Source organism: Eptesicus fuscus, chromosome 15 (assembly GCF_027574615.1).
Source record: "Eptesicus fuscus isolate TK198812 chromosome 15, DD_ASM_mEF_20220401, whole genome shotgun sequence".
Lineage (NCBI taxonomy): Eukaryota > Metazoa > Chordata > Mammalia > Chiroptera > Vespertilionidae > Eptesicus > Eptesicus fuscus.
The window spans coordinates 58332427-58620784 of NC_072487.1; the positions used below are offsets into that span (position 1 = coordinate 58332427).

Consider the following 288358-nt stretch of genomic DNA (forward strand, 5'->3'; position numbering starts at 1 on the left):
TGGAGTATAGTTATGGTACTTAAAATACCTGGTTTGATGAAATCACATTGGGAGTGGTTTAGATAGCCAAGAGAGGGAGTCTGGGGACTGAGTTTCGATCTCTCCAACAAATAGAGGTAGAAAAATAAAGAGGGTCCAACAAAGGAGACTGAGAGTATATGGTTTGTGAGATTGGAGGAGAATCAAGAGAACAATCTCAGAGGTCAACGAAGATCATGTTCAAGGAGAAAGCAGTCTACTGAGGCAAAGATCAAGTCTGATGAGGACTAAGATTTGACTAGCAGTCATAAATTAGGTTTTCTGGTTCTATCTTCCATCTACTCCGTTGTTACTTTGCCTGAGCTACAGATAGAACTCCTCTTCTCACTCTGGGGAGCTGCTAATGTACAATCAATTTCACAGAAATGTCAATAGAAATTGAAAGGAGGACATCTTACTTTGTGTTTTCCTAAAAGTAGACCCTGAGACAAGGAATTGAGAGAGGCCACTAGAAGATGTATTAATGATCATGTTACTGTGACGGGCAACTGGCTCAGTTTCATGGGTACCCTGTGAGGAAGCATGCAGAAAATATGTTTCAGCATTGTCAGGAGGGTCAAGCTGGGGTAGTTATTCACAGACTCATTGGCTGAGAATTGCCCGTTGCGGGCATTAAATACTTAGCCTTTTCCAGGTTGCCTTGTGGATGTCCCTAGACAGATAAACAGAGAAGCATGGGTGCTTAAGGTGGGAAGCTATCTGCATGTTCAAGAAATGTCCCTCACATGCCGAAACCGGTTTGGCTCAGTGGATAGAGCGTCGGTCTGCAGACTGAAAGGTCCCAGGTTCGATTCCGGTCAAGGGCATGTACATTGTTTGCGGGCACATCCCTGGTAGGGGGTGTGCAGGAGGCAGCTGGTCGATGTTTCTCTCTCATCGATGTTTCTAGCTCTCTATCCCTCTTCCTTCCTCTCTGTAAAAAATCAATAAAATATATTTAAAAAAAAAAAAAAAGAAATGTCCCTCACAGATGCAGGTGAGTGCAGAGGTGGGCTTAGTGAATATGGGCTTCTGTTATTGAGGACAATGCAAACTGACTGTGGTAGCATTGGTTCTCACCACCCGGGAGCAGATTGTTTGGCCTTCGTTTCCTCTTCCATGAACTAAGCCTTTCAGGCAAATGATCAAGTGGTATTTTTTAAGGACTTGCTAGATTGGAGGAAAATATTTATTGGGTGAAAGATTATTTTTCAACAACATTTGTCATGTCTTTTAAGTAATAACATACGGCTTGATTAACATAAGAAGGTATACCACTCTGCCCACATTTTTAAATCTAAAAATATCTGGAAAATCTTTAAGTTCCGCTGTATAGAGAAAACAGAAAGAAAATTATTGAAATGTTATTATAAAGAGCATACTTTGCTTCTTTTTATTTTAAAATGTATTATTTAGATGTACGTAGTACCAAAAAGGGTTGCATCTGGCTAAAATGAATGCTAATACCTTTTTATGTGTTTTAGTGGAGCACATGTCTATGTGAATATCTCATTAAAATGAAATTATTCGTAAGTGCATCCAGTGAACTACTGCCATTATGTCAAGAAGTTATACTTCTCTCCCAATAACCAATGGGTCTTTATTAAATAGATGATAGATATATGTCTCAGTAAGGTTTCTTAACTTTCTATAGGGAACTTGTGCACACAGATATGCCTTTAATTGGCAACACAGACCATCTGAACTCCAGGTTCTCATTAGAGAGCTCAGCTATTCCAAACAAATAAAAAACATGGTTGCAAGCAGTGACATTAATAGGGGATTGCCTGAAGCACAGGCAGTAATCCTTTCCTTGAGGCTCCCTGGGTTATCCTGGATGAGGTCAGACCGTGAGAAACATGCCCACGAAGATGGAATTACTTTGGCCTTTCTAGAGCTACTCTCAAACAATCAAGATTTTATGTTATCACACTGGCCTACTGAGGGGCTGCAGATGAATCCACGGAAGCAACGGCTCTCTTGTGTGTTTAAAAAATAAAAATGAAAAAACAAATCTTGGTTTGCCTTTATCTTCTGAACATTATGTTACAAGTAATGTGTCTTACCTGTTTTGACCTACCCAACACATACTTTTAGGTATCTGTGCCGTGCGTTTCTGTACGCTAACCTGAGCACACACAATAACCTGTTTCTCACAATATAGTTGATCAGAACCTAATTTAACTAGGTGAAGTCATCCTAACTGGACAATGATAACGAAGAAGAATTGATTAATGAACCCATTGCAAATTGGAAGAGGTGATTTGCAACACAATTCAAAACTCCCTCTTTTGCCTGAATCCTTCAAAGCGATCACAAAAATACTAGGTTCTGAGGGTTGAGGATTTTGTGAAGCCAGGAGAGATAGGTAATAAAATGGAAAACAATATCAAGACTGAAAAGTAATTTGACAGTCTGAAATGATAGATCAAATTTTTCTTTTGAAGAAAAAGATTGTATTTGCCCCACCGATGTGGCTCAATTGTTCAGCGTTGACCAATGAACCAGGAGGTCATGGCTCTATTCCCGTCGGGGACATGCTCAGCTTCCGGGCTTGATCCCCAGTAAAGGGTGTGCAGGAGGCAGCTGATCCATGATTCTCTCTCATCATTGATGTTTCTATCTCTCTCTCCCTCTCCCTTCCTCTCTGAAATCGATAAAAATATATTTTTTAAAAAGTACCATGATTGCAAATATTAATTGAAGTTAATATTAAAATAAAAGTCAATTAAAATTCCACTGTACTACCATAGCATTACATTGTTTTGGTTCAAAACCCTGTCTTTTAAGAACAGTATCAGGTACACCTCTGGGGATAGAAAATTGAGACTTTGGAAATCTAGGTAGTTAATGTGGAACAACAACCAAAAACTCAGTCAGAGGTAGAGTGTTTTTTCTTTGGAAGGGGTAAGGATGGATTTGTTTTTAGACCTTTAAGGGGTTCTCTGGTAGAAGAGAGCAGACATTCCATAATCTTCCAAACATCTCAACAGAAAAGGCAAGATTATTAACTGTTTGAAGGTAGAAACCAGATCTGAGCGTTTTTATATTGCTGCCAAGTCCAATTATACTAGAGGTAGTATCTGATGCTCATGGAGGAACAGAACTGATGTTCTAAGAAGACAGATTCCAGCACTATAAAGAAAAACTGTAAAAGAAGTGAAATAATAGCCTTTCAATATATTGTTTCTTATCATTGGAAATATCCCAGCTGTGAAGAGAGTAGGATGTATTAATATGGTGACAGAAGGAGACTTGACTTTGGGTAGTGAACATGTAAGGCAATATACAGATGATGAACTGTAGAATTGTACACTTGAATCCTATATAATTTTATTAATCAGTGTCACTCCCAATAAATTTTTGAAGAGTAGGGTTTAGTGATTTAGATTGAGAACATGGACTCCGGGATGAGGCTGGCCTGGGTTTAAATTTCAGCTGTGTGAATAAGCTGTGTGACTTCACAGAAATTACTTAACCTCTCTGGATCTCAGTTACTGTCTGTAAATTATGTGTGATGGTAACTAACTTTCAGTTTTGTTGTGATATTTAAGTCGAGACAGTGTTTGTGAAGAGTGAGGACAGTGTCCAGGACAATAGTAAAGATTCAATAAATCATAATTATTTTTCTGGCAGAAACTATTTTACATTCTCCCAAAAATGTTGTGGAAGGGATTCTTGCATCGGGTGGGAAGTTGAATAAATGATCTCTTGGTCTTGCTCAATTCAAAGACTCTCTGAGACTGTGATTTCTCAGCACTGTTCTTTTCTATATCCTTAGCAGTATATAAATGTCTCTATAATGGCGTTTGTCTCACAACACTGAAAGCATTAAGTTAAAGCAACCCTTCGGCTCAACAGAAAAGACTGGTTCTTGTTCATCTTTACACCTCCAAGTGCCTAGCACACTGGCTGACTTATAATAAATAATGCTATATTCACTAATTAATACATGAATAATCAAATAATTAAATATTTAATCTCAAAATGTAGGCCATATCTATCATCTTTCTCATTTTAAATGAATTTCCAATTACAGTTTACATTCAGTATTATTCTGTATTAGTTTCAGGTGTTCAGCATAGTGGTTAGATAATCATATACTTTACATAGTGTTCCCCCTGATATTTCCAGTTCCCAGCTGGCATCACACATAGTTATAAAATATTATTGACTATATTCTCTATGCTGCATATCTACCATCTATCAATGAAAATTTCAAATGTAAATGCTTGATCAAATCTGCTTGATCAAACCATACTTCCTTTAAGCCCACATAATAAAAGCAAATGATAAAGATTATAATTTACTTATCTCTCACCTCAATCATATAAGAAACCAACATTTATTAAGCACCTACTATGGGCCAGGAACTTTTCAAATATAATCTCACTAGAGGCCTGATGCACGAAATTCATGCAAGGACCTTGGCCCCGGCCCCCGCTCACCTCCGCTGCGGCTGGGGGGCCTCTGCGGCCTCTGCATTGGCCCCCTCCCACTGTGGCTTTGTCTGGAAGGAAGACATCTGGAAGGACATCTGGTCTAATTAGCATATTACACTTTTATTATTATAGATTTGATCTGTTAATATATCTATGAAGTAAGAACTAGTTTACCTAATTTGCAGATAGAGAAACTGAGAACTTAAAAATATCCAAGTCACACAGTCAGGTGTAATATATATTATTAGGTGATATATTCAGGATTTGAGCCTCAGTCTGTTTAATCCAAATACCAAGTTGTCTCTTTTTAAATATTTTAATTGCAAAAGCAACATCATACATATTTATTTTGAAAAAAATTGGAGAGTTACAAATACACAGACTAAAATATTAAAGCCCCTTATAGCTATGTTATTCCCCATCCCACGATTAATGTCCTCCTATCTATAAATCATCTATGAAAACATCTTTTAGATACTATTTTTTGTATTTACATACTTATATAACATTCATAATGTAAATATGTAATGTAATAAAAATATAACATTTAAAAAATAAATATGGCTTTTTAAGTTTAATTATATATCTTGAAGATCTTGCCATGTCAATGCAAATGCATCTATCTTAAATGTAATAAAGTCATAAAAATTTTTACTAGTGTAAATTTATATGCTGTAGTTTATCAAATAATTCCACTGTTGTTAGGCATTCATGTAGCTTCAGATTTTCTCCTATTAGAAACAACACTAGAATAAACATCTTTGTGCATATATACAAATATATCTACAAGTATAGGATGGATTCTCAGAAGTATAGTTTTTGGGTTAGAAAGCTCTGAATATTTTATTTTGGTAGATATCACTTCATTGTCCACCAAACCACTGCACAGATTAACATTTCTACAAATTCAGTACTTGTATGTCTATATCAGTGATGGCGAACCTATGACACCTGTGTCAGCACTGACACGCGTAGCCATTTCTGATGACACGCAGCCACTGAGGCGGCCGCATGCCGAGGATGAAACATTCGCTGCTCCTGAGGATGAAACATTTGCGAAATAATGTTTTTTCCTCAAAGTGACACACTACCCAAGTTATGCTCAGTTTTTTGGCGAAGTTTGACACACCAAGCTCAAAAGGTTGCCCATCACTGGTCTATATCAACAGTGAATCATGTTAATTTTTTAAAAATTTGATAATCTGATGAATAAAATTATTTTATCATTATTATAATTTTCACTTCCATGATTATTAGAGGTATGATGTCTTTTTAATATATTTTGCCAATTTTGTATGCATTTTGTGAATTCCTTGATGGTATCATGTATCCATTTAAAAAAATGTGGATTGTCTTTTTCTTTTTGAATCATTGTAACTCTCTGCTAATAATATTTAGCCCTCTGTTGTCTATGTTGCAGATATCTTCTCCACCTCTTTCATTTGTCTTTTAACTTTCTTTACCTATAGAATTTATTATGTATATTAGCTGGTCAATCTATGTCATTTTAGAAAATCTTTTCACACCCGTGACTCCCAGTATGTTAGAGTTTTGTTTTTCCATGTATATAATTTTAACCCATCCAGAATTGATTTTGTATATGGTGTGAGAAAGGAATATGTCCCACGTGGAGATGTTTTTCAAAAATTAAATCTAAAATCAATTATTTCTAACAGATTTAAAATATATATTTGTTATACACTAATCCTTATTTGTACATGAACTGTTTTTGGACTTTGTATTCTTTACTATGATCCATTCTGCATTCTATTTGTATTCTATTTTTGTGCCAATACCACACTTTTAGTCATTGTATCTGGATAATAAATGCTATGATCTCTCTATATAAGAGGCTAATATGCAAAGTGTCCCGTCAGGAGTTTGGGAGACCCGGAGTTCGATCGCTCGCTATGATGTGTGCTGACCACCAAGGGGTGGCATGGAACGAAGGAAGGCCCCAGCTGGCAGCTGGAAGGCTCCAATCGGCCCTGATTGCCAGCCAGGCCTAGGGACCTTACCCATGCACGAATTTCATGCACCAGGCCTCTAGTCTATGTTAAGGCTTCATACTAGTCTTATTTCTGTAAATCATAATTTCTCCTTACAAACTGTAGAATCGGTTATCATGGTAAAAAAGAAAAGAGAATTGATATTTTACCATACTGAGGCTTTTCATAGAAGACCATGATTTGTCTCTCAATTTTTTTATGTCTTATAGAGTATTTCAGTGAAATTTCTAAATATCATCATACAGGTTTTGCACATTTCATTGTTTATTTATTCTTATGGATTTTTTTTTAAATGTCACTGAGTGATTGGGTCTTCAATCCCCATCATATTTTCTAATTGGTATAGTGATTTACACTGTGGGTCATCTGCCACATAACCCTGTGGCCACTTCTCCCTTGCTAACAGAATCCTATTATTTAGGGGGCATCCATGTGCCCATTTCTAGAAGATGAATCACGATAGGTCCCAGCCATTCATGGCAAGTCAGATGATTTTGTCTTTTGCTACATGCTCCCTTTCCCTGGCTCCCTTGCCACCAAGGCTGGCCACATCACCCAGTATTATACAATGTGTGATAAGGGAAATTGTGATCATTTCTACTCCTTGATACAAGTAAAGCCCCTTTGCTCCTGCCCCCATGCTCTCTTCAAGCTTTCAGGGTGGGTGAGCAGGCCTGGCGCCCGGTTGGGCTAGCTCCGTGGTCGGCAAACTGCGGCTCGCGAGCCACATGCAGCTCTTTGGTCCCTTGAGTATGGCTCTTCCACAAAATACTATGGTCTGGGTGAGTCTATTTTGAAGAAGTGGCTTTAGAAGAAGAAGTTTAAGTTTAAAAAATTTGGCTCTCAAAAGAAATTTCAATCGTTGTAACTGTTGATATTTGGCTCTGTTGACTAATGAGTTTGCCGACCACTGGGCTAGCTATAGTGGCTATGAGGTCACAGATATGGAGACACAAGGGTAGCAAATTAAGATAATAGGGTGGACAGGTGCAAAGTGCGTAGGTCCTTAGACATTATTGAGCCACTGAACGTACCAGTGAACTGCCCTCCTTCAGGTTCCCTGCTCAGTGAGCCAGGTTTAAACCTTGATTAATTCGGCATTCTCTAACTGAAGCCGAATGCTTCCAAACCTATTTAGGTGTTACTGGCATATGAGTATAAAATATTGATTTTTGTATGTTTCCCTTGTCTTCAGTTCCCTTATTGAACTCTGAGCTCTATTAATTTTTAAGAGGATTGTTTGAGAGTTTCTAATTTGCATTGGCAAATAATGACAGTTTGGTCTGAATTTTTCTAATATTAACCCTTACTATTTCTTGAATTATCTCGAAGACTGAGACCTCAGTGAAATATTGAATTGTATCAGTGGATTTCAGGTATTTCCTTTTTAATTCCTGACCTTAATTGGAAGATTCTAATATTTCAGTAGTAAGACTTTGCTATGATTTTCTGGTAGCTATCCTGATAATTAAAAAAAAAACAAAAAAAAAACATATCCTAGTTGTGAATTACTACAAGTTGAATTTTGTTTTGTTTTAATCAGAAATGAATATTAAGTTATATCAACTACCTGTTTAGCAACTGTCGAGATGATCACATGGTAACCCTACTGTATTTTGTTAATGTAATGAATTACATGAGTAGATTACCTAGTTTTGAGCACCTTTGCTTTTCTGTGATAATCTTATTAATTCATGGTGAATCATTTCTTTCATACACTGTTGGATTTTTATACAAAATACCTTATACAGGAGTTTCACATATATATTTATAACCAATATTGATGTAAAGGTTTGTTTATGTATTTGGTTTTCTTTGTTGAATTATGGGATGCCTAGACACAAAGAATGACTATAAAATATTTAAATAGCATAAGACTTTTACTTTTATGTCTAAAACTTCCTGTACTCTTTAAATATTTCCATGAATACCTTATTACTTTATAATAAGTTTAAAGATAAATACATACATATATTTTATAAAAGGAATTACCCATTTCTATAAGGTATACTAGAATTTACCCAGTACTTCTGGTAGGGAGGCTAGGGACTTAGCTATGTTTCTCTTTTCATAAGTAATTGATTTATCTTTCTTTTCTTCTTCCTCTTGAGTCAATTTTTATTAACATATAGATTTTTTGAAAAGTATCCTTTGCGCTTAAGAATTTTTATTTTATTGATATAATATTCTCATAACTTTTTAGTCTCCTGTGTCTTATGTCTCTTTCCTTGCCTTCATGTTATATACAGGAGTAGGCAAAAGGTTTATAGTTGTTCATATGGAAAATAATACAATAATTAATAAATAATAATACAAGAATAAACTGTTTCATGTACTCACAACTGTAAGCCTACTTTTGCCCACCCCTGATTTGTGTTTTCTTTTTTTAAATCAGACTTATCTGATTTTTTATATCGATAGTTAAATTAATAACATTTACTTGTTAATTTCATAGAATTCTGTTTGGAACACCTAATAGTTTCTACTTTAAAAAAACTTTCAGCCACTTCGGTTGAAAGTGTATGTATTTTAAATAGTTTCTGTTTTCTAACTAATACATTTGAGGATATTAATTTTTGTCTACAACTGACTCACATCACACAAGCTTTGCTATGTAGTATTCTCACTGTTGTTTATATTTAAATACAGGGTGTCCCAAAAATATGTATACACACTTTGATTAATGATTAATTCCAATGGGTTAAATCTGAAAAGAAACATTAATTGGTACCCTATAGTTTGTCATTTCAGCTTGCTTTTCTTTTTAACCAAAGGTTATTATGAAAGGTATTTTAAAGCTTTTTAGTAAATAGTATTGTGTGTGTGTTTCTGTCCTTTGGCAGTTAATTTATACTTTTGTTGCACTTTGATCTGTATTCTGCTTTCAATATTTATTGAGTTCATAGCACTTTTATTTTTGTAGCTGAATGGCCAATTTTTTATAAATGTTCCATGGGTATTGGAAAGAATATTAGGCACACAGTCCTCTCCATATTCAAGTTTAAGGAATGTTGTTAAGTTTTTCTATATCCTTTTGTATTTGAGGGCCATTTAATTTGTCTTTTTTAGTGTGAGGCATGTAAAAAATCTACAATTATTATTATAGGTTTATAAACCTCTTGAATATATTACAGATTACATTTTACATATTTAAAAGTTATATTATTATTTTTAATATATTTGTATTGATTTCAGAGAGGAAGGGAGAGGGAGAGAGAGATAGAAACATCAATGATAAGAGAGAATCACTGATCAGCTGCTTCCTGCATGCCCCCTACTGGGGATCGAGCTTGCAACCCTGGCATGTGCCCTGACCAGGAATAAAACTGTGACCTCCTGGTTCTAGGTCAGTGCTCAACCACTGAGCCATACCGGCTAGGTAAAAGCTATAATATAAATTATAAACATGGTGAATTATTCCTTTCATCAACTAAATATTTTCCTTTTACATTAGTGTTTTTAACCTTGAATATTTTATCTAACATTACCATATTTCTTCTGCTTTCTTTTTTATAATACTTAACTGATTTCTGGTTACTTCCTTTTATATCCAGAATCTTCTGATCATTTACTCTTTTTATAACCTATTTAAATAGCTGTTTGTATTTTCTGTTTCTTAGACTATCATGGTGTCTAACACACTTCTTTCTAGAAATTGACAGATTTTAGGACCCTCAGAAAAAGAAAGTATACACTGAGTGGCCAGATTATTATGATCTCTGAATGCATAATAACCTGGCCACTCAGTATATATCGTATATAATAAAAGGCTAATATGCAAATTGTCCCCTCGACCATGAGTTCGACCAGCAGGCAGGCCAGCCAACTGCCCTTGTCCCCTCCCCCTGGCCAGGCTGGCTGGACCCCACCCATGCACAAATTCATGCACCGGGCCTCTAACCTCTAATACACACACACACACACACACACGCACACGCACACGCACATACACACACACACTAATAAAAGAGAAACATGCAAATTGACCATCATTCTGCTATGCCCACCAGCCAGTCAGGAGGGAATATGCAAATTAGAAGGCCAAAGATGGCAGCTGCCCAGCTGCTCCAGGTGTGGAGTGGCCAGGCACGGCAGGATGCCTGTTATGAGAGGGAGGGCGGGGCGGGGGGGCGAAGGGATCTGCAGGAGCGGCACTCCGGCTACAGCGAAGATGAAGACTGCAGACTTCAGAGTCTGCAACGAAGACAAAGATGGCAGACTCTGGCCGGAACGAAGGCCTAGGTCCTGGGTGCCAGAGGAAAACCGGTGCTGGAAGCCAAGGAAAGGAAGGCCTATTGCACAAATCTCTTCATGCAATGGGCTTCTAATATATATATATATATATATATATATACACATATATATATATATATATATATATATATATATATTATTATATATATATATATACTGAGTGGCCAGATTATTATGTGTTCAGAGATCGTAATAATCTGGCCACTCAGTGTATAGAGAATTGTATAACCCATTTAATAAGCTTGATTAAAGTTTATGGTTATATATTTGGCTTAACAGGAGAGTGTCTATATCTCAATAGAGAAATTTAATCTATTAAAATTTATTCTGAAGATTGACATGCACATATTAACCAGTTATTTTTTTATATATTGTTCTCATTTCTAATATTGTATTTTCTATTACCACATTCTCTTATTTGTTTATATTTCTTTTCTTATGTTAATTGAATTTTCTTGTTCCTTTTATCCTTTATGAATTTTGAAGTCACTGCTCATTTATTACCTTTCCTACTTTCCTAGTGAGATGAAACAAAGTTAAATAGTGAACATTAGTGTAAGATATTAGACTCAGAATCCTGAATCTAATTATATTAAGAAAAAAGTTGATGTAAAGTTTTGAATGAATTTATAACCCACTAATGTGTCTGTAATTTTGTGAAATGATAAAGCCAACATTTGGAAATATATGCTAAACAATAAATGAACTGAGTTAATGTATAAATATACATTTATATTTTTACATATATGAAAATTTTGCTCGAGTATTTAATAAAATCTAAACAATATTGTGATCTTCAGTTTAAAGGGATAAATCTGATAATAAAAGAGTAAATAAGAACCAAAAATAAAACCAATACTCATGCTTCCAAAACTGTAGTGTGTAATAAAGGTGGCATTTCAATTAAGTTGTTAAAGAAGGATGCTATTTTTTTTAACAATGCTGTGACAGTTAACGATTTAGAAGATAATTATATTTGATCCCTACCTCATATCATATATTAAAATAAATTCTATATAGGTGGTAGAGTTATATGTAAAAATAAAATCTTGGAATTAGGAAAATTAAAAAAAAGGTTGTCCTATTAAGGGTTTTGAAGGCCTTTCTGATATTATACCAATGGTAGAAAGCATAAAGAAAATGACTGATAAATGTAAACACAAAAATTTTAACTTCTATATATCAAAAAGCATTATTATTAAAGTTAAAAGCAAATAACTAAGAAAAATGTATTATATAAGGGATCAATATCTTTATAAAGTGACCTCATAAATTAATGTAGACACACACACAATCATAGCAATAAAAAATAAGCAAAAGACAAGCTAACAAATCACAAAAGGAGAAATACAGAGGATAATAGTAGCTCTCTCTGTGTTTTGGGACTAGATATTCTTTTTCTTAAGCTTTTATGCATCTGCTAAATTTGTTACTATATATTACTTTTGTAATCAGGAAATATATGTACATGTGTATATGTATGTATATGTGTATATACATATACACATGTACATATATTTACATATATATAGAGAGAGAGAGAGAGAGAGAGAGAGAGAGAAACATATTACTGTTTTATAACAGGAGTTTAATATATGAGGCACGTTGGTGCTATCTGGAATCAGAAATCCTGAGTTCAAGTCCCAATGCGTGTTGAATGATTTTGGGCAAGTCACTGACCTACTTTGAGCCTTGATTTCTCCTAATATAAAATTGAAAAAATAATCCTCATGTCATAAATTGTTGTGAAGGATGGATTTTTTAAAAATGAATGTGGGAAATGCTTTGTGAGATCATTTACAGATCTCAGAGATTCCCATTGCTGATCCCGGAGCATTAGAGCTTTTCCCAGCCTCCGGACAAAATGCGTGCATCTTCTCTTACACACGTGGTATCACTTTGCCTGATGAGAGTTGCTGTTCCTGAGTTGTTCAGGTGACAGCTGGAGATAGCCTGGATTTTGCAATCTCCTCAGTGAATAGGACCGGAGCCATCCACTAGATTTTAGCTATGGGCTACAGTCAAATAAAACTGTAAAACAACTATCACTATTGCTTTTCTTCTTCTATGTTATATACTTTAGCATTCAGTTCTGATATCCAGGGAATTAATTTGATTGCCAAATTGATACCATAATTCCATGTTCATGACATTTTTAAAAAGTCCCTACTAATTTCAAATTCAGAGCTCTGTCATAAGTCAAATGAGAACACTGGCTAATCTCCTCTTTCAATAATAGGAATAATTCCATGTGAACCCAAAAGGACCAGAACAATCAACTCTGCATCTGATTCTTGATATGCAGAATAGTGCTATGTGTCTCCATTTATAGATATAAATGTGAAATAAAAGCAGAATTATAATTTTCCAGGTGAAAAGTCTTATATTTTCTTTGTCTTTTTCTTTCTTTCTTCTGATCCTAAACCTATAATAATAACCATTCTAGATTGAAGAACAAGAAGAAAAAGATGGAGGAAAACCCTAAACATTCCCAAGGAACAGAAAATGTTGATATATGGAACACAACTCCTCTGTTAGGAAAAAAAAAAAAAGATGAAGCAGAGGGAGGAACCAAGATGGCGGCATAGTTAAACAACTAATCTGCTGCCTCACACAACAATTTCAAAAACACAACTAAAAGACAAAAATGTCTACCACCCAGAACCACGGGAAAGCTGGCTGAGTGGAAGACTGACAACTAAGAACAGAAAGGAGCACAATCGCTGAAAAGCTGAGGTACGGAGGCACGCGAATCGGGCCGGCGGCAGGCGGCTGGGTGCGCGGCTTTTCTTCAACCCGCAGGGAGACAAGCTCCCGATCACTCTGAAATCCAGTTTCTGGGGACACTCGGGGGACCCAGGCACCTACGGGGAGAAGCTGGACTCTCGGCCATCGGGTCGGAAAGTGAGAGTGACTTTTTTGCGGAGGTGCGCCCAGCAATCATTGTTTACTGCGCTGGAGCGCGGGGCGCAGGGACTTGGAAACGTGGAAAGGCAGAGACGGCTGACGGCAGCCATTGCTGTTGGCCATGCCCCAGCCTAGTGACGCCCTGAGACCCCACCCAGTCCTGAGGCCCCGCCCCGCACATTCTACAAACCCGCCCAGGCTCCACACAGCGGCTTTTACATATAAATGGCCTGTTCTGTGGCAGCTTAACCAACTGCAGCTCCAGTCAGACTGCTCCAAAACCGCCCAAGCAAAGGAGGAGAAAACTAGCCCTTGCTGTAGCTCCTGCTGGGGGACACACAGTACACAAGGGTACACCAAGAGTGTCCACCTCAAGTAACTGGGAGGCTGACCCGTTGAACCAATAAAACACCTAGTACACAAAACTACCCTACCAACTCAGGGAAGCAGAGAATATGAGAAGGCAAGGAAACAGATCACAAACCAAAGAAATGGAGGAAAACAAGCGATTGGACATAGAGTTCAAAACCACGGTTATAAGGTTTTTCAAGAATTTCATGGAAAAGGCCGATAAATTCCATGAGGACCAACTAGAAATTAAACATACACTGACTGAGATAAAAAATATTATACAGAGACCCAAAAGCAGACTAGAGGATTGCAATAATCAACTCAAAGATTTGGAATACAAAGAGGCCAAGGACACTGCTCCAGAGAAGCATGAAGAGAAGAGAATTCAGAAAGTTGAAGATAGTGTAAGAAGCCTCTGGGACAACTTCAAGCGAACCAACATCAGAATTATGGGGGTACCAGAAGAAGAGAGAGAGCAAGATGCTGAAAACCTATTTGAAGAAATAATGAACGAAAACTTCCCCCACCTGATGAAAGAAATAGACTTACAAGTCCAGGAAGCGCACAGAACCCCAAACAAAAGGAATCCAAAGAGGACTACACCAAGACACATCATAATTAAAATGCCAAGAGCAAAAGACAAAGAGAGAATCTTACAAGCAGCAAGAGAAAAACAGTTAGTTACCTACAAGGGAGCTCCCATACGATTATCAGCTAATTTCTCAACAGAAACCATGCAGGCCAGACGGGAGTGGCAAGAAATATTCAAAGTGATGAATAGCAGGAACCTACAACCAAGACTACTCTACCCAGCAAAGTTATCATTCAGAATTGAAGGGCAGATAAAGACCTTCACAGATAAGAAAAAGCTAAAGGAGTTCATCACCACCAAACCAGCATTATATGAAATGCTGAAAGGTATTCCTTAAAAAGAGGAAAAAGAAGAAGAAAGATAAAAATTATGAACAACAAATACATATCTATCAACAAGTGAATCTAAAAGTCAAGTGAATTAAAAATCTGAGGAACAGAATAAACTGATAAACTTATTAGAATCAGAGGCATAGAATGGGAGTGGATTGATAATTCTCAGGGGGAAAGGGGTGTCTGTGTGGGGAGTATGGGAAGAGACTGGACAAAAATCATACACCTATGGATAAGGACAGTGGCGGGGGGGGAGGTAAGGGCAGAGGGGGGGTGGGAACTGGGTGGTGGGGAGATATGTGGGGGAAAAGGAGAAACAATTGTAATCTGAACAATAAAGATTCATTTAAAAAAAAAAGATGAACTGAAAGTTATCAAAATCATTCAGAGAAAGCATAAAATTATTGAGTGGCTGACTAAGCTGTTCATTATTGTTGGTCATGTAAAGTACAGGATCTCATTCCTGGGAAACCTTAGGAAGGACGGGAGAGAGGAAGAGAAGGAAGGAGGAAGAAAAGAAGATAACTGAGTTTTGGGGTCAATACCAGCTCAAGGAAATCTCTCTTGCTAGGACAAGCAAATTGGATGTAGTAGAAATTGCCACACAGAGGGATTGAGTAGGTTCTAGATCTTCAATAACTTGGCATGGAATCCTGGGCAAATCACTTTTCCTTGAGACCATTTTCTCATCTGGAATACATCAGTGGTTTTCCAATTGTGCTTCCGCCGAACACTGCTGCTCCAGGAGCTAGATTAATGAGAAATGGTGGTCTCTATATAATTCACAGAAAAATAGAGTGAAGTAAAATGTTCCCCCTTTGCTATAGTTTAGTTGTTTATATTTCTTATAACAATTCCTGCACTGGATGGATTTTTCTGAGCATATCTAACAGTTTCTTTGCGTTGAGATATCAATAAACAACATTTTCTTGATTTTAAGGTCTTGTCTTCCACTTTTAAAAAACCCTTGGCCGCCCTGGCCGGTTTGGCTCACTGGATAGAGCATCGGCCTGGGGACTGAAGGGTCCCAGGTTCGATTCCGGTCGAGGGCATGTACCTTGGTTGCAGGCACATCCCCAGTGGGGAGTGTTCAGGAGGCAGCTGATCAATGCTTCTCTCTCATCGATGTTTCTAGCTCTCTGTCCCTCTCCCTTCCTCTCTGTAAAAAAATCAATAAAATATATTAAAACAAAACAAAACACCCTTGGCCCTACTGCCACATTTCAGGTAACTGAGTTCTAGCACACAATAAAGGGAACTAACAAGCAGCAAATAAATAGTAATAGGAGAAATCATGCTTAGATTTTTAATTTTTAATAATTGTTGCTGCTTTTAAAAATTTGTTTAAATAGTACTCAATTGTGTTTTATCATGGGTACATATTTTGGTTTTGATTTCCTGACCTAGAAATCTGTCTTGACTCCAAGTTTAGAGCTTGTCCTTAATTTATGCCGCCTCACAGTAAAGCTTACTGTTATAGACTCATGTTTTCTCTCTGCATTTTTTTAAATCCTCATAACAGCCCAGCCAGCGTGGCTCATGGTTGAGCGTCTACCTATGAACCAGGAGGTCACAGTTCTATTCCTGGTCAGGGCACATGCCCAGGTTGCAGGCTCAATTCCCAGTGTGGGGCGTGCAGGAGGCAGCCAATCAAGGGTTCTCTCATCATTGATGTTTCTATCTCTCTCGCCCTCTCTGAAATCAATAAAAATATATATATTTTTAAAATCCTCATAACAATCCTACAAGTATTTAATTATCCTTCTTTCATAGACGTGGAAACTGATGCATGATGCCCAACGTTGTCACTAGCAAGAGCAGGAGCTGCAAACTAGTAAGTAGATGTTGATTGCTAGATTTGGTTTTGTCTTTATTCTAAATAGTAAATCAATAAATACTCAACACCTGCTCCTTGAAATGGGCAGATTTTCAGGATAAACATTAGAAAGATACTAAAGAATAAACTTGTTGTTCATTCCAGGCACTTAAAAAAACATGTAATCAATGAGTAACTTTTGTGAAACACCTGGTTCTTAGCAACTTGGTGGGAAATCAAATTCCAGCATTGGAGACAGGAGGGCTGTGTGTAGATTCCACCTTATGGTGAAAGGGCAACTAACATGAAATCTACAAGGGGTCAGTCAGGGGTGATTAGAGGGTGCAAAGCCAAGTCAGCTTGGTGCTGGCAGTTATTACTCAAAATCCACTGGGTGCACTAAACTCTTAGCTGAACTCTGAAGCTTCTTTGGGAAATCAAATGAATATATACAAGGATTAAGGTGTATGTGTCTTAAAATAATGATGAATACGTTTGTTTTATAAACTGGACAAACATTTGGTTTGGTCAGTCAGGCTTTATGATCTAAGAAATTTTGTGTTGGCAAAATTTATTTGCAAAATTTACAGCTTTCTAATTGCAAAAGAGATATATTCATTGTAGAAATGTTTTAAAATCTGAGAACAGTGAAATCTGAGAATATCACCTAGGAAAAATTAGATCACCTGGAAAAAACTATTAACACTTTGATTATGCTTTTCTAATCATTTTTCAATGCCTAGATACATACATACATATTTATAAATATGAGATAAAGCTATATATGCTGTTTTAAAAACTTTTCCCTTATCAAAAATCATGTATTTCCATATGATTTAATATTTCCTATAGAATCTAATAGCTATATAGCTTTTTATTACATAGATGAATGTGAGTTCTTCACTTGTTGTTGGGTGTTAATGTTACAATGAACCTAAAATATTAATTTTTATAACATTCATGAATATTTCTTTAAGACAATTTCTAAAAGTTAAATTCCTGGGTTAAAGACTTTTAATACATCAAGAATAACTGAAACTTTTCATAGTCCCACCAACTAGATGGTCTATTTTTCCATATCTTCAACGACTGGAATTATATCTTCTTAACAACTAGGAAATATAAACATATATATATATATGTATATATGTATATATATATATGTATATATATGTGTGTGTGTGTATATATATATATATATTTATATATATATATACACACACACACATACAATATATATTTCTGCCAGCTTTTCCATGTAAAAGAGTATTATAGCTTTCATGTTGGCCATCAGTAATTTTTTTTTCTTTTTTTAAAATCACCTTTTTTTTTTAAATCCTTGCCAGAGGATATGTTTTTTTTTATTGATTTTAAAGAGAGAGTAAGGGAGAGGGAGAGAGGAAGAGAGAGAAAGAGAGAAAGAGAAAGAGAGAAACATCAATGTGAGAAACATAAATTGGTTGCCTCCCGTAAGCATCCCGACGGGGATCAAACCTGAAACCAGGGTATGTGCCCCGAACAGGAATTGAACTCAAAACCTTTTGGTGTTTGGGATGATGCTCCAATCAACTGAGTCACACCAGCCAGAGCAGTAATTTTTTTTTTTTGCTATATATATATCTGGTAATATTTTTGAGATCATAGTGGAATTCTAGATTTGAAAATATGAGTACAATTTAGGAGACCTGGATTTTGGCCTTCATTATACCATTAGTGCTAGAAGGTCTTAGATTAAATCATTCAATCTCTTTGGTCTTAAATTTCCTGTTATATATAAAAGGTACTCAGAATGCCCACTCAAATCTTCCCATGATTCCTGTGAAAAGCAAATTAATTATCTTTGTGTAAAACAGTTACTGTACCACTATTTTATTAGCAGTATTAATAAGCTCTTTGACACACATTTATAATTATCAGACACATAAAAGTAGGTTCTGTCATTTAACTTTAAATGTCTTTAAGTAATTAAACAGATAATTGACAATTCAGTTCAAACAAAGCAGTAGACTCCATAGTGTATACTAGTATATGTATGTATATAATATACATATATATGGTGTGTGTGTATGTATATGTATACATATATATGTATATATATAGTTATATAACAAATTATACATAAATTCCACATTTTCTAAATTTTTTATAGTAAGTCAATTTACTAGTGACACAGAGTATTTCCTTTCAAGGAAATTTTTGTGTGTGTGCATTGTAAAAAATTATCAGTGTTTATAATTTTGCATCTAGGTCTTTTACCTAGCATGAGGCCATTTTTCTATTTAATTACAAAATCTTCATAAACAATTTTAAACTGCCTAATGTGTCATCATGGGGATATATTATTATTTACTTAATCACTCCTCTTATCTTAATCACATTATTTTCAATTACTTTATCTGTATCATTTTTTTTTTTTTGTATAATTCTACATTTCTGTTTCCTTAGAGTTGATTCTAAGAGGAGCAGTTAAGGGGACAAAAAGTGAGAGCATTTTAAGACTTTAAATATATATTATTAAATTGTGCTAAAAAAGACTGTATTAATTTTTAATTTCTATTAAGAATATATAATGAGAGGGCTTAATTTGAGGGTACACAAGCCATCACTGGGCCACATATTTTTTTCAAATTATAAAAGTGATTCATGTTTGTACACAGAACAATAACTTAAAAACACTCTTCCCTCAAGCCCCCAACCATCACCTCTCTCATTCAAGTATACTATCAGACTGTTTTTTAATTTAAAAAAGGTTTGCATTTAAATTTTAACAATAATATATTTATTTTGATGCATATTGAAAATGGATATGTAAATAGCCCATCAGACCTGTGCTTTTATGGGTATTATTGCTTCTGATGAAGCTAAAAATTTTTTAAGTTGATTTAAAAATAATATATATTAAGTAAATAAAAGTGCAAGTAGTATGAAAATATGTTTTAAAAGTCTTGAATGTGATATGAGAATAACTTTAGGACACTGCCACGGAGGGATAGCCTCTAGAGCTGCCTGCCCCCCACCAGCTCTGTGTTCTGGACCAGGTCACATCCCCTCTCTGGGCTTCAATTTGAGTGCAAGTCATAGGCATCTGGAAATACCAATCTTCCTGCAATGAGGGATGTCTCAACAAATGGGCAATATTTCAGTTGAGTTTTTTTTCTTCTGATTTTTGGTTAATCTATCATAGTTTATTTAAGCTTGCTCTCTTTCCTAAAAAAAAAAAAAAAATCTTCTCTAGTAAGAATTTCATGTTCAATTATGAGTTAAGAGAAGACATTGGCTTTAAAATGAAATCCCAAAATTTTATCTTAAAATATTACATCTCAGTAACTCCATAGGAGAAACAGAAAATTTCAAACTAAGCAGTCTCTTTATTGGCCAAATCCTGTATTGCTTTTGAGGAAGTAAGAAATCTGAAGTTCTATAGCCAAGTGATGAGATTTTAAAGCTAGTGGTTCATCTTAGTGTTCCTAGTATTCAGTTATGAGTATGTCCCACTGTCGATGTTAGACAAATAGTCAATGGATGGATGATATGCCACATGAATGAATGTTCCATATTATAGTAACTGGTCTAATAACAGAACTGTAAATTTACCTCCCACCTATGGGAGATTTTTAAAAAAAAATTTTAGAACATTGTTATTGAAACATCTTATTTGGTATCCAAAGGTATATATACAAAGATTCATACAGAGTTAAGTTTAGTATGTTACTGCAATTTCTCTTCTTTTGGGAATTGTTCTGAATTAGGAATCATCCACCTTTGTCTTCTTTTAGTCACTTCTCCCTAAGAGGGACACTAGTCCACTAGTTACATGTTTGAAATGGGTTTATGAGAATATACTGATTTTTTTGTAAGGGATCAGAAGGTGTGCTAGTGACTCCACTTTCTTGATATTTGCAGGGTCCATAATTATGCAATTTGGAGTTTTCAGAAAAAAAAAAACACACACACAAATTTAAAGACTGAGTAATTTCCAACAAGAGTAAAAAATCTCAACAGTTCAAAATTTTAAAAAACATAGTGATAGTTTTGGCCGGTGTGGCTCATTTGGTTGAGCATCATCCCGTGCACCAAGGGTCGCAGGTTCAATTCCCAGTCAGGGCGCATGCCCAGGTTTTGGGTTGGGTCCCTGGTTGTGGTTTGTGTGGAAGGTAACCAACCTATTGATGTTTCTTTCTCTCTCTCTAAAATCAATAAAAACGTATTTGAAAAAAAAAACACACCATAAACAACATAATAGCAAACAAACGCCAAGTGTAAAGACAATATTAAATTGCAAAAAACAGGAGTTTTATATAGGCAGGAAAATACCAAGTTCAAGAGGTATGTCACAATATGGTCCAATGTTTAAGAATTAAGTAATTAAGACTTCTGAAAAAAACATATTCTCTACTCATCTACTCTTTATTTTCCTAAAATCATCAGCTTGAACAGTTTTCCAGCTGGGATTTAGAAAGTGGGATTATAAACTGGATTTTTTTTGGGGGGAGGGGTATAATTTTCAGGAAGCAAAGCTTTTCCTTTTTTATTTGATAGAATGTAAAAATTGAATCAATAACACCGGAACACCTAAACACTCTTGTTTCTGTTTAAATTCTTCGTAATACAGCCTCAGGACCTACTCCTTTCCTTCCTGCAGGTGATAGGAGCCGCTTTTCTCTCCATAAACACCTTTCTTTAAGAGATTTGGGTGTCTTCCTCTCCTAAACCTCTAAAAATCAAAATGATTTATAGACTATCTCGAGCCTGCTAGAGTTGGGCAAGTAAGTGGATCATATTTGCATGGGTCACTCTGATTATAGGACTTCACTGTTTCTTGAACTAAAATTTCAAGATTTATTATTCTATTAATGCTCATAAAGTCACTCTTTTGATGAGCCATAATTTCCCTTTATGAGGAGTCTGTATGCCACTCACCCATGATAAGGGAGAAGAAAGTCCAGACTTCCAACATATTCCTATTTCCTGGGTCATTAATAAAGTCTTGAAATCCCATATGACTCCAGGGGTTAATGGCTGAGGGTACAGTAACAAAGGCAAATCTCACCCAGTCAACTTGTCCCCACGAGACTTCCCTCACATTGTTGGCTGTGTACAAAATCTAAGCTTTTCCATTTTAACTTAAGATTTTAGAAATTAACCCTCCTGGTGGAGAAGACAACCCACCAAGGAGGCTTGCATTATCTTTGAGAATGTTCTTAGGGAGTGAAACAGCAGGAGGTGTGAACTTTCTTCTGTTTATCTTAATGGTCCGATAATGGCAAAGCATAATTACAGTTACTTAAGTGCCAAGTTTATCAAGATTTTCACTAAAATCTCCAGCCACAGCGCTTTCCTCGACTGACCCAGCTTTTATTTACCCAAATCGCTTTACTATCATTTGAAAGAAAAGAAGTGCCCTCAATAAAAACAAGCAAGCAAACAAAAGCCCACTCCGCAGCCAGGTTTAATTTATTTCAATTATTTTAGTTGGGCAGTTAAGACACTTTGTGACTCCAAAAATGTCGATATATATATATATATATATATATATATATATATATAGATATATATAGATCAGCAGTTGAAATTTTAGCCTTCCCACCTTCCAAAAGCAGGGGTATGCGGGAGTTTTGTAGTAGTTTGCTTCCTGGCTTTGGGAAATCAATTTGCTTCTAAACCAGAAGGTGGTCTTCTCAAGACCATCCTATATCTGGGATGGAAACTTAGGCATTGTAACCTTCCCCCCCCCCCCCCCAAGGCACCCACAGGAGCAGCCCGAAAGCCACCTAATCTCCCCCATCGGTCTCCGGATCTCCTCGCCGCCTTTGTCCCTTCTAGACGTGGAGGCTTGGAGAGGAGGTTTGGTTTCCAAGGATTGGAGCGTTTGAAGGGCGGGGCCATCTCCAAGTCCATCTCCCCTTTTTGTCCTCTCCTCCTGGGACGGGAGGGAGGAGCCAGGTCCCCCCGCGGCCGGGTCGGGAGCTCTCTATTTCGGTCGCTCGAGGTGAGTGGGAAAGGGCGGCAGCCCGTTTCATGGCAGCGCAGGTTCATTTCTCGGAGTTCAGCGCGGTCAGTCCGCCCGCCGCTTCCCGGGTCCCTGCCAAGAGGGTTTATGAGGTCGGAGGCGTGCTGGGGCGCGCTCGTGTGTTCGCGAAAGGCTCCTCCCCAGGGTTCATTCCCCGACTGCGGGAAGTCCTCCGGTGCCCCAGGAGCCTCGGGTTTCCTCTGACCTCGTCGCTTCTTCCTCCCTCCCCTACGCTCGGTTCCCTGCCCCCCCCCCCCCCCGCGCCCCTGGGGAAGGGCGGCCCCCATCTTAGGATTTCCGACCCAAGCCAACCCAGAAGGTACCTCCACGTCGATGAAGATTTTTTTTTATCACCACCTCCAAAACCCAGCAGTCCTAGGAGCTTTCAACCTGAAATACGGTTGTTCTTTCCCCCCCCGTGCCGGGCTTTGACAGAAAAAGTCAGCTTTTTATTAAAGACAAAAGAGGTAAAGGATCAGCCGGGGCACTGAAAGGGACGGCGGAGACCCGGCGCGTTCCTTCCCGCGGCCACGAGGAATGGATGGGGGAGCGGCGGCCGGCGCTCAGGCCCCCCTGGGGTCCCGCGGGGGAGGAGCTCGGGACCCGAGGACTTCCCCAAGTCCCCGCAGGCACCTGGAGGGAGCGTCCTCCCCGTTCTGCACAAAGCCAGGACCCTTTCAGTCCCGCACCGCCGCACCGTCCTCCACTCTCTCCTTTCTTTCTCTTCTCTTTGGACTCCCGGCTCCCTCTCGTCTCGGTGCTTTCTCCTCCTCGTTCTCCTCACCTACTTTTTCTCTTGCCTCTCCTCGCCTTTCCTCCCCCCCCCACCCCCCGCCCCGCCTCCCCCTCCTTTCTTCTCCACCGCACGCGTAGAGTGTCATTTATTTATTTATTTATCACCCCCGCCATCAACACCCTTTTAGGGCTTCCAAGCCTTTCAATGTGAGTGGGAGGAGAAAAGGGCAGGAAGTGTTGACTCGGAGGGGGGGGGGGGGGGTGAAATCGTGCCTCTGGGCGAGAGATTCTGCCCCAGAATAAACGATTGGGGGGACCTATATCTAGGGAAAAGGAGGATTCAGATCTGCTTAGGACACCCCGCTTTCCGACCGAGACCAACTCCGCGCGCGTCTCCCCCTCCCCCTTCATTGTATGGGTTTATGGATACATCTTCCCGGACTGTGGTGTGGAAGGGGGAGGAGGGAGTATTTAAAGAGGGCAATCTTGCCCTGGATCCTCACCACCGCGCCTTCTCTCCACCGGATGCGCGCTCCCCACTGCAAAGGAATCCGGCGACATCCCCCAATTCAGACGCGGACAAAAGAAACTTTAATTAAGGTCTCTGCCCCGCGCGCGCGCTGCGTGTTTCTCTCTCTCTCTCTCCTCCCCGGGCTGTTGATGTCCAACTCGAGGATGCGAGAAATAGAAATGGTACAACCAAGCCCATGCCCTTGAACTTCAATTGCTCCTGACTTGCTGTATTGATTTTTTTATACTGTAGGCACTGCCCCCACCCCCGCGCGCGCTCCCCCCCCCAATATTAAATTAAAGCCTTAGGAGATGCCCCACCTGGTTGGGGGTGGGGACCCACGGCTTTGCGAAAGGGGTAGGTCAGAACGATTTGGGGAAAATTACACCAAATAAAAAAAAAATCAAGGTGTGAAAGCTGCTTCTTGGCTCTCTTGTCTTCAACACCATGACACCTTATCATTAGGAGCGCTGATTGTTACTTTCCGAGCCTCAGATGATCGGCCAGAAAGTGCAAACAACGCGGGGCTGGAGGGTGTAAAGTTATTTAAGTAGGCTTTTTTTTTTTTCTTTTTCCTTTTGGTGCGCCGTCAAAACATTTCACAAGTTAGGGAAAAGAAAGTGGTGGTTCCGAGGCTTGGAATGATAGGTTCTCTCCCTTCCCCACCCCCCCTTTCCATATCAGAAAAGAAATAAGATGCACAATGAGCCTTTATTTCGGGGGAGAAGACTTCAAAATACGTGCCAGTAATGGACAATTTGAGCTTTTCACTGGAGATACACCGCAAGCTGGAAAGGGATTAAAAAGCCCCACGTGGTTGATCTGGATTTAGACTTGCAACCTCTAGTTCCCCATGTCTGTTCTTTGCAAAGATTGGCCTCTAGATGGATGCGCGTGAGGGACGCTCTGGGCCCTGGGCTCGGCCTCCGGGGCAGGGCTGATGGTGGGAACCCTGTGAGCCACGGGACAGGGTCCTCGCGGGGGGCTTCCTCTGCCGGCCGGGGCGGCCGGGCGCCTTCGGGGACGCGAGCGCGCACGTCTCAGCCCGGCCGCCGCGCTCCTCGCACCGCCTTCTCCGCAGGTCTTTATTCATCTCATCTCCCTCTTCCCCTTCTCCTCCTCCTCTGCCTCCTTCTCCTCCTCTTCCTCCTCCTCCTCTACCACCACCACCTCCACCTCCTTCTCCGCCGCCGCCACCTCCTCCTCTTGCATCTCACTGGCCTGGCTCTGTGTTGCTCTAAGTGACAAAGACAATGTCCCAGCCTTAACTTTGCAACCACCTTGCCTCCTTCTGGGGTTCAGCAGGGGGGAGGGGGACAGCAGCCGCAGCCTCAGCATCTCCTCCAGCTTCTCCTTCTGCTCTTCTCCAGCTCTTGGATAACATTCTTCCCCTTTACGCCCCCAGCCCATTTCCTCCTTTCTTTCTTTCTTTCTTCCTTTCTCTTTTCTTCCTCTCCTGCACGCTGTTGTTATTAGAAAGGCTTCGCGCACCCCCTGGTGCTCCGGCGTTTTGTGTGGCAGGAGAAGATTGTCTTCCTTCTCTCTTTCTGTCTTGCTTTCTCTCTCCCTCTGGTTGCTCATTATTCAGAGAGAGACACAGAGGGAGGGAGGGAGAGAGCGCGCGCGAGAGGGAGGAGAGGAGAGAGAAGAGGAGAGGGGAGAGAGAGTGAGAGAGGGAGAGGGAGGGAGGGAGGGAGGGAGAGGGAGAGAGAGACGGATATCTCAGGTCATCTGCAGCTGCAGAGTCTGAGGAGCCGAGGAAGGCAGGGAAGATGGCGATCCTCCATTGCTGAGACCCGGCAGAAGCACATGAGTCTCCCAAACAACTTCCACAACAATAACCCGAGCAGGAAGAGGAGAAAGAGAAAGAGGATCAGGAGGCGGTGGGGCCGGAGAACCCGAAACACCTCCCGGCGCCGGGACGCTTCTTCTGTAAGTTATTGCAATTAGCAGACACCTCGGGGTGGTCCGAGTGCTCCCGGGAGGAGAGCGCGGGGTGGTGGACGCACAAACGCGCTCATTCATTCGGCCGAGGAGGGTTGGTGGCGCGGGAGGAGAGGGAAGTCCCCTGCATGGACTGACTGGCTGTAGGGAGAGAAGAAGCGAGAGAGAGAAGAGGAGGAGGGGGAGGAGGGCGAGTGAGAGGGGGAGGAGGAAGAGGAGGAGGAGGAGGAGGAGAAGCGAGGGAGGAAGAGGAGGAGGAAGAGGTGGAGAAGGTGGTGGTGGTGGTGGTGGTGGTGGTGGCAGTGGCAGCGAGGTGGCTGTGCTTTTCCTGCTGGCTGCTCTTCTGCTGGGGGCAGCGGAGCGCCGTGGCTTAATTAATTTCGTGTAGTTCTATGGAGAGAAGAGAAAATGAAAGATGAGTGAGAAGAGAGCTGGAGGCTTAGGACGGATGCTCCGAGCGTGGGGACAGGAGTAGGGGCATTAGAGGGGGGTGGAGAGCCAAGAGCCAGAGGGAGCTAGCAAGGGGCAGAGGAGGGAGCGCTCCGAGCCGCCCCGACCTGAGCCGGTTGACCTCTTTCTTTCTCTGTCCCTCTCCTTCCTTCTTCCCCCCCCCCACCCCCCTCTGTCTGCCTGTCCCCAGCCCGATGGCAAACCCGTGCGGATTGGCACCCCCCCTCTTCCTCAGGTATTTGACTCTCTCTCTCTCTCTCTCTGTCTCCGAAGTTGGGATGCGGGGTCGGGATGTGTCCGGGGGGTGGCTGCTGCTGCTGCTGCTGCTGCTACTGCTGTTGGTGGTGCTGCTGGTGAGGACGGAGGCCAGGAGCGGGGGGCACCGGCCGGGTTGGGGGGCGCAGGTCCAGGAGCAGCTGAGGAGCTATCTCCAAGCGTCTGGTGGAAGAGGACAACGGTTTCAGGAGAGGAGAAGCCATTACATACGCTTGGCTCTCCTGGGGAAGGGAGAAAAGAAAGCAGGGGCCTGGGGGGGGGGGTCCTCTTCACTCCTGGTGCAGTTCCCAGGGGTCTGCCCTCCTCCCAGGCATGAGGGGAAGCCACAGCCGCCCCCCCCATTGGAGCAGCCCCTCTCTTTCCCTTTCTTTATCTCCCTTGTCCTCCATTTGCAAGCTGTCTGCTTTGGTTCCAGTCCAGACTCCAAAACACAAAGCTCCTTCTCACGTTCATTCTCCAGGCTTTTCACCATTCCTGAAGGAACCCTCATTTTCTTTTCATTGTAGCTTCTAACCTACAGGGAGGGAGGGAGGGAGGCTGCCTGGAGTTCCTTTCATATTCCTCCCCTACCAAAAAAAAAAAAAAAAAAAAGTTTCATTTTTAAGCACGCGCCTGGGATGGGAAAAGACCAACCAGTTGGGGCTTTCTCCCAGGGTTGGGGGGCGGGGGGGAGCGGTGCCCCAGTGTCTGTGTTGGCTGTTTGGTTTGCTTTGGTTTTGTTCCTGGAGGTGGCTTGCAGGTTTTGGAGGAAGTGACTAGTTTGGTTGAGAGCTGGGAACTGAGTCAGGTAAGCCCTGTCATGTTGTAACTCCACCAGAAAATGGAGGAGAGCGAGTTTCCAGGAGACAAAGCTGAGATGAGAAGTGTTTGTGGAATTATGGATGTTTCCATTTTGAAGCTCTGTTGGTGATGGCTGGAGGAGGAGGCTTGCCTGCCTACTCCTTCTCCCTGTCCTGGGGGAAGTCTGGTGGTGGGTGGTTCCTCACTGTCTATTCATTACACAAGGAAATGAGGGGCTTTTAAGGGCTGCTCAGATTTTTCTCCCACCAAAAGGAGTGCTTTCACAAGTTATTGAGATGTTTGTTTCCATTTTAAAGTAAACTTTTGGATTTTTTTTTTTTTTTCCTTTTGAGTGGACCTGAAGGGTTTTGACCTCCTTCAGGAAAGGCAAGGCAAAGCCTTCAACATTTTCCACTGAGGTCCTCGCACAACTTTCAGCTGCTGCAGATCTCCTGAAAGTCACCAGGAAATGGTGACTTTCCCCATTGTGAAGACTGTGGTGCCCTCAGCTGAGATTATGGAGTTCTGGGCTTGGCTATCACCATGATTTGATGCATTGCAAGACTTTATTGTCTGGTTTGGGTTGATCTCTGGGGAAAAACAAAACAAAACAAAATAAAACCCAACAACAAATCCTACAAGATCTCAGAGGAAGTCTTACCGACACCAGTTTCTCCAGGGTCCACATTTCTCTTCAGGTTGTTCCATGTGTGTGTTAGGCCTTCTTTTAGTTCCTTTGTTTTCCCCCTTCCCTTCCATCCTGCTGGTTTTTTTCTGTGTTCTCAAGTACTGTAAGTCTCCACAAATATCAAATGTCTTCTTAACAGTGTCACTATGGAAACAATTTTTTTTTTTTTAAGATTCTGTCAGTTGAGAAAACCTATGTCTAGGTCTCTACACCTTTTTAATTGGGGGGAATTTATTAGTCTTCTAGGAAGACATTTTGTGAGGATGATGTGAAGAAAGGATCCACCTCAGTCCACACACATTGATTGGAGTTCTTCACAGATTAGTTCTAGAGAATGCATGTAATTGATCCAAGTAAAGACCTAAATCCTGAAATGCTTGAGGATTTTATAAAAGCCAACCATGAAGATGTTGCTTTTCCATTAGGTAAGGTAGCCATCTTGAGGATGAGGGAAGATGTTGGAAGAATTTTAGATGGACTGTTGAAGATAGGTGAGGAGGGCTCCACGGTGGAATGAGAACTTGGAGGAGATTCAGAACCAATTAATGTATTGTAAGGAAGCTGATTAGACCTTGTTTCAATCAAGGAGGAAGACAGAAAGGTACCAGCTTCAACACAAACAAGGAGCACATTGGTGAGCGACTTATACCAGCTTTTTTCTTGCTTTCTCATTATGTGTCGGATTTGTATGCGAGTGTGTGTGTGTGTGTGTGTGTGTGTGTGTGTGTGTGTGAAGTTCCCTGTGTCTACAGTATTTTTGTGCATATTGAAGTGGTTTTAGATTCCAGATGCAATTATATTCTGTTGAGTAGCTGGTAGCAGTGTCATTCAGTGAAAGCACAGTGCTGTATATGACAACATCACATTTTTCAAACCAAACTGTTGTGTCACTAATTGAGGGTTATTGTTCTTCTAAGGGGTGTGAAAGGAGAGGGGCAAACACATGGTTCTTTAGCTGATAATTGTCCCTGGTCAATGAAGTAAATCCTTGGTTTTTGCAGATGAAGATGTGTGGTTTTCAATTAATGTGTATGCTCATTTAAAAATATTTCTCTTCAGATCTCTGCGTCTTTATTCAAAACCTAGGCCTCTCCAAGAGCACTTTAAAAATCTTACATGGAATAACACCTTTTACTATTCATTTTTGAATGTTATCTTTTGATGCCCATTTGCTTTTGCTCTTAAGTGGAATGTCATCAATGCTTTATTTAAATTTCGTAGTGCATGTTAAGATGCTGCATGCTCAAACTCAGAAGTTCAAATGCAATGGAATAAGGAGTTATTTGAGAAAGTAATTACCAGATAATTTTGCATCTAATTTGCCAGATATGTTTATGTAAACACAAATACATTATACATTGATCTTGAAGAAAACTTCCATAATATCATTTTTTTGCTGAGGACAACTGCTTAATTGCTTATTTCATTTGGAGGAAAAATCTGACAGACTGGTTGCCAGTCCAGCAGTTTGACTTACCACATTTCTTTGAGTGTTTTTATGGACAGTCTTATAAAGATGAGCTTTCTGGAAGGAAAGAATTAAGTGTCTAAGAGACATTTTGGAGTTTGAGAAAATGTTTTATTAACAGTTTACCTAACAGACCCATCCCATCTCTGATTCCCTTCATCAGTATGGGAAGTACCATAATATTAAACACATGGTTTCTTGTGTCGATCTAGAATATACACTTGAAATGGGACAAGTATCTTGGGTAAACCATTATGAGAGAATTAAAAAGCGTGTCAAGTTGAACATTCTCATTTGGTGTCAAAGCTCAGAGATCCTTTTTGTTTTTGAGGCATCTAGTGGATGAGGCTCATTATGCAAATTTTTTGTCATAACTAATACATCATCAAGAAAAATCATTCTGAAGAAATATGTGTGAGCTATGATACACACTGTCATTTAAAAAATATTCTTCTTGGAACTTTGTAGCCCATAATATCGCTCCTATTGGATTTATGTTCATCTGATTCATTGATCACATTCCCTGAGGACTTGTTTCTTCCCCCACTCTTTGGAGTTAGAGACAACTTTTAAATAAACTTTTTATATATAAATATATAAAATCTTTCTAAGGAGTCTTCCAGAAGACAGTAGGGGGAAAGAAATCCTACTCGACTAATGGACTTGAGCACTTGTGGTCAGTTTTCCTGAAAGAAAAGGATGGTCAAGTTGCCTTGGGAAAGAGTTCTGTTTTTTGCGTGATGGAGTTTAATAGAGTCTAGTCTATCTTGAATTCTTTCCTGGTGTTGAGTGGGGTGTTTTGGTTTTTGTTTGTGTCTTTGGTTAAGGTAACCTTACTTACCTTCTTTGTGGTGTGTGCTTCTATCAGACTTACAGTTCACTGCCTTATGGGATAGAGCATTGACAAAGCTGTATTGAATGTTTCAAGTTGATGACTGGAGAACAGAGGTGCTATTTCACAATACCACACTCACAAATTAGGAAATATGTAAATAATGAACTCAGATTGCAAAGGATCTCACAGGAGTGTATAAGTGGATGATTGGTACATGGGAACTAAGGAAATTCAAAAGAAGTGGGGGAAAATATTTCCAGGATCTCTCACTAAAAATCTAGTGAACTGAGGGGTGGGGGATCACTGTGTGTGTGTGTGTGTGTGTGTGTGTGTGTGTGTGTGTGTGTGAAAGCAAGTATCTTTGGTGAGGTTCACATACTTATGAAGTTGGTGGCCTTGAGAGAAACATTAGCTGGTGACCTATTAATTGATTATGAGAAAACAGAGAGGAGAAGAGATAGTGCTAGAACAAAATTCCTCTTCTTGTGTGATATGCCAAGACATCTGGCAGATGTTATGTTGGGCCCTAAGGAATGGACAGTTTAATTTTAGCCCTAGCAAGGAAATGGGAAGTTCTAAGCTCTTTTAATAGCACAAGTCACAATTCTTAGTTTGGGGAAGGTTGCTTAAAAAAAGAAGAAGAAGAAGAAAGGAAAAGAAAAGAGGCATTTATTATATATAATATGAAAGAACTCTAGGGAGCACCCAGATGAAGCTGAGGTTTGGGGGTGATGGACAAAAATATTTCCCAAGTAGAAATTAACATTAAAAACTGACAAAGAGATACCATAAGTGATGAGTATTAAGTATTTAATCTTCACCAGTTAGAACTTATAATTGAGAAACTAGTTGTTTTGTGCCTTAGAGAGATCATCGACTTCAAATCTCCCCCTCCCCCTCTGCATTTTACTGAAGAGGAAACTGGCACCAAGACTTGAAGTGACTTGCCCAAGGTCAGAAAGTTCAGCTGTAACAAAGCCAGGCCTACAACTCAGGTCGGCGGACTCCCAATCCAGTACCCTTTGCGCTGCCCCAGTGCACGTGATTATAGCAGTTTGTGAAACACCATCTGAAGACACTAATCATACATTAGTGGGGCAGTTGAATTAGTGTTAGTTGAATTTAACATGCTGGGGAACCCTGGCCTGAACATGGTTTCACTTATAGAAGTGATACTCCAGAGGCCAATTTTATTCGTGTGACTTTCAGTCAAGTTTTAGCTGTTGGATTTGTAGCTGTGCTTTCCTCTCTAGTTCTGTCACCCAGGGCTTGGGAGTCCTTTTCAAATGCCCTTCTTTGGAAGTTTGTCTGGGTCAATGGCAGCTTACAAAAGTGCCCACAATTGGACTCTGAGAATCTATTTTGCAACATGGTACAGACTTAAATTGGCTTCTTTCAGAGATGCCATTTTGTAATACTGATGAAAGTCCAAGGGAGTGAAATCCAGTCTAAAACAATTACTGGTGATTTTCCAGTGTTCTGTACCCATCCAGAAACGTGCCCTCCCAAGTACCTCCTAGGAGCCCAATTCTCGCTTGCAGACCAATGGCTGGCTACTTCCCATTCCCCACTCTACACGAAGGCACCCTTAAAATGACTTGGAACAACACGAGCAGTATTTAACCATGAGAGAGAGAGATGGGTCAGTACTTTAGGAAGGGTGAAATGGGTTTCCATTTCTGATTCCTCCTGGACAAGTGAAGGCAACTTGGTAAAGAAGAGTGATGTTTGGAAGTTGCCACATTTTCTAAGCTTCTTCCAAACCAAAGCATAAATACTCAATCCAGGAGGCAGTCTGGAGAAGGTAGTACTGGATGTGGGCTTCTGGCAGGAACACAGTTAACGCTATAAACAGTTGAACCTCAGTGTGGCACTCCTCCAAATGAGTTGACTGTCGAAAATAAAATGTTCCAGAAGAACTGGGAGAACAGGAAAGAAGTTAAAACAGCATGGTTTGCATGCCAGTACTGAAGTGGGGGGAAAAGTTGGGGAGGTGGGGTTATTAGAGAAAAGATAATCCTAAACTGAACTGTCTCCTGGATGTGTAAGACCCACGATAAGAAGTTCCCAAAGGGAAAATGGATTTTTATGACTTTAGATTGTGTTTGCTGTCGACTAGGAAGCTCTTCTGAATCTTTTGTCCCCTTGAACTTTGTATCTTGAGAACTGCACACACTTGATAAATAGGAAGTCAATTGGAAGCGTTTTGGATTTACATTTTCTGCTTGGAAATACTCATCATCAAATTTATCTCCTTCCTAAGGGCTCTTGTCCTCAGCAGTTGAAGCAAATACATAAGATTTTTAGTCTTTGGCTCCAACACAGAGTTGGTGTTTTCAGGGTTTGGAAAGGCAAGTAGCCGTGGGTATGGTACAAGAGGGCACCAGTAGGGTCTCCTGCAATTGCATTGTCTTTTTAATTCTGGTGAGCAGATTACTTGGTTGTCTTCAAAGCATTCCTACTAATTCCTAGCTGGAGACCTTTTTTTTTCTGGAGTTATCCTTGGATGGAAGGTTTCTCTTTGTGCCAGGTCATGGTTATTTCGGTGTCGATTTTCTTGCTTTCATGGGTTTGCTTGTGCAGTTCATTGCATGTTGCTTCTGGATATTAATAAGATACTTCTGCTGTGCCTGTCCACATCTTAACCCCACACTTAGTTCAAAGCGCAGAGTGAAGGGGTGAAGGGAAGGTTGGTGGGTACTTGTTTGTTCAAGAATAAATTCCTGAGATGAAGATCGCTTGATTCAGAAAGTTATTGGGTAGGTTTTTGAGTAGACTTTTTAACAAAGACCATGCAAGGAAAAATTCTGTTAGGAATCAGTGGATCCTGATTTAAATGTTTGAGGATCACTTAGTTGGAAATTAAGCATTTAACCAAGATGAGTAAGCAAGGACTTACCGTTGACTTCAGATTGGTTTGAGCACAAAAGAAGCTGGAGGCCCAGGCGAGACAACTGTGTCAGAAGTAATTAAGCCCAGGATTTGTGGAGAGGCTTAGCTGCCACAGAGCCCAGCTGGGGGAGGCCACACTCACTCCCTAAGCCCTCGTCTGGCCAGTTGAACCAGAACATGAGCTAAGGCCTTCAGATTTTGGAATTCTCCTCTTCCCTGTTCCGATTTAAGAGAGTCAAGTCATTATTCTTCAGTTCTGCTCATGTCAGCTGAGTGCTGCTCTCTGGAGCTGGGAAATGCCAGGGGTCGGGGGAGCTGATTCCCTCGGAGGGAACATTTTCCCTTCAACACTACAAATGTGCCTATAACATTGTACTTATTACTCAGAAAATAATTGTGCACTGGCACAATGTGGGATACTTGAAAGATGTTTGCTGCACAAAGGTTCCAATACTCACCTGCAGATTAAGAAATGGGCTTATAAACCATCTCATTTCTATTGTTAATGAAAAGCTTTGGAAGGCACCTGTGAATTAGAGCTCCAGCTGCTATCATGGTAGGGGAAGTTAGGCCTTGAAAGGATACACGGATTAGCCCGTCAGAAAAGCAAACAGTAGCATCAGCACAAGTAGAAAATAGACAGGGTTGTTAAGCTAACAGAAAAGTAGGCTGAAGCATTGCCATAATTACGTGGTGGAAATTTGCTGGGAAGGAGAGACTGCTTGGACGGGACAAGGAAAAGCAGAGAGGCAGGGGGGAATGATTGACAAGTGAAAATAGAAGAGGCCTGTCCACTGGGAAGAGCCTCCAGGAAGAATAAAAGGCATTGCTTTTAAGAAAACAATAAAGCCAGTGGAAAAAGACCTTGTAATTTGGTACCTATTGCATGTGAAATATGAAGACCAGTGCTCAGACCCACATTCTTAGGTCTGTTCTTATTGTGAAAAATAGAATTGGGCTTGGAAGACAATTTATGTGACTTTGGGGTTACAAATACAGCTTTTCTGATAAAGGACAGATGGAAGGAGAACTGGGTAAGGAGGCCTCGGTGGAGATTTTCCTGGAAAATGAATGAAGTAGAGACTAGAGCACAGCAGTAAATAGCTGCATTATTAATGGGCAGAAAATGTGATAGTCCTCTCTAAAGTTATCCATAGAGCTTCTCGACCTACGCTCTGGGTGTTACAAGAAATGAAGAACCAAGACATGCTCATTTCAGAGGGGAAAGGAAGAGACCTATTGTCCAGTTTGGGCTTAAGCCACTTGCTTCAGCCACGCATCACAGGCTGCTCTGTCAATCCAATCCTGGCATTTTAAAATCCAAAGGAAGGCCACTGTGGTCTAGAATGTGTAGCTATTCCAATCCCTAATTACATCATCCCTCTGTGTTGTGACCAATTGGTCAGCAATCGAGCATCAATCACTCAGCCCAGATTGGGCCTGATTTTAGGGGTCCTTCATGTGGGATAAGCCCTAGCCGGTTTGGCTCAGTGGCTAGAGCGTTGGCCTGCGAACTGAAAGGTCCCAGGTTCGATTCCAGTCAAAGGCACATGACCAGGTTGTTGGCTCCATCCCCAGTGGAGGACTTTCAGGGGGCAGCCGATCCATGATTCTCTCTCATCATGGATGTTTCTATCTCTCTCCCTCTTCCTTCCTCGCTGAAATCAATAAAAATATATTTAAAACAATTTTTTGAACACTGGGTTATAGACTAAATATGGCCAAAAATAGATACCACGTGTATATTATGCAAAGATTTCAATTACAAGTAGTTATCAGACAGAAACTTTTCTTCCATGGTTTCTATCTTAAATGATCTTCTCAGAGACTATTAATTATTATTTAGTAATGATAATTGGGGAAGGAATCTGTATGGAAGAGACCATTTTCATTCGAATGTCAGAGTTCATCTGCAAGAGCTTCTCCTGCTGTCAGTTGAATATTGATTCTTCTAATATTGGGTAAGATTACTGTCTGTAAGGAGAATAAATATGATTGCTTCCTCAAAAAATGCTGCCAACTCCTCTATAGAGTAGGAAGACCCCATGGACCTTCAACAAAACGCTATTTCTCCTCCTGGAGTGACTAATAGTTCATATGAATACTAGGTGATGCTTATTTAACATTTAATATGAACCAGAGACTGTTCATATGGTAGAGAAAAACTGAGATTTGGGAAGTAATTTACCCAAGGTCATGGAGCCACAAGGTGTGGGGGTGGGGGAATTACCTCCTGGCTCTTGGCTGGTGGGAACTGGCCTTGGTTATTACTTAGTATGCTAATAGCTTATGTTCCTGATGGTTTATCTCTTCCAGTTGCTTATGCCAGGAATATATCCTAGTGTTCTGGAAGGAAATCTGAGCATAATGGAAAATTAATTGTGATATATTAGTTAATATGAGAGGTATAACTTACTGTAATAGCTTGACAAAGTGTGTTTAACTGAAGAGTACCTCTTTGTGTTCTTCTGAGTTACAGAGATGGGGCCGGGGGGAGGAGGAAGCAAGAGACCATGTAGGAAGAAATTTAGAGAATAACTATTTTTAAATTGTACTGTGTCAAGCCTAGTGGTGCAAAGTAGTTATACATGTGGATATTTAAAAAGAGCACCTGTCTTGTGGCAGGAAGATATGCTGTATGACTTTTTTTTTTTTAATAGCGAAGTATCTGATTTTTTGCCCCCCTGAGGGCCCCTTTTGAAGGTCTCAGTGCTGTGTTGGCTCTGGTGACTGTAGACACAAGAAGGTTTTTCAGAAGCCGCATAGACATATTTGAAAATTAGTTCCATTAATTTTGGGAAAACAGTGCAGATACTCTTCAAAGGCCGGGTGCTAGAGTCCCCACGCCCTTCAGTGATCACCATGTGCTCTATTTAGATCATGGAGACATGATGAATGTTTTGGTTCTCTTTGCTTCTCCCTGAAACATCACAGTACAGTAAGGAAGCTGCTGTTCATGGATGACCACAGATGCCCTTAATAGAGTAACAAGATGTACTAAGGGAGATGGAACAGGTCCAGATACCCCTGTGATATTCAGGACAGTAGCTTCTCTGTAAGACGGGGAATTGGGCATTTAATTGCTGACTAGACTCTTTAACCTCGAAGCAACTAGTAGTCGTTTTTATAAAATCTTAATTTTGTTATGGAAACTGTTCAGACAGACTCATACCCAGGTCCTTGTAGGAGGATAAGCATGTGTCCTGTATGTAAAGTGCACAAGAAGGCCACAGAGTCACCCATGTTTACCCGCCCTTCATACCTACTAAACTTACCAAACCATTGTTTTCTTAAGATATGGGGGAAATGCTCAGAAAAAATAACTCCATAGTTGAAGAGAGTAAAATTTAACCTATATGAAGCATGTGGTTGTCCAGATGGGATTTCTAATTTAAGAGCAATAGGGACTCCACTCAGTCTTAGGTAGCATCAACTGAGACCCCAGTCCGTGGTGCCTAGCCACCTGAGACACTCCCTCACACTAGCCTTTCTCCAAGACCAGCCCTCAGCCTGCTTTTTCAGCCCTCCTCTCACTTCTTTGAAGAGAAATCTACCCAGACTACCCTCGGGGGCTTTGCAAAAAGTGAAGGTAAATTGGGTCTTGTATCCCAGTTGGGAATAGGACATTGAATTTGAAAAGACACTCATGAGAGGTGGGGTAGAGGAAGCCTCAGAGCGTGTCCTGGAGGTAAATGTTTAAAGTTTCTGTACTTAGATCCAGGGGAGGAAGCCTCCATTCTACTCAAAAGAAAAGGAAATCACATCTTCAAAGACAGATTCCATTGTAATGTGAAGAAGCACATTGTGTAGCTCACATAAAACAGCGAGTCTTTAAGAAAGCAGACTTGTGTCCAGAACTTGTATGGAAGTTCTCCTCACTCATTCTTCTCTTGGGGCACGGAGAAGTGAAGTGGTATTGAAAAGAACCAATGTCAGCTGTCCCTGAAATCCATCCCTATCCCCTTGGGGGACTCAAGAATCTGAGTACCTCACCCATTCTTTCTCTGACCTGTGGCTGTAGCTTGTTAATATGAATGAACATCACCCATAGACCCTGAAATTAGCAAGTGTTAAATGTTAGGTATTTATTAGGGGGAAAACGATAATCTAGTCAGTGGGCTTAATTAGGTTATGATTGCCCAGTTGCTGCTTCATGATAATTATATTCATAACCCTGTTTCTAGACGTCAGCTACAATTACCAACATTGACCCCCAGCGCAGGTAGGTGTTAGCGATCTTTTTTGAAGCAGCTTCTGAATGGTGGTGAATTTCCAGGGTCCCCACTGTCCCCTGTCCCCTTTCCCTTCTCGACACCTCCATCATCCTTTCCCCATTAGTGGAAAAGGACGGTGGCAATATTATTTTGTCTATGACCATACACATATTGTATAGCCTGTTGTCTACAGAAAAAAAATTCTGAGAGTCGAATGACGGGAAAACATTCATAAACCAGCAAATAGGGATCTTCAGCCATAAAAATCCAAAATTGGCTGGATTGTGTCTTTCAGCACATGAAACCTGCTCAGTAGACTTAATGTGATTCATTTGAATAAATCTTTTCCTTTATAAGGCATAATCTTGAAAGGGAAAAGAGAGTCATCTGTGTTTAAGATACTGCCTTATCACATGATCATTAAGGTCTAAGGAATAACGAGCGAGAGCTTGCCACTTTATATTACCCTCTTTCCCCCCAAATCCATGACATTTGCCGCCAGTGTATGCTCACAGAAAAAGAACATGTCATTGCCGGGGACGCGGTTTGCTGTTTATTTCCCAAATGAAGACAGTGACTTCTAGGAAATACAAACAGCAACCTGTGTCAGAAGTGGACATGTTGGTGTGACACAGTGAATCACTGGGCCAGATTGTCACTTGGCAGCCTTCCCTTTCTGACACGCAAGTCATATGGGGAAATAACGCACGTAAAATTTGCATGCCGGGGCTACACTTCATTGCAATTGAACTGTCTGAAGAACAGCTAGAACTTGGCTGCCGTATATGTGGGTGTATATGTGTATAAATAGATAGATAGATATAGATATGTGTGTATAAATTTGTAAATATACGTGTGTGAATATATATTTTTCCTCCGTGGTTGGAAATCTGGAAGCTGAGGGTTGACTTCAATTATATGCAGATTTTTAACTGTGAAGGCAGTTGCTTCCCTCCCCCTTTTCAGGGGTCAACTGTGTATGTATTCTCCCTGGGAGAGGTACTTTATTTTTTGTTGAAACATCGGGAGTGCAGCGTTCTCCGTACTTCTGGGTGAACATGCAGCTTTTAGTGCAGAGGTCTTCATTCAGGAAGTAACGTGTGGTGGGTGGCGCACACTCTTCGGCACTGTATAAAGCACAGGGTGAAATTCGGCTCTGTCCCTTCCCAGCTGTAGGACCTTGAATAAGTCATTTAACTTCTCTGCTCCCATGATTTCCTACCCAGTGAAATGGGGATAATAAGAATCTGTAGAATTGACATAGACCTAAAAGCTATTAAGTGCATTAGGTCCTGGTTCCTAATTGGTACTTGAACAATGATGGTTTCTTCCTTCCTCTCTGATGGAGAAACAGGTCAAGATCTTCTCCCAGGGCTTTGCCAGGTGTGAATTGTCTCAATCCTTGGTCTTAAACTCAGTGTTTTGAATCCTGCCTGATTAATTTTGTGCCGTGTCTGCCTTGACTGAGGAGTGGTGCTCATTGCTGTTGCCCCTTCTCAGGTGGACTTTTCCAGCTTGCACTCTATAGCTGATGTGTGTGTGTTCAGTAGGGGTTTGTGAACACCCTGAGGGTTGAAGCCATGTCCTCTTAGACAAGAACATGTACATGGTAACAAAGTCTATCCCAATCTTGCAGAACGATTCCTTTAAGTCTAGTGGGGGAGCAAATTTTTAATCACTGGACTTGTCTGAGCTTTTTGGAAGGAAGATGTTATTAGTGTTCCTATTGTCTGGCATCATCCTGGCAAAATGGCTTTTCTAAGGAAATTGAGTTACTGCAGTGAGAATACTGGCTGTGCTGTCTCCTAAAAAGGTTGGGTGCCTCCTTGGCTTCCTTCATATAGAGAGGGCTGAGCCTGTTTGGGGGCTGCCCTGTGGTCTTGCTGAGAATTGCCCTGGTCTTCTCTGTGCAAGTGTTTATTTAAATAGTCCATGTCCACTTGGTCTTACCAACGTACTGTAATATCAGATGCTTTGAGATCTCAGGGCAAGGAGGCTAATTTTAGAATGCCTTCAGGGTAGATGATATTTCAAAATGCGAAGTGGTGTTGATAGGGCCTAACAGGACTTCTCTAACCTGGTTTGCTCCAAGTCAGAAGCACATCGGTGGCCTCCCCGGTGGTGGTGGTGGTGGTGTGTGGTGGTTGGTGGTGCTGTTAGTGGCAGAGAAAGGACGCGCACGTGATTCTCTGGTAAAACAGTAGAGTGATGTATTTTTCACCTGTTAAAAAAGATTACCCAAGAAGAATTACGTATGTATTTATTTTGAAAAGTCCCAGAGACAAAGGAGTCGTTTTGAATTATAAGAAACTTTACAGTCACCACTGTAAAACCGTGTCCAGAGATATTGGAGGAAGGGAGAGAGACATTCATTTACTTACTGGGGTTCAGATCTCTGGGATGATTTCAAATGAGAGATTTTTTTGGCCTCAAAGGGTGGACCCCCAACTAAAGGAGTGGAGGAATAACTTTGGGTGTGGTCATGGTTATAATAATCTAGAGTGCCCTCAGTAGAATAAGAAGTGTGGGGAGATACAATAGTATCTGAAACTATGACTTCCTTGGATGTCTGAAAAGCTCTGGGAGTGGAAAGATTTTTCCCCCCCTGTTTCCTTGGAACTGAGGGATATATTTGGGAGTGCCACTTTCACAAGCGTTCAGTTCTTTCCCAGTTGGGGTGTCCTTCCTTCCTTGTGACTACAAAGTAGTAGAAAGGTGATTGGCTTAATTTGGGTCAGGCTCCTGAGTTGCTCCTAGCCTCCAGTTTATCCTTAAAGTGGAATTCTCTCTGGTGAAGGCCAAGGGGCACTCATGTAGAGAAAGCACCCAGCACCCTGCCAGGGACCCAATAAAGGGCCGCCTCTGCAGTTCATTTGCAGTAATCAATTAGTGGCCATCCAGCGCCTCTGGTGCAGATGGCTTGCTCCTTGCCATTCATCTGCCGCCTGGCTTTGCTCGCCTCGTTAGCAGTTGTGGGATGGTGATAGAGTTGGAAAGAACGTGTTTTATAGGATTGTTATATTTAAGAAACACGTGTCCATTCATCTATTCATCAGAACATTTATGGAGCGCCTTTTGCCTACCTAGCTGGCCTGCAGTGTGCCTAGGTGGTCGAACCCAGGAGATGTTCCATCTCTGTCAGTTGTGTTAGGCTCTTTGTTTTGGTAATTGGGTGATTACGATGGAGATGGTGTCCTTAGCCGCATTTAAATAGCTTGGAGCCTGATGCTGGTGAGCTGTGGCTTAAGGCGGTGGGAAATGGATCCCTCTTTAGATGCATGCATTTCTGTGTCTTTGTTTGTATATATTTACAATATAATTTGCTAAGCATGTAGTCAGTGCTGCTGGGGGACGTAATCTGGCAGATCACTCATTTAAATATTTACTCCGAAATATCTTGTTCTCTGTTGGTGTGAAGTAGTAGAGTTTCCAGTTATTTTTAGGTCATTTTCGTCTTAGCAACCCTGTTGGAGATGAACCAGACACACTGCTGTAAACTGTCCCCACATTTTCATAGAATTTAATAAAGTAAAGTTTAATAGTTTGGTCCCAAGAGGCAAACCAGCCATCTGGTTAGCAGACGGTTAGGTCGAGTATTGCTCGGCTGCTGAGAGGGCCACAGACCAGCCCCGGCGCACTGGTAATATGTCCAGTTGCTGAGTGCATTAAGCGTTGAAATGGTGCTCTCAGGTCTGCCGAGCCAGCAGTTCTGTTACCACCGCTGTGACGCAGGAGATAATTCAGCTGGGCAAGCGGCAGCATGGGGGTGGATCTCCAGTACAGGATGTGTAATGTCAACATGAAGGATTGGAGCTGGCAGGAGGAAGGGAAGCACTCATTTCATGCCAGTGCAGGAAGCCTAGAGAGATCTTCCCGCCCCTCCTTGCATCTTGTCCTCTTCTGGAGCTTCCATGTTATGTGTTAAAGATGATTGCCTTGTGCATGGTCCATGGCAAAACGTCAGCTGATTATCTGCCTCTTTTGGAACCTGCCTGTGTAAACAGAATGAACCACACTCTGCACACATGGAGGGCGGGCAAAGGCAAGAGTTAGCTGCACAGCCTGGGAGGAGGAGAAAGGGCTTCTCGAGGCAGGAGCGTCTTTGTGCTTGAGATGGAATCCCATTGTACACCCCTTTGTGCTCAGATTGGAGACCGGTCATCCGTTCAAAGGCTGCAATCATCTCGGAACACTGTGCTGCAGCTGTAGTCAGGAGAAGGCTGCAGAATGGTTCCAGTGATTCTGCAGAAGCTTAGCAATTACATAATTGCTATGTAACTGGAGAGAGCCATCAGGATTGTCTCGTTCTGGAAAGAAAGCTTCTCCAATTTTAAGGGGTAGATTGTTTTCCCTTGTGAAACCTGAAAACTGATGAGCAAGTACATCAAGCCACCAGGCTGGAGCCGGGTCCTCTCGTTGGCATGAGAGGGGAGGAAATTCACAAGGACACTTGGCTGGACATTCAGTGGACTTCACAGCTATGTTACAGGGAGAGCAAGTCACCGACCCTTGGAAAAGTGGATTCTTGTGTCCATTGAATATGATATTTGACTTGTTGGTAACATCTGAGACTGTGTTCTGTATGCATTCAAGGCAGGGAGTATTCCAGAGCTTTCCCAGGAAGGGACCCACGGAGTGGCACTTGATCACCAAGAGCTCTCTCCATTCCTGCTGCCTGTTCAGGAGGATTTTCACAGCTTCTCTTGAGTGAACCCTCTCAGATGGGGATCAGCCGAAACACTTGCAAGGCCCGGCTAGCATCAGATGTTCCCTAAAAGCTGAATTCCTCTCAGCGTCAAGCCATGGAGCAGATCGGCCAGTGTGAAGACCTCACAGCGCAGGAATGAATTCCTCCTTTCAGCTGCCTCGCCACTTGTTTTCCGTGGTTGAGAAAAAAGTTGAGGTGGAGTTGGTTAAATGTAGGCGCGAGGGTTGCATTGAGCCAGTGAGAAGTCCAGGCTCCATTTCCTCACATACGAAACAGTCACCTAAAATTAGCCACGTCTCCTCACCCAAGTGTGGCCTCTGTGTTTGTTTATGTTAAGTAGCTTTACATTTCAGCAATCCTGCTTTTCTGGGCTTGGTCTAGAGGAGCTGCTAAGAGTAGAAAGAGTGGTTGTCGGGGTCCATTTTTATTAATGGCACAAGTTGGGCCTTTCATAAATACGACTTTCACCTGTATCCCTCTATTTAAATGTGTTTGTAGTCAGAACTTCGGTAAAAGGGAAAATTTTGTCTCCTTTGTGAATTGAAAATGAATGGCCAGCCAGAAATATAAGGACTTTGACTTCCAAGATGGATTGGGTCCACAGATTCCTAGACCTTTTACCTTTAGGCTCTGCTTCACTTTGTATCTCTTGGGTTTAACGTGGAGATTGACAGATGCAAATGGTTTCTTTGAGAAGCTTGATTCCTACAAAACAATGGCGGTGGGTTTTCAAGGAGCCAGCCTGTCTCCGCACCAGGCTTTTATTTTGTAACAGTCCGGAGGGGTATAGGATCACCCATGGTGACCCTTGCCTGCGTCATTCCAGGCAGGCCTTGGCATGCTCCTGCAGATGAGTAAGGACAAGGGCAATTGGCAGGAGGACCCACTGAGTTCATCTTGCTTTGTATCTTAGGAACTGGCCTGACCTTGTTCCATCACCAGTGTCTGGGCACTCTGAGAAACACAGGACCTTCTCCCAAGGGGCCTGGAGATTGTGTGGGGAGCAGCGTGCTCTCATCCTCGAAGGAACACTTGCCTGGCACAGAGACCACATAGAAAGGAACCCTTTGCTATCGGTGTTGGGAGGCCCATGAAGACCTTGGCAGTGAGAGCCATGGTACGTAGCCAGAGAGTTGCTGTGTGACTTTGAGTGAATAACTTAATCTCTGATCCTCGCTTTCCTTATTTGGCGGCGGGGGGGGGGATAGGGGGGTGGGAGGGTGGGGGGAGTCCACTCTGTAAACTTCTTATGGGGAATAAATGAGAGTGTGAATGTAAATCTCTGGTGCAGAACCTGAGATAGAGTGGGCACATAAAAATACTAATTCCCTTTCCTCCCATCCTTAGGAACATGTAGTATAGACAGGACACTGTTACACAGGGACTATCTGATTACAAGTCAGAGTACAGTGGAGTCCAAATGAAATCCCTGTGAGGGGCTCCTTGAAGCTTGTAGTGGTGGGACTGACAGATATTTAGCTTCTTATCCTTAGAGGCTGGGCAGGATCCTATTGTTATGGTGACTTTTAAAAGCCAGTGTGCTCATCTATGAAACATGACTCCAAATCTTGTAAAGGGGAAGAAAAGTGCCTTAACCTCTGTTTGTACTATCTTGAACACTCTGTAATAGATTATTTATTAAATTCCTCGGGTGACGTTCTGGGTTTTTGTTTTGTTTTGACTGTGGTTATACAACCAACTTCTTTAAAAGAAAAAACCTGACAGTTCCCAAGAAGAGCCTGGATGGGAGCATTTGGGTGTGCGGAATCCCAAAGACGGCACAACATGAACGACTCTTTACAAGCCTCTTTCATTTGACCCCTAATCCAGTGCGCCATATGTTGGCGCCCCATGAAGCCTTGTTGACTATTTTCAGGGGAAAAAGATCTTAGTTAAAATTTAGCCAAATCCACTTTGGAAGCCAACCCACTGGTTCGTCTCCTAATTAATTACGGAGTGGGACTAGACTAGAAGCTACAGAAAGGCAGGCCCCGGGTTTCCCTCCTCCGCCTGTATCGTCAGCGCCTTGCCCAGTGCCCGGGCAGCTGCACGTAGTCGGTGTGTTCAGTCCGTAACCAGATCCAGCACTTTGTAAAAGGTCATATCGCTTTTAAATATCTTCCTTTAATACACCTGGATTTCTGAAACGGAACATTATCTTTTCGTGTCTTCTAAACAATAATTGCTACTCACAGTTATTGTTCAGCATTCAGCTTCCGTAAGTGGAGATTTGGCACTGACATTTTAATTCAAAAATGAAGAGTTAATGTAAGTTCTTCATCAAGGGAAACTGCCCACTCTAAGATCCATACGAAATGTATTTTGCAAGTAAGAATGCCGGACGTGTAATCTGGGTTAAAGAAGCCAAGGAGAGCGTGATTGTTGGTAGTTTACTACTAGCATGACCCTGAATGAATGAATGACTCTGCAGGGCATTGTGAAGTGAGATTTTGTAGAACTGAGTCTGAAACTTTGGAAAGGAAAAATTCGAACACAGGAATACTCAGCAATTCAAGGCCAGTGGTTCTGGAGGAAACTCCTTTGTAGTTTTATGTGAAAAAGGAAGACAGATCTTTTTCTAAGACTTTATTTGACCTATTAAGTCTAAAAGGACTGTGGCATGGAAACAAGGAATATGGGGAGGAGGGCGGAGGGGTAGAGAAAGAAAAGATGAGAATATAGTGTTTCCTATCAATTGAACAGAACTGAAAGAATGAATCAATGGAACCAGGATCATAGTCACATTCTTTGAAGATGCTCAATCAGATTCAGAAAACATGCTTCTTCACCTTTGACTTTAGTTCTCGAATGAATGTTTCAATGGAATGATTTAGACCATTGAAAGTCTAGTATGTGCAGAAGCCTTCTAGGTATGAGATGACCTTGCAGCATTAAACAACCCATGGGACCTGCTAGTTTCAACCTCACTGAAGGACATATTCTGAAGAGCCAGCTCAATAAGCAAGCTTTTGAAGGGTGTGCGCTGCAGAGCAGTTTCCTGTTATTTGGTTAATGGTTGACCTAGTTCTATTGCCATATGCTTCCTGGAACGATTCTAATATAAAGTATGTGTTAAAGCAAGACTAGGATAATAGCAGGAAAGTCAAAGCCTTTCTGAAGCCGAGACCATTTTCATGCAGGCCCCGTGAAGGCAGACTAGTGTGTGGATGGGAAATGAAAAGATTTTTCTCTTCATGGTCCTGTTTACTAATTCTGATTTGAATCCTCACATTTCATCCCAGTCCGTTCTAAGGAGTTGCATTTCCCCCACAGTACCTTGTACATAAGGCCAGCATCGTTAGTTCATTTCTTGTGCATGCCAGGCCAAGTTTGAAGTTGAACTACCCTGAGTAAAATTATTACTGCAAGGAATGATTAGATTAGATTTGGCGAATGGCAGGTGATTTTGTTTGTGTTATTAATTTTGTATCGCCAACAAGGGATTAGTCAATCTTTGTCTGAGGTTGGATGGAGTCCAGAGTGGAAGACTGAGGCTCCTTAATTGTCGTTTTACCTGGAATCAGCAGCCTTGGCTTGCTCATTTAGATGGATAGGGGAGCCCACACAATCATGGGAGCTGCTGAGCAAACTTTGCATCAGACACACAGTGTTTGTTTTAACAGCTTCAGAATGTGAAGAATCTGTGGGTCTAGTCTGCTAATTGCTGGGTATTTGGGTGTAGTGGAGGAAGCTGTTCTGTTCTCTCCATTGCTTATAAAGAAAATGTTGGAGGAACCACACATGTGGGGGTTGGTGTGGGATGGGGTGGACAGTTCCTTTAAAAATTTTTTTTTTTAATTCACCATAATTGTGGCATGGGGCAGTGATTCCTAAACTGGGCTGATCTTCAGAATCATTCTGAGAACTTGGAACCAAAAAAGGAGGTTATTAAAAATAGATATTTAGGTTCTACCACAGGAGAGGGATTCAGTAGGTCTAGGGTGGGACCCTAGAAGCCAAATTTAGGAACCACAGTTCTTGAGAATTCAGTATCATTAGGCACAAGAGGAAGAAGCAGCCACTGTGCTCTGATGTCTCGTATGCAGGAAGTAGGAAAGGGAAAAGAGATGCTGTCAGAACTAGATATTTGTAACTGCTAATAATTTGAACTATGGAGTAGGCTTTCGTTTTTTCTTCCCCAGGAGCTCAGCACCTCCAGGGCACCTTAAGGGTACTGTATACCAAATGATTTAGGTTTGGGAAATGTCATCTTCGTGGCAGGCTACTTACTATACTCTACCATCATCCCCCACTGCCCTGTCGTGCCCCCCCCCCCCCCCCCCACTTCCAGCACAGAGACAATGTACTTGTTTTAACAGCTTCTGAATGTGAAGATATCTGTCATTTGTCAATTAAATTGGATGCAGGTTTTCATATTAATACCTTTGGCAGAAACAAAGGGATGTTATATTATGTTGATTTCTGTATACAAAGGACTTGCTACTGATCCATCCAGTTAGCTTCCGGGTGTGTTTTGTTTTGTTTGTTTTGTTTTGTTTTGTTTTGTTTTGTTTTCCTATGAACAATAAAGAGATGTGCTTGTTGACCAAGGACTTTCTCCATATGGCTGCCTGCCTGACCTGGTTTGGAGCTGTTGCCTCTGATACTGGGCCACAACTAAGCTGACCCATTTGTGAATCAGAATGACCTTGACCACAGAATCACCCTGATCTGGGTTCTACTAGTGTTCCTGATAAGTAGTCGATCTTCAGGGTGCAGTTAATGGATGAATGAATGGCTGAACCAGCTAAGTAAACATTCCCTCAAGAGGTAGAAGTAACTTGGAAAGAAGATGCTGCTTCAAAGCAATGTGTGTGGTCAATAAAACCTTTTTAAGGATGCTTTCTGCACTCATCACAACAAAAAAGGAAAATGACCCTGTTTCAGAATTGGACAGATCAGACACTTTGGCTTCCTAAGAAAAAGCAGGGATTGTTATTTCTTTTCTTTGTGTATTGTCTATTCCCAAAACAACTATCATCACTAGCACCCCAAAAATATCCTGCCTGCCTTAAAGAGAGTGGCTGCAGGACAAACCTTGCTAAGGGTACTTGATGATCTTTCTCTAGTCTTTCTTTGAACTTTTAAGTCTCAGGGAATGAGAAGAATGCTGTTTTAGAAGTAGAAGAGAAGAAACAATTGACTAGAAAAAAGGAAGTTGAGGAAATTTCTCTTCTTGACAGTAATTGGTTAGTAACAAAATAGTGGTCATGGCCTAAGAACTCATGGCTATGTCCTTGGCATGCTCAGAAGCTCCAAGAATGGTAGTGTCTTCAAGTTATTTTGAGGAGTTGGACACTACCTACTAGGCTTCTAATGCTTACCCAAGTTAAGAGGTTGAAGTGCCTCCAAGGCTTTAAGTAGCAGCTGAACATGTGATCTTGTTAACCCTGAGATGTTGCTGAGAAGTGACTCAGATCCCTGTGGCAGACGATCCTGTCCTGCCCCAGCTGCCCTTTAGGCATATAGTACAGAGCTCATGTGCCATCAGAACTTTAGGAACGAGGACAACTTGAACTTGGCTATCCTGCACATGGGACTGATGTTGAGGACTGCTCGGTGTTTTTGGACCCATCTGATTTCATAAGCGTTTCCAGTTCCTACCTCCACCCCTACCCCTACTTGTGCATAAACCACTTGAAGAGAAGGGGAGGATACCAGAGATTCATGCGTTCTCATGATGACTTGCTCTTTGGCTGTTTTCTCATCTAGATAGATGGAGGCTTTTGCTTTCCCCAGGAAAAGGTAAAGTATGCTCAAGGTAGCTTAAAAGATGTGTGGTGCCTGTTTTAAACCAAGTAACAGACTTGAGTAGTTTCTGATTTACTAAAACATAACCAAGAGGTAAACTCATCCCCAAGAAGCTGGTGTGGGGCCTTAGCATGAGAGGAGGGAGCTGCATGATGAGTCATTGAACATTACTGATTTAGCACAAAAGGAAAACGGGGGTGGGGTGGTGAGAAGGGGGTTGAGATGGTTACCTCACCAGACCACTCTTTAAGCTTTCTTGACTCCAGTATGTTTATGTAAATCCAAAATGACTCTAACGCTGGAAATGTCTTTCTGTCCAGCTGAGCGAATGTGCTGCCTATTTCGGAAGTTGATAATGACTCAAGGGTATCCAGCGCTCAGAATTCAAGCCACTGCATGTTGGCAATAAGGCTGGGTCCCGGTTTTATAAATAAAATGCCGGAGTGCTTGCCTTGAGTGAGGATCCACACGTAGTCTGTGAGCACATTCTAAATCTTGATGCGTCCGTACACTGCAGTGTCAACTACAAAGAGCTCAAGGAGATGGGGTCCAGAAGGGAGGGAATATCAAGTCACTGGCTATATTCAAACACATGAAATCCCAGGCTGGAATGGACCTCTGCAATCACCCTGCCCAACCCCTGCGTTTTGCAGCTCCGGAGAGGCTAACGTGGTTATGTCCAAAGTCCACAATGTGAGAAGTTAGGGAGGCCTGGAATGGGATTTCAGTTCCCGCCTTGGCCATCTCTGCCTATTCCGCTACAGCAGTGTTGGCAAATGGGCTTTATTTCTTGTGCCAGTTTTGATTGATCGGTGGAGACTGCCTGGAGCTCGGCTTTGAGGATTCTCTGCCCTGTCTAGGCTTGTTGGAAAGGAGCGAGGAGATCAGGCAGAGACTGCTGCAGCGGGCGGGAGGGGGCGAGTGATAGGCGGTGGCACTTCCCCACATTGCTGTCCCTTACAATTACGTGTTTTAAAATCACAGCCTTCTTCCCCACCAGACACTTTCTCACCTGGTGTCCATGAAGACTTCCTGTTTGCAAATGTTCTAAACCAAAGAAGAGGATATTTAGTCAGGAGGAAACGCTCATTCAGAACAGTTATCCAGGTGACTTACCCAAGGTAACTAGGTTGTTAAGCAGCCATTTGAAGCAATGATAGGGTTTCACCATGAGTTTTATCACCTAGCCCCGTGGTTGGCAAACTGAGGCTTGCGAGCCACATGCGGCTCTTTGGCCCCTTGAGTGTGGCTCTTCCACGAAATACCACGGCCTGGGCGAGTCTATTTTGAAGAAGTGGCGTTAGAAGTTTAAGTTTAAAAAATTTGGCTCTCAAAAGAAATTTCAGTCGTTGTGCTGTTGATATTTGGCTCTGTGGACTGAGTTTGCCGACCACTGACCTAGCCTGAAGAGCTCTCTGCGCTGTTTGTGTAGTCTAACCCTGACACTGGTGAGGGGTCACTCAGCTCCCTGTTTTACCGTCACCTTTTTCCTTGTTCTACGTGTTGTCCACGGTTTGCCTTTCAATGCCTACGTGCTTTGTGGGACCTCGTGGACCATCTATCTACTAAATCCGTTCCCTTTGTAGGTGGTTCGGAAAGGTCCTAACCTTGCCCAGGCTCACCCCGCTAAGTTGTAGAAGAGAGCCACGCTGGCCCCCGGCACCCAGATCATCGCTGCCCCAAGGTATTTCATTAAAGGTTTCCTACCTGCTACAACACATGTGACTTTGAAACTACAAGGAACCTTGGAGGTTATTTATTTAATCTCACTTTATGGCCGGAGAAAGGGAATCCAAGAACATTTAAAGGACTTGCCCAAGGTAACCCTATGGCTAAGTAGCACAAAAACCCTCTAGATCTTGAGGAACAAAGCCAAACACACAGTGAACTTTTTTCCCCCTGTGCCTTTTATTTATTTATTTTATATTTTAATGAGAAAAAATGAACAGGGGGCATGACTGCCTTGTAACCTATGAGGATCGATAGATCCCATACAGTTTGATGAGACGGATTCAAGAGGGCTTTTTGGAGTATTCTTTAGTAGTTTATGTAGTAAATTCAGAAGGAGAAACTTTGGTTGTAAACTCTCCTGTAATAAGATCCTCACAGGGTTTTAAGTATAATTCTGGAACCCTTTCTGGTTCCAAAGGGAAGCTCTCGCGAGGTCCCCTGTGGGGTGTAAAGGAGCCTGGCAGTCTGAACAGGGCTGTGGGTCTGTGATGGTCTAGCACAGTGCGGGGCACGTGAGAGTTGTCACGTCAATGAGACTTGGTCACAGGAGATGGGCCACCTACCCCTAGAGCTCTGCCATGGTTATCCTACGGATGAACCCAGTACATATGATCATACTTTGCCCCGAACAGGGTCAGTGTTGGGCAGGTAGAGGGAGAGCGACCTGTTAACATCTGGTTTGAGATGATTGCCATCGATACCAACATAGAAAAGGCCCATGTCACTTCCCATGTAGGTGCATTCATTTGCCTCTCTTGGCTGGTCTGGAAAACAGAATCAAAGCTCTCCTGTCTGTTAGCATCGTCGGCAGCAGACAGCTCTTTAAGCAATGCCGCTGCCATCTGTTCCCAGGGGCCACTCCACATCCACGCCTGTCTCCACCATATTAGCAGATGAGGAGGGAAAGTTGTCTCGATCTCTGAGAGATCTTGGCGCTCAAGAGCGTTGACTCTGGGACCTCTCGGTGTGTAGGCAGGCGGCTCACCTTGGAGCTCTTGCCCTCTGCCAGACCATTTCCTTTGGAAGTGCCCTCACGTACAGAATGGAATCCATTTCCCTTGTTCTTGGAAACTCAATCTAACCTTGAGCCTTTGTTTTGGAAATGGAATGGTATAATATCTGCATAAAACCGGGAACAAACCACCCTCAATTCCTTTTCCTCCCAGTCGTTTCAGCAAAATGATCCCCTTTCACTTTAACAAAAAGATTCTCTTTCTCGCTTAAAATATTCCGGATATGCTTTAACTTGCCTTGGGGTCATAGCACATGTCTTCCAGGACTGATGAGTCTTGTCAGTTGCCCCAGGGTGACAACTTTAATAAGCAAATTGCACACACCTGGTTTTGCAAAATATTGGCCTAATGGGGCACCTAGGTGGAAGTTAGTACTTCCACTCCCTGTGAACACACCCTTCCTCCCCACCCCTTTTTAAAGGGAGGCCTCAGAAATTGCTGTCTCTCCATTTATCTTGTAAAACTTTCCCCGTCTCTTTCCTCCCCTGTTGTGATCCTTAATGAGCTCAGGTTGTTGCTGTCGCTGCTGCTGTCTTTTGGATTTGAAAGTCCTGCCAGCGATGGGCTGTGGTATATGTAGGGGGGAGTGTGGTTAAAAGGGAACAGGGCTGGCGACCTCTCTCTGCCTGACTGTGCGTCCCCTGCCCTTCTCTTTGATTTGCTTTTGCCATTGGTATGGCACAGGCCTTCCCCGCTTAGACTTTCCTTCGTAAGTTGAAAGAAGACTGCCCGTTCCCCAGTTTTTGAATGCTGAACACCCCCCTTACTTGTCTTTCACTCTTGTTCTTTCCTTTGATCATTCATTCAGACATTTACTGAGCATTTGACTACTTGGTAGGCTTTGTGCTAACTGTTGGAGATTTCAGAAATGAGAGACTCAGACCCTGCCTTTTATTTTAATTTTTAAATTATTTCTCTTATTTTATTTGTTTACTTACTTTTTAAATCGTACCTGAGGATATTTTTTTCTGTTGACTTGCAGAGAGAGTGGAAAAGGGGAGAGGTGAAGGGGAGGCGGGGGAGGGAGAGAGAGAAAGAGAGAAGGGAAGGGAAAGAGAAACATAGATGTGAGAGAGACACATTGATTGATTGCCTACCACAAGCTCACTGACTGGGGCCTGGGATGGGACCAGGCAACCCAGGTACCTCCCTTGACTGGGAATCTAACCTGCGACCCTTTGGTGTGTGGGCCAGTGCTCTAACTACTGAACCACACTGGCCGGGGTGACCCTAACTTCTAGAAGCTCATAATCTATTGTTCACTTCTCCAGTAGTTAGCAGGTATAACACATTGCCACACTTCAAAGGCTGCATTGTAATGCATATTCTTTAGCTTCTGTACACTCCTGTGTAATTGCTGAAGGTCAACTCCCCCAAATAAAGCTATTTGGATGTCTTCCTGATCATCCATTCTTTCAGACATTTTGGGGTACCCATGTGATCAGGATGCAGGATCACTCCCTTAGAAGCTGCAAGTAGCATTGATATATATGTATCTCCAGACCAACTAATGGTGACGATTATACCTTTGAGTGCTCTGTGTTCTACACTAGATTTCACACTCATCTGCCGTCCTTCCAAAATGCCTACAGGATTCTTAGGTTAGGTTTTTTCCGCACTAGTTGACCTTTGAGTCGTTGGATATCATTCTGCTGCAGGCTTATAGAATCTGGTTATACATTTAGCTCCTTAGGCAATAACAACTATATCCTGTGAGGCTTTTCTGACTTTGACTAGGCTGTGGATGTCCTTACGCTTCAAATCTGTTGTCAGCCTATGTTCCACCATCACTTGCATGTTATGTTCTTCAGAAATTCCAGCCAGCGACTCAGCAACACCTAAAGTACCTCTTCCTCTCGTCTCACCTCCTGGTTTGGATGTTTCCCAAACATCTGTAGGGAAATCCTTTCACCCATTCCTAGAGTCCACTTTCAGGCATCTATAAAGAACACTACGTGGTACTTTATGCAGTTAGGCTAAATACCATTTGTGACGAGAAATACTTGAGACTTGTCTCCACTCAACAGTATGGGTGAATGTCTCAGGGTAGCCAGATACATCTAGGTCAGAGGGTATATGCTTTGGTATGGAATTCCAGGTCATTCCCTATCTATGTCCTCTACTCCAGAGCTCATGTCACTTGCATCATGCTGCGACATGAAACAATATTGCATCATCGGGCGTGCATAATGGAGTGTTGTCCAATTATCATGAGATTACTGAATATTTTTGTTTGGAAGCTTGCCAGCAATCGTGAACAAAGAGATGCTTTCCCAAGCCACTTTCTCACCTTTATTCATGAAGACTATATAAATGGCATTCTTAATATCTGATGGTTTCCTCTGTACCCTTCTGGTTGAGTAAAGAATAAGGCAAGCTTTTTTTTTTTTTTTTTTTTTTTGACAAAGAATATGGCTAGTACAGGAAATCAAGGTTTTGAGCTAATTTGATGAGAATTAGTAAAAAGTCCAAGGTAGAACAGAGACTATAGCGGCTGGAAAAGGAGATGATCAATTTCTAGGAAATGGGAGACTGTTTGATATTTTTACAGTAATGAAGAAAAGGTCTTCCTGGAACAAAAGTACTGAAGAAAAAAACAAAAAGAGGTAAAAAAAAAAAAAAAAACAGCACACATTATTTCCTAGCACACAGATGAAGCCTGTCTCTTTGTTACTGGAAGTTCTGACATTTCTTGAATCTCCAACCTTTTTGATTTTTAAAATCTAACATGTAATTCTAAAATAGTCTTTATTTTCATCTCTGTGTTTTCATTCTTCCTGAGTTATCTGTGTCCTCCAAAAGTTTAAAAACAAGGGATTTTTTTTTTCCTCATCTCTGTTGGCGGAGACACACCATGGGCTGCCTTCCCCCTTCTCTGTGGAAAGAATGGAAACATAGTAAGCAGCCAGCGCAGCTCCATAAGGATTGACATTCCTGGCTTCTGCGTTTGAAGTTAAGATGGTCACGAGAGAGAAAAATATTTTCGGTTCCAAGCCTAAGAAAAGGACATTCCTTTTAGTCCTGGCACTCCTGTTTTCCTGGTCCTGATTTCTCTCCGCATCATCTTCAGTCCCATTAATAACGCACATCTGAAAATGAAATCACTTTTATAAGTTCTTTTCCTCCCCACACCCTCAATTATACAGAAAGTGACGTTCTCTTAGATTTATCTCAAGTAGCTTAGGATATATTTTCCTGGCATATTTTGCTCTGGATGAGTTCCCATTGTTGATCAAGCACATTCAAGAGAGTTTTCCAGGGCCCTGAGAGACCCATCCATGCATTCTGTTCTGTTCAACAAGGAAAAAAATTAGTTTTTCACCTTGCTTCAGAGAAGAAAATCTCAGAAGGATTGGGGTTTGTAGGTTAAATTCCACATTAGACAAATCCCCTACTGACAAAGAAGTTACATGATCAACAGTCTTTCTTCAAACATTTCTCTTTTGAAATGGAGTTGAGGCGGTTGATTAAGATGTGAAGATGAGGTGTGAAATTGGTGGTGGCCCAAGGTCATTGGTAGAATGGACGGTCCATTTGAAAATTATTAGCAGCTGGTTTAATGGAGTTGTATAGCTACAGCTGTGTGAGAAAAATCCAAGCACAAGATATTTGGAATGTCCTGTTCGAGGTCCTTTCCTATTCTAGAATAATCCTGGCACCCATTTAACAAATGTGCAACATAGACAAAAGATTAGGTAGCTCTATCCATGAGCATGTAATACAGGCTTCATTTGCTTTAAGGTCTTTTTGACCATACTTTTTATTATTTTATTATTTTTTTAAAATTCTGGAATCATTAAGCTTCTCATACAACCTGCATATCCCCATGTCCCACCCAATAACAACACAACTTCAGAGTCTTACAGTGTTTACGAATTTTAATGGCCCATCTAAGGAGTTCTCTTGCTCTTCACTTAGATTTTTAAATTAAAATTGCTAATCATATCAAATAATTTATGGGGTTTAATTTGCCAAATTTTGAGCTAGTGGAGAAAAAGACAACTGGAAGCGATGCTATATTTTCTAAAAGATCTTTTTCTCAAAACATAAAGCTGGTTTCTGGATTTGTACAACCTAATAGAGGAATGATTTGCTTAGATCCTTTCATTCATATCTGGAGGCACACACAGACACATGTATGCACGTATGTATGCATATAAAAATACTTGGTCTACAAAGAAATACGCCTTTTTCTTCCATCTGTCATGTATGCTTTGCTAACCCAGAGACCTGACATGGAAGAGAAATGCAGAGAGCATTTCACTGGTTAATGAATTCCTCAGCCTTGAGTCACCCTGGCCCCAGGCTCCTTGCCTTTGCCTCATTCTATTCCTGCTCTCAAGGTCAGAGGTCTGGATCTCCAGATCTGACTTTGGAACTGGAAAATAAGGTAGGAGATGCCATAGCTCATACAAAGTGAGAGTCCCCTTCCATATTTCAGAGCAAATTCCCCAAATATACTACTAACACACAGAAGTGTGGAAGTCAGGTTTCGATAACTCATCCCTGCCTTACATTGATGTGCAAAGCTCTTCATAAATTAGACCAAGGACTCACAGTGAACATTAGGTAAATTTGTTCTCTACAACAACTTCATGAAGCAAATTTGCTTTCTGCAACTCACAGAAGTCAAGTGACTTCCCCAAAGTCACAGTTGGTTGAAAGCCTGGACAAAGTCCCAAAACTTGTCTTCTGACCAGCCCTTTCCAGTACTCCATGATGACTCACCCATGGGTGACAAATGCTTTGTAGCCTTTTAAAGGAAGTTGGGGGTATTCAGGAGACATCCTCCAACCTTGTGAGGATGTATCATCATGGAAGGAAATCACCCTACTCTTCATAGACTAGGCCTCCTTTGAGCCAGTGGTCACGATGACTGCTATGTAGCATTTATTTTAGTGATGATTAAGGACATGGTAAGGAGAAACTAATACGTTCAGAGCAACAGGCTCTGATGGAGAAGGGAAGGGGGAGATGCTAATGGTACTCAAGAGAAGGCAGGCACTGTATTTTCTAAGGCTAGATTATCTCCTACGTTTGCTGTCTAATTTTCACTATGGTATTGTTCAGTGGATGCAATGTTATTGTTATTCCTAATTAGCATATGAAAAAAAACAGGCTCAGACAGGCTAAGTAATTTGCATGTGGTCACATTAGTGTTAGGTGTCAATGAGGTGATGTGAAAATAGGTCAGCTATGTTCATTTCATTGTGCAATACTGCCTGCAAACTTCTCTGAGGTTGTGGGGAGACACATGATACTGGTGTTTCTGGAGGACTGGGGAAGTCCATGGAAATCATGGCTGAGAATTATTGGTGACTGATTATGTACCCAAATAATTTTTATGTATCACTTAATTTAATCCTTACTATAATTTTGTGAACTAGTATCACTCTTTTTTTTTTAGTCCTCACCCAAGGATATTTTTCCATTGATTTTTAGAGAAAGGAAAAGACAGAAGTATCAATGTGAGAGAAACACATCGATTGGTTGCCTCCTACATGAGCCCCAACCAGGGCCTGGGCTGGGGAATTGAACCCAGGACCCTTCGTTCTGCAGATCGACACTAGCCACTGAGACAAACCGGCTCAGGCCCACCTTTTTTTTTTTTTTTAACCACTTTTTGCAGGTGAGGAAATGGATTCACGGAGAGGCCATACAATTTACCAGGCTCAGACAATTAATTAGTAACTGGATTCAAACTCAGGAAAGTGGGCTCTGAGCCCATGTTCTTAGCTACCATGCTGGGTGCTGCTAGCCAGGCCAACTGCCAAGTTCAAAAAAGCCCTTGTTGGTCAAAGGTGTTTTTCAGCTGGATCAGCTCTGGGTTTGGTGTGTTATGGAAACAACCAGCTTGACTGTGTAGGTAGAGTGTGCTTTGAGGAAGGTCTTCGTATCTCTATTATTACAGAGATAAGGTACCAAGATATTACTTAAGGATCCATAAAACTTAGTGTGACAGACTCCAGTTTTTGAATGGGAGAGATCCCTAAGTGGTTAGTCTTTATGGGAAAGGAAAGATAGTGCAGGGCTGTAAGCCAGGGAACAGATGTGATTTGGCATTTTCTCTCTCACTCCAGATGTTTAGCTGCAGTAGGTGACTACCTCAAGGTGAGTTTCCAATGAAAAACTCTATTGAGTAAGGACTTCGTTCAACGGGAGACTTGAAGGTTGTCTATCTCTACATGGTCCAGGACGGTAGCCCTGAGCCCTGTGTGGCGATTGGGCATTTGAAATATGCCTGGTCAGAATGGAGATGTTGCTGTAAGTCCCAAATATACTGAATTTTGAGACTTAGTAGGAAAAAGAGAATGTGAACGATCTCATTAATATGTGTATGTATTGATTACATGTTGAAATAATATTTTGGACATAATAGGCTAAAATGGACTATTATTGAAATTAATTACACCTGATTCTGGCTGCTAGAAAATTTAAAATTACATCTATAGCTTACATTATATTTCTTCCTGATAGGGCTGCCTCAGGTTAATTTTTTTGCCATGTAGTTCAATAGAAAATATGTAAGAATGCCATTATCATAGGTTGATGCACTATCTCTGAAGAACCAACCGGTTCAAGTATTCCAGCCTAAGGACTGTTGCTTCTTAAAGTTCTTGGGTGATATGATCTACACCTTCATTGGTGCTGATCATATAAAAATGTAGTTAAAAGTATAATTGTTTTAAATCTATCCCTGAATAACTTAACTCTTCTTGATACATGTTTTTTTTAAAAAGAGCCCAGACCACATCTCATTAGTTACTCTTGATGTGGTGACCTGGTCACTAGGTGGAATTCACAGAAAGAATTGGCCTCTGTTGTTGCTCCCTTCTCAACATGGTTTAGGTTTGACCACCTCCTCTTCACCCCCAGGGCATCTTCCAGCCTAGTCCTACTTTATCTCATTCCTGGACCATCTCGGCAGCTGCTTTATTAATTTTTAAAATAATATATACATACACACACATACACACACACACACACAATAAAAGATTATATATATATCTGTGTATATATATATAATTTCTTTTTATAGACAGAGACAAAGAAAGAGAAACAGCAGATGTGTGAGACATTGATTGGATTAGCTGCCTCCAGCACGCCCCTACTGGGGATCAAGCCTGAAACTCAGGCACGTGCCCTGACTAGGAATCAAACCGGCAACCTTTGGGTGTACAGGATAACACTCAACCTCCTGAGCCACACCAGCCAGGGCTCAGCAGCTGCTTTAGCAGCTTTTGTCTCACACTACTCCCCCTTCCCAGCCCTCATAAATTCCTCTCAGCGGTCCCAAAATAATCTGTGTTTAAAAAAACCTTTATTGTTGAAAGTATTACATATGTCTCCTTTTTCCCCCACATCGACCCCCTCCAGCCCGTTCCCGCCCCCCACCCCAGACCGTCACCTTGAAGGGACCTAGCTGTCATCTATCTCATTCCTCTGATTAAGGATGATAATCGTTCCCAATGAAGCCAGGGAGGGTAGGATCTGACATTTGAGACTCCTTAGACGTTATCTTATTTAATCCCTGGGAGGCGGATATTTTTAGTCCCATTATACAGGTGAGAAAGCAGTATTGCATCTTGCCTGAGGTCAGGTAGTAGGCGATAAAGCTCCATTCTAACCCTTAGGATGTTGAGGTTCTATTATCTTTCTTGGCTAAAACCTCTGCTAGTTCTGCCGACCCAGGCTGCCTGCCTAGCTTTCAAGAACATTCATTATCAGACCCAGGGACCCACCTCACCCTTTGCTCTCCCAGCTGTCCTAATTATTCTGGGACTTGCAAACTGTTCCATAACAATCCACACTTCATTACAGAGTATTTAGAACTCTTCATTCTCGAATTTTTTATGTTAGTCTTGTCCCAGCTGTATTTTAACTTCCAAATCTCCCTTTTGTCTCCTTACGTTACTTGCTTTACTCTTAATATCCAGAACCATACCAGCTACCTGGTGGGCACTCAAATGTTCAATAAATGGATGCTGTTGGCACATGGTAGCTGATCAATAAGTATGTGTTTGGGGCTCAATTGAAAATGGTTTTCCTTTTAAATGAAGGCAGAGAGCGCCAGGTCAATGACTCCCTCTTCACCAGTCTAAATGTGAGATGAAGTGGACCTTGGCAATGACGAGACACTTCCAAGCCAGACTTTACCTCATCGAGTCTCAGATTTCCAACCTTATCTCAGTTGTGGGGTGAGGTGGTCATGACTGGCGTCCCATATATCTCTGGGGGGGGAGGGGGGCGGTCATGGATTATGTGGCTTCTCATATTTCCTGGAGAGACCTTTAAGATGTTTTTACGTGTTTGGGGGGTATAAGGTAAAGCCGACAGTCCCTTGAGATCAGAGCTTTGTCCTCTGTAGGGCTTCATGGAGCAGAACTGATCATTGGATGGAATGGTCACTCAGTGGGCTCCATCGATTAACGTTTGTGTTCATCACAGATGTGATCCTGCCAAACTTCCCTTTCTCCAGTGGTATGGGGCGCACCTGCTCCTGTGGAGAGGGCTAGCAAAAACACTGACCATCGCTCCGGTTGCTAATAGACAGCACGTGTTGTGTGGTCGTTCTCGGCCGTGCCTCTTGTTCACGTGGCCGAAGTGTTGTGTGGGTGCGTTAAGGATTTAAACACCATAGTAAATAAATAAATAAATAAAATGAACACCATAGTGATCACACACACACACACACACACACACACACACACTCCCTTAAATCTGGGCTGACTTGTTGGGCCTGGGGATTTTCTTTAAATAGGCAGACTGCCTTGCTTGTTTACATATTTCTCTTAAAAACACTTCAACTTTAAAAATCATTTCCAGCTTGTAAAACCAACATCCTAATAAAAAATATACAAACACGGTACAAGTTGGAATTCAGAGAAAGTGAAAGTCCTTTCTAACTGCACTCCCAGAGACAACTTCACTGCGAAGGGTTTGGGGGATGTGCCTTCTGATCGTCGCCCTGTACCTCTGCACCAGCTTACTCCTGCCGTCATCATTTAGGCAGCACAGCCTCTGCCTTCTGTTGTACAGCTTGTTTTTTCACCATCTGTAAGTGCTAAGGAATTCTCCCAAGGCTTCCTTCAGGAGAAGCACAGGTTTTGAAATGCAGGCTGGACGTCTGGGCTCCTTAGCTTTGGGGACCAGAGCTTTGCCTGTGCTGTGCTGTGCTGAACCCTGGCCATCGGTGACCTCATTCTGCTTTAGTATCTTTAAAGACTTACTTTTTTTTGAGTAATTCCATTTGGAGGCCAGTTAGTTCTTTTCAATCTTGACATTTCTCATCTCCCAAATAGACCAGCCTTCTGGAACGCAATATTGCTCTTTGAGTGAAAGCACTATTTTATAAGGACAATCTTCTTTGCCTGAGATTCCATCGCCAGAGGCAGGAGCAGTGTAAGGAGCACAAGGATATGAGAAAAGGGGGATGAAGGTAGAAACATATCCCTCAATTCAGAAATCCCAAATCAGCTAGGAAGTCTTCAGACAAGGACAGTGCTGAGATGAGGGAAGGAGAGGACTTGTTTTTTGAGGATAACAGTGGCCAAGAGGCCAGCGGGGAGGGGTCCTGCTGATCCTACCGGAGAATAGCCTCCAGCCACAAGCCAGGCCCCTAATTCATGGCCATATGGGACTGGAGCTAAAGCTTTTCGTTAATTCTGATCCTCAGCTCCTTCACCAACATCCCCTGTTCTCCTACTTCCCCCCAAACTCATACAGCCCATTCGTTTAGCCTGCTTATTTCCTGGGTACAAAACACACCTTTTGTTTTGTTTTGTTTTTTAAAGGGATACATGTTACAATCGGTTTACATTTAACGTGCATGGGTTTTCTTCCCTTGAAAGTCTGTGTTAAGGTATGTCTTCGATGAAGATGTTTCCAAGTGGTGGAGGAAGGCTCTGTAGGTCCCGGACACTGGCCAGTGCTGGGCGTGAACCTCACACAGTCCTTGCTTACAAGGGCCTCTCAGGTCAGGGTGGCAAGAGGGACAGTTAGGCCGACGGTGCTGTGGGACAAGTGCTTGGGAGATTCAGGAACATGCAGGAGGGGCCTCAGCCCAGCCCCGGGGTGCCAGGCAGGGCCCTCTAGAGGAAGTGGTTCTCCACTGGGGATGATTCCCCACCCTCCCCTTCACCCCCCCAGTGTCTTTAGTGAGACCAGTGGAAACACTCTGGTTCCTACTGGGGGCAGTGGGAGTGGGAACAGGCCAGGATGCTGGTAAATGTCCTCCCTCGTCCATGACAGCTTCCCCCACAACAAACAATGATCCAGACCCAAAGGTTGGTGATGCTTAAGGTTGAGAAACCCTGGTCTACATCGAGACTGAAGGATGGCTGCAAAGTGGGGGTGTTGGGGGAGTGGGTATTCAGGGAGAGTGTGGGCTGGGGAAGGAAGGCGGCAGGTAAAACTAGCCTTTCCCCGGTCCTCAGAAGGCCGTTCCTGATCGTGGTGAACTGATTTCAGCTGAAGGGTCGCTGCAAAAGCCAGGTGTAGAGGATTGACAAAAGCAGTTTGTCTTCGAAAGGGAGGATTAATGGTAATAATGGCAATTACAATTGTCTTTCTGTATGCCAGAAACTCTGCCAGGCGCTTTATAAAGTTCACTGTCCAGACTATTACACACAACAAGCGTATGAAATAAGGATTCTTTTGCATGGAGGAGGAAATAGAGGTTTGGGGAATTTAGTTTGTCAAGGATTCATACAGCTCTTAAATCATGGAGTTGGGATTCAACCCTACATGGCTTTAACTGTACCTCTACTTCCAGTTTTCCCAGTTCTCTAGGGAAGGAGACAGGCCCAAGGGACCTGGGGTGAGTGTGCGTGTGCGTGTGCGTGTGCGTGTGGTGGAAAGGTTCCTCCTGGAGAGGTGAGAGTTTAAGATGGGAAGGACTTAGCTGGTATCAGAGAGAGAACTGAAAATGCAGATCAGCTGGGCTCCCAGGTGGAGGCGGGAGAGGGTTGGATCAAGAGCCCAAGCTGAGCATCAGCTGTGGATAGTGGGAGCGGGAGCTCGCCTGCCTTCCATTGTGGTAAAAGAGGGGGGAAAGGACGGGAGATGAGGAAGGAAAGGCGGACAGAAGGTGAAAACCTCTTTCTCTTCTCAACTTGACACAAGAATGGAAGACAGGTAAATGTCAGCCGGTGAACACCAACCTGAGGGCAGGCAAAGAGAAGTTGGGAGGAAAAGCGGATGTAGACTGAAGGTTGAGATTTTTTTTAGATGATTTCTAAGCGTTCACCTATTACATTCAGGTTTGCAAATATTACCTGGGGTTGTACATAGTCATTTTTAAGTTATGCCTTATTTTCCTGAACATTGGTGAACATTTTCTACCTCTTATCCTTAATTTTCTATATCTGTGTTTTGTCCTCACTCCTCCCCCTCCCCCCATTCCTTATTAGACTAGATAATAGTTTTTGTTTAATTTTATGTGGTATTATATTTTTAAAGAAAATAAGTGGTCACTTGGTTAATTTTATTGCTTTTTGATTTTTTGAATTCTATAGTTGAATATTAAGAATTATTACTATTATTTCCTGATTTATAATTCTTAAAAAGCTATGAAAAGTAAAGCTTTTAGCAAATTTCACATTTTATGTACATAACATTTTGAAAGACACATTCTGCTGTTGAAGTTTTATTTCATTACCAAATAAATTGTTTAGGAGAAAATCCTTAAAAATTTTCCAAGTGCTTGGAATGTTTTGTTTCCCTTCCCCCCCCCCCCCCCCCCCGCCAAGTTTTGTTGACTAGTAAGTAAAAATGATGGACTATTTTTTCTGTTTGTAACTTATTATCTCTTACTTTTTGCTTTATAGACTCTTGTAAACCTCCGTGGGCATTTGAAAACCGTTGTAAATGTCCCACAGTTGCTTGAAATGAAAATGTGTTTTCTATTTCCAGGAAATGGAATTTGAAATGTGTCTCTTAAGTCAATTCTATTAATTCTATCCTTAGTTGTCTTCTATTGAATCTATTAAGTACTTCTGTCTGTTCCTTCTTGTATCTGTTGCCTTTTTTTTTTTCTTTACCTATTTGGTGTTGGGGGGAGGGGCCATAATAGCATGATAAACCTTCATTGTGGATTGTACATTTTTACATTATTAACCATTTATCTTTGAACTTTTAAAATAATTTATTTTCCTTTACATCTGTGGATATTTTCTGCTTATTTTTTGTAAAAGTTAAGGATAAACTTACAAGCACTTTTATCTTGAATTTAGCCATTAGTAGTATTAATCATAATCCCTACTTATCTTTTTTTATATATCTTTGATCATATTATTACTTTCAAACTTTATTGGTCATTTGTATATGTATGGGTCTTTTGTAGACAAATGTAATTAGAGTTTGTTTTTGAATTTACTCTGCGGATATTTTCCACAGTAGCAGTGTCTAATTCACACTTACTTATTCATATAATAGACATACTTCTAATTAATTTTTTGCATTCACATGCATCTTTCTGTGCAGTTTACTTTTGTCCTCAGTCTTTTACTATATGGTCTTTGTTTCCTTTGATTAAAAAGTTAAAAGCTTTATAGTCTGTTTTTATTTTCATTACTAATTAAATTTTAAATTTTAATTTATGCGTTATAATACCTCTATTTGGTGATTTTAATTTTTTTTTTACTTCAGAAAAAAATAACATCAAGTATTTATGGCCTGCTATGAAAGTTGAGACCATTCTCCCACTTAGATTTATCCTCTAATACCTTCCCCTCCCCCCACCTCTTTATTTTTGTTATTATGCTTAAGGGTTTTCCCCAATTTTATATAATGTATTGTTATTATCATATGAGATACTTTACTGTTCTTGTATTTATTACATTTAAGGAATTATAATTTTGTTTCGCAATTATTATAAATTATTTGATCTTAGTTCTAAGATCACATCCTCTGTTTGCCTCTAAATTTCCTGTTCTTGAGATCTTGATTGATTCTGAATCTTCTCTTGGTTGGATGATATTACATCACGGAGTAGATTTGGAAGAAGAGTTAATAAGTGCTGCATTTCCTGACAAATGGAAAAATGCGTTATTATTATATGCGTGGCTGCGAATTTAACTGGGAACTGAATATTCGGATCTCTTGCTCTCTCTGTCTCAAGACTTCCCTGCTTTCTGTCACTGCCTGTTCCTGTGAAAAGGTCAGAGGCTGCCTGACCTTTTCCCCTGTCATTGATTAATTTTTAAATATCTTGATTTTATAGAATTCCGTGTTTATCATTACTATGTCTCAATTTTGATGATTCTCTAACTTTTCCCTGGAATATCTGATATTCCTGTGTTTCAACAAAGTTATTTCCTGCCACACGGATTTGAGCATATTTTGTTTGGCTCTGTTTTGTTTTGCTGTCTGCCTCTGGAATACCTTTTATCTGTATGTTGGATCTCTACTTTCAAACCTTCTTATCTGTCATCTTCTCTTCTTTCATCTACTTGTCCTTCTCCTTTGCATTTTGTCAGTTTTTTGAAGACTGTTTTCCACATCATCAACTTTGTTTTTGGTTTGTGGATTTTACCTCTTATTACGTTAATATATTTATTGGTTCTGCAATATCATTTTTGTCCTTGGTTTCTTTCTTCAACTGCCAGCTCCCCTTTCATCTCATTCTGATGTCTTATCATCTCATCTTTGATCTGTTCTTTTCTAGTATCTCTGTTAATTGTTGTGTGTACTTTTCTTCTGTGCTCTGTTCTTTCAAAATAGATAATTCATTGGTCCTTTTTGTGCCGTTTCTTTCTGTCACCCTTTTCCCCTCCCTTAGTTCATTTTTTTTTCCTAACTTATTTATCTTTGATTGGGACATAATTATCAGAACTTTCTCTTGGCCCCTAAACAATGAGGATGATATCTCTTTAAATGTCCTCCTAAAGCTCTGCTTCATTCTGCTTTCAGAACCTGATTTGGGGTCTTGGTGGTTTGTCTTTCTTCTGTAACCTCTTCAGCCGTCTACAAAGTCATGGTTAAATTCCCGATCAGGATACAGGTGGAAAACATTGTCTTAAAGGAGGGGAATTCCTTGGACCTTCAAAATGTAGGTAAAAATATTTTTCCTACATGGAGGAAAAACGAGGCCAAACGTGCAGATCTCAGCACCTTCTTAAATCATCCTCTTCACTATGATAAGGATTTCTTTTACAAGAGATACCCTTATGGGGAGTATTTCTGATACATTTTGCTTTTTTATATTCAAATGGATATATCTATCTACTGGAAATAGAGATAACTAAAGGACACACACACACACACACACACACACACTCATAAATGTGGTAAAATACTCCATCTGTGGTTGGTTTCAGAACACAGTATATAATTCGAGGTTGAAATCTGGTATCAACAGTATTCTGGAATTACTGGTCTGAGCTGCTCGCTAGCTGTGCCGCGAGGAGACTGGCTTCCTTGCCCGGCATTTGAGGGACTGACTGCTCTCCTCCTTTCCGTTTTAAACGAACTGACCCCATATTTCCAGAGCCCCCCTCAGGCTCATTCCGCCCGCCCCGTCAGTGACTTTGTTGGCAGTGCACATTTTCCATAAGAAACAAGGCGATGTTCCTCATGGGGTAGATTTGGCAGACATAACGCTACGACATAACCTTGCTCTGATTCCGCGAGGTTGGATTCTGAAGAAAGATAATTCAGTGTTATAGCTCTTGTTCTTCTGTGGATACCTCTGTCAGCAACTTTCCGTCTTCCAAATGTCTTTCCAAAGTATGAGCACACCGCTTGCATGCCTAAGGAGATCTCCGAACAGTCAAGCACCTTTTCAGTGACTGTCCTGAGTGTAGAATTCAGAGCAGAGGAGACACCGGGGCTTATTCTGGAATCTGCCGCCCCAGGGAAGACAGACTAGTCTTAATGAGAATATATGGGCATGAGCTTTAAGTGGGAATAGCTACTAATGAACTGAAGAACGTTTATAGAGAGTCTTTACTGCTACTTTCCATTCTCAAACTATGGAATTCGAAAGTTGTGTCCCCTCCCTGCCCCCCTTTTTTCTTTCCTGGCTTCAGAGAGTTTGTGTTCCAGGAGCCTGGGGAAGGTTATTTTTCCTGAGACCTCAGTTTCTTGATCTGAAAAACGAATAGATTGGATCAGGTTGGATCATGTGGTCTTTTTTTTTTTTAATTATTTTATTGATTTTTTTTACAGAGAGGAAGGGAGAGGGATAGAGAGTTAGAAACATCGATGAGAGAGAAACGTCGATCAGCTGCCTCCTGCACACCCCCTACTGGGGATGTGCCCGCAAACCAAGGTACATGCCCTTGACGGGAATTGAACCTGGGACCCTTCAGTCCATAAGCCGACACTCTATCCACTGAGCCACACTGGTTAGGGCGGATCATGTGTTCTTTAATATCGCCTCTCTAAATGAGCATTGTGAGCCTATAGACAATTACCTTTCAGAATGAATTCTTCTGTTTGATTTAAGGAAAGCACAGTCACATCGTTTCAGGACTTTTCAAGGAGGCAAAGGAGAGAAAGGCCGCTCCTGCCTAATTTCATTATACTTCCCTCCATGCAAGTGCGTAAAGAATGTGGGAGGTATAAGGGAGAATTGTTACTCGGCCTTCCCGGAATCCTTGTAGACAAGCATTAAAAGGTTTCTGTGCAGGGAAGGCAACCAAATAGTTCCCAGTGTGGCTGTAGATGATGATTCCAAGTGGCACATCAGTTCAGGGGAGCTTAGCGGAGTTATAAATACGAGAGTGGGATGAGGCAACCGGAGCACCTTCCCCATGGATGATGACCAGGAAAAGGAAGATGGCCACTTAAATATCAAGGACAAGTGGGGACTTAGAATTCCTAGGATCCCGGTGGTTAGCTCATTGGTCATCGTGATATGGCTTCTTGAGCTTCAGTAGGTGCAGTGCGGGGAGTGTCACATAGCCCGAAGTTTCGTTTTGTTTTTCTGGTCACAGAGGCTCTCCGGAATTACTTAGCTTCCTGAATGTTTAGTTTGAGTTGGTACCATGGGCTAATTTTCTCCTGGAAAGCAGGCACGCAGACACTCATTCATGCCAAGATCCATCAGCCAGACCTGTGCTGGCCCCTGGGAATATAAGAAGCAAAAGTGATTTTGAGTAGCCTGGGGCCCCATCAATTGGAGAAAAGGTAATTTTACACGTTGAACAGGAAAAAACAGGCATCGTATTTTTCACAGAAATTGTAGTTGAAAGCCACATGCCAAGTGTAGGATTTGACCATTTTTAATGACATTGACCCCTTACCCACAAAGCCCACACAATCATTAACAGTGCCAGGGCCTTATCGCTCAAAAAATCTAATTGAAAAGTTTTCAGTAAAAGACCCAAATCAGAAAATTAAAACTAAAAGCTTGTGATGTCATATGACATGAAGGGCACTAGGATAATTTAGAAACATAGAATCCTAAAATCTTTGAATTAGGAAGGAACTTGCTGATTATCTAGTCCAGAAATTCCTCAGCCAGGACCCCATGAAAGACTTGTAAGGGCAGGTAGGTTATATGCAGAGACTGCTTGTGACAGGGTTTCCAACCTCTGTACTGTAGTGACATCTTGGACCAGATCAACTATTTATTATTGGGGCTGTCCTGTACATTGTAGAATAGTTAGTAGAATCCACGGCCTCCTCCCATCAGATGCCAGTAGCACCCTCCTTCAATTGTGAGAACCAAAAATGTCCCAGGTACTGCCAGATTTCCCTGGTGTGGGGTGAGGGGATGTAGAGGCTACAGAATTGCCCCTGGTTGGGATAACTGTTCTATGATAAGGTTAGTAGAAGAATTTAACTCTCATGATAAATCTTTTTATGTTCTGTTGGACTCCTATAATTCAGAAGCTTTGATTCATTCATTCATTCATTCATTCAACATATTTGGTGAGTACCCATATGTATGAAGTATCTCCAGTGCTAAAGATACCAATGTACACAGAGCAGGCATGGACCTGCTCTCAGAGTGCTGATGTTCTAGGGTATCATGTCAACCGTGAAGAAAGTAAAACAGCATAAGGTGATCAAAAGTGAGTGCGGTCGGGTTGTGGACAGGGGACTGGATTCCATGGGGTGGGGAGGGTGGGCTAATGATAGATGGAGTTGTCAGGGAAAGCCCCTTGGATAAAACCTTTCAGCCCAAACCAGAATGATGAGGAGTCATCCATGTAAAACTGGGCATTTGTCTCTGAATAATCAGAATAAGGAAATGAATTAAGTTGTGGGGGGAGGGGAGGTTGGAATCTTTTGAAAATCTGAGGACATTTTCTAAAACACATCCTTTGTACCAAAAGGTGGACCATCATAATCTGATCTCTCCATTTAACAAAATGGTCCAAGGAAAGGCTTCCCAAGACTTGGCTGCAGGTGAAGATGGCAGGCAGCAGCATCATGCCTGCTGGGAACAAATTCTTGTACTTGCTAGGTAGGCATTGCTGTATGCTTGTCACTTATTTTTAGAACAGGCCAATAGTGAATAAGCTGAAAAACCTAGGTTTGTGGGGCAAAGGTGAGGTTTATCATTAAGGATTCATGGAATGTGGGCTTGACCCAAGCACCTGAGCACTCCAGTGTTTTCACACACTGATAAATTCTACTGTTGTGTTGACAGACAGATGTCTTAACCTTGTGTTTAGAAGTTTTTTGGGGTGCAGTGATTTTTAGGAGTGAACTTACTCACTGAAAAAGTAGAATGGGAATTGTGAAGGGGGGAGAAATTCCTTAGCTATCTTAAAAAAAAAAATCCTAATTCTTGGGTATCTGCTGGTCTCATCCATAAGCACATACTGTGTTTGTCTGTTTGTTTTCATATTGTAAAGTTTTATAAATGGGCCTGAATGGGCCCAGTGTTAGTTTATTTTTTTTATTTATTTTTAATATATTTTATTGATTTTTCACAGAGAGGAAGAAAGAGGGATAGAGAGTTAGAAACATCGATGAGAGAGAGACATCGATCAGCTGCCTCCTGCACAACCCCCACTGGGGATGTGCCCGCAACCAAGGTACATGCCCTTGACCGGAATCGAACCTGGGACCTTTCAGGCCGCAGGCCGACGCTCTATCCACTGAGCCAAACCGGTTTTGGCAAGTTTATTTTTTTTAAATATATTTTTATTGATTTCAGAGAGGAAAGGAGAGGGAAAGAGAGACAGAAACATCAATGATGAGAGTCATTGATTGGCTGCCTCCACATGCCCCCCCACTGGGGATGAAGCCTGCAGCCCGGATATGTGCCCTTGACCGGAATCGAACCTGGGACCCCTCAGTCCGCAGGCCAACACTCTTATCCACTGAGCCAAACCGGCCAGGGCAATGTGTTAGTTTAATTAGGAGGGAGGATAGCCTAATGGCTTCTGCTAAAGGTGGAGGCCAAGAGGAGGAGGGAAGAAAATGACCGTCTCCTTGGGGAGGAAGAATTATGAATGTGGTCATGATCTACACCATCCCAGCCATTGCGGTCTGCTTAGGGCTTTATCTGATCAGGAGCCATGGTTTGGAGAGGGACAGACAGACCCAGGTGCTAGTCTCGTGTAATCAGTTTTATCAGCTATAAAAATTTAGATCGGAAAGGTCATTGCATTGCTTGGACCAGGGCCGTGTGTGCCACTGATACAGGCAGAAGTGGGAGGGAGAGTTCTCATCTACAGGAAGTGACGTGTCTGGATTTTCTGAGCAAACCAAGAGCCTAGAAGGTGGTGAGCCAGTCTCAGAGGAATGAGATTGGGACAGTTGTGGGCTTTTCCCCAAATAAAAAGAGTTGTAACCAACTTATACTGTCCACATGCCAACCATACATCATTTGGGGGTCTTTTTCCCTCCCTCTGAATGCTAACTGAGATAAGGTATGTTGTTAAAATGGTTTCTGGATTCATGCGCTGAAACTGTAGAATTGAAACCTTTTGTGCCAGAAACAGCCATGGCCAAGGCTTGAGGTCAGCCGAGTGTTTCAAACCCACAGAAGAGGGACCCCGTGCCCTGCTCAGTCTTTCGCGATGTGGAAAATGACTTGTACCGCAGCTTCTGCTTAGTCTGCGTCTTAATCAGTTCTGTAATGAAGACCCAGCAGCATATCTGCAACTTCCCTTTAATTTTACAATTTTTATAATGAGAGTCCTTGTAGTGTGAAAAGTGTCTGTAGAAACCCAGCCAGCATTCGCAAGAGAGCCTATAAAGGAACACCGTGATTTTCTGTCTCTGCCGTTTGGGTGAGGGTTGGCCCAGGAGGAGAGAAATCGGCTTTCTCCGGCTCTAAATGCTAGGGCAAGAATGGTCTCAGCGTTTCCACGGAACTTCCTGATGGGACCCTGCCATTTCAGAGAATTCAGTCAACATCAAGAATGGTGTTCCGTCCTTGGAAAGAATGAGATGAGCTGGGATCTCTTTGGTCATGGTTGTCTTTTGGGAATTTTAGCGTCGGGGAGGCGTTTTGTTTTTGTTTCTCAAGGAGAATACTGTCAGGGCCCTTCTCGGGATTAGAGTTATCTAGTGCACTGAAGGCTCGTTCCCCTTTACAGACAATGAAGTCTGAAGCTGCTGAGATACCACCCTGCTTCCTCCCTTTCTTTCCCAGTCCCTTCTCTCCTCTTTTATCTCCTCGTTCAAATCACACGCTTCCTTTTCTAAGGACAGGGGAGCTGGCAGACTGCCCCTTGGCTTGTTGGCCTCAATTAGCCTTATATCATTGCAAAGGAATGCATGAATTCTCCAGAAGGTATGTACTATCTCTTTCTGTATTAGACACTCACTTTCATAACAGGTCACTCAGCCCGAATCACTGCTTATTTACATACCTGGCATTTTTGTAGTCACTTGGATTACATCCCTAGGTGCTCATCCATTTTAATGATGATCTCAAAGTTATCTGTTATGAAATATTACTCCAGCGTGCTCTGTAATACTTGAAAACTTTTATGCAGGAGAACAAAGCTAAAATAGATAACCTGGAGACTAGCTTCCTTGGCCAGAAGGTGACTGGGTTATTAATCCGCAGATTGCCTGCTTCAGACTTTGCATTTAATGTACACGGTTCCACACACAGATGGACCAGGCCGACCACGTAGCACAGAGGCCACATGCATTGACGGGATTCAAGGTCTCACGGTATTTCTCTGCTTCTATGGAAATTCAGTCTCATATTGGGGGTTACATATGTGATTGCAAATTAATCCTTTCTCTTCTGAAAATTTGGTTTTGAAGAACAGCTGTGTCTCCCTTCTGAATTCCTTAATTATTTATCCTCCCTGATATGTTAAACCTTTCATTAGTGTGGTGATTGCCAAGAGTACACAGAACTGCTTAGATCATGTAGCAAACAGTATAAACATTTGATAGGACATTTGAAGACACCACATGGTGAGCTAGGATCTATAGTAGTACCAAATGCTGTGAGATCGATGGAGGTAGCTTGTTTTGGATGTTCTTTGTTGGTTTATTTTGCCAACAGATCTCCTATTAATTTGGAGTGCACATATCTGAGTTCAAATTAAATTTTTAAAATTACATATATATGTATTATATGAAAGCGAGAGAGAGAGAGAGACTTACTATATTTGCATTTTAAAATATTAGGACTCCCACTTTGACCCTGATAAGTGATATCGAACAGCAGTCGCTAACCTTTTGGACCTCATGGACCACCAGTGGTCAAGGACCACCGGTTGGCGACCACTGATAGAGAACACCCCTTGTTGCTAAGAGTAGCAACCCAACATTCACCCCTCCCCCATTTTCCATCCTAAGCATGAAAATTCCTCCCAAACCAGGGTCCTGGGGCTTGCAAATAGAAACATTAACCTCCCCACACACCCCGCAGCTCTTTGACCTCCTCGTATCAACAGTTTCTGATCTTCAAAAACATTCGTAGAAAGATCTTTAAGCTCCAGATTTCTGTTTTTCTAGCTGAGCTATTCCAAAATGTATGTATTCGACTACCTGTCCTTGGGTAATTGTGTTTTCCACTGGTAGGACAGGAAAGTAAGAACGGCACGGACAACAGGTGCTAAAACTAAAGCCTTTTATTAGAATTGTGATTCAGGAGAGCTGGGGAGCTCCCTGTCTTAAACGAAGCTAGGTTTCTGGAGTGGACAAAGGAAAAGCACCTGATGGTTTTTCTGGTTCTGGTTCTCAAAGGCTCTGAAGGTTAGAATTAGTTGCCGCTGAGTCCCTGTGGCCGGGGTGCTTCACAGCTTTATTTCTGGTCTGCAGTCCTGCAGTCGGAGGACAGGTCAGATCCAGGCAAGGCCTGCGTGTTTAACTTGGGCCCCGCCTGGGGGCAGTTGGGATTTTGACTTGAAGACTGCTCCTGGGCCATGCACACTTACAGGGCAGTGCCCGACCTGGGCAAGCGCGGATCGCCAGAACTCTGTGAACCGTCGAGGCACCTCCCCCACCTCCAGTTACTCCTGCGCAGTGAGTGGGAAGGACTCGCCATGGAGCTGTGGATTGTCTGTCTCCTTTCACCTTCACAGGAAGACAACGGAGGCCTGGTGGATCCCAGGAGTTCTGAGCCCAGAAAGGGTGTGGGCAGACGGTACATATTCACACTGGTGTTCTTAAGGCGGAGAGAGTGGCCTGTTCCCCTAACTTCCCTTTCCCCATTCTCATGCGTGTATTCCAAACCTTTAACAAAACCTTTGGATTTGCTCTAAATGTGACTTGAAGAGTTTGTCAAATGTGGAGAACTGGATTTGGGGCCACCCATCAAAACCCCACCTTTTGAACTCGCAAAACTATAAATGCGAATTGAACGAATCAACAGCCGATAGATAATAAGAACTGGAGAGTGACGAGTAATCAGATGGTCTAGGGCCGTGGTCGGCAAACTGCGGCTCGCGAGCCACATGCGGCTCTTTGGCCCTTTGAGTGTGGCTCTTCCACAAAATACCACGGCCTGGGCGAGTCTATTTTGAAGAAGTGGCGTTAGAAGAAGTTTAAGTTTAAAAAACTTGGCTCTCAAAAGAAATGTCAATCGTTGTGCTGTTGATATTTGGCTCTGTTGACTAATGAGTTTGCCGACCACTGCTCTAGGCCTAGGGCTTCCAGGTTAGGAGGACCTAACGTATTCGTGTGAGGTCATGAGAGAATGAATCCATAGTCACCTAGCCGGTGTCATCATGGGTGCTGTTCGGAGTCTAGTCACCTGATGGAAATACTGTATGAAGAATAGGAGACACGGGGGTGGGAAGGGTGCTTGTTTAACTTGTAGATTCATCTCATGATCTTTTGAAATAACCTTTCTTTTTAGTTAATTTAGAAGCTTTTTCTTCTGCCTTTGATTTTGCTGATTTGGTCAGTGAGGGGGAAAAACTATGGCTAATCTCATTATCACAGTATTTTTAAATGAAGTAAGTAGATGTGAGATCAAGGCTTTTGATTTTTAAACCCCCGTTTCGTAGCAGATCAGCCTAGTTTAGCCTTTTCAGGGTTGTTGCTCTTCCTGGGTTGTTGGAACAGTCAATTTCGCAAAACATATTTCTCATCTTTTTCCTCCTTGTTGTTGGCTTCTCAGAGGATTACCATCTGCTGCAAAAACATCCTCTGGTTGATGGATATGGTCGTCCTTGGGTCCAGTTTTCATTGTCTCTCCCTTCCCTTAATCCCTTCTTCTCTTCCTCCTCCTCCTCCTCTGCCTTCTTGCACATGGACACCTCCTCAGTCTCACAATCACATCAAGTTTCTGTTTTCTTTGATTGTTCGGGCCATGCTGGCAATTTCTGTTTTCTTCTGTCGGCGTCTTCAGGAGAAATGTGTACACAAAGACAAAATGGCTTTCAAAGGAGGCGACATCCTCATTTCTGTACTTGGTGCAGACATCAAATTGAAGGCCACTCAGCTGTACCCGACGCTGGTTCTCTCAGCAGCCCGGAGATTAACCTCTTCCAAGGCTCTGAGCTATTTTTGAGGTAGAGGCTGCAACAACATTAAAGCTAGAACCCATTAGGAAATCACTTTCATCATCTCTTCTTTTTTTCCCAAATCAGTGGCTTTTTTTTTTTTTTTTTTTCTGATCTCCTAACCCTTTAATCTCCTTTGTAGCAGAACGAGGAGACTGTTGGTTTGTGTTTGCATCCGGTGAAGTTAGAATCCTTAACAGCTTCGGAAGAGCCCGAGGTGTTTGTGGACTGCACAGAGAGATGAATTCCATCTCTGGGTGGACGCCTTAACGCTGAAGGTGCCCCGCTTTCCTTGTGCAGAACCATCATTTGTGTTGAGGTTGCGCAAACCGGGCCCCAACTTTCCCAAAAGACACACAGCAGAAAGGCTTTTGTTGCATTATTTCTAAAGGCTTGAAGTTTCGTAGGGAAGAGATTTTTGTTTTCCTCCCGGCTGCACAATGGAGCTTTCAGAGAACCTCTTTTAAAAGGAATAGCTACAGCCTTTGTGTGGAAGGGTGTGTCTGTTGGCAGGGTCTGCTGATGCAGACAGACTGGCTGGTGATTAACAAAGGTCATTAGACTTTGGAATCTGGCAAGCGGCATCGGATGGTATGTCTTCTGCGTGTGTGGAAGGACCGAGTCCCAAGAAGCCAAGGCATTCTGGAGGTTCCCCCACCCCGCCCCCTCCCCCCAACCCTGCTGGAGCGGAGGGTCTGGTCCAGGGTCCGTCCTGTAAGAACCAGTGCTCTGCTGGGACTGAGGGACAAGCCTATCAATCATGGGATAATAGAACCCTCGGAAGTCTTGGTGCATGACATGTGAGGAAAAGAGAGGTGCAGCTTTTTTGGGAAAGGAATGCAAACAGTTCGTTCTTTGTTGGGAGGAGAAGAGCCTAGGAGGAGCCCAGCCTGCTCTTGGAGGCTCCTTGCAGATTGTCAGCCCAGCCGAATCCCAGAGAATCCATGTTGTGCTCGGAGCTAAGATGGCTGCGCTGAAGCCCAGGACGAGGGCAGCTCAGCCAGTCGTAGGGCTCCAGTGACGCAGGGCTCCTATCTCTTGAAAGTGTGATAAACACATTCGGCAGAGCTGTGGCTTGTTTGGCTGAGATGAAAGGACTAAGCTTGGGGGATGGGGAGTGCACACTGGATGATCTGCTTTCTTTCTTGCTTTCTTTTTTTTTTTCTCTTCCCTATGAAGTGTTCTAAATGCAGGAGTCGTCTGCACCATGGAAAAATTTGTTTTCAGGTCTAATGGACTGTGCGAGAGACGTGGGGTGGGGCCTGGGTGGCTGCTGTAATTCGATCCAGAGCTGATAGCAACCCTCTTCCACACAATTTGGGTTGGTGCTTCGACATAAAAGCTTGTGTATCTGGAATATTGAGACTTAGTTAGCTGAAAAGACCCTGGTTCAACGTTTATTGAAAACGGATAGATTGCCCGGGAGGAGAAGAGGAGGTGAGTGTCTGCACCTCACTCTGCAAGCCCCGTCTGTCCAGAGCTGGACTTGCCAGGAGTTATTTTAGTAGGCTATCAGCAGGAGCATGCCTTCATGGAAAATCCTCCCGCACTGGCTGCTACTCCTGCATGGACATACTCCTAGACTTTGTTCTCCTGCAGGCATAAGCTGTCTTCAGTGGAAGTGGAGAAAGTTGCTGCACAATAAAAGCGTGGAGAGATTTGTTTGTTCTTGGACGTCTGGTTCTAGATTGCAGTGACTCAGTAGAGTTTGGGGTGAGTGAGCTCCATGAACTCACTCACTCATTAAGATAACAGTTGGTTATCTCCACTCAGAATATATGTTACGATAGGAAGGCCTGTACCTTCTACATTTTTAACTTAATGATGGGATTCTCCAGTGAGTTAGTGGGAAGCTGTCTATATATTTCTATCCCTTTTTAAATAACAGAATGAAGGTAGCTGGGCAAGTTTTAAAACTATTCTACATCAGGTCCACAGCCTGTGTGTGTGTGTGTGTGTGTGTTCAAATATACACTTCACATTTATAAAGGAGAGAAAGAAACTGGATTGTCATCTTAAAGTTAGTTGTTTGAGAACCTCATGAGAAATATTTTATGACCTAATTAGATTGGAGAAGCTGTTAAGTTATAATTGGTGGGTAGTAAAAAGCAAATAACCATTTAGCTCATTTAAAAAAAAAAAAGCCAACTAAAGTGTTTGGGGAAGGAAGGAAAGAGGTGTATCCCAATATTAGTTAAGATGTTAAATTAAAATAATAAAATTATTTTTAAAATTTTTATTTCTTAAAATTATTAAGGTTAAAATAATAAAAGGTACAATAAAAGCTCTCTTTACCACCACTTTGAGATTCCATACTGTTTCACAATGTGGTGGTAAAACATCAGTGTTATGATACTAAAACGGCCAATGGAGATTGAAATTTTGTCTTTTCCTCTGTATGGACAGCCTCTATTTCAAAAAAGAAAATGGTTCCAAGCCAGAACCACAATCAGAATTAACTTACCAAGAAATTTGAATTTGATCAAGATATTCAGAAACTACTAAAACTTTGGAAGTTTCCTTGAGAAATGGCATTTAAAGATATATCAAGCCAATAAAAGTTTATCTGGGTGTTTTGGTGTGTTTTGTGTTTTTTTTTCCCCTTCTTTGAAGTTATGAAGTCAAGGACATCATTCCTGTTATGTCTGATTGCCTTCCTTTGGCCAGTGTTCCAACTGGTAGAGCTTAGTAAGCGAAATCTGCCGAATATTAGAATTTTCTCCAGTCATGACTTCAGCTCCATCGACCTGGGGTGTGCGTGCCCTGCCTTCCTTTAAGGTGTTTTGTTGTGACTTCTGCCACAGGTCCCTGATGTGAGAGGGTAGACCCCGATCATGGAGGTGCTTCAGTGTGATGGCTGTGACTTCAGAGCCCCATCCTATGAAGATCTCAAGGCGCACATTCAGGATGTCCACACGGCATTTCTGCAGCCCACTGATGTTGCCGAAGACAATGCGAATGAGCCACGATCCGGGTCCATGAATGCCAGTAATCAGACCGAGGTGGAGTTTTCGTCTATAAAGGATGAATTTGGGATCGCAGAGGATTTATCAGGTAAATCTAGACTAACCACGGCCCATCTGATAGATTTCAGTGCTCTCATGTATTTTGAGCCAGGGGCCTTGGTTCTTGGTACACGGGCCCCTGCTCTGCAGAGTTTCTCGCTCTTTTGAGCCCTTTCTGTGGTTTGGGCATCATGTTTCGGTTCTTGAGTTCCTAGGTTTATTGTCCTCTCGGCTTCCTTCTGACTCTTAGTTTCCTTTCCATTTGGAAAACAAGGTAGTCTCTCGGAAAGTTCTCGAATGGAGATTGCAGTTGGTGAAACTCGTGCTTTCATAGCTATGAAGAATAATTGAAAAGAAATGACTTACATGATTGAATTTAATTCTCTCTTGCTTGGCTTTCCTTGTCCCACTTACCCTATGTTTTCTCTTTAGGTCAAAACGCAACGGCATTGGGGACCGGAGGTTACTATGGCCACAGTCCAGGATACTACGGCCAGCATGTTGCCCCTAGTCCCAAACCAACAAGCAAGTTTTTTCAATGCAAGTTCTGCATACGCTACTTCAGGTCAAAAAACCTCCTCATTGAACACACGAGGAAGGTCCACGGGGCTCAAGCTGAAGGGAGTTCGGCGGGACCCCCTCTTCCGGGATCCTTAAATTATAATATCATGATGCACGAGGGGTTTGGAAAGGTCTTCTCTTGCCAGTTTTGCACATACAAGTCACCACGGAGGGCAAGAATAATGAAGCACCAGAAAATGTATCACAAAAACAGTCTGAAGGAGATCGCTGCTCTCCCTCCTGCCCCCGTCCCCATGCCAGACCCCGGGATCCCGCCTGTGTCCTCCCTGCAGGACCCCTGCAAGGAGCTGCCCGCAGAGGTCGTGGAGCGCAGCATCTTGGAGTCCATGGTCAAGCCTTTGACCAAGTCTCGAGGCAACTTCTGCTGCGAGTGGTGCAGCTACCAGACGCCGCGCCGAGAGCGGTGGTGTGACCACATGATGAAGAAACACCGCAGCATGGTCAAGGTCCTCTCCAATCTCCGACAGCAGGACGGGACGAGTCTCCCCGACCTGCCGAAGAACGACCCCAGCCCCACCTCCAACTCCACCTATCTGTCCATGAATGCTGCCGGCCGGGAGCTGCCCAACGCCAACGTCTCCAGCTTCAGGGGCTCCCTCAGCAACTCCATCATGAGACCCAATTCTTCTTCAGCGTCCAAGTTTTCGCCCCTGTCTTACCCTCCGATGAAGCCGAAGTCACCTCACAATTCTGGCCTTGTTAACCTGGCAGACAGATCCCGTTACGGAATGGCTGACATGACGAATTCTCCTGCCGACCTGGAAACGAACAGCATGCTGAATGACTCTAGTTCCGAGGAAGAGCTCAATGAGCTGGACAGCGAGAACGGCTTAACCGCTATGGATCACCAGACGTCGGGCATGTCTGCAGAGCAGCTGATGGGCTCCGACGGCCACAAATTACTGGAGACCAAGGGGATCCCCTTCAGGAGGTTTATGAACAGGTTCCAGTGCCCCTTTTGTCCTTTCCTCACCATGCATCGGCGCAGCATCTCCCGACACATAGAAAACATTCACTTGTCCGGAAAGACGGCCGTGTACAAATGTGACGAGTGTCCGTTTACTTGCAAGAGCTCGTTAAAACTGGGGGCTCACAAACAGTGTCACACGGGTACGACGTCAGATTGGGATGCCATGAATTCCCAGAGCGAAAGCATTGCTTCCTCAATGAATGAAGGGGTCGTGTCTTACGAGAGCCCAAGCATCAATGGCAGGAAGTCGGGAGTCATGTTGGATTCCTTGCAGCAACAGCCACCGCCCCCGCCGCCGCCGCCGCCTCCGTCGCAGCCTCAGCCACCGCAGCTGCCGCCGCCACATCAGCTGCCGCCCCAGCCCCAGCCCCCGCCGACGCAGCCGCCACAGCCCCCCGTGCAAGCCGCCCCCCTGCACCCTTACAAATGCACCATGTGTAATTACTCCACCACGACTCTGAAAGGGCTGAGAGTCCATCAGCAGCACAAACACTCGTTCTGCGACAACTTGCCAAAATTCGAGGGGCCGCCCTCCAGCCTCCCGTTGGAAAGCGAGACGGACAGCCACCCCTCTTCCAGCAACACTGTGAAGAAAAGCCAGACCTCAATTCTTGGGTTGTCCTCCAAGAACAACTTCGTAGCCAAGGCCTCTCGGAAGCTCGCCAGTGACTTCCCTCTCGACCTGTCGCCCGTGAAGAAGAGGACGAGGATCGACGAGATCGCGAGCAACCTGCAGAGCAAGATCAACCAGAGCAAACAGCTGGAGGACGCCGTGATCAACGTGGAGGATGATGAGGAGGAAGAGGAAGACAACGAAGTGGAGATCGAGGTTGAGCTGGACCGGGAAGAAGAGCCAACGGAGCCGGTCCTGGAGGTGCCCCCTCCCTTCGCCACGCAGCAGATTTGGGTGCGAGAGGCCAGCGAGCCCCAGAAGGAGCCCAGCTTCAGAAACGTCGGCCACGACTACAACGCCACCAACGGGGCCGAGATTGAGCTCACGCTCTCGGAAGACGAAGAGGATTATTACGGCTCCGCGACCAACTTGAAGGATCACCAGATCCCCGGCACCGCTCTGCTGAACGCCCAGGTTCCCCTGTACGGGGCCGAGCACAATAACGAGGGAACCGACTTCGGCGACTCTGGGAGGCTCTACTATTGCAAACACTGTGACTTCAACAACAAATCTGCCCGCAGCGTCAGCACCCACTACCAGCGGATGCACCCGTACATTAAGTTCAGCTTCCGGTACATCTTGGACCCCAACGACCACAGCGCCGTGTACCGGTGCCTGGAGTGCTACATCGACTACACCAACTTCGAAGACCTCCAGCAGCACTACGGGGAGCACCACCCCGAGGCCATGAACGTCCTCAACTTCGACCACTCGGACCTGATCTACCGCTGCCGCTTCTGCTCCTACACCAGCCCCAACGTCAGGAGCCTGATGCCGCACTACCAGAGGATGCACCCCACGGTGAAGATCAACAACGCCATGATCTTCTCCAGCTACGTCGTGGAGCAGCAGGAGGGGCTGGGCGCCGAGTCCCAGACGCTGAGGGAGATCCTGAACGCGGCGCCCAAGAACCTGGCGGCGCCCGCGCCCGTGGCTCGTGGCGGCGGCGGCCTGGCGGCGAGCAAGGGCACTGCCCCCCCCAAGGCCTTCCCTCCGGAATGTGAAAGCCAGAAGGACCCCGCCGTGAACGCCGTGGTCGTGTACGACTGCGACGTGTGCTCGTTCGCCAGCCCCAACATGCACTCTGTCTTGGTGCACTACCAGAAGAAGCACCCCGAGGAAAAGGCGTCCTACTTTAGGATCCAGAAAACCATGCGAATGGTGTCTGTGGACAGGGGCGCCGCCCTGTCTCAGTTATCCTTTGAGGTGGGTGCTCCCATGTCTCCCAAAATGTCCACCGTGGGTTCCCCACCCCCCCCGCCACCCCCGCCACCAGACCTCGGTACTGAGCTTTACTACTGCAAACACTGCTCCTACAGCAATCGGTCAGTTGTGGGAGTGCTTGTCCACTACCAGAAAAGACACCCAGAGATAAAGGTCACTGCCAAATATATCAGACAGGCTCCTCCCACAGCTGCCGTGATGAGAGGGGCCGAGGGGCCCCAAGGCTCCCCCCGGCCGCCCGCCCCCATGCAGCCGCTGAGCCGAAGCAGCTCCGAGAGAGATGGCCCCCCCGTGGAGACCGAGATGTTTTTTTGCCAGCACTGCGATTACGGGAACCGGACGGTCAAAGGGGTGCTCATCCACTACCAGAAGAAGCACCGAGACTTCAAGGCCAACGCCGACGTGATCCGGCAGCACACGGCCACCATCCGAAGCCTCTGCGACCGGAACCAGAAGAAGTCGGCCAGCTGCCTGCTGGTCGCCCCGGCGTCCGGCGTGGAGCGGGACAAAGCGAAACTGCGCGCCCTCAAGTGTAGGCAGTGCTCGTACACCTCCCCCTACTTCTATGCGCTGAGGAAGCACACCAAGAAAGACCACCCCGCCCTGAAGGCCACGGTCACGTCCATCCTGCGGTGGGCGTTCCTGGACGGCTCCATCGAAGCCGGCTACCACTGCGAGTGGTGCATCTACTCGCACACGGAGCCCAACGGGCTGCTCCTGCACTACCAGAGGAGGCACCCCGAGCACTACGTGGACTACACCTACATGGCTACCAAGCTCTGGGCCGGGCCAGACCCCTCCCCTCCCTCCCTCCTGATGCCAGCCGAAGCCAAAACCTACCGCTGCCGGGACTGTGTCTTCGAAGCCATCTCCATCTGGGACATCACCAATCACTACCAAGCGTTCCACCCCTGGGCCATGAACGGCGACGAGTCGGTGCTGCTGGACATCATCAAGGAGAAGGACGCCGTGGAGAACCCCATCGCTTCGTCCGAAGAGTTGGTGGGCCCCGTGAATTGTGAGAGCGGTTTGCCCGCCCCCCTCCCCGAGCAGGACGCCGAGTGCCCCGAGGACGCCCGGCTCTCCCCGGAGAAAAGCCTCCAGCTCTCCTCGGCCAACCCCGCCATCAGCTCCACGCCGTACCAGTGCACCGTGTGCCAGTCCGAGTACAACAACCTGCACGGCCTGCTGACCCATTACGGGAAGAAGCACCCCGGCATGAAGGTGAAGGCCGCCGACTTCGCCCAGGACGTCGACATCAACCCGGGCGCCGTCTACAAGTGCCGGCACTGCCCCTACATCAACACCCGCATCCACGGCGTCCTGACCCACTACCAGAAGCGACACCCGGCCATCAAGGTGACCGCCGAGGACTTCGTGCACGACGTGGAGCAGCCCGCCGACCTGGCCCAGAACGACGTGGAGGAGACGAGCCGGATCTTCAAGCAAGGGTTCGGCGCCTACCGCTGCAAACTCTGTCCCTACACGCACGGCACTTTGGAGAAGCTCAAAATCCACTACGAGAAGTACCACAACCAGCCGGAATTCGACGTCTTTTCCCCGTCGCCCCCCAAGCTGCCGGTGTCCCTCGAGCCCGAGATAACCACCGAGGTGAGCCCCTCCCAAGTCTCCGTCACCGAGGAGGAGGCGGGGGAGGAGCCCGTGCCCGCTGCTCACTTCTCTACCTCGCACCTGGCCTCCCACACGGTGTTCCGGTGCCAGCTCTGCAAGTACTTCTGCTCCACGAGGAAGGGCATCGCCCGGCACTACCGCATCAAGCACAACAACGTCCGCGCCCAGCCCGAGGGCAAGAACAACCTCTTCAAGTGCGCCCTGTGCTCCTACACCAACCCCATCCGCAAAGGGCTGGCGGCCCACTACCAGAAGCGCCACGACATCGATGCCTATTACACCCACTGCCTGGCCGCCTCCAGGACCATCAGCGACAAGCCCAGCAAGGTCATCATCCCGTCCCCGCCCAAGGACGACTCCCCGCAGCTCAGCGAGGAGCTGCGGCGGGCGGTGGAGAAGAAGAAGTGCTCCCTGTGCTCCTTCCAGTCCTTCAGCAAGAAGGGCATCGTGTCCCACTACATGAAGCGCCACCCGGGGGTGTTCCCCAAGAAGCAGCACGCCAGCAAGCTGGGGGGCTACTTCACGGCCGTCTACGCCGACGAGCCCGAGAAGCCGGTGCCGCTGGAAGAGGAGGAGAGGGGGGGCGGCTTCGAGAAAGCCGAGGTGGTGGAGGGAGGCGAGGCGCCGGAGATGGAGTGGCTGCCGTTCCGCTGCATCAAATGCTTCAAGCTCTCCTTCAGCACGGCCGAGCTGCTGTGCATGCATTACACCGACCACCACAGCCGGGACCTCAAGCGGGACTTCGTCATCCTGGGCGGCGGCGGCGGCGGCGGCCCCCGCCCGCAGGGCCCCGCCTACCAGTGCAAGCACTGCGACAGCAAACTGCAGAGCACCGCCGAGCTGACCTCGCACTTGAACGTTCACAATGAGGAATTCCAGAAGCGTGCCAAACGTCAGGAGAGGAGGAAACAGCTTTTGAGCAAGCAGAAATATGCAGATGGTGCTTTTGCAGATTTCAAACAAGAGAGGGTAAGGATATGTTTTGATTTCCCTTCCCCCAGGAGGCCTCTCAGCACTGGTGCCCACACGCACGTCTTCGTTGCCAGCCAAGCTGCCACGGGCTTCCTAGTGACTTAGCTTGCCAGAGAGCTCAATAAGTCAATTAAACATTTCGAGCTTGATTATCCCCATTCTGTGCTCACTCTCCTCCACGGTCCTGTGCCCCTCCCTCTCCCTCCTCCGGAGGCTCCCCCCCCCTCCGGGGGGCGGGTTGGGGTGGTTTCTCTGTGTCTCTCTCTCTCTGCCAAGCAGTCTTGTCGGAGGCCCAGGTCCACGGCGACGCTCGCCCTCTTTCCTGAGGCCGCCGCCGCCGCGGGCTGGCTCTCGGTCTCACGAGCGCTTCTCAGCCGTGTCTCGGTCTGCGGTGTTGGCCACGTGAACCTAACGTCTCCAGGAGTAGAATTGTGTGTGTGTGTGTGTCAAGAAGCTCACTAACGGCGTAGCTATGCAACGTTCTCACCTGCGTAGTTGAGAAGTGGGTCTGCCGACCCAGATCCCCTGGTGGCCGTGACGATGAGGCTTCTCTCCGCACAGCAATCTTCTCACAAGCCGTAATGCACGCGGGTTCCAGAGACTTTGCATAGTAGGCAGTGTGCCACGACTCTGACGAATTCGTTATGTTAAAAAAAAAAAAAAGAAAAATCCTCATTCTCTCCCTTGGTTTTTTAACCTGCTAACCTGCTTTAAAATAAAAATCTGCTAGTAAGCTACAAGAATAAATGCCGGCCGTTGCGGGAGGGCTCGGAGTACTGATGGCTACCACTGTATTTTGCCAGCCTTTTGGTCACTTAGAAGAGGTGCCAAAGATCAAGGAGCGGAAGGTGGTGGGCTACAAGTGTAAATTCTGTGTGGAGGTGCACCCGACGCTCCGAGCCATCTGCAACCACCTGCGGAAGCACGTCCAGTACGGCAGCGTCCCCGCCGTGTCCGCCGTGAAGGTGAGAGCTGGGGAGGCCTGGATGCGCGTTCCCGTGCGGGAGCCGGTCGCGTTCCTCACTAACCCCGTTGTGCTCGAAGCGGCTCCGGAGAGGGCGGCCCGGAGCGCGCGCATTCCCGAGGCACGCCGGCGTGGGTCCGGCTTGTTTTGGTTTCTTCGCAGGTTGGACCTCCCTCGTCTTGCGTGTCTCGACCCGGTCGAGTTCCGATCCGGTTCCCTTCCGCGTCGGGTAGCTTGGCGGAAACGGGCGGTCTGGGCCTCTCTCGGCCGCAGGAGGCTTCGGGTCGCCCTTCTCTTCTGCGTGTAGCGCCACTAGGTGTTGGCCCTTCCCGAGCGGCCCGAGCCCCCGAGAGGAATTGAGTGTGTGCTGTCCTGTCCTCTCCGGCTCCTCCCGCTGCCTGGCTCCTCACTGTTCTTTCTCACCGGGCTGGCAGGTGCAGAGAGCCCCGGGGGGGATCGGTCTTTTACTTCTTATCCTGGGTCCTCGAATGAGTGGCAGAGACATTAAACCTAAAACTAAAAGCCTTAAGTCACAGTTGACCCTGAGAGCCTGTGACCTGATTTGTCTCCCACACCCCCTCCCCTATTACTGACACATGCCATCCCTCCCCCACCCCCCACCCCTACCTTTCATAAGCTGCCTATTTCGAACATCATGAGCAGAATAGCTGCCACTGTTTGGATAAACACACCGCCAACCCGGCCTTCCAGGACAGGGCTAGCCTGCCGAGGCGGAGAAGTTGGCTCAGGGCTCTGCTCTCCTCCCTGGATATGTGACTGTGTGTTTGTCGTCAGCCCCGTTTGATCTTGTCCTGTTTTGCCCGCGTGGCGTGGAGGCAAACCTCCTGCTTTTCTCCTCTGAAGACTGAAGCTGCCTGGCTGTGGGCGGCGCAGGGGCGGCGGTGGGCGGTGCGGGGGCAGCGGTGGTCGGCGGCGTCCCAGCCTTGGACTCGCTCAGGGGAGACAGAGCGGCTCTTCCCGTAATCAGTAATCCAAGGAGCCACCTGGAGACAGGAGCGACTTAAAACCAGGCTGCTGCTTAATTTTTTGAATTGATTCATTCATCCACCTTCAGGCAAGGGCTGAAGTCACCGTCTTCGGGGCGGGCTGAGCATGGGGGCCAGAGGGCCGGCTCGCTCACTTTCCTTGATTTCCCAAGGATGCCCAAACGACTCGGCGTGGTTCCCTTCCTTTCCTGTTGCTGCTGCTCTTTTTTCTCTTGAGCCGTAACCCTAACCCTGCTTTATGTCAGTTTTAGGTGAGACCACAACTTTAATTTCCTTTTTTTAAGATGGGTGATAAGTGAGCGAACCGTCTTGAGAACCCCTCTCTCAACATTTCCCGGGCAGTCGCACCCTGGGCCTGGATACCTTGCCCTAAAACCACTACCACTGCGTGACGCGTGGCCGGCGGGCTTGCCGTCTCCTCTAGGGGGAGCCGGAGAGGCAGGGAAGGAAACTGACAGGAATCTGCTGCCGCGTGTGGGAGAAGGAAGGGAGCGGAGGAAGGCTGGGCCAAGTGGCCTAGATATTTATTTTGTTGGTGGGGCCTGTGTGTGTGTGTGGTTCTCTTAGCAGGAGGCTGAGGACCCCTCCCACTTGTTCCTGGATGGATTGGAAGCAGCCAAAGATGCAAGTGGCGCCCTGGTGGACCGGGTGGATGGTGAACACTGCTTGCTTGATGGAATGTTGGAGGATGAGACCCGGCCGGGGGGATACCATTGTAGTCAATGTGACCGAGTCCTGATGTCCATGCAGGGGCTGCGTTCTCATGAGAGGAGCCACCTGGCCCTGGCCATGTTCACCCGCGAGGACAAGTACAGCTGCCAGTATTGCTCCTTTGTTTCCGCTTTCAGGCACAAGTAAGTGCTGAGGGCGTGGTCGCGTGTGCCTGGGAGGAGGTGGCCTCGCGGAGGGCAGCTACGTGAGGGCGGGAGAAGCTTGGAGGAGACAGCAGGCGCCCCTCGTGGGTCACGCCTCCTGTCTAGTTGGCAGTTACCTTCAACTTTATCTGTCAAATGGGGCTAAGAACCGGAGTTTGCTTGGTTGATAGAAGATTTGATTAATGCAGGCTTTTATTTTTTTAGTGACAGTTTTGGAGGTATGGCTCTGATGTACACAAAAGAAAGATCAGAGTCTCAATAAGTTTACTGGTACCTAATCATCATTTGAGGAGTAAGTTCCATTTGGGAAATGGAGTGACTGGGAGGTAGAATTAGGACTGTTAACCCATGTGACCAAAGGCTCATTGCTTGATTCTTTTAAAAAAATATTTTTAATTTATTTCAGAGAGGAAGGGAGAGGGAGAGAGAGATAGAAACATCAGTGATGAGAGAGAATCATTGACGGGCTGCCTCCTGCATGCCCTCCACTGGGGATGGAGCCTGCAACCCGGGCATGTGCCCTAACCGGGAATCGAACCGTGATCTCCTGGTTCATAGGTCGACACTCAACCACTGAGCCATGCCGACTGGGCATCATTGCTTGATATTTTTTAAAAGACCTGGAAAGGTAGATAAGTTGATGGAACCCAGGGAGATGCTTTAAGTTCAGGTTGGTTGAAGAGAGGGAGCTTCCCGTTGTTCATCCCGGCTTAGAAATTGTAAATTTGGAGTTTTTACGGAAGGCTTTTTGGGGTGATGAGACGAGGGATGGCTCTGAGACGAAACAACATTTTGTTGCCTTTCTCTGTTGAACGTGCGCCAGAGAGAAATGTTCCGTAATGTGTTCTGCGGTCTTGGATGAAGGTGACTAATTGTAAGACTATGACATGCTGTTTATTTTTATGATAATTGGAAATAACTGATGGGCTGTTTGCTTCTTTAAACAGACAAAGTGCTAGTTAGTGGAGGTGGAAAGGCGGGAGGAGGCAGTGCTTCTGCAGCGTTTGGGATGCTTAAAACTATTATTATTATTCAGTCAAATATCTAATCTTCGTCGTCGGATCCAGGCACTGGCATCAAACTTGTTTAGTTCTCATCAATTCCAAAACTATTTTTTTGTTGTTGTTAATCCTCACCCGAGGATATTTTTCCATTGATTTTTTTTTTTCTTTAGGGAGAGTGGAAGGGAGGGGGAGAGACAGAGAGAAACATTGATGTGAGAGAGACATTTTATTGGTTGCCTCCTGCACACGCACCCTGACACGAGGGCTTGGGATTGAGCCTGCAACCAAGGTACGTGCCCTTGACCGAAATCAAACCCGGGATCCTTCAGTCCATGGGCTGACACTGTATCCACTGAGCCAAACCGGTGAGGGTCCGAAGTACTTTATAACAGCACCTGTCACATAGCAGAACCTCAGGACGTCGTTGTGAATAAGCGGGTTTGCCCTTGTGCTCGGCAGTGTCCTGGAGGCTTCGGAGGATGTGAAGATGAATGGGACATGGTCAGTGTTCTACAGGAGTTTAGGGTCTAGCAGGACGCTAAATAAAGCAGGCACACCAATGACTTGCCATATGAAGGCACACGTGTTTTAATTCAAAATGTGTGTCAGTAAAATGCTATGAAGTTTCAAAGAGGGGAGATGTTAACATCACTCTGGAAGAATCAGGAAGGTTTTATGGAGTCGGGAGCACTTGAGTCCGGTCTTAAAGTAGGAAGATAAGACTTGAGTGGTTTGGAAAGGATGTGTGATGTGGGGTAGTGATACACATTAGGGCTTTTCCCACACCTCGTTTGGTGGATTGATTTATTTATTTTTTTTTAGACTAGTAATTATGTAATACTGGGAATGCATATAATTAAATAACATCCTTATAAATTGCTTCTGGAAGACAGATGTCAGCAAACATTGTTGTGTTTATCAGAGGGGTGACCAGGCTCTGGATCGCGGGACTTCCTGTAATCACACCTGCATATTTACAAAGGCTTTGGAAACAAACCGCTCATTGCAAGTAGTTCAACACTTTGAAACCCTTCCCGGCTCAAGTGTTATCTCCTCCTTCCTTCAGCTTCCCCTCCTTTTAGAGTAGGTGCCACTCTTGCCTTTTTTTTTTTTTTTTTTTTTTTTTTTGTGAGCACTATCATTGGAAAGTAGCAAAATGGCTTTGAACAGCTTAGAAATGGGATTTCTGGAAAAGGGCAACGAGAAAATGTTACACGCAGTTTTTAACCCTGTCTTTTTGTTTGTTCGTTTTTCTCCTACATCAAGTTTGGATCGCCATATGCAAACCCACCACGGACACCATAAACCATTCCGATGCAAACTCTGCTCCTTCAAGTCCTCCTACAACAGCCGGCTAAAAACACACCTACTCAAAGCTCATGCTGGTGAGTTGACATCGGTGATGCCCACGTCTGCTGCATTTGAAATCCTGGGGTCTTCACTGAGTAAAACTTTAAAAGTCTTTTGTCCCACACATGAGAATAAGTTATTCTTGAGGTGGTTGCACATTTAGTTTTGTTTTAATCGAATAAAGAAAAACTAAGGAATCGCCCAAAGCCAAAATAATACCAAGCCAGTGTCACCCACATCACAGTGGATGCATGCTAACAGTTTTTGTTGGTGAAGACAAAGTTCTAAATTCCTGAGCCTTTCTAATGGAAATGCAAGAATTGTTACCTCCACTAAAGATAATCCCCAAATAAAGTAATGTAGTCTTGAGGAAGTTCAAAGGAACTTAAGAGAACTCAAGACAAGTAGTGAGATTCTTGGGAGATGCCTTAGATATATTTCCAGATACAAGATAAGCAGTGGCTTGGGGTCATGCGTGTCCCGGGGCTACGTGGGTCTCTATCACTCTATGGTCCACCTCACTGTACTTGCTTCATCGAACACCCTTTGCCTACAGGGCTCTTTACTGAACATGTTACATTCATCATTGTATTTCATCCTCATGGCAGTCCTAAAGGGCAGGTTGTCGCCCTCAGTTTCAGATGACCTGCGCAAAGCCATGTGGTCCACTCACTGAGAACTTGACTCCAGAACAAGCACATCCCTGTCACTGATGGGATGCTGCCTCTCTCTCTCTCTCTCTCTCTCTCTCTCTTTTTTCTTCTCTACTTTGCATATGATAGGGGATGCCCACAGGTAGATAATCAGAACTCAGGCAGGATAGAGAAAAGAGGCCTGACGTAGGAAAGGCAGTGGGGAGGGGCCTGGGGATGTCTCCATGACCTACTCAGTCTCTCTCAGAACCCCAGCTCGGCAGCAGCCTGTGTGTGACCCTCTCAGAGGTTTTGACAACCTCAGAGGAACTCACATCAAACCCAAAGGGAAACTGGGGAAATGAGGCCTCAGGATACCCAGCTGTACCATCAAGATTCTTTCAGAAGTCGTCTCCTCCCTGAGTTTCCTAGGCTGAGGTATTTAGATCCTACTTTGGAAATTTGCAGACGGCTAGAATTCTTCTTATTTTTTGGCTCCCCTTGTGTGGTTATAAAACCCACTGAGAACCTGAGTCCTTCCTTCCTTCCCTTTGCCATCTCCTCATTGCCTGTGGAAATATACTCTTGTCTCTTTGCTGTCTCCTCCTGAGTGTTGGGTCCCGTTGAACTGGCTCAATGCAGTGAAGCTACTGAAGGCTTCCAGATGCCCTGGGCCCCGCGGTGGGCAGCGGGGTGGGGGTGGGGGTCTGGGACAGGGAGATTAGCCAAATGGGCTTGTCTCTATCTGGTAGTATTTTTATATCTCCAGGAAAATTCCACTGAAGTTCATGGAGTGAGAGGCTCCGGGGTTCAAGCCATTCTTTTCAAGCTGTATATTGTAAATGATTCAGCTGGGACCCCGACCTGGTGTTTTTCCCATAGGCCTCCGCCTTGTCAGACGTGCTGTCGCAGTGGGAGTTGGGTAAATGATTCGGCCTGTAGGAAGGGCTTTGAAGGGGTGCCAGAGGCCGCACACTGGCTCCAGGGCACTGAGCGGAAGTGTATGTTCTTGGAGCTGGCGAGCAGACTGGCCTTCTGTGCTCGCTGGTTGGAGAGAAGGAAGCATCCAGATGGGGAGCGAGTGGGAGCGGTGTAATTCAGCTCTCTGTGCACCTGGGAGCTCTGGTGTCCACAAATGGCCCTTAGCCACTGACAGTGGCCTGGCTAAGGGAGAGCCAGTACATTTTGCAAAGGACTGTTGACTCATCTTATCTGTTGTAGATGGATTATTTTAAAGGATAAAGAGTCGTGTAGATGAACCAAGTAACCTGGATTTGAACTCTCTCTCCAGTTGGACTATTTACAACCACTAAACAAAGTTCATCAATCAAAGGACTTGAATGCATTTATGCATAACCCATGGACACAGACAATAGGGTGGTGAAGGCCTGGGGCGGGGATGGAGGCAGGCTAGAAGAGGTCAATGTGGGGCGGGGGGCGGCAGAAGGGGGACATATGTAATACTCTCAACAATAAAGATTATTTTAAAAATAAATTTTATTGATTTTTTACAGAGAAAGGGAGAAGGATAGAGAGTTAGAAACATCGATGAGAGAGAAACATCAATCAGCTGCCTCCTGCACACCTCCCACTTGGGATGTGCCCGCAACCAAGGTACATGCCCTTGACCGGAATCGAACCTGGGACCTTTCAGTCTACAGGCCGACGCTCTATCCACTGAGCCAAACCGGTCAGGGCATAAAGATTTTTTTTTAAAATTGAAAAATGGAATAGGGAGAGCAGCGGTATTATATATAATGTAATATAATGATTATTGTATTATTGTAATAATGCAATGATTAATAACACAAAAATAAACTCCATGTTTTGAGTACTCACAACTATAAACCTACTTTTGCCCCACCCTATATATGTAATATATGCATATAATGTGTATATAATATATATATGTATATATGTATACATATATAACTTATATAGGTAATAGTAGTAAAGCCCATTGCTCGTGGCCCAGCATTACCTGTAACTCCTAGGTAACTATGGGGGACAACTGATGGATGTTCTGTTTGTTTGGATCCTCTGACCTCTTTGAATGTCTGTTCTGCCTTGGGCTGTAGCACGTTGCATAAATCAAGGTTAGTTTCAAGACTTTCTTGGAAATGCAAGCTCTGGGGTCGTCAGTGGTGAAAGGAGACTTAACGCAGAACTCAGGATGCAGGGTCACCTCACATGTGAAACCATTGGGTGTCAGGTGGCAGCCCTCCGCTGCGTGAAGCGAGGGCAGAGGTTTCCCTTCCAGTTCCTGCTTCACTTACTAAACCGGAGACATCAGCTCCGCCCTCAGCTGTTCCCACGGGCCCAGAGAACCTTCACAACCGTAACGCCATTCTTCTCTCATTCCTTTACTTCCTCCTCTTTCATCTCCTCTGGCTTTTAAATTTCACTTAAAAATAAATTTTAAAAATACATGTTGATTACAGAAAATTTGAAAATGAAGGAAATATAGTCAGTCGTCTTATAATCTTGTTATCTCAAGATCATGGTGGTTAACGTTTTTTTTTTTAAAAAAGGATGTTTTCATTGATTTTAGGGAGAGGGGGAGAAAGAAAGATCAAAGATGAAAGAATCACAGATTGGTTGCCTCCCGCACGCCCCCTACTGGGGATCGAGCCCACAACCCCAGCATGTGCCCTGAGTAGAAATTGAACCGTGACCTCCTAGTTCAGCGGTTGCCAACTGGTGGTCCATGAGGTCCGAAAGGTTGGCAGCTGCTATCCTAGTTCATTGGTCAACGCTCAACCACTGGACCACACCAGCCAGGCAGCTGTTGTTAACATTTGATCATTTTTCCTTTCAGCCATTTCCTCTATAATTATTTTTAACAATTGTGGTTATAATTTAATCTAAAAGATATTATGCCTTCCTATCTATTTTTCGAGTATTTTATTTTCCTATGTTGTTATCGACTCTTTAAGAAAATGATAATTCATCAAGAAGATAGGGCCACATTTACTTAATCATTTTCCCATGGTTGGAAATTTAGGTTGTTTCATCTTTTTCAAGCATAAATGCATGTTTATTTCTAAATAAAGCTTTCTATATACTAAAGGATATTTCCTTAATGTAAACTCTCAGAAGTGGAATTACTGCATTATTAGGCATGAACATCCAAAGCCTATTGTTCTAAAAAGCAGAATTGCTTTCTGAGTTGATTGTACCAGGGTAACATAACATAAGCTTGCCCGTTTCACACCCTCGCTTCTGAAAATGCAGTTAATTGAAAAACTGACTTAGGGCAAAGGTAAATCATACTCTAATTTAATTTAGTCCTAGTGATTCGTCCTGCATTTCAGTGGTATAAAAATAATTAAAAGGAACATTCTTATTTTAACTGAAATATCCTGTTTATTGAAGAAGGTGGCGATATACACACACAGAGACCATATATTCATATGTATACCCATACCTCTTTCGGTTTAAAAAAAAAAAAAGACTTGTTTTTACCCATTTCTGTGTTATTGATTGCATAGGGAATTGGGGTTTTATCCTGAGGTTTGTGAACTGGTCCAGAAAAAAAAACAAAGCCCAGTGTGGGATGAGTGGAGTCGGGAGGTGTGGAGTCAGCGAGGAAGTGGTGAATGAGACTAGCACAGTGGACTCACACGGAGGGACGGGTGATGGAAAGCCACCGAAAGGCCCTGGAAGGAGAATTAGGCGTGTTATTTCCTGATGACGATATAAGGGCAGCCTTGACCGGGAAGCGTTTCTGGTGGGGGCATCGTGGACATCCGGTTTGGCTCCCTGTGGAGGAACAGCCCATAGATAGGCCCCTCCACGTCAGTAGAGTGTGACATGGAGAGGAGCCAGGTCACTTGAATAAGGAGCTCCTCCAGGGTTTCAGTCCCGGAGGAGAGCAGTGGCTGGGGAAGGGGCGGGGGTTGGTCTGTGCATGTCTTAGACCCCGAAGCTCAGGATGCCCCTCCATAGAGTGATTAACCATGTTCTGGTCTCTACCCCACCTGTGCCCTCCTTTCCCCTTTGTCCCTTGCCCCATCTCCCAGGTGAACATGCCTACAAATGTTCTTGGTGCTCATTCTCCACCATGACAATCAGCCAGTTAAAGGAACACTCCCTCAAGGTCCACGGGAAAGCCCTGACGCTGCCCAGGCCTCGGATTGTCAGCCTGCTCTCCTCACACAACCACCACTCCGCCCAGAAAGCCACCCCGGCTGAAGAAGTGGAAGACTCCAATGGTAACGTGGGCTGCCCAGCCAGAGCTAACCACCGCGGGTTGAGGTGGGCCGGGGGTAACTGCCAATCCTTCTTTCTAGAAGGAAATCTTACGCAAAAAACACGGAGGTTCAAGTGAAGGAAGAAACGTGAAAGGGTTGAAACTATAGAAATGGGAGTTGGGCCCTGGCCGGTTCTTGGGTGGTTAGAACATCTGGCCTGCTGACCGAAGGGTCCCGGGTTCGATTCCAATCAAGGGCATGTACCTGCGTTACAGGTTCAATCCCCGGCCCTGGTCAAGTTGCATGTGTGAGGCCACCAATCCATGTGTCTCTCTCACATCGATGTTTCTCTCCTTCTCCCTCTCCTTTACTCTCTCTAAAAATCAATGGGACAAAAATATCCTCAATATTAACAAAAGAACTAAAAAAAAAAAATGAAATTGGAGTTGGAAGGTGTTGGGAACTCAGGGACTGTGTGTTGGGTGCTGACGTGTGTGAGCTTTGCTTGTGGAAAGAGCACGATGTGAGGGATGGGTTAGTGTTGGTTCTTTCACTGTTTGGGAGCAAGAAATAGGATGGACACCAGACAGATGTTTTTCTTTGTTTACTTATTTGTATTCTGTCTTGTTCTAAAACAATATATGTGTATTTTGAAGTGTTTGGGGTATGAGAGATGTAAGTTAACTACACAGAATTCAGGGTAGGAATGGAAAGGGTGAATGGGTGGGGCGAATATGTCTGAATGGATCACAAGCTGCTTTCGGGGTAAGGCAGTGATTTATATGTAGCTGAAGGGTGTTGAGAAAGCATCATTTGGGAGGAGGGTTTAAACTGCCCAGTTTTGGAGGCTCAGGAGAAATACAGGAGGCCATGGAGGGGGTCTCCTCACTGACAATGTAACCAAAACCATAGGGGAGGCAGGGAGGGAAGGAAGGAGGGAGCAAAGGGATCCATAGTTGTTTTGATCACAGCCGGAAATGGAAGGGTCTTGATGACTCAGCTCCCCTCAGGTGAGTGAGAATCAGGTACTTAGGAGGATGTCTGAGCAGGGCGGGAGGCCTTAGAGCTGCTCTCTCCCAGGTCCCTCTGAAGCCCAGGTCCCTTCCACCGCACCTCTAGTACCCAGTTTGAGTACCAGGTTGAGTACCAGGTCGGGGAACAGGCTGTTTCCCAGGGTCCGCTGTGTCGTTCTTGGGAGGAGCTTGGTGTGGGGTCTTGGGAACAAAGGCTTGGCTTTGAATCTTACTTCTCTCGATGCCGGTTGTGTTTTCCTGGGCCATCTTCGCGTTCTGTGCGCCCGGATAAAACTGGGTAGAGAGTAACTGTTGACCTTGAGAGATTAGTGAGAAAAGGTACACTAATGAGAAGTAGGTGGGATGCCTGGTTCAACATCTGACGCGTGGTTTGTATTTAACAAGTGGTCGTTTTGTTCCTGTGATTCTCATCCTTTGACTGAAATTCCGGCCTCTGGGACCTTCTGTCGGAAGCATGAATTTGGGGTTATTTTTCATGTAAGGGTTTAAAAATATTGACTCTTCGGGTAACCCGAAGATCTGACGGCCCAGCATGTCCACATGGTCTAATTACCAGGTTACCAAGGGGGTAAATAAGAGGTCCTTATTCCTGAGGACCGCTGTAGGAGAGGGGGGAGAGGTAAGTCCTGAGACTGGCAGCTGCCTTCCTGAGTTGTAGAACCCGGGGGCCTTTCCTTTGCAGACCATTAAGCACTGTGGTCCACCCAGTAGCTTCTTACTGGTATTCCTGTCGTGGCGGACTTCCCTTTAATAAAGCAGGTTTGTTAGGATGATTGTGGCTTGCAGTGGAGTGAGCATGCTCTCTGCTCAACTGTTGTGTAGTAGTTTAAAATGCAGGAGAAAGCCTGTGTTGTTGTTTTCCAGGGAAAACCTACAGTCGACGCCAGGGGCAGGGGCAGGGGCAGGAGCGTGTGGAAGGGTACAGGAAATGCTCCCTTGGCACCTTGAGACTCTGTGCGTGGGAAAAGACTGGCATGTTGCAACAGAGGGCAAAACACAGTGTCAGGTACTAACCCCTTGAGTGCGTTGTTTGCATCTGAAATGGAAGCTACACCTGTGGAGCCATTAGGGTGAAGCTGATCCATCCAAACACCATTTCCAGCAAAAGCTTGACCCGGGACACTTCTCTCGATGTCATAGCTTCCTTTTCCTTTGTCTTTCTCGCCTGAAGGGTGGGTCTCCCCACAGGACACGGGAATCCCACAGACCACTCGCTGCACGGGGTGCACTAAGAAGGGTTAAGTTCAGGCAACTTCCTGAGTCTGTGCTCTATACTGATAGCTGCACTGTGCACAGAAGAATCAGAAATGAATAGAACGCTGGGCTGGCGTGGCTCAGTGGTTGCACATCGACCTATGAACCAGGAGGTCACAGTTCAATTCCCGGTCAGGGCACATGCCCGGGGTTACAGGCTCGATCCCCAGTGGGGGATGTGCAGGGGTCAGCCAATCAGTGATTCTCCCTCATCATTGATGTTTCCTATCTCTCTCTCCCTTCCTCTCTCTGGAGTCAATATATTTTTTAAAAAGAGAAAAAGAAAGGACTAGAGTACCAGTACCATTCTATTCCTGCAACAGCTTAAAAATCAGATGTTTAGAAGGTAGTGTCAGTACCTACCTCTGAACTAATCACAGCCCTAAGCCAGAGACTTATCCTTTTTGTGGGTGATTTCAGGTTCTTGGAAGCTAGACTAGGTTGGGACCTTGGGGGAGGGTGGTCACAGAGTCATGATGGCACAATGTTGAGTAAGGCTCTGTGTAGCACAGAGAGTCTGCCTTGACTCAGCCACAGGAGGGTAATTTGCGATAAATACAAGTGGCGGGGTTCTTTTTCCTTTAAAAGAAAGAACACGGTGAGTGTGAAAGCCCTGGGTGGCATCTGTGTAGTGAGGCCTGTGCTGGTTTTAACATGTAAATAGCCAATATCCATGGGTCAGAAGTGGTTTATTTAATTTGATGAAAAAAACAACACCACTTGATGAGAGGGTGGGGAAAACAGGAAGAAGGCATCGAATCGGCTCTTGTCGCGCATGAGTGATTCCGTGGAAAGAGAACTTCAGTTTATTTGTTTAGTAAATACTTTCTCGCATGCTTCCTATCAGTCTTGCATAGTTCTGGATGCTCAGGAGCGATGGAGGAGGTCGAAGGTGAGAAGGCTCTGTACTGGGGAGCGAGTGGTGGATCCCTGTCAACAGCTAAGCCTGGGGGTGAGAGAACAGCTGTGGGGCTAGACAGTAGCCAGTCAATCACGCCTCGAATGGTGTTTGCAACGCGCACGTGAAATCCAACTGCACATTGTAACGGGGTGGAGCTGTGGGGCTGTCGGCTGTCAGTTGAGGTTTCCCACACTGTAGATGCCAGGACGCTGGTGAGCTGCAGGCCTGGGGGGGCGGTGGGGAAGCAGCGAGCGGAGACCCATAAAACCAGGGAACTCACCACGGTGTCCTTGGCTTTCTGATTCCCGGTGAGGGATGTGAATCGAACGAGCTGACAAGCTCGCTGCTCTCTGCAGTTGTCAAACGCCTGCCGTCTTGAGCGCGAGCCAGTCTTCCCTGGCAGAGGGAAGCCGCCCGAGAAAGCGGGTTCTCCCAAGGCTGCTCTCCCTCCCCACCCAGAGGGAGGCCTGCAAGGGCGGGAAGCTGAGAAGGGCCAGGAAGCTGGAGGGGAGGTTTCGCCCCAGCCGCCTGGCCACACACCTGTTCTGTGCACAGACAGGGCTCTTGGGCTCCGGGCTGTCCGTCTGGACAGGTTTCAGCAGCACGTGACGGTCGTGTATATTCTTCCTGATGGGTTGTTGGAAAGGAAAGCCACGGCCGTGGGGTGCTGGTCTTGTGCAGAGGATAATGGGAAATGACACGCCGTCGCGATTCTAAACAGCGCGTTGAGGGGAAATCATAAGGTTGTCAGCCAGAGGAAGCGCTCTGCTCTGCTTGTGTTTACGGGGCCCCTCCTCCTGCTGTATAAAACACAGGGCTGGGTTCTGTCAGGGTTTCCCCACAGGTCTCTGCTTGCGGCACAGAGAAACACACACGCGCACACATCTATACAATAACAAAGAAACCAGAACATGTAGTTCAGTTGGGAGGTTTGTTTAAATCTGAGAGGCAGTGCAGTGCGCGGACAGTGGATCATTAACTTAACAGTCAGCCAGGTCATTTATAAGAAGTCAGACGAGTGGTGACGTTCCACCTCCTTACTCCCTCGAGTTCCCCGCCCTCCCCCCCCCCTCCCCACCCCTGGAAGAACAGGTCATTTTCTTTATCTTGTGCCTATGGAATTGTCTGCTCTAGGAAACGGCTACCGTGATGTGTTTAAAACAAAAAAAATGAGACCCTAAGACCAGCTGCAGATGAAATAAGGTGAATGAGGACAACATAGTTTTTTTCATCCACATCCTGGGGAGCAGCCCAGGGAAGACGCAAGAACCCTCTTGTGATGCTGTCCCCCGTTTGTTGTCGGTCTCAGTACTGGCCACCCAGCGGGAGTGTCTTCGCTGTTGTGGATTAACAGGAAAACGTTCTAAGGAGTTTTGATAGTGTGTGTGTGAGATTTTCTGTTATTCTCAGTTGGCTTTTCTAGTCTAAACTCTTGCATAATATTTGCTACCAACACTTTTTCTCAAGACACCTCTCATCAGCCGAAACCGGTTTGGCTCAGTGGATAGAGCGTCGGCCTGCGGACTGAAAGGTCCCAGGTTCGATTCCGGTCAAGGGCATGTACCTTGGTTGCGGGCACATCCCCAGTAGGGGGTGTGCAAGAGGCAGCTGATCGATGTTTCTCTCTCATCGATGTTTCTAACTCTCTATCCCTCTCGCTTCCTCTCTGTAAAAAATCAATAAAATATATTTAAAAAACAAAAAAAAGACACCTCTCATCAAAGGACCACAGGCACTTGTCACCCTATCAGAGCCGAGGTCCTCTTCCTGCATTCAGAGCTTGCCATGCAGGCACCCCTCCCCCGTTCTAGAGTGGCCTCACGAGCAAACCTGATGCCGCCAGCCCCCTTACTTGCTGCCGCCAGCGTCCTCTCCCCGGTTTCTCCGCCTGGACGTCCGAAGGAGCGCTGCTGGGCGTGTGGGAGAATTTCCTCCCTGCCGGCTTCTCTCTCCGAGACTCTGGCTTTCCCTTTCTCTGAAGAACAGCTTTTACTGCCTCTGCTCGATTACCCTTTTACCTCTGGTCTCCGTTCCCTCTTGGTGCTTGTGGATATGATATTGTTCCCGTCCCCTAATTTGCCACCGGGGGCAGTTAGGTAGGGACTGACTCAGTACTGACTCCTCTGGACTGCCCAGTGACTTCTCGGAGACAGCACAGTTTTTCGTACAGGTCATTGCAGGGAGTGCTGGCGTTTCTGAACCCACAGAACCCAGTTGCAGCAGAGTAAGCTTATTTGCATTTCCATTTAAGTGGCAAGTTCCAAGATAACCAGTCCCAAGACGGAACCTTGGGGACTGTTCTAACAGAAGTCTTCTGACACCGTGATTCTGCCAAGAGGAAAAGATCTTTCTTGACAAAGAACATTGTGGACGTTGTCATTGTTCCCTGCGTCGTGAGGCCTTCTGAGGAGCTGGGAAACTGAAGGCCGAGATGGGGTGGAAGTCTTCCCCGCTCTCAGAAGGAGACGGCAGGTGCCGTGGGGCTCCACAGTGGGCACTGCCAGGGTGGTCACCGGGGAGCGGAGCCCCTTCTGGAGCGAATGCACACGGTCATTGGCCCTGGTTGTTGTCTGTCTCCGTCCAAAATCCCACAGTGTTTGGTTGCAGTTCAGTCCACATTCATAGAAGCTCTTGCGTGAAACTGAACAACAAAACAGATAGATTAATGAAATTTCCGATTTTGCCTGACAATTTTACCCACTGGGATTTTAACATAATATATTGGTTAGAAGGAGAACTGTTTTATGAGATTTATCCTGGTCAGTGTCTGCAAATCCTAAGCCAAGGATTGGAAAGTGTTTTCTGTAAAGGGTCAGATAGAAAATATTTTCAGCTCTGTGAGCCACACGGTCCGTGTTACAGCAACTTCAGCTGGGACTCTAATGTGAAAGCTGCCGTAAGCACAGAGCGTTGGTGGCGTTCCGATAAAACTTTATGCACAGAGACAGGGGAGGCCACATTCAGCCCCTGGGCAGTGTGTCACTGACTTTCCCGAAGATGATTGAAGGGGGAAAAAGTACAGTGATACCCACGAAACTAGTCCCATTTTAATAAATGTCATTATAGACCTTTATATTTGACATAGGCACTACTCTCTTTTTATAAAACACTAGTGACCCGGTGCACGAATTTGTGCACATTGAAAGGAAATTAATTAGAAGGTGGCCAGCAGGGTGGGACTGGGCGAGAAGGCTGAACACGTCCTGGAGCCAACCTCCTGTGGTCCCTCCCCGGCCAGCTGTACCTGGGGTGGCGCCGTGACTCCAAGGGCATCTGCAGAGTGAGCGGGGTCCCTCTGGCAAGTGGGGTCCCTTGGCCTGGCCTGCAGGGATCAGGCCAAAACTGGCCCTCCAACATCCCCCAGGGGTCCCGGAGTGCAAGAGGGCACTCTGCAAAGTTGCTGTTGTACAGGGTGTGGAACACAAATGCAAGTGTGCAGTAAACCAGATTCAGGGCGACAGTGCCCTAGGAACAACATAACCCACGGCCGAAGGTGGAATCGTGCAGCCCCGTGAGGAATCAGGCTCCCTCCTCTCTGGTTTCAGGGTGTGTCACCAGGGAACCACTGTTGCCAAGTAACTGCAGCTTGGCAGCTCCTGCCTTGAGCGTCTGCCCCCTGGTGCTCAGTGTGCATCATAGGGACCGGTCAGACAGGCGGAAGGACACTTAGCATATTAGCCTTTTATATATATATATATATATATATATATATATTTTTTTTTTTTTTTCCTTATTGATTTCAGAGAAGAAGGGAGAGGGAGTGAGAGGTAGAAACATCAGTGATGAGAGAGAATCATTGATCAGCTACCTCCTGCATGCACCCTACTGAGGATCAAGCCTGCAACCCAGGCATGTGCCCTGGCCGGGAATTGAACTGTGACCTCCTGGTTCATAGGTCAACTCTCAACCACTGAGGTACACTGACTGGGTACATGTGGACTACTCTTAGGTGTCACTCAACATGTAGCTCAACCTGAATATGTTCTTTATTTTATATATGTAGGGTATGAGACTTTAAAAGCGTTAGCATGTAAATTACATTTAAGCTTAAGATTTCTAAGAATTATGTTGCGTCTAGCGCCAAACTATCAATTCATTTAACCTTGACTCTAGCAACACTAGACACTTAAAAATCAAGATCTGAAGTGCCTGCTTTTCAAAGAGAAGCTTTTCCGATTTCTAAATAGGTCAGACCTAAAACTCAGCCTTTACAAGGAGCCAATTAGTTGCTAGGGCATCAGACCTTCCTCACAGGTGCCCACCGCAACCAGATTTCTCTTGGGGTGAGAGAAAGAAGAGGTGGTTTCTCTAAAAATGACAGTAATGAAATGGAAACTCTTGAGTGAATAGTTGTGTAAAGTACAAAGATGTACATCGTTTAGAGCACGTAGGATACAAGGCATAATTTTAATGGCCAGACCAAAATGTTTAATGGGTTCTGCTGATCTCCAAATTATCTGTCCGGAGAATGCTAGCCTCCTCTTTTCAATACCTGAATTTCTACATTAAAATGTGATCTGGAGTTTATTTTCATGCTTATTATGAAGATGGCATTTCTGCTCTAAAGACTTGGAGTTGGTAACTGCAGTGGTGCAGAGTGGTACAGGTGACTCTGCATCCTCGGTTAGACGCCCAGGCGTCTTCAGAGGTTGCATTATTAGAATTTGTCAACAGCAAATAGGAAGCCTCCACAATGACCACCACCCTGACGTTGAATATCACGTTCTCTCTCCTTCCCAAGAAACCCACCTGCCTGAGATTTCTGGGGCTTTTTGAATTAGCCACAGTTTCATGTGCCAAGGATTAAAAAACATTTCATGTAAGCTTTCCATGTCCTGGGAACTTAGTCAACTAACCATCTCCCTCTTCCCATGCCAAGAAAAACATTTGTTCATCAGAAATATAAGCATAGCCTTAGCTGGTGGATAGGGTGCCAACCTGCGGACTGAAGGGTTCCAGGTTCGATTCCAGTCAAGGGCACGTGCCTGGGTTGCGGGCTTGATCCTCAGTTCAGGGGGGCATGTGGGAGGCAGTCGGTCGATGATTCTCATCGTTGATGTTTCTGTTTCTCCCTCTCCCTCTCTGAAATCAATAAAAATATATTTAAAATCCTATATAATAAAGAGGTAATATGCAAATTGATCATCACTTCAACACACAAGATGGCCGCCCCCATGTGGTCAAAGATGGCCTCCCCATGTGGACACAAGATGGTCGTCAGGGGGAGGGCAGTTGTGGGCAATCAGGCCTGCAAGGGAGGGCAGTTTGGGGGCACCCAGACCTTCCAGAGAGGACGGTTGGGGACCCAGGCCTGCAGGGGAGGGCAGTTGGGGGGGACCCAGGCCTGCTGGGGAGGGTAGTTGGGAGGGACAAGGCCTGCAGGGGAGGGCAGTTAGGGGCAATCGGGCCAGCAGGGGAGTAGTTAGGAGTCAATCAGGCTGGCAGGCAGAAGCAGTTAGGGGCAATCAGGCAGGCAGGCAGGCAAACGGTTGGGAGCCAGCAGTCATGGATTGTGAGAGGGATATCCCAGATTGGAGAGGGTGCAGGCTGGGCTGAGGGACACCCCACCACCACCACCATGCACAAATTTCATGCACCAGGCCTCTAGTATATATATATATAAAAGCATAGACTACTCAACTCGTTCAGAGCTAGTTTCTAGCAACACAAGCATTTGCTTCAGAATTCCACGTCTGATGTTTGCATCTCCTGGTTGAAAGTTACCGTTAAGTGTTCTAGAACCATAGTTATGGGAAGTGGCTAAAAGGGAGAAGACATCTATTCTTTAGCAGAAAATATATTCAGTTGTTAATCAAATCATCTAAATGACTAATCTTGATTCTTTTTGGAAAGAATGTTCCCTTGTCTTCTCATTGCCCCCCTCGAATTTTCTTTCCCTGGAATTGGAGCTTGATTGTTTAGCTCAATTACCCTATCTAATAAAAGAGTAATATGCAGATTGACCATCACGCCAACACACAAGATGGCTGCCCCCTATGTGGACACAAGATGGCCAGCAAGGGAGGGCAGTTGGGAGGGACCAGGCCTGCAAGGGAGGGCAGTTGGGAGGACCAGGCCTGCAAGGGAGGGAAGTTGGGAGGATCCAGGCCTGCAAGGGAGGGAAGTTGGGCGACTGGGTCTGTAGGGAAGGGCAGTTGGGAGGGACCAGACCTGCAAGGGAGGGCAGTTGGGGGTGACCAGGCCTGCAGGGGTGGGCAGTTAGGGGCAATCAGGCTGGCAGGGGAGCAGTTAGGCATCAATCAGGCTGGCAGGGGAGTGGCTAGGGGGTGATCAGGCTGGCAGACAGAAGCAGTTAGGGGCAATCAGGAAGGCAGGCAGGCAGAGCAGTTGGGAGCCAGCAGTCCTGGATTGTGAGAGGGATGTCCGACTGCCCATTTAGGCCTGATCCTACCGGGATCAGGCCTAAACGGGCAGTCGGACATCACTCAAGGGGTCCCAGATTGGAGAAGGTGTAGGGTGGGCTGAGGGACACACACACCCGTGCACGAATTTCATGCACCGGGCCTCTAGTATTTATATAAAATTCCTCCATTCTCTTGAGACTTCTTTTGACTCCCCGGTCCTCTCCTCGCTTTCAAATACTGTTCAGCAGAAAGGAGGTTTGGATTCGAGAGAGCTGACACTGACAGGTATAGACCCTGGGATGGCCTTGTTGCAGGAGAGGCCGTGTCCTAGGCAAGATGACTGTGTGTAAAGAGGTTTTTTAAAAATGTTTTATTGATTTTTAGAGAGAGAGGGATAGAGAGAGAGAAACACATGGATGAGAGAGAAACACCAAAAGAATTTCTCTTAAGTGCTGAGATGAGAAGATGCCAGGAATAACCTTTTAGAAATAACTATCATATATTTTTTAAAATAAGTTCCATGAGGTCTTATGGTATCGCCCAGGAGCATGTCCAAATCACGTACACATTTCGTTGTTAACGCATTCATAATCCTAAATAGCATCCTGTGGAAAAATCCCACTGGTGGCGGCTAAATAAAAACAGCGAGGTAAAAGAACGGCCAGAGTGCAGGTAGGAGGATCCGCTCGCTTGTCTTTTGCTGGGTTCGGTCCCTCACTGTTTACGCCCAGAAAGAGAGGCTCCTGCCATACGGGCTTTTCCCCTTTGCAAGCAGTTTCAGAGTCGTCAGGCTCAACCCAGAGGGCGTGTTTGGCCGAGAGTGCAGGGCGAGCTAAGGTTTTAGTTGCCGGTACATTGCTGTCTGAGAAGTCATCCTGGGGCTAGGTTCTTGAGCTTCCTGGGAGCACAGCATATTCTTAGATGACTGGTGCAAGCCACGCTCCTTATGTCATCTTTATTTTCATGCGCCGTGAGCCCTCCAAAGCTGCAGGGACAGCCACATGAAGCAGAGTAGGACCTTCTCAACCCTTCAGCTAGTCCTTGATATTTTTGGCATTGCTAGTTATTTTTTCCCTCCTCGACCAGAGTGAAACTCATCCATTCTGGTTTATTATAAGAATGCTGCATCTGTTGAATTCCTGAGTGATAAAACAAGCATTGGTGGTTGTTGTGTTTTTTTTTTAATTCTGCTGATTGCCTTAAACTTGTCATCTGGATCAGTATGTCTTATAAACCAGAGGTACAGATTATCGGTCACATTTAATAGAGAAGGAAACTGAGCCCCTGAGGAATGAAATGATGAGTCCAAAGATCACGAAACGTGTATGTGGTGGAGCTGGTCTAAAGCCAAAGCCGTGTTGGGAATTTTTACGCCATCCCATTGAAGACTCCCAGCAGAAATACACACCCTTAAATGATCCACAGCAACTAGGGCACAACCTCGTCTTTATGTTTGGGGATCCTGGAATTTTCCTTAGGAAACGAATGCCAAGTTTTTATTGTGGGTTGATAATTCTAGAGCTTAAGTTAATAGACCTACAGATGGTGTTAAGTTGTAAGAGCAGAGTTGACTGAAGTGAGAAATTGTGCATTTGGATTTCAATAATTGTAACCTTGGAGAAGAAAAGGGCTTGATGAGTCCCGGAGGGCTTCTTGGAAGAGGTGGAGCTCAGGCGGGGCCTTGGCGGGTGAGGAGGATTTTTACAGGGGCAGAAAGAAGTCCATAACAGGTGGAATGAGTATCAGAAGTGAGCAAACTTATAGAAGAAGGGATCTTGGAACAGCAAGGAGACCAGTCTGGCCAGAAGGGTGGTGTGTAGGGAAGTTAGTGGGAGGACAGTGTCGGGTGAGGAGAGGTAGAGCCAGACGACAGGGGTACTTAGTACCAGGAAGAGGCCCTTAGATTTGTTAAGCTGGCTGAATAAGGAAGACCAGCAGCAAGGTGCCAATCGCTTTAAGAGGCCGTGGGGTACTTTTGAGCTGGTATCCACAGGTCTTCAAGAATGAATTCACCTGAATGACATTCTGGAAAAGGCAAAACTACAGACAGTAAAAAAAAAGTAGTAGTTGCCAGGAGGTTTGGGGGAGGAACGAATAGGAGGAGCATAGAGGATTTGGGGAGCATAGATATCCTTGTATGACATTCTAATAATGGAATATATCTCATTACACATTTGTCCAAACCCATAGAATGTACAACATCAAGAACTCTAATGTAAACTGTGGACTTTGGGTGATGATGTGTCCATGTAGGTTCATCAGTTGTGACAAATATACCACTTTGGTGCGGATGCTGATAATGGGGGAGGCTGTGCATGTGGGGGGACACGGCACCTATGCGAAGTCTCTGCACCTTCTGCTCAATATTATTGTGAACCTAAAGTTGCTCTAAAAAATAAAGTCTATTAAAAGTAAACGAAAGAGACAAAAAAAATAGTCATGGGTGGTAGCTACCCCTTTTAAGATGCTTGCGTAGATTTCCCTTCTGATTAGAAAAGTAATACCCGTTCATGATTAAAGAACAGCTCTATGGCAATGCCTAATAAAGTGTAAGGGCCACCGATAATGCCAGCCTATCTCTGAGCACCCACATAATCCCTATTAGCAGTGTGCCCCGGAGTCACCTAGATGTCTTCTATGCAGACACACACAGGGTCTGTCTTATTTTATTTTTTTTTTAAACTGGGGCCGTAATACACAGACTAATTTGTTCATGTTTTTGCTCTCCCTTGGAAAAGTTCTCTCACTATTGGACTCACTGTAGTTTTAAAACATGAGGGTGCATATCTCAAAACAAAACCAACGATTCCCCTTCAGATAATAGATATTGAGCCCTTAAAAGGCTTGCACTTTTGTGTATGTGATGCCTATGTTTAAGGTGAGAATTCACTAATTTAATTTCACTTTAAGGCCCATTCATCTCCTTAAAAATTACTTAAGCAAAATATCTTTTCTTACTGCTTCAGACTTAATACACCTGAAAATATTGGCCAATGTTCTGTAAGTTAACGTGACAAAATCAGGATTTCAGGCTGTCTAGACTGTTCAGAGTCATGAGCTGACAAGGAGATTTTGCGAGGGGAGAAACATGAAATAGGTGGGGTGGCTGCTGGCCTTTGCATTCACTTCCATTCCCAGTCGTGCCAAGTAGTCTTATCATTGGCAGGTCTCCTCTCTGTCTCCCCGGCTAAACTGTGTGCTCTCTGAGGTCCAGGGCCGTTTCAGAGCCCTAGCACTTGGCAGGCCGTTCAGCAAATACTCCTGGATTTGAATTGGGTCAGCAACATGAACCACACCCGAGGAGATCCGACAAAACAGTAGTTTAAGTGGGACAGAGCCTGGGAATTTCAGTGCCTGGGAGCTCAGGTGTGTCATGGATGTCTGGGGAAAGCCAGCGGGTTGGGGTGCCTGGGTACCGTGAGGTGCTGTCCCTGTGAGGTGCTGTCCCTCACTGTTGTAAATGTCCTGGGTCACACCCCCCTCCTCTAGGTCACTTGGACCACACACCCTCCACCCCACCCCGCCCCCGATGGCAACACCATATCCCTTTTAGCCGTCTGCAACCAGAGTACCTAATACTCCCTTTCTTCCATGCAGCCAAGAGGAGGGGGGCGCATTCCTTCCTTTCTGCCACCTCTTGAGAATATTTCTGCTTCCCTTTTCAGACACTTGCTCTCTGCTTACTTCCTCCTCCTCCATACCTTCTGGAATGTTCTTTTATCTTCCTCAGTGAAGTCGGTGCCAGCCTCACAGTCGGCCCTTTCACTCCAACCGTGACCATCGTGCTCTGGAGTTCCAATACTAGACTCAGTGGTCATGAATGCCCCAGCAAATGGCGTTAACCCTTGAACAATATGGTTTGGGACTGCTTGGATCCCTTTACACGCGGATTTTCTTTTTTCCATAAATGTACAATTGGCCTTCTGTATTTCCAGGTTTCCCATCCACAGAGTCAACCAACTGTAGGTGGAAAACTGTATTTTCTATCCGTGGTTGGGAATCTGTGGGTGCATAGTTCTGTGCCATTGTACACAGGGGACTTGAGCATCCGCAGATTTTGGCCTCTGCCACAGTCCTGGGACAAATGGCCACAGATACTGAGGGATGACTGTACTCGGTCTCTTCAGCTGGACACTTACCTCCTTTCCAACTCTGCTCTCACTGCCATTCACCGGTGGCTAAATGGCCTATAATCGCTCCACCTCCTGCACCTCCACCTCTTCAGTTCTCTCTGACCTCTACCCCACCCTCTCTCCCACCCAGACGCTGGAGGCAGCGGCAGCAGAGGGGTTTCCGCCAGCATCCTTGTGACCCTAACTCCCTCGTCCTCTCCTTTACAACTTGCCAGGCCCCAGCCCTGATCGGCCCTCGCTCTGAACTTCTGGTTTTAGCTGTCTTCCTGGCTCAGTGTCAGGCTTTTCCAATCTGTTTTCAGGGTTATCCTGGTTAACCACAGATCTGGTTTGCTTTTTAAAAGTAAATTTGAGCTGATTCAGATTTATCCTTCTCGAAAGTCAGTTTTGTTATATTAGTAAGTATTCCAAAGTACGTTCTGGAGTGAAAAAGATAGAAATGGAGCCACGTTGGGTGTGCTAGAATTTGCAGATTGTTGCTGATAGCAAAGAAATGGAGTGAGGAGCTAGATGGGTAATAGCCATGGCGATCACAAATTATTGTACTTGTGAGTTGCTATTTCAGTTACTACAGTTTTACAGTATTTTAAAATTTTGCCCATGGGTAAGTTTTTAATTAAGAATATAGAGAAGGGAAGAAGAAGAAATCCACATCTACCTTGCATGCAAGCAGGAATGAAGCCACCAACATGTCTTTCAGAAAAAAAACATAATCATGATAACTAAATCATAGGCGGACAGTAAAGTGTAAATAAATTCCCAACTAACACATTTAAATCGGTAAATTCTGTATATTGTTATGTTAGTAGTAAAATAAGACCATTTCTGCTAATACATCTACAGTATACTGTTGCATCTTGGTTATGTTACCTACATAATGGAAGACTGACTCTTTAAAAATAAAATCCGATACTTAAATAAAAAATAGATTTATTTTTTCTCTTTAATTTATATTTTCCCCAATGGCTTCATTAGTATGCCTCTATCCTGTAGCTTTTTAAAAAATCCTCATCAGAGGATATGTTTATTGGTTTTTCTTTTTTTTTTTTTTTTTAGAGAGAGAAAGAGAGAGAAACAGAGAAACACCGATGTCAGAGAGAAACATCAGTCGGTTGCCTTCTGTACGTGCCTCGACCAGGGATCGAACCTGCAACCTAGGTATGTGCCCTGACTGGGAATTGAACCTGCAACCTTTTGGTGTACAGGATGACGCTCCAACCAACTGAGCCGCCTGGCTAGGGCTATCCCTCTAGCTTTTTTTAAATAAAAAGGTTTACAGTACTTTTCACTATATTTCTCCCCTAATTTTCGGAGCTGCTATTGAAATCACAGCATGCCGATGGAAGAGTGCTGAGTACATAGACGACCACCCATTGTGTGTTGCCGGGGCAGGAAGGAGTGTGAGAACTATGGGGTGGAGGGATGGTGGTCCTCTGTAAGTCCAGGGCAGGCTTGCGGTTTGTTTGTTTATTTACTTCCTATTTATTTATTTACCATCTCCAAAATTGAAGGATGGCAAAAACAGTACCTGAGAACTTTTAAAACTATAATAGATGGAGCAAATTGGAGGTGGTTTTTATACTGGTCGTTGTCATCCCAGTGAAAGGAGGGGCTACTGGAGCTGGCCATCTAAGGCCGGAGGGAGTTAGAAAGTGCTGAGACCTACCCAGGCCCACAGCTCCCACTGAGGTGGAGCAGCTCCCACTGAGGTGGAGCAGCTCCCACTGAGGTGGAGCAGCTCCCACTGAGGTGGAGCAGCTCCCACTGAGGTGGAGCAGCTCCCACTGAGGTGGAGCAGCTCCCACTGAGGTGGAGCAGCACCTGTGCCCTGGCTTCCTGCGTCAGAAGGGAAGTGCGGGGAATTGACAGGGCTGCCACATTTGACGACACAACAAGTCCTTCCGAGCTCTGGTGGCGGTGGCTTCCCTGGGGCACTCCCGCTCGGGAAGCATCCAAGTGTTCCGTGGAACCACTTCCTCCACTCGTAACCCTTTTCCCCCCGTGGAATCTTGGAGTCCCGCCGCAGTACTGGCCTCGAGCGCGACTTCCCGTGTGTCGTTGGGTTCGTTTTGATTGAACAGATGCCAGTCGGAACCGTTTCACCCAAGTGGAGCTAGTGAAAATTAGGGGCAGGTGATCTTTTCAAAACCGGTCTGTGTGTGGATCATCTTTCCTCTATAGTCTGCACAGGAGATGTTGGACCCCGGGGTTTGAGGTTTGGCTTGAGAGTGGCTGCAGGCCCCAGTCCAGGAAATACCACCCACATGGCAGGCCATGAAGCGGCCGGCCTGGGCGGCCTTAGGCGGAGGTCCGGCGTCGCCCGCACTGCCCGTGAGTGAGTGCTGAGATAAACCGTTTCCCATCTCTGAGCCTCCAGTTCTAATGAGTAAAAAAGCAATGCCTCCTTTATGGGGTTATTTCCAGGATCAAATGAAAAGACATTCAGAAATGCTTTCATATTCTAAATTACTGCAGAAATATTCGGTATTATTAAAGTAATATAGTAGGAGCAGATTCTTGTTAGTTTATGAAAATTTGTCATCAACCAGAGGTTGATGAAGATTTTTTTTTTTTTTTAATGAAAAAGGAAGAAAATTTCAATCTTGTGTTGGAAGCTGAATGAAATCTCTTTACATCGTGAGCTGTTTCTTAGGCGTCTAAAATAATTCAGTATTTGGAAAGTGATACTTTATCTGGAGCCCTGATCATCTAAATTTTTTTTACCTTTGGGGCTCATTTGAAACCACCCACATAGGAAACTCCTCAGCACTTGATGTCCTAATGGGTGTAAGGCATCGATAGCCCCAGTGTCAGATGTCCTTTGTGTTGTTGTTATTGGCATTAATTGATATGCATTTTACATTAACTATCAGTTATTGCTTATCTTCCAACTGACTTACAAACATTGTCTCATTTCATTGAATACAACAGTCACATGAAGCCAGTCAGCAACCTGTGTAAAACCCAGCAGCCGGCAGAATAACCGAATGACTATTTTATAATCTTGAAAAGTCACTTTTCACTTCAAAAGCCACCTAATTATTTCCCAATCTTAAGAATCAGGGATCTTTCTTTCTTTCTTTCTTTTTTTTTTTTGTAAGAATGCTCCACTTTTTACCCAGGGCGTTCTGGGAACTCTTGTAATGAAATGCAGTAATGTAAAGCCCACCCCCGTTTTCCCTTTGGAACGATGTTGTAATTGAAGAGATTACATTCCTGACCAAATACTGGGCTCTAGATCAGAGCTAGGGACTGACCACATGTATTAGGAGACATCAGACAATAACAACAAATGAGTAAAGTCGTTGGAACCAGCAAAGGTATGTTTTTAATCTGACTGGATGGATTCAAAACGTGCTGCAGAGATTCACGTTCTCATGAAGTGTGTGGTCGTTTTGTTTACTTCATTAGAACTTAGGAAACTTGTCTGAAGAGGACGGGGAGTGGTCCAGCTGAGCACATTTAAAACGTTTTGGCTGATCCCTTTGATTCCCCGTATCGTGTCATCTGAAGTAAGCAGATGATTCAAAACGATTCCACCCTTTGTATAGCTGCGTCGGGCTTTGTAAAGGGTTTTCGTCTGTGAATCTGCTACTGTTAAAGCTGCTGGTGATGATGATGATGGTGGTGGTGGTGATCAAGAGTTTGTGTGTGTGTGTGTGTGTTTTGTTTTGTTTTCACTAAAAACGAAGGGGTAACTGTTCCCTCCCTGCCACTCTCTCCTTACTCGCCCTGTTCCTACAAAACCTTCGCCTTTGAGCTGCTCGAGGGGAAGGTATGGTCCTGTCTGTTGTTGGGACCTCCCGTGGCACTGAAATGCCTTACACACAACTACAGGGCCATTCACAGAGCGTCTCTCAGCTTCGAAAACTCTCTTTGGAAATTGCCAGGACCCTGCAGGCCGCTTGCTATTGCCGTTTGATTACTACAGACCAATCGCTTCCCTGAGTGAAGGCATTAATAGCTCGGAATTGGTGGACCCGAGCATTCTTAGGGAAAAACGACTGGAGAAAGGAGAAAGAGAAGGCACCTTCCATAGCTCCGTAACCAACATTTTAAGTGCCTCATTCAGACGTGAAAGAGAGACTCTTCACTTTTCCCATCCCAGTCTGTCCCATAAACCCATAGAAAGTACTTAGTATTGATCTAGTAAGCAATTCATTATTGGCTTAACCTACTTCTTAACTCTGTTAAAAAACAAAATTCAACTGAGTAAATTTTAAAGCTCTCACTGGCTTTATTCAACGATTGATGAATTAGTCGGTGTCCAGTCATCTGAAAGGAGCTCAGAGGGGCTGTACAAAACGAAGGGCTCACAGGCCGAAGGGAGCAGGAAGAGGATGTTACACTGGGCAGGAGAGGGGGTTAGTCATTGCAGAGTTACTTCTTTGCAGGTGACAGGTCTGAATTGATTTCCCACTAGTGCTGATCAGGACATTGCTGATTGACAGGTGGAAGGTTCCATTTCTGGGAGAGCTGAAACGAATGAAATTAAGTTTCAGTTTGGTGATGTGGGGCTTAGCATAAGTGGCTCCATTTTTCAGCCTGTTTTATTTTTTTAATAGCTCAGTTAGGAAAAATTATAATAAAAAAACAAAACTTTAAAATGGGCATAGATCTATATCTGTGGGTGTCTTGATTAGCTCACCCACCTTTCATTCTCGTCAAGCTATTTGACAGTCCTTTAAGTAATAGAAAACTGATATTAATGCAAATGGTTCTTCCCATATTACAAATCTGTTGTGTCTGTTTAGAGTGCAATTGATTGTTGCCTGTGGAGAGATAAGTTTTTGCATCTGTGTGCAAACTCATTTAAGCCTTCCTTTACTTCATATAAACACGTGGTTTTTTAAAAAACCTTCTCTGACCAGTTGTGACGTCTTATTGGCTCCCTCGTTGATGAGTGAGCTAAATAAAAATCTTTGATGATTCAACATAAACATCCCATGAGACAGGACCTTCTATCCATGCTTAGAAAACATCTCTGGGTTCAAATAGCCCATCACGTTTATGTCTACTTTTGGTTTATAGGGTTAATAAATAAGAAGCACTGTTATGTTTTATGGGCCCAATAACTGTACTGTGACCGTATGCCAAGAACTCGTCTTGCCTCAGGAGCCTCGCTGGCCATGGCCCGTGGGGTCGGGTGGGTGGGTCAGGGTTCGAATCTTGCAGAAGACGGGGGTTTACGCGTCAAGGACATTTTGACGCAGACCAGATGTGTCCCTGGACATTTTGGACAGACCCAAATATCCAGGACCTGTGGCCGTGGACCGAGTGTCTCAGTGGACGTTTTGGACAGGACCAAATGTTCTGCGAGGAGCGAGGGGGAATCGGGCTTAAGAAAGGCCACAGTCACCCCCGGCAGAGTTTTACAGTTAAGGTGCACATCGCCTGGCTCCAAAGTGCTGTGTCCTTCGTCACACTGCTCCCCCAAACCTCAGTTCTTAGAGGTGTTCTTTTCCCCCTGGAAAGTCTAAGAAAAGAAGCATTAGGAGCCCCAGGAAAGTGTTCTGTGTTTTAACTATTAGAACCATTCTTGGATAGGACCTTCTGTCGTTCTGTTTCTGCGATTGCAGTTTTCGCCTCCAAATCTCTTAAAGGGATCGGTATCCCAACTTCCATTTGCTTGCCATTCGGTCTTGCCTTGAACTGCTGGCATCTGTCTTGTGCCTTCGGCATTGCTTTGAAGCCACTCCGATGCAGTGGCCTCCCATCGGCACCCTGCCGGGGCGTTTTCCCGGCGAAGGAGTCATTCCTGGCCTGTTTGCTCCTGCCGCCGCCTCCCTCTGCCCCCTCTCCTTCTCCTTCCCTCGCCGTGGGACTCTGGCCCCACCACTTAATGAAATGGCTTTCCTGAGCGTTGACAGCGACTTCAGACCAACAAGTCCATGGCCTTTGCTCCTGCCTCATCTTTTTTTGTCCGTGGCATTTAAAACTGCTGACCTTCCTCCCAGGGAAATCCTCCTCCCTGGGTTTGGGGCCTGCGTGTGTTCCGGACTGTCCTCTGGCAATACCATCTCTCTACCTTGTTCTCAGCGCTCTTCCTCCAGCTGCCGTCACGCGACTGGTCAGGGCCCCTGTCCTCTCCTCTGCTCCCCCTTCACATACACATGGATCCACGCTTGTCTGATGATGCCAGAATCTCGACCTCCGGCCCGCGCCTCTCAGCTTCAGCCCCAGACCCTTTCTTGCATGTGCTCCTCACTTTCTCCACCTGCAGGCCTCACTCAGCCTTTATGTCAAAGGTTCTAAACTGGAACTCACTGACTTCCTCCTGAACGTCCTGTGCCCAGCTGGGATCCGCTGGGATATTCTGCGTCTTCAGGTCTCCTGGGACCTGCCTTCCATCAGCCAGTCGGTTGCCTAGTCAGCCCAGTGGTGCCCATCTCCTCACTTCCTCGCAAATTGACCCCCTCCTTCCCATCCCCATCTCTTGCCTGAGCCATCACCATATCCACCCCACCTGCGAACACCTCCCTTCAGTCTCTGAGCAAGGTTAAGAGTCATACCGTTCTCCTATTCAAGAGTCTTTTTTGGGGTGACATTAGTCAACATGAACATACAGGTTTCATGTGTGGATTACTGATTTACAAAATCTGTATATGGGACCATGTGCCCACCCCAAGTCAAATCTCCTCCTGTCACCTCATACTAGGACCCCTTTCTTCCCCCACCCCCTCTCTCTGGCAACCACCACACTGCTGTTTTAGTTTTATATCCACACGTGAGTGAAATCGTGTAGTTCTTAGCTTTTTCTGTTTGACTTATTTCACTTCGCATAATGTTCTCCAGGTCCATCCATGTTGTTGTAAATGATGCTATTTCATCCTTTCTTATGACTGTGCAGTACTCCATTGTATATATATACCACATCTTTATCTAGTATAGTGTCCAACTCTTGGCCACTGTGAATAATGCTGCAATGAACATAGGGGTGCATATATCTTTGTGTATGAATGATTTCTAGTTTTTCGGGTATATACCCAGGAGTGGGGTTGAATGGCCGCTCTATTTTTAATTTTTTGAGGAATCGCCAGTCTGCTTTCCATAATGGTGGTACCAGTCTACATTCCCACCCGCAGTGAATGAGGGTTCCCTTTTTTCCACAACCTCTCCCACACTTGTTGTTGCTTGTCTTGTTGATAATGGCCACTCTAACTGGTGTAAGGTGGTATCTCATTGTAGTTTTAATTTGCGTTTCCTGATTGCCAGTGAGGTTGAACATCTTTTCATTTATCTCTTGGCTGTTTGTCTGTCTTCTTGGGAGAGGTATATTTTCAGGTCCTCTGCCCACTTTTCTGTTCAAGAGTCTTTACCAGCTCTACATGCCGGTTAAATAACCTCAACCCGTCATTCCCCATGCACCTCCTGGGCTCCGTTTCCGCAGGTCCAGACCCTATTTGTCCTTCAAAGCCACGTGCTGATGGCTTCGCTCCCATGATGCTTCTCATAACGTCCCTGGTAGGAGTCAGCTCTCCCTCTGGAATCCCACCGTGCTGTGCGCTGCCTCCCCTGGGGACATGGGGTCCATTCTGCCAGAAAGGAAGCTCATTAGGTTTAGGGTTTTGTCCTGCTCATGTTTCTATTCTCACCATCTGGCACAGGGCCGCTTCCTTCCTAGAGTAGACGTTCCTACAAATGTAAAATGAAAGTTAGTTGTGTCCTGTAAATCGTCATTGCAACAGTGTAAAGCAGTAAATCAAGATTTGAGTTTTTTTCCCTGACTCCAGAGCCCCATTGTCTTCTGGCCACTCTGCCAACAACAGATAGAGATGGCCGTGGGCATTCGCTCCTTTCTTTGAGCGCTCATGTTAGTGGGTGTTGTAGTTCTCTCCCCTGATGCCCTGGGAGCCCGTGAAATACACAATCTGGTGACCTTTGTGTCTGTCAGCTTCCTAACACGCAACCGATAAAACATTGGTGGTGATCAAACAAACCATTCATAAAAAACCAATGAGTCCAGAGGGATATCGAGTCGCTTTCCAAGGTAAAATTTGGACCATTGAGTTGAATCTAAATGAGCCCGTGAAATGTGTGTCACGTGTCCTGGGGTCGGCACATGGGTGTGAAAGCTCGGGAGTAAAATTCAGATCTAGAAACGTTGGGGACGTTGCCGGGGCCCTGTATTTGGAAAACAGACCACGGGCTCTTGGCTGATGCCTGCGTGTTTTGGGTGTTTGCCAGCACGTGGACATACCGCTTGGTTTCCTGTACTTCCTTGTCATTTTTTTCACATGAAGGGTGGTGGGGAGCAGACAAGGTAGCCGACGGAGTTCCCATCTTCCCTTCCCCTGGGTGGGGCTGTAATCTGTTCCAGCTGTAAGGGTAGTACATTCATTAGAAACTGAATTTCTTTTCTTTTTTTTGTAGCGAGAGTGGAAGGGATGGGGAGAGACAGAGAGAGAAACATCGATGTGAGAGAGACACATCAGTTGGTTGCCTCCTTCAGTGGCCTCAACCAGGGCCATGGTGGAACCTGCAACTGAGGTACATGCTCTTGACCGGAATCGAACCCGAATCAGTCCAAATGCTTTTTTTTAAAAAATATATTTCTTTACTGATTTCAGAGAGGAAGGGAGAGGGAGAGAGAGAGAAACATCATTGATGAGAGAGAATCATTGACCGGCTGCCTCCTGCAAACCCCCTACTGGGGATCGAGCCCACAACCTGGGCATGTGCCCTTGGCCGGAATCAAACCGGGACCCTTCAGTCCATAGGCTGATGCTCTCTCCACTGAGCCAAACCCACTAGGGCAGGCACTGAATTTCAAAGGGACAGTTCCAACCTCCTAGTAAAACCCAGAGGAGAAAAGGCCCTACATTGGTGTTTTCTACTTAACAAAACAAAGTGTGGAATCATGGACTGCTGCAGTTTGTCATCAACGGGGTCGTGCTGCTGGCTGTTCTTTCGCCGTGGAAATTCACTTATACTCAGCCGCTTTCCCCTCTGCGGGAGAGCGGGTCGGGGCTCTGGGTGCGGTTTACGGGCACAGAAAAGGTAAAAATGTGCGGCCTCTCTCTCGCCTCCAGTGGCTGTCCGTTTTGCCATCAGAATAAATTCTGCGCTCAGCATGGAAGGCTGGTATTTGGGCCCCACGCTTCTCTGGGATCATTCTCACCCTCCTTCCCTCCTGTGGACGGCGCTGCAGCCACACCGATGCCCTGTCCCTACAGTACAGTCCTGCCGTCTCCCGCTCCAGGCCGGCTCTTCCTTCTTCCCGATCACGCTTCTCCACTGCACCCTCCTCCCTGCTCCATGCACTTGACCTATGCCTACTTGTCCTTGGAAACGGGAATCCCGTCTCCTCCAGAGGCCCTCCCCGGTCTTCCTGTCTGGCCCGGGGGTGGGGGGGGGGGGGCGTGGGGGACTCCTTTTTGCTCCTGCAGATCTTTGAGCTCCTTTTGGGATCATAGCACTGATCACACTCTGTTGTAACTGTCTGTCTGTCCATCTCCCCCGAGACCACCAGTCTTGAAGGCAGAGGCCACGGGCAGTGAGACGGGTTCTTGGAGGGACTGAATCTGGTCTTGAGTGCCGGTGTTGATGGTGCCAAACACTGGCCACGGCAGCCACAAGGCCGAGACACGCATAGACTTCCAAGGCAGGTGTAAGGCATAGGCCCTGCGGTTTCTCACGCTGAGCATTGGGGAAATGCTTTCACGCTCAGCTGCGTTTAACCAGTTAACTGCCACGCGTCCAAAACGGACACCATCCTTGCGTGTATAGACGCTTATGGCGTACACAAGGCTAAATGCCCTCATCCGTCGTGAACTAAAATCCAACAATCCGTGCAAAGCCCTCCGAGGTAGTGGGGAAAACCAGACAGTCGGCCAGTACATATCCGATCAGGTGGTGAGACGTGCGATCGAGAGAAAGAGAACAGGGAGAAGGGGAGGCAAGGACAGGGCTGCAGGAGCAGGTGGGGTGGGAGAGGGTCATTGAGATGGGGGTGATTGACACAACTACCAGTCGGATACCCAGTTACCTTGCTCGGAAGCTGGAGGTGATCTTGAAAGAGATTTAAAGGGAAATGCTGTAGACCTCAGAATGATTGCCCACAAAAGCCCGTAAAGTTTGAGAATTGAATGTGCTCTCACCAGCCCTTCTGTAGCAGGTTGACTTGGGGCCGTTCTGTGCATTGTTACCCAACAAAATGGTGACGACTCATTGAATCCGGGGTGTCATTCGGGTCGAGCCCGAATCCCGGTCTCCCAGCCAGTCCCCTCGTCTTTGCAGCCACCTCCACTTGCGGGGTAAGCTGGCGAGCTGTTGCCAGAAGTAGCAGTGCAGTTGGCTTTGCCCAGAATCAATCAGTCAAACACTAGCTGCCGCGCACCTGCCGCGAGCCTGGCGCCGGGAGGAACGCTCGAGGCATCTGTTCCGAGCAGCGTCAGGGACGCCGCGCCTCTCCATCCTGCTGTCCGGCCAAGGGACCAAGTTCTTTCATCTGTAGGAAACGCAAACCCCAAAAGGCAATTTATAATTCGGTGCAAAATCGTACGGCGTCGGCTTGAACACCTGTGGCACTGAGACCCTTCCAGCACCCCCTGTGCGCCAGGCCCTGTGCTTCACACCTGGCCTCCTGGACTTCCCACAGCACCTGGGGAGCTGCCCGTGGTGTCGTCTCCATTCTACAGGTGCGGAACCAGAGGTCCGCTTCGCTGAGTCTCCACAGGCTGAGGAGGAGAGCTGAGAAATCGCCTGTGTCCCTGTCTGTGTCGTGGGACGTCCTATTTCCATTTCTTAAGGGCCGGGTGAAGGTCAGCGAGTGACCTTGTAAAAAGCACCTGACAGTTGCTGGTCACAGACCTGGCTGAGACAGCAGGAGGCGAACCTGGACCTCACTTCCCGACCCCTCTGGCTTCCTGGAGGCTTAGGCCCTACACCTGAGCCCAGTGCCGCTGAGCGGTATTCCTGTGGGTGAGTTTGGAGTAAGAACTGCCCTAAGGAAGAACCTAGTGCAGTGATTCTCAGTGGTGTGCCGCAAGCATTTTTAAAACATGCAATACCCGACTATTTAGTCAGGGGCACTGACTTCTTGGAGATTGTCAAATGAAAAAATGACGGTAGCCAACACAACAATAGCCATCTGGTGTTAATGAATCAAAATTATACTTTTTTTTTTTGTCAGATTGGCAAAATACATAATACTAGAGGCCTGATGCAAGAGTAGACCTTCTCCCCCTGCCCTCCCCTCTGCACTAGCTTCTCTCGGGGACCCGGGACCCGGGCTTCCCTCACAGCCGTGGCTTCATCCGGAAGGATGTCCGGTCTAATTAGCGCTAATTAGCATATTACGCTGCTATTATCATAGATATTTTTAGGTGTGCTGCAGCATTTTAGTAATTAGTTTATGTGTGCCGTGAGAGGAAAAGATTGAAATCGCTGATGTCGTGTTTAATGGTGATTAAAAATACAGCTTAACCCATTGCCAGAATCTTCTTACACTGCATGGGAATGGGTGAAAAGGAAGGAAAAAAGGGTCCGCAACCCACTGGGTTTGTTGGTTCAGAGACTCCCGCTGCAGGGGGACAGTCTTAGAGAAACTCGGCTTTGAAGCGTGGCTGTTTGTTCCCGATCCTGACCGACCATCGCCTTTCCCATCTGCTTCCCATGTCATCACTTTGAGCTGTCTGTGTGTCTTAAGTATACATGCGTGCCTTCATATGTGTTCTTTCCTCCTGATTGTCTGATCTTTCAGAAATCTCTACAGTGACCCCCTCTCTGGGCCCTCACTGCACTACCATCGTGCACCGTGTGCCCTTGCCATCTCCTTGCAGTCCGTAGGCATCTCCCTTCCGGTTGGGTCTTGAGGAGGAAGCACTGTGGCCTTGGCCGTGGCTTCTGAGCTCCAGCTATCACCTGAAGTTGCTGGCAGGCTCTCTACGGTTGAGGCCAAGTCACTGATATAAAGAGGCCTTTGTACTCAACGGTTTGCCCGGGATTGTCAGTGCGGTAAAGACAGCTACACAGTCTAAACAAACAGCAGGAGACCTTACTTCCTCATCACTTGATTCAAAAGAGTCACAGGTGAATTAAGCATTTGGTATTGTAAGAGCGTCTCAATTAACAATGGCAGATGCCACCGAGCTTCCTCCCAAAAACGTTAGAAAAAGGCACCACACATTCACTTGTGTCCCTACAAGTCTCCAGCCTGTGTTACGGAGGATATTTAAGAACAGGCACTTTGGGGGTCCAAATACTGTTTAGTTCAGAGGGATGGGGGTGATTGAACTACCAGTCGGATACCCAGTTACCTAACAGTTCAGAGGGAGTAGACCTACAATGCTCACTAGTGACTGTGGCAGGACAGGGCCGTGTTTTGGAAAGTGGGGGCTGCAGGAGCCCTGGGCATGTTCTGTTTCTCCATTGCCGGGCTGGGCGATGTGAAGCATCGCTGCTTTTGAGCCGCAACAGGTGGTTCTGCAGAATGGATGGTCCGAACACTACAGACCCGGGATGAGTGCTTTCCTGACGGAGGAAAACGGGCAAAACATTTTATCCGGTGAGAGTGCAGTGCTAAACATCTGAAAGGAATCCGCAAGGACCTTCTCATAGTCACCAGGGCTCCATACTCACGGCCTTAGGAGATGACTAAAGAAGTCCTGGTGCATTCAGGTACACGGCACCTGTTACACCTGTGCATTGCACAAGCCCCTGTGCCTACCAGTGGGTACAAGAAGGAGGGAGGGACAGTTGCATATAGAAATTTCTAACGTAGCTACCAGATGCCTAATATCCATTTCAGAGTTGATTCAGGGTCAAAACCAGAAATTACGTTTTTGGCTTTTTTGGAAGGCCAGGGGTTATGAATGTTGTTCTGTTCGGATTCTCAAATGTTCTAGAAGCCATTCTCCAGGCAATTTAAAAAGTGGGTCAATGTTTCAGTGGGAAGGCTCTCTTAACCTCAGCATCCAAAGAGAGAGAGAGAGGGCTTGGTTAGTTAGGTTTTCCTTTTAAATCTGGGTTTTCCAGAGCACTTTTTTTCCTGTTTGAACTCTTTGGATCTGTGGAATATGTTTATTGACCACATGTTTTGGGCTAGGCCCTGAGCTAAGTTCTGGGGGATGTGAACTTCTAACGTTACACATGGCCCGGCTGGTGGAATTCTCAGTTGGTTGAGCATCGTCCCATGCACCAGGAGGTAACCAGTTCGGTTCCAGGTCAGGGCACATGCCCAGGGTGCAGACTCAGTCTCCAGTGGCGGGCAGGCAGGAGGCAGCCGATCAGTGTTTCTTGCTCATCCATGTTTCTGTCTCTCCCTTCCCCTCTCTCTAAAATCAATTTAAAAAATTAAATAAATCAATGAAATGAAAAGTTGCATGTGGATGGATAGATGGGTGTCCTGCTTGCAAAAGATCATAGTCTGGTGGAGGTAAAATAAATAGGCCCCACAGCAGCATGATGGGAACGCGTGGGGGAGCTCAGAGAGGGACTGAATGCGCATCTGGAAAGATCAGAGATCTCCGTAGTGGTTGTAAATTTGAACTGACAAGTTTTGAAAGATGATAAGAGTTTGCCAGGCTGAAAAGTAGAAGAAAGGCCTCGCGATAATGTGCAAAGCGGCTGTGAACGGAAGCACCCGGGGTGCCGTTCGGAGCTTTCCCCGTGGCCGTGGTCAGCGCAGCGTGGGAGCGGTGTGGGTGTGGAGTGGGGCTGGGGCTGGGAAGATGGAGAGCCACCAGGGCTCAGCTTGGGTGGGTCCCACACTCACATTTGCTTTTAGAAAAGAAAGGAATCTTAAGGGCGAAGAAACTTGGAATTAGAAAGCCAGTTAGGAAGGCTGTGCCGTGGGGTCCACCGCAGGCAACCGCAGGGGCCCGGACAAGAGCAGTGCAGCGAATGGTGTGTGGTTTGCATTAAGCTTCTCAGGAGGTTGGACCAACAGGGCTTCCCCCACTGACTGTAGAACAAGAAATGGGTCAAGGATCTGATCTGATTTCAATGGCTGGTGGATGGTGATGCTATTGGGGAAGAAGTAGAGAGAGACAAATGGGCTTGTCCCCACATACAGGACCCAATGAATCGCAGGTCCAGGAATCCTCTTTGTCCTAGGGCAGACTTGCCTGCATCCCCCCCAAATACAGGGAGAACGAGAACACGAAGCTTCATAAAACAGGCCTTTGAGAGACCCTTTCAATGAACTTAACCTACGATGGGACACTCATCTCAACAAGAGCGCCTGCTGTGCTGTGTTTGTCATTTTGAAGACTAACATTTTGTTTGGTTTGGGGGTTTTCCTCATCTGTTCCCTGATCCTACGGCAAGGTTTTGTTTTCACTCATCAGAATGACAGGAAGTTTTTAGTGTGTGTTTCCTTCAAGCTTGGCCTCAGCCTTATTTTCAGGATTAGGCGTTTGTTTTCCCATTTGCTTCCATGACAACCAAGCCCAGAATTCCTATATATAGTTGCCCAGTGCCCATTGTCCCCCTGGCCATTGTATCATAATCTCGTGCATCCAGGCCAGAGAACTCCACTGATGACACGAGACAAGGCGGTGCCAGAGTCCTTGGCCTGGAGAATTTCAAGGCATAATCAGAAGGAGGAAATAAAATAACGTGGCTGCCTCTAGAGATTTATGTTCCCTTTAGACGCTGTCCAGAAGGAGTTGGAATGGCTTGTGATCCATAGCTTTGCTTCTAATATAAATTTCCTTTTGGAATGTCCCATGGAGAGAAGAGGACATGTCGAGACTCTTTGACGGAAATACTTGGAAAGTCGCGTTGGTGATTTGTTCTTGGTGGTTTTCTTGTGCGCGCCAGACTCGGCTCTGTGTTAATAGCACACGGGGAACAGCAGGTATCTTGAGAAAGAGAATTCAGTCGAGTTTCAGAGGAATTCAGAGGCCTACAGTTTCTCCGTTAGGTTTGAAAGCCTCTCCATCCAGGGAATTCTTTTTAAAATGCCTTAAGCATGTTATTTGCATTGAAAAATGTATGTTTATTTGCCTGTATTGTGTGATGTAGGGTCATGTGTGTGTGTTGGAGTCTGGGTCCTTGGGTTGGATTTTCTCTTTAGCCTCTCGCATAAACCACAGTCACCTACATTGCTTCGTATGCTGCTTCCAGTTTCCGCATTGTTTAAGTGGAATGATAATTTAGACATTCATGGAACAATCTGAGAGAAGAGTCCTCCTAGACTTTTATGTTCTCCTCAGTCTCTCACAGTTGGTCTTGCCAAAACATCATTTGACAGTAATTTTTTTAGCAACTTGACTTTTCAAAGCATTCAATGTAGCTTTCATAGAAATGACACCTTTTATACCTACATTTCATCATTGTAGATGATATTAATTAAATTGAAGAAGCTCAGTAGCAAATATAACTGGTACAAAGAAGTTTGGGAAGAGGTAAAACTGATTCCTTTTTTGTTGTTGTTAATCTACACCTGAGGCTATTTTTTCCATTGATTCTCAGATAGAGTGGAAGAGAGGAGGCAGCGGGGCGGGGGAAGTGGTGGAAGGAGAGGGAGGGAGAGAGAAATATCTATGTGAGAGAGACACATCAATTGGTTGACTCCCACAATGTGCACTGACCAGGCCGGGGATGGAATCTGCAACCCAGGTACATGCCCTTGACTGTGACCTTTCAGTGCTCAGGCTAATGCTCTAACCACGTAGCAACACCAGCCAGGGCAAAACTGATTCTTGATAGCATTAACTCAACTGCTGGAAGCAGAAGTGGATGGGCCTGCTCAGAGACCCACACGCCAGCAGGGACACTGTCAGCAAGGTCTTCTGTGGTCAGGATGTTTGAAGGTCGAAGGCATAGACCTGGCCATGGTGGTGGAGGTTGCTTAAGAGAAGGTGTCAGTGTCATGTGAGGTTCAAGGAGATGAGGGTGAGCATCACAAGGCGCGTGTGTGGGGGCCAGCACGGAGGAGAGCAGAGTTCTTTCTGGCTTGTTGGGGAACATCCTCACAGGATGGGTGACGTTTCAGCCGAGTTTTGAAGGGTGGCTAGGAACCTGCCAGGCAAAAAGCAGAGGACGAGCTCCAGGCAGCCCTGATCACGGCCTCCCGGCGATGGCACGTGTAGAAGGTGCAAGAAGTCGGGAGCTGGCTGGGCATGTGAGACTGGACAGGTGGCCTAGGACCAGGCTGAAGGGCTGTATGTGCGGAGAGCAGGACAGGAGACTTTAATGCTTGAGCACCAAGGCATAATCATATCCTAATCGTAAAGGTATGTGTTACATGTCTTTGATGTGTATGCGGGCTAACCTAGAATAGACCTCAGAGGAAGGAGGACCAGTTAGGCGGCTGTTAGAGTCACCCATCTGGGATCTGAGGATCTGAAGGAACAATGGGAAGGGAAGGCTGGGGACCGGAGAGGAAATGATGGGGGGTGGGGGGTGGGTCATGCATATGTCTCTAGAACGAGATAGCTGGTTAAGTGTGCTGCTGCGGGAGACGTGTGACACTAAAGGAAGTGCTGAGCCATTCACAGACGTTCAGCACGCAGAAGGTGATGTGTGGGCAAAGACGGTGACAGTGTTCAGCGCGGAGTGTAAGGAGCCCATCAGCCATAAAGCTCGAAAGGGTTTCAGCTTCGGATGCAGGCGCGGACCGTCTCTCTGCGTTTCCCACGGCAGCAGGATCCTCTGACTTGTCACTGCAGACGCCTGGGCCCCTGTCGCAGGCACGAAAACGCTTCGACCATTCCTGTTCTCTGCCCAAGTTCATTAGCAGCTGTGTGACAGAAGTTACGCGGCATTCCAGAATTCCCCTGGCAAATGGCTGGAGTATGCCTTCAGCTGCCCTCGTGTCATTGTCCGTGTGCTGTTCTCAGACTTTCTGCAATTTCTCCACTAGAAACGGTGGGCTGCAATCCCAGCTCATTCGGCTCTCCCTCCCTCCCCCACCCCCATGCTTTGGCCGTGTACAGTGTTTGGTTCAATTATCCACAGGTAATATTCTATTTCGGATTCCTTACACCACCAGCCTTCAGTTGCCAGATCGCCTGCTTTTCTGAAGAGAGCTGCCGTCTATGCATTCTTCTGAACTTCCTATGCTGTTTTAGAACTTGAAGATTCAAAAGTCTCCCTTCTGCAGCCTACGGCACCCTCTGATGTACACCACGTTTTGTAAATACTCGTCCTCGGGTCTTCATTTCTTCTCCGGGTAGTAATTGAGTTCCTTTTTAGTCATTGTGATGAGAATGTAGTTGTTTTAATATCTGTTTATGATTTAAGGTAGAGATATGGAGAATTGAACGTTTAGGTATCTTCATGTCTAGTGTTGATTCATTAGGTAACACGCTGACCAATACAGTTAATTTACTCATGGACACTTGGGTGCTCTTGACCTCGTCCCTCCATCCCCCTCATGCCCACCTTCCGTCATGTCACCAGGTGCCGCTGCTTTTTCTTTCTCCTCCACCAGCTCTTGACAGACGTCTCTCCTAAGACTTTTTTTTTTTTTTTTTTCATTGTATCACAACCAGTTATTTACACATCTGTCTGAGACAGGGAGTTGCTTGAAGTCCGGGGCCAGGTCTGACTGCCCCAGAACAGTTGACGTGGATGCTCGGTAAAAATTTGCTGAGTGAATGGGTGTAATTTAAATCATTTGTCCCCAGGCCACCTCTAAAATGGGCTTGCCTAACATCCCTTTTTGTCTTTTTTTCCCCCCCTCCTGGCACTTGATTCACGCTGACCAGAGAACCTGTCTCCCAAGACTGCACAGACATCCAGCCCAAACAGAGCAACTGTGGTTGCCGGCACCCAGGCCCCGCTGCTACCTCCACCGTCACACACGGCCGCGGGCGGTGGAGAATGGGGCCTCCTGTGTGGCTTCCTTTCTGGACCACTGGGTGCACAGGGCGCCGTCCTCTGTGGCTCCCACAACGTACTGCCCAGCTGGTGCTGACTCTTCCGTGTGTCTTCCTCCGTCTTGCTGTAGTTAGACCCTCCTGCTACTTCGGTTCGTTGGTTCTCTGGGCCTCTCTTATTCCTTCTGTCGGTGGAGTAGGTTTGCTAGATGTGGAGCAGGCCTGTATTTTCCTAGCCGCCGGCCGCTCTGCGCTCTCCCTGGTAGATCCGAGTTCCTAGACGGCACCCCTCACGTCTTCTCTGACGTTGAACTCACGTGGCCTGGCGCCAGAGGGTGTTGCCGGGATGGTCACAGGATCAGAATATCGAGGAAAGCTTCCCTCTGCCGTGCCCCTCTCCTTCCAGGGTTCACGGTGTGTCACTGGCCTTTATAAAGTCAGGTTTCCTTTAGTAGTCAGTCTCTGTGCTGGCCAGTTTCTGGAGAAAAAAAGAAAAAAGAAATAAAACCTTCAAATTGGTTTTGGCGGGTGTTCTGGGGAGCTGGGATTAGAGCAAGAAATGTCCCATTTCTCCGGGAAGATGCGTAGGTGAGAGGGCGGGAGGCCTCATCCGGACCCGGCCCTCCCCTGGTTTGAAGTCCTGGGCTGTCCAAGCCCAGCCTGAAGCACCCCTCTCCCGTCTGCACTCCTGTGCCTTTCCTTTCCCAGCCAGACCCCAGCCGACGACTTTAGAGCATTATTTTTCTAGGGCAATTGATCACGCATCTCACTACTGCGTGCCAGTGGGCAGGTGGATACCCAGTTCTGGGTACTGTGCCTCAGGCTTGTAGAAATGTCTCCTGTGTGATCCCCCACCCCACTCCACACACCTTTTAAAAAAATATAAATCATTTTGAAATTTTGAATGTTTTCCTTTCCCACAAATCTTACTGTGTTTATCCCCATGTGCTGTAAACTACTTGTTTTAGTGTTTTCTTTCGTATTTAGTTTAATGTTACTTTTTTATCTATTCGGTTATCGTTCTTATCTATTCTAATGTTATTTTCTCACCCATTTCAGCCTTTCCGCCACCTTCTCTCTCTGCCCTCTCTCCTGTGTGTGTATTGATGGCGGGGCTCTCAGATATTCTTCCTCTTTCTTCGGACCTGCATCACGGGACCCACCATTGGGTACAGATGCCTAACAGACAAGACTCAGACTTTAGAGTCGGACAGATCTTTGTACAAATTCTACCTCTGGCCCTAGCGGATTTGGCTCAGTGGATAGAGGGTTGGTCTGCGGACTGAAGGGTCCTGGGTTGCGGGCTTTGAGATCAGTGGAATATGCACTGGACCCTGGAGAGAGTAACGGGCTAAGTCTAAGGAGACATGTCTGTGGATAGTGGACAGCGTCCTGGCCCCTCCTCGGCCTCGCGGGTCACAGAACTTGTCTTCTGAGGAGCTAAGAGGGAGCCAGGACAAGCACTGCCGGGAGGGACGGGCTTGTCGGGGTGCCGGTGGGACCGTGCGGCGCCCGCAGCCCAAGCCTTGTTAACGAGAGAGGCGGGGTGCGTTTTGTGCTTCATTGTACGCGTTTTAAGCAGAAACTGGTCCTGAGGGTTTAAATAGGAAACCTCTCGAACAGTCCCTGAAATGGTAAACAAGCCTGCTATTGAGAGGAAGAATGAGAAGTTGACAATTGCATTGTTGTGATCCTGAGTGGGTTCATCGGCGAGGTCGAGGACTAGAGAAAAGGGAGATGAAAGAATCGGGCAGAATGAATTCAGTGCGTCCCGTCTTCCCTCTACACCTGGTAAGGAACCCAGGGAGGCTCCGGCATTGTTCACGTTTCCTTTTGTTTCATTTCTGCGCGTCTGGCAGGTTCGTGTTCAATTTCCGAAGGGCTTTTTCTCAGTCGTGAGGAGCACAGAGTGGGGGTGGGGAGCAGGGCGAGAAAGGAAGAGTGTGGCTTAGTGTTTCGAAGGCAGGAGATGCCTTCCCAGTAAGCGAGGCCGCTCTGGTTTTGTTTTGGGGAACGAAGAGGCCAGCGGGATGGACGGGTTTGGAGAACCCTCCTCGGCTGCCGGGGGGATCGTGCTCTGGAACAGGAAGTGTCCGTCTAACGGGGAGGAGGCCGGTGCAGCCCTGTCCCCGCTCCCTGCTTCCTGAAAGGCTGTCAGAGAAGAGCCGTGTGTGTGCTTTTGAGGAAAGTTCCGCTGAAATTCACCTGCGCGGTCGCCCTGGGCTGCACCTTCCGCGGCCGCGGTGAATTCCCAGCCTCAACGTGCAACGCTGCGTGTTGGGAAAAGGTTCAAGACCTTTCTCTTTCTCTCTTTTTTTTCAAAGAAATTATTTTATCATTATTATTAATTATTATTATTATTATTATTATTATTTCAAAGAAGAAACTCCGATTTTCCCAACCATTGAGGCTGCATCTCTCCGCCCCGGGCCGTGGAGGCTCCTGGGGTTGAGATTGGTGCCTGTCGCTTCCGACATTCTCGTCCGAATGGCGAACTTCAAAACCCCTTCCAGGGAAACCTGTTTGCATTTCATTTTAATGGGATTTATGAATAAATCCCCATCTCCATGCTGACTCAGCTCTACACATCCATTCCAGGGGAGCACTGTTGGATTTTTGTATTTTAAAATTTAAGTCACTCGACTGTGAAGGCATAAAACATTTTCATATTGGCGAGTGCCGTGTGCCAGAGCACTTCTGCTGAAGGCTTTTTTGGGGGGAGGGGAAGGTTTGAATGATTCCGGGCTGCAGAGCGGGGGGGGGGGGGGGGATATTGCCTCACCTCCTTACCTGCCTCTCCCACGGCGGGTCCCGGGCTCGGGGTGCGGTTTATCTGTCTCACCTACGAGGACGGGCGTCCTGCACAGCCTGTGGCCACGCTGCGGTTCCCTTCACGAAAAACGGTTCCCTTTCTTCCTTCACCTGGAAACCTTTAACCTCGGAGTTTTCTTGTCACGTGGGATGGGCCCTCCAGGTCAGAGGAAAGGGAGGGACGCCTCCTCCCTCCCCGCCTTTCCCCAGAGAAGGGCGGAGGGTAAATGAAGATGGAGGAGGCGCTCACTGCCCTCCCCTTAAAAGGCGTCTGCGGAACCAATGTCCGGGGTTTCCGAGCGGCACCCCGCTGTGTTCCCTGTGTCCGTGTCATGTCCCCCGTCTGTCCACAGACTCGTCCTACTCGGAGCCTCCAGATGTGCAGCAGCAGCTGAACCACTACCAGTCGGCCGCGCTGGCGAGGAACAACAGCCGCGTCAGCCCCGTGCCTCTCTCCGGCGCCGCCGGGGAGCAGAAGGCCGAGGCGGTGCTCCACTGCGAATTCTGTGAATTCTCCTCTGGCTACATCCAGAGCATCCGGCGCCACTACAGGGACAAGCATGGCGGGAAGAAGCTCTTCAAGTGCAAGGACTGCTCTTTTTACACGGGCTTTAAGTAAGTGGCATGAAGAACAGCCTCGCAGAACGGGGCGGCGGCACCTGCTCCGCCGCTCACCACACGCTCCTCACACTCTCCTACCTGGAGCTCAAGGGAGGCCCTGCCCGGGGGTGGAGGGGGGGGCGGGGGGGGAGGGGGGATGCAGGGGTCGGGACCAGTCTGTGCCACGAAAGCCTCGTTCCAGAAGACTGCTTTGGGGTGTGTGGGAGGGATGAAGAGCTGTGTCAGAACAAACGAGTTTAAAAGTCAAAGCATCCCAACGTGGACACCCCGTGCAGGAGGCAGCCGATCAATGATTCTCTCTCATCACTGATGTTTCTGTCTCCCTCTCCCTCCCTCTCCTTCCTCTCTGAAATCAATTAAAAAATATACTTTTAAAAAATTGTGAACTTTCCAGAGGGCTGAAGGGGAGGCAGCAGTCCTCTTCCGCCTTCGGGCTGTACCTCGGCTCTGAGTGAAGCTTACCGATTGGCCAGGTCTTGCTTCCTCACCCACTTGCCCGCCCCCTAACCTGTGAAGAATCATGAGGCAGGCGGTCAGTCACCCATCTTTAAAGCAGTCCCTCTCCTTCCAGGCGTGATGAGAAAGGCGTTCTCGTGGGGATTTTGTTGTAATGGTTTCAGTAAACAATCTCTCATTTTCCAGAATCAAGTGTTGTAGGTAGCCTCATAGAAATGGAAACCAGAGGGGTCGGGGGATGGGTGAAACGGGGAGGGGAATCTAGTCAGTAATACTGTAAATTTGTGTAGTGACAGACAATTACTAGAATTTGTGGGGTGGTCATATTATAAGGTATAAAAATTTGAAATCACTACATGGTACACCTGAAACTAGTATAACTAATCTATATCAACTATACTTAAAGAAAGAAGAAGAAAGTACTTAGGGGAAACCCATTTCTTTTTATACTAACTTTGAATCCAGCCAAGGGGCAAAATTCCCAAAAAGGAGTGACTACTGCGCGACCGTTGGGTGGGTGACCCAGGAGCTCCTGCTCGGCAACCCTGAGCGTCGGCAGTGGTCTGGGCCCTCGAGCAAGGGCGTTGTACCGGGAAGCCTGCGGCCAGGTCGCCGGCAGGGGGTGTGCGTGCGAGTGAAACGGTCCCTTGTCACGCTGATGGCCTGCCTGTCTCCCGCCTCTCCCCCAGATCTGCCTTTACTATGCACGTGGAAGCCGGGCACTCGGCCGTGCCCGAGGAGGGCCCCAAGGACCTTCGCTGCCCCCTCTGCCTCTATCACACCAAATACAAGCGCAACATGATCGACCACATCGTGCTGCACCGAGGTAACCTCCCGACTCGGCTTCCGGGGCAGGGGAGGGTGGCATAGGGTGCCCTGTCACCATGGCAGGGGCAGGGGTGGCATTCTAGGGATTTTAATAAGGAATTTCTCATTTTCGAGAATAAAGGGTTCGGTTTCTGTTTAGGGGTGGGGGATGGGTGAAAAGGGGAGGGGACTGTAGTCAATAATATTGTGATAAGGTTGCATGATGACGGATGATTGGTTACTGGAGTCAGTGGGGTGATCAGAGTGCAAGGTATAAAAATGTTGAATCACTATATCGTACACCTGTACTGTTAACTAGTATAATGAATATGGTCAAATATACTTAAAAAAATAAAATAAAATAAAGAATGACGTATTTGGGGGAATCCGTTTCTTTTTCTACTAAGTTTGAATCCAGGCAAGTGGCGCCCCTGCCAGCTGGGAGAAGCAGCGCGGGAACCTTTAGGCAGGACGTCTTGGCCCGAGGGGTCCCGCCTGGGGTTCCGCCTCAGGCACCTGGCTTCTGGTCCCTGGGCCCGTGTGTCGCGGAGGCTCTGTGCCCCCTCAGAGCGAGGGAGGGGCCGTGGGTAGCGCTGCTGCCGAGCAAACGGGAACAGTGAGACCCCACCTCTGCAGTTGACTCCCTCTTTCCCCATGCCGCCGCCTGGCAGGGTCAGAGCTTCCATCCTAACGAGCTCCGTGACTTTCCCTCCCTGCGCTGCAAACTCAAGGAAGGGGGACACGGAGCGAGATAAGGAAGGGGGGGGCGGTGCAGAATGAGATGAAATGCTAATGGGGGACGCGGTTGGCCATCCCGACTCAGAATGCAGCTCAGTGGGAGGCTGGTCTGGTTGGGTGTCTGCCTTGCTGAGTGGGGCTGATCTCGGCACAAGATGCGGCTCTCTCTGTATCTGGGCCCCCCTCCCCACCCCCACCCCCGGCTCCCTGGATGAGTAAACACCTTTGGCCTCTGGGGCCTGCGTTAAGACTAAGACGTCTTTCTGAAGCCTAGGTGAATTAAAATACTTGCAACAAAAGGCAAGAAAAACAGCTGCTGAACCGGTCCTGAGACGGAGCTACCGCTGCCAGAATCGAACTTTCCTTAGCTTTTCGCCCAGACACATGGGTGTGTTTAGGTAGGGAGGAAAGGAAGAGAGAATCCGTTTCGCTCCCGGGAAATCTGACTGGGAAATACTCCTGGTTTGTGTTGGCTGTGGCGGAAGAGAGCGTACTGCTCACTCACGCATCCGGCCGGCATTCGTTCTTTGCTGGTTACACGCCACGCTGTGCTGGGCCCTTCGGGTACGATGGGGTCTGTAAGACCCAGCGCCTGCCTTCCTGGAGGAGGTGAGGCGTGCGTGAGTATGGATAAGGTAGTGAGTGACGGGTGTCTTGGGAGATTTCACGGTGGCCGATAGGCTTCTGTTTGGGGTCCAGGAAGGTGGAGCGGGTGGCTTTCAAACGGCCATGATAACATTTCAGGAGGTAGTGAAGACTTAAGGTCAGGTCTGTTCGCTTCCTGGGTGACGTAAGACAACAGAAGAGTTTCTCTCACCCTTCTGGAGCCTAGAAGCCTGAAACCGAGGTTTCCCGGGCTGTGCTCTCCCTGAAGGCTCCAAAGCAGCGGTCGCCAACCGGTGGTCCCCGGACCACTGGTGATCCATGCGGTCCGAAAGGTTGGCGACCGCTGCTCTGAAGGAACCCCTCCTTGGCGCTGGCTTCGGGCGGCTCCTGCGTCCCCTGCCTCGAGCTGCGTCATGCCAGTCTCTGCCTCCGTCTGCACAGGCCTTCTTCCCCGTGGGGCCCTCTGTGCCGCTGACTGAACGCTCACAGGGTGCTAGCTTTGTGTAAAGCTCTTGGGACACAGCCATGACGAGTCTGGCAAGGCTCGTGCCCTGCGGAAACTTGAACTTGAATGGGAGGAGTGGCGATGAACAAAGGGATAGTTTCCTGAGTCTGTTTCCATTGAATTTATGGCCATTGGAAGCAGGATGCCTCATGCGTAGCTCTGCCTATATGTACCTTGGGCACCTGCAGTGGACAGATTGAATTATGGGATGAAACACAGAATTTTGGGGGTTTTTTTTTTTTGCCAAATACTTGCATTATAGTTATGGAGCTGTGTGATTTGCCAACACTGCTCTCCAGTTGGCATGTGGGCATCAAGTTTCTGTTTCCCAGCCTGTAACCCCAGTACGTACACAGACACTGAATTTAACCGAAACTTGTAGGTGGGTGTCTTTTTGGACCAGAACTAATCTCCCCTAATTTATCCGACCAGTGTCATTTTTCTTGAGGGGAAAAAAAAAATGTACAGTGAGATGGCCAATCTTCCATCTTATTCAGCGAAATGACATGTTCCCTTCCATCCCCATCAAATGTGTTTGCCTGTTCAAACCGCACTCTCTGGCTGAGGGTGGGGACCTGGCTCACATAACTTCTCACCAATAGCGGTTGTGCTTATGTTTATGTGTCTCGATATGGTTATGTTAGGGCAGTGGTCGGCAAACTCATTAGTCAGCAGAGCCAAATATCAACAGTACAACGATTGAAATTTCTTTTTTTTTTTTTAATATATTTTATTGATTTTTTACAGAGAGGAAGAGAGAGGGATAGAGAGTTAGAAACATAGATGAGAGAGAAACATCGATCAGCTGCCTCTTGCACACCCCCTACTGGGGATGTGCCCGCAACCAAGGTACATGCCCTTGACCGGAATCGAACCCAGGACCTTTGAGTCCACAGGCCGACGCTCTATCCACTGAGCCAAACCGGTTTCGGCTGAAATTTCTTTTGAGAGCCAAACTTTTTAAACTTAAACTTCTTCTAACGCCACTTCTTCAAAATAGACTCACCCAGGCTGTGGTATTTTGTGGAAGAGCCACACTCAAGGGGCCAAAGAGCCGCATGTGGCTCGCGAGCCGCAGTTTGCCGACCACGGTGTTAGGGGATGATGTTGCTGTAGTTCATCCTCACATGATACTTTTCCATTGCTTTTTTTTAGAGAGAGGGTGGAAGGGAGGGAGGGAGGAGAGGCAGAGAGAGAGAGAGAGAAACATCAATGTGAGAGAGACACATGCATTGGTTGCCTCCTGAACACACCCTGACCAGGGCGGGGATCAGACCTGCCACCCAGGTACGTGCCCTTGACCAGGAATCGAACCCGAAACCCTTCGGTCTGTGGACTGACGCTCTGACTACTGAGCAGCACTGGCCAGGGCAGGGGATGATTTTTTTTAAAGAATCTTTCGTTACATTCCTAACAGCTTTCTGGAACTCCCCCTTGTTGCTTTTTGGTTGCGAGGGATAACGGGAGGGCCTTTGGTCCGGGCGCTCCGGTGTGCGATGGTTCGCGCACCGAGTGTGTTGGAGCGGATGACTTCCCGGTCTCTCCCTGCTGCCCTTGGACTTGGCACGCTGTGGGCGGAAACCCCGGCGTGTGTGGTCTGCCTTTCAGGAGGAATTTTTACTCGGGGATGCTGGACTCCACCGGGAGCTGGTTGTCGCTGTTTTGAGCAGAAGGGACCCCACTTTGTAGCGGCAGCTCTGCAGGCTTGTCCACGGAGCGCCACGGCAGCTGGCAGCCCACCCCTCCCGGTCCCGCCGCACCCCGGCACCCACGCGCCCCACGTGCGCGTCTCTGAGGTCAGCCTCTCGGGGTCTGTCCGGCTGCAGCACCAGACGTGAGGAGGGGATGCGAGACACGATCTGTCTTGCAGTCGGACCGCTGAAGTCATAATATTTTCGCAGCCAGCGCTGGAAGCCAGTCACAATGAGGGTGATTCAGGCCCCGGTTCCTTACCCAGGGTGACTTGGAGAGGTGTGAAGTCAAGAGAGGCCCACCGTTGTCGCTGCCCCCGCTGAAAAAAAGCCCCCAGCGCCGAGCTTCTGCAGCCAAGACGGGCTCAGTCCCTAGAAACACCTAGAAACGGTCCCGCCTCTAACTTTATGTCCTCCACTCGCCTCGGTAATGAATAACCTCATTCAGAACACGCTGTCGCTCATTGCCCGCCTTTCAGAATCTCTCCTGTTCGTGCTTTTTAATCTCGGTCATGTGAGCTGTGTTTTTTTTTTTCGAAAGAAAAAGCTAACAGTTTTCTAAAAGTGATGCTAGTGAAAATCCATGTAACGAAGAGCCTTGGGGTGTGGGTCACGTCTTAGTTTGGAAGTGGGGAGCCCCACCTTTCAGGGTAAGCAAGCAAATCCAGAGGATGTCGGAAAGAAATTCAGGTAGAAGTGGCTGCCTCAGACCCCGACAGCGCTTGCCTTTGTACACGGTTAGGAATGAGAGGCTTATACGTTGGCTGCGTGCGGATGGGATGTTCCCTGTGCTTGGGGGTGAAGGGGGAGGGCGCTGGCCAAGGTCAGGAGGCCTGGGCTCCCAGGTCACAACTTGGGACTGAACCAGGGGAGGGACTTGGAGGAGGGGAGGAGGTAGCGGACAGGCCGGTTCTCCGGTTCCCCGTCCGTACACCGAAGATAACAGAACGGACTCCGCAGAGTGTTGGGAGAATGAAAAGTAGCGGTGGGGGCAGAGGGCCGAACCGCGCTCGAAACGCGGGGAGCACTTCATAAATCGTAGCGGTCGTTCGCCTTAATCACCGTTATTCAAACTCCCCGGCGTTGTTCCGCGTGCTCAGGGCTGCGTAAAATTCACTCGGGCACACAGGGCGAAACGAGACACTGCAAAGAAAACGCACCGGAGTGGTAGAGGAGTTCAGACGGAGGCCCGTGAAGACAAGTTGAAAGGACCGATTCTTTACGGGGGAGAAGGGAAGCCTGGATGGTGTCGGACATCGTCCCATGGAAAACATAACCGTCCGCTGAGGCCGACAGACCAGGCCCCACGGCACAGGCCAGAGCCCGAGGGTGGAAGTGGAAGAAATGACAGAATGTAAGTTAGGAACAGACGCAGAGGGAGCAAGGGGGATGCAGTCTGGAGGAAGGTGCCAGAAAAGCCCACGTCAGCACTGCCTGCGACCCCGAGTGGAAGCATCCCCTCCCCTCCGTGTGCCGGTCCCCCTGGTTCCGCCTGCACCCCGTCTGCCGCCGTGGGCACCCGCTTGCTCATGGAACATGGCCACTCATGTCGGACCCAGAGCAGCTGGCATTAGTGCTTGGCCTGGTGCCCAGAGCAGCGGTTCTGAACCAGGGTCCGCCTTGCCTCCTTGGGGAGCATTCTGGGTTGTCACACGTGGGGAGGAGGGGGTGCTGCTGGCATCTGGCAAGTAGGGGCCGGGCATGCTGATCGCCATCCTGCGATGCTCAGGACAGCCCCTATGACAAGGAATTATCGGCCCCAACGTGTCAGGCCTGCTACTCGTGAGAAGCTGTGGGTGAGAGGAGCCAAGCATCATCGGATGGGCTTTTTATTTTTTTAAATATATTTTATTGATTTTTTACAGAGAGGAAGGGACAGGGATAGAGAGTTAGAAACATCGATGAGAGAGAAACATCGACCAGCTGCCTCCTGCACACCCCCTACTGGGGATGTGCCCGCAACCAAGGTACATGCCCTTGACCGGAATCGAACCTGGGACCCTTCAGTCCGCAGGCCGCCAACGCTCTATCCACTGAGCCGGGTGGGCTCTCTTAAGGCTCCTGGTTTATGCCAAAGCGTTTTCTCCTTCCTTTACACCAAACCGCGGAGCTGAATGGTTAGAAGGCTGGTAAACATTTGCCCTTCTAGGAAAATGTGTGGATTGCATCGTAATCATGTGTTTCTCAGCCGTCTGCTGTCCTCCGGTTTAAAAAATACTTATATTTCTAAATGAGCGGCTGGCTCTTTGCTTCGGGAAATTAACACGTGCAGCAGAGCTCCGGGGAGGTCACAGACCCCACCTTCCCGCTCCCTCTGCCCAGCTTCTCTGCTGGCCAATTAGTCGCTGCACTCACGGCTCCCACGGCAGCGCTTGCCCTGCTGTGAGGCTGTGGTGGCTGAGAGGCAAGCACAGCACAGGGTGGGGGAAATCTCCCCGGGCGCCCAACACACCCCAACAGCAAAGGGAGGGCTCCCCCCGTGAGTCCCGCCAGCGCACCAAATACTGGCGCTCGGGGAACCTCGCTGCTCAGTGGCTCTGAGGATAAATCACGCTTTCTTGACTTAATAATACGTCGCTGTTTCTAAATAACGTAAGTATATGTTGTGTGCGTCCATTTGTAAACCTACAGACAGCCTTCCGAAATCCAGACAGCGTGAAAGCACACGCTGTATTTGATCCTTGCATAAATAGCACAGATTTTAATTTTATCCCAGGCATGGGTTTCTGGCGCGCGCGCCGATGCTCTGGGCAGACTGGTGTGAAATTTAATTTGAGCAGTTAAACACGAGGGCGAGGAGTGCAACGTAAACAAGCACGCACGCGCTTCCAGCCCTGCAGCGTTGGGATGTTCCCGGGGAAAGCACCCAAATCCTCTTCTTTAATTCCCCCCACACCCCCCCCCCCCTTGTGACAGTCAGATTAGGGATTGAAAAGGCTCAAATCCTCCGCATCTCCCACGCCGCCGCCCCCTCCGCCCGCAGGTTGCCCGCAGCCTTTCCATTTTGGGAGCGCTTCACAGCTGGAGTTGGCGTGTCGGTGAATGAAAGTGTACTACGGGCTTCTTTGTTTTCAGATCTGATGTTAGACTAGACATGCCATTGGTTTCAGGGGGAGGAGAACATGTAGGAAGGGGAACAGGAGCGGAACTGGAGATGATGGGGGTGCAGCTCCCGGCGTGGCCGATGTCAGTGTCTGTGGGTTCTGAAGTTTCCAGCTCTGTCCCTCACCTTACTCATTTGTAAGAAATGGGAGTAACTCGAGCCTCGTTGAGTTGCTAGGAAGGCGCACGGTGGTGGCGCAGAGGTGCTTGGGGATGTCTGTGTCCTGCCCCCTTAAAATAAGGTGACCAGATTTTAACGTTGGTAAAGCGGGACACCATTGACCAGGGGGGCGGTTCTTGATTAAAAATTTGGTCTATATGGAGCAACAAAAATTTTCATAGGACGCAAAAATAGTATTGTAATATATTTTTTTAAATTTCAACTTTTTTAAAACGCCGCGGGCCGCGGGACAGATTGTTAAAAACCGGGACTGTCCCGCCAAAAGCGGGATGTCTGGTCACCTTACCTTAAAAGACATCACATGGGAGAAGTAGGAATGGGTCGCTGTCGATCATCATCAATGCTGGTAGAAACGGCCGCCACTTCCCATCTCTTATCCCTCCTTCCCTCACCTCCATTCTGAGCCTAACAAGCCCCGCCCAGCCTGCCCACCCTGCTTGGAGACCGTTCCGGATAGTGATACACAAAGAGTGTTTGGTCTCAGGAAACACGGTTTGTGTCGAGGAACACGTTCGTTCAGAAGATGGAGGGGAGGGGCGTCTGTGTGTGCGGTTCACGGGCTGAAAGTCGTAAGAAGTAGCTAATTGAAGGGGCGAGTTTCCTCTCACGTTGCCGTCAGTAACGATCCCCATCTTCCCATTCACCCTCTCCCCGCAGAAGAGCGCGTGGTCCCCATTGAAGTGTGCCGGTCCAAGCTGTCCAAGTACTTGCAGGGCGTGGTCTTCCGCTGCGATAAGTGTACCTTCACCTGCTCCAGTGACGAGAGCCTCCAGCAACACATAGAAAAGCACAATGAACTGAAACCGTACAAATGCCAGCTCTGCTACTACGAGGCCAAGCACACGGAGGAACTGGACAGCCACCTTCGGGACGAGCATAAGGTACCTGCCGGGACTTCCTGCCTCCCTCCCGCCCTCAGCAGACCTGTGCGCGGGCCGAGCCGGGCGGGGCTGCTGAATGCGGTCACACCCGCTGCGTGCCAGGCAGACGTGAACTGAAGTCATGTTTACAGGGAGGTTCGGTTTCTTTCTATCAGAAAAGAAATGTAAGGTCATTACAGATGGAGTAAGAAAAATCACCCATAAGGCTACCACCCAAATCCAACTGCTTAACACTTTGGTCTCTCTTATGCCCACTTTTTTGTGATTTTCATCAGCTATTTTCAACCTTTTCGTCTCATGGCACCCATACACTAATTACTAAAATTCTGCGGAACACCAAAATATATTTTTTGCCAATCTGACAAAAAAAAAAAAAAAAAAGGTGTAATTTTGATTCATTCACACCAGACGGCTATTGTGTTGGCTGTTGTCATTTTTTATTTGACAGTCTAAGGGAAAAGAGGTCAGTGCCCTGACTAAGTAGTCAGGTATTGCATGTTTTAAAAACTCTTGCAGCACACCGGTTGAAAATTGCTGATTTACCCTTTTTTTTTTTTTTTTTTTAACCTAACATTTTAACATGGGTATTTTTCCATATTATTTTAAACATAGTATCTCAAAGGTTGACCAACTTTTCCTGTAAAGGGCCAGATAGTAGTTACTGTAGACTCTGTGGGCCAGACCGTCTCTGTGGCAACTCTGCCCTTGTAGCAAGAAAGCCACCATAGACAAGACCTCCATGAATGGGCGTGGTCATGTTCTAATAAAACTTTATTTACAAACGGGCCGCAGGCTGTGAACCCAGAGTTGCAGGCCCCTCCTCTGCCCGGTGGCTGTGCCACCGTGTCCCTCGGTTGTGTAGGCTGTGTATAATATTGTGCTAACTACGAAGCTTTTTCCAGGGCCCCCCACTTCATCTGTAAACTCTAGACGGACTGAGATGCGTGTGTTATTTGGGGAGTGGGATCGATGACCAGGTTCCTGCAGGAAGTAAAATAAAAGGTTTGGAGGGGGGATCTCTTTCAAAAGGGCTGCTGCTCAGAGGGTACCGCGATGCAGCACAGCTTCCTCACTTCTCACGGGGCCTATTTTTTCACCTCAGGGATGGAGACGGTTGTTTCTGGCTCTGTGCGTTGCCAAGTGCAGGGGGCGCTATGATGTGTATTTGTTTCTGGAAAGAGCCTGTTGAAAGGCTTTCTAATTGACCAAGAAATCCACAGCCTCTAGTGAGTGTGTTCTTAGGGCACAAGGAGAAGCACTTGCGCTGTTGCTTCCTTCTCCCCCGCTCCGTGTCCTCACCGTGGAAATACAGCCCGAGCCCTCTCCCCTGGCCTTGCACAACCACACTACAGTAAAGACTTCAGTCTGACTCATCTGCACCCAAGGGTTAGGATTTTCCTGGCGGGGTGTTGAGAGAGAAGGCTGACCTTTATCGCCCAGCCACAGTTTAATGATTTTTATGGTAACTTTTTTGCATTCATTTTCTAATGCGTCTGCCCAAACATGAAAGCAGAGAAGAAATGCCTGAATTACCGCACTTAAAAACGTTAATATCCTCTCTTAGTCCAACTTCCTGGGGCATTTCTGCCCCCAAACTCAACGGAAAATCACTCACTGATTTCAAACCCAGCTCTCAATTTATGTCCATGTATCTTATTTATGTAATGGGGGGGCGGGTGTTCCCCTCAGCCCAGCCTGCACCCTCTCCAATCCGGGACCCCTCAGGATGTCTGACTGCCGGTTTAGGCCCGATCCCAGGGATCGGACATCCTTCTCACAATCCTGGACCGCTGGCTCCTAATCGCTTACCTGCCTGCCTGCCTGATCGCTCCTAACTGCCCCCTCCCCCCCCCCCGCTGGCCTGATCACCCCTCACTGCCTCTGCATGCTGGCCTGATCGCCCCGAACTGCCTGCTGGCCTGGTCACCAATAACTGCCCTCCACTGCCAGCCAGGTCGCCCCCAACTGTCCTCTCCCTGCCAGCCTGGTTGCCCCTCATGGCCCCCCGCCGACCTGGTCTCCCCATGCAGCCTGCTGTTCAGTCATTTGGTTGTTCCTCACTAACCCCCCTGCTGGCCTAGTCACCCCACGCAGCCTGCTTGTTCAGTCATTTGGTTGTCCCTCACTAACCCCCCTGCCGGCCTGGTCGTAGGCAGCCATCTTTTGAGGACATGAGGGTTAATTTGCATATTATCTCTTTATTATATAGGATTGTGTTCAAAATTTCAGGCTGGTAGTTTTAGGCTAGAGCAAGCCAGGATGATCATTCTTCCCTAGTTGTTGCGGGTAGCCTTTGAGTCACTGGGGAAATCCGGGCATTAGAAGCCATGCAGATGTGCAACCAGAGGCTTCCTGCGCAGGCGAGCAAGGCTGGGCTTGGGCATCTGCACCCGGGAACTGGGTTGCTCAGGAAAACAGGCCTCGTTTAGAGCGTTTGGAGCCAAACAGACCTGGGTTTGAGTCTTGTCTCCACTATTAACTATAACTTAGGCAACTGACTAACATTTCTGTGTCTGGTTTGTGATTTCTAAATGGGAATCATGACACCTTTCTCGGCAGTTTTGTAAGATTAAAGGAAGTCCTGGTATTTCCCACATTTTGTGATCCACTGTGTTCTTCAGTGTGTCTGTGAGCTGATTTGTGTTCAAGTAGAACAATGGTTGTACGGGTCACAAAGGCAGTTACGTTCCTGAAGACCTAACGTGTATGATAAAATCACTGATGATACCTTGCATTTCAGACACGACTTTGATGTTATATGTTCAATTGCCAAGTTATGTTCTTGAGTTTTATTCTTACTTGTGCTTGACCAGCTTATTAAGTCCGCTGAACACCTAATTGATGCCACAGAATTGCCGCTTTCACACGGCTAATGATTTTCATCTTTGTCTCAATTGCCATTAAGTTTATGAGACTGCTGCTTATTACTGATGGCAGCACTATCTTTTTCCCGTTTCTATTCCTTCTTTTCTTAATGATAAGTGCAAAATGCAGTTCACATTTTTTAAATAATTATCCAACACTATTTTATAAACAAAGATAGCAGTGCTGCTGAAATAGAATTTTTGACTGGCAGGCATTTATGCACTATTAAAAATATTCATTAGAGGGTGAAGGATATACAAAAATCTGATTTCAGCATTCATGAAACAGGTGTAGGAGTCTCAGTGTACAATGTACTGAAGAGACATTTGCTAATAATTCAGGTACAAAAGTCAAGGACCATAAGACAAGAACAAGAAATTAAAGGCATAAGAATTGAAAATAAAATAAAATGTTTTTGTTCACAATGTGATCTTTGTAGTAGAAAATCCTAAGTAATACACTTAAAAGTTACTAGAATATTAATGAGTTTAGCAAAATTACAAGATATAAGGTCAATAAACAAAAATCAATGATATTTCTATATGCTGATGATGGAAAATCTGAAAATGAATTTTTTTTTTAATATATTTTATTGATTTTTTACAGAGAGGAAGAGAGAGGGATAGAGAGTTAGAAACATCAATCAGCCGCCTCCTGCACACCCCCCACTGGGGATGTGCCCACAACCAAGGTACATGCCCTTGACCGGAATCGAACCTGGGACCCTTGAGTCCGCAGGCCGACGCTCTATCCACTGAGCCAAACCGGTTTCGGCTGAAAATGAATTTTTAAACAGGTCAATTTCATTGCTAATACATCAAAAAGAAAAAAATAATAAATAAATTTTAACACAAGAAGTGTGAAAGCTGAAAACTACAAAATATCATTGAGAGAAATAAAAGGACTAAGTTAAGGCAATATATATATCATATTCATGGACTAGACTCAATATTGTTAAGACTTCCCAAATTGATCTATATATTCAATGTAATATCTGTCAAAATCTCAGTAGGCTTTGTTCATTGGTAGAAATTGACAAACTGAGAATAAAATGTATATGGAAATGCAAAGGACCTAGAATAGCCTAAACAGTGTGTAGAAAGAACAAAATTGGAGGACTCACTCTTCTTGATGTCAAAACTTACTGTAAAGCTACAGTAACCAAGAGCATGTGCTATTGGCATAAGGATAGATGCCTGGATCAGTGGTGCAGAAGGAAAAGTCCAGAAATAAATCCTCAGAGATGTGCTCAATTGATTTGCATCCCAGTGCTAAGGCAATAAGGAAGAGATGGTTTTTCAACAAAAAGTGCTAGAACAGTTGGACTTCCATATGCAAAATAATGAGCATTGACCCTTACCATCAAAATGTATTGTGAACACAAAAATTAAATCAAAATGTATTGTGAACCTCAACGAAGGAGCTGAAAGTATAAAACTTCTAGAAAAAGAGTAGAAAGTTGCCCTTTGGTTAGGGAACATTTTCTTAGATACAATACAAAAGTTATGGACAGTAAAAGAAAAAAATAAATTAGATGTCATCAAAATTAAATTTTTGTTCTTCAGAAGACACCATTAAGAAAATGAAAAAGCAAGCAACAGATGTTAAGCAAATATTTGCAAAGTGATTACCGAACAAAGGACTTTAACTAAAAAATATAAAGGACCTTTACAACTCAGTAATAAGATAATTGAATTAAAATGACAAAGATAATCTCACACAGGGCTGGCTGGAGTATAAAATGGCACATCCACTTGGGAGCGTTTGGGGCATTTGTTAAAAAGTTAAACATACAGCCCTAACCGGTTTGGCTCAGTGGATAGAGTGTCGGCCTGTGGACTCAAGGGTCCCAGGTTCGATTCCAGTCAAGGGCATGTACCTTGGTTTTGGGCACATCCGCAGTAGGGAGTGTGCAAGAGGCAGCTGAATCGATGTTTCTCTCTCATCTATGTTTCTAACTCTCTATCCCTTTCCTTTCCACTCTGTAAAAAAATCAATAAAATATATATATTTTTTAAAAAGTTAAACATACACTTACCATCTGATCCAGCAAGTCTCCTCCCACATAAAGTAGACCGATAAAATGTGACACATATATCCACACAGTGGAATTATACTGATTATCAATAAAAAGAAATGAGTGATGGACACATGCAACAATGTGGGTAATTCTTTAAAATATCATGTTAAGTGTACAAAAGCCAATCACAAAGGACTACAGATTATATGACACCATTTATATGAAATTCCCAGTAAAGGCAAAACTAGAGATGAAGCAGGTCAGAGGTTGGCTGGGGCTGGAGATTGGGCACAGGGATTCATTGCAGAGGGTGTGAGGGAACCTCTTAGAGTGATGGAAGGGGTCTTAAACAGATTGTGTTGAAGGATGCACAAGTGCATGAACACTGAAACTCATTGAACTGTTCATTTAAAATGATTTTTAAAAATATACCATAGGTTAATTTTATAGTAAGGAAAGCAGAACTTCAACCCCTAAAAGATGCACTTTTCCCAGGACCCAGCACCTAACAGGCCCTCGATAAATATTAATTTCCTGCAGCTTTCATAAAGTTGATCCGGGGCAGATAAGTCTACAAGATGCCTGAGATCCAGGTTAACATGTAAACTGCCAAAAACAGAAATGTGCAGGAGACTTAGCAATAGGTTCTAAGCTAAGGTTTGCTTCTTTTTCCTCAGCTTTAAGACTCTGTGTTCCACGAGTAGCTTTATTAGCTGATTTCGTGTGATGGACAGAATCCACAGAGGAAACTAAAAGACACTGTAGGATGTATTTTCAGTCAAAGGATTTGATGACACAGAACTGGACATGGAAAACTGGAGTTCTCCATTCTGCCTGCAAAGCTGATAAACCTCAGGAATGTCTCTAAAGACTGTTAGGGTTCATGGGACCAAAAACTGGTTCCAGCAGGAGGGGGAGGCATTGAATGCAGCCTTCCTTTTAAGAACCAGTTCTCAAGTGGCCGCACTGACGCTGCCATGTTTGTCCTCGGAAGCCAAGGTGAGGTAGCAAACCAGCACTCCTTTCCCAGGTGTCACAGAACCTGGTCTTCACGGCTTCCTCTGTGCTGGTGGACAAGGAAGCACTTGCATTGTCTTGGAGTCTAAAGTAAGCAGTGCAGTGTCTTTACTTTTTTTTTTCCATCCTCCACTTCCTGTCATTTTTTGATCTTACTAGATTTCCTAAAAGACAGACTATTCTATTATTTCAACCCTTCCATTCTCCCTCCTTCCATCCCCACCCCCCAATACACACACACACACACACACACACACACACACACACGCAATGAAGTCATATATCTACAGTGCCATTTATTAGCAATGCTGGTGAAAGTTAAAACGTAACATTTCTAGGAAACTTGAAGTCATGGGAGAAAAAACCCAACCCACAATCTGTGCACTCTCATTTAAAAAAACAACAACACATTTTTTAAAGAAAGTTTAACTCTATTCAATACCTTGTTAGTGTTCTTTATGGTTCTGAAGTCTCTTCGCTACTTTAAGGAACATAAAAATATATTATCTCTAACTTAGTTTGCTCATAAAATTGTCATGTTCGGTATATTAAATTTAGAAGGATAGTCTATTCAGGCAATACACAGTCACTAATTTAATTTACTTGGAAATGTTTTTAATTTTTTTATACAAATGGAGCCTCAGGCGGCTGAACTCTAAGGAACTCGTATCTCTTCCTTTTCGCCAGTTTGGCAAAAGCAGCAGAACACAAAGCTCAGGAGGAATTACCAGCAGTTTAGTGATTCCAATAAAATTGTTCAGCTTTCTGGACCAGTGAAATCCACAGTGGCAAAAAAAAAAAAAAAAAGTCACATAGAGCATTTGTTTCCAGCAAAGTAAATGAGAAGAAACAAAAGAAGCACCTTCTCCAATGCCAGATCATAAACATACATTTGGCCACTTTTATTATTATTTTTTTTTATTGTCTAAAGTTTTACATATGTCTCCTTTTTCCCCAACTGACTCTCCCCCCTCCCCCCGCCCAAGCCATTCCCACCCCGGGCAAGCCCCCACCGCCACAGTGTCTGTGTCCATTGGTTATGCTAATATGCATGCATACAAGTCCTTTGGTTGCTCTCTAACCCTTCTCCTCTAGCATTTGTCTCGGGATCTATTCTTGTTCATCAGATTATGTTGATCATTATATCCCACATATGAGTGAGAGATCATGTGATATTTATCTTTCTCCGACTGGCTTATTTCACTTAGCATAATGATCTCCAGGTCCATCCATGCTGCTGCAAATGGTAAAAGTTCCTTCTTTTTTATAGCAGCGTAGTATTCCGTTGTGTAGATGTACCACAGTTTTTAATCCACTCATCTGCTGATGGACACTTAGGTTGTTTCCAAATCTTAGCTATTGTAAATTGTGCTGCTATGAACATAGGGGTGCATATATCCTTTCTGATTAGTGTTTCTGGTTTCTTAGGATATAGTCCTAGAAGTGGGATTATACTGGGTCAAATGGGAGTTCCATTTTTTAACTTTTTGAGGAAACTCCATACCGTTCTCCACAGTGGCTGCACCAGTCTGCATTCCCACCAGCAGAGCACGAGGGTTCCTTTTTCTCTGCATTCTCACCAGCACTTGTCGTTTGTTGATGATAGCCATTCTGACAGGTGTGAGATGGTACCGCATTGTCGTTTTGATTTGCATCTTTCGGATGATTAGTGACTTGGAGCATGTTTTCATATGTCTCTGGACCTTCTGTATGTCCTCTTTCGAAAAGTGTCTATTTAGATCCTTTGCCCATTTTTTGATTGGATCGTTTATCTTCCTTTTGTTAAGGCCACTTTTTTATTTTATTTAATAATTATTACTAGCAGCTTTAGCTTTACAAGCCCCAAGGATTTCTGCAAGCTAAAGGTTTCTCTAGAAGATTAGGTCGTTTCAGCTTTGTTTTCCCTTATGTTAGTCTTGCTTCTTGATTAATCAGTTCTAGACCCGTTTATTCATGTATTTAGAAGAGAGAATTCATAGATGAAAGGAGGTGAGGCCATTTTTCAGAGGGACTTGCCAGGCAGAGCCTGAGATGATATTTCCCCAGGAGATGTTCGACGTTCTCTATATCCTTCGAAACTGTCCACTGAACTCTCCCATCAGAAGTAATTGCTCCTGCTTCCAGGCGTCCATAGGACTTTCCTTCTCCCTCCATAAAGGCCCTTAGTGCATGCTGCTTGACCTTGCACTTGACTCTCAGCAAGTCCCTGTCTTGCCATTGGATGCACTGTTCTTAAGTCGGAAACCCCGTTATTTACCTCTCTTTCCTTCCCAAATCTGATCTGGTGCCCTGCATGCTGTAAAGGCTCCAGTAGCCGTTTGCTCCATCAATCAATGAAATCACTCTTCAAGTAGGAAATGTTAAGTGTCCTGTTTGTTCCAAGAAGCAGAACGTGGCGGCAGCATCCGCATCTTTGCCTCTGATTTCCAGCCCGGGAGGCTGGCCAGGGCTCCACTGGCCAACAGCAGAGCTGTCTGACGTTCTTAATGGTCCTTGCACTCGGCTCTCTGGAGAACTTGGGACCGGAGTTATGCCGAGATTCTCAACATGAGTTGATGCTGTCTGCTTTGCTAGGATGGGTCTGGCAGGAAAGTAAGTTTTCTGATTTGATCCAGTGATTGCAAAAGCAAGCAGTTGCCTTCTTGACTTCTGTGCTCCATATACCTTCCAGGGAAATGGACCATCTTTATCCTTATTGTTCTTAGAAAGTGTTTTCTTCTGAAGAAAAATTCCCAAAAGACTCTACTCCTCTATCCCCTCTGGTTTTGCAACAGAGCATTATCGGCACAGTACTTTCTCTTCCTTGTATTCCGCCTGTTGGGTCACGTTGACTATTTGGTAAATAATTTTACATTTCTCCAGATGATTGGCCTTATAATAGGGGAGTATTCCGCCTGTTGGGTCACGTTGACTATTTGGTAAATAATTTTACATTTCTCCAGATGATTGGCCTTATAATAGGGGAGTGGGCGCTTTATCACCTGACAGACGATGTGAGTGCTAACCCTGGCTTTCGCACGCGCTTGTCTTGTGTTCTGTTTTCCTCATCTACAAATAGGGAAGATAATGCATATCTTGCAGAGTGGTTATAGGAGTTAAATGATACATAGAAAATTACTGGATTAATTTTTAGCGCGTAATAGCTGTTGGGTTGGAATTGAATCAAAATCTTTTAGAAAATGTCCAATTTTATTCTCTCATTAGCAAACACATTTATAACGTGGGGACGCACATCTTAAGGCAATATTATGAACTTCTCTATGTTTTAGGATCTACTATGAGTGTTTATGTTACTGGTAAATTGAAATAACATTTGCTGAGTGTCAACCACACGGCTGACCTTGTCCTCTGCCCTGAGCACGGAAAGCTAAATAAAGAACACAGCCCGGCATGTTAAGTGCTTGATAAAGGGACCCATAAAACAGGGGGCAGGTGTGCTGGCCCAGCTCTCCACCCACGGAACCTGAGCGCACGTCGCTGAATGTCCTTCTCGAAGCTTGACGAGCGCTCTGATGGAAATGCTCTCACCTGAGAACTGAAGGTTTTGACCTGCACCTTTGGCCATCTTCCTGTAAGGAGCTGTGGAGACACTGCCCTGCCGAAGGTTCCTCCCACTGCCTTCTCTCCCTCCTCCCCATTCTGACGTCCCAGGTGGCGCCGAGGTCTGCTGGGTAAACCCCCGGCTATGGTCATCAGGGTGGCAAACTCTGGCCCCGGGACCACACCCGGCCGCCACCTGGTTTCATGTGGCCCGCCAGCTAAGAGGGGTTTTGACATTTTAAATGGCTGGGGGAAAATCAAGAGTAATATTTTGTGACACGTGAAATGACATAAAATTTGGGTTTCAGTGCTGAGTACAGCAGTTGGGTAGTTGTGACGGAGACTGTGGGGTCCTGAAAGCCTAAGACACGTGCTCGCCTGGCCCTCCCCGAAGACTGGCCAGCCTGGCCGTGAGTCCTTGCAAATGTGCGCCCACGACACGCTCTCCGCTTGTGACGGGAGAGGCCTTTGTGATGGGAGGGGCAGTTTTCCCGTGTTCTCCGGTGTCGTGTTCCCTTTGGCCTTCCTCCTTAACGCGGACATGGAGTGTTAGGTGATGCGAACACCCTGGCTGGGTGGCCCTTTCTGAAGGTACCGATGTTGCGTCGGTAGGAGGAAACTGGGGAGACATTGGGCGGATTGCTCCTCACCGCCGGCTGCCCCACTTCGCGTCTGCTACGTAATCTGCAGACAGGGGTGTCCAGTTGCGCTTTTTCGTTAACAAGTTTTTATCAGTTCTTCCTGTAAGACTGGGTTTGCCACCTAGCACTCTAGGAAAATGCATGCTCAACTTGGTAATGTTTGTAAATCATAGGGTGCCTTGAGGCTTGAACACTCAGCGTGAGCGTGGAAGGGTTGGCAGCGTCATCGGTGCAAGGTTAACTTCCAGGGGAAAGCATTTGCTGGCCGATGCCCCTTATCCCACGTTCCCATTGGATGGCAGACTTCACCCCGACTCTGGGTTAGTGGCCTTCACAGGGGACTTTGGGGTTTGGGGCATTCACAAATAACTTTCACAGGATATAAGGATCTGTGTATAGTTTTGTTTTGTTTTTTTAACCTTCACCTGAGGATATGCCTTTCATTGATGAGAGGGAGAGAGAGAAACATCAATTGGTTGCCTCCAGTACAGGCCCTGACCAGAACTGAACCCGCAGCGTGGGTACTGCCCTGACCGGGAATTGAACCCACCACCCTTTGGTGTATGGGACGATGCTCCAACCAACTGAGCCACACTGGCCAGGGCTGCATATAGTTTTATAGTCTGAGTGAGTATGTATTTGAACAATCTACCCTTCAAAGCCACGTGTGGCTTCTGCCTTCAGAAGGCTCCTAAATCTTAAACTCGTACGCTTCTTTTTTCTCCCTCTGTTGTGGGCCTTTTGGAAAACGGGTAATAAGTTACCTTCATCTCCAGAGGAGAAGGTGAATTTCCCTAAGTTGTCCTCTGCACCGTTAGAAAGGTGGTCAGATACCCTCCCGTCTCCAGGTCCGGAAGTGACGTGTAGGCTCATTCCAGAAACCAACTCACACACACATTGGAATTTCAATAAAGTCCAAACTCTTTGATTTTTGACCCTGTAATTTCACCTCTGCAAATTTAGCCTGTAAAATTAAAGCTAAACAGGAAAGAAAGGATTACATACAATAAGGTCTATTACTGCATTTTTAATAGTGAAAAGCCAGAAAAGCCAAAGGTAAACTCACATGGGAACAGTAAACTATAACGCATCCCCTAATGAAACGTTATACAGTGATTAAGAATGCCGCTGATACACAGAATATGTATGCCACGCCAGGCCTGGCCGGTGCGATCCCGCTGGGAGTCGGATGCAGAGCAGTTTGGGTGGGAGGCAGAGGGGAGTGTGTGCAGGCCATAAACAATTAATTACTGAGGGGGACGAATTACCAAAGGCGAGTGCAGGGTGTGTGAGAGTGCAGAGCAAGGATATTTAACCAAGGAGGAGTTTGACACTGAAGCGAGGCTGGAAGACAGAAGTCACCACGTAAGGAGGCAGGCCAAACGGGAAATGGCAAGTGCACGGGAGGGAGGGGAGGGAACAGGGTCAAGAGCGTGGCAGATCCCAGGAAGCTCAGCGAGTCCAGGGCCGTGGGAGCAAAGGGGAGACAGCCGGCAGAGGGCGGGCCAGGGTACGGTGATCGCCCGCCACACAAGTCTCAGTAAGAAATGAGGATTTTTTCCTCAGGGCAAGCGGAGACTGACATGAACAGATTTAAATTTTTTAAAGATCACTCAGAAGGCACCGGAGATTAGATGCAAGAGGAGTAAGAATGGATGACGGAGGGAGGACATGGCATTAATCCAGGTGAGAGATGGGCTCAGAAATGCAGCGAGGAGTCTTGTGTAGTAAGATTAATATTGGCTGGCTGACCGGGGGACTTAAAGTAGAGTTAGAACCCAACACGATCAAGACCATGAAAAGGTCTTGCACTCTTTCAGAATTGTGCAGAATCCAAAATGTTAAGTTTCCCAGTGAAGGGAAAGAGGGAGGCGGGAAAGAAAAAAGGAACATTCGGTTTGGTGACAGGTCTGTCACTGGAGCCCTTGGGAAGCAGGGCTCTGGTACCTGGTGCAGGGCCTGACACACAGTAGGCCCTCAGGAAGTCCTTGTCCAATGAATGAACGGATCAATGAAGACTTACTGGATTAAACAATACGGGATTTCCTTTTGGCCGTTCTCGGTTTCATCATTTTTGTTTGCTGGCATCTTGCCACCCCTCATGTCCCTTACACAGGTGGCCTGGCTGAAGGTGGGATGTGGGAGAAGGTGGCCAGAAAAGGCTGCCTTTTAAGTACTAGTCATTTAAAAGATGGTTTTTTTTACACATAGTTCAAAGTTAGGCAGATTGGAACCTTGCCTCCTTTTCCTTGAAAACTGGCAACCTAGAAAACTTCTATTCAGATATTTGTCATAAATGCTATTGGGTTAAAATACAGACTTTGTGGCTAAACATAACTTCATAAATATGCATTGACAATGCTTATCATACGCCTTTTCCAAAAGCCAAAATTGGAAAAGACCACATTCCCAGCAAGGGGCAGGAAACGACATTTGGGGGAACTGCTGTGTTTCGGGTGGTGTGCTGACCCCCCTTTTATAAATGAGGGCATTTGTGTTGGATAACTTGCCCAGAGTCTGAGTACGGCAAACCCTGGACTTGAATTTAGGTCTCTCTGACTTCAGAGCTCTTGCTCCCGTGCCCTACCCCCTCTCACTTCATGTCGAAAAATGAATTAGTAGCACTGCTGGTGGGATGCAGACTGGTGCAGCCACTGTGGAGAACAGTATGGAGTTTCCTCAAAAAACTAAAAATGGAACTCCCATTTGACCCAGTATAATCCCACTTCTAGGAAATTATCCCAATAAACTAGAAACACCATTCAGAAAGGATATATGCACCCCTATGTTCATAGCAGCACAATTCACCATAGCTAAGATTTGGAAACAGCCTAAGTGCCCATCAGCAGATGAGTGGGTTAAAAAACTGTGGTACATCTACACAATGGAATACTACGCTGCGGTAAAAAAGGAGTTCCTACCATTTGCAACAACATGGATGGAGATAGCATTATGCTGAGTGAAATAAGCCAGTTGGAGAAAGACAAATATCACATGATCTCACTCATTTGTGGAATGTAATGAATGGCATAGATTGATGAACAAGAACAGATCCAGAGACTGAGAAATGTCAATCAGAACATCATACCTCAGGGAAGGTAGGGGAGGGTGGGGGTAAGGTGGAGAGATCAACCAAGGGACTTGTGTGCATGCATATGAGCCTAACCAATGGACACAGACAACAAGGGGGTGAGGGCATAAGTGGGGGGTGGGAGATTATGGGGGAATAAGGACACATGTGAAAAATAAAAATAAAACATTAAAAAATAAAAAATAAAAACTTCACATCGGTCTGTGGGAGTGAGGCCTGGTGGATAAACCCCTGGTTAGGAAGGTGCCACAAGCAAAAGTGCTTTTGAGCCTGTTGCTGTGGACGCTTACTAGACGGGTGGAAGGAGAAATCGAGATTCTGAGCCAGCTTCCTCCTCCTCCTCCTCACTTTAGCCTGTTAGCTTTTACAGCTTTTTTAATGAGCAGAACAACAACTCGCTGACCCCGAGTGTTGAGCACTGAGACGGACGCAGTCCTCGCTCCCACCCCGATGTCTTGCTGCTTTCCTGGGTTCCTCGTTGTATTCGATCCATGTATTGTTCCTCTGGTTTCAAAAGAGCTTTTATCCCGAGTGTTCCTCCTCCTCTGAAACGCTCCCTCTTACGGAACGCGGTCGGGACAGTATCGAGCCTGTCAGAGGACTGACTGCGCGTCGGCCCTGATACTGCGAGTGTCTCTCACGTTTGTCACAGCTGATGGTGATGTTCCCGTCCGCCCGGCATCTGGAGCCGCGGTGCTCAGCGAATGTGTGTTCCAGTCTGGTCCAGGGAATATCTTGGGATTGTCTTGTACCTCCTCCCTGTCCTCTCCTTGTCCTCCTTACACTCTCTCTCTGTGGAGCAGCTATGGGCGTCTGCCTTCCCTCCCCAGCTGCTAGTACACTGTGAGCCTCTGGGGGCCAGACGGGGTCTCCTTCTCTGTGGGTCCTGCCTCCGCCCCTCCCTGCAGCGGGGGAGCCCAGCTACCTGCCACAGGGGTAGCCCATGGCTGTGTGTTGACCCGAGTTCTGTGCTAACCTGTGGCTCCTGGTCAGCGTGTGAGTTAGGAATCCAGTCACTGTTGCGGGGACAGCCTGCAGCCCTGCAGGTGGCGGGACCGTGGGGGAAGAGGCTGCGACTCTCACCGCCGGTTCTCGGGATACTTAGAGCCTCTTCGCCTCCAGGAGAACTGGGTGGCTTACAAAGGTCACTGCTTGGAATTCAACTAAAAACGATTTCCCAGCCCTGGCCGGGTGCTCAGTGGTTAGAGCGTGGATTCGATCCCTGGCAGGGCGGGAGACAACTAATCAATATGTCTCTCTCTCCCTTCGATGTTCCTCTCCCCCTCCCCCCCACTTCCTCCCTCCCTTCCACTCTGTCTGAAAATCACTGGAAAAAATATCCTCGGGTGAGGATTGACAAAGAAACAAAAGACTGTTTACTGGCCGCCCCTTCTACTCCCCAAGCTTTATGGTACTTTTGCTTTCTGGCCAACAGCTCACTTTTCTCACTAAGTTCAGTAAGGAGGGCCCGATGTTGACAGTCCCATTGAAAACGGTGGGATGTGGGAGCACCCCCCTCAGAAACAGCGTCTCCGTGGAGAGGAGGACCGCCTAGGCACTGGTGGCCTTCGGTCCTGGTTCCAGAAGCAGACAGGGCAAGGGGTAAGGGTGCTGGAGAGCTCTCCCCCCACCCGTCCGCGGCCCGCTCCCATCGTGCGCTTGGCCTCTTTCAGGTGAGCCGGAACTTCGAGCTGGTCGGACGGGTCAACCTGGACCAGCTGGAGCAGATGAAGGGCAAGCTGGAGAGCTCCAGCAGCGAGGACGAGGACAAGGAGGAGGACGTGGGCAAGGCCGAGGACAGAGGTGAGTCTCGCCCGCTCTCCGGGCCCCTGTGGCAGCCAGCGTGTCTGTGGGGAGACAGGGAGGCAGGGGGGTGCTGTAGGAATAACAGAAGGAGTGATCCCTTAGTTCAGGAGCAGAACCGACTGACTCGAGAAACCTGTCAGGGGCCGTGTCTTGTAAACTCTCCCCAGCTGCAGAAACTCCGAGGGAAACGGGCATTTTCTCTCTCGCTGTGGTTGATTTGTTTATTAACAATGTAGAGTGGTGTTTTTAATAAGGAAAAGGGGTGTCTTTGGGGTCTTAGTGTAAGGACTGGCCAATGGCAAGATGGATGGCACTAGAGCTATCAGGGAATGTCAGTGAACGCCCAATGGGACGCTGATTTGAAATTGCTGCTGCGGGGCTCACCCTGGTGAGGCTGTGAGTGGGGGAGGCTGAGATGAATCCTGAGGCCCCCCCCCCCTCCCCCCTCTGTCCTCAGCATGGCCCTCCCTTAACCGCCTTGCTGTTGGTTTTGACAAAACCAGTAGTTTTCATTTAGTCATGTGTTTACAGGGGACACGGGGGAAGGTCTCATGGAATTTTTGTGCTATTTTTCCAACTTCTTCTTAGTCTATAATTATCTTCAAAATGAAGTTTGTTGAAAGTATATGTAATTACAGACAGGCATGTATGTAGAGTTGTTCTCTACATCGATCAACGCAGAATATTGTGGAAATCCCAAGATAGTGCAATGAGCAGATAGGTTGAAACCTGTTACCTTTAGTTACTGCAGACTTATCAGAATCACACGGGTACCGCAGCCGGAGAAATAGACGGTAGATGTCACCGCAGTGCTGAGGGGCACGGCGTTAGTTGCCACTGCGGAGCAGCAGCCTGTGCCAGGCCCAGTGCTGGGGGTTTCCAGATGCCTTTGCTTCTTTAATCTCATGTCGTGGAGAGGGACCTGCAGTTGGCCTGCCGGGGTTTGGCTTCAGTTCTGCTAGTACCGTGGTCGGCAAACTGCGGCTCTCGAGCCACATGCAGCTCTTTGGCCCCTTGAGTGTGGCTCTTCCACAAAATACCACGGCCTGGGCGAGTCTATTTTGAAGAAGTGGTGTTAGAAGAAGTTTAAGTTTTAAAAAATTTTGCTCTCAAAAGAAATTTCAATTGTCGTACTGTTGATATTTGGCTCTGTTGACTAATGCGTTTGCCGACCACTGGCCTAGTAGCTGTTTGACTGGGTAATAGCTGTATGACTGGGGAGCTCCCTGTGCATTCATCATCAATAATAATAATATCACCTGCCTACTAGGGTTCTGTGTACAGCTCCAGTGAGACACACACAAGACACAAACCAGTCCTTGGAACGTGGTAACCACCTGATAGATGATAACCCTGCCATGTAGGTGGTATTACTGTCATTTTACAATTGGGAAAATAAAGGCCCAGAAAAGTTAAGAGCTCGTGCAAAGTTTAAAAAACAGAACACTAGAGATGGAATTTCGTCTTTTGGCTCCAAAGGCAAGATCCCTTTTACACGATGTCCTGTTCCCCAACCCTGTGGACAGTGGCCCTGTTCACTGAAGGGAACTTGACCCTGAATTCTGTCAATTTTGTGGCCATTAGGGTCTCACTCTAAGGTACACACTTTTACAAAAATAGCTTTTTTTTTTCCCCCTCCTTGGTCAATCTGCAAGCCTGAGGAAGAGTATTTGGTGACCATTTCCCTCCGAGGTTCTCCCGGTTTTTTTCCTGACCTCCTCCCACTCCCACTCCATCCCCACCCACCCCACCATGACGCTGTGGCAGGAGACCACAGGTTTGCAAAGTGGGAGCCCCCTTTGGCTAGGACGGCAGCAGGGACTGCTGTTTCCAGGGTGTGCCAGCGTGCCCGCGGTAACCTGGGAAATAAGTAACAAAGGAAGCACCCTCACCGGGTAGGTTGGTTGCCCTTGTGACAGACATTACAGCATCTGTTCGCAGGGGCCAGACTCCCCCGTCTCTTGCATGGACAGTGGCTGTGGTCTGAGAAGCTTGGTTTGGCATTTTCTTTCTCAGATTCCGTAGATATGTTCTTGGTGATGGGATCAGTGCACTGCTCCCCGAGTTCTCTGGAAAGGGGTCCTCTGACAGAGGGGCTCCTGTGCCTCCTGAGGCCCCGCCCTCCTGCCCCAGGTCCTACGACTTCTGAGTCTTTAAAGCGAGCACACGTGAACTCAGAGGTGATAAGCATTGCAGAGGCAAGAGCCCCTGTGAGGCCTCCCCGGTGACTCCTCCACGTAAAAGCAGAGACAAGGGGAAAAGGTGGCAGTTGGAAGTGTGGGCACCAGGCGCTGCGTGGCCGCCCCCTCACATGAGCTTCAGACCCGCTCGGTTGGACTAGAAAGAGGTTCATCGCGTCTGATCGCCTCTCACTGGAGGGTAGCCTCCCATTCATGAGCCTTAACCACGTGGGAAGAGTCTCGGGGTGGAGAAGCTTGTCTGTCTCTCCCTGGGTAGGAGATTGACAGGAGCCACTTCCAGTACTGTTCATGGAAATCATCAGCCTAACTTCCCGTCCGTCCCTCTCGAGTTTGTCTCATCTCCTTCTAATCGATCTCCCACCATGGAGGTGGGTTCTTGCCAGCGAGAAGAAAGGACACACAATAGCCCGGGGGTGTTTGCAGCCGGCCTGTCTTCTAGGAGGCGAGTGGGTGGTGGCTCTAGCGTGGCAGCTCGGGCTGATGGAGAGCTGTTTGCCGTGTGACAGGTAATGATTGGCCGCCTCCTCGGAGGCTGAGCCAGAGGAGCCTCGGAAAGAATAGATGAGTGGTTTCATGTTCCTCAGGGTACAAGCGCCCATGTGCCAGGAGCTTGCCCCTCGTTGGCAGGGCGGACTTGCATCAGGCCCTCGTTCAGGGGGCCCTCATCCTTGTAGGTACCCCATTCCCGGCGTCCTCTTCCAGCACCAGAACTGGAGACAGGACTGGCGTGGCCACCCGGCAGGTGCCGCCTAGAAAGCTCGGAGGGAATTTGAAAGAGAAGAAACCAGGCATGAAGAAACCAACATTAACCCAGGCAGGCTCCTCCCCACCCCCTCTCATTATGCAGTTGGGAGGAGTCAGGAAGGCATTCTGTTGATTTCTTGCCCAAGATAATCCCTGCTAAGAAATTAATGCGCCGAGCAGATGGTGCTGTCTCATTTCCAGTGAAAGGAATCAAGGGAGATAGTCTGTGCAATTATTTTTAATGGCTGGTGTGGTGATCTTCTTAATTTGTGAGAAAAAGGCTTTGTGCTTTTGTTCACACTGGCCCCGTTCACATAGCTGTGTGCGCTGAAGATGAAGGCAGCACGGAGATGCCTACCCTGTGGGCGCCATCCTACAGTTGGATGAGCTGGAAGCTTGCAACCAGGAGCCGTCTCCCCGTAACGTCTTGTAGGTTCAGGCACCGAGGGACCAGATCTGGGGAGGTGGTCAGTCCTGCCCGCCGCCGCCGCCGCCGCCGCGTGGCTGCAGAGCTGTACTCGACCTGTGGTGCGAGCCCCGGCAGAGTTTGGCTGCTGCGGTGTCCTGAAAGACCCATGGGCTGGGGACTCGAGACCCCCACCAAGGTCACAGAAGCTCCTGTCTTGGAGGTTGCCAGGAGGCGTGGCCTGGAAACAATTAGCCGCCCAACTCACGCTTATCAGACCCTTACCATGTGTGCAGCGCCACGGAGGAGAAAAAACAATGACAGTCCACGTTGGCTGTCTACAACAGACGTGTCCAGAAATGCCTGCGTGTCCCCACCTTCCCGGGTTTCGCCGCTTGAGGAGCAGGGGCCGGGCAGCTGGCCAGGCTCCCTCGTTAGCCGGGGTCACGCTCTCTTTCCCACGCCGGCCTCCCGTTGTCCAGCACACACCTTCAGGCATCTGGTGCTCGGAGCCCCGTGAGGTGTTGGTTACGACAACCGCGACCGCCATCGGGAGTCAGGACGGCGTTCCCACTGGAAGGCGTCGAAACCCCACCCCGGGTCTGCGTGTGACCTGGGCCATGCTTGCAGGAGCCTCTATTCTTTTTAGTGAGCAAACTTGTGTCAAGTATAGTGCTACATGGTGAGGCACTACCAGACCATCACGGGCGGGGAGATTGGATAGGGAACCTGCTGAGACGCCGTGGGAATGACCCAGGTGGTTTGCGACAGAAGCAGCTGGAGGTGGGGACGGGCACGCGTGGGGCCTGGGAACCAGGGACGGTCCTCGAGAGCCGTTCCAGAAGTGCCCTCGGGTGAAAAGCCGGTGGGAGAAAGGACAGGGGATCTGGAACTTGCTCTCACAAGTGTGACCCGGGAGGGAAGGCAGGCAAGGAGGTCTCCTAAACGCTGGCTTACCTCTCCCGCCGCCCGCAGGTAACGCTTGTTCCGCTTTCTCCTTACAGATCTGATGAGGTTTGCTGACCGTGGGGCTGCCGTGAACGCTCAGAAGCGCTTTCCGTGCGAGTTCTGCGGGCGGGCGTTTTCCCAGGGCTCCGAGTGGGAGCGGCACGTGCTGAGACACGGCATGTAAGTTGAGCCATCCCCACACGCCTTTGCCCAGAGGGAGGGGGTCGGGAGGTCAGGTTCTCCGTTGTGTTTTGGTCCCCCTGCCGGCACCCAGACCCCTCGGTGTCACAGATCCGGGCATGGGAGGAGAGGCAGAGGTCAGGAGCTAGGTTTCTCCTCTTCTGTTGGTGTTTTCAATGGTCACCCAGACACAAGTCTAATGAAAAAATCACCTTGGAGACGAATGACAAATCCCACCCAAGCCCTCGCGTACAAGTTTCGCGCTTTCTCCAGCCAGTGTCCCTTCAGCTTTCATTAGCGTGGCGTTCTCTGATAGAGCGTGGACCGGGGTCAAAAGATCTGGCTTCTGTTCCTGCCTCTGATGACTCATTCCCCGAGTGGCCTGGAACATTCCCACGCACCTCTTGGTGCCTTCCGTGCTCTGCCTCGGGGACAGAGCCAGCTTCTGCCTGCCTCCCAGGTAGGTGGGAGCACACCTGTAAAACACCTGTAAGATCCTTGAATATAAAACTGTCCTTAGTCTACCAGATAGAGCGCCTACGAGTTGGTCCTTTTAGCAGAAAATACCCCCGAGACCTGAAGCGTCTAAACTTCAGAGACTATAACTCGGCTTCCCAAGGCGCGGGTTCGGTCTTCGGGTTTTTGCTTTTCGTTTATTTCTATGATTTGTTTCTGGGCCTGTCCGTTAACTCTTTGATACCGGGGCTGCTGCTCTTTTAGTCTTAATAAACACAGCCAGTCTCCTAGCTTCCGGGTTCCGCTGGTGAGTTTGAGCATAAGACAATACTTGCTCTGACCACTTACAACTTCTCTCTGTTCCCAGTAGAGGCGGGAAACATAAAACCGTTATATTAATCTGATGTCATCAAAGCATGATGTCATCAAACCATAGTATGATAATGGATATTTCTGTAGGTTCAAGTACCAGGAATACTTGACCTAAGCACAACGTGTAGCAAGGATAAGTCACTCACAACTTAGTCATCCTTTTCGTGGCATTTGTTCCAAGGAAACCCCAAGGCCTTTTGTTAAGGATGTGAGTCTTTTTTTCATTTAACTAAGAAACAACAAACACTCACCCGTCTCTGCCATCCATGTTTCTCCAGGGCGTTGAATGACACCCAGCAGGTGAGCAGAGAAGAGATCCAGCTGCAGGAGAGCGTGCAGGACAGTGTTAAGATGCCCTGCATAGAGGAGAAGGAAGATGACGAGGCGCTCGGGATAGACTTTTCCCTCAAGAGTGAGACAGTAGCCATCTGCGTAGTCGCTGCCGACAGATCTCTCCTGGAGAACGCAGAGGCCGAGAAGGAATAAGCGTGGGGTGGAATTCTGGATCACAACCTTACTTGAACTGTGATGCGAAGTGGGAGGGCCAGCTCGGGCTGAGACGTGGGGGACAGAAAAGAGAAGACAGAACAAAGCTGCTTTTTCGGACTGAACAATCTATTTTCAAAGCACTGGTACCTGTGTGAGTGAGTATGTAAATTAAAGTTATTTAAATGGTTGGAATATGTGGCTCCTTTTCCATCACTACACCTTCCCTCCCGGATCTTCAGCGTGGAAGTTTCGCTCGTTGCGGGGACGCGCAGCGCCTCCCGGGCACGGCGTGCCCTGTGGTGGTCGTGGACAGTGCGTGGAAACAAGCTCCGTGGCAGTAGAAGACTTCTTAGGGGAACAACATTTTCTGACGCACAACTTTCCGTGCGTTTTTCTAGTTTTCATACCTTAAGCTTTTTTCAAGACCTAACTGCAGCCGCTTTGGGAAAAAAAAAACAAAAACAAAAACAAAACAAAACAGAAAACAAAAAAACTGCTTTGCATAAAACAGTCACCTGTTTCCTAGTACCTCAAACTTAACCAAGGGAATTCTCTGCATTTGTCAGTACTACCTGTCGTCGCCGTGGTTAAATGTAGAGAGAACTGCTGGGCAAGATGGTGAATGGAGAAAAAAAAAAAGAGTTTTAAAGAAAGGAACACAAATTGTGCTTAAAATCCCCAAGTGGGTTTTATTTCTTAAAATACTGTGATTTTTTTAATTATTTTAGTAAAAAACAAAACAAAAAAAAGAAACAGACTTTAATTATTAGATAACTGTTTGTGAATTGTCATCCTTTATTCCAGGTAAGCTGTTTATTAGTGTTCAACTATGATTTAGACTTTGGTAGATTCACACAAGCTAATTTTACGGTGACTGTGGAGTTCCGTTTGCCACATGTTCATTTTCTATCAGCTTGAGTGTTACAAACACAGCACAATTCAGTTTTTCATATAAATTGTTTTTCTTTGTGTGTGTGTGTGTGTTGATATTGTTTTAATTTGGGGCAAGGGAGATTTAGGGTTTTTTTTGTGTGTGTGAATAGGAATGTTTTTATTTTAAACATGGAAATAACAAAGAACTTTTTTTTTTTTAATTTAACTAAAGAACCAAACTTTTGGGCACAGCTATGCAGCTTGTGGGCCAGATGAGGAAGTCCTCTTCACCCTTTTGTTTCTTGTCAAATTACCACATTATCCGTCTCACACAAGTACTTTCTGTTAGGGTGGGCTGGCTTTTGTGCGTGATTTCAAATCTGTGTTTTGCTTTTGTTTGCAATGTGTTTTTATTTGGGGGGCGGGGGTTCTCATTTAATTTGGGGGATAAGGGAACCCCGTCCCTTTGGTGAGAATGGACAAGAAATACTTCCATCCTACAAGGAACCTGGAGAACTACTTTTTTGTTGTTTGTTTAAATCTAGCTGCCAGCTGCTCTGTTTCCCCATGTTAGCTTTTTCAGGAAGGAGCAGCTTAGACTCAATCTAAGCCTACATTTATAATATGTTCTGATTGTGAACAGAGAGTTTTTGTTACAAAAAGTAGAAAAGTACTTTCCTTGAAGCCTAGGTTTTAGAAGCCTGTGAGCTTGCGTGCTTGGGTGTGTGTGTCCTCGTGCGTGCGTGTGTGTGTGTGTGTGAGTCCTTTGGTTTTCATGTTTTTTGTTTTTGTTTTGTTTTTTTACTTGGAAGGGTTGGGGGAGGGGGAGGGAAGAAAGGGAAGGGAATTGCGGAGATGACAGTGTCCCACATAGCTTCAAATAAAATCCATGGAAAGATACTGCATTTGTGGAATAAGTGCTTACTTGAAAAGCATGTTCTTCCTTTATTTTCTTGCTGTTAAGATTTTTTTTTTTTTGGTAGGGCATTTATTTTAAATTTTTTTTTTTTTTTTAGGGATGAGGGCCATCATGTGGAAACCAGAAAATGGGGAAAGTGTGAACTATCTAAACAGAGATTTCGTTTCATGTCCATATTTGTTTTTAATTGGCCTCATTTCAAATGCATTAAAACAGTTCCATACCTGGATTGGGTGTTTGTAATGGTTACCAAAAAACAAACAAAAAAGAAAAAAAAGGAAAAGAGAGAAAAAGGAAAAAAAAAAAGAAAGAAAATAATTGTGACATGCTTTTATCACTACTTTATTTTTCAAATAACATGTAAATATTGTAATCCATTGGATTTTGTTTTGCTAACCTGTTAATAAAAATATGGGACCATTATCCTTGTAACAAGGCTAGAATGTCATTTCTTTCTTTTTTTCAAACATATACCTGATATTTTGTGGCCGCACATTTTGGATGCATTATTATAATTCTGTTGACTGTAATGACATAGACTTTACAACATTTTTTTTTTGTTTAATTTATACAGAGGACATTTTTTTCAGAGCTTGAGAGAAGAAAGTAAATAGCAAAATGAGAACCTATTGACTCCAATAATCAGTGTTTCCCAATACTTGATGAAAGATAGGGAGATCCTGAGTTCTTGAAGCCAAGGGTTTAAAAAAAAAAAAACAACAAAAAACACACAAGTAGGTTATTCAAGTTGTTTGCAACATACATTTTGTAATAAAATGTGAGAAATTAATAAAGAATTTTTTTCACATGTGTCTATGTGCATCTGTTGTAGATCATTGATAGATATGATGGCAGAAAAATGTAGAAAGGATGTTGCATTGCCACTGAATCTATACAGGTCTGGAAAGCAAAGGTAAAACTTAAGGTGAGGTGTGAGCTGCGATTTTAAAATGTTCCTATTTTTGCATCAGGTAATGTATCATCAGCTGGGGAATGTTACGGAGGGAATGTTTTCCATCAAAATTGTGAATCAGTGTGTATGACAGTTCAGAAGGAAGTGCCCATGATTAATATCATCTGGGGACCCTGAATCCATGAGCACAGCTATTTTAAACTAACAGCAAGTTACACCCACTGCCACAAGCTCTTACTGTGCATCCCGCACCAGCAATTATCCTCATTAACTTTGGGAGCTACGCTGTTAGAAAGCAAAGGAAAAATTAATAGTCATGAAACCTAGAAGAATAAGTCAACATCAACAACACCGATTGAGCTGACTTACCCCTGTCGGCCTTCATGTTAGGAGGAGGCAGTGGCTCGTGGATCACTTGTTCTGAGTTCATCCAAAAGTTTGGTTCTCATCCTTCCTCATCTTGTCCCCTTCACAAAAGAAAGTTTTACTTATAAGAGCATATAAAACACAATGAGAGAAAACATAAATCAGGACGCCAGGGAAATGACTGAGGAGCAAAGTGATTGATAATAGGGAATTGGCAAAACTCATTCCATGAGGTTATATTTGGCTCTGAGCTTCCTGGTTAGCAAGGCAAAAAGTGATCAACTAAGAATCATAATCTTAGTAACTTCTTATCAAATGGTCAAGGGATACTCCACCTTTTCTGGAGCTGCAGGTTGAGAAGCTGCTTCTGTATATTTTTCTAAAGAAGTGAAGGTGACAATGGACTTGTCTGTTGTAAAGCACACCTATTCTCATTGCCTCCATCAAATAGTGAGGCATGTTTTTATTGAGTTCCATACTCCCTCGCTGTCTTACGGAGAGGAAGTGGGATGTATATATTGGTCAAGGTAGGGCTGCAGCAAAGCAAAACCTTAGCACAAGAGGTTCATTTAATTCTTATATATTTCCAGTGACGGTAAGTGGGGGGATCCCTTTCATCTGGCAATTCAGGGATCCAAACTCCTCCACCTATATCGAAAGATGCTACCATCTCAACTAGTGAATCCCAGGGTCATTGCTGAGAGCTTGCAGGTGGTCTACCCACTCATACCTCATCCAGGAAGCAGCACCCATCACTTCGTGTCTTGCTTCATGGGCTAGACCTGGTCCCACAGCCCACCTACCCACGAGAAAGTGTGGTCTTGTCTACCTATGTGCTCAGGAAGAACATGAACTGACAACCTCCACCACGGTCAGGAACTTACACGGTGGAAACGGAGGGGAGATAGAAACCCCCTGTTCTTTAGAAAGCACAGGGTGCTGGTCCCATTACCCATGAACTTAACCAGCATTTTTGAGCAACTATTTGCTGCTCTCCGCTGTGTAACGAATGAGACACGACACCTGTCTTCCTGTAGCTAGTGAGGGCAGAGATGCACCCTGGGAGAAATGACTCCCATGAAGACACGAGCTTGCTGGGCCCTGAGCTTCCTGTTGTGAGGCGTTGCCCCCACCTCGGTGTGATGCTGACAACCCTGGGGGAAGATGACCTTGACTGAATGCCTTTCCTCTGTCCGTCTAAAAGCACACCTTGATTTCGGGAGGCATGTGAGAAATTGGTTCCTCATACACAGGGTGAGCCTTTAGGCCTTAGCTTAACAAAAATTACGCTAAGATACAGTCCTTTCCTTGCAGCTATCTGTATTTCAGGGTCAGGGGAGTGATGGGGACTGGATCCCAGGAGACCATAAGACACTTCGAAGTATCGTGCTCATCTGAAAATATTCTTTTCCAAATGCCCTGCTCTGCGAATGCCGTTCCCTCTGCCTCAGTGTGAAACCACTTTTCTACACCAGAAGTTAGCTCCCCTTTAAGACTCAGCCTAAATATAACTTTTTTTAAATCTTCACCTCAGGATATTTTTTTCCCATTGATTTCTATAGAGTGGAAGGGAGGGAGGAGGGGGAGAGAGAAACATCAACAGGAGACACATTGATTGGTTGCCTCCCCTATGCGGTCCCACCACGGCTGGGGAGCCTGCCACCCAAGTATGTACCCTTGACTGGGAATCGAACCCATGACCCTTCAGTCCACAGGCTGACGCTCTAACCACTGAGCTACCGGCCAGGAACCAAATATAAGTTTTGATGTGAAGCCTTCCCTGACCTCCTACATGTCACATGATGGGAACGGTCACCCCACTTATCAACTGTGCCCTGTCTTCATAAAGGTTTACTGAGGACTCCTCTCCCCACCCCCACTCCTGCTCCTGCTCTGACTTGCTGCAGCTGAGACTGCTGTCAGATGCAGCTAGCCTTTTAAATTCAAATATATTCCTGTTGATACCAAGTGTTAGTGATCTGCTTTGGCATCGATGCTACATTTTCTTTCGGAGCTTGAGATTGCTTTTTTAAATATCTAAGTAAAAATATGCAGTTTGGTAGATGAAAAATGTCTTTGAAACTCTAGGCGCTCTCTCTCTGAAGAAATGTAGAGAATTGAACACCGGCCACCCTCCTCCTCTCTTGCCCCTTGAATAGGAAAGGGATCGGGAGGGCCACTGGGTCTTAAGATTGGGCGTCAGTGGTGACCAGCTGCACAGTGGAAGGGAGGGGGAAGGGAAGCAGAAGCCAGAATTGGCCCTGATGGCGGTGGAGACATGTGGCTGTGACAAGTGGGGTAAGATGACTGTCAAGATGTGGAAAGAAGCAGGCAAGGCTGGGGGATGGTAGCCTGAGAGGCAGGTGGAGGGAAGACTTCTGTAGAATGCCAGTGATGTGGACACGTTCGTTACACTGGAGAGAAGGAGCATGCAGTGTCAGGGCAACTGACAGGCGAAGCCACAGTGGGTCCAGGGCACCATAGAGCAATGGCTGTGCAGGTGACGAGGTCCCTCTCCATGCCTACCCCACCCCCAGGGGAAGAGGAAAGGGAAGTGCTCTCCAGGTGCATTTGCAGGTGGAAGATGCCTGGGGTGGATGGAGTTCATGCTGATAACCCCTCCTCCCCCCCTCCCCCCCCGCCACGACCTTGAGGTGAAATACAAAGTGAGAGGTGGGGGTGAGTCAGCAGGGGGTGAGATCTGGAGTTGCTGAGAGCCCTGCAGATGGGAACTGAGTGGAGGGGATGCAGAAGCTGAGCACAACTGAAAACAATTAGTTATTATTATGGTCTCCATGTGACACAAATCGCTTATTCAAAGGGTTCAGGGCAATAATTTTTTGTTAGGACTTCCCTCACAACACTCCCCCTCCCACACGCACACACTCCACCACCACCTAATAAAGAAAAATATGGAAAGAGAGAGACAGCTCTTGGAATCAGAAGGGACACTTCCTTTCTCCGCCTACTTAATTATCTGGCTTTTTGAATTAGGGGTGGAAAGCAAACTTGCCTTGTTTTTATTCCGTTTCTCTCTTGAGCTTGCTCCCATTAATGAAGCAGCGTGGTTCCGTTTAGCTAACTGCGTGCCTGATTTCCAGAAGCCACCTCACAATGCCTCACGATGCGGCTGGAACACAGCCTCTGGCTAAGCGGCAGCAGCTTAACCGAACTGTTTGGAGAGGAGCAGGGCAGTCAGTGCCTCTGAAATCCACTTAAGAGTGAAGTCACCGGGCTGCAATCCTGACCTTTCCCTGAGGCTGATTGGAAGACTGCAGCTACAGGCCCCGCCCATCCACGCTTCCCCAGACTCCAGCACCGGTGGCCCATCAAGTGGGAAGCCTGCCTCTGTGTGCCCTTCTGTCCCTGATGGGCCACCAGCCTGAAGGCTGCTGGGCATTTTGGAAGGAGAGAGAGATGCTGCTTAAGGAACGGTCATCGAGACCAAAAAAGGGAGGAGGGGGCATCCAAGGGCAGAGAGAGGAAAACCTTATGGAAATCACGTGGGTCTGGCCTACAGTCACCCACTGCCTTCTCAGATTTGGATCAGGGAAAGGACTATCCCAATGGGCTTTCCGATGTCAACCAGATGCCAGACTGTTGGAGGCACCGTGGGGCAGGAGGAAGGTCAAGGAGCAGGAATAGCATGACTGAGCTTTCATTCCATTTCGTGTGTGTAGATGGCGTGTGGGTATAACACAGCTAGTGAAGGGCAGGGTCTGCACCCAGGCTGCCTCAGTTCAAATTCTGACTCCTCCACTCGCTGGGTGGCCTTGGGCGAGTAACATAACCTCCCTGCATCTCAGTTTCCTCATCTGTGTAACTGAGGATAAAAGTTACCTAGTCATGCACATTACGAGGATTAAACATGTAAAGCAGTCAGCATAGTGCCTCTCCCACGGTCTGTGCCCAACTGGTCTGGTCCATCATGATGCTCTCGCTGCAGTTAACTCTTTAAGGACCCGGCACCTTTGTTTCCTCATCTGCAGAGAAGGGTCAATGGGGTCTTCAGTTAAAATATAGATTAGAGAGAATGTGACATGTCTGGCCTGTGGTAGGCACTTGATATGTGGCCACTGAATCTACACTTACTGATTTTTCTCTTGCTGGGCCCTGCAAAAATGTAAAGGACCTGGCTTCTTCAGACAAAATGTGTAGCAACAGAAGATATTCAGCTCCCAGGATGGGCTCTGGGCTCAAAGAGAACTCGGTTTGAATGACCAGTCTTCTTCTGTTTGCTTTAAGCCCTTGGACAGGCTACTTATTCTTTCTCTGCCTCAGTTTCTTCATTAAACGGAGAATAGTATCTACTGTGAAGATGCACTGAGATAAGGCAGAATCGGGACCAGAGGGGGGCCGCAGTGGGGAATGCACGCTTCTTGAAGACGGGGGCTTCCCGTGACATGCCACACCTATGAGCACACCTGGCCCAGAGTAGGACTGACTGAGAGGCGAGGCAGGAGCGCACCCGTGTCGATTTCTGAAATGAGGCGTGGCCCAAGGGTAACATTATTTCATCGGTAGCTCAGCTGGGTCAGGCTGGTGCTCACATGTTCAAAGCCTTCAGTATCAGATGAGCAGGGATCACTGGTACATGAATCTTCATTTCATCAGTTCAATTATCTTCCAGTCTTCCAGAAACGTACGCATTCCTCTGCAAAAAGCTTCTCTGCAGGTGTTCAGGGGGCACTCTTAAAGTCCTAACTGTGACTGCCAGGAAAGAGGCTTCCCCACGCCATCGATGGCCATGCTTTGGCGACTGACACGAGTAGATGCCTGGTTTCCATGAACTAATCTATTAATGTAAGTCTGGCCAGAAACAGAAATATAGTCACTGCCGTGGTTTAAACATACAGGTACTACAGGACTCTTGCTTATGATTAGCGAAGATGCTGGAAGCTCCTAATTGGCTTCTACATCACACTTTGAGAACCTTTAAACCAGGCTTTCAAGTCACTGAAGGATTAAACAAACTGCAACGATAAAGACTTAAAAAACTGCAACGATGATGAGGCCAGTTACTATCCGTTGAGCACCGGCTATGGGAGAGGCACTGGCTAAATGCTCTACGTGTCCTAGAGCCTCGGCGCTGCGTGCTTTCTTGTTCACATCTAGAAGAGAAGCAGAACTTCTCCCCTAAACACAGCCTGTAAAAGCGTCCTTGTAACCTGATTGGGTCACCTTAGGTTGGCCCACACATACAGCCCTGGGCCTCTGCCAGGTGATCACTATCATCTGATTGTTTCAGGCCAATCATGAATCCCATCTGGGATAGGAATGGGCTGTGGGGAAATCTGGGTTCCATTAGGAAGGAGGACTTTGCAGGTGGTGTCCGTGTCTCCCCGTCTCAGACCACTTCCTTGACTCTAGAGCGGTGCTACTTCTCTTGTCTGCCTTACGACCCAATCAGCCCTCATTCGTTTTCAAGAACCAGAGTCTCTCCTTGGAGACAGTCAAGGAATGACAGCCCTTCTCCCCAAGCCTGTGTCCCCTAATGAACCCAACTTGCTTCTCAGGGAGGTGGGGAGGGCAGGTGGTAATCTGGGCCTGTAGACTCTGATGAGTCTATCTTACAACACCAGCTCCACGACTGACTCTCGGGAGGACCACGGGAAAGTCACTTAACCTCTCTGAGTCTCCTTTATCCACGGAACAGGGTGCTCATAAGTAAAAAGCAACACCTTCCCTGTCTCAAAGAATGGGCTTTGGAAAATTGCCAGAAGAGTGGGAGACTTTGGATTTGGGGAAATTAAGATCTTACAGAGGCTTGGGGGGAGAAGGGAAAAACATCAGTAGTAAACCTATGAAAGGTCTCATGAATATATATGTTCAATTTTTGCTAAAATAGAGTAAAAAAAGACATAAAATGTCAGTGCCATTAAAGACATATTAAAACACTAATAACAAGTGCTATCCAACTAATTTCTATTTGCCATCCCTGGCTTGTAAGAATGTTTCAGCATCTCTCTCCCCTTACGTTTAAAGGAAGATACTGAACATGCAGACTGTCGGTAAGAGGGAGATGAAGAGTTTGTGGGTTGGTTTGTTTGCTCTTGGGTTCAGGTCTCCATCCATGTTGTCACTGCCTTTCTGCTGGTTTGCTTGGGCATTGTTTTCTCCTGTTCCCCAGAGACCCAGCTCAGGCACCTCAGAGAGCAAATCCCAAGCACCATCTGTCTACAGGGGCCTGCTCCGCCCCTGGGGCTCCCAGTCTCTGGGAAACACTACACTTCCCCAGTCAGCCAAGGAGAACCTGGGCTCCGGCCCTGACACCTTCCCCACACCAGCCCCTCACCTGCAACAGGTCCCCAGGTCCAGTCATCCACTTTGAAACACCCCATGAATCCACCTCACTCAGGGACTGTAACTTAGCTTTCATTATTTATCAAACCCTCTACAACCATGTCCTGTCCAACCAGACTTACACGAGGCAGCCAGAATGGAGACAAATTTGATTCTGCAGCTCCCTTTCTGAAAACCTTTCAGCGCTTCTAGTTCCATCCTCCTAGGCCCCTGCCCCAAACCTCCTCCACCATAAAGTATACCCTGTGGCTGCCCAACTATTCAAGCTCTATTGAAACCCCCGCCACCCCTGCCTTTCCACAAGCTGCTCTAATTGCTTGAACATTTCCCCCCACCCCCAACCTGGCTAGCTCCTCTTTGCCCTTAAATACTCAGCTCAGATTTCACCACTTTGTGCCTCGGTTTTTTCACCCCATAAAATGAGCACAATCTTGGTACTTACCTCATAGGTTGTTGGAAGGAAGAAATGAGTTAATCCCTGTAAAGCATGAAGAACTGTGCCCGACAGTTTGATCAATGTTAGCTATTATTGTCCTGTCCAGGGATCCTTGACGCTGAACCAGATTCCCCCACACTGCCCCGCACTTCCCTTACCACGCCCCTTGACAAACTGAACTCAGGTGGAATCACTAGACTTCTAATTCCTTGAGAGCCTACACAGGGTCCCGTTTACCTCTGTCTCTGCTCAGAGTAGGGCCAGGGGCACCGGAGGGACAGAGTGAATGCTAGTTGAATGAATAAATGTTTGGGCCACGCGGCCCTTTGCCACTCTCTGAAAGTCGTTCCAAATGACTTGTGGGCACTCTCTCTTGCTAGGACTTCTGACAGCATAGCCTGAGATGTCTGGATCTCTGCCCCGGCTCTCACTAACCAGAGCCACACAACCCCATCAACGCGCTTGTTAGTGGCATGACAGGCAGAGTGACTCTCTCCTTCACTTTAAAAAAGGAAAAAAAAAAGAAGAGGAAAATGACTTAGTCCTCACTGTCAACTGTGGCAAATAAACATCGCTATTACACACTCCAGAACGCAAGGAGCAACACGTAATTAGGCACAGGTTCAATCAGGAGTGAGAGGCAGGCTGGGTGAGAGCTCCGAGCACGAGTGGCTCATTTGCACTGCAGAAGAGGGATGTTGATGTTCATGCAAATGCTGTCTCTAAGATTCCCAATTAAATAAACATTAATATTTTTAAGGCCCAACCTAGGCGAAATGCTCTTCCCGAGAAAAGGAGTAGGGAAGCTGTGTAGGTGTGTGTGTGTCTGAGTGGCAGCAGCACATTTATTATGATTTGACTTGTTTTCTGATTATAAAACTAATATATTTCCATTGTGAACACCTTGGAAATATATAGAAAACAATAAAGAAGAAAATAAAAATCAGTAATAATCTTACCGTATACTTGGTCCTATCACCCACTGGATTCGCTCTTCCCACATTCAGCAACTTGGTAAATGACCTCATCCAGTCCTGTGGCTTTAAATGCTGTCTTTATGCTAATGATTCTCACATTAATATCTCCAGTCCCATCCTCTTCACCAGGCTTCAGACTAGATGTCAAGAGACAGAGCCTTGTGGTACTTAATAGCATCAGAAACTCAGTTTGGCCCCAATAAATCTCGTGCTTTCCACCCTCTCCCCACAAAACTGTTTTCTCTTCTGATCTTCTCTTTTATTAAATGTCACCACGACACCCAGTTGCTTAAGCCAAAAACTAGAAGTCATTCCCTAACCTTCACACACATTTGGTTCATCAGCAAATCTTAACTCTACCTTCCAAAGACATCCCAATTTCCTGCATATCCTCCCTCTCTACCACCATCACCCTAGTGCAAGAGGCCAATATTCATTGCTTAGAATTTTATAAGCCCAGTCCCCTAGCCCATGTCCCTGCTTTCTCTATTCTTTGTACTGGGGTCAGAATGATATCTGGTTGTCTTCTTAAATTAACAGCTAAAGCATTGCAAAAACATAAATACTTTCAGGTCTTGATTCAAGTAGCGTTTCAGAAATCAGCACCTATTATGGACTACATCAGCAGTGTCTGAGTGTCTGGGTTGTAAGATAGTACCCCAGCTGACCAAGAGCAAGCTTGGAACTCTTCATTGGTTTACCTTTCTACCTCTGCTGAATGAAGTGATGATTACTTCTTTTATTATTTCACTAGAGCAGTGGTCGGCAAACCGCGGCTCGAGAGCCACATGCAGCTCTTTGGCCCCTTGAGTGTGGCTCTTCCACAAAATACCACGAGTGGGCGCGCACATACAATGCGATTGAAACTTCGTGGCCCATGCGCAGAAGTCGGTTTTTGGCCTGGGCGAGTCTATTTTGAAGAAGTGGTTCTAACGTTGAGCCACACTCAAAGGAGCCAAAGGGCTGCATGTGGTTCGCGAGCCGTGGTTTGCCGACCACTGCACTAGAGGCCTGGTGCACAAATTCATGCACGGGTAGAGTCCCTCTGGGTGGCCTGCAGGGATGGGGCCAAAACCCACAGTCCAACGCCGCCTGCAGCTCCTACCTGCTGCTCCCACTCATCCCAGCCCCACTATGCCTGCTGTGGGCTCGCGCCCAATCAGTCCCGATTGGGAGAGGCCATAAGCCCTGTGCCTGGTGCCCTCCCAAGGGGAGTGGCCTGCGGGAGCAGGCTGAAACCGGCTCTCCGCCGACATCCCCCGAGGGGTCCCGGTTTGCAAGAGGGAGCAGGCCAGGCTGAGGGACCCCACTGGTGCATGATCGGGCTGGGGAGGGACTGTGGGAGGGCTCCAGGGTGTGTCCAGCCCATCTTGCTCAGTCCCAATTGGCCAGACCCCAGCAGCAAGCTAACCTACTGGTTGGAGCATCTGCCCCCTGGTGGTCAGTGCACGTCATAGCGACTAGTCGACCAGTTGACTGTCTGCCCCCAGTGGACAGTGCACATCATAGCGAGTGGTTGAGCAGCCTTAGTATATCATTAGCATATTATCTTTGGTTGGTTGTTCAGTTGTTCAGTTGTTCTGCCATTCAGTCTATTTGCATATTACCCTTTTATTATATAGGATTATTATATAGGATACCATGAATTTCCAATCTATGACTCAAGTGAACCAAAGGGATAACTTTAAAAATACTTTTTCTCATAATTAAACTTTGTATTTGTCTGGAACCACCATGTTGTCTGGTGACAGAAAATTCAATCTATTTAATTCTGGATACACTCAATCATTTAAGGTTTGTTTTCTGTCTCCTCAAGTTTAAACTCAGCCAATGTGGATTTTCTCTATGCCTTCCTTCTGCTCACTACCCGAGATTTATCTAAACTGATGGAGGTAGTGGGGTGGGAAAGGCCTTTATAGGAGCTGGTTTAAAGCTGTCATCTGTCCTTGCTAAAATCTAAGAAGAATTTGGTTTTTTTGTGGTCTTTGGTTAACCCCACTTTTATCAGGTGAGATGGACCCTACCCCACCATCAATCCCAGGTATCAATTGATCCAAATGATCCATGCCTGACCCTCTATCAACCATTGCTGGACCCTTTTGGGGCCACAGGAGGGTTCCAGATACTCTTCCATGACAGTCTGGGGCCACGCACAACAGAACGGTCCATTGTGGACGCTCCATGGACCCTGCTGCCATTTCCTCTCTAGTCCACCGTGCTACCTCTCTTGGGTCGCACCTGGAAAGTTCTGTTCAGGTCCTTTCTGCAGGCTTTCCAAACCTATCCAAGTGCTCTGTCCTCTCCTGGCCCAGGATTAAGCTCATCTGGGCGGAGAGGATTAGTGTGGTAGACACGCAGCCACAGAGCTACCCAGATCCCTCTTCACGGAAGGCCTGGTGCCCAGCTGCCGGGAGCGAGTGCAGATGGTCTCCAGCTGTCAGCTCCTCCCAGATGCAGAAAGACACCTTGCCCTTCTCAGAGCTGCGTGTATCCGATAACGGACTTAGGTGGAGGTAAATGTCCAGCCATTCCAACCAACACAGAACAACTCTGGTGGTAATATTCACTCCAGTTTCCTACTGGCCCAGGCTCTGTCAGGCTTGCATCCCAATCCATCTCCTCCCTCACCCAATTCTGCTTTCTTTCCCTTCCTTTCTTAGGTGTTAATTCTTCACCAGCATTTTGCACCCAAACTTCATCTCACCGTTTACTTGCGGAGCACCGACCTGCAACATTTGTGAAACTGAGCCATGTTCAGGGTCCCTTCTGAGGAACACTCACTGCAACTCTGGCTTCCCCTGGGGCCCTCTCCCATCAGCCCCTCCGCTCAGCCCCTGGAGTCCCCTCAGGCTCAGCAGAACTAGACCATCCGCTTTAAAACTCTCAAATATTTTTAATATATCATCCTGCAATCTCCCCAAACCTACTGCCAATAGCATGGCAGCTGGCTCTGGCACAGGAAAAGCCATGCTTGTGAAACAAAAACTTTTTTCTATCAACCTGGGTTTTTGTGGGGTTTGTTTTGTTTTGTTTTTCGCCAGGACTTTGAAGAGGCTCTTTTGAAACTCAAGACTGAGAATTGATGCCTTTGTTCTCTTTTGTTTGGCTGTGGCCTGCCTTCCTTGAGGCGATGAGCTTAGATTGCCCTAACTGTGCAGGAAAGATAGAAGGTTCCCAGGGTCCAGTATAAAGGTGGAGGTATGTGTGTGTGGAATATGGAAAAGGCTTGGGTTTACGCTAAATCTTACCCTTGTTTGCCAGATACCTGTAGCCTTCTAAATACCACTGAAAACAGGCAGAGCTCAAATCTGTTCTGGTTCTGAAACCCAGACATGGGAGGCTAAGCCACAGGAAGGGCGAGAACTCTAAAAAGATATGCAAAGTCACCTGAAAGAGAGAGCAGCACAAACAAGAGTAGGGCTCTCTTACATCTCAGTAGCTATATGGCCCAGAAGATGGGGTTGGAAATGTTAAGGGATATCAAGAGAAAGAGTCTCAGAAGCAGGTGTGGACAGTTCTACTGGAAAGTCCTTCCCCCCTGTGTTGATTGATAGATGCCAAACATCTGTAGTATTCTGTGACTGCGGTAGCCCTCAAGGAACCACACTCTGTTTAGTCCCTGTGACATGCTTTAACTAACAGATTACAGAGGAATAAGCCTAAAAGGGCATAAGCCTTAAGAAGACCTGTCAGCTTCAACTTTTGTGCTTTTAGGAGTTCTGAGCCCCATGTTAGGAGTCTGGCACCATTGTGGGGAAAACCTATGGACAAGCCATGTGGAAAGAGAGGTCTTGAGATTATATGGAAAGAGAGGAGGCACAGCCATCCCAGAATCCCAACTGAGCCCAGCCCCCACTGGCCCACCAACACAAGCAGCCACATGAGTGGCCTCCAGTCAGGCCAGTAGAATTAATTGCCCAGCTGAGTGCAGCCCATTATGAAGAATTATATGAATCTATATGTTTTCTGTTTTAATCCCACTAAGTTTGGTGGTGCTTTGCTATACAACTGTAGTCAACTAAAAGGAAGTTGTAGCTTACAGACTTCAAGTCTTCAGGGCAGGCCCTCTGAATTATGAAACGAATTCATCAGACATCTTAATTAATGCCAATAAATATTCAACTCACCTTACTCCCTCTGTGCCAATTCCAGGCTCATGCATCAACCTTCCAACCCAGCCCGACCCCCCAGCTCCTGCCTGCAATGCAGTTGTGACTTAAGGGAAGGAAGGCACTAGTAGAAGACTGTGGAGAGCTTTCTTCCTGGCTGGCAGAGGCTCACTTCTCTCTGTGTCCTCACATGGCCTTTCCTCAGTGTGTCGGGGTCCAGAGGGAGACCAGACACAAATCCCGATGCATCAGTGCCCTACCCTATGACCTCATTTAACTTCAATCACATCCTTGTATGCCCTGTCTCTAAATACAACCAGGCTGGGGTTCAACCTGTGAATGTTGGGGAGACACATTCAGTCTGTATCAATGGTAAAGATTTAGACCAGTTAGGTCGTAGAGAGGCAGGGAGTTGAGGAAGTTCCGGTTTAGTGGCCATTATTTTCTGTGACCTAGGATACAAGACCATCTACTGATGATGAGTGGGATCTGCAGAAGGAGGAGGCCAGAGGAAAGGAACAACGTGTGGGAACAGAGCAAGGGAAGGAGGAGGCAGTGGAAGTCTTGGCAGGAAGGCTTGAGAGCCCTGCTAGCAGGTGAATGCACAGATCTGAAATGAAGCTTCTTCAGAGCATGGTTAAGCACTTTCATTTGGGAGCCATCATAGTTCAGGATCAGGAGCAAAGAAAAGAGAGCAGTGAATTTATCCTGGGTAAGAGAGGAGAGAGGGAAAAGGAGAGAGGGAGAGGGAGAAGGGAGAGGGAGAGAGGAGAGGGAGAGAGGGAGAGGGAGAGGGAGATAGGGAGAGGGAGGGACAGGGGAAGGGAGGGACAGAGACAGGGGGAGAGACAGGGGGAGGGAGAGGGAGAGAGAGGGAGAGAGAGGAGAGGAGAAAAGAGGAGATGAGGCTGAATGTAGTTGAAGAACAGTCCTTGGAACCAGGCGAGGTTAGTAAAAGAGCAAAAATGAGATGGGATTTTATGCGAGGGGAAATTTAGATGGGATCAGAAATACTGGGATAAAAGTAAAGAGAGGGCTCAGGAGTATCTTAAAAATAGCCTCTCATTTCACAAGAACTCACGAAGGTTAATGGTTCCATTTGTGTCTAAACCTGAGACGCTGGTTTAGTAGCTGCTTGAGCGACCCCCCGGCTTAGCTCACACACTCATCTGTCGCTGTCTTTGTTACAAAGCCATGGAGCTGATGGGAGATGTGTGTGAAACTGTATTTATAATGAGAGGCTCCTTAAGAAGAGCCATTCCTGAGAATTTCCCCAAGTCAAAGAGACCCCTTTCTTTAGCAGAGAGAGGTGATCGGCTGAGGTGTTTGTAATACAATAATTACAGGTCAGTGGTGGGAGAAGTCCTCCTAGATTGTCCCCAGTTATGCCCATATCCCTGGCATAGTTCTGAGGCCATTAGCTCTGCCACTCCTAGATATGTGACCCGGGGCCAGTGAATGAACTTTCCTGAGTCTTTTTCCTCATCTTGAAAACAGCTTCCTCTCCAGGGCTACAGTGTGGGCAGAATGAGACCACGGATCTGAAGTAGTCCAAGGGTTAGTCACAATTACTGTTGAAGCACCCACCTGTCATAGGCTTCTTTGAGGCTGATCTTTTTAAGAGCAGACTTACCTAAAAGGATGATCTGGGATGGGCCTACTGCTTCCAATGAAGTTCCTCCGGTTCCCAGTCAGATCCGAGGAGGAAAACAGACAGGTGCCTGAGTCCACGAAGGAACAAAAGCTTGGTACCCACGTCAGAAGCCGCGCCCGGGTCTAAAGCAGTGGTCCCGAGCTTTAGCGTGCTTCCGAGTCACCTGCAAGGCTTGTTTACACATCGGTGCTGCCGTCCAACACCAGCGTTTCTGATTCAGCAGTTTTGGGTGGGGCCCAAGTATTTGCCCATCTAACAAGTTTCGGGGTGCTGCTGCTGTCCAGGAGCCCACCCTTTGAGAGTCACTGACCAGAGTCCTTACGCAAACCCTCGTCACAGCCGAGTCAGCTCTACTTCCTGTCGGCAGAGGGAGACATTTCTCATTTCACTGATGAGTGAGGACCCTGTTCCTTTCCCAGTCAGTGGTCAGAAGTGACAGTCCCTTCCCTGGCCCCAGTGGTCCAGGGAAGAGGGCTGAACCACCCACCTGAATGGGTGGGTTGGATCAATCATTAAGCAGCTGTTGCTGGAATGACTGCCACGAGGAAGCCGTGGTTATGCCACACGATGTGGGAGCCGCTGAGGGGCCGTTCTCTTGTTCAGGCTGGGTTCCACGGGGCTTCGGGGAGCTAGAAACGGAGCCAATCAGAATAAACGTTATTTTTAAAGCAGGGACAGCTGCGCTACTGACAGGTCAGGGTACAGGGAGTGTAGAGTGTTGCCACCTGGCTTCCAAACCTCCGTCTCGTGCTTGGTAATCACCAAAGTTGTCAACTTGAGTCCAACTTCCTCAAAAGAAACTAAAACTAGTGGGCACTTGCCTCTCCCGGCCTTCCCTGGATTTAGGGGACCCGATGGAGACTCTGCCAATCAGTGCAGTGGCTTCAGACTCCCCCAGAAGTTAAGGACCTGAAAATCATGAAAATCGACCCACCAGTGGGTGGGGCAATTCCGTGGAGCTTCTGGAAGCCTCCAGGGCAGCCGTCTAAGAGACATCACAGGCCTGTTGGTGGTTTCAGGTGTGTAAGCTGTGGTATGTGACACCCAGGGAAGGCTGCTCCGTGCCTTCACTGGGGTATTTTTTGTTTTTGTTATTTTATTAAGTTTTGCTCGAAGCTAAGAACCCTGGTCCATTGAGAATAAGTTCAAAATAAACTCTGGAATCCAAAAACCTAGTTTGGAGTTCTGCTCTTCCATTTTTGGGTCATTTTGAGCAAATCTCTTAACCTAACCGAGCCTTAATTCCTTAAACTGTAAAAAAGAAGAGGAATCTATATATATAAAAGCCCAAGCAACTGAACAACCAACCGGTCAACTGGTCGCTATGATGCACACTGACCACCAGGGGGCAGATGCTCAACACAGGAGCTGCCTCCTGGTGTTCAGTGTGCTCCCATAGCCAACCTCCCACAGGCCCTCCTTCTGGCTAGCTGGCCCTGACCGGCCCCCATTGCTGGCCAGGCCGAGGGACCCCACCCGTGTATGAATTCATGCACTGGGCCTCTAGTTTCTACATAAAGGTAGTGGGGGAATAAAATCAGATAACTGTGCACATGCGTTGAAAACCGTATTGCCCTATAAAATTGCGAGTTTCTAATTTTATGTAAATGTGGACTGACACATGGCTTCTTCTCAAAAATTAGTGAGCTTTTCCCTCTCTGCTCATCAGTGCCTCAGTGCCCCCACTTCCAGCACTTTCACAGTGAACTGTAATTAGCTGTTTACTAATCTATCTGTCCCACTAGACTCAGTTCCTCAAGGGTAGAGCCTGAAGGTACCTAGTAGGGTCACAGCAATTGTCAATGGTATGAAAAAATAAAAATATCTGCTGGGGCCGTGGCCAGTGTGCTTAGTAGTTAGAGCATCAGCCCCTGCACTGAAGGGTTGCAGGTTCAATTCCCAGGCCCCCATTGGGGTGAGTGCAAGAGGCAACCTATCAATGTGTTTCTCTCCCATCGATGTCTCTCTCTCTCCCTCTCTCCCTTTTTCTCTCACTCTCTCTCTCTCTCTCCCCTCCCTCCTTTCCACTCTCTCTAAAAAAAGAAAAAAAAGAAAAGAAAAAATACCTTCAGGTGAGGATTAACAACAAAAAAAGTGTCCCAAAATATGTATACACACTGTAACAGCTGACAGCTCAATTTTGACAATGAAATGCATTTTAATAAACACTGCCTTTATAATTATTCAAAGTGTGCGTATACATTTTGGGGGGACACCCTATATTTGCTGGGATCTCCATGAGTGTCGCAGGAAGTTTCCAGCTCGGGTGCAACTCTCACGTTCGTCCTTGGAAACCTTGTTGCACTGTAGCAAGATGCCCCAGTGGAGCAGGGAGCGGTCAGATGGAAGGCGCTCCTGGCGAGGCTCCTGGTTGTCCTGCAGGTGCGAGTGATGGACACGGAGGGGGAAACGCGTCCTAATTGGTAGCGTGTGAAACACCTCCCAGGCGCTAGGCTGGCTTGTAAGTGCCATCTGTCCTGCCACGGAGGACTGAAGGGAGGGATACCGCTCTCGGGGTTCCGGGGGCAGTGTCGGCACCGGGACGAGCTGTGGCTATTACCTTGTCTGTGCTCCACCTGGGTGACTGCAGGCGAGGGACGCCGTCTGGGGTTTCCACTCTGACATCAAACGGATGATGCAGCGGCAGGTCTCCAGTTCCCAGGTGTTCGGCCGCATTTGTTGAAGGGAATTCTGGGGAGAATGAGAAGTCAACTTTTTTTTTTTTTTCTATCCAGGAAGGTTTTACATCTGTATACTTCACACTATTTGATATTTGATCTCCCAGTGGCAGAAGAAATGAAATGTACTTCTTTATTCTGGCCCTTCCTTGTCTTAAGCATCTTCTTGTTATTCACGCCACAATTACTGAATTCCCATCAAGAGGCCAAGCCCTGTGTTGTTGGGTCCTGGGGACACCCAGGAGGATATGGCAGTGCTTCTGAACGCAGGAAGTCCACGATCTTTGATGAGGGGTGGGGGAGGGGAACATGGAAGCAAAGTCCAGCATGTGTAGTGGAAATATAACAGAGGTATATACAAGGGATTGTGAGAAATGAGCGAGGGGGTGGGGTGGGGGGGGGGGAGGTGAGAGAGAACCTCCAGCTATATCCAGGGGTTGCAGTCCGTGTCTGCTGTGTTTTCTGCCTCCTCCTTCACTCTGTATGAAATCTGTCTCCCCCACCGTTAAGGTCCAGCCATTCCCTCTGGTCTAAGCTAGTTTTACTTTTGGTTTCAGGCACACACCAGTACACGGCTCAGTGCGTCCCCCCCGGAGTCACACAAGCTCATTCAGATGGAGCCACATCTGAGTTTCGGTCTCTCACCTAAAGGAGGGCTGGGTGCTGCCGATGAGCATGGCACATGCAGCACCGTGAGAGACAGGCCTGCCTTGGAGGTGTTGAGATGTTTGATACAACTGCCTGCTTATCACACAGTCCAGATGGTTCCAAACATGCCCCCAAGTCCGAGACCCTCTGCTTGGACGAATACCCAGCTTATCAGATGGGCGCCAGACTTCCTGGGGATCACTTCATAAGGCACAGAGATGTCTAACCACTATGCTGTCCACCTGAAATGAACATATTGTATGTCAACCGTCACTAAAAAATAAATTTTAAAAAATTTAAATACCCCATTAGTCACATCTCAAGAGCCTCCCGACTTTGTTCCTTCATTAAAGCCGTTACTCCAAAACCTTCATACCTGTTACCCATCATGCTGACCCTGTTAAATTTAAAAGCCTAACCCTATGTCTTAGGGTTTCACAGTGGCTGCAAGCTTCTAGACAGAAGGACTAAATAATTCATGTATCTAATCATTGGTACCAAGGGAAGGGGCTTTCTTTCCTGAGACAGATGCTGGCCCCTGTGGTTGGGGTGATGTTTTGCCCTGACCCCAGCAAATGAAGTCAGTGAATAGACTCGCACACACAGGAGTACTGCTTGCTTGTTGCTGTTTTTAGGGTGGCATTATATACTTTCATGATGATGATGAATGCCCCTTTGCCTAAACCATGCATGAACCTCACACCTTAAAACAAAATAAAACTCAGTGACTAGCAGCCCCATTGCAGTAATAGTCATAAAAATAAGAACACCCATGGATTATGTAACTTCTCTGTGCCCAGCTCTACGCTGGGTGCTTATATGCTTGATCCAATTTTCTTTAAAAAACACCCCTGTGATAAGTGTGGTCAGCCCCGTTTTAGAGAAGAAACCGAGGCCCCGGAGAGTTTAAATAATTTGCCTGCAGGGAATGGAGGCAACAGCTGGATTCCCAGGTACCACACAGACATCTCCGCGCCCCCCCCCCCCCCATCCCCTCATCCCCCGGATCCCAAACCCAGTCTCAGTGTTCCCTTCTGGGGGAGTGAGTTTCTGATCTTTTCAGCCTCCACACTGGGAAGTGAGCTCTGGCGAAGAAGTCGGGGAAGGGAGGCGGTGGCTGCTAGGAAGGTGGTCAGCAGCGGCTCCCCCTCTGTGTCACGTGGGACAAGGTTGCAGAAACTGGAAGGGAGACTAATGAAGAGGGCTGGTGACTCTTCCCACATCCTACGTCTCTCCTGTGGGTGGCTTTAGAAAGTCAGCCTTGGACGGTGTGGAGATTTCAATAAGAACCTCCTAACATCACACTCAAAAGAATGGCTGGACAGAGGCGAGGCCACTCACGGTGTTCAGACCCGATGGGAGGTGCTGGCCGGGGAGGTGGCGGCTCTGGTCTCGGACAGACCTGGGTGGACCCAGCTGTGCCGCCTCGGAGCGCTGAGACATGAGACAGATGATTTCAGCTTCGAGTCTCTCTCTCCTCATTACAAATTAAGCCTAATAAAACCTATCCCGCAGGCTGATTATAAGAATTAGAGGTAATCCATGTTCACAACCGCCACAGAGCAATGGGAAAAAATAATACTATAATCATAGCCATAGCATGGACATCTCCCTTAGCACGGCTGTTGCAGATTCAGGAATCAAATGGGAAATGTATTACCTGGGGAGATAAAGGTCTTTATTAACCACAACTTTCCAAAACGTGAACGATTTTCTTGGTGATTCCAGGACACTTTTGAGAGCAGCACCGATTGGTGGGTGGAGGGAGTCTTTTCACGGGAACTTTTTCCTTCCTGTGTGTTGTGGGAGGGGCAGAGGTGCCCACGGTGTCTCCAGTAAGTTCCTCTTGGATGGAATCACCGTGAGCCTGTAAATTCTCACCCCCGAGTTTACAGCTGATTGATTGTTCATTCCACATACTATAATTGCTTCATTAGAGGCTTCAGATGGTTCATTGTGTTGGCAACTTCCTGTGAAACTGTCTGCTCAATCAGGGCCAGACACATGCCACTTGAGTCATCAGGAACTGAAGCGTTTGTTTGTTTGTGTTTGTGTGTTTGTTTGTTTTCAAAAGGCAGCATATTACCCGGGGCTTAATCTGAGGCTGAGGCTGGGTGAGCTTCCGCCAGATGGGGGCACCATGCGGACTGACAGATCTCCCCCCAGTGATCTCAGCATGGCGGGGCATCAGTTACGATCCATTTATTAATGACTTCCCGATTTCTCGCTCCAGCCCTGTCGCTCTCATGAACTTCAGAGTGAGATAAGCAAATGCCTCAAGATACTTGGATTACCCCCAGCCCCCACCCCCATCCCCGCATCTCCAAGTCAACGTCTGCAACACAGAATTTCCAATCCCACTGCACCCTCACTCCCCTGAGCCCTGTATCTTCTCCTGTCCCCATTTCAATAAGCAGCATCGCCGCCTCTGTCACTCCTCTCCCCTTCATTCTGCCTTGTCTTTCTCCTTTGCACACATCACCATCTCGGTGATGCAACAGCCGTGCTAAGGGAGATGTCCATGCTATGGCTATGCTTATAGTATTATTTTTTCCCATTGCTCTGTGGCGGTTCTGAACATGGATTGCCTCTAATTCTTATAATCATATTGAACCAAGCACCTCTTTCCCCCAATTGATCTTGTTGATCGTCTTACCCACCCTGGAATGTTAGCTACATGCAGGCAGGGACTTTTGCTTTGCTCACCGCTGTAAACCCAGAACCTAGAAGGGTATGCAGCACACAGCTAGAACCAAATAAATAGTGAACCCAGCTTAAGCCAAGCATGTCAAACTCTCCACCCGTGGGCCACATGCCTCGTTTATTTGGCCCCTGTTAGCCTTTGAGTTTGACATGCTTGCTCTAAGCCGTTCACAAACACCTAGCACAGAGGAGATCCTCAGAAATAAAGAGCATTGATGAGCAAAGGTGAGGGATGTATCGAATCTCTCCCCAGGCCTCACCCTCTGGGGCTGGTAGGCAACCTGCCTCACTTTCCATGGACTTGGTACAGGGCAGACAGGCCTTGCTTTTCTCCCGGGCACCCCTGTCAAGCAGGGATCTGTGCTGAGGTTCCTCCGGGGGTAGACTCCTGACCCGGCTCCTGGGGAAGCGGAGCTGCAGGCTTTGGGGAGGAGGCAGGGCGGGCTGCGTCACAGGCTCCAGCCTCAGTCGGGAGCAGCAGATGGGGCTGGGGGCAGCGTGGCGGGGGAGCCGGGATTCTGGCAGAAGAGGGACGCGGTGTGTGCCAGGGCTCCCGGGCGGGCTGGTGAGAGGACGGGCTTCTTGTTAAGTTAATTGAGGTAATTTCTGCTGCCACCTTTTGGATAGCAACAATATTCTCCTTCTACCAGCCACTGCTCACATCTCTACCTCCCGCCACATCGCTCGGCAAAGAGGCAGTGCTCTAAATTTAGCTGCATTTATTTAGCTATTCCTTAAAACTCTGTCCCTTAAAACATAATTATAGGATTTCTCAGACAGACCGTAGTACATGGAGTGCACCAAATTACAGGTATGACTTGGAGATCCAACTGGGGCCATCAAATAAAATTGACAGCAGCGGCCTAATTCTAGAATAATCCACATGGCAGCTGAAGACATTGTGTTCCTTAGGCTCCTCTCCTTCATCTGCATGTTGAGCCAAAAGGTGAAAGGAACCAAAAGAAACTAAAGAAAGTGACCTCTAGGTCAAGGTGCAAACCCTGGGGAGCCCAGCCTCCTCCTGCTCCGCAGAGCTGGGAATACAACCAGGCCCCCCAAAGTCAGGCGTGCTCCCCCGAGTTCAGTGTTTACCCGGGCCTCCCTCTGTCCTTCCACCCAGCCAAGAGCCTGACATACATGGGTGACCTCTAGGACAGGACAGTTTTTTTTTTTTGTTTGTTTTTTTAATATATTTTTATTGATTTCAGAGAGGAAGGGAGAGGGAGAGAGAAATATCAATGATGAGAGAGGATCCTTGATCGGCTGCCTCCTGCATGCCCCACACTGGGTGTCAAGCCCAAAACCCGGGCATGTGCCCTGGCTGGGAATGGAACCATGACCTCCTGGTTCATGGGCTCATGCTCAACCACTGAGCCACGCCGGCTGGGCTTTTTTTTTCTTTCTTAAAAAAAAAAGTTATTTGAGTCTTCTGTGATTACAAAATGCAGAAACCAAAGTTAGCTTTCCAAGGGAAAAGTGATGCTGGGAGGAGGAGAACGGGTCCCTCTGGGAAGTGATGACCCCACTCAGCAGAGCCGGGTGGACATAAAAGCCACGGAGAGATGAATCATTCTGTTTCTGATTCATGCCACACACACAGCCCGCTCCTGCCTGCCGAGTGGCCGCTTTGGTGCAGTCAGCCCCTGGGGACACACAGCAAATCAGAGGGAGAAGGGAGATCAGTTCAATCTAAAACCCTCTGTAGATACCACAAAAGAAGGGCCCGAGGGTAGTGCCTGGGAGGACAATTGGGCCCAGAGGCAGGGAACTGCTGGGAGGTGGCGCCGCCCTGCTGGTGACCAGTGATGCCTGAGGATTTCCCCCTCTCTAAATCAGACTCCTTTCTTCCCAGAAGGGTCAGCATGGCTTTCAGGCAAGCGTAAAGGGCTCTCTGGCCAGGTGTATTTCCCTGGGGCTCTGGGTGGAGTCGAGGGTCCCGGGCTGTCACTAAGCCTCCCGAGTTCACCCTGGCATGTCTGGTGGCCTCGAGTTCCCCCAGCATGAAGACAGCCAGTTGGTCCAGGTTTTCTATGCCAGCCTCTGTGTTTGTCAGAGCTGCTGACTCAAGCCCAGAGCAGTTAAGCGGCTTGTCTCAGACTACAGGGTCTTGGTCCAGGGCTACCGCTTTCCAAGCAACTCCTGGGCCCGTGGCAGGAGCGCTGGCCCTGGAGCCAGCTGTTCTTAGATTTGAATGTAGATGCAGCCACACAGGCTCCGCACACCTCTCGGAGCCGCTGTTTCCTCTATAAAAGGGGAGGATCATGCCTGCAGGGCCCCCTGCACTGTGTGGTTTTAAGGATCAAATGATCCAGCCGGAGGGCAAGTGCTTTGTAAACTGTGAAGTGCTGACCAGATACTGCTTTCTGCCCTCTTTTCTCATCCGTGGCTCAGATCCCCAACGGGCCCAACCTTCTGACTTCAGCTCTAAACAGAATAGCATGGAGTGGTCGCCAGGTGACCGTGTGCGGCCAGAGCAGCAGGAGGCAGTAAGCAAGCCCTGCACCCCTCACTGTCCGCCCCTCCCTCTGTGCCCTTCAGCTCCCCCAGACCGGGCCTGGGTGGAGTGAGCTGCAAAGCTGTCTGTCCACTCTCTCCGGTGGCTCTGAGGTCCTGGCTGGAGGCAGATCCTGGGCATCTGACCATCTGGCCCCTGTGAACATCTCACCTCTCAGCCTTTCCTTGGGGTTTAGGACCTGCAGCGGACCCTGTCCCAGGGCTACTGTCTCCCATGAAACCAGAAGTTACCCGTATTCTGGAAGGGGTAACAGCCACCCCAGCCACCTTGGAGGGCCCCAGACTGGGATGGCTGAAGATAGCCTTCCTAACCAGTGACCAGCACTAAGCACGAAATTAATATTCACTGAGCATCTACTACATGTCAGGGACTCCCTCCCCCCGCCCCCGACCCCCCAGCCCCGCACAATGAGATTGGTCCTCCAATACCTGCTGAGTGAGAAACAATTACTCGTGTTTTACAAAGGAGGAAACCAGAGTCCAGAAGTTTTGTGAAATTTGCCCAAGATCATGTGGCCAATGGCAGCATTAATAACAGCAACAATGAGTGCTTTTAATAAGCTGAACGTTTTATGTGCATGCTCACCAGGGCCTCACAGTCACCCTGAGGTTACGCCCATCCTGCAGGTGAGAAGGCTGGCATGGCAGCAGTAAATGGCCTGGGCAGTGCCCCAGACAGCTAGTGGTGGATCTAGAGTCAAGCCCAGGCCCCATTCCTGGTCTCCGCTCACACGGGCTGCCGGGCTGCCCCTGATGCGGGCTCCCGGTGCTAATTCCAGCATCCTGCCGGGGAATCTCGCTGCAGCATCGCCCAGGGGTTTTTTCCAGGAGGTTCTCAGTCTCTACCCCGAAGACTCTGCTCCAGCACGTCTAGGAAGGGCTGCTGCTGTGTTTATAGCACACCTGGGCGCTTCCCTCTGCTGCCTCCGCAATCGTCACGGTCTCTGAACGGCCAGACCTTGTTTGGTCCCCATCTTTCATCCTCAACTTCTGCCCTCACCACCACTGGCCCTGTCCTGGCCTCCATCACCACCAACCTCCCTCCATTGTAAATTCAGGGGCCACTTTTAGGCTCCCCTCGATTGTCCTCGGCGGCCACCAGCACCGGCGACCACGTCTTCACAAAACGTTCCTCCATGACATCCCTTTTCTCATGGTTTTCCTCCCACCACTCTGACCCCTCCTGCCTGACTTCCAGTGGACTTCTATTCCTTTACTCTTTTTAAAAATATATATTTTATTGATTTTTTACAGCGAGGAAGGGAGAGGAAGAGAGAGTTAGAAACATCGATGAGAGAGAAATATTAATCAGCTGCCTCCTGCACACCCCCTATGGGGATGTGCCCACAACCAAGGTACATGCCCTTGACTGGAATCGAACCTGGGACCCTTCAGTCTGCAGGCCGACGCTCTATCCACTGAGCCAAACTGGTTAGGGCTATCCCTTTACTCTTGCTTTTCTCTGAACTCTGCTCGGTCATCTGCTCATCCACCCACGGCCTCAGCTACCACCTCAGTGTTGGTGCCTCAGATCACCTGCCCAGAGCTCCCCTAGAGCCCCAGGTGGCGCTGCCTCTTGGTCACGTCCACCTGCGGGCCCTCACACAGGGCGGCATGGTCTTCATGGGACACCACACCTCCACCTGCTCCCCGGCACCTCAACTCTGCGAAGGATCATTCATGGTCACAGAGCCCAGAGGCGTGTGGGGCAGGGGCATGTCCCTAACTCCTCCTATGTCCTGTTATTACCAAGTTGCAGGGATTCCGGCTTCGAACCCTCGCAAAAGCACCAGCTCTCCGTCTCCGTGGCCACTGCCCAGGGCTTTCTCCCTCTGTGCCCGGGCGCGTTATTCCTGTGTCTTCCGGGCCAGGCTTTCATCCACCCAAGACCCTCTCCACCCAGGAGCCAATCAATCAGGCCACGCTACTTCCTTACTGAAACCATTAGGCATTTCCCTACTCCCTTCCAGCATAAAACCCCAGCCTTCCATCTCCTGCCCGAGGCGCTCCCTGAGGGACAGAGTTTCCTTTCCAGGCCCGTCTCCTGCACCTCCTCACCAAACAGCCCCATCTGGGCTCCGACGCGTCGGCCTGGGCACGGTTCTGGGAAACTGAGGGGGTTTTGATATCTCTGCACACGCCGTCCCCTCTGGCAGGAAGACTATCTGGTTTTTCATGTTTATCCTCCAAGTCTCCCTAGGCAGGCAGCCCCTCAAGAAGCCCTCTCACCCCTGGCTTTGGGTAGATGTCCTTCCCTTGCCGGCCATGGCACCCCATCACCGCGAACCCCGCACTATTGCAACCTAGTGTGCCTTTCCCATCAGCCCACAAGTCTCCACCTTCCTTTCTTCAGGGCCCAGGATGGTACCAGCGGCATTTAATAAATATCTGTGGACTAATAATGATTAAAATAACAACATGCACCAAACATTTACTGAGGACTTAGGACAGACAGGCACCACGCTAAGTACAGGCATTGCATCAGTTAACCCATCCAACCACTCTAGAAGGTAACTAATTCTTATTCCCATTTTACAGGTGAGGAAACTGAGTCATGGGGGTGTTGAGTACCTTGTCCAAGGTCAGCTGTTTAGTCAGTGACAAAGTGAAGACCGGAGCCCACAGCCCAATCGAATGAATGAGGCCATTGGAGTGACCAGGGCTCCACTCAGAATTTAGCTAGGGCCGCGTGCAGGCAGTAATGTCAACCTGAGGAAACGTCCCTGGGAAATGAACTCTGAATTCACCCTGGGGAAGAGAAGACCATTCGCTCTGTAGAACCAACCAGCCACCCCACCACTCGGAGGCCCTGAAGTCCCCATATTCCTGAGAAAAACCAGGAAAGAAAGGTTTCCCTCATCATTCTCCCTGTCCCCAGCCCACCCTCTGGCCTCGGCCCTGTGCTGCCTGCTGAGCAGTCCCCAGCTCCTCGTGGCTTCCCTGGCAGCAGTAGGGCTGCGGGTGAAGAACCACAAACCCCACGGCTGCCTGCAATGACCCCCACCAGCTGTGCCAGGAACCCGAGAGGGCAGAAAGCCGCTTGCAATCTGCGCGGAGTGGCTGGGAAGGCTGAAGAGAGCAATTTCTGTTTCACATCACCCCTTTGTATAATGTTGTGCCCTCATGACAAGTCCGCATAATGCAGCCTCGCTTCCCCAATTGCCGCCTTAAGAGAAAACAGTGAAGACCTATCTTTAATGTCAAATGAACAACGGGCATCCTTCCAGAGGAGGAAAACGACTTGCTTTGAAAAAGTTGGAGGAGAAACGTGCAAAATGTTCCAGCTTAACGTGAGGGGGGACGAAAGTCGGCAGCTGTGTGTGGGCACGTCGGCTCCCCGGCGGCAAGACCAGGGCAGCCCAGCCAGCCTCATCTGTCTGTGGGGCCAGGGGCTGAGGAGGAGGCCTCTCTGAGCAGGGATGGGCACAGACAGCAGTGGTTATTCCTAGGGAGTCGGCCAGCACCCCTCAGCCCAGCTGTGTCTGTGGGTACGCATGTGTGGATGTAGAATTTTCCCTTCAGAGGTAATGGACGCCTACAAGCATCTGTGGGGACCCCTGGGAGCTTCAGCATCTTCCGCCAGAGCATTTTGTTTGCCCCCGATCCTCCGCACACATAGCCACTCTCCACTAGGCCTTGACGTGGGCCTAGGTGCTGACCAACCTCTGCACAAAGGCCTGGCAGACCAAACACTGTGTAAACTCATTCGACTTTTCCGGAGCATCTTGGGCTACCTTTCCAGATCCAGATTCCACACCTGCTGCCTCAACCATAGCAAGCTTCTTGCCGCTTCCTGACGGTGCAATTCCATGTGGTCCTGTCCTATGCCCCAGTGCCTTTGTACATGCTGTTCCGCTTGTCTGGCATGCCCCTGGAAAGACTCATCATCCTTTGAGACTCAGCTCAAATATTTCCTCCTTCTGGAGCCCTGTCCGACCTTCCCAGTAAGTTTACCACCCTCCTGCTTTGGGGCCAGGCTACCTCTGTTACAGCAGACATGATCCTCTATGAAATGTATCCATTTATGTGACTTCTCCCTTAGTAGATGGTGACTTTTTCAAGAGCAGGGGCTTTGTCTTATTCATATATGTACATGTACATATACACATGTATGTATGGATTCACATATATGTTCCTATCCCTGCCCTGGACCTATCTCAGGATCTGCCACATAACATGTGCCCAATAAATACTTGTTAGATTTGAGGGTGTAAAATGAGGTTCTTAATCCTAGTTGCTAATTAGATCAAGGAAAGGGCAATGAACTCATTCTGCAGAAGTCCAAGAAGGTCTTACAGAAGAGATGAGATTGGAGCTGGTTCGTAAGGATGAGCAGGAGGTCACAAACTTGAGGGGCTAAGGGGTGCATTCTGCAGAGGAAATGGTTTATTCAGAGCTCTGAAAGCCTGAAGGAAACTGGTACATTGAAAGAGCAGCAAATATTTCCAGAAGCCTGGTGTATTGGTGGGCTGGTGATCGGAGTGGAAAGGTAGGAAATGTCAACATTCGAGGAGAGAATAAGGATTCTGGGATTTCTTTGTCCAATGGGAATAAAAGGCACCTGGGAATAACCATAAATCATTGGCATCCAGGTGAGTGGTGTCAGAACAGCCATTATCTCTCTTGTACACACATTACGATGGTGCCTTTCAGATGGACAGAGAAGTTGACGGTCCATTTACAGCTCCTTCCAAATGACTCGCAATAAATCACAATATTCATTATTTAGAATCTGGTTTGAATGCAGCAGGGATGGCGAGTTGGCAGAAGGGGGTGGCGAGGGGAATGGCTTGACTCTGAGAGGAAAGGTTGAGGGATTTAATGAGATGCTATCCATACAGCACTTTGATCTCCCTGAGGGACCGAGATCTGGGGAGTTAATGTTTTAAGTACAAATGCCAGCCTACAGGAAGGCTAGACAGAATGGAGGGGGAAGGCTTGCTCCTAAGTAACTTCCCTCATCAGCATCATGGGTAGAACCATCCATGACAGTAAGCACAAGGAAAGGCCAGTCTGCCAGTCAGGGGTCCAGACACTCAGACCCATGTGGCATCTCTTACCAGGAACAAACCCACCCTTTCCACACTGAGCCCCATACCAGCCCACATCTGAGAGTGCCCAGGCTCCAGAGCCTGCCTCACAGGTTAGTCCTGAACCTTTCTCTCTAACTTCTCTTTGTCCCACTTCCCAACCTCATTCAGAGTGCCAGTTGTGACAGAGGAAAAGAGAACCAGGAGCCAAAATTCTAAATCCCCAGCTAGCTGCTTACTGATGCTACAGGCCCCTCACACCTGCAGCACACATGGAAAGAACATGCACACTTCGTCCACCACCAGGATGGGGGCAGAGGGGTTGGGCTGCACTGTGAGGTGAGGTCATAGTCACTCCTCTCACCCTGCTCAGTGCCTCCTTTACTCTGGATCATTCTCTCATTCCTACCTGGCATTACTCGTAGACACAGGAGGAGGCCCAGTCTCACGAATGAAGCACTCCCAAGAGAAACCCAAGAGGGTGAAACTAGAGAAAAGTACCCACAAAGGAGAGAGAACTTGCATTCCCTTTATTCCCCTCGCCTTCACTGTGACCCAGTTCTAGGTCCCTCGTGACTGTACTTGAACGTGATCCATTTTAGAATTCCTTCTTCTTACACATTTGAATTAAGATGAAAGTAACTGCTATGACAAATGAGCTCCAAAATTTCAGAGGCTTAATTTTGTAGAAAGCTTGGTTTTATTCAGGGACAATTGCACATGTTTGTCTTCAGGCAGGGAGCAGGGAGGGAGGGTGCTATGGACTCGGTGTTTGTATCCCCTCAACTTCATGTGCTGAAGCTCTAATTCCCGTGTGATGGTGTTAGGGGTGGGTCTTTGGGAGGTAATAAGGTCACGACAGTGGAGCCCTCAGGAATGGGATTAGTGCCCTTATAAAAGAGGCACAAGGGAGAGGATGTCTCTCTCCAACATGTGAGGACATAGTAAGAAGGTAGCCATCTGCAAGCCAGGAAGTGAGCCCTCACCAGGAACCAGGACATCTTGACCTTGCATATTTAGCCTCCAGCAATGTAAGAAATAAATTTCTATTGATTAAGCCACTGGTTCTATGGTATTTTTGATATTTAGGCAGCCTAAACTGACTAAGACAGAGGGGCTCGTGTTTCATTCAGGAATTCAAGGTGACTGATCCTGCCATCTCCATCTGGATGACTTTCCAGGTCATCCTGGGCATCAGCATTCACTTTGTAAAGGGGGAGGAACATGAAGGCGTAGGAGTGAGAGATTGTTGTGGGCCAGGCCTTGAAGGGGCATGCCTCACCACACTCACATTCCAGGGACTAGAATGCAGTCATGCGGCCCCACCTAACAGTGAGGAAGGCCAGAAATGTAGTCTTGCTACAGGAGCAGGAGCAAGAGTCAACTGGTTTGATGAACAGCTAGCCAGTTGCCATGATTTAGGTCTACAAGGTCCAAATTACGAAATCCTGCGTGAGAATTTGGCGTTAAGAGTACAGAGTTGAGGTTTTGGAAGAAGAGCAGCAGCACTTTCAGGTCTGCGTTAAATCAATGGAAATCCCTGAAGACATGGTGAGGAGGATTCAGTGTTAGCTGCAGCTCTGGAAATGCTGCTGGAAGGAACCTTAGGAGCGGGGCTGCGGTCTCAGAGACACAGGGCGATGGGGAAACACCACATGCTGATAGTTTTGGATAGAAATGGCCATTGAGAAGTCACACAGACAGTGGGACAAGCTTAGGAGTAAATAAAAGAATTCGTTGAAGAGCTCATCTTTGCATATTCTCAGTCTTTGGGAAAGATGACAGACATGTGGGAGGAGGGGAGGTCTGTGAGTAGGTCAGAAATCCTCTATGAGGGAAGGGAAGTGGCACGGAGGCTGGGGAGTACTATCATGGGGTTTGGAAAAGAACAGTGGCGTTGCCTTAAAGAAGGAGACCTCGGAAGAAAGAGACAATAGTCTGGACAGGTGAGTGGGACAGGAGGAGGATCCCAACCCCACTGAGGTGGGAAGTGTGGGAGGGAGAGCAGCCTTCTCTTGAGAGGGTTGTGCAGGATGCAGTGGGTCAGGTACAGCCAGGTCTCAGGTCAGAGGAAGCGGTGGAAGGTGCATACCAGGAAACCCTGGAGGACAGGCTGGAGTCTTAAAGGGACCGGTGCAGAGGAGGTCCAAGGGGAGAATGGCTTGCAACTGAACCAGAGCTGATCTGAGTGGGACTTCGAGAAGATGGGAAAGGACAGCTGACCCTGAGCTGGAGGAGATAGTGAGCCCCATTTTATGATCGGTGCATTTCACTGTGTGTACATTATACCCCGTTTTTTTTTTTTTTTAAAAATGGAATGAAAGCCTCTGAGGGCAATTTTTTAAATGATGTGAATTACATACAAAAGTATCACCCATTTCTTGCCAATGAGGTCTGTGTGATACACACTTTTTAAAAGGCATAAAGTATGAAGATAAAATTCCTCTTAAAAATGTATATAAATGGCTAATGAGTGAGCAAGGATGACTATTTAAGAAAGACCCCCAAAGTCAAAGAAAAAAAAATCATCCAGCTGCTTTTTTACTCACTTACATCAGGCTTCCCTGAGCTGGCAAATGCTTCCACTCAGGTTGGCAATGCCTGCGGAGATGTGGAAAGTTCGTTTTGCTGGGCAAAGGAGAAGGATGAATTCTACTTTAAAGGTTAAATTTTCGATCTGGGAGCTGTAATAGCCCTGTCAAATAAGTATTATTGTTATTTTTACAAATCTATTTCACTTTAAAACTAGTTGGGACATTTCTGACTTGGTGTAAATGAGACCTCAATTCTCCCAGGCCCAGTGGGCCACCTGGAGGCAGGGTCTCCTGCTGGGTGGCTCCCACTGAGAGAAATAACGGAGCCAGACCCTCAACACAGAGCTGCTGAACAGCAGGGGGAGGGAAGAGGCGGGGGAGTTCATGATTCCAGACAGATCTGAACACTTCTTTCTCATAGGCACTGTTAGTCAGTATTTACCTACCTATTCAAAGAGTTATAACTAATCCTTTATCTCTTTTGCCTTTTCGTTGTATTTCTCTGCCTCTGAACTTGGGCAACAGAAGGAAGTCCTAGCCTCTTCATTGCAGACCTTAAGACAGTGATGGCGAACCTCTGACACGCGTGTCAGTGCCATTTCTGATGACACGCGGCCGCTGAGGCGGCCGCATGCCGAGGATGAAACATTTATGTTATTTAAACTATAAATATTGCGAAATAATGTTTTTCCTCAAAGGGACACACTACCCGAGTTATACTCAGTTTTTTGGCGAAGTTTGAAACACCAAGCTCAAAAGGTTGCCCATCACTGCCTTAAGAGGTCAGAAGTAAAACTTGACCCGGTTGTAAATCTCAGCCTGTTGGCCTAAGACCTATGAAAAATAGGGCGCTTTCTTCCGGGTGTGGATTTACTGAGCACTGCGCTTCATAAGGTATGGCTTCTTTTTCTGGAGGCTTTTGGTTTTTATGTTTGCCATGCTGCCATTTTGGGTGGTTACTGGCCCAGGCCTTCTCTGACATACTATGTTCCCTGACTTTGGACGTTATAATAGTTTTCCTCCGAGAAGAAACGTTGTTCGCCACACAGTGGGACACACAGCAGATGTCAGCTTTGGAGTAAAAGGCCCCAACTTGCTCTTCCGTAATTGTAGTTAGAGCAGGGAGGAGCCGGGGCCTTCCGCCAAGCCTTTGGAGGAGGGACCCTGAAGTGTCTGGTCCCAGTCCCTGGAGGACAAGAAGCCAGGGGACGAGAAGTCACAGTGCTCCTGGAACGGTGGTTTGCGAGCAGGTGTATTCTTGGGGAGGGGGTGAGGGAGGCAGGGTTGGGCAGAGTTGAAGGGGAAGCTGGATGTGGTTCCAAAGGGCCCTAAGGAGTCTGGAAGCTGAGGTGACTTTTCAGAGATGTCCAAAGCTGAGATGACAGGGCTGGGCCTTTGTACCCCACACTGACCAGTGACAGGATGGAGGCTGTCCCCAGAAGGAGCCACCTTGGGAGAGGCAGCGCCCTTGAGCTAAGGACAATCCCGTAGACAGCAGGCAACACCCCCAGCAGCTGGGGAGCAAATGCCTTGGTTCTGCAGGGGGATCTGAGTGGCACATCACAGCATCCCCTACGGGGTCACCCCCTAAGTACACGAGGTTTACTGCTGAAGCCTTTCTTGCACTCTAAGAAGTGACTCTACTATATTGGATGCGTTTGAATTTATCTTTTGCACAGCCCTTTCACATCTATTGTCTGGATTCATAAAACATAATGAAATGCTGGAGGGGAAAGGAATATGATCTAATCCAACCTTGTTTTTATTTGTTGTTTATTTATATATATATTTTTTTTTATAGAGAGGAAGGGAGAGGGATAGAGAGTTAGAAACATCGATGAGAGAGAAACATCGATCAGCTGCCTCCTGCAAACCCCCTACTGGGGATGTGCCCACAATCAAGGTACATGCCCTTGACTGGAATCGAACCTGGGACCCTTCAGTCCGCAGGCTGACGCTCTATCCACTGAGCCAAACCAGTTAGGGCCCAACCTCGTTTTATAAATGGAGAAACTGAGGCCAAGAGAGTAAGAATAATTTACTCGAGGTCGTGTTGTCATTGCAGAGTTAGGACGGGAACCCTGGTCTTCCGACTTCCAAACTCCCAAGCCCTTCCCACTCTCCATGCATGCTGCCTCCACTTGACCCTGACAGCGCCATTCTTAGCTGGTGGTCTGATCTGTGCAGGCCAGATTTGGCCCTCCCGTTGCAGTTTGCCAACTCTTGTTACACAGGGTGAGTTGATGACGTCCACAGTGAGGGAACAGGCTGGAGAAGTAAGCCGTTGCCTGAGCATGAAGCCCTGAAATGGCAGGTGGGAGATCTAGGACTTGATTCCATAATCAATGGCGAGCCATCAGAGGGTTTTAAGCATGGGAGTGAGCTGAGCTGATCTGTGGTTCATAAAGACTCTGTTGGCTGTAATGGAGAAGGGACTATTCATCTGGGTAAGCAAAACTACACCCACCCAGTTACCACCTACTGATTCCAACATGCAGGCATCCCAGATGGATCCTGACACACCATCTACTTTTCCAAGTGAGGAATTCCTGGATGAGAGCCTCCAAGACTATAATCTTTTATATCTTCCTGCATGAACGAGGGGCCTTAGGTTTGGGAGAACATTCCTAGGGAACAACTTTCCTCATCCTTTCCAAGGACAATGAATCAGGTCATTTAGAACCAATGGAACAGGACCCACAAAGAACATTCCCTGTGGATCTACAGACCCATTTCTGCCTGGGTTTCCTCATGACAATGGCTATTTATCTGACCTTGACTTTCACATCAGTCCAACTCCCACACTTAGTTCCAAAACAGGTCTTAAATCACTCAGAAGCCAAGCCAAGCTAGGCTAAAAGAGGAAGTAACTGTGGCCAGGTCTGTGTTCCAGCACACTCTACAGGCAGCAAAACAAAGACAGGGTAAAATCTAATGAAAACACCTCAAACAATGAAAGCAAGATGTTGACATCTTCTTCAGGGCCTGGCCCAAATTAAGATTGTAATGTCCATGGATAAGACAGGCAACTGAATCATAAGGCTTTCCAGGGGGAGGTCTTAGTAGCTAAATCAGATGATGACAATTACTGGATATTATAAACTGGCGCATGAGTTCAATGGGCACCTGCTTTTGGATGCCTATTTTGACTCCGTGAGGCCACCTCCAGAATGATTAACTTAACACACGCCTCTAGAACAGTCACACCCACTTTTACTGCCTATATTAACTTTCCTCTACACACTTCCCCTCCACAACAGCAACCTTTAACCAGACTCTACTGATCAGCTGAAGGGTGGTAAGCAAACTTGCTATTGTCTTTCTGGTTTGACATCCTTACTCAATTTCCTTGGAGAGGAAATGTGTTTAGTGCTGGTATGAGATCCAATCTGTTTGCTCCAGGCTACAATAAGACCAAATTAGTCATTTAAATGCTGAGTCTTCACTTCATCAACTCTGCCCCTCCCATCTGTATTCAGGTGAGTGGCTTCCTTAGGGTTCTGAGAAAATCCTCTGCAGATTAGGTCCCCAAGGAAGGACAAATGTCAGACTTGACTACAGTAACCTCAAGAGCTTTTGGTTTTATTAGTTCCATTTGGAATTGAGCTAATATGGATCAAATAACTTGACACTGGCCAACTTCAAAAGTCTTTAAATTATCTTAGAAAGCCATCATGAGACATACATACAATTCCCCCAGATTAACCTGCCAAAATTCTTATGGCCAAATATTTTAGATGAAATTTTACAAGAAGTTGTGCTAGGTCCCTAAGAATCTTATAGTCCAAACCTTCATATTTTAATAGCTATTATCAAACTTTATTAGATGGGCAGTCTGGTGTGGGGAATGTGATTGAGTTTGAATAAAATGGAATCTGTGTAAAATACTGAGACTATAGCACACTAACCCACCAAACCCTTGGCAACTTTGACTTGCAGGAAATTTATTTTCTGTTGCAGCCACCACGTTTAGTTGGGGAGTCTTTCTCTTAACCACAGGGCTCTGGGAGGCAGAGGTATTATAGAACCTTTGTAAAGGATTATTTCTGGCTTACTGAACCACTTAGTGACCTATTTTGAGGTTATCCAGTTAAGACTAGGGCACTATGTAAGAGGAAGAGAAAGCTCCAGGAGTAACAATAACCCAGACATCCCCCTACCACTGGTGCCAGCCTCTCAAACCTTTTGATAACTGGTGAGGGAGGCCTGTACTAGGTATCAGAGTTCTGCCTTCACAGGCTTCCACTAAGTCCTTATTTTATACAGAGAGGTCATCTTTGAGGACCTAGACTTATATTAGAGCAAAGATGAAGAGGAAAGCCTACAACACTCACTATCAAAGGCCTAAGTGTATGAGAGACCAGGGACCTAACTCACAAATCAGAATTCCTGGCCTTAAAATAAGCAATCATTTGCAAATTTGGGGAATATGTGCAGAGGGTCACTGGACACAGCAATGAAAGTGGGACCCGTGTTGTTTTACATGTCCAAGAGAGAATTGACAACTCCTGCTTACACATCCATTGGCCAGTAGAAGCAAGGAGCCTAGGAGATACATGGGTGGCATTTGGTTCATCCACTATGCCAGCTTTATCTCACCATCCAAAATCACCCAGATTATAGGAGAGAGGCTGTTTTTAGTGTGGGTTCTCCACTAGAATTCACCAACTGAAGGGGAAACTCTGAAACTAATTCACTATGAGAAGGCCCTAAACTAGCAGGAGTGCAGAAATCCAATAAACTCCAAAGTGGAGACTGTGCGTGAATCTCTCCCACCCCCTAAATGAGGCAGGAGTCGAATGTCTCAGATTCCTTTCTGGTGGCTCCTGGCTTCTGCTTGGCAGACTCAACTGTGTTGGGCTATCTGAGGCAGTTCTCTTAACCAGATCCCTGGACAACCAATTATTTCACAGAGTCCCCATGCCTCTCGCTGGGCCACTCATTTCCTGTACTTTGCAGGGGCCTGAGTCTCTCTGGCCTCAGTAAAGAAATTGTCTTCGGTGGTCAGCTCTTTGGTGCTTTCTGTGTCACCCCAACCTCTGAGCATCATTAGGTCCCCCTTGGGGTGTCTCAGCTCGAGATCATAACATGAATGAGGGTCATAACCAAGAGCTCTGCTGGACTGAGGCAATGACCACAGCCCCAGACACTGACCAGGGTAGACTGGCCCACTGTCTGAGTGTGGTCATCACTTAGCTTTGCAACTCTGCATTCCGACTGAATGATCTCCATCAATACCCAACCTGTGCTTCAGGACCTTGTAAGACAAAAATCTAGTCACTGTCTGAGGGTACCTCCCAGCTACACCACCACACAAGCATCAACTCCAAGGACACTGCATAATCTCTTGTGTAGGAAATAAGCTTTGGAGCTGGACAGGTTCATTAAACTGCCCCTAAGCTTGGGGTGGAGGGAGTGGACACACCTCTGACACAACATTAACCTGACAAGGTAGGGGGAGAGCAGGAAGTTCTGCCCATTTGCAATAATGGCAAGAATTTGCCAAGCGTTTACTATGCAGTAGGCATTGTCCTAAGCACTTTGCATGTATGATGAAATCACTTAAGCCTCCCAACACTCAGACAAGGTAACTACTGTTTTCATGAGAAAAGTTGAGTTTCAGAGACATTAAGCCATCTTTCCATAAATCAGTTACTACCCAAGCAAGGATTTCAACCCCTCCCCGCAAGGTCCACACTTCACCCCAAATAACACTCAATAGGTGCATTTTCCAAAAGTTTTGAAACCTATGAGGATAAGAGATTGAAAGAGAGGAGATGAGAGAGCAATTCAGAAGGGAGGAAAAAAATGGCTATTTAGGGAATAATTAAATTAATGAAATATTTAATTTTTACATTTGTTATGGATCTAAAGTTACATCTTGTGGGGTTTGGAACTTAAAATATGTGCCACTTGGTTTGCAAATTAAATGTGCATGCATTGTTCATTTAGTGACACGTAAGTTAAGAGAGGATTAAAACAAACCAGGGCAACTAAAAAATAGACAAAATACAAACAGGACCCTTAGGGGATTAAAAAAAAAAAACCACCCAAAAATATGTTTCTGCTAATTTTAAACAATTGTCACAGTTTGGTTATTACAGGGCTCCGCAGCAGTCACACACAATTTGCAGTTGACCATTTGGGAGAAAGTCTTTTGGCTCAACTGTGCAGCCTCCTTGCCTCACCCACAAAGGGTGGCACACTCCAGAGAGCGGCTGCCATTCATCGAATGGGCCCGGCTTTTAGACTCCGCTTTTAGAGCCACCCCACGGGGAAGGGCAATTGTTCCTCATGGTCCCAAGGGAAGACATCAGTTTGGCTGTGACAGTCCCCGAATGGCAGGCATAATTGTTCCGGGGGAAGTATTATAGGACCAACAGAAAGAAATCTGGGCTGTATTATTTTGTAGGTTCCAACTGGTTGAGTGTAAAACAAAACAAAAAAGAAATTACAGACTCGATGTGAAATTAGAGCATTTAACATTTCTATTTCTTTCAGACGTTTTAATCTATTCCTCCGTGAGGATGGCTAATGGTTGTCTGAAAAGCTTTTGCCACTTTTCTGCCACATTTTCAGATGCCTATTTTCTTTAGCGGGTCTTTCCAACAAAACCATGTTCATTTTGTTCTTGGGATTTATTGCCAAGGATACAGTTCTTAGAGTCATTTAGGAATTATGCGAAGAATTATTAGAGGATTTGAGAGTCTTAATATAGCAGTATTCATCGACAAAGGGATCCTTCAGGAAATTTTCTTTTTTTAATGTCTGGTGATGAAGAAAAAGTCGTAGAAAAAATATTGAAGATGGGCTTCAAAATAATGACTAAGAGATGGAGGAAATAGTGTAATTGTTATAAAAGAAATCTGTTCGTGTATAGATGTATGTGTATGTGTGTTACATTTACATCAGGCAAATTGCCTGGATAGTGTTGTGCTAATATTTCCCCCACATTCATTCCATTTCTCCACCATCATGAAGAGAGGCACGGTGTGCAATAAATCCCAAACTGAGGAAGAGGAATGTCTGATCTGCAAGGAAGGATAACATGCTTGCCCACGAATGCCTTTCCTATTCACAGTTCTAGTCCTAAAGCTAATTAAGTTCGCCTTTGATCTAGGCTTAATAAGACCAATTTGGGTTTCAAAAGTCATATCTAATATCAGAAAACCAGTGCTTTATGTCCTTGTGGGAGCTACTGCTGAATGAACCAGATGGTCTCAACTAAACAATCAACCCTGAGCATGGACGAGAACACAAAAGCGCAATTGGTGACTTTACCAACTCTTCCTTCCCTTGTGCACATTAACTATATGTTTTCATCCACAACCAGGGAGGTGCATCGTCATCTTTACTCCCTTATCAGCCCAATAACCAGGAGGGAATAAACATTCTCTCCCATAGAGCATTTCTACAATTTGTGGGGAAATGTTGTGAAAGCTCCGTAGGTGGGAGCAAGAGTCAAAAGGCAAAATCAAGTGCAGAAAGGGGTTCCTCACTTGCCTTCTACAGTGGGGGGGGGGGGGTCTGTTACCAGGCCAGTCCTGTTTTTCACTTAGCACCAGCGGGTATTTGGGGAATGGTGTCTGGGGTGGAGCTGAGCTGTGGGAATGGGAAAGGGAAAAGGAAAGGAGAGTGACCTTTTTGTTGGTGCAAAAGGAGAGAAAAGAAGGACCCCTTGTGGTTGGGTAACAGAAAAGGAACTGAGGAAGAGGAATGTCTGAACTTGGGATTCTGAGCCCAGCCCTGTTTAATGTATGGTGAAGATGACTAAGGCTTATGGAAGCGGACTTACAGGTGCTATGTGGCCAGTAAATCTCAATTAGTCCATAGCAAGTCAGTATTATAGCTAGAAATCAGGGGCTCATAACAAAATCCCTTGGAATAATTGTGTTTCGTGCATTTTGTTAGCTGTAAGGTAATGGCAAAACAAATGAATCGGCAGCTTTCCTGACATTTATTGATTATTATTTAGGATGATAGGAAGAGAGGAAATGGAGGCAATTGGCAGGGACTTGCTTCTTTGTTCTAATCCCATTTTTGAAGACTCTTTTCTGTGAGCTTTCTTTATGGATCCTGAATTTCATGTGTAATTAAAATTTCAAGAAATTGAATTACAATCAGCAAACTGCCACTCTAGAAAATATAATTGATTGAACAACACATTTCCAATTGCTCTCCCTGCTTCCACACTTTTTCTCTTCCAAGTTAAAATAAATACAACTACCAAAGCCTAGTTCCTTTTTTTAGAACTGAGCTACAATTTTAAAATTATTAGTTTGAATTGTGGTAAAAACAGATATAACATAAAAGTTACCATCTTAGCTACTTTTTAAAATATTTATTTATTTATTTATTTATTTATTTATTTATTTATTATATTTTTATTGATTTCAGAGAGAAAGGGAGAAGGAGAGTGAGATAGCAACATCAATGATGAGAAAGAATCATTGACCAGCTGCCTCCTGCACGCCCCCTACTGGGGATCGAGCCCGCAACCCAGGACTCCTCAGTCTGCAGGCTGACACTCTATCCACTGAGCCAAACAGGGCCCATTTTAACTACTTTTAAGTGTACAATTCAGTGGAATTAAGTACATTCACATTGTTAGGCAACCATCACCACCATCTACTTTCAGAACTTTTTCATATTGCAAAACTAAAACTCTGTACCTAATTCTCCATTACCCTACCCCATAATGGCTCTTTTAAATATGGATCTTATCACGACTGACTGATAATTGAATTGTGTTGCTTTAAAAAGCTTTTGACTTATTTTATACACATGCATTAATTAGAAGTGAAAACAATCCTATATAATAAAAGGCTAATATGCAAATAGACCGAATTGTGGAACAACCAAACAACCGGTCAATATGACGTGCACTGACCACCAGGGGGTGCGCGCAGAACATGGCGAGCATCGGTCGCAGCGGGATGGTGGAGCAGGTGAGCTGGGGCACCAGACCAAGGTGGTGCACCGGTCGCTGTCATCGGGGCGAGCCTCTGGTAGTTACTGAAAATTCTTTGCTCCTGCATGCCGCGGTCCCTCCCGGTGTTTGCACCTGCTGCTGGTGCCAGCCCAGCTCACACCTGCTGCTGGCGCCAGAGCCGCTGCTCCTACTTGCTGCCGGTGACAGCCTCATTTGCACCCGTTGCCAGCGCCTGACACCAGTCCCAATTGCTCGGGACCATTAGCGGGTGCGAGCGGCGGCTGCCAGCCCTGATCACCCCTGAAGGTTTCTCCACCTCCCCCTGCTCCTGAGGGGTGATCAGGGCAGCAGCAGCTGCTGCTCGCACCCGCTGACTACACTGGCCCTACTTGTACCTGCTGCTGGCGCCGGCCCCAATTGCTCCACGCCATCAGCGGGTGCGAGCGGGGCCAGCGTAGTCAGCGTGTGAAAGTGGCAGCTGTGGGAGCGGGGCTGCCAGCAGACAGGGGACCAGGGGCCATGGATGGAGGGGCCGGGCAGAGGTGCGGAGGATGGGCCAAGACCCGCCCCTGTGCCCACTGCAGCCTTGCGGCCCATAGTTCCTTTCAAGGTGCACAAATTAGTGCACTGGGCCCCTAGTAGGTATAATAAGCTAGTCTGGTGTAATTGAGAAGAGTTTTATACAGCATATCCCAGAATGTGACCCAATTCCCTCATTTGACTCATGAAATTATTGCCTAAGCAAAAATGACTAGGGCCCCTTGGGGATGTTTGTGATAAATCCTCATGGTAAGGTGCTACCTGCCCTGTTTAAAGGTGCCTTCAAATCAACACTACAAACATTTGTTCATAACTTTTGTCCATGCCAGACACTACTCTCAGTACTGGGCCACAAATAAATATATACCCCGCTCTGAAGAGTGCAAATCCATAGCATGTATAGATATTTAATACCAGGAAATACCTGGTATTTTCTTCTTTTTTAAAATACAGGTTTCCTAGCCTTAAATATTTTTTAAAAGGATGCTACAATCTTCCATTGACCAACTACTTCCACTTCTCTACTTCTCCATTGAGTCCATCCCTGATTCCTGGTATTGTCCCTTTTAAATATTTTTCAATGGGGATCAGCTTTGCCAGCAAAGACAGGGTGCTTGTGGGCATCAATGAGACAATAGGAGATGAAGATCTACAGTTCAGGAGAGCTCTGTGTTGGCTGGAAGTGGCCAAGGACACAGGGTGGATATCGCCTCCCCAGGAGACATCGGGTACTTCTGCAGCTTTCCCTAGCCTGAGGTATAACAGTACTCCTTCAGGAAAGTATATTTCCCAGAACAATGTAGCACATCTGTTTACAGGAGGCTCTTAGACACACTGAGTCTTCTGTTTCTCTACCTATTCTTAAGGTTGATAGTCTCCCTTTTACCGGCACTTAATACTGTCTCCCTAAATCAGTGGTCGGCCAAACTCATTAGTCAACAGAGCCAAATATCAACAGTACAACGATTGAAATTTCTTTTGAGAGCCAAATTTTTTGAACTTAAACTTCTTCTAACGCCACTTCTTCAAAAGAGACTCGCCCAGGCTGTGGTATTTTGTGGTAGAGCCACACTCAAGGGGCCAATGAGCCGCATGTGGCTCGCGAGCCGCGGTTTGCCGACCACTGCTAAACCATCCCCTATAATCCCATGGCTTTGATGATCATATATCATCTGATGACTCAAACGTTTTAAGTTATCAACACAGACTTCATTTGTCAACCTTAAAATCACAGATCCAATTTCCCTGACATTTTCACTTAGATGTTCTACTGGCATATTCCTTGAGTACATGTAAAAGTTACCTATCTCCCACTTCCAGATCTTCTCTTCATCCCATGCTGTAGTGTGCATGCATGAGTGCATGTGTGTGTGTTGTTTTATCTTGGTGAATTGCACTAGCACCCACCCATGTGTTTCTCTTTCCATCAACGAGACATGGTAGGGAGAGCAACATAAATCAGAGCTGCAAGATTCTCAGTGCTTTTAGAATCAGGTTGTCTAAAATTCAGGGGTATGTAAGAACACATTAAAGATGAATGGCACAATGCTCTGCACGGTGTGTTCCCCCTTGTAGTGGTGCATCAGAAATTAGGCAAGATGGAGATGTGCACAGACTACCATTCCAAGAACAGGCGCACACACAAAAACCCCAGATCGATATCCCATATTCCAAAGCCTGGATTATCACAGCTGTTTCCTAATGAGTAATTTTGGGTCCTTTATTTGACTTTGGGTTTTAGCAACTATCTATGGCTAATAAAAAGAGAGAAAAAAAAGTCTTTATGTAGCCTGTGGAATTTTATCAGTTTGACTCCCCATTACTTTTCAATGTTGAAAGAAAAAAAGCCAGCAGGATATGAATTCCCTAGAAGAGCTGATTAATTTGGATGATGTGCTTGTTTCTGGGAAGATCTTGGTGAGATGCATTACTGGAGGTGCTGGATTTTGAAGGAAAGTATACCTAACATTGCTCTTTGATAATTATCAGTTCCCTTTGAACTCAGTAAATGATGTTGAGTATTGTGTCAAAAGTAATACATCAGCCAATTGACCCTACCCCTCCAATTATAAAAATGTAAAGATCCTCTTGAAGTTCAATGGCAGTGAAGGAGATTTTGAGAAATTATCCCAGAATTATGCAACCATAAATGAGTTTATTCAGAGCTATCAGGTCAAGAACCCAGAAGCAATGAGGTCCAGAGCCCTGGCCTGCACATCATTAGAAGGGAGGACTATGATCAGGCCTTCACTCTGGTTTGATTTTAGTGGGTACATTCCTTTGGGATAATCAAAATATTTTGGAACTAGACAGAAGTGCTGGTTGCCAGTGAATTGCCATTGCATTGCTTACTTAAAATGGTTAATTTTATATTGTGTGAATTTCACCTCAATTACAATTTTAGAAAATCTGGCAGTTAATAGTAGTCAAACTCTCCTCTTCCAACAACTTCCTATTTCTTTTGCAATAAATTTCAAATTCAATACCATGTGTTACAAGACTCTTCCAATCTGGACCTGCCTATTTCTCACCTCTCTTTGTATTCTCGCTGTTGCTTTACTGTACACTAGTCACAGCCTTTGGTTTCTTAAACACACCAAGTTTGTATTCACCCCAGGACGTTGGCACTTGCTGTTCCTCTTCCCAGAATGCCCTTCCATTGGCTTTGAGCAAGACCATCTTTTTTTTTTTTTTTTTTATTACTCAGGTCTCTACACAAAGCTACTTCCTCTGAGAAATCTTCCCTAATAATTGGATCTAAACTAGTTTCCCCTCAGGCCCCATCATTCTGCCTGGATTTGTTTCCCTTAGAGCATTTATACCATATAAAATTATTGTTATATTCATTTTTAAATTTAATATCTGTTTCTCTTCTCTAGAAAGTAAATTTCATGAGAAGAGAAATTTTATAGATTTTGTCCATTACTCCATCCCCACTATCTGGAACATAAAGGCACTCAGATTATAAAAGATGCATAAAAGATGGGGAGGAAGGAAGGAAGGAAACAAGGGAGAGAGGGAGGGAGGAAGGAAGGAGAGGAGACTGTTGAGTCATATCTTAGGCTAGGTTGGACCAGAATTCTGTGATTGATTAGCAATGTCTGCCGTGAGTATAAAACACCATACAAGTATCATAAAGGCAGTGGTGTGCTAGTAAATGTTTAATAACTAGTCCTCAGAGTTGGGGCTGGAGCTGTGTCCTGATTTGCCACATTTACCAGTTTGCATGGTGTAAACATTTTCACTATGGCAGATTTCAAGCAATGAATAAGTTGTGAACTAGTTCACAGAATTCCTGACAATTTAATAATCAGCTCTCACGAGCTGGTAAGAGCCAATTCCAGCACACCACTGGAATAAATGACACGTACTTGCTGTCCTGAGATAGTCCTACACTTTCCTTTTACGGAGAGGAAACCTAAAATCCAGGCAAGAAAAAACAACTGGATGAAGATTACACAGCAAGTACGCAGCAGGGGCCGGTTCCTTGTTTAAAGGCCGTTTTTCTGTGCAAAGACCTTCAGAGGCTGTCAAAGGGAAGCACCCAGAGGCACACCGCAAGTTGCTGCCTTGAAAGGGGTTATTAAGAGCTGTGAGCTGTGAGCAGTGTAGCGAAGGCTTCTGGCAAGGACCCAAGCAGGTCGACAAACTCTTTGCTTGCCAGAAGTTTGGCTGGCCAGAGGGATTTTCTCAACACTTTCATTTTGCTGGAGGAATGCTTTGCTGTAAACTGTCAGCTTCCCTCCACCCCCCAACCTGAACTCAAGTTGCTTCATCAGGCTCCATGTACCTCAACCAAAGGGCTAAGGAGCTTATTGGCTGTAAATGCAACTTTCATACCTCAAGGAGTAAAATTTAGGGACATTATTAACATTTGGTTTTGTTATTCAAAACAGAATTTAATTCAGAATTTAAAAGAACACCTAGGAAAGACACACACACACACACACACACACACACACACACACACACACACACGGGATTAGCAAACATTTGGTCCTGTTTAAAACATCCACCAGGACATTTGGTCCATGACAAAAGGTTTATGAAATTTGGTCTTGTCCCAAATGTGCATAGTTACTATAAATCCCTCTCTTCTGCAAGATTCGAACCCTGACTCATCTACCCAACCCCCTGAGCCATGACCAGCTGGGCTACTGAGGCAAGAAGGGTCCTTGGCAATGCAGCCACAGCACAATTATTGGGCCAATAAAACATGATAGTATTTTTAATGTATTGATCCTGTAAATCAAAAGTAGAAATGAACATTATGAAGTATTTGAACCCAGAGATATTTTCTAAGCATGGATGCTTTAGACAGGACAAAATATCAAGGACCATATGGCATGGACCAAATATCTGTGGTTGTTTTGGGCATGACCAAATACCAAGTACCTTTGGCATGAACCATATGTCGCCATGAACATTTGTTCCTTACCCAGCTATGTGTCCTTCTCTTACAACACTGAACATGCTCTGTCTACTTCCTGGGATGTTCCTGCAGTAGACTGTTGGCTCTTTGAGAACAGGGAACTTTCCATACTCATCTTTGACTCTTTCTCCAATTTGAACTCTCACAACCTCCCAGGCATTTCACACAGAGCCTGGCTGATGTACTGAACTGAGAAGCATGGAACCCTGTGACCAAGCAGGAGGAAACAGGAGATGGAAGACTGGGTTCTAGCCCCATGTTGCTCATGACTGCTAGGGATGTAGACAAACCATTTCCTCTCTTAGAGCCTCAGTCTTCTTGTCTGTAAAATGAAACAGTTGGACTACAAAATCATCAAGGTCTCTCCTGTCTCTAAAAACCTCTGAGTACAGAATAGTTTTCAGATTGCATATTTCACTTCCTGGGATGCATACTTTAATTCTCTATAAAGTTGGGTCTTTTAGATATGGTTGTTAATTATTTAATCAATATTAATTTTGGTTTGTTTTTGAGACTTAAAGCCATTAATTGAATTTTCCCCCCTAACTTTTCCTAAAAGAAAAATTAGTAAGCTATTTCAGAATGCAGCTCTGTTGACATTTGTAACTGAAAACACATGGTCTTTGAGACCCGTAAACTTGTACTTTTATTGCTGCTCCTCTCTATATTGTGTAACACTGAGCAAATTACTGCACCTTTCTGAGCTGTGCATCCCTCATTTGTAAAGAGGGATGATTAATCTCTTTATAGGGGTTGTTATGAGGAGGAAATGAGGAAAGACAGGTGAAGTGCTCAGCATCTAGTGAGCATGCCCCAAATATTAATTTCTTTGCTGCTTTCCTCCACATCCAACTTGGGAATATATATAAGTAAAAGAGGTAATATCACTGAAATACTTTTAGTAATTACATCTAACACTTAGGTTGGATCTGTAGATGATAAAAGATGATAGAAATCTCCCCTCCCTCACACACACACAATATGGCATGGAAGCTTGTTCTAAGGACAAACCATGTTCTTCTCTTGGTTACTGAAATAGATTTATCCATTGACAACTTTAGTAGTGCCTTTCCCACCAAGGGAGGCTTGTCTATAAAATGGAAAGGTTCGTAGACTATAAAGAAGATGAAGGAAGAGGAGGCAGCAGGGGAAGGAGGAGGAAGAGAAGAAAGAGGAGGAGGAGACAAATGGATCTGCCCTCTTTGAATGGGGTTGAACACACACAGAGCAGAAAGGATTTCTGGGTCATCCAATGCCATTAATTAAGTGGAATCTGGTCACTTGAGCAATTGGCTTCAAAATCAATAGCTAGAGACTTCATCTAGAACCAGTCTTTTTAAGGTTCCGTTGCATGTAATTTTAAAATTATCGCACAATTCACCAATGTGCTATACTTGCTTCCATGTTATATTTGCTTATTAATTTTTACGATGCATTATACAGCATTACATTTATATTAATGGGATTAAACTAGACATCATGCTTAAAAGCTTGCCTTTCCTCACTTATTTATAAACAACAGCAATTTCCCCATCACCATCATCATTTTCAAGCTGGTTATCATGATGGTGTATGGGTGTAGAAATAGTTATTTTACCAATCCCGATTTGGGGTCATTTTGGTGTTCTCCGTTCTGTGTAAACTTGCAGAACCACTTTGAAAGAAATTAGCCTGCCTTGAAAAGACAGCCCTTAAATAAGTTGAAAGAACACACTACAATTGAAGTCAACTTTGGGATGCCATTCTTCCAGGCCCGTGGCACTCTGTCTAATCATAGTAAATGTGAGAGAAGGGATAAGGGAATTCCCACAGCTGCTGAAAATTTGGCAAATTTTGTCTTCTTTTTAGAAAAAAGAAAAGACCAGTGGTCAGCCAAGTCCAGCCCACTGCGTATTTTCATATGACCTGGGAGCCGAGAATCGTTTTTTACATTTTTAAATGGTTGAAAAAAGATCAAAAGAAGAATAATGCTTTGTGAAGCATGTTAATTATCTGAAATTCACATTTCAATGCCTATAAATAACTTTTTTTTTTCACCTCATAGTTTCCAAAGTTATATTAGAACACAGGCATGCTCGTTTATGTACATGTTGCCTAGGGCTGTTTCTGTGCTCTAATGTTAGAGTTGAGTAGATGTGACAAATACTGTATGGTCAATAGTGCCTAAAATATAGTCCTTTATATAGAAAGCTTGCTCATGCCTTCCAGGGGCTATTTGCTACTCACAATTAGAATTTCTTGTGTTCACAATTATACCTACCTAATCATTCAAATCTGGGGTTTATAATAATTTCTAGTCTTGGAGAAATCTTGGGCCTGTAGACCTGCTCTTCACTGACAAACTTATGTGACTTTTCTTCTCCAAGCCTCAGGTTCCCAATCTATAAAATAGGCAAGTTGAACTGGGTCTCTAAGGCATTCATTGATTTATTCATTCAACAAATAGGTCCTTAGTGCCTACTACATGCCAGGCTCTGTGCAAACTCTGGAACTTACTGATTGTTTGTGACATGGGACAATATTCTATGATTTTCACCAAATGTAAATTACTGTGGACAGGAAAAGGAAACATAAAGAAGTCTACCAGTAAGACACGCAGAAGGGTCCCCAGCAATAATGCAGGCTAATAATTTCTCCCCTAAAATTAAATCTAGAGTCTTGAGGCATCCCAAATTTTGGAGAGTTTAAAGCGAAGAAGGTGTGTCTTGTGCCAGCACCCTCTCCTCTCTTAACCTTACACCCACGCCAATCTACCAGAAGAGTCTTTCCTGAAAAACACATTCATGAGATGTCACAACTCAACTGATGGAGAGGAGCACACCTCTCTTTCATCCAAGTTTCTGATTTGTGTGACTCACTGATTCAATAATCACTAGTTGAGCTCCAGCTATTGCGCACATCTGTGGCTGGGGATATCCTGTGTCGGTGGGGAGAGGCGGGTATTCCTGATATTACTTCAAAGCCTAAAGTTTCTAAAGCTTCTTTAGCTTATGGTCCAGCTCTCAGAACCCAAATAGGGCTCCTCAGGTTCACCTTCTCTTTTAGCCTACCATGCTGGCTTTTTCTAGTCTTCTCAGGCATTGGAAACCATGGACCCTTGAGGCTATTATAATCATTAATATAATAAAAATATGAAAGCTAATATTTATTTATTTATTTATTTATTTATTTATTTATTTATTGTTAATCCTCACCTGAGGATATTTTTCTATTAATTTTTAGGGAGAGTGGAAGAGAGACAGAGAGAAACATCAATGTGAGGCCTGGAGAGGAGCCTGCAACCAAGATACGTGCCCTTGACCAGAATCAAACCCGGAACCGGCTAGGGCAAAAGCTAATATTTATTGATGTCTACTTTCTAAGCTCTGTGTTTGTTGTATACATTACTAGTGGCCTGGTGCACGAAATTTGTGCATGGGGGCGGGGGGGTGTTCCTCAGCCCGGCCTGCACCCTCTCCAATCTAGGACCCCTCAAAGGATGTCCTACTGCTGGTTTACAGGGATCGGCCCTAAACCGGCAGTCAGACATCCCTCTCGCAATCCGGGACTGCTGGCTCCTAACCACTCACCTCCCTGCCTGCCTGCCTGATTGCCCCTAACCACTCTGCCTGCGGCCTGCTCACCCCCAACTGCCCCCCACTGCTGGCCTGCTTGCCCCCAAATGCCCCCCCCACCAGCCTGATCACTCCCAACTGCCCCCCTGTGCCAGTGTGCTTGCCCCCAACTGCCTCCCCTGCTGGCCTGCTCACCCCCAACTGCCCTTCCTGCTGGCCTGCTCACCTCACCTTCCCTCCCCACTGGCCTGCTCACCCCCAAGTGCCCCCCTGATGGCCTGCTCACTCCAAACTGCCGCCCCCCACTGTCCTGCTTCGCCCCCAACTGGCCCCCTGCTGGTATGCTTACCCCCAATGGTCCCATCCCCCACCAGCCTGATCACCCACAACTGCCGTCCCATCCTGGCCTGATCACCCACAACTCCTCTCTTGGCCTCTAACTGCCTCTACCTTGGCCCCGTCACCATGGCTTTGTCCAAAAGAATGTCTGGAAGGTCTCCTGGAAGGTCTCCCAGTCTGATTAGCATATTACCCTTTTATTAGTATAGACAGAGGCCTGGTGCACGGGTAGGGCCAGCTGGTTTTCCCTGAAGGGTGTCCCAGATCAGGGTAGGAGTCCTGCTGGGGTGCCTGGCCAGCCTGAGTGAGGGCTGATGGCTGTTTGCACGGTGGCCAAGCCCCCCAGCGGGGACCCTCACCCCATGGGGGTGTGGCCAGCCTGGGTGAGGGGCTGAGGGCTATTTTCAGGCTGGCCACACCCCCTTCAGGGTGGGGGTCCCCGCTGGGGTGCCTGGCCAGCCTGGGTGAGGGGCTGATGGTTGTTTGCAGGCTGGCCATGGCCCCTGATGACCCAAGCTCCCAGCCCCTCCTTTTTTGCTTTTTTTTTTTTTTTTCAGTGCCTCCTTGAGCAGAGGCCAGAGCTGGCTGGAAGCAGGTATCTGGGATTTATTTATCTTCTATAATTGAAACTTTGTAGCCTTGAGTGGAGGCCAGGGCCGGCCAGGGTGGGTGGGAAGCTTGGCTTCCTCCATTGCCAGGGGCAACCCAAGCCTCCTGCTTGCTCCAGTTCCGTGGCTGCCACCATCTTGGTTGGGTTAATTTGCATACTCGCTCCTGGTTGGCTGGTGGGCATGGCTTGTGGGCATAGTGAAGGTATGGTCAATTTGCATGTTTCTCTTTTATTAGATAGGATTGCATTTAATTCTTATAATAACCCCCAAAGTAAATATTACTAGTTCATTTTCTGATGAGGAAATCAAGGCTCAAGGAACCTAAGTAATTTGTTCAAAGTCACTGAATTCGCTTGAGATAGACAGAACCAGAATTCAAATCTGTCTGACTCTGAACTCCTTGTTCTTAATACACCAGTTTTATTACCCTTCCCTTTGAATGCAATACCTTCCCAGTACCTTTGAATGGCCTTTACTTTCTGCAATTAGATACAATTTAATTAAACTAATATTTAAGTTTCTACCTAGGTTCCAATAAACAGCCCACCTCTAATTATTTTGAACAATTTTTTGCTAAGCCTTTTTATGTTCATGTCTTGATTAAAAACAGCCGGTTTACAATAGCCACACAAACATCATCTTATCTTAAATTATGATCTAGTGTCCCACATCCACTAGACTCTAGGCTCCCCTCACATCAGGGGATCTTCAATCTCTATCTTTAGGGTTGAGCAGGTGTACTAGACAAGAAAATCATGGTAGCAGTCACATCCTTTAGCCCCTCCTAATGGCTTCTGGGCCTACCACAGCCCCTGCTAAGGACTCAGCCTTAGGCAACCATGTTTATGGCACTGGTGTGCGCTCGCTCTCTCTCTCTCTCTCTCTCTCTCTCTCTCTCTCAAACAAGAGAAATGTATTCCTCATTGTTTGAAGGCTGGCTGATTCAGTTCCTGGAGCAAATCCTCTTCCTGGTTTTTAGATGGTTATCTTACAGCTCTAGCCTCATGGTAGAAAAAGATCATCTTCCTCATGTCTCTATGATCCTCTCTTTCTTAGCACTTGACCCAAGAGAAGCCAATCCATGCCAATTTATGAATTAATCTAGTTGCTAAAAAAAATACCAAAATAGGGATGAATTTGCTAATTGGAGTCTAAAAATTTCAAACCAGGAAATGCAGACAGATTTACCCAATTGGCAATGGAAGTCAAAGCTAAAAAGTTACAAAGAAGGGAAGTCCTGGGTGTTGTGAATATGACAAAGGTATGAGTACAACAAATAAATTAGGTGGAGGGAGACATGCAGAGCCGGGGGTAACAGAGTTGGTAAGGAGACTCAGTTGCCCTTAATGTACCTGGCCAGGTATAGAATAACAGCAATGATCTCTGCAGCCTTGAATTCTCAATGAACTTCCAGACAGTTTTCATGGTTTTCCATGAGCTTCACATCTCTCTTGTCATGTATATCTTTTCATTGAACTTATGTTTCTGTAAGTAGCTTACAGAAATATAAGTTCAATGAAAAGATATACATGACAAGAGAGATGTGAAGCTCATGGAAAACCATGAGCCTAATACTTTGCAACACCAGGAGCCTAAGCAACACAGGAAACATAAAAAACCATTGGATGATTGGCTGACTGAAAGACTGGATGTTGAGTTGTCTGCAGTCCCTTGCTTGGCCTTTGTAAGGAGGTGGATTTTTTTTCTAGCTGAACGCATAATTGGCACTAGAACCCTTGGGCATCAGGCAACCTAAAAAGCCTGCATGTTAGCTGTGGGCCTTCCAGCATGAACCATCTGCAGTCCTGCCACAAGATCACCACGGGCCTTTCACGCCAGGCTAAGGAGCATAGAGTCCATCCTGTTACCTTAGCAGTTGCCAAGAAGAAAACAAAGATTTGCTAGAAAATGGAGCCATAATACAAGCAACTCCTTTATTAACAAATACTGTCCTGAGGCCTCTTCCCAGGTCTGCCAAGTTAAACTTGGGTCCTTATTGTTGTCATCTCCTGGTATGACAGAAAGGCAGGGCTGATGTTACTTTAGCAAAACATTAATTTCAAAATAAGGATGAACCTCTATCGACCGCAGTTGTCGTCAGGGGGTTGATATCCTTTGCAGCTGGACATTGTTTCATTTCCTTGGACGTATTCCTGTTATTAAAAGCCAGTGAGCCTGGCCAGTGTGGTTCAGTGGTTGAGTTTCTGTCAACCTATGAACCTGGAGGTCATGGTTTGATTCCCGGTCAGGGCACATGCTCGATTGCAGGCTCGATCCCCAGTGGGAGGGGATGCACAGCAGGCAGCCGATCAATGATTCTTTCTCATCATTGATATTTCTATCTCTCCCTTCCTCTCTGAAATCAATAAAAATACATGGGGGAGGGGGACGGGGAGAAAGCCAGTGAATAACTGCTCCATGGTTTTACATATCACCCATTCCTAACTGCCTGTGCTAGAAACATGTAATGTGGCTTGGTGAGGGCTGATAGGACTCTGGGAAGTGAGTTTGTCACCAGAGAACTTTAAGAACAGCTCTATTCTAAGAACTGGCTACTTCATACCATCCTCTCAGAGTCTCCAGCAGGGTAGCTAATCAAGTTTATCTGTTATGCTGACTCTCCTGGAAACAGTTTGCCATCACTTCCTAAAATGTTGTGTAGAGAATTGTTAACTTTTGAACATGCTCAGGGGAGAGAGTGCTATTGTCAATGAACAACGTCTGACAGGCACACGGAAGGGGAAAAGGCAGCATGAGTGCCACGGGCTAGAGTTGAGCACAGGTTCCTCCATATTTATAATCAGTCCTTGCTTCTGAGTCATCTGGAGATGAAACATTTGAGTCTTTCAAGAATAGTTTGCTACTTTTTTCAAGTTTTCAAGGATGAGAAAAAATGATAGAAAGAGATTGTTGTTATTGAATAGGTCAATAACAAGTAAAGTTGAATTAATAATAAAAAATCTCCTAACAGAGAAAAGCCCAGGACTAAATGGTTTCCCTAGCGAATTCCACCAAACATTTAAAGAATAATGAATGTCAATTTTTCTCAAACTTTTCAAAAAAATTTAAGAAGAAGGAACACTCCCTCATAAACACTTTACAAGGACAGCATTACCTGGATACCAAAGTCAGACAAGGACACTACATGGAAAGAAAACTATAGACCAATATCCCTGATAAACATAGATGCAAAAATTCTCAACAATACATTAGAACACCAAATTCAATACCCCATTAAAGATTTATTCATGATGATCATTTGGGATTTATCCCTGGGATACAAGGATGGTTCAACATAAGCAAATTAATAAATGTGATACACTATGTTAATAGAATGAAAGATAAAAAGCACATAATCATATCAATAGGTACAGAAAAAGCATTTGACAAAATACAACATCCTCCCATATAAAAAATCTTAACATATTTGGTATGGAAAGAATACACTTCAACATAATAAAGTCTACCAGTATATATGACAAACCCACAGCTAACATCATACTCAAAGGTGAAAGCTTTAACGATTTGCTTCTAAGATCAGGAATAAGACAAGAAGGCTTCTTGCACCACTCCTATTCAACACAGTACTGAAAGTACCAGCCAGAGCAATTAGATGAAAATAAAATAAAATAAAAGTCATTCACATAGAAAAGAAAAAGTGAAATTTGTTTGCACATGATATGATCATATAATATAGAAAATCCTAAAAAATCCACCAAAAAGCTCTTAGAATTAATGAATGAATTCAGTAAAGTTACATGATACAAAATCAGCATACAGAAATCAGTTGTAAAAGGTAAAAGACTCAACCTTAACAATGAGATATCTGAAAAGTAAATAAAGAAAACAACCCCAAACACAAAGCATCAAAAACAATAAAATACTTAGGAATAAATTTTACCAAGGAGATGAAAGATCTGTACACTGAAAACTATAAGACTTTGATAAAAGAAATTGAAAAAGACACAAATAAATACTAAGATATCCCATGTTCATGAGTTAGAATTAATATTGTAGAAATGTTCATACTACACAAAGCCATCTATAGATTCAATGTAATCCCTATCAAAATGTCAATGACTATTTTTCACAGAAAAAAAATCTTATATTTTGTATATAATAACAAAAGCACCAAATAGCTAAAGCAACCTGAAAAGAAGAACAAAACCAGAGGCATCACACTTCCTGATTTCAAACTATACTACAAAGTGATAGTAATTAAAACAGTATGGTACTAGCATAAATATAGACACATATGCCAATGGAATATATTTAAGAGCCCAGAAATAAACCTTCACATATATGATCAACTCATACAGGGTGGGGCAAAAGGAGGTTTACAGTTGTGAGTACATGAAACGCAAAGTTTATTCTTGTATTATTATTTATTAATTACTGTATTATTTTTCATGTGAACAACTATAAACCTACATTTGCTCCATCATGTATATGACAAGGAATCCAAGCATACTCAATGGAGGAAAAGGACAGTCTCTTCAATAAACAGTATTGTGAAAACTGGATAATCATATGCAAAAGAATGAAATTGGACTCCTATCTTACATCAGTCATAAAAAGTAACTTGAAATGAATTAATTATTTAAATGTAAGACCCAAAAATGTAAAACTTAAAAAAAACCTCCTAGACATAAGCCTTGACATGACTTTTTAGATATGACACCAAAAGCAAAAATAAATCCTATCTAATAAAAGAGTGATATGCAAATTGACCATAACTCCAACACACAAGATGGCTGCCCCCATGTGGTCAAAGATGGCTGCCCCTACATGGACACAAGATGGCCGCCACAAGATGGCCAGCATGGGAGGGCAGTTGGGAGGAATCAGGCCTGCAAGGGAGGGCAGTTGGGGGTGATTAAGCCTGCAGGGAGGGCAGTTAGGGGTGACCAGGCCGGCAGAGGAGGGAAGTTGGGGGCGACTGGGCCTGCAGGGAAGGGCAGTTGGGGGGGGACCCAGGCCTGCAAGGGAGAGCAGTTGGGGTGGACCAGGCCTGCAGGGAATGGCAGTTAGGGGTGACCAGACCTGCAGGGGAGGACAGTTAGGGGCAAACAGGCTGGCAGGGGAGCAGTTAGGCATCAATCAGGCTGGCAGGGAGAGTGGTTAGGGGGTGATCAGGCTGGCAGGCAGAAGCGGTTAGGGGCAATCAGGCAGGCAGGCAGGCAGGCAGGCAGGCAGGCAAGCAGTTGGGAGCCAGCAGTCCTGGATTGTGAGAGGGATGTCCGACTGCCCATTTAGGCCCAATCCTACCGGTATCGAGCCTAAACGGGCAGTCGGACATCCCTCGAGGGGTCCCAGATTGGAGAGGGTGCAGGCTGGGCTGAGGGACACACACCCCTGTGCATGAATTTCATGCACTGGGCCTCTAGTAAAATTATAAAAGGTAGAAAAACAATAGGAGGTCATTTTCACGATCTAGGGCTAAACAAAGTTCTTAGACATGACACCAAAAGCACACTCTATAAAAGGGAAAATAGAAAAGTTAAACTTTATTAAAATTTAAAACTTGCTTTGTGAAAGATCCTGTTAGGATAAAAAGACAAGCTATGGAGTGGGAGAAAATATTTGCAAGCCATGTATTTGACAAAAGATTAGTATCTAGAAGAGTACTCAAATCTTAACAGGAGAAGAACAAACAATCCTATTAGAAAATTTGCAAGACACATGAGACTTTTCACTGAAAAGGATGGACAGCTGAAAAATAAGCACATGAAAAGATGTTCAGCATCATTAGCCATTAGGGAAATACAAACAAAAACCACAATGAAATATGACTGCATACCTAAATGGCTAAAATAAAAAACAGTGACAACACCAAATGCTGGCAAGGATGTGGGAGAAACATACATTGCTGCTGGGAATGTAGAGTGGCACAGCCACAGTGGATAACTTGTCAGTTTCTTAAAACAATGAAACCTGCAACTAGCACATGACCCAACAATCATGCTCTTGGGCATTTATCCCAGAGAATGAAGACTTACATTGACACAAAAACTGAACATAAATGTTTATAGCAGCTTTATTCACAAACGCCAAAAATTAGAAACAACCCAGATGTCCTTCAATAGGTGAATGGTTACATAAATTGTGGTATGTTCCTATCATGGATTACTGCTCAGAAATTTTTTTTGAAAAGACAAACTATTGAAACATGCTACAACCTGGATGAATCCCCAGACAATTATGCTAAGTGAACGTTACATATGGTATGATTCCACCTATATAGTGTTCTTGAAATAACAAAATTATAGGATGGAGAATAGATTAGTGGTTTCTGGGGATCGGGGATGATGGAGGAAGGCGTGTTGTGTCTATAAGACAGCATGAGACATGCATGTGGTGGTGGAAATCTCCCACATCGTGACTATATTAATGTCAACATCCTACTATAATTTTGCAGATGAGCAGATCCCTGGGATGGAAGGTCCTGTGCCCACCATGCACCTTTTACTAGATCCCCACACTGGCTTCCCTTGCACTAAGGCTCTCAAAGATGGGGATGGAGGGAAAGAATCATGGGGTGTGTCCTGAAACAAGACACTCTGTGAAACAAAGGAATAAGGCGATCAAGACCAAAGATAGTTGAGAAGGAACATAGCTCCAAAGAGGTACATCTGAATACAAAGGAAAAAATAGAAGGGAAAACAGGGACTCTTTGGAGGCAATTCCTGCACAGCTGAAAGTTGTAGAGAGCAGTGCTGGGATAGTGGGAGAAGGGTAATTCCAGTTCCATTCCAGGTTCTTTGATGCAAAAAAGAAGTCCTGGTGTCGGTGGAAACCAAGGACTTCTTAGTCAGACACTGATGTCTCCAGAGCAAGGAAAACATTTTGACTTCTTTCTTTTTAAGGCAAAGAGAGTCCATGGGCTCTGGCCTGTTTGGCTCAGTGGATAGTGTGTCGGCCTGCAGACCGAAGGGTTCAATTCTGGTCAAGGGCACATACCTTGGTTGCAGGTTTCTCCCCGGCCCGGGCCCTGGTCAGGGAGCGTGCAGGAGACAACCCATCAGTGTGTTTCTCTCACATCGTGTTTCTCTTTGTCTATCCCTCTCTCTTCCACTCTCTCTAAATCAATGGAAAAATATCTTTGGGTGAGGATTGAAAAAAAAAAAAGAGTCCATGGGACCCCACCCAAATCAGAGACTACAAAACACCAAGGGAACCGTGTGTGTGTATGTATAAGAGAGAACATGCTCGCTCACCGGTCTTAGTAACATGGTAAATTAGAATTTATAGTAGACACTGTGACCCATCTACACCTACACCTAGAAAACAAAGACTGATGCCACCCAAGAAAGTGGATAACAGTCTGAAAGCACAGATGTAGCAGCATCTAATAAAAACGGATGGCAAACTGGCTCGAATCCAGGAAGCAGGTGGTAACTTTTAAGTAAAGACTAGTCAGGATTAAGACGGTGCTCACCTTATGGACAAGCCTCATGGACACATTGGTCTACCTATATAAATAACCGTAATGGGGGTGTAATTTCAAAAATGGATGCCTTTGCTGACAGCATAATTGGAACAGGGAGGGTGGTGCATGCAAGCAGATGGAGCTCTCTGGGTGTGAGGGTGTCCTTGGGGTGTCTTTCACATCAGACTGGGGCTCAGCTCCCCCTGGGTAAGCGCTGCCCCAGGGCAAAATGTCACCTTCAGTTTAAAGAGGAAACATCTCTAAAACTGAGACCCTTAAATTGTTTATGGAACATGGAAGAGTATAAATGAAAATAAATATAATTGATAGAAAGGAAGAGAGAGAAAGAGAAAATCCCTTCTAAAAGTCGAGAGCCTGGTGGAGTAGGGCTTCCAGAATCAGTCTGGGGTCCAACCAAGAGCAGCAGCAAAGCAGCTCAGACACCTTACCCGCCTTGGGATGGACCCAGGTTTGTGGGGGTGGGTTCCTTTACCCTGCAGTGTTTGGATATGAAGCTTACAATGTTGGGGTGTGATCAGAAGATGGGGAGGTGGAAGAGAGAAAGACTGAGAGGAATACCTTGGAGATAAGGGCCGAAGTTGGAATGACAGGGAAGGAGAAAACCACCTTTTTATAGGGCCTTGGCGGAGGCCACCATGGTGCAGTCCGGCTCGTCTATGGGGGACAGAGAAGCACATCCAGAAGGAAAGAGGGATTTGTCCCCAAGAGACAGACCCCCATCCCAGGTCTGCTACCCCCTGGATCTGCAGCATTGGATCTTTCTGAGCCTCAGTTTCCCTCTCTGTGAAAGGGATTCTAGTAACACCTGTTGTTGTTGTTGTTGCTTTTTTTTGGGGGGGGTTGTCGTAACAATCAAATGAAAGGGAAAGGGCTTGCACACTGTGTACACCGGTGTCTTGCCCTTTTTTTTAAGGGGACATTTGTGAGACCAATTCTGAATGGGGTGAGGAACACCCAGTCTCCTTAATGCTTCGATTGTGAGAATACTTTTGCCTTTGATTCAACTGCATGTATTGAATTAATGAATCAACACCCATTTTTTAGATGAGAAACTGAGGGTCATAGAAATCAAGTGAGCTGCCCAAGATCACACATTTATGAAATGCCAGAACTAGAATTCTGCTACATGTAGCCTCTCTTCAGAAACTTCACTCAACCCTAAAATCCAGGCTTCCTAGCTCCCAGCCCAGTGTCCCATTCTCCCTACCATTCTGATTCGTGGAAGGGAAGGCCTGCGTGGTTTTCCCTCTAAGACAGCTGAGATCCCCAGCAAAACTGGGCTTTGAGAAACCGTGCTTCTCACCATGGACTTTGGGAGATATGGCACCAGGATTCCATCAGTCACCCCTGCTGCCCAGCTCCTAGGTGAAGAGATTTTGGTAGTCCCCACTGTGCCGTTTCGGGAAACAGCCCTCAGATAACCCTACTTCTGGTCCTTAGATTGTAAGAATATTCTGCTCTCCCTGCATAGAGCCACTGGGGAGACATTCAGTGTATAAATGAGATGTGACTGACTATATTTGAGGTGTGCATGGGACTCTCTCTAGAACATCCTGGGTGAGTGAGGGGCCACCTGGGAGAGGAACTCTGTGCTCTGGAGTCCAGGCTTCATCAACTGCGTCCTGGGGTCACATCAGGAGACAGAGAGAATCCTGGTTCTGCCCAATGCTGGTCAAGTCAATTCCCTGGGCCTCAGTTTACACATCTGTTCATAGTGACAGTAATCCCACTGCATGGCCCCCAGATGCCGGTTCTCATCCTATTCACTCACGAGACAAAGCTGGGTAGGAAACAGACAGGAAGGAAAGTCACTGCTGAGATACATTTGAAGAAGAAGAGAAGATGAGATGGCAGGAATTTGAATAATATTAAATACTGCATTCCCTTGCGTGGCACTGTTGCTCTACACTCTGTTCTCACATCTATTGTCCCTGTGACTCCTCATAGGCCTCTGATATGTGCCTTACTATGATCATAATCACCCCAACCTCACGCCGACAGTATCCTCCCAGCGGAGAGACCCAGTCTCAGATACACATAGTCCTGTAAAGGGTGGGGGGTGTGATTGTGAAAAGCAGGTATTTGTAATGAGAAGCCCTCTATTTGAATTTGCCTTCTACCATTTCAGTGCAGAGACTTGTTAAAGTCGATGGATATCAGTTACCTCATCTGTAAAATGGAAATAACAGTTTCTCCCAGAACTGTGTTCTTGCAGGTGTAATGCTGTATAATGAACGCCACAGCACTATAAGGTAATGTTGTAACTTGTCCCATTAGGGAATGCCACTGGCTCCCCATCTCACCTTTTTAGGAAGCGGGCTGATTCCTTTGGAAAGTGGTACCTCCTGCCTGCCTTTCAGAATCTGTGAGACGGTTCTAGCATTACGTGCTATAACAGGCCACTAGTCTTGGAGCAGCTGGTAGAAGTGTGGCCTGGAACACATGAATCTGAGATGTCAGGAGCCTCTCAGCTGCACACAGAGAGCCCTGGGTCTCTGTTGGGTCACCACCCATGGGTCAGCCTTGTCCAGTTTTGGGAGGTCCCACAAGGTCCAGGGTCACAGTCCAGAAAGTATCCAGAGAGGAACTGCTTTGCCACAAAGCCGAAGGAGCTGTGCTGAGACTGTTAGAGAGACAGAGGTGGCCTATGTGAGCCGATTCTGCTCATTCTCAGGCGGAAATGGCCAGAATTTCTTGTCCACCCACCCCATCTGCCCCAGAGGCTGAAGGTGCCACCTATGAGCCCCAAAGCGAGTACGCTGAGGATGACCCCAGGCCCAGGACATACTGGTAGTTGCCCTGACCTCCTCGGGCTGGCAACCACTTTTTGTGCTGTTTAACTGCAGTGAGAGGAGCCGTGGCCTGCCCTGGGGAGTGTCTGCAGCGAGAGCCAGCACTGAATTGATTTTCAAGATTAGCTGTCGTCCCCAGCTGGGAAGCAGCACGCACTGAAACTGAGCAATCTTCCCGGGTTTTCTCCTGCTTCAGAAATCACTTTCTCTGCCAGGTACATAGTAAGGCTGGACTGGGGAGAGCTAGGAGGTCTTTTCCTCCTAGGAAAAAATAAAGCCCTCCAATGCATGAGCGTGAGGAGGCACCAAGAGAAACTCAGTAAGGAGGGCTCACCTGTCCTGGCCGTGTGGCTCAGTTGATTGGAGCGATGTCCCAGTTACCAAAAGGTTGCAGGTTCGATTCTTGTAGTTCGATCCCAGATCTGGGCATGTATGGGAGGCAACCAATGGATGTTTGTCTCTCACATTGATGTGTTCTCTCTCTCTCTCTCTCTCTCTCTCTCTCTCTCTCTCTCTCTCCCCTACCCTTCCTCTCTCTCTAAAAATCAATAAAAGCATATCCTCGGGTGATGGTTAAAAAAAGGGGGGGGGGGGCTCACCCTGGTCATTCATCCTCTTATCTGTGTGATCCTAGGCAAATTACTTAAACTCTCTGAAAATTCCAATCCTCATCCAAAAAACAAAGACTTTTAACACCTACTTTATCATGTGCTTGTGGAAATTAGAGATGATGTATAAAGTATCTGGTTCATAAATGCACTCAATAAAATGAATGGTGGCCATTATTCAATTCCCACCTCTCCAGAAACTGACATCACTCAGCACTGTTCCTCCAAACTGAGTGGAAATTTTCAACAGGAACTATACAAAGTATTTAGGAAGGTCAAAAAGGAACTGAACCAATAAATGTTTATTTGAAGGAGAAAATGGTTCAGTTTCCATAGTCCAAGTTCCTGATGGTTCCAGACCTTGGTGGGTGAGATGACTTTTTCCCCACCAAGCTCACCTGCCCATCTCCCTTCTAGGTAGTTCCCAGGCCATTCTGATCTCCAGAATAGATCCAGAGATTTAGCTTATCTTGTTTCTTGGACCAATGCCAAAGGCCTTCCATGTTAACTTCAACCCATTCCATTTGAATTTTCCATGCCCCAGGAGTGCTCCTTTTGGCATAAGATCTCTAGCATGCATGTTACTTGCAGGACTCTGGGGTCCATTTGCTGAAATCCAGTGACTGTTCTGAGCTATTAGCCATGCCAGCTTGGATATCACAGGATGCTCACTCCTGTAAGAACCAGCTTCCCTGCACTGTTCCTAACCCAGCACTTGGGGTTTCTCACCTAAATCAGGATCAGACTGGATGCTAGTTAAAGATGCAGAGTCCTGGGCCACACCTATACCTACCCATACAGAATCTCTCAGGGTGAGGTGAGGAATCTGCCCATATTAAAAGCCCCCAACTCATCATTATTCCCATGAAAGTTTGAGAAAAGTACAAGTTTGAGAAAGTACAGTAACAGGAAAGACTCTTCAAATGTCAGAGTCCCCTCTGGTTTTGTCTGTTGGGAATGGGTGCAGACATCTGAGTGAGGCAATGCACTGTGCAGAAGCATCCACTCTCTGTGAGTGCCCCACATGTTTCAGGGATTGTGGTGAGGAATCTGAGTTCCATATCCAGTTGATCTATTTCTCATTTCATGTAGCACAGAGCTGGCCAACAGATGGTGTGCACTGAATGTGGAGTTTCTGTCAACCTCCATGTGATGCAAAGGGGACAGAAGCATTTTATTTTTGATTGAGTGTTGCCAAAATGAATATAGTTTTATAGTATTACTGGTTACTTGATATCCATAGGACAAGGATTTGTGTACACACACACATGAATATGACTAGCAGAAACAAGTCTACTCTCTTAGATTTACGGTGACAAGGAAGGAAAAAAGTAATATTAAGGGTCTACTATGTACCTGGAATTTTTATGTAATTATAAAAATCCTCCCATTAGCTCCATTCTCAGATAAAATATTGTGGCCAGGCCTGTGTAGCTCAGTGGTTTGGTTCCCAGTCAGGGCACATGCCCTGGTTGTGGGCTTGATCCCCAGTAGGGGACATGCAGGAGACAACTGATCTTTGTTTCTCTCTCACTGATGTTTCTATCTCTCTATCCCTCTCCCTTTCTCTCTAAAATAAAAAAAAAAACTTTTTAAAAAAATTGTGGCATGGAATTTAATCATCTCCCCCCATTTCTCTTAGCTAGTAAGTGGCATAGCCATCTTCAAACTCAAGTCTGGCTGATTTAAAACCTGCACCCTTGGTCTTTATCCTTTGCTTCTTTCTTAATTTATTTCTGTGGGGCTCTTCATATTAAAGTATGTCTCAGGAGATCAGGGTCTTAACTAGAGGATGTAAAAGAAGTGGACAGACATCTATATTACGAGGGTGACCTGGATTTGAAGAGAGAGATGGTGTTCTAATAGGAATTCTGAAAAGGTGGCATTTTTGCATCTCACTGTGGGAATTTGGGCTTGGCCTGGAAGGATGGGAAAGAATGCTTTAGGGGAGACAGAGAGGGCATACCAGCTGGCAGGAAGAGCATGAGTAATTGTGTGGAGGTGAAAACAGAAAAGATTTTAGATTGACTGGAGCAGCAGCTAAGACCAAGGAAGAAAGAAAGCATGGACTCATAATATGGCCACTAGGCATAATTTTATACTTCTTCAGCAATACTTTGCAGCCCTGGAGATGGGGCGGGGGGAGGGGTGAAGGATCAATACTAGGATTGAAAGGGTCAAATGTCAATGCATAAGGGTTGGCAGGAAGTGTCCTACTATGAGAGTAGCTCGCTCTGGAGCCCCAATGGGCTATAAAGCAAGGGAAATAGCAGGAGGAATTTGGGATGGACCATGAGAATCTGAAGGATTGATGAGTTAAGAGTAGGTGCCCATAATAACAGGTTTAGCAATTTGGATATCTTCAGCTGAAAGGACTAGAAAACCCTAAATCAAAAACCTATTTAAGTAACAAGGAAATATGTGAGTTTACCCACGTAACAAAAAGTTCATAGGTAGGGCATCACCAAACAAGGGCTGGAGGGCTCTGACCTTCTCTGTATATTGGATTCATCTCTGGCCAGTAGCAAAACGGCTACAGGAATTAGAGGTCACCTTCAGAGAGCACACGATCCAGAGGAAAACAGGGACTGTCTCTTCCTTGTGCCTCGTATTAGAAGAAAGAAAAGAGCCCCTCAGCAGACTTCTTCTCATGTCTCATCAACCAGAATTAGGTCACATGCCCATGCCCATGCCTAAAGCTAACACAGCAGAAGGTAAGGAATTCTCATGATTGACTTCTCTGGGATGGAACAGAGGTTGGGGAATCGCCTAAGTGGCCACTACAAGGGGAAAGGAAGGAGCCCTCATGTTCTTTCTAAGACTTAGGGTATTTCTCAGACATCCCCTCTTTCAATCCTCTCATCCATTGTCTGGGCGTCTCCTGTTACCTTCTCTTGGCCACTGCCCAAGGCCCCACATCTCTACTTTACTCAAAGCCCCTGCTCTTTTCATCACTCTACACTACAGACTCAGAGTACAGTGGAAAGACAGAAGCTGTGCTCAGAGAGGGGATTTACAGTGTTAGATACTTTACACGTGGCAACGTTTCTTTTGAAGTGTTACACGCTTGGTTGGCTTCAATGGAGACCTCTAGGACTGAGAACTGTGACAGCAACAGTTGAAAACATCATCAAAGACAGAGACTCCGCAAACATGCAGCCTTCCCTGGGGAATAATCCTGGAAACAGCCAGGGGAGTTGAGGAGGGTGGGTCAGGTACCAGACGCTGAGGGTCCCATGACAAACCACACCAATGGAACAGCAGGTGAGGGAGGTTGGGTGTGGAGCCAGCCTGCCTGAATGGGTTGGCTCAGACAGCATTATTTTTCTTACACTCCTCCTCTTACATCATACCCCATACAGAAACAGACACCTGCATGCCATCTGTCCCTGAAGAGCTGCAGCTCCACAATTCATCCTCTAGAAGGCGGGAGCCAGATGGGGTGATGTTTTCTTTTTTCCTGGGCATTCACAGAATGGGAAATGTATGTGCTGGAAGCAACGTGCATGATCTAGTCACTATGAAATGGAGAAAAATCCCAAGAAGCCAACTTACGCATCCTGGGATGGGAGCAGAGCTAGAAAGGGACCAAGTCTCTCATCTCCCCGACCAATGCCCTTTCCACTGCACTGTGCTACTTCCCATCATCCAGTGGACAATCAAACCTGAAAGCTGACATCTTCTCCCTTCCTAAGAGAGTCCCAATCCTATGGCATTTGAAGTCCTAGTATGGGTCAGCATTCTCCCAGGGCCCCCACTGAATTGGCCATTGACTGTTCTCGGCGTTGATAACAGCAGAACATTCTCCATCTCTCTGCCTCAGCCTTTATAGAGTGGGGTCTGCATGGACTATGCTTCACATTTTACGGTTATTTCCTGTGTTGTACCAACAGTGTCACCTCACCTCTAGGAACTAAATGTAATTTTGCTCTTTAGCCATTTAGCCCCCTCTCTATATTAATTTTAAAAGGTCAAAGCATTAGGAGTTATTGGAGTCGAAGATATGAAGGTAGAAGTAGCCTGGAATGTCAGCTGCTCTTTATTTAGGGCAAAGGTGGTTGTAATTCCTAAAGAGCAACAAACTAGATTTTGGACTCACAGAGTCCAAAGAATGGAAAGATCTGAAGGATCTCCGATCTTGGATTCCAAAACTTAGAAAAATCTAGGAGTTGCTCTGCACCCTACTCCCATCTCAAGCAATTGAGCTCTTATCTAGTTTGTCTTTGAATCCTAACGGATCTTGGTGACTAAAGATGGATCCATCTATGTTGTAGGAATTTCTACAGCCAGCCTCCAAGGCTGGTACCTTGTCAACAGGAACAAGCAAACTGAATTAGTTTTCTTCCTACCAGGACATGGACGTAGTTAGGTTCTCATCTTCTCCTACAGGAACATTGATAATGTACAATATTCCTAGAGTCACTCCTTCATTCAGTACCCTGCATTAGTGGTTAATTGTAACTCTGTCTACTCTTCTCTTCCCCATAGTGCATCCTGCTAAAGGGGTGGAGATCCAAGTTTTATTCATCTTTCACTTCCCCAAAACACCCTCCAGGGCCTACACAAGGGTGAAGCAAGCCAGGCAGCTAGGGCACAAAACTTGAGGAAGCACTTACTCTGAGAATCCTTAAATTCTAAACACCTGACTTGCCTCACCCTATTCCCTACACCTTTACCCTCTTCTGACATGCAGGAGAAGGGCAGTGAATATATGTTTGTATAATGTTCACTCATTACTTAAAATTTTCAAATGTCTCCTCATCACCTCTGGATAAAGTACACACTCCTGAATATGGCCAGCACAACCCTTTGTAAGCTAACTCCTGTCCCTATGCGTAGCATCAGAGACCTCTACTCTTTGCCTTATTTTACTCTCCATCAATCCCACACTCCTCGAGGTCCCCTCCCATGGGGTTTAGAACAGATTTGGTACTCAGTGAAAGATTGCCTAATGAACCAATGCGTGAGATCTGAAACACTATGATACATTCATGCCAAATGATGAAGGGAATAGAAGACCTCAGGAAGAGGTGTGGTGGTAGCTAAAAGGGCAGGCTCTGGGAGTGATCCTGTCTCCATCAGGAGCTGTGTCCATTGGACAACTGATTTTCCCTAAGCCTCAGTTACCTCCTTTAAAAAGAACAAAGAAAAGTAAAACAGAAAAACAGCACCTATTCCATGGGTTGCTGTGCAAATAAAAAAAAAAGTTCATGTAAATCCTTAGTATAGTGGCTAACACATATAAGTACTCAATAAGTGGTCATCAATGTTCTTACACATTGGAAACAAATCCACTCTTAGAAAAATATTTATGAATCTACAGACTGCAGCTGGGTTTCAGGAGGTGACAGTGACATAGAGCTAGCACTTAGAGGCAGCCAGTCTTCCAGAGTCCAAGTTCTCTCTTTAAAAGATGCCTTCCAAGACTAGGATAGACACCTTTCTAGACTACAGACATGTGCTGGAAGAAACCACAGAAGAACAGAGGTACAGAGTCTGGGTTTCCATGTATCAGCAGCAAGACCCTGCCCTAGAATTTGTTACCCCCTTACTTAGCGTCTGAGCCTTGAAGAAAACATGTAAATTATGCAGAAAGGCACCATATTGTTGGAGGCAAATGAGACCTTCATTATCCCTATGTGAGTAAGGCTTAGCCAACAGAGCAGAGAGAAACAGTAAACTCATGAAGGTCTGGTGGCACAGATGGGTGCTCCAAAAGGTTCCAGGGACCCTCAGAATGGGGCCAAATGCTGTCATTATTCAGGCAGTTAACACATGGCTAGGCACGTGGTGGGTCCCTAATGATTCTGCTTCTCTGCACCCTTCTTCAGGGGAGACTTCTCATCTGCCCACAATCCTCAGCACCATGCCCTTAAAACATATACCCCACAACCAGCAGTCTCCCACTGCTGTTTATAAAATTTCCTATTTCTATGTGATTCAAAGACCTTCCTATTTCAATGAATCCTAGTATTAGACTATACCATTGTCTCCCACCCCTGCCCCTCTTACACATTGACTATATTCAAATGCATCCCCTGTGTTTACCAGAGATCATGGCATCCAGTGCCTGGCATTAAGTAAATACTTAACATTTGCTGAATGTTGGCATTGGTTCACAGCCTTACTCTTCACCCCCAACCCCTGCTGCCATCTCATATGCCCTTAAGATCTGTTGAAGAATTCTTCCAGGATCTCAACTTCCACAGTCTTGCTTAACCTATTTCCACAGCCTTCTCTTCCATTCCAGGAACTCACATTTATGCCCTCCTCTAAAATGTATACCTCTAAAATCTTGACCTAAAAGAATCACCAATCTGACCTCAATCTTTCATTCCTTTCACTTCTCCCAAACTTGATCCAAACCATCAGCCCTGTTCTCCTGTACTCCATCTGTCCTCCCATTGCCCCAGTCATCTCTTTCTTCACATGGTAAAGGTCACTACATGTAAATTTCCCCAGAACCCTTCCCATTCTCCTCCAAAATTGAATATACATGGTGTCCCCCAAAAATGTATTCATACTTTAACAGCTGGTAGTTCAATTTTTAAAATGAAATGTATTTGAATAAAGACTGCCTTTAAAATTATTCAATGTGTGTATGCATTTTTGGGGACACCCTATATTTTTATCTATTATTATTTCCTCTCTTGTGGCCCCTTAAGAAGAACAGTTTCTTTTAGAGGTAATCCCTCTACTCTTAACATTATCTTCTTGAAACAGTGAACATTTCAACAACCTGTCTCTTCTATCACTCCACCTCTAAAGTTACTTCCTCTTTGTCAAACCCATTGAACTTTCAGTGCTTCCCCTTAGCTGATGTATGTGAAGCATTTGACAAGGTTGGCCACATCCTTCCTGTTAGAACACAAATCTTTTTCTTCAGAACTAGCACTCGCCCTGGTCTTTCTCTTTGTCTACATTCACCATTGCTGATGGCTTTCCCTAGATCCTTCACCTTTGTTCACTCTTTAAATTCTGATGTTCCTGGGGACTTTGTTCTGGATCCCCTTTTCTTCCCATTTTGTGTCCTCTTCTTGGGTCATGGTACCCACTCACATGGCTTCTAGTGAATCTGTGCCCATATCATGATTCCCAAATCAGTTTCTCCAGACAAGATATCTCCCTTTAGCTTCAGAGCATAATACAACTAACTATACATGGAAACCTCCACCTGCATGTCTATCTGGACCCCAATGTACTCAAGACTCTGTGCAGTCTCTTCCCCAGCAGATTCACTCTGCTCCTGTATTTTCTATCTCATTTAGTCTCCCCACCATCCATCTAGCCGAGGCTCAGACATGTGATGACTAGGCCATGATCTAGTCTAGTGTTTTTTTCTTCTCTCACTGAGATTGGGTGAGGAAGGGCTAGGCCAATCACGGGATTGACTGCAACAGTTAGCTGTAAAATGTATGACTCTCAGGTGTGAAAGAGCTTTCACCTGAACAAGGAGGTACTTTCAGCAAGGAGAGAAGGGTGATTGTTACTAAGAAACTGACTAGAAGGCAGGGACCTTTGGGGTCTTGAAGAGAGAAAGAAAGAGAAATTGAGAAGTGATTCCTGGCATTTGCCCAGCAGGAGGCCCAGGTAATTGACCAACACCATCAAAGGCTATGCATTTAAAAGAAGGTCTATCCTGCTTGGAAAAATACTTTGAGTTGCTGTATATTGAGCTCTGGGATGGGTTAGGAAAGAGCAAATCCTGGTCCACTTCTCCACATCCTCCCTCCAATCCCACCCACTTACCAGATATGACTTTTGAAAAGCAAAGAGAACTTTTATGTTTGTAAATGAAACTCAAAAGTAATTAGAGTCAAGAAGATCTACAGAAAATTCATATCCTAGTAATATCAGCCCTACAGTCTTCACTTCTGTGTCCTTGAACAGCTGATTGGACTGTTCTGCTTTAGTCCTATTGCAGATATTTCTATAAGGATATAACGTTCTTGACATAACATTATTTTAGTAATGGCTAAACAGAAAATAGCCATTAGTCACAGGTAATTCACTTCTTCAAGTGGCCAACATTGCATATAAAGTGGCACATCAACTCCTAAGGTGGCCAAGCAAGAACTCTGAGCCTTTATATGGTGGCTGAACTCAGTAAGTTCTGATTGAACTTCCTCATGGTATAAGTGGCCTGAATGGCAGACAGTGATGTGCATTTACCAGTGTGCAGGTTGCAGTGACTACTTCTGCTGTGATGTCCTGGTAGGAGAGTTACATGTGGAACAGATCACAGACGTTTTACTATGCCTTAAGCAAATAGCCAGTGGAACAGATTATGCAAATGAAATGTCCCCAAACACATCTCTGAATAAATGTGCGGCATGAATGCATTATAACTGAGGAGGTATGACTCTCATTTCACACATGCAAGGGTGCACATATTTAAAATTTCCTTTTAATCAACAGTCTTAAAACCAAGTCCCCACTCTTCCAGCTGTGAAGAATGCGACCTCAGTCTTCCTCTGGGGCTTTCTCCATAGGGCCAGGTACTGGGATTTTATGCAGTGCCACTAAATGTGGGAGCCTCTCTTGCCTGAAATCATTAGTTATCAGATTATTCTGTTAGCTGGAGACACCCATTGTCCAACGGCACATAGTCCCTTCAGGTCCATGGCTTCTGCTGCCTTGGGGCAAAGGAATCTTGTTCAAGTCTAGAAACCATGCAGGCATTCTCCCAAGGCCTCCCAGGATCAGGGTCCTGCTGCCCATTCTCATGGAGCCCACGGACCTCCCTCTCTCCCTGATTTCCAAAGATCCCTCTTCTGGTCTCTCTTTCAGAGTTTCCCTTGATAATAGGATCTCTCTGTCCCCTCCCTCAAGCACACCAGGAAGCGAAGTCTCTTGGAGGCCACTCCTTGCTTTCTATTCTATCACAAGCTCCTTTGAGGCAAGAAAGCACAGAGCTTTCTCCTGGCCTAAAGGGAGGGAAAGAAGAGAACACAGAGGAGAAAAATATCAAATTGCATCTCCAAAGCTGACTTAACCATTTAGTTTCCATCAGGGTGCTCTCTGTGTGACTGCTCAGTTGTCCACAGGAAAAGTAAGATGAGATCCTTCAGGGGCCAGCTCTTGGACAGCAGCTCAGTGGGCTGTTACCACTAGTCCTGTAAAACTGTAGGCTGGCAATAAAAGTGATGTCCTGGCTTCCAATGCAAGAGCTGTCTTATGGGAGGATTTGTTCATATATATTATTTCACCTGAGCTCCCACAACTTGCCTGTGAGAAAGGCTGGATTATCCCCATATCACTGATGGAAAGATAAAGGCTCCAAGAAGTAAAGCCGTCCAGCTAGTGTGAGGTGGAGCTGGGATGTGAATCTCTGTCTGACTCCTGCATTCTCTGTTCCTTACATTCCCTGCCCCCTTACCCCCTTCTGTCTCTGTCTCAACAGGGCTGCCCACAGCAAGGCTCAGAGCTCAGGCGGCCAGGTGGTCTTCCTGCTATCATGTGAGGCCAAGTAGCATATCTCCTCTGAACTTCGTGAGTCTTTTAGCTGTGCTGGTAACTCCCTTGGTGCCTCCCTTCACCACCCACCCTATCTCAATGTCCCTCCCTCATGACTCCCCTTCTAGACAGCTGTGAGCTCTGCCCCTGTTTCTTCAACTTAACCATCCTTCTAGAGTGACCTCTGTACACGTGTCATCTCCTTCAATACTCTGTAGGTTCTGGAGTGACTGATGCATTGCTATACTCCCAATAAATAAGGCCTGACACCAAGGAAATACACAAGAATGTTTACAGGAAAGAAGGATAATAAAATACATGGGGGAAGTGAATAAATGTATGAGGAAGGGATGAGTCAACAAACTAATGGATTGGTTTGAAAATTAAAACCCACAGATTATGGCAGCCATAATGGAGAGTGTTGAGACAGAGATGGGAGTCACCGCAAAGCATGATGGAGAGGAGAAACACTCTTCAGGCCAATAACCCATATTTCACACGAGATTCCTTTTATGGGGATGTGAGTACTGGTTTTCTTGGAACTGTTCACTTTTACAAGGCTCTAATCCTTCTTCCTGCTCATTAATAAACAGTCATGATACAACAACTAGATGATGGACAATAATTCTGGTGCACTCACAATGTGCCAGGCATTCGAGTATCTCATTTAACTCTTACAACCACAAAAGGAGACATGTACAGTTATTTATAGCACTTCATAGATGATGAAACTAAGGCTTAGTAAAGGTAAATAATTTTCTAAATGTCATTCATCTAATAAATGGCCGAGTCAGAATTTAAACCCATGTCATCTGACTTCAGTGCCATCCATCCTAGTCACTCTCCTGTCAACTCTCTGGCAACACATTCCTGTGGCTAAGTTTCCATTCACTGATCATTTGCTTTGTTAGGCAACGAAAACTCTGTGGATATTGAATCCTCAATAACCTCAAGGTTGAGGCACCATTTTGCTTTCCGTTTTATAAACAAGAATGCTAAGGCTCGTGTGACACCACTAGAAAACGATGACACTGGAACTTGAACCGTTGCCTTATTCCAAAACCCATGCATTGACCACAAAAAACTAACCATATCCCAGAAAAAGCACTCAGTTTTCTCCCTGGTTTAACCGATGGTTATGGGGTCATGGAAAGTTCCCTATATTTGAAACTGAGGTGTGTTCTAGTCTTGGTTCTTCCACATAAGCCTGTCCCTTGGGCAAGCCATTTAACATTTCTGGGTCTCAGTTCCCTCATCCATGAAATGGAGCCATCATGCCCCTTGTAGAATTATAGTGAGGATTAAGTGAGAAGTCAGTGTTGATGCAAGCACTGTGCCAACCTTTATTTCTGTGAGGTAGAAAGGGGTTTGTGGGTACGATTATACTTGTCCTGGGAGTGGATAAAATGAGTCTCACAGAGATGAAGTGTCTGATCTAACAATCTCACAGAGAGTCCATTCATTAGACCAGGAAGAAAGCCCAGAGTCCCTAGGCAGAAGTCCATGTGCCTTTTGCTTGGTGGCCAAGGATCATTATTTGCAATAGTGAGATTCCGCCAGCCCCGCAGTGCGTCTTCAGTTTCAGCGTGCATCGTTTCCCCCTCCCACACCACCCAGCTCTTTCGGGGCCCCTTGACATTCAGGGTAAAAGTCTTTTTCCATCTTTCCTTGGTTTAACTGTTAAATTAAGTGGCTTTGTTCTGTTAAAGAGTTCCACCCAGAATGAGCAGTTTTGAGAGAAGGCAGCGTGAGTCTGTCTGGTCAGGCACGCTTGCCAAGGCCTGCAGTCCTCCGCTAATGAACATCATTTGGAGCTGCTTGGGATTAAGCCATTATCTGTATGATCTTCACCTGACCCTTTATGGACCAAAATTCATTCATTCTAATTCTGTGCTTAACTAGGAAGGCTTTACAACTCCTTTCTCCCCTGGTATCATTTCTCTTCAATCTCCGGGACCCAATATGCAGCAATTTTGCTTTCTCCAATTTCATTTTCACTTTCAAAGTGAATGTCATTTGTCAGGCAAACCACATATTCTTTGGATCCCTATCTGTTAAATTATTTCTGAACTTGACTTTTTGGGGAGCTCCATTCTGGCTGACCTAAATTCTTCTCTGTCTTCTACAATTTCCCCCTTCTCTTTGAAGGCAGCCCTTTGTGGCTTCATTGCCCAAAGAAGCTGTTTCTGGAAGCACTTATCTGTTACCCCAGTTGGAAAGTTATCATTCCTATCTAAATTAGCTGGTGTGACCTTTTATCTGAACTCCAGACAGAACTGATCATGTGTATGAGAACTCCCCATCGGGTTTCAGGCACATCGGCAGCACCCTTCTCAGATGATTCTCCTTGGAGCTAAGATTCAAGTCCTCGATGTTTTCAATGCAAAGATTGTCTCTGTAGCCACTTTTCAAAGGAACATGCTAGTCTTGCAGAGATGATGCCTGGAATCCCAATTAGGCCATCTCTTATCACAAGACCATCTCAGACATGTCATCTTTTCTGTTCTGGTGTTGCCAGTGGTAGAGAGAATGTATGACAGGGATGGGGGGTGGGGCAGTAGCTCCAGAGTAGCAAAAAGTAATTTCATACAGTTCACCTTCAGGGTAGAGCAAGGAGATTCCACAGTGAAACCATGGCTGCTAACATATGTCCAAAATGATCTCACAAGACAACTGGCGACCCCATTCCTACCCCAGGTTGGGCAGACCATGGATACAGTGTGTTAGGCTGGGTCTGCAAAGTATCCCAGTTCCAGAGGACCTGACCACACATAAATTCCACTGAGAATAACCAAGCTTGTGAAGAGACCACTGTGTGAAGGACGGTTAAAATAGCTGGAATGTTTAACCTGGAAAAGAGAGCCTTTTGCGGGGATAACAGGATGGAAAATTCTATCTCAGACTCCTGTTTTACAAATTAGAAAGCTGAGACTTAGAGAACACAGACTCACAGAATAACCAGAAGGAACTTTTTAAAGAATAAATGAGATCATTTTGCTTTGCTGCTTGAAATCTGCTAATGACTCTCCTACTGCTGTTAAAATAACGGGCCAACCCCAAACCATGGCCTCCAAGACCCCACATGATGATGCTGGCCCCATGTACTAGGTGAGGACCAGCCAAGCTGGTAAAATCAAGAGACCACCCCCCCCACCCCCCAATACCATGGCTTAGACAAGGCAGAAGTTTATTTCTTTACATTTTTATAAACAACACTGTAAGCTGCAGGCCAGATCAAGCTTCAATAGGGGCTAGTTAGTAGAAACTGTCAGCTGATACTTCAGGAACATACCTGTGAGTGACAAAGATCCTTGCCTCTATCCACATGCTAAAGAGTAACAAGAGTAGAATGGACCAAAAATTTTGCACATCCTGTGTCCGTGGAGGAGTGAGGAAGCCCATGTATAAAGGGTCAGGGTGAGAGGAGTCATACAAACTTGTCAGGAAAATCAAGGCCTGGGAGTAAGAGCAAGAGGGCAAGAGGTTCTTTAGTAGTTTATTTGTATGGAATGCAAGTATTGGGTTTCCTCTTCTTTTCTCTTTCTTTCTTTCTTTCTTTCTTTCTTTCTTTCTTTCTTTCTTTCTTTCTTTCTTTCTTCTTCAGGGGCTGTGTGAGTGTGCGTGTGTGCGTGTGTGTAAGTTAGCTGCTTCTGGTATCCAACTGGGAATTTGATTCACTTAACTTGTTCAGTCAGTTGCAATAAACCAGGTGGTTTTGCATTGCTCATGCAAATCACTTTCTCCTCACACATGGCTATAGTCCCAGCTGCCAAAATGTTGTCATGTTCTTGTCTCCAGAGCCTTAATAAAAAGAAAAAATACAGTCTGTAGCGTGTATGTGCTCAACACTCTCCCTGGTTATCACTGAGCCTGTGTGGTCAATGAGCCAGTCAAGCCAAGAGAAGAGATGCATAGATGCCGATGGGGCTGAAGAGCCTGGGCCCTGGTCCTCAGGTCACAGATTCTGCTGACCTACTCAGTGTCCCTTATTAGAGCCAACACAGCCTTGGGTAGGAAGACTAAAATCCCAAATTCCAGTCTTGCCTTTGGTTTTGTTTGTTTTTTAATCTTTATTGTTGAAAGTATTACATAGGTCTTCCTCTCCCCCCGCCCCCTACCCCATTAACCTCTCAGTCATGCCTTTGTATTACTGACTGGGCTTGAATTAACAGTGCCTAGTGCCCTAATTCTTGTGAGAATTGAGACAAAGTCAAGATTCCCAACTGTTTTATGTCATGGTACAGAAAAAGATAATATTTGTACAGCACACTGGAGTAAATATGAAAGGTTACTTGTGCCAAAGAGGACCTCTAGAGGGTTCTGACCTCCCAGCCTCTGCCCATCCACCCTGTGGCTAAGGAATCAATATTGCATGGTAAACTGACTGACTGCTCAGCCAAATCAGTGGCCCTCCCAGTAAGAAGATTATACTTCCTCACCCTGTGGACTCATACATGGCCATGTGTCTTGTTTTGGCCAATGAGATGCAAGCAGAAGTGACATACCACTTTCAGGCAGAATCTTTTTTATTTATTTTTTTTAACTCTATGATAATTTACTGGTCTAAGGGAACAAAACCCTTCCAATGTATTAAGAGAGCAATCCAGTTACAATGCACTAAGAGGCCTATGTGAAGAGGTTCTGGTATAGTAATTAAAACAGACTGCTATTTACAAGATACACAAGCAGGTGGGGTGCTCCTAGTCCAACACCGGCCCTCACGAGCAAAATGTGTTCTCTCTACAGTAGGCCACATGCAAGAATCCATCTTCACCTTTTTCCTTCTCGTAAAGTTGTCCCATAGTTAGGCTGGACTGTGGGACTGTCTTATCCACAACAGGAAGACTGCCTTTCAGAAGGAAGCTGGATCCTTTTCCTGATGATCCACATGAACTGAGCCACAGTGATGTCAGATGGAACCAGATACTTCCGTTTATCAGTGTTGACAACCTGAGAGCCTGAGACTTTTTCCACAAACCCGGTCCGGATATTTCACTCAGATCTTCGCAGATTCCATGCATCTGTGTTCCAGCACGTGGTCCTCCTCAAACATCCACTTCATGGTGGTGGTGGGGAAAGGATGCAGGGAAGGGATGCAGGTGGGGAAGAGATGTAGCCAGCTCTCAGAGCCATGTTGCTCAGAGCACCATCCACAACAACTCAGGCAGAATCTTTAAGAGCCAGTAAGTACTCTGCCTTGCTCTTTCCCTCTAGTACAGAGACCAGCAATGTTCCAGATCACCCTGTATCCCAGAGTAAAGACTGTATGGAGCAGAGCCACTGCCAACTCACAAGGGCCATCTAGCATAAGCAAGGAATAAAATTATTTTGTCTTAAGAGATCCGGGAGTCATTTGTTACTGCAGCAAAGCCTCTCCCATCCTGACCATGTCTGGAAAACCCAATGGGATCCTCTGATCACAGGGCAAGAAAGAGTACCGAAGAGTACCAGACAAATGTTAGTCATTTACATACACAAGCACCAATGGAGTACAAACAAATTTTTTTTTTTTTAGTTTCTCAGCTCTGTCTTCTGAGGGTTTCAGCTTTATCCCCAGGCTCATAAATAGATAGCTGAAAATTACAGTTATCATACAGTTATCATAGCCATACAAAAAGAGGTTATTTCTTTCTGTGTCTCTTCCATAGAGAACTAAACTCTCCCAGAAACTCTGTTGAAGCTTCTATAGCATATAATTATTATAATAATAAAAGCGTGGGCTATGCAGTCACACATTCTGAGGCCAAATCTTGACTGGGTGATCTTAGTATGCTGTACAGCATGAGCAAGGGGCTCAATCTCAGTTTCTGCATCTGTGCAATAACAATAGGACCTAAGTCAGGGGATCATTGTCAGGAATAAATAAGTTAGTACATATAAGGGTTTTGGACAAGTGCCTGGCATATGGTACACACTTTGTACATGTTAGTAGTGAACATCTACTTGGTCTCCCATCTTATAGGTTTTTGTTAGAAATCTTCTAATTTTATGAGTCCCACCTTAATCTCCCTTGTAGCAAATTTATCTGTGGCCAACCCAGAATTAAACAGGGAAAGGAATTCTGGGAAGTATAGTTCCAGTTTAGTTAGATGAAAACAAAGCACAGCTATCACCGGTTGCAAGGTAGGTCTCAGCAGACTGTACTGCCAAGCTAAGGGTTTGGAGGTGGGAGGGTCAGAGCAAAGTCATAGAAAATGTTTGTTTTCTCTTTAAGTAGATATGGCTTGATCAGCTTTGCATTTAAAAAGATCTTTTATCCCAACTGGCGTGGCTCAGTGGTTGAACGTTGGCCTATGAAATGGGAGGTCACGGTTTGATTCTAGTCAGGGCATATGCCTGGGTTGTGGGCTTGATCCCCAGTGGGGGTTGAGAGGGTGTGTGTGCAGGAGGCAGCTGATCAATGACTTTCTCTCATCATTGATGTTTTAATCTCTCTCTCCCTCTCCCTTCCTCTCTGAAATAAATAATATATATTTATAATATATACATATATTAGAAAAAAACCTTTAGGTGCCAGAATGGAGAATGATTGGTGGTGGGAGACAGGAAGCAAGAAGAACAGACTTTTGCAGTATGCTATAATTTCTAAGGTGTTGTTTCCAATCCTTCTGGAACAAGGTAAGATAAGAATGTACAAGCAAACAATAGCTAAGGTAATTTTAGTTCTAATTATCTGTGATACAATAAAAAATAAAATCTATGCAGACACACCAGATTAAGATACTTTTCCTCCCAAGAGACATTTGGTACCTCTTAATTAGTCTCTCAAAATATGGTGTGTTATTGATTTAATTCCAAATATTTTTCTCATGACATTGTGCGTCAAATGATGAGAATAATTCACTTATATTTCCTCCTCATGTACAATTTAGGAAAAAAGAGATAAAAGGTACTGAATCTACTTACCTAAAACCAGAGCTTACTAATAGCCCTAGACTTGTGTGTGAATTTTAGTTCTGAAAAATACATTTGGAAGTAGAAGAGAAGAAATGCTCACCTCAGGGGACAACCCTCTACACTGAATATACAAGTGCTCCCCGCTCTCTCCCAGCCCTCCTTGTGACTGTTTGGGCTTGTGTGTCTAGTTCTGGTCAGTGAACTATAAACAGAAGCGACAGGTTCCATTCTGGGCCAAGGCAGATTGAGCTGGGTTGCAACTTGGAAGGACAGATGACAGAGACACAAGATGAAGAGGGTTGCCTGACTAAAATGGGACTTCAGGTGAATGAGAAATTGGTTTTAATTATGAAAAATAATGAGGGGTTTGCTAGCTCAGATGATCTAGCATAGCCTGACTAATGTATCTGCCAAAGCCTGTGTCAGGCACCTTCCTACCTATTTTCCTCATTGATCCATCCAATTGAGCCAATGATACATGCAGGGCTTGGGAAAGTTATGTAGCTTACAAAAGCCCACACAGTTTGTAGGTGGCACTGATAGAATTTGAACCAATCAGTATGGATCCCAAACCTGTGATTTTTCTAGCCTGCCATACCATAGCACATCCCATTACCTTCCCTCTAAGACTCTAAAAAATCTGACCATGGATGGACAAGAAGCATAGATAAGAAGTATTGGGAGGGACACAAAGTTCTAGCTGGTTCAAGGCCCTCACCAAGTCTCCAAGTGTTCAGGTTTGCTCTTTGACCTCTCTTTCAACTTCTTTTTTCTTTTTTAAAACATATTTATTTATTTTTTATTTTTAAATGTATTTTTATTTATTTCAAAGAGAAGAAATGAGGGGGAGAGAGAGACAGAAACATCAATGATGAGAGAGAATCGTTGATCAGCTGCCTCTTACATGCCCCACACCAGGGATCGAGCCAGCAACCTGGGCATGTGCCCTGACTGGGAATCGAACCGTGACCTCCTAGTTCATAGGTTGATGCTCAACCACTGAGCGATGCCAGCCGGGCTCGTTTTCCTTTTCATTCTGGAGTCAAAGTAGCACTGGATTAAGAGCCTAGATTTTTGGCGCTCTGCTGCTCACAAGCTGTGTGATCTTGACCAAGACACTCCACCTCTTCAAGCTTCAATTTCTTTGTTAGCAAAAATGAGGATAAAGAAACTACCTCAATAGGGTGGTGGTGATGAGGATTACATGATATGGTGTCTGCACAGTACTCAGTGTGGGGTCTGGCACACTGTACTTGGTGAATAGTAGCTAATAAATATGATAGCCCAAAGCAACCATTGATTTCAAGGTGAAATAGATTATTTTTCCAGTAAATGTTGGGTTTTGGTTTTTTTTCCAGGAGCTAACTCCATAAATGGCTTTGGACCACAAAGGGACCATAGTCCCAACTTCAGAGGCAAGGGGACATTTTGTCAGCTTGCTCTCCTCTCCCATGCTTCAATTTAGGCTGACACTTTATTCCCATTTCTAGTTGCTGGCCTCCTAGAGAGCTCTGGACCTGGCATCTGCAGGCTGTTCTAAAAGAGCAGAACCTGTTCTGGAAGAGAGGTTCCATCGTGCATCTCAGGACCCTCAACGTCGCTTGCTCACCTGGCAGTGGGAATACTAATTTCTGCTTTACAGGGTTTATAGGAGGAGTAAAGGAAATCCCTGAGGGAAAACCTACAGCATGTTGTCAGCATTTGGTAACTGAGCAAGCAGTATGAGTCTCCTGGCCTCAGAAGGGAAGCAGGGGCCAGCACCCTGTAGATAATGGTGGAGGCTCAGCTGTGGGAAATTGCCCTGTGAGCCACACAGGGCCTTTATTTTATATTGTTATTATTTTTAAATTGTGGTAAGAACACCTAGTATGAGATCTACCCTCTTACCAATTCCTAGGTGCACAATACGGTAATGGGAACTATAGGCACAATGTTGCTCAGCAGATCTCTAGAACTTGATCACCTTGCTTACGGGAAACTTTATGCTCATTGAGTAGCAACTCCCCATTCCCCCCACTCCTGGCCCCTGACAACCACCATTTGACTTTCTGCTTCGACATGTTTGAGTTCTCCATGTACCTCATATAAGTGGCATCATGCAGGATTCGGCTTTCTGTGACTGGCTCATGTCCCTTAGCAAATGTCCTCAAGGTTCATCTGTTTCAAACAGAAGGTAGGATTTCCTTCTTTGTTGATGCTGAATAACATACAGCCTTTTGATAGTGGTGAGAGAGAAATTAGCATTTTCTTCTCTCTGATATACTTAATAATTATTAATTTAAAACTGTACATATATTTTACATTGACTAGAAAACAGAAAATTTAAGTAAATCCAAAAAGGGGGAAATGAAAAACACCCATAATTTTTACAGCAGAGATACTTAGATACCTTTCCAGACATTTTCATAAGTGTGCATTTTAAAATATATATATTTTGATTGATTTCATAGAGGGAGAGAGATAGAAACATCAATGATGAGAGAAATCATTGATTGGCTGCCTCCTGCACACACCTCCCACTGGGGATTGAGCCTGCAACCTGGTCATATGCCCTGACCAGGAATCGAACCGTGACCTCCTGGTTCATAAATCCACGCTCAACCACTGAGCCACACAGATCAGGGTAGGTGTGCATTTTAAAAATATAATAATGTATTTTGCTTTATAACCTGCTTAACTGTGTTTTGAATCTATCTTATGACATCACTAAGTATCTATAACCAGTTATTATAGTGGCTAAATAGTATTACATTGTATGGATGGAACTTGGACTATATATGGTTTCCAATTTTTTGTTATTGCAAACAACTCTGTGATCCTCAATGTTGGAATAAACACAAGGCAAAGCTTTATTAGCTCTGCTGTCTAATTCCTGTCCCCACTCTTGAATCCCTTCCTTGTCCCTATTATAAAAAATTAAGATGTTTTCCAGTTAAACCTACCTAATAACATATTAATAACTCTTAAGTCAAAAGATCATTGCTGAGAATAATTACAAAAGAGTCACCTGTTTATAAAAACCCTATTCTTATTTCATATCAGAAACAGCAAAATCTACAGACTGAACTTCACAGACCAGAATGCTCTTTTACAGATGTGAAGCAGGGTCTCCTTTGGTAAGGCAGAACTTAACATCACTACTTAATAATTCAGACAGGGGGCAAATAGTTCCAAAATAAGGGAATGTGGTTGTGAAAGCAGTTTCTAAATTGTAAGCAAGGTTGCAAAGTGGACAGGGCATGGGATGGAGTCAGACAAAATGAGGTTAGCGTTGGCACTGATCCTTGTGTGCTGTGTGCTCTTGAGCACATTGCTTTACTTCTCTGAACCCCAGCTTCTTTCTCTGTAAAATGCATAATATCTATTGCAGAGTTGTTCTAAAGATTAAAATGATAATAGAAAACACCAACTTTTTGCCACAAATTAATAGAGAGAGTAAATTTCCGTCTCGCCATGCAGAAAGCAACAGAAGGGCACCGGAAGTGAAATTTCTCCTTCCTTACTGTTAAGACATGGAGAATAGCTAGAATCAAGGCTCTCTCCAGCTTAAAAGAAACTGTCTCTTAGTCCAACTCTGTCTGTGATATGTCAGGCCAAAAGAGTTCTCCATTGATTGGGTGGCCAAAAATTACACCCACATTGGGATACTTCTGAGACTTAAATGGGGCGCTATAAATAGCAGGGTCAACAGGTGCAAACTGGAGCTCTCCCAGGCAGACTGGCCACCTAGTGTTAACTGAGTGATGACTACTCTAAAGTGGGAAAATCAGGGCATTTCATTTCAAAGTACTCATCTCAATTGTCTCAGTTGTTCCCTGTGTGATTGAGAAAAACAATTCAGTTGCAGACTGAAGGTTTATTTGACCTGTCCAGAATGACCCTTTGGCATCATCTCTGAATTGTCAATTCTGTCATGAGTCCTCTTGGAGCTAAGCAACCTTTCTTCTCTCCCCCATAAGTCTTGGTGTGCAAGTTTATAAGAGTTGTGGTATAGTTTTCCATTTACTCGACAGTTTTTATACATGTGCTGGACCCCAGACCCTCTGCGCTGCCTCAGGACCCGACCCCGACCCCGGGACCCCGACCCGCCATGCCACAAGATCCATCAATGCACCTCCTGGTGAGTCCGGTCGTTGGTTGTTACGGTGTTACGGCCACAGGCCTTTTATAACATAGATTACATGTCGAGGCTTAGGTGAAATTACAGGAACTACAAAGATGGCTGAGCCATAGCCTGCTTTCAAGGAGCTCACAGTGAAGCTAGGGAGATGAACACAGAAGCCACTCCCACAAATTCCAACATGGAGACACGTGCAAAGCACTATAGGACACAGCAAAGAGGGTGATTAACTTTTCTCTAGAAGGCTTCGCAGAAGTGAGGTTTGAGGCATCTCAAACAGTATTTTCTAAGTGCAGAAGTGTGGCAAGTGTTTAAGGAAGTATGAGAGAGTGGAATGTGTGGCTCAAAGAACAGAGTGACTGGACCTGCTGTAAAAGAGGGAGAGGGCTTGGCCTCCCAGCCCTGTCGGTTCTCTACAGGCCTCTGCTGTAGTGGCCATCTGAACTGCGACGTCTTGGCTCCTGCCATTACTTCAACCAAACTCGTAGCAGCTCCACAACTCAGAAAGATTCAATGCATTTTCTTTGAACTTCTTTAATAGCATTGCTATTGTCTTTTTCAATTTCTTTAAGTGTGTGTGTGTGTGTGTTGTGTGTGTGTGTGTGTGTTTATACCCAGTAAGCTCTATCAGATTTTTGCCACAATTTTTGTACTAATGAAAACTTTGTGAATAGATGCCACAGTCCAACTTTTAAAATACCTATAAGTAATTGATTTTTAGAAGAATGTTTCCTTATAGAATTCAAAACTAGTCTATTCATATAGGGAACCAATATGAGACCCAGACGCACCCTATACTGAGTTTACGGCCCTTTAAAAGTGTTTTTCTGCTATAATTTCTGTGGGCTATGAAAATGCCAATGTGAGTCTAAATAATTCTGACTTCTTTAGAAGGCAACAAATACTGCATTTGATTGAAAACAATCCCTGTGTTAAGAAATGAGCAGTCCAGCCACATGGAGGTGGGAAGACGCAAAGGCAGCCTGTCTCAGAGGGCCACCAACAGAGGGAGCTCTCATGGAAAGCAGAGCCTGTGCTCATGTCATTGGATCTGAGGATGGGAGAGGGGGGAGAGGGTGTCCCAGAGTTTTGCTTCTCTAAGGAACTCTAGCTTATAAAGGACAGAAACTCAATACAAACTGGGTTCAAGAATAACATGCCTGAATACTATAGAATGCAGACATTCAAAGGATACCATTGAAAAGAATCTCCTTCTATCTCTGAGCTCTGCTTTCTGATTTGTTGGCTTCATCCTCAAGCAGGCTCTCCCCTCATGCTGACAAATGGTTGCCTTGGTTCATATCTTTACACCTCAGCAACCCTAACGGAAAGGGTTGCCAAAAGTTCCAACAAAATCCTAGGATTGACTTTCATTAAATCAATGTGGGTTAGTTACGTGTCAATATCCAAAACAATTATCAAGTGCAGAAAGTGAAATAAGCTGATTTCTCCAATATTATTAGCCAGGCTGAATCATACTGGATCTTACATGAGGAGGGTGGAGGGTAGAAAGCAGAGAACTCCATTTGGGCCCGATGGACAGAGAGATTGGGAGCCATGGTTTACCACTTCTATGGTGGTGACTATCTCACTTTCTCCTCTTCAGTTTTCTCTTCTTCCTAGATACTCATTCTAATTATTGTTTTCAACCCTCTTAGCAGTTGGGTGTGTCCATGTGACTGGGTTCTAGCTAATGGAAAGTGAGGAGAAGTAGTAGGTATTGCTTCTAGGCCCATCCAAACCTCCTAGCCAACTTTGGAGGCCGTGAGTAGAAGATGGTAGATGCACACAATGCAAAGAGCCTGGTCCCTGAATCTTTACCAATTGGAGGAAAGCGGCCCACCAGACAGGAACATCCACTGTGAACATTCTATCATGTTTGAAACATCATGCATTGGAGGATTTGTTTGTTACTGCAGCTCACATTATCTTAATAGAGATGCAAATGTCCAAAAGGGGGGATCTGTAAACTGTACAGGTAAAAACAACTTGTGTCTACTGAAAAGCTTCTTTGTGTTTGGTGTTGGAAATTTCAGACATCTGGTGGGTTTAATCAGTCAGTAAGCATGGCCTGATGGAAACGCTGGCCAAGGAGTCAGAAGACATGGGTTCAAGGCCTGACTCTGCCACTGACAGCTGTCTGACCCTGGACATGTTGCTTCGCTCTGACCCTCAGTTTCTTCATCTGCAAAACAGCTACCTGACTGCCTCAATGTGAGAACCAAATACAATTATGTGAGCCTCTCTCCTTTCTCCCTTACTTCCTTCCCACTCTCAATTCCAATCCACTACTCAGAAGATTGTTTATGTTTGCCAAAGTGGCCACTCCTCATGCTTTCTTCCATACCCTGCTTCTCTCTGCGACTAATAAAATCCAGTCCAGTCCACCTTCTACAAGGTTGTTTAATAATCCTTTCAAAACACAATGATGTCATTTCTCTTGGCCCTATTTTTAATCCTGAATCCAAGATGCATGAAGCCCTTTTAGTATGACCCCTCACAACCTGGTCTCAACCACCCTTTCTCATCTTATTATCTCTAGTTCAGGTCAAACAGACCTTCTCTCCATCCCCTGATGTTTCAGCTGCTTTTAAGACTGTTACCTCTGCCTGGGAGACGGAGCTGGAGATGCAGACTGGGAAGATCTCTGTAGAAGTCAGAACTGAAAACCTGGAGCTGGGGGATCAGTAGATAATGTAGGTGGAGAAGAGGAGTGGAGGGAAAGAAAAGTCAGAGAGAAGTTCAGGAAGACCAATGTTCAAGTGGAACTCCAACGAAGAAGACAAATAAAAAGATGATGGTGTGAAGGAAGATGCAGAAGAGAGAAACAACACAGACCAGAAGGAAAGAGAAAGTGATAAGAAGGAGGGAAAGGTCGCCAGCATCAAATGCTGCAGGGAGTTCAGATGGGCAAAGAGAGAGAAGAAAGAGATCACTGGGTTTGGCCTGGAGGGAGTCAGAGAGTGTTTTCTCAGTGGAACAGCCGGGGGTGGGGACCAGCCTGCAGCAGGTTCAGGAATGAAGAGGAGGTAAGGGAAAGGAGGCAGTGGGAGGAGCCGATGGTTTTGAGAAGAATGGCTTGAGGTGGAGCCAGTTCCCTAAAAAGTAGCCCATTGTCCCTGGCCACTGTTGGTGGGGAGTGGCTCTCGGCCTCACCTGGTAGAGATTTCAGCAGCCACCACCTGTTTCTGGTGGCCCATTCAGGCTGCTGTAGCATGAGCCTTTTCCCACCACCGTTTGAAAGGAACCGAAAACCAGATGCTGAAATCCCATCTACTTCAAAGCTTCCTCCTTCACTCACCTGCTTCCCAAATACCTTCCATTAGGAGCTCCTGGAGACCATGCCCCACATCTTGCTAACAAAGAAGCCATACCCAGTGCTGACCATCAACAGGATATATACTGAGCACAAGATTTAAGGGAATCAAACCACGGTTCCTCTACAGCAGCTCTGTGACCTTTGGCAAGGCCTGTCTGAGCCTCAGTTTCTTCATCTGTCAAATGACAACGGTTCTTACTCTAGAGGGTAGATGTGAGGATCAAGTCAGAAAACAGATGCTAAGCCTCAGTGTAAAGCTTTCCACGAGGGTTCATTGTTAACGGTTTTCTGATTGTGAGGACACACATTTGCCTAGAGCTATGTTTATACCCAGTAACCTCTACCAGATTTTTGCCACAATTTTGTACTAATGAAATCTTTGTGAATAGATGCCATAGTCCGACTTTTAAAATACCTATAAGTAAATGATTTTTAGAAGAATGTTTCCTTATAGAATTCAAAACTGGTCTATTCATATAGGGAACCAATATGAGACCCAGATGCACCCTATACTAAGTTTATGGCCCGTTAAAGGTGTTTTTCTGCTCTGTCATCTCCAATTCTCTTCCCCTCACAACCCACATTCAAAGCATCAAAAATCCTATCAGCTCTACCTTCTAAATATACCCTGAATCTGACCATTCCTCACCACCTTCACCTTTGTCACCGTGGTGCAAACTGGCATCCTTGCTCTCTTGGGAAACTGCAAGAGCCATGCACTTGGTCTGGGCCTGCCAGTCCTGCTTTCCTACAGTCTCTCTTCTCTCAAAGCAGCCAGAATGGCCTTTTCCAAAATGCTGCCAGATCATATCATCCTCCCCTCAAACTCACTGATGGCTCCTCGTTGTGTGTATAAAACCCCCCTAGGTCCCTGCAAGCCCTAGAAGGCTCCCCATGACCTGCCTCCCACTGTCCAGCGGCCCTGGCTGCTCCCAGACCACACCATGCTTGTTCCCGCTCCAGGGCTTCTGCTCTCATGTGGGACTCACTCCCTTATCTGAGTCAGGTCTTTGTTCAAATAGCATCTCCCCAGAGAGGCCTTCCCGACTATTCTATTTCAAAGAGCCCCCTCCCAGTATCCCAGCCCCATCCCTAGCTCAGCTCTTTTACTCATTCCTAATCGACTGTTGTCTCACCTACAACCAGCCTCCTGCTTTATTCCTCATCATGAAACCAAGAGGACCATGTGGAGGATGTGTGCCCTCAAGAAAAATCCCCTCCACATCCTTTCCCAGGAGGGAGGAGGGAGGGCCTTTTGTGAGGCTGTCTGCTACACAACTGTCCCAGGTTGGAGGGCTGCCTGGGCTTCTCTGAGCTCTGCTCTGTCCTGGAGGGGCAGTGAAGGGGAAACGGATCCTTCAGAACCTGTGTGCACAGCCCGAGGAAGCAAACCTGTTCTTGGTAACAAAGGAGACTCCAAGATGTCTTGATAGCTTTGCTCTCAAATGGCTAAAAGAAAAACAGGAAAGGCAAGGGGGCCAAACATGCACCCATGAAGACATCCACAGCTGAGAGTGTGGGGGACAAGGGGCGTTTAAAGGGAAAAGCTCAGAAGTGGCCAAATATACAGCAGCAGAGGCCATGGAGTGCGGAGGTCCCAGCATGGCATGGCTGGAAGCAGCCTGAAAGGTCTGCCAGTCCAACGTCACAGCCACGCCCGCAGGTCTTCTGCGGCTTCCCTGCCAAGAGTCAGGCCCCGCTCTGCACTGCTCACCTACTTGGGGCGCATCCCTGCCCCAACACCAAGGCCCGGCTCTGCACATCTGTGTGTGTTAGAGAGCTCTCCCTTCCGGTATTCGGAAACCTACCTTCCCTCTGCTTCCACCCACTAATCCTAGGTCCACGCCCTCGAGACCTCACAGAACAAGTCCAGTCCTGCTTCCCGGAGGCAGCCCTGAGAAATGCCCCAATTCCACAGCGTCTGTGAACCCTTCACAGCAGGTCTGAAGTGGGCTGCAGGAGAGAAGCCTTCTCTTAACAAACAGGTCTAGCCTTTCTGGTTAGGAGAGCTGTCTGGACAAAGAAAACCAATCCTGCTTGTCTTTTGAATCTGCAGCCTGATAGGAAGGGAACAATAGCCCTGGGAGAGGTGCGGGGAGGACCTGACTCTTCACATCTTAATGAAGGTGTGAACTTTGAAGCTTTATTATGAACACTTGAAAGCTTACCCCTGGCTAAGCTCCTTTCAGCTGCTCACAGTCACCTGGATAATGAGGCCACAGCTGTGTGGGAAGCTGCTGGGGCCCGGGAAGGGGAGGACCAGGGTTATCTGGGCAAGAGCCTGGCTGGTGCTGGCAGAAAAGTCACCCTTGGCTGCAGGTTCTGCCCCGTGACCAGGCCCTGGTGGCTTTCAGGGACAAGGAATTCTCTGTTCCAGTGGAAGGAGAGCAATTACCCCATGAAGGATGGGAGAAAGGCCTGGAGAGTCCCTTTTAAACAAAAAAACAAAACAAAAAATGTAGGTAAAAAAATAATGACTCACACCTGATGGCACCTTCCACCACCACGTCATTTCGATTCACACTGAAGGTTCTGTGAAGCAGAACATACAGTGGCTCACAGAAGTCAGTGCCCCTGCGTGAGGTCACTTAGCCAGCAAATGGCAGGTCCATTAGTTCCAACCCAGATCCCATTGCCCACAGGGTCAAGTCCAAATTCCATAGGGTAGCACAGAAACTAGGCAGGCAGCACCTGGCCCCTGTTGTCCTTCACACTCATCTCTTTCTGTTCACCACGGAACCCTCTGCCCAACCACCAGCACTTCCTGCCAACCCTCAAACACACCAGCCGCCTCCCCTCCCTTGGCCTCCACATGAATTCTCCCCAAGGTGTGGTGAGCCTTCTCCTTCAACAGCCAGCTCAGTTATTACTTCCTCTCCAATGGACTTTGGCATTTCTCTACTTTTGTACCTAGACATTAGTGCTGTTTCCTAGATGTTTCTGTCTTCCCCGAAGTCCCTTCTGAGTCCACGGGAGGATTACACTGCCTGGTTCAGAAGTGCTTAGATGGGGCCTTGTAACATTCCAGTTCTGGAAAAGTTCTATAAAGAAGTGAGAGCCGAAACCGGTTTGGCTCAGTGGATAGAGCGTCGGCCTGCGGACTCAAGGGTCCTGGGTTCGATTCCGGTCAAGGCATGTACCTTGGTTGCGGGCACATCCCCAGTAGGGGGTGTGCAAGAGGCAGCTGATCGATGTTTCTCTCTCATCGATGTTTCTGGCTCTCTATCCCTCTCTCTTCCTCTCTGTAAAAAATCAATAAAATATATTTAAAAAAAAAAAAAAAAAAAAAAGAAGTGAGAGGTTGCACTTCTAGGCCAAAGAATTTAATCACCAGTGAAAGACCATCAGATCTCTCTTTCCCTCTGGAATGGCAATGGGCAATATGTGAGCTAGCCCTGCTCCCATCAGCCTAAGCAACCTAGCAATTCTGATGAGTGGAGAGCTCCCATCATCACTAACACCTCCCCAATCTCCCTGCCAACTCGTGATGTATCTCTATTGTATCCTCTGAGATTTGATGATAAAGCCTAAACTGCGGTGGTGACCAGAAATGGCCAAACCATAAGACCACTGTGACTCTGAGTCTTAAACAAGGCTGAGCCAGTCAGTATCCAATAAAGGTGGGTGTCAAGACACTCTGTCCTCCACGCCCACCCTGTCCTCTAGTTAACCCGGTCCCTTTCTGTCAGGATGTGACTCTGCCCTTGGTCTTTGCTCCGCTCCTGTGTCTGCTCAATGTACAAACTTCTTGGCTCTGCCTCTCATATCTAGCCCCTTTAACTGGAGGGTGAAAGTTAGCCTCCCTGATTTTGATCTTCAGTGCTTTTGCTGTCCTCTCTCTCTCTCCCCCTCTCCCTCTCTCTCTCTCCCCCTCTCCCCTCCCTCTCTCTCTCCCTCCCTCCCCCCTCCCTCCCTCTTTCTCTCTCTCTCTCTCTCTCTCTCACATGAAGGAACATGGACTCCCAAAGATGTCCATGTCCTAAGCCCACGTCCTTACATGGCAACAGAGATTTTGTAGCTGTGGTTAAGGGTATGAACCTTGAAATGGGGAGAATAATCTAGAGATCATCTGGGTTTGCCCAATCCGATCACATGAGTGCTTATAAGTAGATATTCCTTCCCAGCTGAGTCAGAGATGGAGATGTAACTATGGAAGAAGGGTCAGAGAGGTGCTGTGGAACTAGAATTAAAGGTATCAAAAGAAGAGGAGCAACTGCCAGCACAATGGTTGGGAGAAAGCCAGATTTGGGATTTAAATGCTAACTCTGATGTGTCCTAGGTATGTAACCTTGGGCTGCTCGTTGCTTAACCTTTCTGAGCCTCGGTTTCATCATCTGTAAAATTTGACAGTAATGCTCATTTGCAAAGTTGTAAAGATTAGGCAAGATAATGTATGGACTGTTCCTAATAGAGTATCTAGCACACAGTAGGCACACAACCAATAGCATCACACAGAAGTGGAGCACAAATGAACAAAGGATGTGAATTTCCTGTTGATCACACACATTAACCACTAGGGAGTGCTCAAGACCCCTCCTTTACTCCATCCCCAGAAGAAGAAACTAATCTGTGATACTGAGAACACAGTAGGACATCAAGCTAAGGGATGAAGTCTTCAAAGGCAGGAATGGAAGAGGTTAATGCTTATATGTCAAGAGCTACTTCTTAGATCTCACATTGTGAGTGGCTTTTCTCTCTTTCCTTCCACATGGCTGGCACAGTCAGATGGACCAGGGGTAGTGGTGTGCTAGAGCCAAGCCAAGTGATAAATTTTCAGAAATTCTGCAAGCTGGTGTCAAACAGCTATTATTTAATATTAAATTATATAAACTTACAAGTAAATAAATCAAACAAATTAAAAACAAAAGTAATTACTCAAAAATCATCAGTTCCTAATTATTTTACAGCAGTTTACTTGAGGTTATTTATATCTATTGTATCTTTATGGTAAAAATGCTATCTAATGGTGTACTACTACACATCTCTTCCCATCCCAACATTCACAACATTCAGTGATATCATATTGGTAACTTGAAATTGGCCATGGTGGGAGAATTTGCACCATAGAAATTGGCAAACACTAGAAACCAGGGCCTGATTTATTATTTTGTTGATTGTCTAGAGCAGAGGCCAGTAAATTACAGCTCATGGGCCAAATCCAGCCCCTGCCTGTAATATCTTTCAGATTTTGTACAGCCTACTGTGAGCTCATAGACCAGCACTGTGAGCTGCAAAAACCAAGCTGGGCATCCCCCTCTGCCTTGTATCACCCTCTGCTACCCGCACCTGCTTCCCTGGCTGGTGGCCACACCTCGCCACTGCCCAGGATCCATGCTGGTTGCCACCTACGCACTGGAAACTCTGCTGTTGGCAACTGCTGAGAACTGAGCAGTTGAATCTCAGTCCAGGAGTTGGAGACTTGGCAAGTCACTCGGCCTCTGGTCAGCTTCCCAAGTTAAGAAGGCTAGGCTCTTTAGAAGAGAAAGGTGTACCAGGCTGTGGGTGTCAACTGGACAGACAGTAAAACTGACCTTGGCAGTCAACATGAGCTGCTTGCTCTTCTTGTGGGCAAAGTCCTTGTGAAAAAGCATGGCTCCTCGTTGGGCGATGGCCTCTGGCTGGGAGAAATGTGGGGCTGGCAGTGGTAACAGTTGGTTTCTCACGCTCTGGGAGCAGCTCAGCCTAGCAAATAAACAATTATAATCCAGTTAGTGAGTACCATAGGACTGAGGCATGTAGGTAGCTGGCTGGATCCAAAAGTAGAGGATGAGGGCTGGGCTGGCAAAAAGAAAAATCCGTTAGGGAGAGTAAACAGACAGTTCTCCATTGAGTTCTGTTCTACCTTAGTTGGGCCAGGCCCAAACATTCAAAGATGAGCACCATCTCAGAAGGAATGTTCTTTTTCCTCTTTGTGGGATAGCACGTTATACTGGAATTTGGCCAAATCCTGGCTTGCCTCATCTCCCAGGATTAATTTTAATGGCCTCCCAGAAAGATTTCATACTACACTTCTTGGACAGAAATGTGTGAAGGTTCCCAGCAGAGAAGTAGAAACAGATGCCTTCCTTCCATCAGACGGTTTGTTGGCCAGGAGAAAGAAACTGGGCGGGTCCACATTCCTTTTGAGTCTGAAAGACCCAGGGCGAACCCTAGAAGACTCAAGAGGTAGAATCTATGCTATCACATCTCAGATAAGAGAGTAATTTATTTCAGGTTTGTAATATCTTTCAGATTATACTGCACTTGCCCACGTATGGCCCTGCTTACACAACTTGGGTTTGAGGAAGGAACATAGATTCTAAAATTAGATGAAAATAAAATAAAATAAAATTAGATCAACCTGGGTTCAAATCCTTCTCCTGCCATTTACCATGAGACCCTCTACAAACCACTTCAGATCTCAGAGCCTCAAGTTCTTCATTTGGAAACTGGAGTTAATTATAACTATCTGGGAAGTAGCTGTGAAGATGAAATGACTATGTGTGAAGCCTGATATATACAAGGCCCTTAATGAATGGTACCTATGGTGCTAGAGGCAGCAGGCTCACAAGAGCCAATTGGTAAATATTCAGAAATGTTGAGTGGTTAAACCATTGGTAGCCTGAAATGATGTATTTATATCATAGAAACTGGCAAATGCCACCCAACGTTTTCCTAGACTTATCCAAAATCACTAAGTCAGAAACATCCAAATTTTTTTGTCTACAAATCTATAATCTCCTATCTACCATGGTAGCATAAGTCCAATTTTGATCACACACAGATCCTATTGTGGCTTCTGATACCCCTCTTCCAGCCATTTCAGAGAAGATGTGACCTTTCAGGGCCCCGGTTCCCGCCTGGGAACTTGGTTCTATCTTCGCATCAGAAAGCCACAACTGTGTGCCAGCTATAGGAAGCTCCAACCACATCTCCAAGGATTCACACTTGTTAATTTCACTGTGTACTTATCACAGCATTTCTACAGACACTTCACTGTCTGCAGAGCATCCTTATGCTAAGTGGCTTCAAGAGCTCCAGAAACATTCTCTCTGTCCTTCTACTATCCCAGTGGAGAGGGTTGGAGACCAGGACCCTTAGTTTACAACCGAGAAAAGTGACTTGGCCACGTTGCCTGAGGAACTGGAGGCAGCTGCAGTGACTCTCCTTTCTCTTCGGCCCAGGCTGCTCCACCCACGAGCAAAGAGCAGAGCAGCAGCTGTAGCCTCCCTCCTGAAGGCAGAGGAAATGTCAAGGGCTATCAAGACTCTAGCTGCAGGGCACAAACTCATTACCAGGTAGGGTTAAGGAATTAAAAAGAAAAAACTCCTGTATGATATACTACCATTCAATTATGAGCTTCACCCAGGCTTGACGTGGTTGACATGGTCCACAATCAAGATTCTAAACCCAGTCTGGGTGAGGACATAGTTTGCATTCTCGGGCTGTGGGATGAACCTGAAGTAGGGCTGGAAAAAAATAAATAACATGGAGAGAGGTTCACGCCACTAGATTATTCGAGCTGACATTATTACTATCACGCCCAGTGATTACGCAGAAAATAAAGGCAGAGTCCCACTTGTCTAATTTGATTATCAGACACGCTCTGTGTTGATTACTAACCGCTGCTTGCAATTGGGGGCAGAAAAGAGGTAGCCAACCAGCTGAAAGCTGGGAAATCACACACAGGGGCCTGAGGTCTGTAGTAAAAGAAATTTAATAATAAGGGGGATGTGCTTTCAGATAAAGAGGTAAATAACAGGCGGAGAAGGGGGAGGTTCCAGTTATATAGGTGGGAAGGGGATTCTGGCAGACCTGGAGTATGGCCTGTGTTGAGAGGCTCAGAGCAAGAGTAAAAGTGAAGGAGGCAGAGGAATGAAAAGAAAAAAAGAAAAAGAAAAAAAGGCAGTGAATTAGAGATGAGATTACGGTGTTGGCCTCAGGAGCGGTGATTATAAGTACTGTTGGGGGCAGTGTACAGAAGGCTTCTGTGTATATAGAGAAACGTGGCCAAATAAAAGGACCCTAGAGCCAAGCAGGAAAAGATCAGAAGATGGAAAGCTAGCATCTGCTTGGAAACCACTGTTGATTGCACAGGAGAGAAGGCCGGCTCTGAGGCTGCTCTGCCCCAGCATGTTAGCAAAGAACCCCGGCAGCCGTATTGACTGGGCACCTAGCAGTTCACAGTCTGCACCAAGACTCCAGTGGTGGCCATGCCATTGTCTAAAGATATTCACATGTGCAACCCACAATCAAACAGCCCAAGTAAAAGCACTTTGAACTACTGAAGTGGTGCTGATAATAGGGGGGAAATGCTGGGCTTTTGAAGTCCGGAGGCTGGGCTCTGTTCCTCCTCATCTGTAAAATGGGGATAATAATATAGTTCATACTTGGAGGGATGGAGGAAGAAGACGATTTAAAATAAGGGGAATGATGGAGCTCTCCAAGGATTGAAACTGTAAAATCAGCACGTTACCAATCAAAGCAGAGATAGGCAAGGTCACATTAAAGAGACAGAAAGACAACCCACTAAGAGTTTGACTGAAAGTATTAACATCTCCAAAAAAATAAAATTGTGTCACTAAAGGGGGCTTATGGGAAATGGAAGCATGACAAGGAAGTGCCTCTCCTAGTGAGTTCAGACCTAGAGGATTATGGTTCCATGAACAAGACTGAACCTACTCTGATAATCTTAGGATGAGGCTGTTCAAGAATCCAACCATCTACCTCTATGCCTTGGTTGCGTGCTCAACAGCCAATCTTTAGTGTGGCTTGTTCTCCTGGGGAACAGCTCTGCCCCAGGAGAATGTGTTGGCCTTACTTGGAGAGTAAAACCATGTGTTCACTGAGCTTTTCCCAGGTGAGCAGCTAGGGGAGGTGCCCTGTTGCCTGAGCAGTGTTCTCTGACACAGCATGAGGTTTTCTGTTAGGCCAGGAACCGGCCAGGCTCCAAGGTACGAAGCTGCACCAGACACTGTCTTTGCCTTTAAAGGGGGAAGCCAGGCATACCAATAATAGAATGTGGTAAATGCTGAATAGAGACCTGTTGTTAAAGGACTCTGTGCCTCTGTGTCCCTCAACTATAAAAAGTGGTAATGGCACAGATAAGTTTATACATGTAAAGCATTCAAAACAGGGCAGGCACATAGTGAGCTCTCCATAAAGGTCAGTCGTGAGCAATTCCTGGGCACAGCAGCATGTGTCCCCACTTCACTGTACCTGCTGTCCCCTCAACTTGAAACTTTTATTTCTTAATGTCATTTTTACAGCTGTAATGTACTTTATCATTATTAATATTATAGGATTGTCAGGCTATAAACTCTATGGTACACGCAAAAGAAAAAAACCCCAGCTTTGTTCAAGACTGAAATAATAATTTATAAAACAGGGAACAGAAAGATCTTCTAACACATTCACAGTTTATTTTAATACTTTCCAAATACATGCCAAGGAAGGCAGAGTTTATAAATAGCATTCAAAACAGCCCCTTCCACTTTCTGGGTGAATGTGCACCAGCTTGTCAATGTCCCCATTGTGCAGGGCCCAGAGCTGGATAGAATTAAAAATCCTCTTACCCAGGAAAACTTGCAGCATAGTTGGTCTGACACATACAATGATTTGTTAACTCAATCTGCAAACATAATTAGAGTAACTCTGAGCCTGGAAGATGGGGATGAATGTGATGGTACAGGGCCTTGTCTGCCCTTAAAGAGCTTATAATCAAATGGAGGGCTAGATGTGGGAGTGGCTAAATACGGTCTCAGGCAGAAATACATGAATGCTAAGGAAACATTCAGCAGCTAGAAACACCAATGTCTGAACTCTTTGAGGGCAAGATTTTGCCCGTGTCCCTTTGCCTGTAGTGAAAAGAAGTCCTAGTATGGTAACTGGAAATCTAAACTCTGGAATCAGACAACCCGAGTATAAATCCCAGCCCAGACTCTTGACTGGGTGAGCTGTTAACTTCTCTAAACCTCAGTTTCCTCATCTTTAAAATAAGGATGCTAATAATAACTATTCTCAAAGGGATATTGCATTTGGGATATCTCTATTATTTCATAATAATAGTAACTGTATCATTGGATGAAGATTGAGATAATGGACATAAACACATATCACAATACCTGCCACATAATAAATTAGTAGTAATCTTACTCTGCTCACATCCCCTAACACCTAGCATAAAGCTAGCTCACAATAGGTACCACTAATAAATATATGAATAAAAAAATTCAAGAATAAATGAAATAATAATTAATGAGACAAATTACTGTGTGGAAAAAAAAGTGTAAACATAATTACTCTTTTAAAAAATATTTTTATTGATTTCAGAGAGGAAGCGAGAGAGAGAGAGAAACAAACATCAGCGATGAGAGAGAATCATTGATCAGCTGCCTCCTGCATGCCGCACACTAGGGATTGAGCCCGCAATCCCGGCATATGCCCTGACCAGAATCGAAACATGACCTCCTGGTTCATAGGTCAATGCTCAACCACTGAGCCATGCCAGCTGGGCCAAACATAATTATTGTTGCTTGGGGAAACAAGGAGGTTTCTCAGATATGGCATTGAGAAGAGACCTGAGCCTACGTGGCATGTGTGGAGCAGGGTAGATACACATGAACTGAGGTTGGAGCCTTAAGAACAATCTAAATCTGTGGGGCTTCTCTTTGGGGAAAGAAGGGTCAATGGAGATTTTAGTAGACGGGTTTGGTGTCATTTCTGTCTGTTAAAGTGCCATCTGGCCATACACCAAGAATGAAGTCATGAGGGAAGAAAGTAGAAGCTGGAAGAACAATGAAGAGGCCAACATAAAAGTTCAGGCAAGAGATGAAGTTGACCTGCAGGGGTCCTCAAACTTTTTAAACAGGGGGCCAGTTCACTGTCCCTCAGACCGTTGGAGGGCTGGACTATAGTTTTTAAAAAAACTATGAACAAATTCCTATGCACAATGCACGTATCTTATTTTGAAGTAAAAAAAACGAAACGGCAAAAACACCCGCATGTGGCCCGCGGGCCGTAGTTTGAGGACGCCTGACCTAGGGCAATGGCAGTAGGGAGAGGAATGAGGAGAAGGCCTATGAGAATGAATAGAATGAGACAGGTAGGGGAGCGGGGGAGTAAATGAAGATTTTGAGGTTCTCACCTGAATGACTGACATAGCCTTTATTATAGAGATCATTACTAAATCACAGGGAGAAAATGGTGCATAATAATCAGTTACTTCTCCTGAATCATATAATCCTAGATTATCATGGTGGATGAAACTAGACCCCAAACATTCACCATCTGCTGCATCAATTTTGCTCATCTGTGTCCTCATTCCAAAGCAGATTTAGGACATGTCTTACTCTTAAAAAGGTCTGACTTACAATGATTTAAAATCTGTGTTCCCATAATTTCCAACCGTTGGTCCCAGTTTGGCTTCTGGAAACACAGATCAGATTTGGTCCTTCTTCTCTTGGACCACCTTTTGGATTTTGCTGGCTAAATAAGAATACCATCTTCATTTTTCTAATTTGTCCATGAAAATTACTTGCTAAATCAAAGTATGCTGTGTCTACCTCTCTGCCCTATTATTCTATTAAACCTGCTCCTTCCCTCAAATGTGGAGAGGTTCTACTTATGTTATGGATCACAAACTAGACACTAATGACCATTCAATTTTGTATAGGTGCTCAAGAACTATTATTGAATAATATGATCTAGAATTTCCCCTAAGATCACCAAGTTAAGTGCCCACGTCCAACTGTAATGGAAAAACTCCTCTGGAATCTCACAGAGCCACCATTACTCCAAGGAAAAGTTGTGCTACTTCTGTGTCTTGGACCACAGAGCTACCCAGCAGACCTCTATGCTTGCTAATTCTTCTCATGACATGTTCTTTGTATGGCTGGTTCTTTCTCATCACTTGGATTTCAGCTCAAATATCTCCACTCTCCAGGGAGACCTTCCATGACCACTTGATCTAGTCTCACCCCATCCCAACACTTTTCAGTTACTGTTTGTGTGGCATATAAAAACTATCTGAAGTGATTTTGCTCATTTGTTTGCTTACTATAAAATAGAAGCCTCCCAAGGGTAAGGATGTTGCCTTATTACATGTTGTAGTTCTAGCACCAAGAATGCTGCCTGGCACACAGCCTGTGCTCCATAAGCTTAATGTGTACGAATGGTTACTGGCTCAGCATTCTAACAGCCCAGCCTCTAACCTTTTCAGCTTTCACACACTCCAGGATGACGTTGTTGCTTTCTCCCAAGTTCCTGTCACATCCACTTTGCCAAGCAATTTTTCCTAGTTGGTCAGAATTAAGTCCAGAACAGAAGTTCCCCAAGTCTCTTCCGATTCTGGCTGAAAGATGAAATTACCAGCCAAGTCGAGCAAGGCAAATGAATCAGATGCCCTGTGTGAGGCTGAAGGAAGCTCCCGGCAGTGGCTGCCTCCACACAGCTCTGTAAGTGGGGAAGTCTCGTCCCCCAGCTGTCTCCTACCATCATACATGCTTCCCAGCTTCAACAAGAGCCTGGATCTGCTCCAGCACTGTTAAAGCAGCTTCTCAATGAATGACCTCCTTCTCTTCCCTGACCCTGGTTCTTGATTCCTGGCCTTAGTGACTGACATTAGACCATCCTCTGATCGCAGCTCTAACATAGAGTTAAAGGCAATGTATATCATTGGTTGCATGGGTCAGAAATCACTCAAACTACACAAAATAAGAAAAAGACCAATTGAAAGTCAACAGGCAGTCTCATGGAATCCAAAAGTGGTAAACTATTGTCTTTCTCTGTGTCTGTCCCTCCCCGTCTCCCTGGAGCCACATGCTCTTGCACCTCTCCTTTCTGCAGGGCTGAGCCGTGCTCCCATTTCACAGCTGGCTTCCTCGCCTGGATCCTGGTTTCTCTGCTCTCCCAAAACGTGGACTTTCATGTGCTGTGGCTTTCCCTTTGTCATGTTGCACCCTTCATCTCAAGTCTATAGGTCCTTTCAGCTCAAATACCCACCACCAATTTACAGTTGCTAGCCTATTATTCAACTACTCAACAGAAAAAAATCTGAAAGGTCACCAATCAGCCAATGAATTGTCTTGTTATTTCAGGTGTTTATCTTGGGTTTAATCAGGTGTGGGTAGGGGCCATCATGCTTAGAGGGATGCTTCTCACAAGAGTGGCAAGTGAGATTTCCTAAGGTAGAGGGTATAGGAAAGGAAGAGGTCTCAAAATATTCTAATATGTATAGCATGATATCCTTGATAAGGTGACTATTTCTGATTTGACCCTCCTTTGTCTCTCTAGATTGGAGCCCAGTTCAACCTCTGTACCATAACCTCCTAGACTTAAACCTCACTCCCTAGAAAGGAAGGGGTCCCCATCTCTACAGAATTTGTCAGTTCTCATTCTGCTCTTGATGCTAGATTTCTGCTGCTTCTGGCATCAGCCAAACACAGTCACATCTAGGTGCTGACACCCACTTCATTGGTTACAGTTGGTCTCAACCATGGGCAGCACCACCGCTACAAGAGGTATTTGAAAATGTGTGAGGGTGGCGGTGAGTTGACCTAATGACTGCAGATAGCTGCTGGCCTTTAGTAGAAAGAGGCCAGGGACCCTCAACTTCCTGCAGCATGCAGGACAGTCCCTCCAAACTCCTGGCTTCCCTGTTTAAAACTCCCATTCCACATTTTTGCCCATTTCAGAAAAGAGGTAACTCCATTTTTTTCCAGGCATCCAAACTTGGAATCATCCTTGGCTCCTCTTTCTCCCACATACAGCCCATCAGCCAATCCTGTGAGTTCAACCTTCAAATTGTTTCCTGTATCTGACCATCCAACCTAGTCAGAGCCACTATTATCTCCACCTGGATTCCAGCCATAGGATCCTAACTGATCTGCTCTTCCATGCTCCTTTTCATTCTGTTCTACCCCCAGCAGCCAGAGTGGTCCTGTAAAAATAATTTATTTCCTTAGCCCAATAACTCTGCATGGTTTGCTCCATCTGTTCAAATGCCATCTAATCAGAGCCCTTCCCTAATCTCCTCAAGTCACTCTAATCAGGTTTCAAGTCCCATCCTTCTGCTGGAAGAAGAATGACCTCCACATTGCAAAATCCCACTGTCAGTTCTCAGGTCTCCATCTACCCAATGGCGTCCGTTTCCATCTACCTACTGCACTCCCTATGTCCTTTACCCAACTTTTCCTTTATATACATTTTATATTTATTTATCATATATATTTATTTGTTGTCTCCTGTAAGCACCAACACTTTGTCTTTTATACTCACTACCTTATCCCTGGCACCTACAACTGTGCATAACTCAAAGCAGGTCAATAAATACTTGCTGAATAAATGAATGAATGACCTCACTACAAGAAGTGCCAAAATAGAAGTGTGATCCCAGAGCAGAACGTGATTATCTGTCTGGATAAGAGGTGATCAGCAGTAGGAGCATCTTCCTTGGACAAAATGATATGACACTGAGTTGTTTTGGCAAAAGTTTGAGAACCATTTTCCAATAGCAAGGTAGAAATAATGCCTGTTGAAGCCTGAACTTAATTCCAATTCAAGTATCACCATTCACAGGCAGTCTTTCCTTTGGCAAGAGTCAAGGGAGCCTCACATCCAAACTCCTTTCACATAAACGAGATCCTGCCTTTAGGGCTTCTTCCCAGTGTCCAGTGGAAATGGAGGTTTATGGCTGTCAGCACAGGGCAACCAGAGTATCCATGGTTCAGCCCACATAGAAGATGACTCATAAAGAAAATTTGCTTAGAGATTTTTAACGAGCATATTTGACCAAACCAAACCTGTAGGAGGTTCAATGTTGCTGGGGATGCGCCGTTCTGTTGGAACAGCTGCAACATGAGTGCCTTGAAAGGAGTCATGCTCATTCACAGAGCGGGCACTCTCTTGGCTCTGGAGAGAGCAGGTCCATTTCAGTAGCTGCCACTAGAGGTCTATTCACAGCTGGAAATCACTCCTGCAGCTCAGGGCTTCTGGGGAGGCACCTGGCCCAGGGTCTGCCCCCAGAGTATGCTGAGCTCACATCACAGCTACCAGTGGCCTTTTCATCCTCCCAGGGACCCCCTCTCCCCAAAACCATGGGAGAACAACTGCCTGGAAGTGCAGGCTGTCTGAGCTGTGGTTTAAGGGTGAAGAGATGAGAAGGTGGTTTCTGGTCATTAAATGAACTTTTTTACATTAAGTAGTAGCATTTGCAATTACCCACAGCAGGTCTTTCATGTAAAAGTATTTCCCCAGAGGTCTTCGTAGGAATCAAGTAGTTTTTATGCAAAAGAGACAAGTGCTCACAATCTGAAGGAATCCTTCAAGAATCCTATGAGTAGTGAATTGATAACTCTGAACAATAAATCTATTTGGTAGATTCATGCCTCAGGGTTGCTTTACATGGTTCTTTGATTTGTCTGCAGATGAGTTTGAAGTATTAGCCCTATGTGTTTTAGAGTCCAGCTATACTTCATACAGGGTATAGGTATGCTATATGCTAATCCAGTCTATCTTCTTTTAAAGAGGTAAAATGTATATAACATAAAATTCACCATTTTAACCACTTTAAAGTGTGACACAACTATCACCACTAATTCCAGAACATTTTTGTTCTTTTTTTTTTAATCCTCAAGGATATGTTTTATTGATTTGAGAGAGGGAGAGAGAAAAACATTGATTGGCTGCCTCCAGTACACACCCTGACTAGGGATCGAACCTGCAACCTAGGTATGTGCCCTGATTAGGAATTGAACCTGCAATCTTCTGGTGTACAGGAAGATGCTCTAACCAACGGAGCCACCCAGCTAGGGATAATTCCAGAATATTTCATCACCCTAAAAAGAAATCTGTATTCACTAAGTAATTATTTCCCATGTCCCCTTCCTTTAGCCCTTGCTTTCTGTCTCTCTGAATTTAAGTCTCCTGGAAATTTCATATAAATGGCATCATAAGACATGTGGTTTTTGTGTCTGGATTCTTTTACTTATAACATTTTCAAGACTAAGCCATGTTGTGATCGGTATCAGTACTTCATTGCCCTCAAGGCTAAATAATATCCCCATCGTATGGATATACCACATTTTGACATTTAGGTCGTTTGCACCTCTCGTCTACTATGAGTCATGCTGTTATAGACATTTCTGTACAGTTCTCTTGGGTATATACGTGGGAGTGCAATGATTGCTTGTTTTTGCATTCAACATTGAGTGCCTATTCTCTACCAGGCTTCCTGCATGCTGTTCATTCATTCAACAAACATATACCAGGTAATGGAAGTACAACCATGAACAAACATGCAAAGGTCCCAGCTTTCATATAGGTCACAGCAAAAAACAAAAACAAAAAAAAAAAACAACCAACAGATAAGTAAATAAGATAATTTCAGATGAGAGTTGAGGACTATTTTAAAGTGTGAGGCAGGATAGAAAGAAGAAACTCCTGACGAGTGAAATGAGGAAGTAGGAACCGTCAACAGGATGATAAGTCACTAGGTCCACTCACCAGGATCCCCACCTCCACGCATGATCATAGGGAAACAGTCAGGCAGGAAACCCCTGCAGGGTCACGAAGTCAACAACAGCAACAAAGACTAGCTAAACCCAGATCCATCCAAGATGGAGAAAAAACTTGTAAGAGACTGACCTCACAACTCATTATACCATCATCATAATGAAAACTGACACCACAAGTAGTAGGGGGGGCAGAGGAGGAAGAACACCATGATACTTTTAGAACAGACCACACACACACCCCCAAACAGGAACAACACACACACACACTCGCAAACAGAAGGCCGAGTCAGAATTCAGAGCCACAAAGTTTAGAAACAACTCACCCTTGGAAACACATAAAATCCCAAGAACTGACTGACCCAGCACACAACTCATTCTCGAGTTCACCCATTCCACCTGGACATGTACTTTTGCTTCTTTCACAGCAACACCCTGAGAGACTTGCAACCAAAGGGGCAGTGGGCAGCTCAACCCCTGATCCTGTCTCCAGGAACCCCATCCTCTTTTTCTCTACCTGAATAAAATTGGCTTTCACTCTCACCATGACTCATTCTTTTTTTTTTTTAATAGATAAAAATGCCTTTATTCCTAAAATGTGTGCTAACAAATTTTGAAATTGATCCTGTAGCTTGTAGTAAAACCCGACCAATGGAGGAACACTCTGGGGTCCTGCTTCTGGGCACCAAGATGTCACTCCTCCAGCAACTCCATCTTTAGTTTTTCTTCAGCTGTTTTTTTGTGACGTATGGAGTCGTTTTGGATTCCTCTGTATGACAGAGAGGTCCGACCTTGAGGAAGACCGGTAGCCCACATCCTCTGCTTGTATAGGCTTAATGATATGTCCTGGCTTGGTGACAACCTTGGGTGTAGTCAGCTTTTGGGAGGCTCTCTGGGTGTTCCATGTAGATCCTATAGGGGTCTGGATGGTCCTCTCAAATTGTCGATGGTGGGTAAATGGGTATGGAAGCACCCGCACCTGGTGAGCTGCTGCATGGATGTTTCGCTTCTCATTGATAATCACATTTGGTAAATTCTTGTCTTTTCTTGGAGGACCTTCAGGTGCTTTAATGAGAAACCGGTGTCTCTTCTTGGCACTGGGCTTCAGGCCCCCACCGCCCCACACGCCCCAGCCAGGCAGAGTCAGGTCCATGTCCTTAGGCTTACTCACCTCCACAGTTTCTCTCTTCTCTTTCAGGAAATCTCTGATGACATCATCACCAGCAAAAGCTTCCTTTATCATTTGCTTTTGCTCTCTCTCTTGTTCATCTTCCAACTCCTCTATCGTGGGGACAGCCAAAGACTTCACGGAAGGAGATTTTGTGGTTAAGATGTTCTGTAGGTCTATCATTTGCTCCTTCGTTTTCTTCTTGGGAGCACTAGGCTGATTATTCTTCTCCAACTGCTGCCCTTCTAACGCAGGTCTAGGAAGCTCCTCATTTTGAAAGCATCCTTTGCTCAGTTCCTTTAGCTCCTCCAGAGTCTGTGCTCTCTCTGGCCTCTGTAGCAACAGGGGCTCCTCTTCTTCCCCAGCAGGTCCCTCTTTCTGGACAGCCCTCACTGAACCCATGTTTTGCTTCCTGCACTGATGGTTGTCTTTGTTGAGTTTCTGAGACAGTGCCCTCAGTTCGGACAGCACCTCCTGGGTGCTAGAATCTTTTGTTTCTTGTCTGCCCACTGGCTTGGTGTCCTGGTTGAGCCCCGACGTTTTCCTAAGCGATCGTCTTTCCTTGAATTCTTTCAACAAAATTTCTTCCTCTGCCACTGGTCTTCCTTCTTCCTCACTTTCAGAAGCCTCGTTGGCCATGGGCTCTGGAAGTTGTTCAGATTCCTTCTGGATTTCAGCCTCTTTTGCGTCATCAGAGTGATTCCTGACCATCCAGGGATTCGGTCCATCTGCAGTCATGTGTGCCTCATTCACTGCATCAGAGACAAGGAGATTACCCTCATCTTCCTCACCTCCCTCCTCTTCCTCACTCTTGGAGGCCACCTGGACTTTCTGCGTCAGTTCTTTGTTTCTGGCCAACTGATCCTGCATAGCCTGGCGAGCCTCCAGATCATATTTGGCCATAATTGCCTTTGACTTTGCCCATTTTCCACTGTTCTGGTGCTTAAGGCTCATTCGCTCCATCATTCTGGCCTTTTCAAGTTCTTCCAGTTCTTCCAGTGCAACAGCGGGATTGGTCTTCCACAGCTTCTCAAACTCTTTTAGGGCTTTCTTGGCCTTTCCTTTCTTCAGAACTCTGTGATACTTTTTGCTTTTGATTTTCTTCTCTCTTCGAGCCCTGGCCTCATAGTAAGACTGCAGGGCCCTGGCCCTCTGAAGCTCTGCTCGGCGCATCTTAGCCACTTCTAGGCTCATGGCTTTGAGAGAGGCCTTTTCCACAGGAGTCAATAAAGGGTCTGTCACTGGCTGCTTGTTCTTACAAAGGAGGTTAAAAATCTCCTGCTCCAGGGGTGTTCTTGCCTTCCAGCCGTTGAGCACATGCTCAATGGGAGCAAAGGCTGACAGCTCCTTTACCAGGGGGAAAACCAGCTGCTCTGCTTGTTGGTTCTTCTGAACGATGGGATCCCATTTGGAGAGCGTCTGTGAGGTTTTATTGAATGCCATTTCTCTGTGGATCCGCTCAACCTCTTCTTTGTTAAGGGGTAGCTCCACAGTCTTCTTTGATTTGACTCTATTCAGTTGCTTTTTCACAGTGGCCAATGAGGATGAAGTTTTAAAGGGTTCAAGCAGATCTGAAAGGACCAGCCTTTCTCCTGATCCTTTAGAACTAACCGTGAACTCTGACACCTTCAGACTAGCCTCAGATCTCTCAGCCAATTTCCGCCTATTCTTTCCATCAAGGGAACTGATCGCTTCCAGAAGCTTTTGATGCTTTCGCTCTCCACCACCTTCCCCCTCATCTTCACTGGTGCTCAAGGGGTAGTCATTTGGCAAATCTTCTAGTTCTTCTTGTTCCCTTAGAGCCAGAAGGCTCTTCGCAGCCCGTATCCCCCACCATGACTCATTCTTGAATTCTTTCCCATGAGAGTCAAGAGCCTGGAGGTCCTGGACCATTCTGGGGCAGGGCTAGTCCCGGACTGGAACAGTCTGGGTGACAGGTGAATGGTCAGGGAAAGACTCTGTGAGCAGGAGACCTTCGAGCTGAGGCCTGAAATTAAAAAAAAAAAAGACCATCATGTTGTGATCTACAGGAAAAACCATGAGAATATGTGGGGAAAGCATTTGAGCAGAGGGGACAGCAGTTGCAAAGGCCCTTAGAGATGAAGCTCTAAAATGTGCTCTCATCCACAGCCCTCCCTTCCTGCCTCCTTTCTGTGCATTTGAATTCTGATCCCCATGCCTGTGCTCAATTGTGGACCTTATTCACCTGCCACACCCATCCTCTTCTCCATCTTCTACCTCTCCCTCTCTATTGTCAACAGTTAATTCAAATAAGCCTCTGGCATTTAAAAATATTTTAAATCTACCTTTCAATCAACTGAACCATAAAATCCCTTTACATTGCAGCAAGAATCCCCTCCACCATCTAACTGTCGCCTCAGCTTCCCTCCAAGGCTTCTATCTTTCTAGTTATGACAACGCCATCCAAGCATTCAGGCTCGAAACTCCTCTTTTCTCCATTTCTTCCCTACTCATTTGTTAGAGAGACCTGCTGACTTTTCCTTCATAATGTTTGTAGCAACAACACCTCCCTGTCCATTTCCAAAGGCACCCCACCCTAGTTTAAGAACTGATGACCTCAAGTTTGGATTACTTCTTTCTAGCCCCACCGGTCTCCCTGCTCCCACTCCTCTCCTCCCAACACCCCACCCTCTGAGAGCCTCCCTGTGCTGCAGTAACTTTCCCAAATGCACAGTTGCCCTTCTACTCATGCACATACGGGGTGAAATGTGGGCTGGTTAAGCATTCTGAAAAGAGACCAAGAACCATATCAAAAGAGTGTTGTTGGTAACTAGCTGAGGCTGGAAGAATTCTGTTCTTCCAGGTATCCTGTTCAATTTTTGGTCATTGTTATGAGTGAAGTGCAGAGAAGAGATGCTAACCAAGTTGCAAATGACATAAAGTCAGAGCGATGGCAAATATGATAGGTATTTTTTTCCAACCTTCTAGAATGTTGGGTAAAAATGAGTAAGATGTTGGAAGGATAAATGAGTTTTTTATTCAGATTCTAAAAATCAATTGCATGCATGCCAGGCCAGGGGTACACTTGCTTAAAAACAGTTCATGTGAACAATGGGGTAAGGTGACTCCTGGAGGAAAAGATGAGTCACAGGAAAGTGGTGTTGCAAACTCAGGAAGTAATTGACTCATTGTTCTTAGTTCCATGTAGATGATACCGGGACCACATTTGAAGAGGAATACTGACCAACTCCAGAGTATCCTTGAATGGGCAATCAAAATTAAAATGCCAATTCTGAAAAACAGATATCACTATTTCCAAAATGGTAGATAGAGCCTCAGATGAATCTATGTAATATAATTAAACTAAGGGCCAATTTTGTACAAAGTCAGTAAAAAGCAATTACCCAAAAGACAGATAAGGTGAAAGGTCACTTTGGCAGGTTTAAAAACCATTGCAATTGCTTCTACATTTGAGTAACATTAAATATTTATTCAGCGATTTTTTTTCAAATTTAACTGAAAAAGTGGAAATCAACCCTGTTGTCAGTTAGTTTGTGATAGAGTTTGTAACCAAACAAGGGCAAAGCCATACTGTACACGCCCCCCCCAAAAAAAATTATTTCTGAGTGATTGTTGTTTTCTTGCCAAAGACATCCTCAGCCTCATTTTGTTCTAATTCCTGAACAGGATTTCTGAGATACCAAGCTGCTGAATTACTCCTACTCCCTAAGGGTATCTAATACAAAACTAGTTCCTGTTTCTCTAGCCCTTCCTTACAATCACCCCATCAAAACCCAAATCCTTTAATAACCCCCTCCGACACTCTCTTAACAAGACACCATGTATTCTCCCTCATTGGAGCAAGCTAAATACACCTACATTTGTTTAACTATAGGTATGTTCCTGGAGGTCTTTGGCTGGTGGACATTGAAACAAATATTTGTTGAATATGTGCTATGTGCTAGGCACTGTACTAGATGATGAAGGGAAGTAAAGAGTTCTTACAGATAAGAAAATAAAGAAGGCTGAATCAATTCCAGAGCTACTGATGACGGGGGGGGGGCAGGGAGAAATTAGGAACAAAGTCAAAGTAGTAGATGTTGGACAAGTTGTGTACCAGGGTACCTGGCTCACTCACACCTTCTACTGCAGGTCCCCGTTGAACAGGCTTAGTCAGGCTCTGTACCAAGTGGCACACATAAGGGTGGACCCCAACCTCCATTGGGGCCTCTCCTACAGACTAGGAGCCTGTGCCTTGGTGTGGCCTTGCTCAAAGAAGACATGTTAGGCCAATTATATTCCTACCTCAGGATACTGACCTAAAATTCACACAGGCCAGTTCCAGCTGTCAATAAACTCAAAAGGATTATCAAGAGTTCCCCCACTGTAGAGGAACTGGGGGGCCACTAACCACATGTGGAAACTGTGCAGGTGAAATACAGCTAGCCACTGGACTGAAGTTTAATATTTGTATTTAATTTTTAATTAATTTAAATTTAAATGTGTGGCTCCTGGCTATAGTGCAACTCGAGTCTCTCCTCCCTACTCCTCCTAGACTCCAACAGCCACTCCAGCCTCAATGGCACTTGTTGTAGCTTTGTTTTTATACTTGTGTGAGTATTTGATTGTTTATCCCCCTCAGTAGATTGGAAGCTCCCTGAGACAGGGAACATTCAATTTGTTAATTTCCCTATTCCTGAAGCCTAGTACAGGGCCTGGCACAAAGTAGATGCTCAGTGTATGTATGTGCACAACCAAGTGATGAATATCCAGTTAGGAGGTGCATTTGTCAGAGTTCTCTGGAGAACAGAACCAACAGGAGATATATAGATACACACATGCATACACTGAGTGGCCAGATTATTATGATCTCTGAACGCATAATAATCTGGCCACTCAGTGTATGACCTATATAATAAAAGGCTAATAGGCAAATTGTCCCCTCAACCAAGAGTTCGAACAGCAGGCAGGCCGGCCAACCGCCCATGGCACCTCCCCCCGCCAGGCTGGCCAGACCCCGCCCATGCATGAATTCATGCACCAGGCCTCTAATATACGTATACACACACACACACACACACACACACACACACACATAAACACACACGCACACATGTATATACTGAGTGGCCAGATTATTATGTGTTCAGAGATCATAATAATCTGGCCACTCAGTGTATATATGTGTTTATATTTATACCCCACCCATGCACGAATTCATGCACCGGGCCTCTAATATACATATACATACATATATACATACATATATGTGTGTGTGTGTGTGTGTGTATGTGTGTGTATATATATACACATACATACATACACACTGAGTGGCCAATTATGCGTTCAGAGATCATAATAATCTGGCCACTCAGTGTATATATGTGTTTATATTTATGTAGGGTGCCCCCCAAAAAGTATATATACATTTTGAGTAATTATAAAGGCAGTGTTTATTAACATACATTTCATTTTCAAAATTGAGCTATCAGCTGTGAAAGTAAGTATACATTTTTTGGGATGCCCTGTATGTAAAGAGATTTAGTATAAGGACTTGGCTGACATGAGGATGAAGGCTGACAAGTCCCAAGGTCTGCGGGATGAGTTTCCAAGCTGCAGGCGCAGGAGAGTCTGTGGTGCAGATCCAGTATAAAGTCTGGCAGGCTAGAGACCCAGGAAGAGCCAATGTTTCAGTTCAAGTCCAAAGGCAGGAAGAAAGCCAACGTCCCAGTTAAAGGCAGTTAGGCAAAAAGCATTCTCTCTTATTCGGGAGAGGATAAGCCTTTTTATTCTATTCAAGGCTTCAACGGATTGGATGAGGCCCACCACATTAGGGAGGGCAATTTGCTCTACTCAGATTTAAATGTTAATCTCACCCAAAAACAATCTCACAGAAACACCCAGAATAATGTTTGACCAAAAATATCTAGATGCTCCATGGCCCAGTCCGGTTGATACATAAAATTAATCACGGAGGGGGACCAGGAGAGATGGAATGTCTTTTTCTGAGTTTGTGTTTAAGGAAAATTTTATTGTAATTAGGCAAATAGTTTAAAACACAACTTAGGGAGTTGTCCCAACTTTGCCTGAACGCAGCCCTTATCTCCTTCCTGGAAGGAGACAGGACAGAACAAAAAGAACAGGATAAAATCCATCAACTCTGGCTCAGCACATGATTCTCTTCATGGGACACTGAGTACTGCAGGTGCTGCTGGGGTGATGGGCGTCCCAGCAGCACCTGCAGTACTGACTCATCCCCAGATAAAGAGAGAGGGGAAGACCACCAGGAGCTGAGCTCTGGCGCCCTCAAAATTCTGAATCACATAAATCGGGGTACCTGAACATTCATTCCTAGATATGGTCCCTGCTAACCCTAAAACTGTTGTTTTGCACAAGACTAAGTGTTTGCTATTTCAAAAACTCAAAGACTCTAGCCTCCAGCTTAGAAAGCTACTATCTTAATTCAATCTCTGGTAAGATGCTCACGCTTTGTGCTTGGGACAAAAGGACTGTGGCACGTGCCTGCCACCTGGTGGCAAGATGTTGAAAGATTTGCAAAAGGCTTTCACCCTAAAGTTCTGATTTGGCCAAAATACAAGACAGAAAGGGCATGCTTTGGACTTGCATCAGTGAAACAGAATTATAGGTTAATAGAGGCACTAAACCTGGAAAATAACTTAGTGATTACTGAGTTGACTACCCCGATTTCCAGATGAGGAAACTAAGGCTTGGAGATACTTTGTGACTCACTCAAAAATTTATAGGTACTAAGTGACCAGAGCTATCTTGTCATCTCCAATCAAGTGTCATTTCCCCTCCAACCCAACTCTAAAATATAACCAATTTTTTTTATTTAAAAGCCACTAAAGACTTGATTAATTGGCAGAATGGTTAGCAACTGAATACAATTATAAACGAAACAAAAGGCCAATTTCATGATGATAATTCTTTTGTAATGAGCACAGGTCTTTGTAAAGAGACTGTCTTTTCAGAAGTGACAAAACCCTGCCAGGGTTGAATCCTGAACTTGCTCTTTCAGTTTAAATAAACAGAGATGGATGTGCATTAGCAAAATCAAGCGAGTTATCAATTCCCTCTACAGGAAGGGCATGCCACTTTTTTATTTATGCTTTCGTTCATCAAATATGCATTAAACATTGCTATGTTGTGCTAGGTGCTGGGGATACCATGAGGAGAAAACAAATGAGATTTCTGCTCTCGTGGAGCTCACAGTCTGGTGGAGGAAGACCAACAAGCTAACATGCAAGTGCTGTGCCAGGTGGTGATGAGGATGCTGCACATGTGGTCAGGGAGCTAGGGCTGGAGGAGGCAGCTGTCGATGGACCAGCTACAGCCGCTGGTTCTGGAGAGTCAGCAGTGTCTGAGGGGGCCAAATTCAGGACGTGGTGGGAGTCAGAGTAGCCAATAGGAATTGCTACAAGGCAACCCTGCCAAAACTGGAGTCATGTGAAAGTGGGCATCAAGAAGATCCAGCCCAGCTGGAGTGGCTCAGTTGGTTGGAACATCGTCCTGTGCACCTTAAGGTTGCTGGTTCAATTCCCTATCAGGGCACATGCCTGGGTTATGGGTTTGATCCCTGGTCAGGGCACATCTCACATTGATGTTTCTCTCTCTCTCTCTCTCTCTCTCTCTCTCTCTCTCTCTCTCTCTCTCTCCCTCTCTCTCTCTCTCTCTCTCTCTCTCTCTCTCTCTCTCTCTCTCCCTCTCTCTCTCTCTCTCTCTCTAACCTATTCTCGGGTGAGGATGAAAAAGAGAAGAAGATCCATATGGTCCATTATGCTTTCTTGGCTGTGGAGAGCTCACCTCTGGAATGCCAAGAGCTGGATGTGGTTGTCAGCGGAAACACAAGGAAGGGCAGAAGGAGGCAGTAACTGAGGCTGGACCCCTGAGTCCCAGGTCTGGGAAGCTGTCGACTGGGCTAAGGGAGGCAGAATATTAATACACATCTTGCCTCTGTCTGGATTGGCTCAGGGACTGGCATCAGGCTGAGCCAACAGGGAGGGGGTGCCAGCTCAGGCGGCTTCTGTGGTGAGGGTGCCAGCAGGGGCCAGATGGAAACTCTCACCGTAATGTTAATTCATTCCTCTGTGGTTTTCTGTTCAGACAAATGTTGGTCTCTTGTGGGTTTAGCTTAAAGCTATTGGCTGTGTGGGGCGAAGGCCCCACATCCTTGATTTGCTTTAATTTCCAATTCCTTGGTCAGCTGAGTTTAAAGGAAGAGATGATCAAGGACCTGGCTACTAGAAAGACACGATAACACTTTATAGAGCTGGGGAAATGCTGCTAGTTCCTTCCAGAGCTGAGGCACATCCTAGCCTGGGAAATTCATTCTCTCCCACTCCTAATGCAACACCAGTCTGTGAGGCTTGAGGGCAGGCAGCGAGCCTCTGTCCTTGAACATGTCTAATCCAACATCTCCTTGGGAAGAACACTGACTCCTCCAGGTGGGAAGTTGGTTTGGAGCAAAGCAAGATGGAAGACAGACTAGTTGACTCATGGTGTCACAGTGTCTTGTCTGTCCATTGGACTGGGTCCCCCTGAGGAATTCCCACACCCACACCTGCCCTGGGACATTGAGCTGGACCCTCTGAAGTGAACTTTGGTCCAAGTGGCAAGAGATCTGCTTCCACCAGAGCTTGGCCACAGACTAGCCCTGCGACTCTGGGCTAGCTCTCACTCACTGACTCAGTTTCCTCAGCTGCTCCTGAGATAATTTTCAATACTGGGAAGAAAAACTAGTGTCATGGCCAAGGATGAAAACATTATGCTAGATATTACATGTCGTCCAAGAGACAGTAAATTTAATGGCCCCTGAGTGGTTTCAGGCCTTGGCGAGGATTTTATTTCCCTGAGCGCTGGAGAAGCTAGTGCCACCTTCTATTTCTGTACCGCATCCGAAAAGTCATAAATAGTTAACTGCATGAGTCCTCCTTAAACACCTCCTTGGAGCATCTAGAAATAGCCTCAGGGGGCTCAGCGCATATTTCCTCAGGTCCTCCTCTTAATCCTTCAACATTGGTGGGGACAATTTACTCTTACTGTCGCCCATGGACTTGCAGAGACAAAAGCAGGGTCCCTTGGGAGGTGGAGCCTAGCATCGATTCTCTATATAAACAAGGGGGTGAGAGATGCCACTGCTCTTTGCCTTGGTTTCCCTACTAGTAAAAGCAGGGAGTGGGGGAAGCTCCCCTCCCCAAGGTGCACAGCAATCTACCTTGAGTGGGAAACTTCCACGGATTCTTTGGCAAAGCAGGGCCTGCAGCAGCCAAGAGCTATTATGAAAGTCAAGTCCACACTCATTATGTGCCTCTGCAGTGCATGTCACCCCGCCGTTTCCTATCTCCAGGCCGGAGTGGGGCTCTCCTGCCTGTTTTCCAGCCCAGTGGCATGACCTGAGGCTGTCTATCCATCACACTCTTGATGGACAAGGGGCAGGAACAGCCAAGCCCAGCTCAGCGGCCTGCCTGCCCTACCCAGCCATGCCTCCCCGCTTTCTTTATGCTTAACCGCAACAGTGAAAGCCACCTCCCTCTGACTCCCAGCCCATCTCCTTTAGGGAAACACCCCTGCAAACAGACCACCAGCCCAGAGTGCTACTGTCAGCCCAGAAGGAAGGGCAGGGCAGCAATACCAGGCAGCCTTCGTGCCCTCCGCCTTCTCTCCAAACCCTCCCAACAATGCATGGTGATTAGCTGCATCTCGGGCCCCCTGAAACCCCTTAACCTGGAAAATCAGGCAGACTTTTCACGACAGCAATCAGCTCCCAGACACATCGAACCATAATGTGATTACGCCATTTACCAAAATGCAAAGAGAGATACTTGAGGCGTTTCTGATTAGGGCTGACATTATCCCTCTAATGGGCCACTGCATTAATCAAAGCTGTTGCTATGACTATGGCGATGGTGGGGAAATAACCCCAGCTTGATTCTGGGCCTACCAAACACCGCCAAGGAAGAGGTCAGCCTTTGTTAGGGACACACCAGAAGAACCGCTTCTTCCTGCTAGAGAAGGGCTCTCTATTGAAATCGCAGCAGCAGCGAGAAAGAGAGGCCTCTGTTCTCTTTCACTACATTGGGGTGTTCTGGTTCCTTTGCTCGCGATGACTTGATAGCATTGTCTTGGGAGGGTCTGGGGGTGGGGATATGGAGGCTGATTTGTGGGGCCGTCAGAGCCTTCTGCTTTCCAGAACTGTCTTCACTGCTGGTGGCCCCCTGGGAATCGGGGGGCGGGAGAGGGAACTATGAGAACCCGGGGGTGGGTGCAGGGAGTGATGCTTGGAAAAGCCCAGCTCTCCCCACAGAATGAACTCTGGGCTCCTGCTGCTCTCTCCATTCCAGAGCTTCTAAGGCCTTTGGCAGAGACAAGCCCGTACCACATACCCTATGACAGGCAGATGGAAAAACTGAAGCGGGAATGAAACAGACCTGAAGGGCCCGATGGAAAACCACTCCAACTCTGCTCTGTGCTGCAGGAACCCAGGAACTGCAGGGGAGGGGAGGGGAGACCAGGCGGTGGGCACCAGGTGGGACCCTCGGAATCTCCCTCTGGTTAGTCAGTGGTACACAGTTCTATGGACCCAAGGCAGCTGGCTCAGGTGCAGGGGAAAGGGAGCCTGCAAGGTGAGGGACATGGCACACCTCCCCCCACTCCAGGGACAGAGCACTGGAGCTGAACCAGGAACTCTTGATCCCACTCAAAGCCCTTCTAGAATTTCCTCTGGAGCCTTGGTTTGCCCATCTTCAGAATGGGGGCAATGACATCTGCTCTGCTGTCCTCCCAGGAGAGTAAAAGTTCAAATCACTTCACTTGGGGGATAGTGACCTGTAAACGCTAGAGCACAGATTTTCAAACTTGGCTGGGCTTGGAGCCACCAAAGGAGTTTCTTAAAGTTCTGGTGCCTGGGCCCTGTATCAGACACTGGTTTCACTGGTCTGGGAGGCGGCCTGGGCGTGGGGATATTTCGAAGCTCTCAGATGTCTCACCTGGTGCCAAGGTTGAGAAGCATTGCTCTCAAGAGCTGTGGGGAGCTGTACTCCCTCTTTGAGCATAATTCCCAATGTTTTTAATGATAAGAATTCTAAAAATAAAAACCTTTTGTGTGGATAAATGGAGAAAATATATCTGAAAGTGCATAAGGTGGCACATTCCAGATGCCTAATTAATACTCAAGGCCCTCGTTAGAGGCCACAGTCTGTTTTAGGGGAAAGAGCCTTGTCCTCGAGCCGAGACCCCGGAAAGCACCTCACCCCTTAGCCGTATGACTGCAGGCAAGTTACTAGCTAACAGGGTGCGTCTGCGACACCTGGAGCCTTTCACATGCGTGATCTCTAATTACAGCGATAACCCAGTGATGGGCTCGGACCACCATCCCCACTCTCTGAAGCAACATCATAGGGGATTCATGCCGTCAACGGAGGAGCTGGGATTTTAGTCCAAATTTGTCTTGTTCCAAAACTGGAGTTCTGTCTATGACCTGCTTGGTTAGAACTGACCCCAGTCAGTTTTGTCATTCACTATGTACATGCACGAGGTCTTGAGCCACGGGTCTCCGTGTGTTATAATGAAAGCAAGTGTCAGAACTCTGCACACAGACTCTCACTCATTAGCAAGGAGAGGCACAAACAGGCCCGTGGCCTGCGCTGCGAGCTCGGCAACATCCAGAATCATGGTCTGCGGGTGTCCAGCAGAGCCCTGCGCGGGAGCTTCGCTCAGGGTGGAGGTGACACAGTTTAGCACCAGGATGCAGGTAACCTTGTAGTCAGGCCAGGAGCAACAATCCTCTGGCGATCAGTCTAACAAATACAGGACCCATTTGGAGTCACAAGTTCATAGGTCCAAGGTTCTGGTCATAGGTGGAGCAGGACTGGTTCATTGAGACAGGACTGTGGGGTCTAAGAGGGGCTAAAGGGGACAGATGAAGCCAAACTGTTGGACAAGGGCAGGTCATGTGCCAGTTTAAGAAAGTTGTAACTTAATCCTGGAGAGCTCAGGGAGCCTTTGTCAGATTTTCAGCAAGGAAGAGATGTAGTAATATTTGCATGTTAGAGCAATTACTGTGAAGCTATAAAAGGATATACTGGAAAGGTTAAGATTGGAAATGGGAAATCTAAGTAACAGACAAGGAATGATAAGGTTCTGGCATATGGCAGCCACCATGGGGATGGAGAGAAGGGAACTGATTTAATATTTATTCAGAAGAGGGAATCAGCAGAGTTTGTTGACAGATGGAATGTTGGATGCAAAACGGAGTCGGTAATAGCATTCAAGGTGGTATGTCTTTTTGTTTTAATTCCATTTCTTGAGGTCATCCATGACCTATTTGGGAATGGACCAAGGACAGAATCCTGGAGAGGGTCAACATTTCAGGAGCATGAGGAGAAAAACCAGCTAGGAAAGAATTCAGAGAACAAAATAGTCAAGACAGGGGTGTTGGAACTACACATGGGAGCATTAAGCAGACATTATCCAGGACCCGGTCGGAGCTGATGCCCAGGTAGGGGTTCTAGCCTGAGGAGAAGGATTCCCGAGAAGAAGGACCCAGGGAGGCTTGAAAACCCTGGAATGAGGTGGAGTGGGGACTAGGACTAAATAACTTTATATTGGGTGACTTGCTCCACGAACAATGGGACCAGGGTGATTTATTTGTTCAGTCGACGAGGGTGACCAACTGTCCCTTCTGGGTTGCCCAGGACAGTTCCGGTTTTAACACTGAAAGCCTGATGTCTCAAAAAATCTTGCTGTCCCGGGAAAAGCGGGATGGTTGGTCACTCTGGTTAACAAACATTTCCTGACCATCTGCCACATGCCACTTCCTGAGTTGGATGGTACAGAGATTAATAATGCCTGGAGGGGTGCTTAAAACTGTCGAAGGGAGGTTGAGTTTCCATCTCCTCTCTCTTACTGCCAAGGGCAAGTTAAAGCGAGGTAGTTTGGATATAACTTGGGCCAGGGACTGAAAAACACTCAGCAAAACAAAGCTGTGGTGTGAGTTCATAGGAGAGCCTGTTGATAGGAGAAATACTACCTTCTTGTATAAAATTGAGAGGGGCAAGAAGTTATGCTTAGTCTGTGTCAGTTCTCAAAATAATTGTGTTAAGAGGGGAAATAATTTCTCTTATAAAGCTAAGGACCACCCGCAGGATAAAATGTGCTTGGTTTTAGAAGCCGCAGAGGACCAGCTGTAACTGGGAGAGGGAACCCCTGGCCAGCCCCCTCTTCAATCCCCACCCTTGGCCCTGTGTTAGTCTCCTCGGGCTGTTGTAACAAGTGACCGCAGTCCAGGTGGCTTAACACAATAGAATTTGTTTTCTCCCAGTTCTGGAGGCGAGAAGTTGGAAATGAAGCTGTCGGCAGAACTGCACCCCTGGAGGTTCCGGGGGGACTGCTCCTCGCCTGTGCCAGCCTTGGTGGCTGTGGGTGTCATTTGGTGCTCCTTGACTGACGCTGCACGACCCCGATCTCTGCCTCCATCCTCGCATGGCCTTCTTCCTTGTGTTTCTTCACACGTCTTCTTCTTCTTGGTAATCTTCCCATGCTTTCTCCTCTAGGGACAGCTATGGTTGCACTTAGGGCTCACCCAGGTAATCTGGGATGATCTCATCTCCAGATCCTTACGTTATAATTGCATATCGAAGACCCTTTTTCCAAATGAGGTCACATTCACTGGTTCCAGGGATTAGGAACTGGACATTATCTTTTTGGGGAAGGGGAGTCACAATTCATCCCACTACTCCCTCATTAATATAATCTGAGCTCATTTCCCCTCTTGTGTGATGCAAGGGGCAAGGAGAGGCCCCGGCGCTGACAAAGACACCCTCCTCCCCAGCCCCAGCTGCACATGAGCATAAAGACACTGATAGGCCCTCGTGTGTGGTTGTCCAGCTCACACTGCACAAAGCCCTGGCTGAGGGGTAACTGGAGAAGGTACTGAGATACAGCCTGCTCTCTGCAGGCCAAACCACGTGTCCTGTCAGCACTGCACCTCTGAGAGAAAGGGACTTCCCAGTCCCAAGCAGGGCACCTGCCCATAGGAGGGCTCCTTTTTCTGATTTGAACAAAGGTGCCATATAAGCTCTGGGGGAACCTGGCCACTGACATTCATTACTCCAACTGTGTTGCAGTGGCCAATTAGGGGTGATGGCATAAACTAGTTACTAAAATTTCTCAGGACCATGCAAAACCTGCCGGACATCAGTAGAGGTTGAGAAGGGACCAGTGGTTTCTTTGGGAAGCAGTGGTATGAAGAGGGAAACGAGGGGAGCACTGCAATAGGAGGGAGTCAGAGAGAGGGCTGCTGGAAGCAGAGGGAGGGAGCAGTGATCTGGGGAGGTCCACAAGCTGGACAGCCTCCATGTGAGCACACCCTCTATCCTTACCCACTGCCTTCCAAGCAGTGAGGCCTCAGCCCTTCTGTGATAGGGGCTGAGAGGGGATGTAGCGAGGCTGAGACCTGCTTCCCAAACCCACCTACCCCTGCCCCATGGCCTGTAAGATTTTGAAGTGATCACCAGAGGCCCCTGCAGTAAACACCTGCTTGAATGTTCACTGGGCACCAATATGCCTTTGTTTTGAAAAAAGCTGAGTGCTGTGGTGTCTGAGCCAGATGGAGAAGAGCAGCAGCTTCCTCATTGTGGCCAACTGTGTGCCCAGCAGCAGACACCCACAGACAGTGACCCTTCTGGAAAAAGAGTAAGACCAAACCCCTCTACTTAACCTGCTCAGAGAGCAGCCAGACACCCATCCTACAGGACAAGGGGACAGGGAGAAGGGGCCTCTCCTTCCTGCAACCTCCAAACCTTTCTATATCCACTATTTTATTGGATCCTCACATCAATGTCCCATGACAAGCCCATTTTACAGATCAGGAAACTAAGTCTTAGAGAGGCGATGGTGTTGCTCAGAGGCAGGGGTCCATTCTCCTGATCAGTTTTTGCCAGTCAGAGTCATGGTTTTCCGACTTCTGCCTTTCTATTAAAGACATGCTGAGAATCTGAAGGCTGAGTTCCAATCTAGACGCCCCCTTGCAGAGGTCTGGGGCATGTCATTTAACCCTGCATCAGCATTTACTCTGTAAATAAAAGGAATAACAATTATCTCCCCCATGATGACACCATGGAATAAAATGATTAAAAAGCAATTGCTAACAATTGAAATCAAATACATAAGGAGAGCAAATAACTGTGTTCTAACTTCCCTGGGGATTTAGATATAATTTTAAAAGAAGACCAATCCCTGGATATCCATAAAGTTAGAGGGAGTCATTAGTGAGATGGAAAGAAGAGTGGATTTTCTTGATGGTTTTGCTAATAAGAAAAAGAGTCGATGTGTATTGTTTGTCAAAAAATGATATTTTCAGAAGCATGTGGAAAATTAATCATTAAGACTCTCTTACAGCCCAGACCCACTTACTATGTTCTCTGTGGCATGTGTACAACAACCTGCAAGATGACATTATGGTGACTACTCAGTGACTCATCAGGGTCACTGCCCCAGGAGATTTAGAATCTGGTGCTTATTCATGTCTTCCCGTCAGTAAGCTTTATTATCTCTTGTGTTTGCCAGTGGCTAATGAGAGGTGATGGTACAACTAATAGTTAAATTTTTTCAGAACCATGTGAAATACTCATTTTGAGAAGAGGGGGAAATTACAGCTCTATCTTTGGCAGAAGGGATGCATTGTGATTTTAACAAATGCTGTGGCTGCTGGTCCGTAAGAGTTCGGGAGCAGATCAACATAATTTGATGAACAAGAATAGATCCAGAGACAAATGGTAGGAGGGCGGGGGGGGGGGGGGTTAGAGAGCAACCAAAGGACTTGTATGCATGCCTATTAGCATAACCAATGGACACAGACACTGGGGCAGTGGGGGCTTGCCTAAGGTAGGAATGGCTGGGGGGGTGGGGGGGCGGGTGTCAACCAGGGAAAAGGAAACATATGTAAAACTTTAGACAATTAAAAAAAAAGAGTTCAGGATCAGTTTAATATGCAAAGTAATTGGCTGACAGTGGGCCTCCGGAGCTGAGATGCTCATCTCACTCCCATCCCCAGGAGCATGCCGGCCAGAGCTCATGCTTTGTGGCTTTAAATTTCTGTGGCCTTGGTTTGGTCCATGAGGACTTTTTTCTTTCATAATCCTTAACCATAGCAAGATGGGAAAAACCATGGGCATGCCAAATTGAGCAAGGCTCACCGGGATGTCAGAGGTAGGGAGCCCAGAGCAGATGGGCTTCAGGGGACAAGAAAAAGTGCAACCTGTAGGTAACACCAGGAGAGGCGATGCTTAGAAATTTAGACTCGCAATCCTGAGAAGTCTGACGACACATAACCAAGTCTCAGAACCTAGAATGGGGGTCAGATTGAGACTGGTCCCTAGGGAGGGAGAAAGGAGAGAAGGCAGAGGAAGAAAAGAATCAAGGCTGGGTCTCAAACACAAAGAGTACCCAAGAAGCACCGAGGCAAATGCTGCATCTTAGAGACCGGGAATTGCATAACTCCCTCTCGATGCAGCAACCTTCACCTTCATAACATTTTGTTGGACTGAGCAGCATCAAACTCACTCAGCACCCATTCCCATTCACAGTGGCTGCAAACAGACATTATAATCCGAAGCTCACTTGCAGCTAGGGCTTGCCATCCAAGTTAAGTTCCACCAATTAATGTGCTCATGCCAGAGTTGAGTGGGGAAGTGACGTGGAGACCAGTCTCCAGGCAAGAAACATCATGAAGACAGACTGTGGCAGCCATCAGATGAACCTTTCTGTTCATCTGTTCCTCCCTGCTCGTCCTCTGAAATCCACCCTCACATCCACCCCAGAAACATGCTTCCCACTGGCTAGGAATTCTCTCATTTTCCTTAATTCTCACAATGAAACAGGTCTTCTTATTATTGGCCCCATTTTGCATTTGAGGACACAGAAGCTTAAAGCAATTATGTCATTTCCCCCAAATCAAGTAAAGGGCAGGCTCTCCTGCCTGATTTATTGTGCATGTACCATGTGCTACTTGCCAAGCTAAGACCTACACAAAGGCTATTTCACACACTCCTCACTATAAAGGCAATGCCAGCAGCAGGAGGTTTTCAGGGGTGGGCCTGGCTTAGATGGATCTGATTAAGAGAGCTTTGTCATTGGATTTCTTTTTTGTTTGTTTATGACATGATTTTATTGATTTTAGAGAGAGGAAGGGAGAGGGAGAGAGAAACATTGATGTGAGGAAGAAACATTGATCAGCTTCTCCCACATACACCCCAACCAGTGATCAAACCTGCAACCGTGGTATGTGCCTGGACCAGGAATCGAATTGGACAGGATGAGGCTCAACCAGTTGAGCCACACCCTCCAGGGCTGGATTTCTTTTCAATGATGTTCTAATTATCTCTAATAATTGGAATTGCCAGATAGAAAACAGAACAAGAATACAAGTTAAATTTTAATTTGAGATAATTATTTAGTGTATGTCCTAGGCAATATCTGAACACTAGAGGCCTGGTACATGAAATTCGTGCACGGGTAGGGTCCCTAGGCCTAGCTGGCAATCAGGGCTGATTTGGGCCTTCCTTCCCCTGGCTGCTGGCCAGGGCCTTCCTTCGTTCTGCGCCACCCCCTGGTGATCAGCACACATCATAGCATAGCGAGCAGTCGAACTCCTGGTCTGTCAAATTCCCAAGGGGACAATTTGCATATTAGCCTTTTATTATATAGGATGCTTAGACTAAAAAGTTATGTGTTGCTTATCTGGCATTCAAATTTACCTGGGTGTCCTATGCTTTTGTTTATCAAGTCTCACAAGTGTAACAATAATTAACAAACCCTTTCAAGAAAACAAAGAATGTTGTCCAAAGCCAAATACAAAAAGAATGTTTAAGCATTGCCTAAGATGCAAAGCCAGGAATTTTTTGTTTGTTTATTTAATATATTTTTATTTATTTCAGAGAGAAAGGGAGAGGGAGAGAGATAGAAACATCAATGATGAGAATCATTGATCACTGCCTCCTGCACACCCCACACTGGGGACCAAGCCTGCAACCTGGGCATGTGCCCTGACCAGGAATCGAACCATGACCTCCTGATTCATAGATCGATGCTCAACCACTGAGCCACACCCAACCACGCAAAGCCAGGAATTTTTATAAGAAAGATAATAACAACAATAGCTGATTTACTGAGTACATTTCTACTTGGCAGGCATGTTCCTAAAGGCCTTTAATGTAGTAACTTACTCTAAACTCTCTAACCTCACAATAAGCCAGTGGGTAGGCACCGTTGTTATTTCTGTCCTACATACAATGAAGGCTGGGAGAAACTTGCTGAGGACAGACAGCTAGCAAGCTGAAGGACTGGGATTTCAGCCACAGTGGTCAGTTCCTGATACTAGGCGCTTAACTCATCCTCATAAATGGTAAGAATCAATTTGCCAAATTATACAGGAAATATTCAACTCAGGTTTACAAAAATGTTACAGATTCCCTCTTCATTTGTTCTTTTCCAGTTACCACCAACCTAGGCCCCATTTTAGTCTCTAATAGGCATCATACCCATTTCCCCCTGGTCTGGCAGCAACCTAACCAGAGCATGTATTTTTAAGCTACAATTTTCTTATTTAAAAGTATTGCATGTTAACCTTTTAAACGTTTGGAATACAAAAAAGAATACAGAAAACTATAGAAAGCATAAAAAAACTTAAAATCACCTTAATTTCTACTTTAATAGTCTTCCTATAGACATATATACTTATTTTTTAAGACACTGTCTTAATCATACCATACACACTGTTTTGTTACTTCAATCAATAAGATATTATGAACATTTCTTCTTTTTCACAAGTGGTCTTTGAGAATGCTATGGACTGAATTCTGTCCCCACAACATTCATATGTTGAGGCCCTAACCCCGAGTGTGACAGTATGTGGGGGAAGGAAGTAATTAAGGTTAAATGAGGTCATAAAGTGGGGTGCTAATCCAATGGGATTAGTGACCTTATAAGAAGAGATACCAGAGGGTTGGCTTGCTGCTTACTCCGCCACCTGAGGACACAGCAAGAAGGCGGCTCTCTGCAACCCAGGAAGAGAAACCTCACCAGAAGTCGACCCTGCCAGATCTTGATCTGGGACTTCTAGCCTCCAGAACTGCCACAAAATAAATTTCTATTGTCTAAGCACCCAACCCGTGGTGTTTTGTTACGGCAGCCTGAGCTAATATAGAGAGTGTGAGGTGGGTTTTTTTTTTTTAACTATTCCATCTGATGGATATACCAACATTTATTCAACACATTCTCTATTGCTAACTTTTCAAATTGCATCCAAATTTGCACTTTCACAAGTAACACCTATTAAAAGTATTAGAAGTAACCTTTCCTGGTTCGTTACCTTAAGACAGAGCCACTGGTCCGGGGATCCACAGTCCCACTTTGCCCTGGGCTGTCCTGGTTTTTGCACTGAAAGCCCCACATCCCGGGAAACCCCCTCTGTTCTGGCAAACCAGGGCAGCTGGTCACAACATCCCGGGTCAGAGGCAATGCACTTCCCAAGGCCTTCTTACACACACTGCTGATCACCCACCGGACACGTGCTATTTCCACACCCACCATGAGTTTCCCTTCCAGGTACAGTACCTCAATCTGTAATTTACATGAACTTGTGCTCCAGCATAGATAGTGAGAAATATGAGGTGTAAATTAAAATATTCCCTAGAAATGGTTCATTAATATGTGAAGTGCCCTAATCAGGAATACACATTCCAGAGGTGGCTGGTTAGCATTTGAAAGACCCTAATCAAGAGCCCCCACTCTACGCCAGTGCCTGCACAAGCACCGTGACAAGTGCTTGCCTTAAATAACCACTACCTGAAGCTGCAGATTGATCTTGTTAATTAGCACAAAGGGTATTAGCAATAATGATTCACTGGTGAAATGTGAGCTATTTCGGAACCACTCTGATTTGAATTAAGGGAATATTTTTAAAAATCTGGTATCAAAACCAGCAACCTAACACCTTTGGATTAATACTTGAGGTGAAGAATTTCATTTAATCCTATCAGCCCTATCAGAGGTTTGAAAATGGGGATAGTGGTTGAGGGAGGATGGTAGCAGATTTCAGCACCCAGGTCCAGGGTTGATAAATACCCTACGATGCCTTGGAAAGTCCAGCACCCAAAATGCCAGGATGCCAGAGAAGTTTAGCCAATGATCAGGATCCTGTGGCATTTTTGCCTCCAAGTGAGCCTTCTGGGTTGGAGAACCCCAAGAGCAAAGGGTCTGCACTTCAAAACAGATCCACAGTCTTTGTGTCTGTTTTCTGTTATTGCGTTGGGCTTTGTTTGTTTGTTTGTCTGTTTGTTTGTTATTTTGTTGTTAATGTGGCTGAATTTGGTTCAGGACTTGCTTGCATTGTAACACATCACCCAGAAGTGAGGTTTTGAGAAAGGAGACCAGTTGCCCTCACCCACCTTTAATCATTGGAAAGCATGAATATTCACAAAAAGAAGCTGATCCTTCTGGAACAGGCAAATCACCTGGGTCAGGCCACAACAATGTATCTTTTAAATTTGCTTTATCATGTTAATATCCCTTTCAGTGCTATTAAATAAAAAAAAAAGAAATGCAGTGAAAATGAAGCTAGTAAATTCCTCTGTTTTATTTAAAACCATGTGTAAACCAAAATTGTCTGATGCTACTGTTTGCTGAAAAACATGCCTGACAAATGTGACAGTGTGCACATGTACATTCGATCCTCGAAGAGGCAGGCTGAAACTCAGAAGCAATGCCACTGCCGGTGGGGAAGAGAACCCCCCCAAAGAGAGGCCTCGCCTTTTCCTCCCTCCTCCCTCCTCCCCACCCCACTACCAGAGAGGCTTGTGTGGTAGAGGGCAGATGCCCACAGCACAGGATCTCAAACTCCATAGGACATCAGAATCCCCTGGAGGGTCCTTAAAATGCAGATCACTGGGCCCCACCGCCAGGGTTTCTGATTCAGGAGGGCTGAGGTGGAGCCTGAGAATTTGCATTATTAACAGGTTCCCAGATGCTCCTGGGCCTGGAAATACACTTTGAGAACCACTGTTCTGGTTCTCAACCTTGACTGCACATTAGAATTACTTGGGGAGATTTTGAAAGGACGAAGACTTGACCTTACTAACCTAATCATAGGAGTAATATTCCAACCTATTAGTTGATCCCACTTAGATTGAGGGTGGGGGTAGATTACATGGGATATGTCCACAAGGGGGGCAGGAATCTTGGGAGGCATCTGCCTACCACACCAAGGAACCTAACTCTGACTATAAGTTCGTTCATGGTGATCTCTGACTTAAAAGGTACCAATACTGTTCGGCTATCATTTTCTACCACAATGAGCCTGAGATTTGTGCATAATTAGACTACGTCAAGTCAGTTCATAACACTAGGATAGGAAACCAAAGGGGCAGACCTGCCGGACAACTTCTGAGCACCATCCAAACCGTCTGGGCGAATCAGTCCCCTTTTTCAGTAACAAAGACATTCGTAAGCCTCTCCAACCAAGACGGGTGGAGCTTGATACCCAGAAGAGTAAAAAGAAGCCCATTTGCTCAATGATCTGTTCACCAAATTTGAACTACTTGTTCAATGACCTATTCCCAAATTATACCAACTTTACCCACTTATTAAAATTTATCCTAAAGAATATTCTGCTTAAATATATTCAACAAATTTAATATATTCTGTTCTATAGAGAAATTACTAACATTTTCCCCTTTCTATGAGAAGCAAAGAATACTTGCTAAGTGAGCAAATGAAAGATATTTCTATTATCTATACTTTTGAGCACCTACTGCCTCAGGAGTCCAATTTAAATTATCCCTTCAGAAGAAAGTATCAGAACAGTTAGGGACCTGGGATTCACACCCAACTGAAATATTTCTATGAACTACAACAGGTTGATATGCACCCTGAGGAGGTGTCTTTATAACTGCAATTATCCGTTAATTTATATGAATCTTCCCATTATTTTTTAATGTATTTTTATTGATTTCAGAGAGGAAGGGAGAGGAAGAGAGATTAAAACATCAATGAGAATCACTGATCAGCTGCCTCCTGCTCGCCCCTTACTGGGGATCGAGCCCACAACCCAGGCATGTGCCCTTGACCATAATCAAACCTGGGACCTTTCAGTCCACAGGCCAACACTCTATCCACTAAAGCCAAACCAGCTAGGGCTCTTCCCATTATTTTTTAAAGCTTTTACTCAAATTATCAGGATTATTCAGTCATTCATTTGTTGAATAAATATATTTTGAGTACCAATTATATGCCAGGTGCTCAATATGGAAAGACAACAGTAGACCACAGAAATTTCCTCCTTTATGGCATTTTCAGTATAGCAGAGACATGGATAGTCAACAAATAACCCCAAATTAATACATAATGGCAAATTCTGATGATTAATAGGAAGGGAAAGTATAAGAGAAAAATAAAACCATGTGGTTGTGATAATTAAAGAATGGAAATCTTGAGTTCAGACATTTTCTCTTTCCTTCTACCTCTACAAAGGAAATGAAGTCACTGTTTTGAAGACATATCTGTACTCCCATGTTCACTGCAGCATTATTCATCATAGCCAAGACATGGAAATAACCTGAGTGTCCATCAACAGGTGAATGGATAAAGAAAATGTGATACAAATATTATTCAGCTATAAAAAATAAAATCCTGACATGCCTGGTGTGCTCAGTGGTTAGAGCGACAGCCTGTGCACCAAAGGGTCGACAGTTTGATTCCCAGACAAGGTGCTCAGTTGTAGGTTTGATCCACACATGCAGGAGGCAACCAATCGATGGGTTTCTCTCACATCAATGCTGCTTTCTCTCTACCTCCCTCTCTTCCTACCTTCCACTCTCTCTAAAAATCAATGGAAAAAATATCCTCTGATGAGGACTAACAAAAAAATAAATAAAATAAAAAACAGGTGGGAGAGCCTTAAAAAAAAAGAAAAAAAATTCTGTCATTTGCAAAACATGGGTGGACCTTGTACTAAGTGAAATAAGTCAGGCAGAAAAAGACAAATACTGCATGATATATTTATATGTGGAATAAAAAAAGAGCCGTATTAAGAGAATCAGAGAGCAAAGTGATGGTTGCCAAGGGCTGGGGGATGGTTGAAATGGGAAGATGTTGGTCAAAGGGCACAATCTTCTAGTTATGAGTAAATTCTGGGGATCTAATGTACAGCATGGTGATCATAGTTAACAATACTGCATTATATGCTTCAAAGTTGCTAAGAGAGATCTTACATGTTCTCACCACTCACACAAAAAATGTAATTGTGTGAGTGATGGATATGTTAAGTGATCTTACTGTGGTAATCATTTTGCAATACATGTGTGTATCAAATCATCACACTGTATACCTTAAGCTCACCCAATGTTATTTGTCAATTATATCTCAATAAAGTTGGGGGAGAGGGGAGAGAAGCACCTACCTTCCTGAGATATGCAAAGGACAATTAGGAATGTGCCCACCTATCTGAGGGATAAGGGATCTACTTAATCAAGTTTATTTCAGGAATAAAAAAACCCAGGTCAGCTGCGTGACTATGAGCTTCCACTCGCCTCATTTCAACTAGAAAAACTAGAGCCCCGGCAGTGCCCTCGGCGGTCCCAGATCTGTCTCCTGCTTCAACAGTGTTTGGACGGAACAGACCCAGGGACGCCCCTTCCTCCAGCCTCCGGCCACTCTCCTCCGTCTTATCCAGTCACCACCTTCAGAACCACCTCCGAGACCAGCCAACACACCGGGGTTTTTTCTACCTTAACTCCTTGTTGCCAAACAACCATGAGCTCTCAAATCTGTCAGAATTATTCCACCGAGGTGGAGGCTGCAGTCAACCACCTGGCCAACCAGCATCTGCGGGCCTCACACACCTACCTCTCTCTGGGCTTCTATTTCAACCATGAGATGTGGCTCTCGAGGGCATGGGCTGCTGCTTCTGTGAGTTGGCGGAGAAGAAGCTGAGGGCGCTGAGCATCTCTTAAAGTTGCAAAACAAGCGAGGTGGCCGCATTCTCTTCCAGGACGTGCTGAAGCCTCCCCAGATGAGTGGGCAAAGCTCAGGATGCCATGGAAGCCACCCTGGCCTTGGAGAGGAACCTGATCCAGGCCCTTTTGGAGCTGCAGGCCCTGGGTTCTACCTGCACAGACCCTCATCTCTGTGACTTTCTGGAGAACCACTTCCTAGGTGAGGAGGTGAAACTCATCAAGAAAATGGACAACCACCTGACTAATATCCGCAGGCTGGCCTGACCCCAGGCTGGGCTAGGCGAGTATCTCTCTCTCTCTCTTTTTAAAATATTTTTATTGATTTCAGAGAGGAAGGAGAGGGAGAGAGAGAGAGAGATAGCAATAATGAGAGAGAATCATTGATTGGCTGCCTCCTGCACACCTCACACTGGGGATAGAGCCCACAACCCAGGTATGTACCCTGACTGGGAATCGAACTGTTGACCTCCTGGTTTGTAGGTCGATGCTCAACCACTGAGCCATGCCGGCTGGGCTGGGCGAGTATCTCTTCGAAAGGCTCACCCTCAAGCATGACTAGGAGCCTTTGGAGCCCAGAGGCCTTTGAGAGGCCCCTCTATATCCCCTGGTGTCTGGCTTTTACCTGAGCCTCTTCCCAAAACTACTAGCCATTTTTAACCACCCTGAAGCTCTCTCCCATGCACTGGATCAAATGAAACAATAAAGCTTTTTGCAGGGGGAAAAAAAAAAAAGGAAAGAAAAGCTAGAGCCCCACCAACTTAGTCTCTCTCCTGATATTACTTGCCCCATCAATCTCTGTTGTAAAGTCAGCTAAATAAGAAGTGCTAAAATCCTTATAAATAAAAAAGTAGGGAAATCTACTCTGATTATATTTAATGCCCATTAAAACTGTGTATGAAAATCGAGAATTCCTCATGTTTAAATATTTACCAAACACAGATAAATCCTAGGTCTGAAATAGAACAGTATAATTTAGTTCAATTTCATTCACTCTAAAATAAGGATTCTCCACTGTAATTATCCAGGTAAAGTCAGTTACTCTCTAAAACCTTCCTTGATTCCCCCAGGCATAGTTATTAATAGTTATGTCCTTCCCTGTGCTCCCACAAGACTTCCATTACAGCTCTTTCCAGCATTGTACCATAAATATCCTGAGGTCTTTGAAATTACTTTTCCGGCTCTTACTCAGCTGAGGCCCATGAGAACAGCTTGGTCCTATACATTTGGGTAGCCTTCATACCCAGCAGAGTGCCAAGTTCACAATAATAAGACTCAACGAAAGTTTGAGTAAATAAATAAGAGGTCTCACATACACCAAATCTTATAACAAATGGAGGAGGGTGACATTTGACCTTCACTTGGGCCCTGAAGGAGGAAACAGCCATGCAGAGATCTAGCATTCAAGAGAGAACTGCAAGTGCCAAGGTTTTCAGGGGAGGAAAAAAAGATACAGAAAGGCTACTGGGGAGAGTTAAAGAGAGGGGAGAAGTTGAGGAGAGGAGAACATGCAGAAAGTGAGTGAAGGCACATTCCAAGGGAGGAAACAGCATGCTCTAGAGCAGTGATGGAGAACCTATGACACGCATGTCAGCACTGACACGCGTAGCCATTTCTGATGACACGTGGCCGCATGCCGAGGATGAAACATTTGCTGCTCCTGAGGATGAAACATTTGCGACTAGAGTCTTGGAGTTAGTTTTTTCCTCAAAGTGACACACTACCCGAGTTATGCTCAATTTTTTGGCGAAGTTTGACACACCAAGCTCAAAAGGTTGCCCATCACTGCTCTAGAGAAAGGGATGAAATGTTCAGGAAGCCGCTGTTGGTGAAACTGGCTGGAGCAGAAAGAAGGCAACAGGAAAGAACAATAGGCAGAGAGCCTTTAAGGCCACCCTCACAGGCTCATGCTTGTTCAGTGAGCCCTGGGGGCTTTTGACATGGACGCCAGACTTGAACTTTAGAAAGCCTGTGGTGTGGGGGTTGAATTGAAAAGGATGGAGGGAGAACCCCAAGTCAAGGGAACCAGGAGGGAGGCTATTGAAATGACCTAATGAGTGGTCACAAGGCTCCTCAGGCAGAGCCTGGGTGGGAAGGAGGGGAGAAGCACAGAGATGAAAGTGCACAACATTTTTCAAAAACAGCATTAAAGACAGTCAAAACTATGGCTCAAAATAAATAGTTCTTTTTTGGAGCAGAGGCAGCAATGGGCCTACGCTGCTTTCATTTAAACCAATGCTTGTTAGGTGGCAAGGACAGCGGCTGGCCAGTAGTACATTGCCCCTTATCTCTAGATCCAGGCCATTTCATTCCTCTGCCCAAAGTCTGAATAATGAATGTCCTATTCCTCCAAAGAAAACAATGCCACTGAATGAGGTGAAAATATCAGAAATAGAACGGTTTGATTTTTATGGACAGAGTTTCAGACAATAGATTAGAATTCATCTATTTCTTTCCCAGTTGACCCATCAGCCCAACTACCTGACCTTGAAAAGTCATTTTCTTCCTCTTTTCAGTACAATTTTAAAAATCGAAGTGTTTTTAGAATGGGAAAGAAAAACCTAGGAAGGAGGCTTGTAGCAAAGAAAGAGTAATCGATCTGTTAAAAGAAGCAGTGTTCTCCTGGTAAGACTGAAGGGGAATAGCCGAAGCCCACCCCGTGAGGATTATGAATTATACAGTGATGGGAAGGGAATTAATATATTGGCACCTGTTACTCTTCAAGTACTGAACTTGGTGTTATGGATTTAACAATGAACAAGATAAGACAATCCTGCCTTCAGGGTGCTCACGGACGTATAGAAAAAAATCCCATACAGCGTGATGGGAGCAACAATATGAATGGCAGAAGTTTGGGGAGCCAGAGAAGGTTCCCAGAGGCTTGAGTAAATAGGCATCATCCAAGGAAGAATACAGCAGGACTCGGAAATCAGTATCTCTCAAGCTTCCACATCACGCTTCCTGATTTCAAACTATATTACAAAGATATAGTAACCAAAACAGTATGGTACTGGCATACAAATAGGCACACAGACCAATGAAACAGGTTCAGAGCCCAGAAATAAACCTTCATACATACGATCAACTAACATTTGACAATGGAGCCAAGAATATTCAATGGGGAAAGGATAGTCTCTTCAATAAATGGTGTTGGGAAAACTAGATAATCATTTGAAGAAGAATGAAATTGGGACCCTATTTTACACCACTCACAAAAGTTAATTTGAAGTGGATTAAAGACTTAAATCTAAGATCTGATACCATAAAACTCCTCAAAGAAACATACAGTAAGAGTGCCTTGACATTGATTTTGGCAATATTTTTTTTAGATTTGATTCCAAGACCAAAAGCAACAAAAAAGCAAAAACAAACAAGTGGGACTACATCAAACTGAAAAGGTAACAAAACTCAAAAGTGCTGTTCTAAAATGGGGGAAATTGTCTTGAGAAGATGTGCATCCTCTTATTTATGTAGATGTTCAAACTCAAGTGGGATGAGCATTGGACATGGATGTGGCAGAGGGGCTCAAAATAGCTGACATGTGGAATGGATGACTTAAAGCTTCCTGTCAAGCCTGACATGCTGTGACTCTACATTGAAGGTATGTGTGAGGCTTGCTCCAATGCTCTCTCTATCCCTACAGAGCTCCCTGCCCAGGGAGTATATATTAAGAAACAGCA

General features: G+C 45.7%; 2 protein-coding genes and 1 pseudogene across 2 annotated transcripts; 1 reads left to right on the plus strand and 2 right to left on the minus strand.

Moving 5' to 3' along the window:
• Window positions 1-25693: 25693 nt before the first annotated feature.
• ZNF462 (zinc finger protein 462) lies at window positions 25694-157518 on the plus strand. The gene is made up of 13 exons (XM_008141829.3): window positions 25694-25909; window positions 76415-76664; window positions 77048-82665; window positions 83472-83633; window positions 85390-85493; window positions 87785-87903; window positions 92523-92714; window positions 127316-127577; window positions 128729-128865; window positions 136327-136550; window positions 151398-151527; window positions 155886-156009; window positions 157116-157518. Exons 2-13 carry the CDS (start codon window positions 76445-76447, stop codon window positions 157321-157323), a joined length of 7500 nt encoding a protein of 2499 aa, XP_008140051.2. The 5' UTR covers window positions 25694-25909; window positions 76415-76444; the 3' UTR covers window positions 157324-157518.
• Window positions 157519-233392: 75874 nt separating this feature from the next.
• Window positions 233393-233759, minus strand: LOC129151561 (gamma-aminobutyric acid receptor-associated protein-like 2; annotated as a pseudogene).
• Window positions 233760-260093: 26334 nt separating this feature from the next.
• LOC103286365 (U3 small nucleolar RNA-associated protein 14 homolog A-like) lies at window positions 260094-262670 on the minus strand. The gene has a single exon (XM_008141828.3). It carries the CDS (start codon window positions 262582-262584, stop codon window positions 260251-260253), a length of 2334 nt encoding a protein of 777 aa, XP_008140050.2. The 5' UTR covers window positions 262585-262670; the 3' UTR covers window positions 260094-260250.
• Window positions 262671-288358: the final 25688 nt, after the last annotated feature.

Excerpts from the sequence above, each read along its gene's own strand:
- LOC103286365 (XM_008141828.3), bottom strand. The coding sequence starts at position 262,584 with ATGGTCCAGGACCTCCAGGCTCTTGACTCTCATGGGAAAGAATTCAAG.
- ZNF462 (XM_008141829.3), top strand. The coding sequence starts at position 76,445 with ATGGAGGTGCTTCAGTGTGATGGCTGTGACTTCAGAGCCCCATCCTAT. Across the intron at positions 92,715-127,315 it reads AGAAGTGGAAGACTCCAATG|ACTCGTCCTACTCGGAGCCT; the intron begins GTAACGTGGGCT and ends GTCTGTCCACAG. Across the intron at positions 127,578-128,728 it reads TCTTTTTACACGGGCTTTAA|ATCTGCCTTTACTATGCACG; the intron begins GTAAGTGGCATG and ends CCTCTCCCCCAG.